The sequence below is a fragment of the Pseudonaja textilis genome, chromosome 3 (assembly GCF_049901715.1).
Source record: "Pseudonaja textilis isolate UNSWEBS1 chromosome 3, rPseTex1.2, whole genome shotgun sequence".
NCBI classification, from domain to species: domain Eukaryota; kingdom Metazoa; phylum Chordata; class Lepidosauria; order Squamata; family Elapidae; genus Pseudonaja; species Pseudonaja textilis.
The window spans coordinates 47,837,497-48,084,311 of record NC_141992.1 but is presented as its reverse complement, the minus strand read 5'-3'; the positions used below and the strand labels follow the sequence as shown (position 1 = coordinate 48,084,311).

General features: G+C 38.1%; 7 protein-coding genes and 2 long non-coding RNA genes across 22 annotated transcripts; 5 read left to right on the top strand and 4 right to left on the bottom strand.

The window, feature by feature from the left end:
* The first annotated feature begins 3,626 nt into the window (after positions 1–3,626).
* On the top strand, positions 3,627–24,760 carry ZNF76 (zinc finger protein 76). 5 transcript variants are annotated; one of them, XM_026719979.2, is made up of 13 exons: positions 3,627–3,745; positions 5,624–5,716; positions 7,391–7,526; positions 8,425–8,505; positions 9,838–9,915; positions 10,927–11,126; positions 14,973–15,092; positions 16,305–16,380; positions 16,643–16,768; positions 17,942–18,121; positions 19,249–19,470; positions 19,635–19,765; positions 22,882–24,760. In XM_026719979.2, exons 3-13 carry the CDS (start codon positions 7,454–7,456, stop codon positions 22,984–22,986), a joined length of 1,392 nt encoding a protein of 463 aa, XP_026575764.1. In that variant the 5' UTR covers positions 3,627–3,745; positions 5,624–5,716; positions 7,391–7,453; the 3' UTR covers positions 22,987–24,760. The 5 variants fall into 5 exon arrangements, 4 of the variants coding, with proteins under 4 accessions (XP_026575764.1, XP_087785680.1, XP_087785679.1 ...); XR_015742826.1 differs by having other exon boundaries at positions 3,637–3,745; positions 19,635–19,872; XM_087929554.1 differs by having other exon boundaries at positions 3,637–3,745; positions 7,391–7,523.
* Positions 18,251–28,432, bottom strand: LOC148126102 (uncharacterized). The gene is made up of 3 exons (XR_015742827.1): positions 28,381–28,432; positions 22,568–22,622; positions 18,251–18,330 (listed from the first exon to the last, which is right to left on the bottom strand). It is a non-coding gene; the product is annotated as an uncharacterized LOC148126102 (long non-coding RNA).
* A 19-nt stretch (positions 28,433–28,451) lies between these two features.
* Positions 28,452–82,956, top strand: DEF6 (DEF6 guanine nucleotide exchange factor). The gene is made up of 11 exons (XM_026719965.2): positions 28,452–28,664; positions 48,953–49,093; positions 57,530–57,715; positions 64,393–64,620; positions 67,373–67,519; positions 73,080–73,188; positions 73,867–74,165; positions 76,160–76,326; positions 76,975–77,173; positions 81,724–81,814; positions 82,269–82,956. The coding sequence occupies exons 1-11, from the start codon at positions 28,569–28,571 to the stop codon at positions 82,493–82,495; spliced, it is 1,890 nt and encodes a 629-aa protein (XP_026575750.1). The 5' UTR covers positions 28,452–28,568; the 3' UTR covers positions 82,496–82,956.
* Positions 82,957–86,740: 3,784 nt separating this feature from the next.
* On the top strand, positions 86,741–130,922 carry PPARD (peroxisome proliferator activated receptor delta). Of its 10 annotated transcripts, XM_087929550.1 has the most exons (10): positions 86,782–86,901; positions 96,455–96,532; positions 101,150–101,203; positions 111,876–112,003; positions 115,004–115,243; positions 117,514–117,665; positions 120,233–120,371; positions 121,863–122,065; positions 122,883–123,333; positions 126,241–129,275. In XM_087929550.1, the coding sequence occupies exons 5-10, from the start codon at positions 115,108–115,110 to the stop codon at positions 126,486–126,488; spliced, it is 1,329 nt and encodes a 442-aa protein (XP_087785676.1). In that variant the 5' UTR covers positions 86,782–86,901; positions 96,455–96,532; positions 101,150–101,203; positions 111,876–112,003; positions 115,004–115,107; the 3' UTR covers positions 126,489–129,275. The 10 variants fall into 10 exon arrangements, with proteins under 10 accessions (XP_026575744.1, XP_026575743.1, XP_087785675.1 ...); XM_026719958.2 differs by lacking the exon at positions 101,150–101,203 and having other exon boundaries at positions 86,764–86,901; positions 126,241–130,922; XM_087929551.1 differs by lacking the exon at positions 111,876–112,003.
* Positions 122,570–136,685, bottom strand: LOC148126101 (uncharacterized). The gene is made up of 3 exons (XR_015742825.1): positions 136,667–136,685; positions 136,102–136,152; positions 122,570–122,588 (listed from the first exon to the last, which is right to left on the bottom strand). It is a non-coding gene; the product is annotated as an uncharacterized LOC148126101 (long non-coding RNA).
* Positions 136,686–136,836: 151 nt separating this feature from the next.
* On the top strand, positions 136,837–150,942 carry LOC113449037 (uncharacterized). Its single transcript, XM_026719968.2, has 8 exons — positions 136,837–137,003; positions 141,636–141,755; positions 143,894–144,207; positions 144,923–145,026; positions 146,638–146,843; positions 148,376–148,486; positions 149,399–149,543; positions 149,999–150,942. Exons 1-8 carry the CDS (start codon positions 136,927–136,929, stop codon positions 150,152–150,154), a joined length of 1,233 nt encoding a protein of 410 aa, XP_026575753.2. The 5' UTR covers positions 136,837–136,926; the 3' UTR covers positions 150,155–150,942.
* Positions 150,943–153,324: 2,382 nt separating this feature from the next.
* On the top strand, positions 153,325–169,052 carry FANCE (FA complementation group E). Its single transcript, XM_026719967.2, has 11 exons — positions 153,325–153,397; positions 155,808–156,041; positions 157,041–157,707; positions 158,108–158,152; positions 158,239–158,298; positions 158,490–158,633; positions 162,602–162,725; positions 164,348–164,423; positions 166,236–166,302; positions 166,919–167,044; positions 167,399–169,052. Exons 2-11 carry the CDS (start codon positions 155,818–155,820, stop codon positions 167,501–167,503), a joined length of 1,638 nt encoding a protein of 545 aa, XP_026575752.1. The 5' UTR covers positions 153,325–153,397; positions 155,808–155,817; the 3' UTR covers positions 167,504–169,052.
* A 3,905-nt stretch (positions 169,053–172,957) lies between these two features.
* On the bottom strand, positions 172,958–177,362 carry LOC113449052 (uncharacterized). The gene is made up of 6 exons (XM_087930363.1): positions 177,317–177,362; positions 175,673–176,050; positions 174,375–174,779; positions 174,032–174,080; positions 173,511–173,614; positions 172,958–172,965 (listed from the first exon to the last, which is right to left on the bottom strand). Exons 1-6 carry the CDS (start codon positions 177,357–177,359, stop codon positions 172,958–172,960), a joined length of 987 nt encoding a protein of 328 aa, XP_087786489.1. The 5' UTR covers positions 177,360–177,362.
* Positions 177,363–184,905: 7,543 nt separating this feature from the next.
* LOC113449050 (triggering receptor expressed on myeloid cells 2-like) lies at positions 184,906–190,746 on the bottom strand. The gene is made up of 5 exons (XM_026719992.2): positions 190,602–190,746; positions 189,638–189,979; positions 188,844–188,898; positions 186,463–186,629; positions 184,906–185,750 (listed from the first exon to the last, which is right to left on the bottom strand). Exons 1-5 carry the CDS (start codon positions 190,642–190,644, stop codon positions 185,659–185,661), a joined length of 699 nt encoding a protein of 232 aa, XP_026575777.1. The 5' UTR covers positions 190,645–190,746; the 3' UTR covers positions 184,906–185,658.
* Positions 190,747–246,815: the final 56,069 nt, after the last annotated feature.

Sequence of the window (246,815 nt, the reverse complement as noted above, 5' to 3'; positions counted from 1 at the left end):
ATAAAACAACATAACTCCTTTAATACAAAAGCAATTAAAATTGTATAAAAATAGTACAAATGGAAAACATACCAATAGTATGAATGAAAACAATTATCTGTCTTTTCCTGTACCAGGGTTGGGAATCATTTTTAGATGTTTCTAAGCTGCAACTCCCAAAGTTATTCACTGTTTATAAAGACTGGAGGTAGTACGAATCACAGATGTTCAGCAGTGTTTTCCAGAAAGAGAAATTTGGTTTGTTTTCAGGTCTTACTGTATCCCTCGGTACAGTAGTAGCTCATAGGGACTTTACAAAACCATTTGAAGAGAGAGGTCTGGTAGAAGGGTTGTTGGCCTGCACTGCATATTCAGGAGTCTATGACAATTTACCATGGCCAACTCACTGCAGGACAACTCACCATGGCCAACTCGTCACAGGACAAGAGTTACATCAATATCAAAGAAATAGTGGAATACAATAATTAAGGAAGGATGCAAAAAGGAGGGACAGAATAAAATATGAATGACAAAACTTTAAATCTTTTTTTTATTTTGAATAATTAAATTGAAGTGTTAAATTGTCCCATGGTGAGTTGTCCCACAGTGAGTTAGCCATGGCAAGTTATCCTGCAGCAAAGTGGCTATGGTGAGTTGGCCACGATAAGTTTGCCATGGCGAGTTGACCATGGTGAGTTGAATGTGGCTGCAGCAAGTAGGCTGTGGCAAGTTGCTCTATTCCATATAGGAAGGACTCTTCAAGATGTGGTGCTGAGCCTTCAAGAGGATTGGGATACTTTAAGCAACAGTCAGATATTTTATCTGGCAGCTCTCATTTTGCATAGTTCTGGCAAATTATTTCTGTATGAAAAGCTGAATACACTCTTTAGACAAATATGTGATGGTTAGCATTTAGAACTACTTTTACTTTTAAATATGATGTATATGGTTTTAAATGGATACTTCACTTCTCCCTGCTAAAGTATTCGGAGAATCAACAAAATTAGGCATACCTTGTCAAAATTAATATCACCTTGGAGAAAAAAAAAGATGCACACCTTTCTTTTGACCCTTTTCTACAAAAATGAATGTAGGCAAACATGCTGAGTAACACCGAGAACATATTTCCTCCAGCATTCTTTTTCATAATGATCAAGCAGAAAGCTTTAGGAAACTAATAAGTAGGATTGAAAGGCAATAATCTTATTTCCCAGCAACTATAATTCAGAAGCATATTAATTCTAGAAGTTGGATGTAATTATAATGACTTGGGATTATTTGATAATACTTTTAATAATATTGTTGATAATATTTGATACTTTTATTTTACAATAGCATTCTGTCATTTTCCAATAACTGTAAATCAGAAGTCCATTATTTCTAGAGGATGGATATAACCATCATGATTTAGGACTATTCGACCATGCTTTTGTCCATTAATCTGAAGTCTTACACGCTTGTTAAAATTATATTTATTTGGCCATCCCTTCAAATTCTATATCCACTCTTTACTATATACAGTAGAATCATTGAGAGAAATTCTGGATCTTTTGCAATTTCTAATCTTGGCTATCATTCTTTGATTCTTTTCACTGCTACAGTACAAAAGTTGAACAATTTTTAAAAACCGAAGGATCAGTTAGTTGCAAAATCTTTTTGGCTTAAATAAATGCTTGGGGACCTTATTGCTATGGTAGTATATTACTATACTTACCCCTTAGTCAAAAATGTTTCAGTTTGCTTGTCTGGCATACCAAATTGCTAAAATGTGCAGACTATTAGAACCATGGGGCAAGAGGACCTGCTCGTACTTACATACTAAGAAATAAAGTTCATGTAAAATGAATTTTGTTTGATTTCTGAAATCTTCGCTTTAGGATATGGTTTGGAAATTGGAAATTTCTTCCTATATTGTTATTTTTCACATATTTGTGATAACTGATTAGGGTTGCTTCTAATTAAAATGGCATTAGTGTTTCACATTTCTTTCTCCTGGGGTTACTATTGATTAAAAAAATCTGGACAATCACTAGATAATTACTGTATAGTACAGAAAAATAATCTCTACTGACCTTATTTGCCTAGTTTTTTGCTGCCAAGTTTTGGTTGACACCTAGTTGCAGTAACAAGTTGGCAGAAGCAGGGGGTTGAAACGTAAGGAATTTAATAAGCTGACAACCTCTTAACAAGTTTTGCATTAAGTCACAATAAATGTCTTAAAGAGTTGATAAAAGATATAGCTTTGATGTTGCCACCTCCACTAAGCACACGATTTAAAAACATAAAATACCATATTTCATTTGAAGCACTTACATTTAATAAAGACAAATAATACAGCAGGATGCAAATTGAAGCTTGTTTCTATGTGAGGGCGCTGATGGTACAGCTTACCCTCCTTTCTCCAAATAGTCAAATCTCTATCACAACATTCCTCCTTCTAGAATCAAGTTTTTAAGTTTTTCATTGATACTACCGCAACATGCTTACATAAAGGATGGAATTTCAATAGGACCCAGCAGATGGCAGCATGTAACTATTCTAGGGAGATGGGCGGTTCAAAAAATGTGAAAAATAAATACGGTAATATTTGAATGACGTTCAGAGTTCGAAGTTCAGAACTGGAGGTGAAACTAGAATCCCCAAAACTGGAGCTTCTTGGAAAACCACTTCCGTATGTTGCAAAGAAAAGTGCACAGCCCATGCAGCCCATGTCAGTAAATCAGGAGTTAAGGCTCGACTCGAAGACTTCATTAGTATTGTTAACGGGCATGTATTTCAACGCAGTCGCTGGCAAGGAGAAAATACCTTTTAACCTCGTCCAAAGCTTTTATAGCCAATTAGACTGGTTTTGAATGAAAGCTATTTTTGTTCCGTTGGAAAAGTATGGCTCAATTTCGAACCGTGCGTAAGGGAATAGATTGCCACGTCTCTCAAGCTTTCTATTTTTCCACTACGGTTGTAACACCACTCATCTCAACGCTAAAGTGTTTGAAACTCGGCAATTAGCAAGCCAATTTAACAAATTAGCAGGCAGAACTTTTATATTGATAAGGAAGGAAGCCCGATCCGGAATCCTCTCCCTGTCTGCGAGGTGAGCTCCTGCATTGCTTTCCACCCGAGAACACGGATGGTTTACGCATTCGAGTCCCTGGCAGGAATTAAAACTAATGAGACAAAGTTATCCGTTTTTGCTACAATACTCAGGGGGAAAAAAAACACCCCACCAACAAATCAACGGTTAAAAAATTGGCAATACGGTAAATCTGTGTTTAAACGGATTAAAGGAAAAGCGGCCAAGAAAATCATGCAGTTTACGAAGTTTAGCATTATAATCTGGATGCGGAAATCCAGAAGTGAAAGCCGGACTTGGTCTGACTTGTATTTGGTTGGGAGGCGGGTTAGACTCGCAGGGGTCTCCAATCTTGGCAACTTTAAGACTTGTGGACTTCAACTCCCAGAATTCTGGGAATTGAACTCCACAAATCTTAAAAGTTGTCAGGGTTGGAGACCCCCGGGTTAGAGTGCAAACGAAAGGGCAAGACGCTTCGCCGCGGCTTCTGCGCATGACGGGAAATGCAGCAGCTTGCCAAGAACAGCGGGCTCCGCTTTCCTTTTCCGGAAACTTTCCGAAACCCCGGAACCTGGATAGAAGACAACGAACAGTCGACGAAGGCGGCCTTTAGAAGGTGGCATACAGGCTGCGGGGCCAGAAGATGTAGCGAGGCCCGGTGCATGGCGGTCAGGCGGCGGACTCGGCCCTCCACAGGTCGGTGCCGATAGGGAGGCGGGGATGAGGAAAGATGCGCAGCCCGAGTTCTTGGGGAGGGGTAGCGGCGGTGGATTTCTTTCCCCCTTCTCCTCCGCCGACACTTTTTTTGAATTTGTTCTTCTTTTTGCATGTTGGAAGAGAAAGAGGAGAGATCCTCCAAGCCTCCTCTTTAAGGAGCGGGTGTTTTGCGCTGCGCGACCTTTCACTTTGCGATCCTTCCTTGGTTGTTTCCCCCCGCCCCCTTGCGTTTCAAAGCCCTGCCGAGTCCGGCTTCCAGAGCTTGTAATCGGCCTGCACAAACCAGAGTGGACTTGTCTTGAGTGGGAGGGGAAGGGAGCTGCATCTGTTGTGATTTTGCCTGCGGGAATGGTGTCGGGGGCTGCCAAGGGTTGCCAGTTTTTGTCTGGTCGGTCAGTGCCGCCTTAGCCCATCACCTCAAGCAGAAATGCAGTGGCGCCAGCAGAGGAAAGCTTTTGGTAGAAACGGTCTGATAGCAACACTTAAAGAATGCACCTTATATGTTTCTCGGCTCAAATACTAAATCTGGGTTCGCAGAACATGCAAGACAAAATACGGCTGACTTGTTCATTGTGTGAACAAGCTGTTGGTGGCAGTAGTGTGGTTTCCAACTTAATTTGTGAATCCAATCAACCATGGTTAAGGAATGCATGACTTAGTTTCAGGGCTTCCCAAATATTTTTCCTTCCTTACCCAAAATCACTTATCAGAAAGCCAATGTCAGTAAAATAAGTTCCTGTTGTGATTGGGTAGTGACACACAAACTCATTGACCAAAGAAAAACCACTTTTACTCAATTTTGGATAATTTACACTGATTTGGGAAGCATTGGTTTAAGTTGTGTGTACACATCACCAAACTCCTCAACCTTGGTTCAGGTTCTCATGGCTACTTTTGATAACATACTTCAAGCTATTCTACCGTATTAGCCACAGGATGGTGTGTTCCAAATTCCTGCTAATTATTCAGAAATTTCCTTTACATAAATAGTTCTCTCCAGATCCATCTGGTTCCATTTTTTTTCTCTTACAGGGCTTACTTTAAAAATGAAAATTTAGATTATTTCTAATACATGCTTTTGATTTTTATTGTATTTTTAAATTAGAAAATAAAAGATGAAACAATGTATTTTAAAAGGTTTAGTTATTCAAACAGAACATGAGAAAAAAGATTTGATTCCTACATTTGAGAACTCACTTTTGTATGTAAAAACGAGAAGGATGGCACTTCAGTGATAGATCATATACTTTGAGAGCAGAATTCCTGCCAACTTTGGATAAAACATAGGCAATAGTGAGCTAGATGATTATTGGACAAAATGTAACATATTTGCTAAAATTACAATGTTATTCTTCTTTTTTTCCCCAAGAAAACCTGCTTTCCACAATGCTAGGAAAATTGCGGAATATGAAAGCTCAACATATAATGCAGGTTTCTTCTAAAAATGGCACCGTTTATATGCTTTGGTTTGCCAATCTATTACTTGAAGCTAAGTGCTTCAAATAATTCGTTCAAAGATATTTGAATCCCCAGACTTCTTACAGAATATCAGTTACCCTTCATTTCAGTCGTAATAGAATTCATCTATGAGCTTATTCTTCTGTGTAAGTCCAGAGTTTTAGTTCTCTAATTTTATGAAATGTTTGGCATATTTACCCCAATAACTCTTCATCAGTTGATAGAATTAGGGACTGACAACACTAATTGTTCTTCTTTTACTTGCGCAGTACCTCTTCTTATATGTTTATTATTTCATTGCTGTGCTCATTAAATTATTCTTCCTCTGTGCAGTGCTGTGTAATTGTTTAAATTTAACTGTTGCATGAAGAAGATTCATTTTTTGCACCTCCATTTCAGTTGACAGAGTTGGAAAAAACCTTGCTGAAAACCTGGGCAGCTATCACCTCACAGGGTGCTTGTTGTGGAGAAAATAAGAGGAAGTAGTATTAGGTATGTTCATCATCTTGAGTTATTAATAAAGTAATAAAGATGAGATAAGAATCTGATAAATATAATCAGAAGTTAAAACCCGAAAAGTTGGGCCCAAATTTTCTGATTCTAAAACTTTCTATCTCTACCTCATCCCATTATTTTACAAAAAAAGGTTCAGTTGTATGTTTGAAGAAGATAATACCATGCCATTTCTATTTGGGAATCCTGGGACTGGCAATAATTCTCTATCATTTTTATAAATATTTATTCCCGCCATTGTGTTATTAAATGTAATGAAAGGCAGTCACAAACCTTATTTTGAAACTATAAGGGAAAAAAATCTGTTTACATCACTGGAATAGGTTGTGAAGAGGGGTGCTTGAAGAACTTGATATGTTTACTTTGGAGAAAACAAGACTAAATGGAAATAAATATGAAAGTACTTTCCATATTCCTGGAGTAATATCATGTGCAAAAAAAGTGTTGCTATCTCAGAAAACAAAGTAAAAGTATTAAGTAACAGGTGGATTCCCAGTGTAGTTTGCCAGTAGAACCAACTATCAATGGAAATTGTAAAATCTTTGCTGGATGTGTTTAATAGAGGCCAGATAGCCATTACCTAAGGATTTTTCAGTTTAGGTTGTTGGCCTAATTGTCTTTTTACAATTTTACCTTTCTATGCCAAAGACATTTTCTATAAAAATTATTCAGACCCTGAATTTTTGTCTCTGCAGGTTTAAAAAGAAGTACATGTAGTCCTTGACTTACAACAGTTCATTTAGTGACTGTTCAAAGTTACAACGGCACTGGTTACAGCATAACCATGGTCACATGATCAAAATTCAGATGCTTGGCAGGTTGTTCATATTAATGATAGTTGCAGTGTGCCAGGGTCATGTGAGCACCTTTTGTGTCCTGACAAAATCAATGGGGAAACCAGATTCACTTAACAACCATGTTACTAATTTAATAAATGCAATAATTCACTTAACAACTGTGGCAAGAAAAGTCATTAAATTCATATAAAAATAAAATTATAAAAGTCATATAACTCACCAAATATTTCAGTTAGCAACATATACAGTATTTTGCATTCAATTGTCATAACTTGAAGACTATCCGTAAAGCATAGGCTTAGGACAAGCTATCTTTATGCTTGGGTTGCTTAATATTCATCTTGGTGATCTGTGAAAGTTCTTTACTTGTTATAAAGCATGAAATCCCTGATTGGCCATCTAAGGTAAGGTATCTTTACTTTTCTCATCTTGATTTTGTTCAAATATCATGGTTGTATCTCAGGGGAATCTGCCTAACAGAAAGGATTTTTGTTCCAGTTATGTATACATTTATTTTAATTTACTTTTTAAATCCCTTCTTACCACTAAAAGTTATATACATTATATACAGTACTTATTATTCTAGTAAGAATAGCTCTGTGCAATAAAAGAAGACTCATTTCTCCAGTCTCTTAATGTTGGCTGCCAGTACTTCTGAGGAATACAACAGTGGGCTAAAAGACAACAAGTTTTTGTTTGTTTGTTGTTGCATAGCCAAGGTGCATTGCTATTTCCATTTGGCTGGTCTTGTTAATCCTTTCTAATGACTTTTGCCCAAGTTTATATTTATGCTTAACAGTCAATGGGAACAAGACATGTGCACACAAATATGGATATCTTTTCATTTTTATTATAGCTGTGTCAGTGGGAACTACTTTCAGTGTTGAATACATGACTAAGGAGCTGCAACCAGAACAAAATGGAGGGCTTGAGTCTACAGGCGATGACCCTTTCTGATGGGACAACAGCCTATGTTCAGCACGATGCAGGTGGTGAGTCAGTTGAAGGCTGTGGCAGCTGTGGTCAGCCACTGGGAGACAGCAGAAACCCTAGGATCAAAGCATTACACACAAGGGAGAATGAAAGGCAATGTAACATGGATAAACATTTCATTAAATATATGTGCTTTGTGTGTATTAAATTTTAATAGTACATGTAGTCCTCCACCTTCAAACTTAATGGAGCCTGCCTATTATAGTCCTAAGTAGTGAGGGCCATTAAGCGAGACAGTCTCTTTTAACCTCCACTTCTCCTCTCCCTGATGCACTAGCCAAATAAGCACACAGGTCATTAAGTGAAGCACAGGGTGCCCCAAGACTGGGGGGAGGCCTAACACATTCCCAGGAGTACCAGGCCAAGGCCTCTCTCACCTCATGTGTCCCAGTTCCTCTCAGTAGGATTCCCCACAGCCCTTGGGTCTGCTTCCTCTCCCTGGGTCCCTGCAGGGCTTGGGCTCTTTCCCCATCCCCTAATAAATAAGAAATTTCCTAACATGCTTTTCAATCTACCAAGGAAAAAATTAATTTCATTCCTGTGTTTAAACTGTTATGAGTTGTAATAACTGATTGCAAATGTATCTGTCACAAGAGTACATTTTTCTATATTTTAACTGGTATTAGGGTCTTCTATGCCTACTTCCTTATATGGAAAATATATTTATTGATAAAGATAAATGCAGAAAACAAGAATTTACTAATGCTGCCTCTGAATTTAGTATCATGGATCCCATATGTAAAGTTGATAATATGTTTCAGAAGAAATAATTCTAACATGTAGCATATAAGATTCCAGTTCATGTTCCTTAATGGCAATGTTTTAATGGCTATGTAGCTAAAAATTTTAATCTTGCTTCCTAGAAAATTGACAACTGTTTCAAAATTCTTATTTCAGAAGAGAAATTAGTTGATGGACAAATGATTGAACTTGAAGATGGATCCACAGCTTTTTTCCAACAAGTAACTCTGCAGAAAGGTGAAGTAAAATTGCGGATCTTGTGGTACCTTTAAAGCAATATGAGGAACTTGTGGCCTTCCTAAAGTTGTTATTCTAGGATTGCTGGAAATTGTAATTCAGCATCCTCAGGAGTTCCATAGCACCTTTTTAAACGCTAGCAGAACCAATACCGGAAGTTTTCAAAATGATCAAATTTGAGGAAGTTTGGAAATTAAGATGTGCAGCACCTCTAGAATACAGCACAGTAAAAGTAGCGTAATTGCTTAACTACTACCACCACCATCAGTATCGGAATTCCGTACAGGTGGTTTTGTCACACTGATTTATTGTATTAGAAGATCTTATGTTATCTTTTTAGAAGTTGGTATTTAAATAAAATAAAAGCTAGCAGGCTACAAGGAAAACACCAGTGTTTATTTCTAAGAAATAAACGTTAATATTAAAGGCATTCTTAGGAGATGGAAGTGGTGAATTTGTACAATTGTGTATGCATATGCTTAGAAAAAAAGACAATGATGAGCAAACACATGGGGAGTAACTTAGGGACCTCATAGGAATGCTGGTGAGGAGGTTCATCAGTTTATGTTTTAGCTGGCTAACCATACTCTCTATGGCAACCATTTGATGAAAATACTATTAGTTTCAAAATTCTAGATCAGTCTCCTAGCTAAAGTAGCAGGAGATACCAGTTATGCTATTTGCATATCTACCTACCTACCTACCTATCTTTCATGTTTCTATACTGTTCATCTCCCTCAAGGAGGGGCTCTGGGAGGTGTATCTTCACATATGTATCTTCAAATAGGCATCTAATGCTGTAGAGGTATACAGGTAATCTTCAGTTAATGATTGAAATTGGGGATTGTAACTTTCAACAGTCGCTGAATGAGTGGTTGTTAAATAAGAAATACTTATATGGTGTAGGCATTAAAAAGTAATGCGCTTGTAATTGCCAGGGTGTGGATCTAGTATAAAAATCACCTGGAAAAGTGGCTTTTGATTACAAACTGAAATATTTTTTGAATGCCCTCTATGCACTAAAAAGAACAAACAATGCCTTGCAATTGCTGGTGCTTTTGTTTCTACATCTAAACAAATTTAGAGTCAGAGAAAGAGAAGAATGATTTTTACTTAATTCATTTAATTCAGAGTTAGATTGACTGTAACTATGTTGCACTTCTGCATTCATATTATTATTAAAATATATTTTTAATATATCTGGGGCTGAATTGACTAAGAGGCTATTCTTCAAAACAAAAGAAGTGAACAGTGATGGGGATTCTTATTCTTGTTAAGTTTTGCTTGTGGTTTGAGATCACGTGTGTGTCTATATTCTGATTCATTCCATAGAATCTATCACATTTGAAGATGGTCAGCCTGTTACACTGGAAGACGGCACCATGGCTTTTATACATCACACTCCCAAAGGTAGCTCTCACTCTAGTTTTCAATAAATTATCCATAAAAAGCCTCTAAGCCACAGGTGTCAAACTTGCCACGTTACATTGCCATCACATGATGTTTCACAACATTTTCCCCATTCGCAGAGCTAGGGTGGGTGTCGCCTGTGTGTGATGCATCTGGCCCGTGAGCTGCCAGTTTGATACTCCTACTCAAAGCAGGTGGATTAAAGGTGTTATTGTCTGTGGCTTTTTCTAAAAAAAAAAAAAAAAGCACATTCCTGGATAAAACATTTATTTGCGTTGGTTACTTTTACTCTAGATTAGGGATCTAGAGTACCCAAACCCAATCGCATCGCGGGCTGTATCGTGATATATTGGGATATTTTTTTGCCTTTGTGGATCCTGGGTGGGCGTGGCCTATGCGGGCCATATCCGGCCCATAGGTCACGAGTTTGATAGGCTTGTTCTAGATTTTTTAGGTAGCCTACATTGGTAGTAAGATGTCTTATCTTGTATTGCACTCCCTTCTTCTCAGAATTTTTTTCTTCATCAATGAAAAACCACATTTTAGTGGGTAAGATATAAGTAAACCATGATTTGAATTAACCAGGAAATTCAGAGATGGAAAGGAGCAGGCATGGCCTCTTTATTTGTTTCTGATCTGTGGTTTGGAAGATTGGGAATTTGGCTGTGTCATTTTTTCTAATCCATTCTTTACAGCCATAAATGATAAACTACTTATCTATTGAAAATAAACTGATACTATTTTTCAGGTGCTTCTCAATCAATTAATGAACGGATAGAATAGTTCCAGATAGTCTGCTCCATAAAAGCAACATGATCTTTCAATTCTATCCATTTTTGATTGTGAATTGCAAGATCTTTTGATATGTAACATTTGAGTTCTAAAGTATAGTTGGATTTTACTATTGATGGCCTTAACCCTTAGAGTTTTATTAGCTGTAACTGATCAAGGGACAAATGCGTAGTGATTACAGCTGACACGTGGTACTACAGTGTTTGTGGTCCACTTCAGAGGGTTTTGACCCCAACACCTTGGAGGCCATCCAGCTGGAAGATGGATCCACAGCTTTCATACACCGTCCTGTTCCCACGACAATGGATGGCACCATCCTGGCAGTGCAAGCAGATGTGGGGCTGGAGGAATTGGCAGAGAAGAAAGATGACCCTTTTGATTTAGACACCGATACCACTCTGAAGGATTACACCAGCAAGGTGAGAATATTCTGCTTTTCTATGAAGATTCTAAAACATAACATGATTCAGAGAATTGCATTTTTTAGGTGTATGGTCTACAAAAAAACCTGTTGAGCTCTGCATGTGAGCTGTAAGGATAAACCCTGCCATCTTAAGTCAGGACTTCAATAGCTAATTAGAACAATATGTATTTGTACTGAAGAGAACTTTGTGCATGTATCTGTATATATTGACTGCTTTGCTGACTTGTACAATTGGATGCTCAAGTGCCAGTTCAGCACCTATGATATCATAGGTGCCATTTGGATGGGAAAGACTTATCTCATCTGCTACTGCTATGAATTCAATGTTTTGTTGTGAAATCAGAAAGAGATATGCAAAAACTTTAAATATGAAATGAAATGGCACAGGTACAATAGCCTAGTGAAGACATGTAATAAACAAAGAAACTACTTGGATATTTTGTAAATATCAATACATCACACTTTTTTTTTCTTTTAATCATTCAGATTACATAAATATAAGGGATTGTGCTTGAAACAACTATGTATTAGAGCTGTGAGAGACAGTATATTGTTTACATTGTTTTATATTTTAGTTTGGTTTTGAATATGGTTATTCATCTTCAGTCTTCAAACTTTACAGTAGAGTGAAAACATATAATTCTCCTTCTCTTTTTTCAAATATTTTTTTTTTTTAATTTGCTTTATTCTGGTATTTGAGACAACAATTCAGAAAGCTGCCTTCTTATATCTGGGAAGCAGCTGAACTCTAATATTAGATACAATTAAATGAAATACCTGTTGGCATTGTTTTAGAGTACTGGACAGCTTATTTATTGTCCATATTGACTTGCAATTCAATGGATATTATTTATCTTTCCAAAGCATACTGTCAGTGTGTAGCTGCACACAGGTCTTGGCACTTGGCATTTGATTTTTTTTCTCAACCAGAGGCTATCCTTCAATCTTTTAGGTCCATTTAGGAGACTGCCTAGAGAGTACTCCCATAATTAGAGGAAAAATGAGGATTTATTTAAAAAACTTTTAACTCAACATTACTGAATATATCTAAGTTAGTTCCTCTCCCCCAAACTTTACATTTGTAAGTGGCATCATTTATAACCAGATTGCCTATTATTATTTTGCTTTTATGCTTTTTAAAATTATCTTTAATTTTTCTATTCACTGTTTTTAAGTAATGTTGAATTTATTGTGATGATTTCATTTAATTTTTCATATCTCCTTTTGAAATACTGGATTTATGTGAGAGACAAATGGAATAAAAGTCTAATAAAATTGAAGGAAATCTTTCTGAAAATGGAAATCCATTTACTTCCTGATGTTGGAACATGTTGAAAGCAATAACAGCTTAGTATTATGACATATGGTTTGCCTGTTAACATTGCAAAATATGTAGTGTATAATATTGTTTTCCAGGGTTTTCCAGCCTGACCAACTTCTAGTTGTATGGAATTCAATTCCAGCGTTGCTTAGCCAGAACAGCTTTTCTTGAAAATTCACCAAGTTGAAGCCTCCCAATATGGAAACTCCCCAGGATACATGGTTATAGAATGCAAGATGATTGTGTCCTATAGATCAGGGGTCTCCAACCTTGGCAACTTTAAGCCTGGAGGACTTCAACTCCCAGAATTCTGGGAGTTGAAGTCCTCCAGGCTTAAAGTTGCCAAGGTTGGAGACCCCTGCTGTAGATGGTAGAAATTGTTGTGTCACTGATTTTAGATAGGTGAGTTATTACTGATGTGGGTTGGGAACTAAGCCCAAGGACTCCATAAGACGGCCTAATAAATTGATGAGACCGGCAAATTACCAGACACAGACTTTGCAGCAGGCAGTTTAATTTTTTAATCATTGTGTGACATTTTCAGGCTCTCTGGCTCAAATTCAGCTCCCTAACTCCCTAACATGCCTAGATAAGAACCATTATCATATACAGGTAGTCCTCAACTTAGAACAGTCCGTTTAATGAGCGTTCAAAGTTACAGAGCGCTGAAAAATGTGACTTATGACCTTTTTTCACAGTTATGATCTTTGTGGCATCGCCATGATCAGGTGATCAAAACTCAGATGCTTGGCAACTGGTTGCTTGACAATTGCTGTGTCCTAAGTTCATGTGATCACCGTTTTCGACCTGACAAGCAAATGAGGAAGCCAGATTCACTTAACAACCAGGTTACCAACTTATCAAACGCAGTGATTCACTTAACAATTGTGGAAAGAAAGGTCGTAAATTGAGGCAAAACTCACAACAAATATCTCATTTAACGACAAAAATTTTGGGTTCAGTTGTGATTGTAAGTCAAGGACTACCTGTGCACGACATACACTTTATTTATACATGTTATCCCTTTATTTAAACCTACACTTTTTTTTAAGCTACACTTGCCTGCATTCTATTTATTCAATTTCTTTAGCCACCGAACTCAAACAAATAACTCTTTACTAACTCCATTCCAGAAGATCAGAAAACAACCTTCATTCAAAACTGCTATCTCCTTCTCCCTTTTCTTACTTTTACAGAAATGTGACAGAACTCTTTTTCTTCTTTTTGCGTTCATGAATTTATGCTCTATACCATTTGCTCCTCTGGTGTTTTAAGTTATGGTTTTTCATCTGCTCTGGCCATCACCAGATTGGCTCATAGATATTGATTAGGAATTTACAGTTATTCAGATCTAAAGCATTAAATGTATTTTGGACAGAACATGGGCATGTTAGCTATACCATTAATGTCTCCTTAGAAAAGGGTCTTATGGCAGTCATAAAGTCCCTCACACATTTGAGTTAAAGAGCCGTAGTATCTCAACACAACCTGCTTAATGTCAGCTTCTTAACAATAACTACTCATATCATCATGGCTTTGACAGGCAGTCATTTCGCAATATTTTTAGCAAAATAGAGGAGAAGTGCATTAGCTTACTGACCTTGGTCATACCATGCCCATGCCACATGCAATTTCCTGCCAGTGGAAAGAGTATTTCCATTTTTAGTATCTTTATGCAGTGTGCCAGCAATACAAAGCTCAATTTGATCAAAAGCATTTTCATTCTATATTATATATTTTGTTCCATATAATTCACCCTTACTACTCTATTCAGAATGGCAAACACAACACAATCTATTGTGTTTGAAAAAAAATCACATGATAAATAATCAAGACTGAGTTGAAGAACATCCCAACCTGTATATCTTATCCTTCAGAAAATGTATGACTCATCAAAAGTCAGACAGTGAACAACATTTGGGTCAGCCTTATGCATCATCCACAACATATTTCTTTTATCTTAATTTTGATTATCAGCCTGATTAGAAAATTGTGTACAGTACACCAGTTACCTGATTGTTGAGCAAGAATTCTAGGAACTATATTCCCCAAAGACCCAAAGAGTATTAATGAATATTGTGCACAACAATATTATAATGGATATTATTGAATATTATACGTAAAATGCATTAATATTAAACTATAAGTGCAGTTTACTTTAAGGAAATCTACAAAATTACTCACTTTGACTTGACATGATGTGCAGACCAAGTCCTACAGCTTGTACAACAAACTATAGTTTAAAATCTTGGTTTACAGTTATGTGTGAATGTAGCTTCCCACTTATAAAACAGCATATAGAAAGACCTACCTTAAGGCAACAATGGAAGATAACTTTGTATACTTCAATAACTTTGTATATATTCGCATAAGAATAAAAAATAAGTATGAAATTCATTTACTGAAAACTTTTCTTCTTGCCTTTCTACAAAAATGGTTTAACATAAAATTTTAAAATCCAGGCTTACCTAGACACTGCAGGCATCATTCAGGTTTTGATTTTTTTCTTTTCTTTCCTAGGAAGACTTCCAGAAAGAAGAAATGCAGAGCACTGGAAATGGACCAAGAACTCCTGATAAAGCTTATTGTTGTAGATACAGTGGGTGTAGCCGCCTCTTTACCACATCCCACCATTTGAAGGTAATCGCACTTTGCTTCCCCACAATTCACCCTAAATACATTATGGCACTACGAGAGAAACTTATCTAATGAACGTCATCACCAGTGGGACACGTAAGCCTACACTTTTATCTGATAATGTTGAGGGGAGAGACAGGAAACAAGTGGTTGAAGAAGCTATAATCTTTTGTTGAAGGCTTGCTCTTAGTTTTCTTAGTAGAATACATTTGATATAAAGCATTAGTAGGATTACAAGTTATTCTTCCACTTTCTACATTAGTTTTACTTGAAAATACTTAGTCTTTCACTGTATTTATTGAATTTACTTTATAAAATTCAAGGTAGTGTACTTAATGCCCTCTCCTATTTTTTTCACAATAACCTTGTGAGACGGGTTGGGCTGAGAAAGAATGACTGGCCAAAGTCACCTAGCCAGCTTCAATATCAAAAGGAGGACTAAAACTCATGGTTTCCTAGTTCCTATCGAGCACCATAACCACCTCATCAGATGGTCTCAAACTGGTTTTATGTACTTCAATATTTGTAATTTTAAAAATAAATGTAAACCTCACTATTTGAGCTCTCTTCTTGCTTTATAATATCTAGTTGAACAGAACCATTTTCAGAAGATCATACAATATTTAAAGCCATTAATGTAGTAGTTAAGCCATTAGGTCAGAAACCAGAATAGGTCTAGTCCCACCTTAGATATAAAGCCAACTGGGTGACCTGAGCCAGTCACTTTCTCCCAGCCCTGGGAAGGAGGCAAAGGCAAAGGTTTCTGAAAAACCTTGCCAAGAAAACTGCAGGGATTTCAGTCAGAGATGATTGAAAGGAAGAAAAAAAATACAATTTATATTATGTCCAAATGGCTCTTTGTCTTTTGAAATAGTTACATTTTATGTAATACTGTATTCTACTCTCAGTTCACACTGACTGAAATATAAATTAGCAGGCAGGGTTGAATGTAATGAATTGGTTTAGCAAATTCAGCGGATATTAAAATACACATATCTTATGTATTTGTTTATAGCATGGACTCCTTTAATTTCCATCCATGTTGAAACTTTAAAAGTAAAAAAATTCATTGCAAGAAAAACAAAAAAAGTCAAACACCATAACAGAATAGAACTGAAGAACTACTTCTGATAGCACTGCAAGGCAAAATAAGAGTGCCAGCCTCTTCTGTTCTCATTGGCCTAAGACTAGGCTTTTTCCTTTATTTTGCTGAAGGTTCATGAACGTGTCCATACTGGCGATCGCCCATACCAGTGTGATTTTGCAAGCTGTGGGAAAACTTTTGCTACAGGTAAGGTATTTGCTGTGAAGCCTTTAGAAAAGCAACATTGAAATTGTGTTGCTCTGATGGAATTACTCATGACTGAGAATGAAGATGTACTTTAGAAATCCACAGACCGTTGAGTTATAAATAATGATGGAAAAAAGTATAAATTCAGGCTAAAGCTCTGGCCCTGATTATCTTCAGAGCTACATAGTTACAGTTTTTTATGTTGCTATGCTTTGTGCAATGCTTTGTGATTGTGCTTAGAATACAGGTTTTACCCTGACAGGATATAGTCTAAAGAGCCATATGAGAACCCACACTGGTGAGAAGCCATACAAGTGCCAAGAAGATTTATGCACCAAAGCCTTCAAGACTTCTGGAGATCTCCAGAAACATATTCGAACACATACTGGTATGTCCTGTGGGGGATTATTGTTTTAATTTAGGGATCCCAGAATCTGAAGTTTTGAAAGAACATAAGAAATGAGGCTATAGAAAAATGTGCAAATAAAGTAGCTGTATTATTACTGATTATGTCATTTACTTTAATTCTTTAAATCTTACATTTTTTTCAAAGCATATACTTAGAATGTTCCCTGCCCTCTTGCATCTCAGATGATTCTCAGATTTAAAGTAAATGTGAGGGGGGGGGGGAAACATCAAATGCTTAAAAGAACTTAGGACAAGGCAGCTAGATAGATAGCAGTAGCATTGGGGCTTGTCTTTAGTAAGTAATTGAAGAGGGAGGATATGGGGGCTAATCTTCCCACCAGTCTGCTTTGGCTGTAGGCTGTGCACCCATGTTCTACATCCATCCATCCATTCATTTTCTACAGTTTCTATGCAGTTTCACTTCCAGAAATTCTGAATGGGTGTGGCTGATCCCAAACAAGGTGGCACTGAGAGTAGAGAATATAAAAACATCTGTGTGATCATGTCAGCAGTTTCTAAATATGGCCCCACTAATCACAGTCAGTGTGTAAAATAAGACACCAATGGGCAAATGTTCTTCAACCTTACTTTCGGTCTTGGTGGTTAGAGTAAATATAATGAAATCAAAGATAATTACCGAACAAAAAGGTATTCATACCACTTATAGTTAACCCTCAACTTATAACCATTATAACCATTAATTTATCAACCAAAGTTACAGAGGCACCGAAAAAGATAATGTATGACCAGTCTTTACACATATAATTGTCATTGCATCCCTGCAGTCACTTGATCAAAATTTGGTTGCTTGGCAACCTGCATGCATTTACGATGGTTTGCAGCATGCTGGGTGATGTGGTCGCCATTTGTGAGGGTCACCTTACTCAGCCATTTTTTACCTCAGCTGGATTCTGGCAAGGAAAGTCATTGGAGGAAGCTGGATTCACTTAACAGCCATGGCAAAAAAGGTCCATAAAATTAAATGTGACTCACTTAAAAAGTACCTTGTTTAGGAACAGAAATTCAGGTCCAAATTGTGGTTTTAAGCCAAGGACTAGCTGTAGTATGATATGCTTGAAAGAGGAAATGAAGTAATCTTTTCATGGCTTTTAGTGATTAACTAAGGATTCTTCTATCTGGTCTCCCCATCAAGGTGAGCGGCCCTTCCGGTGCCCCTTTGAAGGCTGTGGCCGCTCTTTCACCACCTCTAACATACGCAAGGTCCATATACGAACACACACAGGAGAGCGACCCTATATGTGCTCAGAGCCCAACTGTGGGAGGGGTTTCACTAGTGCCACCAACTACAAAAATCACATGAGAATCCATACAGGTAAACTTTAAACTGTCTTGATTTTTGTCTACTTGTGGGTTGTTTTTTTTGGCTGGTTATGCTTTTGAATTGTGTTACATATTGTTTTCTTTGTCATATTGTGAGCCAGTCAAAGTTATTTGTAGTTGGGTCCGGCCAGCCAACATAAATCGCTCCAAAGACACATTGATGGATTCAGCACATAAAGAACAAAGCTGATCTTGTTCATCCTGTGAGATGACCAGAAAAAACAATAGATTGTTAAGTTAATATGGTACAGCAAGTGGAGATGGATCTGACTCTTTTTTTTTTTTGACTGCTTAAAGTAACTATAACTACAATATGTTGAAGTTCACAGGGTGAAACACTGGAAATCCAAACTTTCTCTCCTAAAGTGCTGCTGGCCCTGATTCTTGCTTTGAAATAACAACTTGATAATTTCTACTGCCAGTACCTTTCTTATTGAACACCTTACTGTAACCTTAGTGTGCAAGACAAGGCTCTTTCACTTTTCTATAGATTAAAAAGTCAAAATGTAAAAGCTTAAATAATGTCAACAGTGCAGTAAGAAGATCACAAGGAAATTCAAAGGAGAAAGATCCTGAACAGAGCCTGAAGCAACAATAAAGGCTGAAAGCAAACCCCCAATTCTATACTTACTGTATACAAAGATAAAGAAAACAAGTCTTAGCCCAGCACTGAAAAGTTAAGTCTAAAGTTAACTTAAATTCCTAATTATCTTAGCAGTATTCCTGAAGCAAAGGTCCTCTGCTTTCCCTCCCAGGAGTTCTCCAGCTTTTTGGTGATTTCAAATATTTGTCTGAGGCTGTAAGGAATTATTACTAGTCCCATCCTTTTCCCACTGACTTCTTCTTTTGTTCCTTAAAAGGCAAAATGTTTTCTAAATCTAGCCGGAAAAGGGGTTAGAATACTCTGACTTGTATGTGCCAAACAGCCATCTCTTATATAGTTTGGATAATAAATCTGCAGTCTGGCATGTAGATTACATTCACAATAATCCTGCATGTTTACTTGGAAAGGAATCCCATTTTATTAAACTGGTATTATTCTAGCAATAGCTTCAACCTATAGGCTCTGAGTCTGTGAATAAAAATTTGATTTCTCTGTGAATCCTAATTCTGTTCCAGGGGAGAAGCCATATGCATGCATGGTACCAGGCTGTGGAAAATGCTTCACAGAATATTCTAGTCTCTACAAACACCATGTAGTTCACACACATTGCAAACCATACACTTGCAACACCTGTGGCAAAACCTATCGGCAAACTTCTACTTTGGCAATGCATAAACGTACTGTGCACGGGGAGTTGGATGACAGTGAGCAAGCTCTCTATGAACATCAGATGGAAGGTGAGTAAATAGACAAGGTAGCCTTGCAATTCTTGTCATTCTCCAGTTTGCTGGCATACAGCTTTATTTTCACTTTGTGTTCAATTGTATCTGCCTACAAAGCCATTTGAATGTTCTCTCTTAGTTGGATTCTTCCACCAATTCTTCTTTCTTTGTTCTCTCAGATACCATAGTGAATAACAGCAGGCCTCCACTGAAACGTCAATGTATTGTTTCTATGAAGATGAAAGATGAAGTGCAGGAAGATTCCATGTCATCGGCAGCAGCTCTGGTTTCTGAGGATGGTGTAGAGCAAGTATGAAAGACAACGGGAGGAGATATTCTTGGGCTAGCGGTATCCAAGGCAGATCAGTGGAAACAATTGCAATAGAGGATTATTCTTCCGGAATTTTCCAATTCTAAGTATTTCACCACCTTTTCTGCTTATAACTCGCACATAACTTTTTCATAATCTTAGCTTTAGTAGCAGGCATGTTAAGGATTTTGTGGCATCTTAAAGGAAAAACTGAGATGAAACAATTGGATTGCAGTTTTTAGATTGCAGGATTAGAGGCTTGTTAAAACATTTTGTCTTACCATGAACTAAAGCTATATTCTGGTACAAATACTATGGCTGTGGTTATCACTGTTGGAACTGGGATACATCTTATATCTTGAAAATACGTTGCTTGGATATAGTATAGAAAGAAATCTTTTAAATATAGCTGCTATACCTGTGTGATGTTTTTCAGGTCAGAATAGTAACAGAATAGTATCTCAAGATTCATTCAAAGCCTGTCTATGATTAGCCCTTAGTGCTAGCAACAACTAATGGTACTCATGTGGCTGTTCAGGTAGACACATACTATTTGGAGTTCCTATCTCAATCATGGACAGTATAAAAAAACCTAAATGTAAAATCCTTAAGCAATATAACCATAAAATGGTTAACAACTATAACTTTTAATAATGTGTTGAGAATAATATAATACCTTCATAATTAAGTCACAAATTGGCTTAATGTTAGCTGCCATCTAAAATATGGGTATATCATGATTCCCCTAAATTTTCTATTAGGTAACAGCATTTTTACATTTCCAGGCTCAATTAAGTTCATAAGTCGAGGAATAACTGCATATTAATTTGATATTGCTTTTAATATGAGGCTGAACAAGTCCTGACTTAATTTAAAAACATCTCAGCAGGAGGAGACATTCCATCAATTGTATCTCTTTAGTATTTCAAGGATAAAATCTTTGTGCAAGAGGTTCCTCTCAGATCTTTTCAACACATGTAAAGATTAAATGTTTAATTTGGCTTGATAAAAGCAAACTGATTGTTCATTTAACTTAATCTATTTGAATAGAAAGGTATAATTATAATTAATTATTTGATCATTAGTACAACGATTTTGCTTCGGCTGCAAAATATTCCTGCGCAGAAATATTCTGTTATCCTCGCTTGGTGACAAGTGAATCCACTTAATAACCCTTTGAAACAAACAGTATAGCGACAGATCTAGGTGGCAGATTTTTGGAGCTAGCAACATACTCCAAAAGCTGTTAAAACTATTGCTTGAGAGTTCAAATATTTACAGATATTAGTTACAGTTCTAAGAACATAATATTTAAGCCACAATATTATTGCAAATGAGGCTTTAGTTTTTAAAGAGGCATTATCTGATTTCAAACAGGACTGCAGTATTAGGAAGACAGCTTGGGATATTTAGAGGAGGTCTCAGGACTTGCATCTGTAAATGGGTTAGATTGCTGACATTTACCTGAATTCAGATTTTTAGTGGGACATGAGCCAGTGGTGCAATGCATCTGCTGAAAACATAAATGGCATTTTTGGGATGGATTATCAGGAACACAGATTTCAAATCCTAAAAAAGTATTATATCCCTCTGCTCTGCATTTGGAATTATGCATCTAGTTCTTGGCACAAGACATTGACCCACTGGTTTAAGTTCAGAGTAGGACTACAAGATAACAAGGGAATTGGAATCCAAGTTCAGTGATGATAGTTTAAGGAATTGAGAATCTTTAACATGCAGAAGTCAAGACTTATGGGACAAGTTGATAGCAGTCTTCAGATATGTATACTTTGGCTTAGGAGGGCAGAACAACAAACAATAGATTAAAGCTTCAGAGAAGTAGATTCAGGTTAATATTATGAAGAATTATGAAGATAAGACAATAAACCAGTGGAGTAAATGCTAAGGGCATAAAGTTGGACTATAAGACCACGGGTCCCTTCAAAATCAGGATCCTATAAAATCTCCATATAGTAAAGTTCACTGGATTGGATTTACCAATGTTCTAAACATGCTTACCAACTGGTAAATGATGATTTGCATATAGGCATGCAAAATATTATTAAAACTGAATGATACATCTCTATATTATGTTCCCTTTTATAGTATTTTCCCACTCTGCACTTTTTATATTTCCACATAATTCAGTATGTTCTTTTCTTTGCTTCCTCCTTGCCTTACTTCTACTTCTGCATATAAGTGTTCCAATAATAACCACTAATAAACAGCAGCTCTTAAACAATTTATGTAAAGCAAAGCCAGTAACTGTTAACTTGGCACTCAGTGTTTTTGCTTTAAAATAAATTTAGCACATTTGGTTCTTTTTTTTTGTCATATTCCTTTTTATCAAAACCAAGTTGCTTCCACATCCCTACTTGAACTTAAAGCTAATTCACACACAGACTAACACTAGGACAGGGTAGAAGCCTACAGCTAAATTTATCTTTTTGAAGAAAATGCCAGCTCATTTGGAAAAGGCAAATGATTCTTATTGCATTGCAGGACTGATGAAAAAAGGAGTCATTCACCACTTGCATCCTTCCTTTAAGATAGTTATTCTTTTAAAATAAAATAAATTGTAGCTACTATATTAGGCATTGTTATGTGAAGGGGTTATTTGCTTCTGGTGTGTTTTGCCTCTTACCTTATGTATTATTTAAATTCTTTGAGCAGATATACTTTACAAGAACCCATTTGAGCAACACTTTGAATGGTCTCATGCATTTATCTCTTCAACATATACAATTTTATGAAATAGAATATATTTGAATATATAGATCTGAAAGTCATTTTTTGCCTCACCTGTTCATCATCTGATCTCCTCAACCAAGCAACTCCCAGATGCAGTTTTTGACTACTAAAAAGTGCAAAAAGATTGTTGAAAGCATTATTGGCCCATATTTCATACTTTTCTGAGAGTAGTACAAAAGATTTGTACAGATTACTTTGTAAATTGCAAGAGTTTTCAAAGCAAAAGTTACGGAATCAAATATTAGAAATCATTTTTCTTCCTTGACTCATTCCTGCTTGTATCCTCCTTCTTTATCACTCCTCCAACTGCAGGTTCAAACCAATTTGAATGTTTGAAAATCATGTATTACCATTTTCTTTTCTAGTTGGAAATGCAACAGAGCCTGGAAAATACAATCAACATGACAACTACCGAAGTTCACCAAGAAGGTGAAACTCTAAAAACAGCTACATTGAAAAATGGATGTTGAGGCTTTATTTTGAACACTTGACAGGAGTGAAGAGCTATGTAGAAACAAGTCATTGGACAGAACAGATTCTACAAGGGCCCGAAGCTCAGGAGTCAGATGACTGGGAACTAAATGCCCATTGGAGAGAAGTTTAAGAATTGTTCACTGCTAGTCAGTAGATATTGATAACTGATAAGAACAGATGATGAAGTAACATTTTTGCTTGACATTTTTTAAACAAATGGACCTGTAATAAGCTTCAAGAAATCAACTCATCTGAGATAGGATTTGTCTTATCATTTGGAACTTTTTCATTTCTGGTACATATTAATGGAATGACCACTTCTGGATTAGAAAACATTTAAAGTTGGACTTTTATTGGATTTCAGCAACAACTTTTATCATTTCAGAATTTGATAGCTTATGTGTTTAGTGTTGAATGTCCAGAAAAGGAACACAGCTACTCCATATCCTAGAGCAGTGTTTCTCAACTCAGCAAGTTTAAGATGGGTGGACCTCAGCTTTCAAAATTCTAGGAGTTGCAGTCTACACATCTTAAAGTTGCCAAGGTTGAGAAACACTGTCCTAGAGAAGTAGTAATATGAAAGTAAGGAAGTGTCCTCTAGATAGGATTATAAGTGGAAGTTCTAAGGTGTATAGCAATGGGAACAAGCAATAGCATTATGGAAGCTTTCCTCCTCCCCGCTCCCAAATATACCAGAGATACCTCTAAATCTTAGCAAGAGTCTAAATAGACAGGTAAAAATCTGTACTGAACTTAGGGGGTATATTAAATTGGTTCTGGGTAATGTTTTATTTTCTTTCACTCTGAAGAGCTAATAGAAGATTTGGATATGTATTTAATAAAAAGTTGAAATTGTTTTTCTATTTTCAATACCGGTAACAGCTTTAGCTTTACCATTCTGTTCCTCTTTTAGTCCTATATATTTAGTTCATTTGGAAAATTAAGTATATATTCTCCTTTTCCCCAGGGATTCTAACAAGATCAGGAGGGTATTTTAAACTTGTTCCTACCACTAGTAATTAATATTAAAAAAACATGTTTTGTTGCTAATTAATAGCCATGAAGCAGTAATTTTTTTAAATCAAAAATTGTAGTACTGGTAGAGAAAAGAGACTTTTCAGTATACATCCAATCCTAATGAAAATGGTCATTTCCCAATGGTAATAAGTGTTGTTTGATTGTCTATAAAAGTAGTGAGGTTTTGTGGGCCACACAGAATCAGACTACAGATTGCCCACATGTCCCAGACAGGATATGGTATTTTACCATCAAAATGCATGTTATATAATCGGAAAGAATAAAACAGTTGTATTTGGTAAGCTTGCAGGACACAGAAGATTGTTTTAAAAGCTGCTACATTTGCAACTGATGATTTTTTTGTATTACTGTCTGCTGTAACTCATGAAATAATATTGTATTGCTATGTATATGGACAATATCTCCAGTTGTTTGGTTACACGCTTTGACATGTACAATGCTATTTGCTTTTTGGTAGGACCTCATCTACTTTAGGCTTGTATCCTTGGAAATATTCCATTATACAATTGTGAAACTTTACTCAGCCATTGACCGTTTATTTTGTGTTTGTACTTGATCCCAGCACTTAATTCCAAAACAATAATGTTACAATATGTGATTAAACTGCAACACTGAAATAGAAATTGGCTTAAGAAAAGTGAGTGTTCCTCTTTGTGCTCTGATTCTGACAAATCAGAATTCTTAATCCCTTTGAGAATGAGGTCAAAGAATAAAGAGAATTGATGAAGCTACTGCCAAATCTCAAATCTTACTTTTCTCCTTTTCATTCTTTATCTTGGGTAGTAGTCATAACTATCTTCACAATTTTTGAAGAAGAAAAAAATGTAGGTCCAAAATGCTAACATTTTTCATTGTCTCCTGTACTTCTCACAATACCTTTCTTCTTTCCCTTTAAAGGAAAAGTGGAATAGGCACTGTTGCTAGGATTTTTAACACCAATTCGATTTTTAGGAATTCCCAGATAACCATCCTACAATACAGCCAGTAAATTTGGAAACTGGCCCTTGGCTACTGTAGGGTTAAGAATGGGGACCTTTCCTAGGTGAAATGATACAAAGCAACCAGTGAGTCAGGGACAAATTTGCCAGCAACAGGCAGTTGATAAGTGCTCAGCAGCAGACAAATTAGTTGGGTTTTTTTTTCTAATGTGAAAATACTGTATAAAGATGATCTTTCTATATTTAATTGAGCAGTATACCTGTTAAAAACAAAGGCATGGAACTAATTAAAATGGTTAGAATATTCAGTTGTGGATTATTTGGTAGATGAAAACCTTGTAGGCAAAATAATATGGTGGCATCAAGTAATTTTTTTAATCTCAAAAATTCACTTTTATTTCTAGACCTGAAAATGAAAAGGTACTTGCAGGCTAAACTAGTAGTTAATTCTAGAAGAGTCTTAAAATTTCAATAGCTTTCTTTGAGATTAAAGGCACAGAAAATGTTGCAGTCATATTCAAAGCTAAGCCATAGCCTAAATCCACTGAATTCTTCGGGTTGCTTTGCTCTGTCCATCTCTGCCTAGGGTCGGGGCTTTGTGACTGCACCTTAAATAATAGTTTGCTGAAGTCCAATACAATGGTATTTCCTAAGCATGGATCGAAATGGGATATAAAGTTTTAACTGGAATGAAATTTCTACATAGCATTTAGAATTGCAAATCAAATTGGAATTTTTGAAAGGTATATAATTTAGTTCATGTCTGATTTTTTTTAAATGAAAAAAAATTATACAGCCTGGACAGAAAAGCTGTATTTTATCCAACATGGTATCTATGCAGAGTACAGTGCTAATCTCTGAATAGAAATATGAAGAAATTCAATGGAGGTTACTCATATTTCCAAAAGTCCTGGATCACACTATACCTTGAGTTGAATTTTTAAGAAAAGAGAATTTACCCCATTCATTTGAAATCAATGATTTCATATATTTACAAATTCTGATGTGATTAGAACAGATTGGACTTATTTTTTCTTACTATTCTGATTGTATTATGATTAAAATATTCATGTTATTTTCTTCTATAATAACACTATTAAGTATGAAAATATTATTACAAGCATAAGTGATAGATGTATTAAAACATGATTTAAGGAAAAATAGGCCATTGCTAATAAACATTCAGAAAATACTTGTAATTTTAGAAAAATAGACTTACCTTAATAATGTAATTGAGACATTATCTCAATTACACCTCAATCTCAGCCTGACAAATCATGTTTTACTGCAGTTACTGATTCAAATAAAAACATATTGTAAATATATGGGGGAACCCCTTTAAAAGAATTTGTAAACTCTACTATTTAAATAGTTGAGCATACTAAGAATGTATGTGTTCAACAGGGTTTACTCCCAATGATTAAGCAGGGTCTATGACAATTCACCACGGCCAACTCATCATGGTTAACACCATTGTCAACTTGCCATAATCAACTTGCTGCAGGACAACTCGCTGCGGGGGACAAGAGTTACACTAATATAAATGATGGAATAGAATCATTAAAGAAAGGATGCAAAAGGAGAGACAGAATGAAATGTGAATGACAAAAATTAAAATATTTTTATTTATTTTAAATAATTAAATAGAATGGTATAACCCATCAGTATAACCCTTGTCCCACAGCAAATTGTCCTGCAGTGAGTTGGCCATGGTGAGTTGGCTGTGACAAGTTGCCCCATTCCCAATTAAGTATGTAATGCAAAGTTTTATATTACAGCCCAAGGCCAATAAGCCTCCTTTTAGAGTAATCATACAAGTAGTCCTCAACTTATGACCACAACTGAACCCAAATTTTCTGTTGCTAAGCAAGTTAGATAAGTGAATTTTGCCCCCATTTTAAGACCTTTTTTGCCAGAGTTAAGCCAATCACTGCAGTTGTTAGTAACATAGTTGTTAAGTGAATCTGCCTACTCCATTTAACTTTGCTTGTCAGAAGATCACAAAAGGTGGCCACGTGACCCTGGGACACTGCAGCTATCGTAAATATATCTCAGTCGCCAAATGTCTGGATTTTGATCACATAACCATGGAGGTGCTGCAATGTTGTAAGTGTGAAAAATGGTCATAAATCACTTTTTTCCTTGCTGTTGTAACTTTGTAAGGGTCATTGAAATGGTTGTAAGTCAAGAACTACCTGTGAGCTGGTACCATAAACAGCATCTTAGTGTGATCTTGATACTTGTAGCAAACAAGATTAAAATATTGTTTTTAAATTGCATTTTCATTGCCTACATAGTTTTGCCTACATGCATTTTTCACAGAAAGACAACTGCAATCTACTGCTAAACTTCAAATGTAAGACAACTGAATAACAGGAAAGAGATTTCTCCCCAAAGTTATGACTATAGCTACTAATGTAATACTTCATTTCTATCTTCAAAAATTTATTTCTGTCCTTTTCTATCCTCCTTCCTGCTGTTGCTCAAAGACTGACCCTCTGTAGAGCTGGCTTAGTCCACCTAGGCTGTCCCCCCCATCCCTCCCCAACTATTTCCTCTACAGTGGTGGTTGTTACCATCCCTCGTCCCATTTTCAGTATCTTTTTGGGACTGCCTGTTTCTCAGTTTTACTTGGATGTTGCTGTTTTGGTTTTATAAGCAATAGTAGGCAAAAGATTTCTTCAGATGCACGTTCCGTTAAACTCTGCCCAATTTTAGTTCCAAGCTTAGATTAATTCAACAAATATTGTGGTGGTGCAGTGGTTAGAATGCAGTACTGCAAGCTACTTCTGCTGATTGTCAGCTGACAGCAGTTCGATTCTGACCGGCTCAAGGTTGACTCAACTTTCCATCCTTCTGAGGTCTGTAAAATGAGCACCCAGATTGTTGGGGGCAATATACTGACTCTAAACAACTTATGGCTGTAAAGCATTGTGAAGCAGTATATAAGTCTAAGTGCTATTGCTATATTAAAATTAGTGAGTTTAAATCTAAAGTAAGCACTCACACAACCAGGACAGGAGGGATGCTAGAATCTTGCTCACATTGGATACTTCCTTGGGGTTTAACAAGCTGAGAAGGGGCTTTTTTTTTCTTCCTCTTTGTATTTCTTACCTCTCCAGATGACTCAGATTTCGAATAACTTTGTTGTCACTTTAAATGTACACTAATCAGCATACATTAAAATGAAATTTCATTGCATATACAGCTCTCAAAGAGTCCCCGCCTCCAATATATAATACATAAACATGACAGCACACACACAAAATTATGCATATACTCACATACCCACATATGACACAGAGAAACCATACAGTCTAGTTCTAATGTATCCATGTATATGGCGACAAAAACGAATCTTGCGTGTTTACCGGACGGATGGCATAGGATGACCGAAAAACAAGCCAAACGTACTGGGGAGAAGGAGGCCAGGGAGGCGGCTTGAACGACCAGGTGGAGGCGCTACAGCTCCAGAGCTCGCCCCGTCGGCTGCCGCGAACAGTTTGAGCGCCTCGCCAGGAGTTTCGCGACCGCTGGAGGGAGGTTCCTCTCCGCTCAACGAGCAGAGTCTGTGCCTGGTGGTGTCCTGCCCTGGAGGCATCATGGAGCTGCGGACTGAGCTTTTAAAATCGATCTGGTACGCCTTCACGGCTTTAGACGCCGAGAAAAGCGGCAAAGTCTCCAAATCTCAGCTGAAAGTGAGTAAAAGGACCAAAAAAAAAAAAAAAAAGTCAGCAAATCCGAAAGAGCCTCTGAGGCGCGGGCGGGAAGGGCGTTGAGTCCTGCCTGCCAAGGCGAGGAAGGCGGCGTGCTTGGCAAGAAGAACTCGCGGCCAGCTTTGCTTCTGCTAGCTTTGCTCTGGGGCGCGCATTTTGTGGATTTGGAAGCTACCTGAGGACAAAATCAGGTTTATAAAGAAACAAAAAACTCTTCAGGAATAAAAAGGGGGGAAGTTAAATTTATTTATTCGGCTTTCGTGAAAACACCGTGGAATCCAGTCGTTGTTTAAAGATCCCTTGTTTTTCTTTTCAGTCGGGGCGAGAGATGACAGTTGAAGGAATTAGGTATTATCTTCCATCCTGTGTGGCGTCCTTTACTCCCCTAAAGCCTCGGCGAGGTGTATTGTGTGCGTGTGTGTGTGGGGGTGGAATCTGGGTGTAAAGCACAAAGGTTGTTATGGTTCTATGGAAACTGGCTTTGATCAATCCAAGAAGTTCCTATGCACAGCAACCGCTCTGCAAACATTGCTCGTTCTTTCTTTCTTTGACAGAAGTATTCGTATTTGTTTCTTTCTCCCGCGGTGAGCGCGAAAATCTTTCATGGAAATAACAACAGTCTATTTTATTTATTAGAGGGTGGGTGGGTGAAAAAGAACCTTTTCTTCCCGCATTATAACTTTTCAATAGTAGCAAAAGTGATGCTTCCATGTACAATTTGGGGGGGGTAAAAGTCTTGTCAGGTGTGGGAGAAGATGAGATGTAAATACATGCAAGAAAAAATAGGGCAAATAGAGCTCTAGTTTGATGCAAATGGGGTAACACCTTGTGAAATCGGCGCTAAGGAGATGCATCTAAAAATGATATAAAGTGGCTGTCTTTCCTTATTATTCTCTTACATAATGCAGCAGCTGAACCAATGGAAAATTGTTTGGTCATTCTGGACCATTTTCCACAGTGCCCAAAGAATGCAAGCAGTGTGCAGCTGCCCCAGTGTTTAACACTCCAGAGAACTCCCACACTGCTGATCTTTGGAGTTACAAAGCGTTCTTGCAAGATTTTACACCCAAGGGACATGACATGTCAAATGTGCTTTTTCAGATGCAAAATGCTGTTTTAAAATGTCTACAGAAATTTAATCTTGCATTGGTGTTTGAGACTGGGTTGTGCTTCTCTCCAAAGATTTTGGTTGCATCTTTCTCTAGTTAGATTTGACTAGGATTGTCAGAATGTGGCACTTGGGCAGATCCGAGAGCAGAATTTTGAATGTGTTTTTGAGGGCCGTCTTCATTTTGTGTTTATTAGTCTTGCAGAGTTAAAGCAAGGCATGAAAGGGTGAAGCTTTAAAACCACCAATTCTGAGCCATGGTTCCCATTACATCATTGTTACTTCATGGAATAGTGCTGACAGGAATGATTTTCTATGCTTATGTTAGCAAGCTAGCAATATCCACTCAATAATCTGAATGCTTTAAAGTAGGTATAACCATTTCTCAGATGTTGTAGTTGGAAGACTTACTTGATATTTTTGAGTGTGAAGTACAAACTCACTACATTATGTGATCTGATTTATTTTAGATTACAGTTGTCTTTCTTACATTGTGGATCTCCTAGTAGTATGTGTTCCCAAATTATCTGTCCTCCATTTACTGAGGCCTAAATCATCGGTTGAAATAGTGACCTGTGTCTGGTGCCTTCAGAAACATGGCTTGAACATTCATTGTGATTATTCTATATAAAATGTAATAACATCGCCAGAATTATTAACAAGAGATCAAACAATCTTTATTTTATTTCAGGAAGTGTGTGCAATATATAGACCTATTTAAATATTTATAATAGTCAATGAGTTGAGCAGAAATATTTTTAATCTACTGCTTTTATTCACTATTGAAAATATCTTTTTTAAAAATATTGTTTCATAGAATTAGAAACTAGGAGACTGTGTGTTCTAGAGCTGCCTCAGGATGACTTTGGGCTGTCACTTACTCTCTCAGCTTACAATGTCAGGCTTAGGCAACAAGCTGTTTGGTCCAAATTCCAAATCCTTCACTTGTAGTAAAATGCTAGGAATAAAAAATAGGTTAAATCTGAAATCCAAGTTTTAATTAACTTTTTCAGGTGATTATCTGTAGGAAGCATGCATTTCAGTATAGAGCTCTTTAGGCAAGTTGCAATTAATATCTTAACAGTCCTCAATGCTTCTCTTTTTCTTTTTCAAATCAAAAAAATATAAACAGATGCTGAGTTCTATCATCAAATAATATTTCTTTAAAAAACAAGAAATCGCGGTGTGCAATACATGTTACATATTTTATTTATTTATTTGGTTTGTCAATTGCAAGATAATAGGTATAAGTAAAAGCATAGTTATGAATACATGGATACATATAAGAAAAATAAAAAAATAAAAGAAACAATAGGACAGGAACGGTAGGCACGTTGGTGTGCTTATGCACACCCCCTACAGACCTCTTAGGAAAGGGGTGAGGTCAATAGCAGACAGTCTAAGGTTAAAGTTTTTGGGGTTTGGGGAAGAAACCACAGAGTCAGGTAGAGTATTCCAGACATTGACCACTCTGTTGCTGAAGTCGTATTTCCTGCAACCAAGTTTGGTGCGATTAAGCTTGAGTTTGTATCTATTGTTTGCTTTTGTATTGTTATGCTTTGAAGCTGAAGTATTCATTGACAGGTAGGACATTGCAATGTATGATTTTATATACTATACTTAGATTGGACCGAAGGCGGTGTGGTTCTAGGTTTTCTAGGTCTAGAATTTCAAGTCTGGTGGCATAAGGTATTCTGCAACGAGTAGGAGTGGAGAACTCTTCTTGTGAAACTCTTCTGGACTTTCTCAACTGGGTTAATATCAGATACGTAATGTGGGTTCCAGACTGATGAGCTGTATTTGAGTATTGGTCTAGCAAATGTTTTGTATGCTCTAGTTAGTAGTGTAATATTACCAGAGAAAAGTCTACGTAAGATTAGGTTAACAACTCTTAACGCTTTTTGGCTATGTAGTTACAGTGGGCTCTAGCACTTAGATCATTAGAGATGAGTATTCCAAGATCCTTGACAGAGTTTGGATCATCAACACAGTCTTGACTATTCAGCCTGTATTTTATTTTCTGATTTTTTTTGCCAATATGTAAGACAGAGCATTTATTTGTTGAGATTTGAAGTTGCCATTTGTTTGACCATTCTGATACATAGTCGAGGTCTTTTTGAAGGGTAGCAGTATTGTCTGTGGTGTTGAATAGCTTTACATCATCAGCGAAGAGAATGCAGTTGCTCTTGATATGATCACAGAGGTCATTTATGTAGAGTATGAAGAGAGTTGGTCCTAGAACACTGCCCTGGGGGACACCATTGTTGACAGGTACAGAATTTGATAGGATGCTCCCAATTTTGACCATTTGTTGTCTGTTTGACAGGAATCTTACGGCATCTTTCTGTTTTTTGTTTATATGCTTTTACTGTTTTTGTGAGGCCTGTACAGCAATTCAGAAGGTGTTAAAATTCATTATAAATAAGGCTATCAGTGGCTACTAGCCACGATGTGTGCCCTCCCTGAATTCGGGGAGAGTTTACTTTTGAACACCAGCTGTTGAGGAACACAAATGGAGGTGGTGATACACCCGTGTTTTATTGCTAAATAAAAAAATAATCTTAGCTGCATGAGATTACATATCTAGGCTCTTTGTGGTTTGTTCCTTCTCAACATTGAAAAAACTGTCATGAGTGTTTCAGAGATGCTTCCTGTGGAGACACACATAATGTTTTCAATGTCATCAGTAAAATGTTTCTTTTTGTTTTAGTTATAGAGGGCTCTTGATTTTCTAGTAGTCAGTGCTTGCTTTTAGGTATGCATATGTGCAGAAGTTCGTGTTTAGAAGCCCATCTCCGTACACTGTTGATGAGTTTGGAGAACCAGGGATGAAAATGATCAAGGAGTAAATATGGAGTTTGTGATAGTCCTAATGGAATCACTCCTGTCCCATCTCTGACTGCTCTTTTGCAACATTGAAAAAAATGGTTTGTATTTTTTCAGCATTCTTTTAATAATTAGAAATTGAGATACTACTCCACAGGTGGGCATACCACAGACTTATATATAATATTGCCAGGTTTCTTTTTTATTTCTTTCCTCAAAAAACTGAAAAGGGGATTTTTGCTAGTAGGAGGAGGTAGCATATTGGACTAAGTAGCAGCAATCAATTTCATCAGGTTGTCTGTTGATAAATTATATTTTGTGACTGATCATGTCCACTGTAACAATCTTATTGTGAACTGGGAACTGTCTATTTGACAGCTGTTTTTTGAGAGCATCCAGATATACTGTCAGTTTCAAATGTGTCCTCTGTCCTCAGAAATTTATCTGTTTGTGGTACAGTAAATATGAAATTAATTATATATTCTGCCAATGTGTCATCTGCTTGCACTGACCCATATTTTTTAAAGTAACTGTCTTCCCAGATTTTCGGAGATTTTTTGCTATTTCTGTAACCATCCAGAATTATTACCTGTTCCCACAATTTATATAACTTGACAACATTATCTCCTGATTTGTTAGCACCTCTGCCATGAAAATAATGTCAGATATTTGCCCAGTCAGGATGGAAGAATGAGAGCTTTTCTTTGTGTGGAATTAGTGAATGTGGCTTGAAGCATTTTCATGCAGACTCCAACTCAACATGCATTAATTTTTCAGACGTTAGACTTGTACCGCTCCTACACTGCATATTTCCAAAACCCTATTCTTTGTAAAAGTTTGGCCAAGAGATTAAAAGCTTTTAAGGCTGAAATTATAGGAAAATATTTAACATAAAAAGTACAACTGCATTCACAGCTATAATTTTCAATTGAAAGATGGGGTTTGTAAGTGCAGAAAGATTTTGTTGGCGGTATGTTTTGCATGTTGCAACAAGATAGGACTTATTTGATCTGTTCTTTCTCTCTTTTCTAAATCATTTTACAGTCTGTATATTTGAAGTTTCTGATTTAATCTATTAGTGCCAGGTAAAATATTTTACCTTATAGCAAAGTTATGATGGGAAAATTAAATATGGCTCTAAATTAATTCATGCCCTTTTCACATGCTTTAATTGGCTGAATTAGAGTTAACACCTAATCTAAAAATATAATTCATTGTGTCTGCTATAATTATGTTAATTTAAAAAAAAAGAATTTGAGGAGAATATAGCACCCAGTTTGCATGAAATGATAACTCAGCTCTTTCAAATTGTAGCTTAATTTGAATGAGAAAGTCAGTTGATACATGTTGCCTAATTGCTCCCACTTGCAGCTAGGCCCAGCTAAGTAAAACAGACATCCATCTACCTTGGCTTTAGATTTTCACATGCTGGGAAAATAATGCACTCCCATTGAGAACTCTTGCTTGGATTCTCCAATTTTAATGAACAGAAGCATGCTTTCTTCACTGATTTATATGCCCAAGAAGAAGTGATGTCCTTTCTTCGCTATCTCAGAGCAGAAGAATAAATGCTCTTTTTACCTGTTGTTTTAATAAGGATGTACAAGAATTAAGTGCCCTGCTTGATTCAAATGATTATTAAACAAAACATTCCTGCTATTAATAGAAAGTTAACTTCTTTATTTATTATTTCAGAATAATAATTATTGTATTACTTAATCATATTCTGAGCACAAAGAATATTAGAATTGAGTAGTCTAAGAGCTTCAGCCATTTATTTTGTGACCCTTCAAAGTTACAACAGCAGTGAAAAAAGTGACTTATGACGTGTTTTCACAGTTACAACCTTTGCATCATCCCCATGGTCATGTGATCAAAATTCAGGTCCTTGGTAACTGGTTCATACTTACGACTATTGTAGTGTCCCGGGGTCATATGATCACCGTTTGCGACCTTCTGACAAGCAAAGTCAATGGGGAAGCCAGTTTCATTTACCAACTGTGTTACTAACTTATTAACTGCAGTGATTCACTTAACAACTGTGGCAAGAAATGTCGTCAACTGTGGCAAGAAATGTCGTGAAAAGGGACAAATCTCACTTAACAAATTCTCACTTAACAATATAAATTTTGGGCTCAATTGTGGCCATAAGTCAAGGACTACTATATTTGTAAAGTGTGGGGACTACAGTAATATTTCCATATTTCATAATAAAGCACTACCATAAAGCACTGAAAATGCACTCCAATTCTGTCAGTCTTACAAGGTGGATCTGATAGGAAACGCAACTCAAAGAGATGATTCTACGTTATTATAAGCTTACATTAAGAGAAACCTCTGAAACGGAAAGTATTTCTCTCCCCCACCCCCAGAAAGGCTCTCTTCTGGGCCTCTTATCCCACCCCCCATTACTGTTGTAGGCTGCCTGATCGCATCTCTGTCCTGTCTGTCAAGGTTATTTTTCCATGCCATTCCATATTCTCACTTAAAAAAAAAAATCATGGGTGAATCTGTTTCTCATTGCTTGGACTATTACTGAAGTGTGTTGCAAGAATAAACAGTCCTGAAGGATAAAATACAAGAGGAGACCTATATACGTCACCCTGAACATAATGGAGGAACTGTGGGACAAAAATAATTTGCATACATACATACAAACATGTTGGTCTTTCTGAGGCATGGCCAAATAGCACAGATCCACATGTATGTATATGATTATAATTGATTAAGATTATAATTTCAAGACTGTGCAGAAGATAGAAATCTTATTTTTGCTGAAGGTAGAAATCTGTTAAGCTGATATAAGTCTACAAATTAAAAATCAAGGTGCTTGATATTTTTAAACTTGTGTTATTAACTCCACACTTTAAATGTTGGCTTGACTCAATCAGTCAATACAGCTTCTGAGCAGAAGTTGAAGCAAAGGGTTGGTGATAGCAAAAGCAAATCTGCTTTTCCTAAACATTTCAGCTTTACTCTTTAATCTCAGCCTATGCTTTCACTCTTGATCATATCTTTTGTGTTCTTCACTCCCCCTGCCCTCCAGTTTTGAGCAATAACCAATCACAAAGTAGGGAGGACAATACGAAGATAGAAGCAGCATTGTTCTGGATGAGCCATCCTTTGAGAATCTCATTAACAGTATTCTTTATTAGGAAAATGTCCACAGATGTTAGCTTGGCTCAGTAGCTGATCATTGTTTGTGACTGCCACTGCTTGTAGCTCCCCCTCTTCACCCCAAATATTTTTTGCATCACTGAGAATTTAGAAGATAAGATGGTTTTTCAAAGAGTCCTGAATCTGGCGCATTGCCTACTGCATGGTTTAGCATTCAGGAAGAGCTACTCATAATTCTCCAGATTATACTTCATTACATGCTGAGCTTCTCTCAACCTCAGGAGATTTCTGCAGTTTTGCAGAGAACGTGGGGGAAGGTTTGTGTGGTCTGAAAATGGCCTCCTAGAACAAAGGCTCACGGAGGTTTGAACTGTCAAGTTTACCAGCAGATTTTAGTATCCAGATCAGAAGCAGCTTTATCTTCCTGTTTAATTTTATGTGGGAACAGATGGGAGACTGCAAGAGAAAAGTGTAATTCTAAAAGCCTGATCTGTCTTCATTCTAACACCACCTATGTATAAGTAGTCCTTTAAAAGAAAAGAGATCTACCCCACCCCCCTACCCCCGCAAAAATGTAATACCTGCAAGTTCAGCTGTGGCTGAATATTGAAAGTGCTCTTCTGGCATACAAATTGGTGGTATTATATTATTCGTTTATTTAAAATAACAATAGCAAATGACTGAAAAGGGTTTAATTTGTGGAGCTGGTAGTGATTGTACACTGGAATATAAATGTGCTGACCTACTTTTCATTGCAAACATAGCCCCAAAATATGAACATGAAACATTTCTACATTCTACAGGTACTCCATATTTTTTATGATTGTTAAGTCACTGATCATTATTAAGCAAATCACATAGCTGTAAATTCAAATCCAGATTATCTAATTTGCATTTTTGCTGAAAATGGCAAAACACAATCATATGTCCATGGGATGCAGCAGTCAGTCATAAATATGAACTGGCTGCCAAGTGCCTGAAATGCAATCATGTGATCACAGAAATGGCATGGCTGTCATAATTTCGAGGATGGATTATAAGTAACTTTTTTTTACTTCATAAACAACCAGGCGTAAATCACTACCTATACTAATGTGTAATAGGTACTCTACTGCAGATCCTGAAGTATAAGATAGACTACTGGTAGTTCTAGATTCCCCATGGAATGGAGATAAAATTTGATGGCTTAGAAAATATATTTCAAGTGTATAATTAATTAATTTTATTTATTATACCTCTTAAGAATGTGCTAGGGAAATCTCCCATTAGGCAGGTAATTGTCAGCTTCTGCTGAGATCCTATTTATCTAGTCCATAGTTGTTTACTTCTCAGTCTTTAGGGAGCTATCTGTAGTCCATGAAGGAACTACAAGTCTGTAGTTGTCTGTCAATTTTATTTATTTATTTAAATGACCATGATCTCTGAAAACTTTCATGATTTAGCCTTCTTTACTTTCAAGATTTCAAGCAGGACTAAAATCCTGTGAGACTTGGTGATCATGCCAAATTCCAGCCATTTAAATTTTTTTTATATTATTATATGTGGTATTGGGGTTTCATGAATGCCACCTGGGGCAATTATACATCTCATGAGTAAATACGTATCTCATGGAATATGTACCTGTGACATCAATACAGGTTAATGTAATAGCATTCCAAAACTTTTGATGATGACATAGTTGGTGGTTTGCAAAAAGAAAAAACGGGGAAACGTCTGATTTATTTGGAGTGGAAGTGGCTCTTCAGGTTCTCATGTAAAAGTCTTCCCTGTTCCCTGGTACTAACTGTTCCCATTGAATGGATATGCTATGGCATGAATTCTGCATGTGGTTGTCCCTCAACAATTATTCTGCTTTCAAGCATATTTATACCCTAATCCTCCTTCAAGGAGTTCTTTGTTCTGCATGCGGTATGATCCTATTTTTCCTTACACCAACCACATGAGTTAAAATTCTTCTCATAATTTCCTTCTTTTCAACTTTGTGGTAAATCTATAATGCTGGTTATTGTTGATTCTGTTTCACAGATATAGAACTCTGTTTGGGAAAGGATAGATGGCTAAAGTGTACAATGTCCCTGTGACAGTTTGTGATGTCCTTATTACAGTGTGGATTCTTCATTTCCCTACTTAAAATCCAAACAGAGGTGTCCTAGAGGCAGAGAGTCAAAAAAGTCAAAATGGGGACCATGACCAAGTGATTGAAGCCGAACCCCTTTTTTTTTATGCCCATTGAACATGCAACACACCTAAAATGTCAGGATCTTGGTTGCACCCTTGCAGAAATGGCCTTGACTATTTTTACTCCTGTGAACAATTCTAAATCCAGCACTTTGAAATCCTTATCAAAGTGGCACTGAAACTTTTGCAAAGGGACAATAATAACAGTTTACATGGACTAAATCTATTGAAGATTTCTAAAGAGTGTCTTTTATCCTTACAATAAAGTGGTACTTCTTCCCTTTGACTTACAGAACGTTGGAATCCTACCCTTTGTTCTTCAAAAAAACCAGCAACTTGTCACAATTTAGCATTTGAGGCAAACTTCTGGGTTGAAGCCAGAAGGATCATTCCAGATTTAGCAATGTCTCAAAGCACCCCGGTCATTGGGAAGAAAAGTTATTGGCATTCTCCTCTTGCATTAAATATTCCGCCTCAATTCATGCTGGCGCCAGTTTTAGAGCCTGGTTCTGTGCCACGCAAAAGCCAAATATAATTCTTCATTCATCCTAGAGAACAAGTCCAGTATGCTAAAGATCAGGAAAGTGGCCAGAATGCTTATCTACCACCTGTCTGAAGCAATAGAGTTAGATTCTTCTACCCTTCCCTTAGCACAATAAAATATGTGGAGGGATTTTCTCTGAGATTCAGAATTAACATTTTAAACACTCTTTATTCACAATGGACATTGGATATAAATCAGGGTTGATGATGATCCTATCTATTCAATCATGTCCAATCTCAGCAATTCTATAAATCATCTCTTTCTACATTTTCCAATCATGTATGGCTTCTTTCAATTTAATTTAATGCTCTGCCTTGTATCTAGTCACCATGGGGTTTTTTTTGTGGCCTTGTTTTCTTTTATCGTTGATCATTCCAAACATAATTGCCTTTCCAGTGATTTCCTAACATGTAAGTAAAGTGGAATGTTGTGATTTTTGCCCTCCAGCAATATGTCTGGTTTTAAATTCATTCTAGAACAGGTAATCCTTTCACCTGTGACTTCTCTTTCATCTTTCACCTATGTCCAAATCTGAATTATCCCCTTCCCTCTTCTTTTGTTATTGATTTGAGAAAAAGAAATTGTGCAGTGAAAGCCGCACCAGCTCTATCCCAGATGCCTGTAGACTAATTCCACAATCTGTATTTCAAAATTTCACACAATGCTAAAGGATGCCTGTAAAAGTTTTGATTGATATTTGTTTAATATAGTTTTGCCTGATTTGGGAATTTGAAAAAATAGAATTTCTGGTTGCTTGGAGTTTTTGTTAAGTGTCTGTGAGTAGATCCTTTCTGTAAAGCAACACAGAATTAATAAGAGACTTGTCTGCTTTTCTCTGCTTTTTTCTTTCAACTATATTTGCTCAAACTATTATTAATGACTAATCCCAGGGTCAGGCACAAGGAACCAGAACAACTCCATGAATAGCCAAACAGTTTCTTTATTGTTGAGCTCCTATTTTACAAGAATCTTGCTGGACTAACTACATTTCCTTGGGAGTCAGTAGATTAAAAACTTCAGTGATTTGATCTTTGTATTTCCTTCAACAGAGTGACTCCATGTTGGAACACCTTTTTACTTCCTCCTCTCCTTTTTGCACCAGAGCTAATGAATATGTATTTTGTACCTGAGTGTACCTGGTCATCCAAGGCAACCCCAGAAAGAGTATATTATAATATTTATTATTTATTTATTTATTTGATTTGTCAATCACTTAGAAGATAATAGGTACAAGTATAAACATGAGCAGGAATACAGGAAATAGGTACGAATAAATGGGGACAATAGGACAGGGACGGTAGGCACGATTGTGCACTTATGCACGCCCCTTACAGATCTCTTAGGAATTGGGTGAGGTCAGTAGTGGATACTTTAAGGTTAAAGGAGTGGGGTTAGAGGATGTAACAACAGAGTCAGGTAATGCATTCCAGGCATTGACCACTTTGTTGCTGAAGTCATACTTTCTGCAATCAAGTTTGGAGTGGTTAACATTGAGTTTGTATCTGTTGTGTGCTCTTGTATTGTTGCGGTTGAAATTGAAATAGTCATTGACTGGTAGGACATTGTAGCAAATAATTTTGTGTACTACGCTTAAGTCCAACCATAGGCGGTGTAATTCAAGGTTGTCCAAGCCCAAAATTTCAAACCTAGTGATATAGGGTATTCTGTTGCGAGCAGAGGAGTGTAGTATTCTTCTCGTGAAATATTTCTGGACTTGCTCAATTGTATTAATGTCTGATATACTGTGCGGATTCCAGACAGATGAGCTGTATTTGAGTATTGGTCTAGCAAAGGTTTTGTATGGCCTAGTTAGCAATTCTATATTTTGGGAGGAAAAACTTTGTAAGATTAGATTTACAACTCTTAATGCCTTTTTGGCAATGCTGTTACAGTCTAATCATTCTAATATAATACAGTCTAATCGTGTAGTGACGAGGGCAAAATAATTGGTGTAGGAACCTACTTCTTTGAGTAGAGCTGCAGAAGTAGAAGTTGAAACTGGGCAAAGGACATTCAGGCCATGACTTTCACCTGCCCATCAGAATCTTAGATCTGTTCCCTCAGCGATGGTGCTTCTGCTCTGAAAGACAACACTGAAACTGACAAAGAACAACAATGAACAAACAAGCAACTCCTTTTGCATCAGCATTACAAGTAGTTCTTGACTGGAGGCCACAAATCAGGATTGGAATTTCTGATGTAAATCAATGTGGTCATTAGTCAAGTTTGACCTGTTTTCATGACAATTTTACAGTGATCAGTAAGTGAATCATATAGTCGTTAATCAAATCCAGCTTCCCCAATGGGTGGGGGGCTTTTTTGATAGAAAGTGGCAAAAAAAAAAAGGTCACAAATCATGTTGTGACTGGCAAGATGCTGTAAACAGTTGTAAATGTGAGTTGGTTGCTAAGCATCCAGACTATGATCTGTGACCCTGAGGGTGGTACAAATGTCATAAGTGTGAGTACAGGTTGTACATCACTTTTTCTGAGGCTGTCATAACCAACATTTAATGAACAGTTGTAAATCAAGGACTACCTCTAAATTAGCAAAGGCCTCAAGCTTTAAGCGTGCTTGTTGCCCGCCCTGGGATGAACATTTCTGTACTGAATTTAGCCACAATCTGTAGAAGACATGAAACACGATGGGATTGTATACCACTGAGCTGAGTCTACCTGAGTCTACCTGCTCTGTGAAGAAGCCCTAGCAAACTAGTGAAAACATTGAAGCCATGTGTTTTTTGAAAAACCAGACACATCAGTAGAAAAAAAAAAGAGAGAAAGAGAAATGAATATTTGAAAGTAACTAATTATTAAGCAGGTCATAATTAACAAGTTTCCTGCCCAGGAAGCACTGGGAGTAGCACAGCTGCAATTATGAATTAAAGCAAAGAACACTCTTCATTACAGTCCTTCTAGTGATTTCATATCTATTTATTTATTTATCAAATTTAGGTAGCCGCTGATGTCGGCTGTTTCAAAAAGAGGAGGTGTTGTTACAGTTCAGGTTACAAAACCCTGTCTGGGAGTGGGAATTAAAACAGTTGTTTAGCAAGAAGCTCAGTTCAGTTTTGTAATCAGCCCATATTTGCTGATACATGTTTTAGCCAAGTAGGTTTGGATATTCACTGAATATTGATTTGCCTTGAACAGAATTATAAACAAGTAAAGGAGGGGCATGCAATGGAAAGGAATGCATTGGTAGACGTAGAACCAAAACAATCCAAATTTTAAAAAAATGTTCTATTGTCTTGCTTGGGGCTTAGAGAGCACCATATAGCAATTGGGGCTGGTTTGCTCCCCGAAGGCCCTCCCCTGCCTTTTAATTAACTTTGAGTGTCTTTGCCTCTTTTTAAATGTTATATATTCAGTTTTTATGTTTTTATGTTTTATTTGTACCCTGGTCAGACTCCCTCTGACAGAGAGATAGGTGGTTTCTAAATTTGATAAGCAAATAAACAATAAATAAATACACCTTGCTGGGTCTCCTTGCTCATATAGTATAGTATAAAATCTTAACAAAATAAATGAAAACAACTGATATTCAAAAGCATAATGCAAAGGCAATGTTGCTAAAGACCATTTTGATAAATATGCATCTATTGTGATCTGTATGGAACATTCTCAAGGTTATTCTAAATCTCTGCTCTAACTTAATATTTAAGAAAATCAATCCCTAGTTTGTTTTTTTAAAATTAAACAGAGTGAAAAATGTAAATGGATACAATCTGACTTGTAATTATTGCTTGTTATTTTAGCACTATATTTTATTCGACTATTGCTTGTTATTTTAGCACTATATTTTATTCGACATGTTCTCAATTTAGGTTCTACTGGAAATGAATGAATGAATGAATGAATTTTAGCAATAAGTGGTATGCTGCTCTGGTCCTCTTGCCTTAAATGTCTGGAAAAAGTTCCTCAGTTTAATCATGAATCTCAATGAGTAAAAGAGGATGATTGCACAGAAAGTCCCAAGATAGTATCTGGGCCCCCAACGTGATTATATATTCTTCCATTGATCTTAACATTGGCCCAGCCTGATTTCTATGTCTCTCTGTCTCTCTCTTTTTCTCTCTTTGTCTCTTCTCTGCCTCTGTGTGTCTTTCTCTGTCTCTATCTCTCTGTCTCTGTCTCTCTCTTTCTCTCCCCCCCTCCCCCTACACAATAGGAAGCTGATATGCAGCAGAGCATAGTGCCAGCATCCAACATTACCTTTCCCCCAAGAACTCCTTTTGGTCCCAAAGTGTCCCCTAAGTTTATTCAGAAAATAAGAACAACAGGTGGCCGTAGCCCAGTGCTTTATTTAGAAGTATGCTTACTAATTCAGAAAGCAAAACAAAACAAATCAAACAAGATAGTGTGGAGCATCCCATGAAATGAGGTGGTGATAGATAGGATGATATGTAATATTTTGACCGTCCGTTTATAACTGATCATGTCTCCTCTGGGAGTCATTTTCCCATGTAATCCATTTTGCAAAAGCACATTGTTTCAACATTTCAGCTATGCCCATTGGCTCAAAATAGGTTGGGGAAATTGTAAGGTTATACAGATTTTAAAACAATAGTTTGGATGTTTCATCTGCCTTCGGGATGTTACCATCTCTCAAGGGCAGTTTGGCCATAAAAGTGGAATGTAGGGTCATTGTAAGATTGCAGGACCTTGGATAGCTCCATGCAGACAATTTTGTTCAATAAAAATTGGAATGCAGTTTGGCCTTTTATCCATCTTTGGCTACACAGGCTATCGCATCCTTCATGAAAAATGGAGAGCTTTTAATGAGACAGTTCCCTGACCCAGAACCTACCATGTCACTGCTTTTCAGTTAATTCCCAGACTGACTTTCCCTGTGATTTTTTTTAAGGTAATCTGACTCATGGGATGCTATATTAGGGATTTCTGGATGCAGAGCCTTCCTGACAGATAGACTTCAGCTCAAAATTGTTGAAAGATTCTTTATCTGGATGTAGCACCTCTGTAGCTATTTTGTCACTAAAGATTATAATGTCGTGAAGCATCATCTGCCTGATGTTTGTTGTTATGCCAGTGTGGCAGTATTGACTGGAAAAACATCCTGCAATAATTTTTTAGCAGCCCTTTTCTCTCTTTCTTGGAGTCTTTGTTGCTGATCAAAGTTGGTGGGGTCATGACAAACTGCATGAAAGTTAAAGTCCTTTGCACATTCATGCCAAATGCTAGGTCTCTCCATCTAGGGTGTAAAGGCCTCAAGAACTTCTCCTTTAAAGTCGTATCATTCCTCATTGCTTTAAGGTTTAGGGAAATTTCCTATGTCTTTGCTCTTTCCCACCTTCTTGAATAGGAAGGGCAAGTGAAGAGAAGCACCGATTTTGTGGAGCCATCACTTCAAGCATTTGCCTGAAAATTGTTGAAAGATTCATAGTGGAACAGTGGGCAGCCCCTAAATCCTACTTCCTCCAGTTGTCATCTGATTCAAAGGATAGCTGTACTCACTTGAACATGAATAAAGCTCTGTATGTAATTCAGGATCCTGCTTTATGATCGCAAATCATTGCAGAGATGTGCTTACATGTCAACAAACACAATTACAATTCCTCAGCTGGATGATCTCTCAGCTGGATGTATAGTATTTAGCTTTTGCTTGAGTGCTGCCCATTCCTGGAAACTCTAGGTGGAAAAATACTATAGAAAGCCCCCAATACATAAAGATTTAAAAACAAACAAATACAAACACCATGAATGTAGAAGCCTAACCTTCTCCTGTGCAAGGCATGGACCAGTCAGACAGAGTCAGGCGCTGAGTATGTAACTCTGTGTTATACCCATTTTCAAATCTTTGCCTCTTCAGATCAACTTTGGAAGTGCATTTTGCTCCTTTGGATAATTTCTTGAATGCAACTAAGGCATATAGTGTAGTTAAATGGATTGCATACACAGAAAAATGTGGTGGGTCGCTCTGCCTGTTAAATAATTTTCTTGATCCTTTGCAGATGAGGCTCACAGTTTCAGTTGTTTTGCACCTCCTTCACATGTTCCCTCGATGTTGCTTTCATCTCCAAGAAAAAAACTTTGCACTTCTCTCACTTGGCTGCTGTCTTACATAGCACATAATGTAAGTGCATATAAATACTTCTAGCATCAAATAGCTGAGTCATGAAATCCTGGCAAGACTGATTGTGAGGTGAAAGTCCTCCTGGCTCTGGGGAGCTTCCATTTTTAACTCTGTAGAAAGTGCACTTCCCCACTACATTGGTACACAGTTTGGGGGTTCTTTTAGACTCTTGTCTTTTGTCACAAGCAGATAGGAATTGTAGCTGATGTGTTTGTGTTTTGCACGGGTTCATCTTCTGCACCCTCCCTAGACTGGTAGGTCCTGCTTATGATGACTTCTTAATTAATAGCTTCTTGTTTGGATTACTGTAGCTTGCTCTCCATGGGGCTGCCCTTGAAAGAGAATTTGGGAGCTGCAGCTGGTCTAGAATGCTGTGGCATAGGCATTTTTGGCATTTCTCATCATGCCCATATACTGTATTGGCTCCATGAACTAGATTGGTTCCCATTAGGCTTTTGGATACAGTTCAAGCTGTGTCATCTATAAAGCCTTAGGTCAGGGTGTCCAACCTTGGCAACTTTAAGACTTGTGGACTTCAACTCCCAGAATTCCTCAGCCAGCTTTGCTGGCTGAGGAATTCTGGGAGTTGAAGTCCACAAGTCTTAAAGTTGCCAAGGTTGGACACCCCTGCCTTAGGTGGCATGGGATGAAGGCTAATTACATGACCGTCTTTCTCCCATTGTTTCTGCTCACCCCACTAAATCTAGTAGAGAGGCCCTGCTCCAAGTACCATCTATCAAATGGTGCCATATTGTTGGACTCTGGAGTCATGTCTTGGCAGTGGCAGCCTTATGGAACAGCATCTCATTTGTATCTTCCCATCCTTGTTAGGTCTTTGCAAGGTTTCCCCAGGAATTTGAGTCTTGTGATAGAAGAGTAGAAGTCTGCTGTTGATCAACTTGTTTACCATTGTGATGGAGTTATTGCTTGTTTTTGAATGTTAAGGATTATATGTTGTTAGGTTTTGCTGTTTTATAATCCTTATAAGCCACCCAGATCCTTTGAGTGCAATAGGGACCTATATACATTATAAAAAAACAAACAAACCACAATTAATATTAACATTTATTGTTCATACTTTTAAAAGAAACTAGATTGGTAAATATCATGGCCTTGTCTCCTTCCAGGCTGCTATGGAAAAAATAATAATTTTGTGGCATCATAACCTCTTTTGACAACACTGGCATATCCAGTATATAAAATATTTGATCTAATATGTGTTATTAAATAAGCCTTGCGCACAAAAGCTTATTATTCTTCAATGTGCCAAGACTCCCTTATGTTAATGTTTTAAGAAATATTTTATTGAAACTATCAGCAGTATTCTTTTGTAATAGAGGCCATAAAAGTTATTTAAATAAATTAATCATAAAGAAAATATTCATCCAACAGCTATAAAAATAGACCAGCTTTATAAACCATAAGGCAATAAACAGACTTAAAATAAAAGTGGAACTGGTTTGGTGGAACAAAGAAAAATTGTGAAAATTCAGCTAGTGCTAATATTTTGAAAAGAACATTACTATTCACTGCTTTATATCTAGAGCAAATTAAGTTTGTTGATGGTTAAATGAGTGTTTGTATTAATAAAAATTACCAATATAAAGTCAGATGGAAGTTAGATACGAAATACTTTAGGTTTTACTCCTTTATTTAAAATTTGGTCAGTCCAAGTTTTAAACACAGATTTAAATGTATAACTGACTCACAATTCCAACAATGTCTATGGAGATTCTCAGTCATCCAGGCCATGGTTGCTACTTGGAGAATCTGTAAGTAGCCACATGTGCTATCATAACATTTTTGTGAATAGATGATGCTCTAATGGCATCCTTTTTGGAAAAGTGTGCAGAACATGTTTTGTACCTTAAATGTGTTTCTGGCCCAAAAAATGTTGACTTGCCTGATACAGATTGAAGTCTAATCATTTTTTATATGCATTCTCTGGTTTAACCAGTATGGCTTAAACATCCTTTTAAATCTATTTCCCATAATGTCCAGGAGTTCTCCCAAAGCCAAAGAATTATCAGAAATGTGTTTTGGGAATTTTTGCAGAGTTTTCCGCATCAAGTAGCTTGAAGGAGAACAATTAAAATGTGTACTGGCAAGGTGAAGAAAGCCTGAAAAGTTGGGGTAGATTTTTGACAATTGTGACAAGAACAACATAACTAGCTTGACTGATCACTTTAAGTCAGGGATGTCAAACTCCTGGCCTGTGGGCCAGATGCATCAAGTGCTGGTTACGCCCACACCCAGTTTAGCGAAGGTAAAAAATGTCCTAATATGTCATGTGACGCCACCGTGACAACATGAGTTTGACACCCCTGCTCTAGGTCAAAGTCTGTATAAAAGTGACAATATCACATGGCCTTACTTGAGTCCAGTTACCTGAATTGTTTTCAGCTCTTGTTATCTAAAGATTAAGATAAGATGCTTGCAGCACAATCCTACATATGATTACTCAGGACTAAGTACCACTGTGTCAGGAAAATGTACCTAAAATTGTAGTTTTTGAGATGTAAATATTTATTTGATCTTATTTTAACTAATAAAATCTTACTATATAAATCTTTTTCTTCGCTGAGAAGATTCTTTTCTTTAATCCAAAATTTAATTGACCTATTTCAGGCATCAAATGTAACTGCATTCTGTTAGAGGTGGGTGAATGGATATAATGGCTGCAGTTTTGTGAGATTTTGATTATTGTAGTTTGTGTTCAGTCTTTCACAAGAACACCAGAGCCATATAGAATTGCCTCAGATCTTACAAAGCTTCAGTCTCACCTGAAATCCTGTATGTTTTTGTGCAAGATTTAGCCATTTCAGATATTTTTTTAAATCTTATTTTATTAGGGTTTCTGTAAAATGGTTTTTATATTTGTCCATTTCCTGGTAAAATGTTTTCAGGCCCCATTTTGGCAAGCCTTTTGAATAAACAAGTCCCTTACATGCCTTTGGTGCAAAACACAAATACTTTCTTTGATAAATTAACATAAAAGTAGGCCCTGCAAATCCCAAATGAACTCCCAAATGAACTTCCAAATGAACCTCTATAACGTGTGTTCATCCATGTGAACTATTCTTTTGTTTGGTTGCTGAGAAACCACCTGATTTCCCACCAGCTCCCAATCATATATTAAGAGTGGTTGAATTTTGGAGTAGGGCTGCTATCACAGAGAATACCCAACGTCAACACTTCTGCCTGAGAGATCTTTAAGTCTGTTAGATTGGAAACACTTTCTTGGGGAATTAGTCCAACTGAACTCTATTAATTTCTGAGTGTGTATGTAGAAGATTTCACTGTGAGCATGTTCTGTTGTAAATCAAAACGTAAGTCAAAGTATTCTTGATAGAGGAAATATTAATGAAATAATATTTACTGGGTGGGAAATTGTAGAAGTTGTACTCCACTTTGGGAGAGTTTCTATTGCATCTTTATATTAAATGAATAATTAAATGAATTCACGGATTATATTGTTTTGTGAAACAATATAATCCATAAATCCATTTAATTATTTAATTAATACAGTAAAAGTGTTCCTTTTACTTCTCAGGGCTGTAAATAGTAAATAGTCAATTGAATAAAGGTACAGTAGTACGGCTTGCTTACTTTAAGCACAGAAGTGGGTTGGGACCTTATAAACTCTGACTTGTGCATTTTGAATTATAAATGCAAACTATTGCTTTGTATATATCAGTAGAGAATTTTGCAGAAGGAAAGTTCCAATTGATTAATCCTGGCTAAGCTTGACCTTGACACATTCCTTCTTCTGCCAAAATAAAATGGAAAACTATCAGAACCAAGATGCTCTTCACTGTTTTCTTCATCCTTCCTCTCACACCATCTTCAGCTGGTGTTTTGATCACCTCATGGTTCATTGTGTTTTATGAGCAGAGCCAGGAGTGTCTTCACACAGATGTTATAGAATGTCTTCTGTATGTAAGGATACAAACCCATTTTAGTTGAAGGAAGGAAGTGGTTAAACATTGTATACATTATTTTACATTCAAGGCTGTATATTCTGTTGTTGTAAGATGTTAGTTAATGTTCTGAAAGGTTCCCAAAATCTTGAATACTTTATCTTTGGTCAGATTTTGAAATAAACAAATCATTAAAACAATTTTGAAGGGAGAAAGGACAGCAATAATTTGTTATCTAATCTGCCCTTTCCCTAGTTAATAATATTGTGGAGTGGACATATTTGCAGATATGCTAATTGTTCATATGTCTGTTCAGAAATAGGGGCAATTATAATTTCAGTAAGGAGGTGAGAATGACAGCCACTAAGTCCATCCTGTTTGGTATATGAAGGAGGCAATAATGTAAAGAATAAACAAGCAAGCATGGTATCCCATATTGTATCTAATTCATTACTGAATGCTTGTTGTTCCCTTATTATCCCAGGTGCTTTCTCACAACCTCTACACTGTGCTTTGTATTCCCCATGATCCTGTAGCTTTGGAGGAGCATTTCAAAGATGATGATGATGGCCCAGTATCAAGTCAGGGATATATGCCATATCTCAACAAGTATATCTTGGACAAGGTAAGCCTTTTTCTCTTTCACTCATTTTAATAGCCTAAAGTTCAGTCTCTCTGATACTTCGATACAACTCTAATAAGCTGATAGTTCCAGTTTTTGCTGGGAGGTTAATGTCTTTTAACCAGTTGGTTCTTTGTTTTTACAATTACTTTGCACATACAAGAGAGAAAATCATCTCTGTTCCTTAAAAAGAGATGTCTTCAAGATGTCTCCTCCCAAGGGGTAGCATGGCAACATGTTTAGGTGGCTTATCTAGAAGAAAAATGTTATTAATTGAATGTGTTCTTGTCTTATGTCAAGACAGATTGTTATTCTATATCACAGGAATTTTGCTGGGATCCACAATGAATTAGCACATTGTTGGAAAGCCCTCTATTCAGAAATGTGCTAAAAACAGTGCAGCACAGGTGTGAAACATGACCTATAGTAGTATGCCAAATCTTGGTGTGCTCACAATGTGTTGATATACGAAATATAATGGCTTAAAGTTATGCTTACTGGGAATTATGGTGAATGTAATATAATATATTTGAGTGCAAGCAATTGGAGAAAATTGTGTTACAGAATTAACAGAGAAAACTGGAAAATTCTGGGTACAATTTCCTTAAGAATTAGTAAGTTGTCTTTATAATGTATTAATGTATTTATAATTTATAATTTATTAATGTATTTATAATGTATTAAGTTCCTGAAACTTCTAAAAATTGATCTGGAATGACTTTAACCACAGTTCCATGACATGATAGTGGACTTGAAGCTGTTCAGACTTGCATGTATACATGTTTCATATAGCCTTGCTTTCTTAACAGCAGAAAAACAGTCAGAATTATAATTGCAAATCTTTATGATACCACTTTTTTAAAAGTCAGAAAAATCCCATGATTATCAAATCCTTACCTTTTGATAATGACAGCCATGCTAACTGCATGCCACACATCATTACAGCAGTTTTTGCAGAATTCCACGTATTCTGTTATGGTCTAAAGTTCAAAGTTATTAATAGTATGAAACTCAGTAAAATCAGTTTGGCTAGTCTATAAGGAGGTTGGCAATAGAATGTTTCCAATATTTCTTGCTCCATCCCCAGAACTCTTTATACATTTTTTTAAAAAAAGAAGGATCAGTTTTTTGACTTTTAAAGTAAGGAAGGCAGAAAAGAAACATTTCAATGGACAAACAGGGAGGAGGAAGAGGAGGAATAAAGCCTGCATGGTGCATAGGGAGGAGGATAGAGAGAAACTGGGGATTTGCTGCATTGTTGTAGGGAGGCTTTATCTTCTTCAGCCAAAGATCTAAAGTAGTGATCTATACAGCTCTCACTTTGATAATGTTTTGACATATTTGAAAACTTGATTTTTTTTGCTCCTAGACCTGGGCGTGGGGTATCTGTTGGTGCTTCTCTGAGCTTGGTTATTTCTGCAGATGTTTCATTACCCAAACTAGATAACATCATCAACACCAAGAAACCTTCCACCCTGAGCGACAAATATTCTCCTTTATCCATACATTGTGTTAAACTGTTGTTTGCTTAGTAATGGTTTATTACATAAGCTACAGTTGTATAATTGTTAATCCCTCTGCATCTGAAAATTAGCTAAGCCCCACAGTAAAACCCACCTGTCCCTTTTTTGCAAAGAAAAGACCAGGGGATAGCTGACTCCAGGGGTGGGATGTAGCAGTTCGCCCCGATTCTATAGAACCTGTGGCTGCGAAGAGCAGCTGACACCGAACCGGTTCAGTGTTTGGCCTACCCGCCTGCCTGGGTTCTAGGCTGTCCTTTATTCCTTGCTTTTCCCTCCTTAGCTGCTTTGCATGGCACAGCTGAGGTTGAAAAAGCAAGAAACAACGAGGATTTTCAAATGCTTTGCACCCGAGCGCAGCGCTTGTCAGCTGTCCAGGCAGCACAGCTGATGATTTCTTGCAAATGCTGCACACACAATTGTCCCCAGCTTGGAGAACTGGCAAATTGCTCCACTGGCTGGCTCCGCCCCTCCCCGCCCACTCACCCTGGCATGTGAGCCATCCAACTTGCCTGGTTTGCCTCCCCACCCCCCCACCATCAGCTGTTCTGCTCTGCCAGGAGATTTAGATTAGCTAGAAAGCAGGAAATCCTTGGATTTCTTGCTTTCTACTAATCTAAAAGCAGAGATAAACCTTTCTTAGGACTGAAACTTTTCAGTGCAGACTCAGGTAGCCTATTGCAGGTAGATAGATCTCTAAATTACTCTGTGATTCTGTGAGCAACTCAGTCTGCCTGCTTGCTTTGCCTGCTTTGGGGTAAAAGTTGCTCTTTTTTAATAAAAAAAAATCAATATTTACGTACATGGTGTGTTGTGAGATAATTTTGTGAGTTTGCTTGCTAGCATATTTTATAAGTTTGCTTGCAAGCACATTTTATGTGACAGACTCAGATAGTTGATTGCAGATAGATAGATCTCTAAGTGAATCTGTGATTCTGTGAGCAACTCAATCTGCCTGCCTGTTTTGCCTGCTTTGGGGTAAAATTTGCTCTTTTACATAAATATTTATAATATTTACATACAAGCCATGCCCACCCAGTCACATGCCCACCAAGTCACACCCACAAATTAGGCCACACCCACAGAACAGGTTGTTAAGAAATTTGAATCCCACCCTTGACTAACTTCCTATATCGGGGTCTCCAAACTTGGCCACTTTAAGACTTGTGGACTTCAACTCCCAGAATTCCTCACCCAGCTATGCTGGCTGAGGAATTCTGAGAATTGAAGATACAAGTCTTAAAGTGGCCAAGTTTGGAGACTATATTACTTGCATTTGCTTTATTGACCACATCATCTCTGAAAATTTATCTTTGAGAAAGAGAATGATTCTCAGCAGAAAAAGTGATTGTCCAATCCATGACCGCTTGCATTAAAGGAATTCAGCCTGCTTCTCTTTAGTGGCATTCTGATGTTATAGTTTGAAGCCCCTTTCTTTGGGAGCAAGATCTGTGGAACTCTCTTCTCCATAAGCATTTTTAAAATGACCCTGTTACTGTTTTTAGAAAGTTACCAAGGAAGGCATGATTTGACCAAAAAAGGGCAGTAAATCAAAAGTCGTAAAGTCATTACATGTTCCCTACTTTCTTCTATTGTTTATAATATGGGTTATGCTATGAGATCTGGATGACCAGAATTCATTTGTCTTAAATTAGGATTGTGGCATTATAATCTTTTCTTAACTTTGTCTTCAGTCAGCAGGGGAGAAAACCCTTTTACATAACTGCTGAAGTGTGAAACAGTCAAGGAAATGCATAAGAATTTAAAATAAATTATTTTGGAACTAGCCTACTTATTGATTAACCTAGAACTAACCTACCGTATTTATACTCAGCACTACTGAGGAAGAGATATTGTTTTAAGTTGAGAACAAAGGAAACTTCTTTTTGGAAATCTGCTTCTGCTATAGTATAAAAGTTTAGAAATATACAGTATCTAGAACAGGGGTGTAAAACTCAATTTCATTGAGAGCCGCATCAGAGTTGTGTTTGACCTCAGAGGGCCAGGGGTGGGTGTGGCCCAGGTGGGCGTGGCCATGGTGGGCATGGCCATGGTGGACATGTGACACAGACTCAAAATGTATTTTTCCCCTTCTTTCTTTGCACAGTTCTTTATTATAACCATTTTCCTATCTCTTCTACCAGATATTACTGGCAAACATTTATTACTTATTCTTCATACTGCATACTTTTTATTTCTAAATTTATATCCTATTATTTAACAGTAAACTGCTTTTCCAGACGCAGAAAAGCTATTTAAACTATTGTATTTTTATTATTCAACTAATAATAAAAATACAATATCATAAATAACATGATAATACAAGATCTAACAGCAGAGGTAAATTTCCAGGATAGCATTTCTGGCTGTCAGTTATAAATTTTTGGTTATAGATTAAATGGACCTACAGTATTTAAAATCTTTCATTTAACTGTAGTATTAACATAGGATATTGTTTGTTTTTTATCCAGATCAGGCACTTACTTGAGGCCATATACCGTATATACTCAAGTATAAGTCGACCCGAATATAAGCCGAGGCACCTAATTTTGCCTCAAAAAACTGGGAAAACTTCTTGACTCGAGTATAAGCCGAGTTTTTCAGCACATTTTTTGTGCTGAAAAAAAACCCCTTGGCTTATACTCAAGTGAGATTCCCTCTGAAAAAAAAAACTGGTGTGGAGCTCCGGATCTGGGCAGCCGCTTCCCTGCTTCCGTGTTTCCTTTGCAACTTGTAAGCATGGGGGTAATCGGAAGCAGAAAAGTTCTTGCATGAGGATATATTGTTTTTTCTTTATTTAACTGTTTTTAGGGGGGGGGAAGACCCACCGTCATGTGAGAATGCTCAGACACGAAATCTATCCGCCTGAAAATAAGTGTGTGTGTGTGTGTGTGGGGATTTTAACAGAGGGAAGACATAGGGAGAAGGCAAAAGCGACGGAAGATCCTTCAGGGGAAACTGAGGGAGAGACTCACCCTTGGTCCAGATGAGCCCCCTTCCCCACCCCTAAGGAAGCAGAGGCAGCCAGCAAGGGCAGGCAAGCCCTGCTTCGCGGACTCCATCTGTCCTCGCTCCCCCCCACCCACCCAAAGCCACGAAGTCCCCCAATCGCGCAGCCCAGAATCGCCCTCCCCTCAGGGGGCAGCAACGACGCCCGGTGTTTTCTGAAACAAGAAGCTCCGCCGTGCAATGAAAGCGCCCTGGCTCTAGGCTCAGAAAACAATGCGAGCTGAGGTGGCTTCGTTTCCTCAGCCCTAGCTGCTTTCAGTCCGCTCGGGAGGAGGAGGGGGAGGAGGAGGTGGTGGCAGCGTTGTTTCAGGAAGCTTCTTGTTTCAGGAAACACCGGGCGTCGTTGCTGCCCCTTGAGGGGAGGGCGATTCTGGGCTGCGCAATTGGGGGACTTCGTGGCTTTGGGTGGGTGGGTGGGAGCGAGGACGGACGGAGTCCGCGAAGTGGGGCTTGCCTGCCCTTGCTGGCTGCCTCTGCTTCCTTGGGGGTGGGGAAGGGGGCTCATCTGGACCAAGGGTGAGTCTCCCCCTCAGTTTCTCCTGAAGGATCTTCCGTCGCTTTTGCCTTCTCCCTATGTCTTCCCTCTGTTAAAATCCCCCTCCACACACACACACTTATTTTCAGCCGGATAGATTTCGTGTCTGAGCATTCTCACATGATGGTGGGACTTCCCCGCCCCCTAAAAACAGTTAAATAAAGAAAAAACAATACATCCTCATGCAAGAACTTTTCTGCTTCCGATTACCCCCATGCTTACAAGTTGCAAAGGAAACACGGAAGCAGGAAGCGGCTGCCCGGCCCGAGCTCCACACCATTTTTTTTTCAGAGGGAATCTGACTCGAGTATAAGCCGAGGGGGTTTTTTTCAGCACAAAAAATGTGCTGAAAAACTCGGCTTATACTCGAGTATATATGGTAATTGTAATCCAGTCCAATCCAGTCCTCCTGCAGCACTCTGCTGGCCAAAAGTGGGCCTTGCAGAGGCCCTATGCAGCTTCCGCATGGCCCGTTTTCAGCCTCCCTAGCCTCCAGAAGCATTCTGCCACCCAAAAATGGGCTGTGTGGAGCCTCTGCAGGGCCCGTCTTTGCCAGCAGAGGCATCACAGGCTGGTCCTTTGATATTTCCAGGCCAGCTCCACGGGCCAGATTTAAGCACCAAGTGGGCCAGATCTTGCCCACAAGCCTTTGACATCCCTGCTGTATACAATCTAGCTTGAGTTTGACACCCTTGCTGTATATAGGATATAGCTTCTGAGCAGGGGTGGGATTCAAAAATTTTAACAATCGGTTCTGTGGGCGTGGCTTAGGTGGTGGGCATGGCTTAGGTGGTCATGATATTGGCTGGATGTGGCCAACTCAATATCACTCTCATTGAATAAAGTACCAGCAAAGGAGGAAAAAAAAACCTCCAGAGAAGTTCCAGAGACAAGAAGTCTAGCCTGCCAAGAATGTAATAAGAGTTAATGGAGAGGCAGTTTCTGTAAGCAACACCAGAATGTTTCCTTCCTGCCTTACTTACAGGATTAGGCCAGTAATTTCTTCTAACAACCGGTTCTCCAAACTGCTTATAATGTTAACAACCGGTTCTAGCGAATAGGTGCGAACCTGTAGAATCCCACCCCTGCTTCTGAGCAATTAAAAAGTGTAAGAAAAACCTCCCCCATGCTGCTATTCACCTAAACAGACATAAAAGAATGCAATCTTCCTTCCCCATTACTCTCAATCCTTTGCAAGCACAGAGGGCCTTCCCTGGGGAAAAAAGAGAGCCAGGAGCCTGCTTCTTCCCTCCTATGGAAGCACACTGAAGTGCCTCCACTTTTGTTACAGTTCCCATATAACATTGAACTGCTTCCCTAGAAAGAAGGAGAACTTGTGGGTCCCACTCTATCATTCTGGAGATTGCTCCATCAGTGGGGGAGGAGCAAGAGTTAGAAAACATCAAGAGTTAAGAGCTTCTCCAGGAAGAAATGTTAACTATATTAAGTCTAAAAAACACAGGGTGAAGAGAGGTTATGTTACAGAAAAGGTATCAAGAAGAAACTCAGAATTAAGATTACAACAGGTATAAGAGGGATCTGTGCTGTTATCTTGACAGAAAGGACCAGCTGATCAGTGCAGCTTTAATGCAGTTGCAGTAAAAATGCTTATTTAGTGGTGCCATGTCTGTTAACTGAATAGTTTTTTTGCCTTTAATAAAATGGTAGTCAATTGTATTAATTGTAATAATAGTAGTTAATTGATGACAAGAAGATATCAAGGATATGGCAGATGCTGAGCAAGGGGAAAATGTGTACAGGTAGTCCTTGAATTACAACCAACAAATTGAGCCCAAAATTTCATTTGCTAAGTGAGATGTTTCCTAAGTGAGTTTTGCCCCATTTTACAACCCTTCTTGCCAGAGTTGTTAAGTGAATCACTGCAGTTATTGTTAGTCACATGATTCACATGCTAAGTGCATCTGGTTTCCCCATCTGACTTTTGCTTGTCAGAAGATCGCAAAAGTGGTCCCATGACCCAGGCACAATGCAACCATCGTAAATATGAGTCAGTTGCCAGTCACCTGAATTTTTCTCACATGACTATGGAGATGCTGCACTGATCATAAGTGATCATAGGCAGGGGTGGGATTCAATTTTTTTAACAGCCAGTTCTGTGGGCGTGGCTTAATTGGTGGGCATGACTTGGTGGTCATGTGACTGGGTGGATTGGTGGTCATGTTATTGGCTGGGTGTGGCCAACTCACTATCACTCACATCGAGGCACCATCTCCTCCCCTGGCCTCTCATGACTGTGGGGATGCTACAACAGTTGTAAGTGTGAAAAACGGTCATAAGTCACTTTTTTCAGTGCCATTGTAACTTTGAATGGTCACTCCACACAAGCAAAGTACCAGCAAAGGAGGGGGAAAAAAAACCTCCAGAGAAGTTCCAGAGACAGGAAGTCTAGTCCTGCCAAGAATGTAATAAGAGTTAATGGAGAGGCAGTTTCTGTAAGCAACACCAGAATGTTTCCTTCCTGCCTTCCTTACAGGATTAGGCCAGTAATTTCTTCTAACAACCGATTCTCCAAACTGCTTAGAAGGTTAACAACCGGTTCTAGCAAATAGGTGCAAACTGGTAGAATCCCATCCCTGATCATAGGTCACTTTTTCCGGTGCTGTTGTAACTTTGAACAGTCACTAAATGAACTATTGTAAGTCAAAGACTACCTCTATGGGTGAGGCTTAGAAATCCTAAGTACATCATGTAAAGTAGGTAAAAAACTGGCGTAAAGCATAAATACATAGAGCAGTCCCAAGAATGAAAAAAAAGCAAACAAATTCTAATCTCAGTGAAAGAGCCAGTCAATGATTGTATACTGCTTTACTTGAAAGCAAGTATTTTTGCATAGAGGAAATGAACAAAGCACACAGAGCAGAAAGCTGGTATAGCATTGTGGTAAAGAGATTAAATTGTGCATCAAGAAGGCTCAAGTCTGCATCTTATCTCTAGCAAGCAACCATCAGCTATAATATAGTCACCTCCCCCACCTCCATGACATGACAAATAATATACACCGATGGCAAAAAAGAGAATACAGCATTAATTCATGTCCTTATTTATTTATTTGCCAAAGTTAGGTACTACCCATCTCACTGTCAGAGAGTAAATATTACTATATTTATTATTCATAAGTCAGCCTTCATGCCTTTGGAGGAGAGCCAATGGAAGAGATGTTTATTTCTGGCTTTGGAAGTTGTATTAAGGAATTGGCACCCATTTGACAAGCAGATGTGGCTGATTTTGCTGCCAAATTTTGGTAACAATTAGGGGCTTGGAACTATCTGTGAGCTGTGGGTTTCTCACCCCATTTGGGAAAATGAGTGATGATTATTTGTCTCTCAATAAAAATGAATAACTTTCCTTTTGCAGGTAGCAGAAGGAGCTTTTGTCAAGGAGAGGTTTGATGAACTTTGTTGGACATTGACAGCAAAGAAGAATTATAATCCAGATAGGAATGGGAACAGTGTTGTATCCCATGGAGATGCTTTCAAACTATGGTGCCTCTTTAACTTCCTCTCTGAAGACAAATATCCTCTTGTTATGGTCCCAGATGAGGTATGATTCCAGTGAAGTGGTTTTTTTAAAAAAATACAAAATTGTTCTTGCTTTAGTTATGTTATTCTGGGGTGATTGTTTGAAACTCAGTGCTGCAGCATGGTAAGTATCTGCAGATAACTTGCCTAGATATTTATATATAGATTTGCAGATCTTTAATATGCAATAGCTTGTGATCTGATAAATTACTTTAATTTGCAATTTTTTGCTTCCGAATGATCATTCTTTTGAAAAAGCCGTCCTTAAACTTAAATCTTAAACTTAACAAAAATAATTTTGTTATGGTCTCCCTCTGAAGGCTTTGCCCTTACTTTTGTCTCATGCTGGTCCATATTTTTAATTCGTTCTTTTATAAATTTTCAAAGATATCACTGAACACTTGGATGCAGCTTGGAATACAGATGGATAAGTTAGTGTATTTCCAATAACTGTAGTTTTTTTTGGCAAGTCTATTATATTGCATTTTAAGAATAAGTTATACCTTGTAAGAAAAAAGAACCGATAGAAATCATTATTTAAAGATATATATTTAAATTCACTTTCTCTGTATCAATGGGTACGTGAGTAGAGAATATACAAATATCCTAACTATCAAACAAACTACTCAAGTGGAAGAATAATTGCCAGGAAGTGTGTAGTTTGAGGCTTATATTAATGTTAGTCATGCCTACAGATATCCTCTGCAACACCACGAGGGTATATTGGGGACAGAGATGGAAAATCACCTAGTACGCACAATGACAGGATGTGGGATGTGTTTTGAATCCTTTTCTTTTATGCACAGAATCACTGCTATATGGTTGCAGCAGCCATTCTAGGTTCACTGATGTGTCTATTTGAAAAGAAAGTATTATTGCATGTTTTCCTTTTTTCTCCTGGAGATTGAAGCAGAGTATATATATATATATGATCAAATGAAAGATTACCTGCAGTTACCGTATAAGATAGGTTTGCCTCAGAGAAAGAAATTGGTTCAAAATCATCTAGTTTCTTCTCTGGCTAAATAGCAGCCTGACTTTGGGACTTCCCAGCTCCTGTTCAACCTCTTAACCACCATGCTAATTTGATTCTGTAATCAATTAATGACTCTCTATAATTAACTCTTTAAAATGGTTAATTGTAGTCAAGAAATGCTGTTCAGTGAAGTAGAACTACTGATAATATTACGAACTCTAAATTCCACAGTACTTGCTGATAAGAGGAAAGTTTAATTTTAATCTAATATATAACACCTCATTTCTGTGAGCCTGAAATCTAGCTGTAGACTAGCCAGAAATGAACATTATCATCTTCCTGGCTCTTGTACTTTCCCTCATATTGTCTAACATCTGTAGGTGGATGCAGTCAACTTGCTTTTCCTTCACGCTTTGCTCTGTTCTATATTGCCTCATCCTATTCCCCCCCCAAACCATTCTTCACAGAAAAAAGCATTGCATGAATATGAAGTCAGCAGCTAAGCTTCCTGTTTCAACCAAAGTATTTCCTGTTTCTTTAAATTATAAAAAAAAAACTGTCTTCGTAAACTACAGTTGTTTGGAGTCGAGTTTCAGTTAATATTTTGTTGTGGAGAGGGAAGTCAACATCTTGGAACAGTACTTTTGTTGATGTTGCAGTTCTGAGCCCAAAGAAATTAAATGCTCTTTCCTTCCCATTCTGGGATCTACTGAGTTGTGGTAGGCTTTCAAACTTGTGCTAGATCAGGGATGTCAAAGTCGTGGTGTCATGTTATCATCACGTGAGGTATCGCAACTTTCCCCCTTTGCTAAATCGGGGGTGGGCATGGCCAGCACATGATGCATCTGGCCATGGACAGCGAGTTTGACACCCCTGTGCTAGATGGCTGAGTCCCGTGAGATGCATAGGGGATCCAGTCCTGCGGTATTGAAAGATGCACCAGGATAGTGAAGAAGTTATTTGAATCTTCCCACAATATGGCTTCAGCATAGTATTGCTGAAAAACAATGCTATCTCAGGGCAAGCTTAGGTGATATGATGGGAGAATATAAACAACAACTTCCTGTAGGCAATAGTAGCCAGCCAGACCTTCAATATCATTAAAAATATGTGTGTGAGTCCTTTCATTCATTCAGAATAGAACTGGAAGGGACCTTGGAGGTCTTCTAGTCCAACCTCCTGCTCAAGCAAGAGACCCTATAACATTTCAGACATGTGGTTGCCCAGTCTCTTCTTAAATACCTCCAGTGATGAAGCCCCCAAAACTTCTGAAGGCAAGCTGTTCCACTGGTTAATTGTTTTCTTAATTCCAGGTTGCTTCTTTCCTTGATTAGTTTCCATCCATTGTTTCTTGTCCTGTGCTCAGGTGCTTTGGAAAATAAGTTGACGCCCTCCTCTTTGTGGCAGCCCCTCAAATACTGGAATGTTGCTATCATGTCCCCCCAGTCCTTTTCTTAGACTGGCCATGCCCAGTTCCTGCAACCGTTCTTCAAATGTTTTAGTCTCCAGGCCTTTAATCATCTTAGTTTCTCTTCTCTGCACTTTTTCCAAAGTTTCAACATCTTTTTTTGTAATGTGGTGACCAAAACTAGATGTAGTATTCCAGATGTAGTCTTACTAAGGTTTTATAAAGTAGTACTAATACTTCACGTGATTTTATTCTATGCTTTGTTTATACAGCCAAGGGTTGTATTAGCTTTTTTGGTTGCTGCTGTACACTGCTGGCTTATATTTAAGTGATCATCCACTAGGACTCCAAGTTTCCTCTCACAGTTACTATTTTTGAGCCAGGTTTTGCCTGATTTTTACTTGTACCTTTGGTTTTTCCTGCCTAAATGTAAAACCTTGCTTTTCTCCACATTAAATTTCATATTGTTGAATAGCCCCATTGTCAGACAGTTACAAATCCATCTGGTGGTGATGCTGTCTACCCCACATTTTTCTAGCTTATGAAGAAGTAGGTTGTGGTCTACTTTGTTGAATGCCTTGCTGAAATCTAAACATACTATGCCTAGAGCATTTCACCGGTTGACTAATTTATGTACTTTATCAAAGAATGAAATAAGATTAGTTTGGCATGATCTGTAAAATAAATAAGAAAACTAGAAGTCAGCAAACCCATGCTGGCTTCTAGTTTTCTTATTTATTTTAATTTTTATTTCTAGCCTGTGTTTTACAGTTACGTTTTTGGTAGGTTGAGTTATAGTTTCTTTTTGTGAGGACTGATGCAAAGAATGAGTTTACTGCCTGTTACTTTCTTGCCATCTTCTCTCTTTAGTGAACTGACTGTGTCCATGACTTTTTTTCTTATTATTTATATGTTGAAAGAAACTTAAAATAAACTTTGACTTTTGTTGCAAGTCTTTGTGCAATCTGAGCCTTTGCTTTTCTGACTTCATCTTTGCAGATTCAGGCAATTTGCTGATATTTTGTCTTAGTTATGTGTCCCTTAGTTATATTGTCCTTTTTGTCTTCCAGTTTACTAGAGAGCTCTTTGTGCAACCATGCGGTTTCTTCTTGGATTCTAAAAACCGAACAGGATAAGCCCTGTTGGGTTGTTAGAATTTGCTTAACCATTTGATTTGCTAACCAAAGTCTGTTTGTCAGAATGGTTTGATGATGACATGTAATGGAGACTTTTTGAGATTTTAACTGCGTATGACTATTTGAAATAAATAATGAAATATAACCCCTGATAAATTTAGATGAGCTAATTAAACCAGCTTAGTTGATGTAGGACAGATTTTCATATTATGTGATGGTTTAGCAGTTTTCCAAGGAGAAGTAGGCTGTGTACTCAAACACGTCAGATATGTTAGTGCTCACTATGTCAGACATATAATTACAATTGCTTGCATTATCAAGTGTACAGTTACCAGAATTGTGGGGAAGGTATGTTGAAAGTTTTAACTAGACTAAGGGCCCAGATGAAATGAAAATATTGAAACTTTTACCGTATAATTTTGGATTAATTATAAACAGCTTCCTGTGGGGTATAGATCCTGTTTTGGTTTGTTCAAGATACAACGTGATTTCAAAAACTGGTACATGTGGGGACTAAGGATTTTAGACTGAGGAAAGATATACAGACCTGAAAGACGGTTATGACAATAAAAAACGTAAGCAGAATTTTGAAGCATGGAATCAGAAAATATCAATAATGTCAGTATGTCTGTTTTTATGGCTAGACTATGTCCTATATCTTTTTATTATTTTTTACTTTCTTTTTTCCTTACACTTTTTGCCCCTCTCTATTTTCAATTTCTATTTTCTGATCTACAAAAAGGTGTGGAGCAACTAGCTTAGCACGTCAAGATTAGAAAGTCTTTCGTTAAGAGTAGAGAAAAAGAAAGAAACTGCCAGTTCAGTTGTGGGTACACAGTTCAGAAAGTACAGTGACATATTTAGAGGTCTATCACAATGGTATAAACAGCCTGGAAAGCAAACATTATGAAGAATAGTTAAAGGAACTAGGAATAAGTAACCTACAAAAAGAAAAACTAGAACTATAGAATTCTTCAAATATCTTAAATATTATTTCACAAAAGAAGAAATGGATTTATATTCCGTTGCCTTGAGTTTGGGTCCAGAACCAGTGCTTACATTTATAAGTTGTAAGACACTGGACCTTCCTGATTGTATGAATTGCTAGCCAGTAGAACAGACTGCCTCATGAAGTGGTAAGTTGTGCTTTACTAGAGATCTTTAGACCCAGCCTGGTCATCTGTCAAATATACTGTGATGGATGCTGCACTGAGCAAAGGGTCTCTATGGTTTCTTTCAGTGCTGTGATTCACTTTTTATACTGTATCTAGGGGTGTCAAACTGGCAGTCCGCGGCCCCGATGCTTCAGGTGCAGGCCATGGCTACCCCAGCTCCGCGAAGGGAAAAATGTCACAATACATCACGTGATGGCAATGTGGGCGAGTTCGACACCCGTGCTGTATACATTTGGGAAATGGTTCTATCAATGTTTATCAGCATCAACAACTTTAAGATATGTAGATTCAATTCTTCAACCAGCATGCTAGTTACGAAATTCTGCAAGTTGAAGTCCACACAACTTAAAGTTGTTGAGATTGACAATACTGATCTACTGGATAAGGCAAGAAGTTAAAGCCCAAGTAGTACTATTTGGAAAGGGAGCAAATTGTAAAAAATGTACTGTAGCTCTATGGTGTCTTTGTATGCTGTTTATGGAATCATTCTCCCAATCATAGACTGGCCTGGAATTGAAGCCCAGGCAAAAGTAAAGGGAGCTTTGTGCAATCTGTGTAGTCTGCTGTTGTAGGTTGCACCTGCCACTTCAAAGAAGGAAAAGAGAAATAATCACATGACTTCCTTAGTGCTTGAGACTCTGAGGCCACAAGAGCAGGATTTGGATTTTTCTAGCTTTTTAGCTATTAGCACTGGCTTCCAGTGTGCATGTGACATTTCTAAGTGAGTGGGTAGGATTAATACCAGGTGGCAAAAAAGCCTGAACTTTAAGGCACTTCCAGATACCACCCTTTCCCTTTCCCATTCCATGCAGACTATTCTAAAGTTGACCAAGATTATCAGTGCTCTCACTTCAGCAACCAAAATATGTCATTCAGTCTGTGCCTTCTCCAAGATATGTGCTCTAAAATAGTTGGAGCAACAACATCTACTTTAGATTGGTAGCTTCCCCACCTCACCCACATATTTCTACATATTTCTGTGTATTTTTTTTGTCCATTTCCCCAAAATCAAATCAAACTTGAGCAGTTGCAGTATAAATGCTTGTGTTGGGTTGTGTGTGTGTGGGGAGGGGCGGACAAGGGGAGATACCAAACACACACAATTCACAGTTGCTAAGAGTGGGGTTTGTAAAACTTCAAGCCACCTTCCCCTTCAATAACAAGTTCACTAGAGATTGGAAATAGAGTATAAAAACACAGCTAACTGAGTAACAAACAACCAAAAGCTCTTGCAAACTTCATTTTTCCAAATGGAAAGATGACAACAGACAGCTGCAGAAATGTTTGAAAAGTGAGCATTGCAAATTTAATGTGTTTTAAAAGGCTTTGCTATGGTTGCAAACAAGATGGCTAATCCTATGGTCTCTCAGCGTTCAAATCCACCGAAGGCTGCTGTCCTGCAGTGTGCTTACAAGGAGCAACTATCCAGAACACATGTGGGTAATCCCCTTACTTCCTACCATCTCCTTACCTGGGGAAGTTCTGAAGAACTGGTCAACTCAACTCTTTCGTCTTTGCTTCGCAGAGCCATCTTCAGTTCACCATGACACCAAAACACAACTGCAGAACTATTTGAGAGCATTTAAAATGCCCAAAGTTTGAATAATAGTGTACAAAAAACTGGTGCTTCTTAAACGTGAATTATACAAAAGCATCATGTGTACACATTATTTGTATGTTATGTAGTTATCATGATAGTTCCTTCAAAACATGCATCATGATATGCTCACTCATTTGGGTTCTGCACCCAGTATTCTAGAAAAAATTTTTTTTATGAATTGGGAACAGCCACTGAAAAGACTAGATTTTTTCCCCCATTCAAATGATTGCTTATTTATGAGATATTTAGCATTTGATCTCTGAATCCATGGATAAAAACATAGACATGCACTTCGACATGTCAGTTGAGAAAGAGAAAGTTTACATGAATGTAAAAGGACTATATTGTTCCAGAGGTGGGAAGTTTGGCTGTTGTTTTACCCTGATGTCATTCATTTTTTTCAGGTGGAATACCTCTTGAAGAAGATATGTACAGCTATGAGTATTGAGCTTAATAGTGGGGAATTAGATGACTATTTTTCCCAAGAGACCCAGCAACAGAATGGTTTGATAGTTTGGCAATTTCTTGATTTGGTAAACTCTGGCCGATTACTGCGTGGAATTGAGCGTGAGGCCATTAGCATGGCCATTGAAGAGGTTTACCAGGAGATCATTGGGGATGTGCTCAAACAGGTAAAGAATTATCTCTTAATTAGAAGAACTGAAAAACGGCTTTAATAAGTAGATAAAAAATGAACTATGGCACTACCAACTTAAGGTTAAGGCTATTGAAGGTACTGAATCAATGATAACTACTTTATTTCACGTATTACTGTTTCCCTAAAAATAAGACCTAACCAGAAAATAAGCCATAGCATGATTTTTCAGGATGCTTATAATATAATCCTTACCCTGCAAAATAAGCCCCAGCTAAGATCAGCAGCCCTGGGGGATGGGATGGGCATGGCCAGAACAGGAGAGGTGAGCGCGTGAGGGCCAATGGTGTCCAACAGCAGCTACAGTCTGCTGGCCCATTGGCCGGTGTACTCTGGGGCTGCATAGCCCATGTAACATAGATGAGTCCAAGCACTGTGATTGCTGAGCCAAGCAGAAGGCGGAAGCAGAGGTGCAGGGGAAGTCCCGGCTGCCTCTTGGGGTAGAGGCTCCCCACCCTCCCCATTTTCTGGGGCCATTGCTGGAGGATAAGGTTGGACGGTGAGTGCAGGGGCCATGGCATGGCATCATCCCTGCCCCACCACCTGCCTCACTTCACCTTGTGGCAGCGGCACCAGCAGCAGGGGAAGGCCAGAAGTGCTGTGCGGCCGCCTGTCCCATTGCAGCTTCGACAAGCAAAGACAGATGGTGGGATGGAGTGGGTGGGCAGCTACAAGGCACGTCCATCAGGCCATATTGCATGCCTTCCCCCACGCCTCTGCCTCTGTCTGCTTCTTGGAGGGCCAGCCTGGCAGTCTCAGTGCTCAGACTCATCTGCGCTATGCAGGGTGCATAGCCACAGAGTGCGTCAGCCAAGGGGTTGGAGGGCTGTGGCTGCTGCCGGACTCTGTTGGCCCCTGTGCGCTCACCACCTCTTGTGCGCACACCAGGAGTGAGGCGCCTGGCCGGGCTGGGTTGGGGCTGGATCCAATCCCTTGCCATCACCCTGACACCTTGTTTTTCCCAAAATAAGCCCTAATGTGTGTTTTGGAGGACTCCCCTCAAATAACACCATGTCTTATTTTCAGGAAACACAGTATGAAATTAAAATCTCATACACCAAGCTATCATATATCAATGTGATTCTGTTAATTCTGGCTGGAATTATGAAAAATTATGCTTTGGTGGTACTCTTTTCTCTTGAGGAAAACCCTTACTATTTTGTTTTCCAACATTAGTGGGCATTCTGGTTATCTTTTGAATAACTATCAAGTGGATTAATTGGATGAAAAATATTATCTAATTTATGACAGTAATGAGAGAAGATAAATATTGGCAAGTACAGGTAGTCCTGGATTTACCACAATTTGTTTAATGACTTTTTGAAGTTACAACAGCAATGAAAAAAGTGATTTATGACCATTTCTCACATTTACAATGTTGCAATAACCCCATGGCCACGTGATCAAAATTCAGACATTTGGCAACTGGCATTTATTTATGATAGCTGCAGTGTTCCAGGGTCATGTGATCATCTTTTGTGACCTTTTGACAAGCAAAGTCGATGAGGAATCCAGATTCACTTAACTGTGTAACTTAACATCTGCAGTGATTCACTTAACAAATGTGGGAAGAAAAGTCCTAAAATGGGGACAAAACTCACTTTACAAAGGTTTCCCTTAGCAACAGAAATTTTGGGCTCGATTGTGGTCCTGCGTTGAGGATTACCTGTAAAAGAAAAGTGAAACAGCTAGTTGGTTAGAGACCAGTGAATCTGCTTTGATTATGTCCAGCTTCTTACATTCCGTCAGCAGAAAAAAACCACAAGGAAGAGAAGGCTGGAGCCGATGATGAGCTGGCTTGCCAGAGAGCACCTCACTCTCCCTTTGTGACTGTTATTGCACCGGAAAGCACTCTGATTGTTCAATTAGCCATACACACTTCCCCCATTGTGCCAGTAGTTAAATAGCATGATGCACCACCCTTATCTGTTCCTGTTTGGCTCACATTCAGGAAATAAAGTTTGTTCACAGCTTTGGATTTTTTCCTGCAACTATTTTCAAAAAGGCTTATCTGGTGTGTGTAACTGAATCCTAAGAACATCCCCAATCTTGAAACGAAAGGGTGTGGATTTTGAGTTTTGATTTGAGGATCTTATTTGGGGGGTGATTAAGGTAATCAATCCTCCACCTTGCCACCAGCATCTCTGCACAAAGAGGAAGGAAAGCGAGTCAGCGTTCATGATAGCCACAAATCATATGAGCAGGAGCAAACCAGGCTGGAGGAGAATCAGTATATGGCACATACAGAGGCAATTAAGACTGTAGCATAAAATCCCATGCAAGGTGTTGATATTTTATTTTTCCCCACTTTCATTTATTACTTCAGAAATACAAAAAGGTATTGTCTAGGTGGTTTGCTATTCTATTCCAGCATAAAGTATGCTGAAATATCTTAAGCAGTTAAATAGGTTGTTCTTACATATACAAAAAAATATAGTGGTGGAACAGACTAAACCAATTTGGGCTACAAATAGTGGACCTCTCTTCTGAACAACCCTCTATGTAAAACTCAGAACTTAAGAAGCCTTGCATTGACATGTGATGCACATAGTTGCTTGATAATGTGTTAAATTGCATAGTTCACAGCCAGCCCACACTGTGGATGTGCCCTGAATGTGATTTGGCCTCTTTTGGTGACATAATTTTTTGTTAAGTGGTCTTTTGTAAAGAGCTTTCGTATAAATCTTTCATTATAGTATGCCTGCTTTTCCTTTTCGTTCCCACTATAGGGCTATCTGTGGAAGAAAGGCCACTTAAGAAGGAACTGGTATGAGCGATGGTTTACACTGAAGCCGAGTGACCTCTCATATTATGTGAGTGAAGAACGTAAAGAAAAGAAAGGGAGCATTGGTTTGGACAGAAATTCATGTGTGGAGGTAATTAGACATTTTTATTACAAAAGAGCATGTTGGCCTTTTATACTTGTAATGGTCACAAGTATAGAACGTTGTTTTATTAAGAGAGTAGTAATGTATGTTAGGCTCATGCCAATAAATAATTGGTTGCTGAGGAGTAGCGCTTTCTCTTCCAACTTTGAGGCAGGTTTGAATGTGACGCTCTCCAGGTATTTTCAGATCTTGAAAACAATATAATATGTAAAAGCCAAAATGTACATTTCCATTAGTTCTACATTTCTAACAAGTGCAGGATGTATATATTCAAGAGTTAAAAGAAAAAAGAAAACATTTTGTTCCCTAAACAGCACAAACTTTCTCCCCGCAACAGCTTTCTTCCACTTTACTCTAAACAGCAATTGCTTTTACTGAAAGGAAAAATAAGCAGTGATTCCCTTTTCCTATCAGCAGAGGTATCAGTAACGACTGAAGCCCCAAATCTCATGCAGTTTGTTGTTATTTTTTCTCTTCACTTTGGTTTAGCTCTTCAAAACTTTTTAAGGTGATCTAGATTATAAATTACATCAACATTTACAGAGTATGTAAATGTATACCAGTTGGCCATGCAATGCCTCAGCCGTTAAGATGCTGGATTTGTCAGCTAGATAGCCAATAGTCCAGGTTTGAGACTGGAGTGTTGCATGATGAGGTAAAGTCCCATCCTCATCCTAGCTCCTGCTAACCTAGCAGTTCAAAAGCATGCAAATGCAAGTATATAAATAGGTACCCACTTAGGTGGGAAGGTAGCACTCAGTGATGTCATGCTGACCACATGACCATGGAAATGTCTTCGGGTAGCACTCGCTTAACAGCCCATGAATGGAAATGAGCACCACTTCCTATAATAGGCAACAACTAATGGAGTAGAATCCACAGAGACTCCTACCAGTTGAAAAAGAATTGTGTATTATCATCCACTGCAAATATTGATTCAGCCTCTCATCAACTTGTCCCTCCATTGGCAAAAAAAGCAGCAGAAAAGAGGCAGTTTGCTTGTTTTCTCCAAAGAAAGGATAGAAAATCAATGTGTTTTTTGTACCGAAGATGAACCTAATAAGAAACATGGGCAGAGATGCAACAGAACTGGAATAATATGAATAAATCCAGTAAATCCTACTGCAATGGTCCAGGACCCAGAAGAGAGACAAGCCATCATAGCCTACTTGATCCACAATGAACATGGAAATTTCACACAGATCATTTTTATTCTTTCATTCCACAGACCATACTGCAACAATTTTAGCTAGGATATAGACAGAAAAACAACTACTAAAGTTCCTGGCTTACTAACACAAAGACGCCTCCAATAAATAAGGCAAAAGGAGGCAAGGACCAAAGAGAATAATCTTCAAATTAATTCCACTATCTCACTGGAGGAAAAGTGACTGCAGAAACTTAATACAGCTGGAGTGGGAAGTGTGCTCTAGTGCAGGGTTCTCCAACCTTGGCAACTTTACAACTTGTGGACTTCAACTCCCAGCATGCACTGGCTGAGGAATTCTGGGAGTTGAAGTCCACAAGTCGTAAAGTTGCCAAGATTGGAGAGCCCTGCTCTAGTTCACAAAACTAAGAGGCAGATTTCTGACAATCCCTATCGCCTAAAGTAAAGAGAAGTAGTACAAGGTGACATATACAACTGCCAAGGTAGACCAGACTAAGGAACCAAGTTATGAATGCTAATGCTACTTTTATTATAAGGTAGTTATAATGAGAACCAGTTGGGTCTTGTGGTTAAGGCATTGAGCTAGAAGCCAGGACACTGAGAGTTCTAGTCCCATTTTAGGCATAAAAGCAGCTTGGCCAATCACTCTCTCGCTAGGTTGTGGAGAAAACAAGAGAAGTATTGTTCACTGATTTGAGTCATTTATAAAAACAATAGGTAGGAAATAAATATATAAAGCAAATAAAAAGATCACAGAATTTTGCAAGTCGAAATGTGCCTCCCCTCTCCCTTCCTCAGGAGACTTTCTCAAATTACATTTCTTCTTCAGACTCTCATTTCTTTTATCTGACTGTTATCTTGGTAGCTGCTCTTCTTTCTCTTCAGGGTTATTCCTTCAGCCCATTACAATTATGGAACACAGAATTTATTTCTGTGGAGGCACCTTGACTGGAAGGAATATTAATATTCCTAGTGATCCTTACATATCCAAAATAGTGAACAAGCTGAAGATACTCTAGGGATAGATAATTCTAATCAAACAAATCAAACATGCACTAAAATAATTGCCTTTTAAAATTCTGTCTATAAAAACATTTATTTACAAATTTCTTAAATCTAGAATCAAGTAGAATTCCCAAGGAGATACATTTTATATTCTGGAAACTCAAATACCATTTAAATGGGGATTAACATTTCTGAACAGTTGACAAATATTAATAATTATACAGTCCATATAGTGCTCAGATAATAATTGACAATATATTTCTGATTGTTTTGAGCTTCTATCTTGTATCACTGGACAGTGTATAAATTATGAGATCAATCTTATCGTTAGCATGGTCACCAGCCTAGTTATTGCATTTTATACCATTTACAACTATAAGAAATAACTAAAATATGAAAACATGCTTCCCTAGAAATTGTTGCATATGGGAAGAAAAATATATATTTTATTTAAAAAATAAAGGAAAGGAGCACTTTAAAAATGCACAGTTCTATTCAAAGATGGCAGAAATATCCCAAGACAGTTTCAAAAGGTAACTACAAATTATAAGAAGCTTGTAATACAATTTGTAGATTGGAGTTCAGGTCATTAGACTGAGTAACAGGTGTCATTATCAGTTTATCAGTCTTGAGGTACCACAAAGATTGTTTTGCTGTAACTGTCAGCCTCATCAGGTAGACCAGACCAGGAAATGACTCCACATGAAGTCTAAAACTACTTTTATTGAATTAGTTATAATAAACGAATTATGGAAGTCTGATTGTGTTGCACTTTCTCTCCCTTCATATATTCACATAAATTAGAGATGCTTCTCTTTGAGTGACTTCTAAATGTTCTATCTTTGCTCTTGTTAAAAAAATGTTTCACTTCCTATTTCCTAGGTAACAGTTCTTGAACATTTTTGCCTAGGTCACCTTCTTTACTGTAATAAACCAATTTAGCTATCCCCTTCCAAATGCAATTTGCATTTCTGCATAACTCTAGTTCAGAAGAAAGTATTTGCTTATCAGCTTATTAGAAGCCCAGACCAGCACAATACCACTGAGAAAGAAAAACAAGAAATCCAAGAAGAAACCACTCTGGCAAATTGAAAGAAAAAAAAAGGCCAAGTACAAAAAATGGAAAGAAGGACATACAGAATAAGGCAGAATATCAGCAGATAGCCAGAATCTGCAAAGACAAAGTTAGGCTAGCAAAGGCTCAGAATGAACAAAGATTTGCAACAAAAGTCAAAGATAATAAAAAAATTTCTTCCAACATATAAATAACAAGAAAAAAAATCAAGGAAACAGTTGGTCCAGTAAAGAGAGAAGATGGCAAGGAAGTAACAGGCAACAGAGAGAAAGCAGAACTGCTTAACTCATTCTTTGCATCCATCTTCACGCAAAAAGAAACCATAACTCAACCCACCAAAAACATAACTGTAAAAGACAGAGCAGAAATAAAAGTTAAAATAAGCAAAAAAATAGTAAGAGAACACCTGTCTGATCTTGATGAAAGCAATTCACCGGGGCCCAGAGTTTTAAGGGAGCTGGCAGAGGTAATCTCAGAACCACTGCACCGTATCTTTCAAAAATCCTGGAACACCGGGGAAGTACCAGAGGAATGGAAAAGAGCTGATGTGGTTCCCATCTTCAAAAAAGGAAAAAAAAAAACAGACCCAGGAAACTATAGACCAATCAGCCTAACATCAATACCCGGGAAGATACTGGAAAAGATAATTAAAAAATAGATCTGCCAACATCTAGAAACAAGTAAAGTAATAATTAGCAGTCAGCACGGCTTTGTTAAAAACAGATCATGCCAAACCAATCTTATTTCATTCTTCAGTGACTAAATTAGTAGGCAGCAAATTTAGATATCAGCAAAGCATTTGATAAAGTAGACCACAACCTACGTCTTAGTAAGCTAGAAAAAGTGGAATAGATAGCACCACCACTAGATGGATTTGCAACTGGCTGGCAAACCATACTCAACGAGTAGTCCTTAATGGGTCTAAGTCTACATGGAGGAAAGTAAGCCGTGGGGTGCCACAAGATTCCGTCTTAGGCCCAGTACTCTTCAATATCTTCATTAATGACTTAGATGAGGGAATAGAAGGGGAATTTACCAAATTTGCAGATGATACTAAGCTGGCAGGAATAGCTAACACCCAAGAAGATAGGCTCAAGATCCAGATGGATCTTGACAGACTAGAACACAGGGCCGTATCTGACAAAATGAAATTCAATGTAGAGAAAAGTAAAGTCCTACACTTAGGCAAGAAAAACCAAAAGTACACATATAGACTGGGTGAAATCAGGCTCAATAGCAGTAACTGTGAGAGGGATTTTGGAGTCTTAGTGGACAACCAGCTAAATATGAGCCAGCAGTGTGCAGCAGCTGCCAAAAAAGCTAATGCAATCCTAAGTTGCATTAACAGAGGGATACAATCAAGATCAAGGGAGGTACTAATACCACTCTATAAAGCCTTAGTAAGACCACACCTAGAGTAATGCATCCAGTTTTGTTCACCACATTATAAAAAAGATGTTGAGACTCTAGAAAAAGTACAGAGAAGAGCAACCAGGATGATTAGGGGACTGGAGGCTAAAACATACAACGAACGGTTGCAGGAACTGGGCTTGGCTAGTCTAGTAAAGAGAAGGACCAGAGGAGACATGATAGCGGTCTTCCAATATTTGAGGGGCTGCCACAGGGAGGAAGGAGTCAAGCTATTTTCTAAAGCACCTGTAGGCCAGACAAGGAATAATGGATGGAAACTGAACAAGGAGAGATTTAACCTGGAAACAAGGAGAAACTTTCTGACAGTGAGAACAATCAACCGATGGAACAGCTTGCCCTCGGAAGTTGTGGGAGCGCCATCAGTTGAGACTTTCAAGAAGAGATTGGACTGCCATTTGTCAGAAATGGTGTAGGGTCTCCCGCTTGGGCGGGGGGTTGGACTAGATGATCTACAAGGTCCCTTCCAACTCTGATTATCTGTTAAATCTGTATTATTGGGCAAATTTTCCATTAGAAAAAAAAGAGGATTCAAAGAGGAATTTAAATTGAGAAACATCATTTTGTAAGGTTTTCCCAGTTATTCTACTCCTGTGATAAATAAGAGTATCACTTCAGTCATTAGGAGATTAATATGGTGATGTCACTTTGCTTAAAGTTGTCCCAATGAGTTAAAAATGCTATTTGTGTGGCCTTTCTGCAAAATCATAATAGGAATCTGGTTGTTCTTAACTTGGGAGATGTCATAGGAAAAGGGGCCATCTTCAACAGGTTGGAACCAACAGATTTTGTGCTTATTAATAATGAAGTTTCCCCTGTTGCACTTGAGATTATACCTAAGTTTTAAATTTCTCTTCTTTCCTGATTCAAAGATTTTGCCTGATAAAGATGGGAAACGTTGCATGTTCTGTGTGAAAACATCTTCACGGACCTATGAAATGAGTGCCTCAGATACCAAGCAAAGACAAGAGTGGATATTGGGTGAGTATTCTCATGGTGCTTTGCATTGCTGCATCCTTGTTCTCCCTTGAGATGATCTGAGATGAAAAAGTTGAACTGCTTAATAGCAAGTCTGTCATTTTTTAGGCAGACTTTTTTATGGACTGACCATCTTCTTGTAGAGCATGACTGAACTTAATCAGATTGCTAGCATTTTTACCAAAGGTTAAAAAGCATCTGTGCTTTAGATTTAGTGTCAGTGTTGGAACTAGTTTTGGATTTGAACACAGGTTCTTTTAACAATGTTATTTTGGATATCTTTATAGAGATCCTTGTGGAGACCCCAAATTAAACAAGTATGAAATAGCATTTTTGCCTCAATTTGAAGTAAAGTTTCCTTGGGAAGACTGTTCCATAGTAGAATTGTGAAATCATTAAAAAAAATTACAGTGATTCTATTAAAAACAGTTACGACAATAAAAATTAATGCAAACTAAAAGAAAAGAAATGTTTCCCAAACTACACTGAGTTGTGTAAACTTGTCTATTCGCAGTTGCCACTTTTGCAGCTCTGGAATCTGTTTTGGCAAATTGCAGCATATTGATTTAAAACTTGTGATTGACTGATTTTTATATCCTGAGAGAAAAGGTGTTCCTTGAGGTCTGTGACTTAGAGAGAAAAAAGTTGGAGCCCTGCCTGATGCTTCTGTTCCCTTGGCAGCCATCCAGATGGCAATCCGTCTCCAAGCAGAAGGTAAGAAATCTCTGCACAAGGACTTAAAGCAGAAGAGGAGGGAGCAGAGGGAGCAGCGAGAACGAAAGAAAGCGGCCAAGGAAGAGGAAATGCAACGCCTGAAGCAGCTTCAGGAAGAAAAGGAACGCAAGCTGCAGGAACTGGAGCTCCTCAAAGAGGCTCAGAAGCAAGCAGAACTTTTACTCCAGGAAGAAGAGCAACGGCGCCAGCAGCAACATGAGGAGATGCATAAGATGTTGGAAATTCAGCTTCAGGAAGCAGAACAGGTGTGCACACTCAAAGCAGACCCTGGGAGATCCATAGCCTGTTAAAGATATTATATCAATCAGTGAAGAAGAAATGATTAGAATCTTATGCCATTTTGAATGGCTTGCTCAGTTCCACAGCTTCTTCTCATGTAAAACATGTTCTTGGGGACATTTAGGATAAACTTTCTGGTTGAGTTAGAATCCTTTTATTTGAAATGCAAACAGTAATGGAAGTTTGCCTTACTTAACTAAAGTTGAACATTATAATTTAATTGCCTAATAGTTGTAAATATGGCTTTCTTATGATACTTCTAAATAGCTAAGGGCAGATACATTTCTTATGTAGGCCTAAGGAATCAGACTAAATATTTACGGTTTATTACAGTACAGGTTGTAACATGCTTCTTAATAACACAGTGAACTGGTAAACTGCTTGCCTTCATGCATAGGTTCACCATAAATACGGACCTGCCATGAGTTTTCTACTTCCTGTTGTCTGTGGCAAACTCTTTACATTTTTAATGCAGACAAAGCTCTAAAAGGAATTGCAGTGCATCTGGTAGTACTCTGACTCTGTATGAAATGAACAGAAGCAGAAAAAAATGTTAAATTTCTACTGTAGAACATTCTGAACAATCATGTCATCCAATTTAGGATAATAGTGACCTCTGTCTGCCAAAAAGGGTAATGCAAAAGTCTTAAATGCCAGCATAACCTAGTGGTCTAAATGTAGGACTAAGAAGTCACTTGCTCTCATTCAACCTACCACGTAGGACTGCTGGATTGGGAAACAAGAAATGGAGGAAATAATGCAATATAAACTCTGTTGATCTTCTTGAGGGGAGGTGTGCTATAAATCTAACAATTAATTAAGGTTCTTTGATCTAGGATTGAGTGATTTACCTTTAGATAAAGCTGTATTGTTTGCACAAACCTCAATGAATAAGAGCATCCTCCATCAGCTTTGACTGGTCTTACTATTGCAGATTCTCTTGGGCAAAGATAACTCTGCCACAAGAAGTCCAAATTCAGTTACTGCAAAGTGCAATGTATAGATTTGCGTTCTGGCTTCAAAGAGGCTGCACCTATAACAGAATTCTGTGACTATGTAGTTACTCAGTGGAATCTCTTACTGGGCACTAAAAACTGAAGACTGTTCGCTAGTAGCTGATTTGCTGCCCAGTCATTTTAAAGGATGTATTACTGTTTGTTAGGCCTAAACAGATCATGAAAATATTATATTAATGAATCCTCAATTGCCATGTAGGTTTCTTAGGCCTTTTCACTATAAGAACAAACCCTCTTAATTGTTCACCTGAATGCAAATATTGAACCAGTTGTCAAGTGTACGTATGTGGCCATTCTCTTATACAATAAACTTCCAGTAAAGCTTAGGCTGGGCCCCATTGTGGAGTGTTTGCACTCAGCTTTAGAAACCTACTTACTAACCTAAGCATTCTTATGATCTCCGTTGCTGTTTTTAATGGTTCATTTGAATACTTTTACTGATTTCTATGACTTGCTAGTCTTAGAACTATTATAAAACAATTCCTGCAGAAGATGTAATTACATAATCATAAAGAGTCAACATGGACTGGATAGCACAGAATTCTTTTTAAAAAAAATCAAAATAGTTTATAAGCCGTAATAACATTTGAATAGGTTTTGCCCCACACAATATATTTGGAGCCATGACCTGTTTATTATTATGTTTATACAAGTCATTAGTGACTTATATCTGCCTTCTTATATCAGCTATGGTGGACTCATTATCTCCACCCACTGTTTTACTGTAGTAACCTAAAATGTGGCAGGTTAATTGGGTGAGTGTGGGCTATATATGGAAAATAATAAAATTGTTGGTGTCCAGATAAAACAAGAGACTTTATCAGTTACCAACTTCACCAGCTATTAGTGCTGTTAGCCAGGATACATCCTGGCTGCTTTTAGCCCCGTGCTGTTAGCCAGGATACATCCTGGCTGCTCACTGCCTTTACTTTACCCACCTGCAGGCTCGGGCTTCCATGCAAGCAGAAATGGTTCTGAAGGAGGCAGAGGCAGAACGTCAGTGCAAGCGCATCGCAGAACTGGAAGACATGCAGCAACGACTCCAAGATGCCCTGCAGCAGGAGATTAAAGCTCGTCAAGACGAAGAGGGTCTGAGATATGAACAGGCCAGGTAGCATTTGCTGAATTGGGTTAATAAGAAAAGCGAATTAGAAAAGACAAATGATTTTGGTGGCATATTTATATATTGAATCTATTTTTATGACAGTCCTACTTTGAAATATTTCAAATGCAGTATATAATTATGTGCCTAATTAAAGTAAAGGAAAACAATTGAATTATTAGCAAATGAAATTATAGTAAATAAAAACATTAGGTGTAAAAGATATGTAACAAAAACATAAGAAGAGAGTAAGCTACTTTTCACAGGAAAAGCCTGAATGAAAAGATGGGTCTTCAAGAGTGATAAAACATGAGGATCTCCCAAATGCCAGGATGTAAACATGGGTACCACTACAGAGAAGCTGGTCATTTGAAATAAATAACAGGATAGAAATAGTGCAAGATGATAGAGAGAAAGACAAGAAGCAGCAGATGTGAATTCCTTAAAAAGAAAATTCCCAACAAATTCCTTCTCCCTCCCTTTAAGATACTATAAGTGACCGTTCCCAGAGAGGAGGCAATCTGTTCCTTTTGCAGAGCAGAATTAATTTCCTTCATGATGTTATGGGTTACTTATGAATCATGGGACTAACCCAAACTTTAGACACTAAATCACTCCCAGAATGAGAGTGAATTAAATCCTGTATAATTTTGTTAGATTGCTGGCAGAGGAGGAGGAAAAACTGAAGCAGTTGATGAAATTGAAGGAAGAACAAGAAGAATATATTATCAAGGCCCAACATGAAAAACTGGCTCTCAAGCAAGAGATGGAAAGCAAGAGCAAGTTTCTAGAAGAAACTAAGCTGCAGTTGGAAGAAGTCAGATTTAACAGAGAGAGGATGGACCAAGATGTTATGGTAAGCACTGGAACTGTGCCTGTTTCTTCCTCTTTTGAAGAGTTTTTTTTTTTTTAATATCAAGGGTTTTTATACCCTATTTCATCGCCTGTGGCAGGAATTCCTGACCTTTTTGACAGGAGGAACCAGTTTCATAGAAGGGGCAGGGGGAAGAGTACACAATTGAGATCCTGTGCAGGCAGTTTTGCTTGCCCGTAGCTCATCTCCAGATGTGTGGCCTGGTTCCTAACAGTACACAGACAGGTACCAGTCTATGGTCCTGGGTTGGGGCCACCTGCTTATGAAAAATGTTATTCCCAGAGGTGAGGCAGGCAAGCCTCCACTCTTCCAGAAGAGTGTTAAGATCTAGCTTTGCCAATAAGCTTGAAGGTCTAAAAATATGATGCAGCCTTGGGGATGGTTGGTGGCCTGAGGACATACCCATTCCCTTGTTAACCTTTTGAATTCTGTACTTTGAATTTTATCTTTACTTGGAAGTTTTAACTCCTTTGTGTTTTTATTCATATATTTATGTGATTTTATTACACGTTGTGAGACACCCAGAGTCATTTAGGTGAGATGGGACATGTAGAAATTAAATACATACATACATACATGCATGCATGCATACATACGGTACATACAGGCAGACCTTCCACATAATTCTGTATTGCTGTAGCTAACATTTTCATTTTAAACACTTCGCTCAATATTGAAAAAAAAAATGAGGTTACTAATATCAAAATATTCTTATATTTTACACTTTTAAAGTGTAAATCTGAGTGTTCTTACAAGTGCTGTTCCTGATATTATGGTATTAAAAGGACCAAAAGGCCTACTTAAAGAAAGATTACTTCCTCTTCTATATAAATACATTTTTATTTCTTTAATATTTAAATATTTTATTTTAAAAAATATTATTATTATAAACTTTTATTCATTAAACATGAAAGTCAACTGAACATTTAAAAATGTATCACAAGCATCATTGACTGGCTTTGATGATTGATACAGGTTGCTGCCAGCATCCTAGGTATCAACCAAGTATCTTCTTAAAATATATGTTGTTCCTAGTAGTTCAGTCTTTTGTGATGATGATGATAATGATGATCATGATAATGATGATCATGATAATGCATTCATTTACTGTCAATTAATTTATGCAATTTAAGCTAAAGAGTCTCCAAGCAGAGAACAAATACGCTATAGAAATGATGATCTTAGACACGTAACCTTCACTATAATTGAATGTTCAGATAGGAGTTTCAAAACCAAACTTTGTCAAAATAGTTGTCACATTGATTCAGTTTGTTAGTCAGATCCAAGTTGATACATATATTGAAAAATCTGAGAATTAAATAGTATTGTAGGGGTTTGAATTGATTCAGTAAGTTTGATATGATTCGTTGAATTGATTTAATGAAACTATTAGAATGTTTACAAATCTACTAAATGCTGCTATTTCTCCTTTGTGGTGGAGATAGCATCCAGGATTGGGTAGTCAGTTGCAGCTAGCTGATTGGACTGAGTCTGTCAGATCTGTGAGGACACTCCCGTTACCAACGGTCCCCAGACTCAGTCAAGCAGCTAGGACAATGTGTTTCAATTCAATACAAGTGGCGTAGTTGGCCAGCCATACTTGGTGGAATTAATTACTTCCTTAGTACTTTCAAGTTCCAAGTACTATTATTATAGATATTTTTATTTGTTTGCTTAATTAAATACTTTCAAGTACAGGTTTTTGGGGAGGGGCAGGGGAGAAACTGAGAAGTCAAAAACAAACGTTCCAGAAAAAATTGCAGTCAAACTGCCTCCTATTATGGCAAGAAAAATGCATGGATGTGTTCATGTAAGTCATCAGGAGTTAAGCTAATTGAGGGTGATTTTACTTTAATCTCACTGTGAGTTGACAACGTTATGCCACTAGATGGCATGCGCTAACCTGTTATTCTGTTTTTAAAAACTAAAAATGATAATATGCCAAGATCTCAGGAAATCAGAAATCTCCAAAAAAACCATCCTCTTATACAGATTTGGCCAATTCTTTAAAATTGAAAATAATTATTTAAAAGTCATTTTTTAATTATTATTAGTTAAGTTTTTATTGGTTTTTAAAAACAAACATAAACAAACAAAACATAAAAACATCAAGCCATCTTCGATATGTATATAAAAGTCATTTTAATTATGTTTGTAATATAGGGCTTACAGTGCATGAAACTAGATAACTGTGCCCACCACTTGAAAAAATTGCATTAGTCCACTCAAGAATAGTTTGAGATTTCTTTGCATTTTCAATAACATCTGCTGTATAGAATTAAAGAACTGTAGCTAAGCAAACTTATAGATAAATGTGGCTGCAAATTGAGATAGGAGATCAGGTTTTTCCTAAGGATGCTCCAAAATGGGTAAACTGATCTAGTGTCAGCCCTTCGAGACCCAGATCAGGAAACACACTCCACATGATCAGAACTCTACTTTATTGAAACAGGTTATTGCAAAAGAATTTTGCAAGTCTGTTGTATTTCTGCATTCTTCCCTCTTCAATGAATCAGGGAGGAATCTTTGGAGTCTCTTCTTAATACTATCAGCTTTCCCAGAACTTAAAGAATGCTTCCATCCTGTTTATGTACATAATGATTTCTGATTAGTTGCTTCAAGGCTGTTTCCTTGGCTATCTACAGCTAGTTACTTATATAATCTGATCTCATCTAGTTGATTTATTCACTGTGTGTATGCGGGGAAACTCATCAGAACTCAATACGACCTTACTTTTAATTTCCCTGGTTTTGATTTTTGTTACACTTTGAGGGGCTGGTGATCAGCTTTAACTTTTCAGTTTCAAAATTGCTTGTTCTAAATAGAATTTGCTTGCCCAAATTATGTCTTACAGAGTAGTGTTTCTCAGTCGTGGCAGCTTGAAAATGTATGGACTACAACTGTCAGAATTTCTCAGCCAGTATATTAGCTGGGGAATTCTGGAAGCTGAAATCCACACAGCTTCAAGTTGCCCAGGTTGACAAACATTGATGTAGACTGGGTGCTTGATGAGAATCTCATTCCTCATGATGTTTGACCAAAGTGGACAAAGGAGACCTTTCTCTGCAGATACTTCTAACCTGTGGAATGTCTGCCATTAGAAGCTTAAGAAACAACATTCAAAAAGCTTAAAAAGTACAATTTTAAAAAATGAATTTGGCAACTGAAGCAAGAATGGGTAGAGGTACCTGAGTTTGGGATGAATCCTGTTCAATGTTAAAGACATAATGAGTTTATAATACTCTAACTGTTGATTGGGTATGCTATTTTTAATATATTGATCAAGTTAATCTGTTGTTTACTGTATTGTTACCTATGGCATATTGTTTGTAAGCCCTTTCAGAGACTGGTGATTCAGGAGACATCAAACTTTTTGCAGTAAGTAAACAGACCTTGGCTCCAACGGGCTGCCCTGCCCTTTCCCTAATCTTCCCAACACTCTACTTTTTTTATTTCTTCTTAGCAACCAGTGTCCTTGGATTTTTCCCACTCTCCCCATCCCTCTTAAATGCTTCTCCCAAAGTATGCATGTTTCAGAGTTGTGCCTGGATTAAATGTGTCTAGTCATGGACTATTCAAAACTAGCTGTTCTCTGCAATGGATCGTTCTGTACATAACTACTTAAATATTTTTGTAAAGAAAATATTTCAAAGGTTAAAAAAATGCAAGAAAGAAATAGAGCTGTTTAAAGAAGTTGCCATGACCACTTCCCTCAGGACAATTCTTCTCCTGTGCCTTAATGGGGCATTTTCTATCTATAAATTCTCTGCTCTTTCTCTGTTTCCCTTCTTAATAGATATTCCATATTTTAAAAAAGCTAGAGAATAGTAAAATAACATAAGAGATTACAATTAACTGATAAGTATTTTCCCCCTGTGAAATTCTTTAACACAATTATTTATAAAACCTTGTCTGAAAAGAACCTGATAATTGTAGCCCAGAGTTTGTGATGATCTTTCAAAGAGACAGCCTTTTTTGATTTAATGCTGGCACTTATAACACTGTTGCCTCAAGAAATTCCTACCATTTCAATTGTTTCAGTCCTTTTCCTGTTAGCCAGAAGTGATTACAGAAAGTGCTCTTAATTAACTAATCTTCATGTAACATTCTAAGTCATTTGCATTTTCAGTAGAAGAGGATATATATAGTTCAGGGTTGTACTGTGGAATCCTTGGTGCTCTTGTTTATTTGCAGACATTTCATTACCCAACTAGGTAACATCATCAGTGTGAATGAGTGTGGGCTTCACTCTGTGTGAATGTGTATACATACATATATGCACATATACATGCACATGCAGAGCGAGAGAGAGTATAGTTTTCTTCTTAGTAAGTTCCTTGATAAGGGTATTGTTTTCTGCTTAATTGTATTTTTGTTGCTCAATATAATATCAACCTTTTTTTCAGTTGGTATGACGACTGCATTCAGTTGATTCACCATTTATAATTTCACTAAGTGTTGATTACCTAGAAATTACACAAATGTTAAATAGAGATAGCACCCAAATCTTTTTTTCCCCTCTTCCATTGCAGATAGCCCAGCAGAAGCTCCAGCAAGCCAGCACCAATGTAAAGCACTGGAATATTCAGATGAACCGACTGATGCACCCCATTGCTCCGGGAGGTATGACTGCAGAAGTATTCAGCTATGAAGCAAATTATGCAACTGTAGCCAGATGCCTTGTTTCAGGCTTGCAAGTTAAGCACACACAAATTTATAATTATCTGGCTGCCAAGGAATAATCTTGTGCTTTTTGAATAGACATTGTGTTTGTGTTTGATCTTCTTCCAGAATTTATGACCACAATTGTTTTAAAGATTATTTGTTCTCTTCTACAAGAGAACAGATATCCAGGTTGAAGTTCAGCAATCTGGAATATTCCATTTGTTTGTATGTGCTTTGCTGTTATTCCCTACCATTGCTAAGTTCTGCTTCAAGAGAGGCAGCTTATAATTTCTTAAACGCATGCATTCTGTATACTTGTGGTAACAGAGATGGGCATATGCCTAGTAATTTGTCCCTTAACTTCTTAAAATGAAAAAAAAATTGCCATGTGCTTTTCTTTTCCGGTTTATAGAAAAGCGTACCATGACAAGTGGAGGATTCCCTGGCTTTAATCCTGCAATGCTATCCAAAAGAGAGTCATCTGTCAAATTGAAGCAAAATATGGAAAAAAAGAAATCTGATCTTGAGAAGAATGAAAGCAAAGAAAACATAAACGGAGAGACAGAGAAGCAGATGCCAATGCCAGAAAAAGATGATTCTGGCTCGGAAACCCCTTGTTTAGCTTCAGAAGAAAAATAAGCCCAATAGATTTCAATTAAATTGAAATCTAGGGACCAAAAAATGTGTCATGACAGCTTAATGATTATTATAGTTTATAAATAGTGAACATATGTAAAGATTGTACAGGGAAGAATTGTGATGATCTCTGCAGTTAAGCCACAGAGTATCCTGGCAGTTCAATTTGTGTGCTAGAGTTAACCCTGAAGGGGCTACACATACACATATAAATATTGCTTCCTGATTGAAATTTTAGAAGTATGATTTAAATATGGGATTATGGTTTCCCCAAAACATGATTTATTTGGTTTTAGCAGATGAAGAAGAGTTCTGGTAATGTGGTATCTTACTATGGTATTAAAAGTGCTAACAGTTGGTGGTCACAGTAACCACTACTGTAATGTGCCAAGAATTTTGTCATTCTCTCTAAAAAAAATAATTGTAAAATATATTGTCTGAACAATTGAAATGTGTTATAAAAATTGAGTCTTTTATTTTTTGGCAGTGTCATTAGTTAACTCTTTGTGTCATTCCACTAACCTTATATTAGTAAGTTGAAAGGAAATAACCAGAGTCTATGTAATTTTTTAAAATGTTATGTTCCTAATATTAATGAGAGAAATCAGCATTTAATAGAAAAGGTTACAAAGATAGAAATTTCATTACGCTGCTGATGTATTGCACTATATGATACAAACTTTTTAGCTGAACGTTTCAGTTAAAGTTCCAAATTAAAATATCCTAACAAATGACTATCCAGCCTGGAGAGGAGAGGCCACTGTTTTCCTTAATAAGTGGCTCTACCTTGTTTAAGTTTCCATAGCTAATATTGAAAAAAATGAATCTTTAAAAGTCAGCTAAGAATTATTTTGACAGGCAATGCAAGGCAGGTCTTATTATATGAAGGGCTGAAAACTTTGCTATTATGTGTAAAGATAAAATTATAATCCCTGACATGTTTTTCTAAAATTTCAGATCCTTCATATTTAACTAAATCACAACAATTTGGAAAGTAAAATGCAAAATAAACACAAACTTATTCCATTGTTATATGGTGGAGAAAGATTCAGAGCGTATCTTTAAAAAACTCACTGTTGCTTATAGCATAGCAAGGTATCCTTTATAATTGTCCTTATTATTGCTCTTATCCTCCTTATTGTTCTTACTAAGCAAGATTTTGAAGCATGATGAAAATATTATAAAATGTTTCGAATCAGGACAAATACTATCTGTATCCTATGAGTAATAATGATGATATACATCTATCAACTCTAAAAAACAATTTCCAATTCCTGCAGAAGTAATTCTACTGTGAAATTGTCACAATAGGTGGCAGTAGCTAGCTGGTTTTGGTTGATTTTACAAAGGCAAGAGATTCAGATCTGATTAGGATTTTGATAGATCATCAAGAAATTCTAGAATTGTAAATGAGACTGAGCAATTGAAAAAAAAACCCTCCCATATAAGAAGAAAATGAAGGGGAAGTACTGTACCTCATAAATGTAGGCGTAGTATCTACAACAGGTGAGATGGTAAATACTTTCTAAACTGTACAAAGGTAATTGAATACTTTTCAATTACCTCCCTACCATTTTTAGGGAGAAAATCTTTCACGTGGTAAATTATAGGAAGGATGATTTCTGATCTTATGTTCACCTGAGCATATTAACTTTGTAAGTGCAAGGACTGCCTGGCACTTTAGCTTTGCATAAAATAGAGTGATAAATGAGTCTGTTCATTACAGGTAATTGTGATGATGATGATGGCTGCTAGTATATCACAGAACAGGGAGTCAGATTTTACAGCATTGTAGGTTTCTCTTTTTGTGTTTGTCCCTCTCAAATAATTCAAAATGTAGAATGTTTGCTGTTTAGTCTTTCCTGCTTGATTTTCTTTTCTTTATAACATCTCCATGTTACAAATAAGTGGAGAATGATAGAAGCCTGTCCTCTTTCCTATACCATCTTTCAACTTGCGAGGTTCTGATCTTGCTTTGGTGCCTGAAATTTGGTTTGTCTATTAGCCTCTCAGTGGCTAGGCTAAAATGTTATTGGCTAATTCATGCTTAATGTGTTGTGTGAATCCAGAGAATAGTTACCTAAACAGTTGGGTTAATTCAGTAAATCATGTTTTAGTAAAGTGTATTGCGTGAATGTAGCTTTGTGTTATCCAAAATTTCAATAGGTAAATTAAGTCAGAAGTGATGGAGAAAAATTATTGGAATAGAAGTCTAGAGATTACCATATCAAATTCTATAAACCAGGAATGGTTAACTTTTTGATGAGGCAAAATGTGTTTTGGGGGAACAAGGACTGTAGTGTGCAGAACAGTGAAGTACAACAATGGGAGAGATACAAAGTGGGAGACAGTGCTTTATTTGACAGGATTTTTCTTCAGTTTGGGAAGGTGAGTATTTAGAGAGTTTATCTTTAATATGTAATCTACTTCAGGAGTTAGAAAACAATAAGTTTTATATATGTTTTATATTTAAAAACAGGAAATTGTGTAATGTTTATTATTTTCTGAATAATTTTGGTTTAGGCATGTAGCAACTACTATATCATGCTGTAAAGGAGTCTGGGGTCCACAAAAGAGTTTGAAGTGATGTGTTGTCACATTATTAAAAGCCACTCATGTCTGCTATGGTCAATATAATCTGGGTAGTAGCAATGTACCTCCCACACCTATGCAGTATTTTCTTTCAAATCCCAGTTTGTGGTTGGCTACTGTATTTATTAATGTTGCATCCTTGCATTTTACGGTAGTATAGTTTTCAAAGTGGCCAGTAAGTTGATTAAAACAACACACAACAAAGAGCAAAATATTTCCATAAAGTAAATTAAACTTCAGCTCATTTAGAAATTTTTCTGCCTGTAGCCAGAAAAGGAAAGAAAAAAAAAACCCCTGAGAACAAGGTGAATTAAAAAAAAACACTAAAGCTCCATAAATAATCATTCTCACTAGCTACTGCTACTTCAGAAGGTCAGCAGATGGGTGTGTGAAGAATATGATGACAAGTTGATCAACTTGTGAAGGCTAATTACAGGATTTTAGTTGCTTAAATATCTGGTTAAATTGGTTTAAGTCATTTTATTTCCAAGGTCTTTAAAGGGATAATTCAGAATTTATTTTCTATTTGACTGGGCAGAATATGAGAGACATAAGACATAAACTGGTTTTGTAGTAGCACATAATTGCTGATCCTATTTCACATAATTGAAGTACAGTAGAACTGCATCCCAAGGAAGTTTTTTTTTAATTAAAGCCAAATGACTAATGACTCTTCCCATCCAGGACTGTCAACTGTTGTCAACCACTACCCGTTACCAAGCTACATTCTGGAGTCTAGAATAATTTAAGAACATCCAGACCTTTTATTAAGGTGGCTGACCTTGGGCCAATCTTTCTCTCTCTCCCTCTCCCTCCCTCCCTCTCTCCCAAAAAGGAGACAACTCACTTCTGAAAATCTTGTCACGCAAACTGCAAGGACTTGCAGTTAATGCATGGGAACTGTCAAGTAAAACATCTACAGAGGACCAAGCTGGTGGAAGCTAAACTAAACAAAAATAATAATGGTTTCAAAATAACTAAAAACACATTCACACTGCACAAGGGAAAAAATTGAGAACAGTTGAAAATGTCACTTGAACAAACTGCTATTAGTTTGTCTCTTAAATCTAAAAAAGGGGTGGGTGGGTGTTTTTTTCTCTCTCGGAAATTCTACGTTTGGCTTTATCTCCCCAAATTCCTGCTGACGGGAGTTGTAGACAAACTATAGCTAGGGAACTCTAGTTTCGGGATGCTCCTTATAAATTACCGCAATAAAAATGAAAACACGAGTTTGAAAAATTAGCCTCTGTCTGTGCCCGGTGAATAGCTGCAGGTCTCGAAATGCCGACTTAAGTTCCTTTTTGGACTACTTTTAAAAGAATTGGCTCGTTGGGTACAGCCTGCTTGATTCGTCAGCGACCATTGCGCGGAACCGGTTATGCTTCAGGGAAGAGCCGAGCGTCTCTTAACACGGGTTGAGCAATCTCTCCGCCCTCAGGCAGTCCTACGACACGCACGCACAGGCTCAAGACCGCGGCTCTGCGGGGAAAGGAGAACCCCACCAGTCCCAGAGGAACACCAGCCCGGGGGGGGGGGGCGGCAGAGCCCGACTCGATTTCGAGAAACAAGCCTTCCTCGCAGGGGGCGGGAACAGGCTTGGGCTGTCGTCGTGGCGATATGCTAATACCGCCCTCGGCTCGCTAGGCGAGCCAATGGGACTCAAGTGCGCGGGTAGCGTCAGGCTCAGCCTGCGTGACGTTGGGAGGAGGGAGTCGCTGCTGCTGTTGTGGGCCCCGCGGGACGGAGGAGGGCGTGAATGGCAAAAAAAGTTCTGCGGAGCGTGTGACCCGGGAGCGTGGGCGCCTCTCCGCAGGCAGGTGAGGTGCGGTTATACTCGGGCAAACTCGGCGTGAAGAGAGCCGCAAACAAGGCGGCGCGCTCGTCCCCCCGATTCGGCGTGGTGGGCGGCCGAGGTATCTCAAGAGCGGCGTTTGAGGGCGCTTAGAAGGCCCCAGAACCTCGTTCAAGACTGTGGGCGCCGGCCGCGTCCGGCCGCTGTTGAGCCGAACGGTCTCAGGTTTCGGTCCGGTGACTTGGCTTCGCGTCCGCGATGTGGCCTCGGCTCCCCTCGCTCCACCTTGAGAGGTAGCTGGCCTGATGCTCGCTGGCCGGTGAAACCGGGTACATGAGCGGCCGCAGCCTCCAGCCGCCCGTCCTCTGGCTTAGGATCCGGGACGAGCGCTGAAGGCAGAGCCTCTTTCTGCTTCTCAGAGCGGCGTGGTAAATAGAAGAGCCGGCAAGGATGCCCACTGAGGGTTTGGGCCGGAGAAGACAGGCGGTCCTTTTTTGAGGGGGGCGGGAGAGAAATAAACTTTCCTTTGCCTTGCTGACTTTCGACGCCTCTTGGCTTGGTGGTAAAGCGGGCGGGACTCGGGCCTGCAATGTCGCCTAAAAAGAGCACCGGGTGACCGACTCAGCCGGGCTGCCCTTTCAGAGGGTTCTGCCATCTAGGCATGGCAGGAATAAGGGCGGGAGTGTGAGCAGCCACCTGAGTCCTCCAGGTTCTCTGCATGCTCCCTCAGGGGAAGACAAGAACCAGGTATTTCGCTGCCTCAGGTAGAAAGGTAGATGGTCCGCAAGGTCAGGCAGTTATATTCAGGCATTGGAGGCAGAAAGAGCCACAGATATCTTCTCCCCTATTGACAATACAAAGCGCAGCGCTCATAATAAATAACACGCTGGTGTCTTTTCAAAGCAGCCATAATTGTCTTTCTGAGGCAGCTGATGATCCTCAGCCCTCCCTACAGAGATTCCCAGAGAAGAGGACAAGCAAGCAGAAATAAGCATCACTCTTCTCCAGCCTTGCTGAGCTCAGTCTTTCCCCATTATGTTGTTCAGAGCAAACCTGCCAGTATGGTTTCATACTTTAGTGAGATCAAATGTTCAGTTTAAAAAATGGATGCTTCAACCTTCATGTGTATATAATCATTACTAAAGTGATAGAATTGGTTTTTTAAAAAAGGTAAAATACATCAAATTAGAATAAACACACAGATGGTAGCTATAAACCCAAACCACAGTAGATTTCACAGTATGAAAATACAATTGTAGCTAACTGAAATGTTTTATTTTGTTTTAAGTCTGATACAGTCTTTTTTTTGTTTAATGCCATATATATCAATGATGCTAACAGAATTGAACTTTGAAAGAACTTTGTTATTTCTTCTCTTTCCCCATGTTTGAAGACAAGTGCACATTTATTAAAATCTAATAAATACTGTGCATCTCTGATTGTTCATACTAGTTTTAAGGAATTATTTTTTATTTATTGACAATATATTTTAAACCAATAATATTGTGCTTTGTAGTTCTTAAGTTGAGAATTATGATAAAGTTATCTCAATGAAATTTTTTATTTCATTGCATATACAATTATAAAAAAACGATTAGGCTTGTTAATAGCCGTTTTGTGAAGTTCTTTGGTTGTGCAAGTAGATCACTTGGTCATGCCTTGACATCAGGTATATCTAAATGTTGATGAACTTTTAGGATTGTATGAATTATCTGATTATGAATGGTGGTAATCAGTAAATCAGCTCTAGTGATAGACATGAAATGTATGTATGTGTATGTATGTGTGTGTGTGTGTGTGTGTGTATGTATGTATGTATACATATACATATATATACCCTGTTTCTCCAACAATATGGCCTCCCCCAATAGGAAGTCCCAGCATGTTTTATAGGCATGAAATGAAATTAAGCCCCTCCCCCCAAATTAAGGCCTATATTAAAACATGCGAAATGGGGGGAATGGTGGGGGGGCTTGTTGTTAGGAAGTACTTTTGTTGCACACCCGGATATGGTGCTGCCTGCGTTGACCCTGATACGAAGTACCCCACCAACGCCGAAGTCAACATCCAAGCCATTGCCGCCTGCCCGCCCGAAGATGCAAGGGGGGGGAATTAAGTCACCCCTCCAAAAAAAGACAGCCTAGCCATTTTGGGGGGGCTCAAAAAAAAAAAAAAGACCCGGCCTTATTATATGAGAAACACGGTATATATACCTACACACACACACACATATATATACATACATACATATACACACACACACACATACATACACAGAGAGGGGGGGAGGGAGGGAAAGTCCCAATAAATAGAGCAGGCTAACTTCTGTGAAGATAGGCACATAAAGCCATTATCTCAGTCATGTTTCCAGATGCACTGCTGTTGTATAGCATTGCAATAGTGACTTATGGTATGAAGTAATTGAACGTTATAATAATAATTTCAATTATTTCAAATAGTTTCCTTTGAATAAAAAATTTACCCATAGAAACGATATATATGGCTGGGGATGGAAACACAGAGATTCGAAATATGGTTCCTGGTTTACTGAAACTTTAAATCTTAATATTTACATCAGGACATCTGGAGGGCATTACATTGAAGAAAACTGGTACTGGAGCAAAATTTGCACAGGAAGGAGTATGTTAAGCAAACATTTAGCTAGACATTGTAGTATTTCCTATTTATTTTTCTTGGTTTAAGGAAATATTTTGTTCCTTTGCATTCTAGTAAGGAAAAGAGAGATAACAAAAAGTCAAGTGCCAATCTAAAAACTAAAGGAGTTCTAATAGTCAGTGGGGGGCATGGTCTTAGTAGGCATCTAGACTCAAAACTTGAGTCTAGTTGAGCTGGTTAGTATGTGGATGAAAGATTACCAAGGAATATCAGGGCTGTAAACCAGATTGGGAAAAAACTAGCAAAATGAAAGAAAGAGGGAAGGGTTCTATTTTCTTTCCCAGGAATAGTTGAAAAGGATAATTTCAGGAACTCTCCTCTAATTAAAAACCCTGTGCTTAATTTTGTTTATGTATCCAGGTAATGACCAACAGGAATAAACATACGGTAGGTTTGCAAAGATAAATGTCTCATCTTATGCATGATAACATGCAAAGAAAGGAGGGGATTAGTGTGAAATTGAGATTCCTATTTAAAATGTAGTTAATCTTAAATGCAGGAGATACTGATATAAAAATATAGATAGGTTTTGAGTAAGATTGGAAATATTTGTCCTATCAATTGCCCAAAATAAAATGTTCTAATAATACAGGTAAAACTTGTTTTTCATGGTTTCCAAGGCTAAAATTTAACCCACATCAGTCTAGTAAATAACTAGTATCTGAAAATAAAGATTTTTTCCTCGCTTGCATTTTGTCAGCATCTTAAGAATTTGTAGGTTACATAGTTCAAATGGAAGCAGTTGCACAATAAAGAGGTTTATGCAGTTATAGAATGTGGGTAGCAACCATGCAAGCTCATTGGATGACTCTGGGTCAGTACTTCTGTTTCAGCCCAATGTACCTCACAAAACCATTGTTGTAGAATAAAATAGGTCTTATACTGCACTTTTATGTAAGTGCATATAAAATTCTTTAAAAAGTAAATATAGTAAATATAATAAATATAAGTAAAGTAAATATAATATAATATAAATCCCCCAAAACATCAAAACATAAATTTAAAATATTTTTCTCTACATATATGTGCATTGTGTTTCATCTCTTTGCAGTTACAACCTCCAAATATTAAAGTTATCCATCTCTGCTTTAATAAATGGTTGACAAAATTTAATCAAGAATGTTAGGTATCACTGAAGTACTCCCAATAATGTCTCCAGAGTTTGTCATCAGGGAGGTTTTACTTTCCTTTGAAAGAACTCTATAGATCTCAAGCTTTAAGAGACTAGAACAAATGTTGATGAAGAATTTTTTTGCCCCAATTTGTTTCTGGTTACATTTGAAAAAGCTACAATAATTTGATTTGAAAAACTATATAACTTGGGGATAGAATAGCTTAAGAGATATTGGATACTTTTGTTTCTTTATCTATTTAGCATATGGAAACATACAATATTAAACAGTATTACTATACAATATTAAAGATAGTTTTGTTTTATATCACTGTTTGTGAACAAAAGTTGTTTTCCTCCAGGCGAAGGAGGAATGACAATCTGGGTCCTTCAGGAGCACAGGTTCTCGATAAACTTGGACAAATGCCATCTAGTCCCAATGACTTGTCTCTTACATTTGGGGGCGATTATAGACTCTCTATCTGGTCAGGTCTTCCTCTCCCAGGATCTCCAGGACAGCATCAAGGCCGTCACAGTTCTGATTCTGTCCTCCAGCGGGGCCCCTCTTGCCTTGCTGCCTCAGCTCCTGGGCAAAATGATCTCCTGTATCAGCATTGTGCCCTGGGCTTGGTTCCACACCTGGGCTCTGCAGTGGTTCCTGCTCCCCTATTAGAGGGCGGGCAGGGGCAACTCAGCGTCAAGGGTTCAGGTGTTCCAGGGAGTACTTTGATTGTTCCGTTGGTGGCAGTCCCGGGCTATCAGCCAGGGTTGTTTCTATAGCCACAAAGTTTGACCTTAACAGACAGTCTTTAGCCAGTCTTTTCAGCTGGGGGGGCGCATCTTGGCCCCCAGGTAACCCAGTGGCAGTGGTCACAAGAGGAGCTAAGCCACAATATAAACTGGCTTGAACTCAGGGCGGCCCGCTTGGCACTCAGGAGTTTCCAGCAGGAGGTTTTGGAGCGGCATGTCCTTCTCACAGACAATGTGGCCACCAAAGCCCACATAAATCATCAGGGGGGGCACTCGCTCCAGGACTCTAATGCAGGTAGTGACCCAATTGTGACTTTTGGCAGAGAGACATCTTTCATCTATAAGGGCAGAGCACATATCGGGGTCTTGAATGTGCAGGCAGACTGGTTGAGCAGGGCCACAGTTGACCAGTCAGAGTGGTGCCTGCATCCCAGTTTGTTCTGGGAGATTTTGGAGCGGTTTGGCCGTCCGATTCTGGACCTCTCCAGTGAATTTTCAACTCCCAAGATTTTTTGTGAGGTTTCCAGCACCAGGGGCGAAAAGGGTCAGTGCTCTATGCTGTCAGTGACTCCAGGACCTATTGTATGCCTCCCCCCCTTCCCCTGATCCCAGGGACAATCAGGAAGGTGCTGTCAGAGAGGGCATTGCTGTTAGCCCCATACTGGCCCAGGAGGCCGTGGTTCATCGATCTGGTTGGCCTGTCAATCTCCAGGCCTTGGAGGATTCCCCTGGACAGTCTTCCTCAGTGAGGGTCCCAACAACCATCCAGAGCCAGAGTGGCTCCAGTTGACCGTCTGGCACTTGACCGGGGCTCTTGAGACAGGAAAAGTTCTCCAAGAAGGTCATCTAGATGATCCAGGTGGCCAGGCGGCCTTCCATGACTAGAATTTATGATGCTACATGGAAGATTTTCTGCGGTTGGTGTTCGAGCTGCCACTTTGATCCCACCTTAGTGTCACTGGTAGACGTTTTGGAATTTCTGCAAGACAGTTTGGACAAGGGCTGTCCCCTAATAACTTACAATGATAGGTGGCTGCCTTGGCCTTGATTTCGTTTGAGGACTCAAACACTCGTGCCTAGCACCCCAGGGTGAGAGCCTTTCTTAGGGGAGCCACGAACTTGTAGCCATTGGTGGTTCACACGTATCCCACCTGGGACCTGCCAAAGGTTTTGCAGGCTCTGACTTCTGCACTGTTTGACCCCTGTGTGAGGCCAGCCTACACTTACTCACATGCAAGGTGGCATTCCTGGTGGCCATTACATCAGCCATATGTATATCAGAGTTGGCGGCTTTATCAGTTAGAAAGGACCTCTGTGTTTTTCATGAGGACAGAGTAGTTCTGTGGTTGGACCCTATCTTTCTGTCCCTATTCCATCATTCACAGGAGTTGATTTTGTGTGATTTCTGTCCAGGGCCTAACCGTGCTCTGGAAAAGAAATGGCACACCTTGGATGTTAGGAGGGCGCTCTGCATTTACATCAAGCGAACTTCTTCAGGAAGACCGAATCCCTGTTCATCTCCTTTCAGCCGTCGACTTTGGGCCGCAGGGTGACACCTTCTACTATGGGTCATTGGCTCAGGGCTTCTATTGCAAAGGCCTATGAGCTGCAGTTCTTCCCAGTGCCCAGGAAGATCACCGCTCACTCTACTAGAAGCATGGCAACTACTGCAGCTTGGGCAACGCAGGCCTTTGTTCAGACATTTGTTGAGCTGCAGTGTGGTCATCAGCGACACCATTCATCTGATGCTACTGGATTGACTCGCCTCAGCAGAGGTGACCTTTGGCAGGCAAATGTAGAGGCGGGGACTTCAGACCAGACCAATTCCTGCCGGTAGGACAGCCAGCAGCTAGCTTTGGTATGTCCTAACCTGGATTCTCCCGTCGACGGACATGCGTCTTCTTGGGGAGTCAACGGGAAAATCCAATTCCACCCTGAAGTCTGTCTGGTCAGTCAGAAGAAGGACTGCCATTCAGAGGAAGATGGACAGCAGAATTCACTTTGCCTTTGTTTCGAACTGGGGGCTGTTACCAGGGAGGTGTGTCCTCAGAATTCCACAGTCTGTAGAGCAATGAGGCTAGAGACTACCCAACCTGGATTCTCCCGTTGACTCCCCAAGAAGAGGTTGATTTTACCTGATAACAGTCCCATTCATGTTGGAGGCAGCATTTGGGTGCTTCTGGGTTAAAAGGACTAGCTGCTGACATCATCATTGCCTGGGAGATGCTCGTGAGAGTCCTTTCACATCCCTGTCAGGTAGCTGGAGTGAATGAAGGGAACCCACTCTGCCACACTGCAGCACTTGGGGCTCAAATGTGGGCTTGCTAATCTCTAACCAGCATCCTAAGCACATCAGCAACCTTGTTTCTTAAACCAGCACATGAAATACAGAAACATGTTGGAAATCAAATACAGCTGATATAATATAATGTTGGCATGATGTAACCACTACGCTCTCAGCAATATACAAACAACATATTCTCCACCAGCTAAAACTTCAAACCATTTTCTAGAATAATTTCAAATATATTGCATCATTATAATAATCCATTTCAATTCAATTCAATTCAATGCATAGATAGCTAGAATAAAAACTTCCTTTGGATAGGATTACAACTGGTATACTAGTCTAAATTAATAAGCAGTATTGCTAGCTGATACCTAAACTTCCCATTAAATCAGAATCCAGGACAACTGCCGAGCTGCATATTTGGTCCTTCGGAAACTCTTAAGATTAGTTGTGAGTCTTCATATATAATATCTAATTTCTTTATTCAGAGTACTTCAGTTTTGTGTAATAAAATTTGAATAATTCATTCTTCCTTCTCCTTTTAAAAATTACTATTGGGCTATAGGTATTATTTACAGTACAGCTGGAAAAGAATGTTTTCCAATTAGTGCTTAATTTAGAAATTATATGTCTGATTGTGGAACAATTTTTATTTTATTTCATTGTTGTCAGCCACTCAGTCGTGTCCAATCCTCAGTCACTCTATGAATTTGCACTCTCCATGCCTCTATGTCCCATACTGCCTCCTTCAGATCTGCCATGGTCATCCCAATGTCACCCTTGTGTACAGCTAGTGGGTACTAGGGTGACACCTTCTCCTTTTTCTGCTGATCACTCCCAGCATGATTGACTTTTAGAATGACCAAAATAAGACAGCCTCTATTTGGTGATCTTGGCTTCAAGTAATATTTTTGGGAGGGTCGACCTAGGACTTCTTTGTTATTTTGCAGCCCATGGAAGATGTGTAATAGTCGCCTCCAGCACCACAGTTCAAACACACCCATTCTTCTCCTATCTGCTTTTTTCAAGAGTTCAAGTTTCACAGCCATAAGTAGCAATTGGAAAAATTGTTGCGTTAACTGATCTGCGTTTTATTGTGAGACCGATGTCTTTACTTTGCCAGATGTTATTCATACCGAACATTGGAGTCACCATTTTGATCAATTTTAGAGCCCAAGAAGATGAATTCCTCTTAGTGTTTCTCATTGTCAATCTACATTCTGGCCTGTGTGTTCTCTAGCATTGTCATTATCTTTGTTTTCTTGATGTTAACATGCAGTCTCATATTTGACTCTCAGGATTGGCCTCCTTGCTTTCCAGGAGCAATGTTGTACCATCTGCATATCGGAGGTTGTTCATATGCATATCACCAATTTTAACTTCAATGGTAATTCCTCCAAACGTGCATTTCTCATAACCTTATCAGTCATGTTGAATAGTATACATTTTATAGTATATATTTTATTTAATTCTTATTTATTAGTTTTTTATTCTACCCTTCCTTAAGGAGCTCAGGGCACTGTACAAAGCAATTCCTCCTTCCTTCTGTGACTGAAGGTGGACTAGAACCTGTTTCTCCCCATTGTCAGTCCAGCACTGTGCTCACTGCATTATATTGCCCTTGAATTTTTGTAATCTTAATGTAGTTGTGCTTTTAATTAAATTTTAAATTACTATTTTCATTTTGTATTTTTGTTAGAAAAATTGACATTTTTTTCTAAGTAGGTAAAAGAAAAATGTAAAATAAATGTGTACATATCTGTTGTTTTTGCCTATTGAGAATATACTTCATTGCAGAATTCTAGTGAGTGAGACAACATTTCTTTAAACACAAAAAAGATGGTTCAGCAAAATTGGTGTTAGGTATGAAAGATGTATTGAATGCTATCATATTTAATTTTACATCATTAACAGTAAAGCTTAATTAAACCTTAATATTTATTTTTTTTAGTGTAGTAAGAAAATAGATTTTTAAAATTTAGTTTCCTCTCTCTCTCAGGGTTGAACATATAAATCTAGGCACTGCTGTAACTTTTGTATAACATAGATACAGAAATTGCCAAAATGCTTCTTGTACATGTTAAGGACTTGTTTGGTGCCTTTTATGAATTATTCTGCCTAAAACTAAGTATTTTAATAGCTGGATTTTAATACATAGATTGGAATTGTAATTTCATGAATAAATGTAATATGAACAGGATTGATGACTGAAAGGGTAAGAAATCCTCATATGGTCTTAGTTTTAGATTTAGAACATAATAGTTTTTACTCATTTAGTCAAAACTAGAGATGTAATTAATATAGTGTTAATACTTTTCTGGATTTGCTGCAACATTTGTGGCATCTTAAAAATTGGCATAAGGTCTGGCTGATTATATTTTATTCATCAAATTAAACTGATACACAAGATTCTTTTTAACGTTGTTTCAGCTAAGAATCTGTGTCCTGTATGGAAAACCTTAAGAGGGGTTCCAGCACTTAGGATTCATAAAGCATCTCATCATTCTTGTCCCACAATAAATAGGCCATTATGCAGCATGAATATGATTGCATTTGCTACAGTGGAATATGCTGCAATGCTATATAATAATAAAAATTCTTACCCTACAAATATATACTAGGAAGTAAGTCTTACTGAATACAGTCACATTCATGTCCTAATAAGTATATATAAGATTCAACAGTAAACCTGTTCTACTTTTCCTGATTATTGTAATGAATAGAGTGGAAATGTATTTTGCTCTTTTGCAGCTTCCCTCTACTGTACTTGGAAGGTTCCTTATGCTGATATGGTAACTTCAGAGTGGCAGTCATCACAAGTGAATAAAGGTAATAATCCCTTATTAAAGAATATAATTTACAGTTTTTACATTTCAGTTTTGAGTTTATGTGTATTTGCATATTGCAGATTAGATAGTTATTTTGAGTAGTCAAAACAATACATGCAGAGATTCACCTTGTAAGAAGCCTGAGATATTAGCGCTGGTTATATATGTAAAGTTTAATTGTGAAATACATTCATGGGTCAGTGGATGCATATTATTCTTTTATATTATTCTTTTCAATCTCGAAGCGGAGTATGAGTTTAACTCTGAATTTTAACTAGTATGCTAAAATCACTACTCACTTTTGATGCTTCATCTCTATTGCATGTATCTTATTTCTATAGGACCATGTTTAAAAATAAGAATAATTAAAGAGTCGGATGAGGTTTATTAAGGGTCAAGAGCTTGAAACTGGAAGTATTTTGTAGAAGACTAAATTAGGCTATGAAATTATTTCAGACTATAATTTTATAAATATTGTGCAGTAAATACTATACTGCAAGAAAACATTAACATTTCAAGGATTGTTATAGATTCTTCTTGAAACTTAAGTGTCTGATACACAAAATCTGCACCATTGGGTTGGCTGAAGTTATAATTTCTAAACAGAAAAATGAAAATGTATACTTTCTTGCCTTTATGAAATGAATTACAGTGGAACTTCGGGTCGCGAATGCTTCTGACCACGACCAAATCTGGTGACAACCAAAAATTTCAGAAAATCTTTGCATCTGGTCGCAAATACATCTTCAGGTGGTGACCAAACACAGCTGTGGCAATTTCCCCTCCCAAGCCATTTTTTTTTGTCCGCGCATACGCAGTCAGTCTTGTTTCTGGTCACAACCAAATCAGGTTGTGATGAAAGTCCTGGAACAGATTACTGTCGTGACCAGAGGTTCCACTGTGTGGTATACAATTTCATTCCTGTTGTGCATTTTTTTTTAAAAAAAGAACAGCATAGAATGTTGTAATGTTTTACTATATTGTTAGGTGGATCTGGGTAAAAGAAGCAGGTACAGTGTCCCCTAGAATTTTGTGCAGTCTTATCTTAGTTTTGTTGGTCTTATATGTTTTCTAGCCTACTGAGAGCATTAAGTCCTGGTCAATATAATTCTGTGGCATATGAAGCATTGTTAGCTTGAAGCAGTGTATGCAAAAATAAATAGGTATCCCACTTAGTGTGGATTTTGCTGAAGAGCTACATGACAGCTTCTTGACACAGATTCAGTTATACCAGTGGTGGTTAACCTTTTTGGGCTCCCGTGCCAAAAATTGCTCTCGCATGCCAACACCCAGAAGACAATGTGCGCGGTGTCCCCTATGCCCCCTGCACATGTGCCGTGACCCTCCTATGCGTTGAATGTCTCTGCACATGCACATGTGACCCCCCCATGCACTGTGCATCTCTGCATGCATACACGATCCCCCGTGTGCCATGTGCCTCTGCACATGCATGCGCAATCCCCTGCACACCCCTGCACATGCATGCAAAATCCCCTGCATGCCTCTGCACATGCGTGCATGTCTCCTGTGCACCACTTGCCCCCTGCGCATGCGTACCAGATACCCGACAATCAGCTGGTGGGCAGGCGGCACACGCACATGCGCAGTGGGACTCTTCTGGACAACCTCTCGTGTGCCAGCAGAAGTGGCTCTATGTGCCACTTCTGGCACCCGTGCCATAGGTTTACCATCACATCTTTTTGTTATAATTTGAATGACTACGTTTATATAAGAAATTTCTTTGAAGCTAGAATTTTAAAAAGCAGATTATCTGGGCATCTATTTTATTTGTTCTATTTACTAGTTATAAGGGAAATACAATTTTTGCAACTAAATTACTATCACTTAATTGGAAATATAAGTGGATTTGGCTGTGTATTTGAATAGGAGATTACATTAATATATTACTTTTGTTTGTATTGGATCAAATAATCTTCCTACAATATGTTTTCATGCATGCGTTCTGAATAATTACATATAAGAAAGTTCAATAATTGTATTGTGGGATTTGAGAGACTGCTAAAATCTCCTGTCTCCCTGCATATAGAAACTGTTACTTTTTAAAAAAATAACAAATTATATGAAATCAGCCTCTGAAGTTTTAGAATTAAAATATGCTATTTATAGAGCTAGAATGTGTTAAAATTAATATAATTGTCTGATTGTACAATTAATAATTGTAGTGTTTTAAAGGATTGAGTCCATTAGGCTTTTATTTTTATCTTTGTAGAAAAGTACATCAGTCTTCTCTATGTATTAACCAGAAGAAATCTAACACTGTAGTAGTGTCCTAGTCCTATTAATACTTTGGAAATTAAGCATTTAAATTTCTATAATACTTTTTTGGTAACTTATATTTAAGCGCTTGATAATGTTTTGCTTCTAAAATAATTTTCTGGCATTCTATTAATGTCAATGTAATATTAGCAGTAGTGACATATAATATGGTAAGAAACATGAAAGATGATGCAAGGAATGTTGTTCCTCTTATAGACTTCAGATTTATGGAATACCGAAAACTAATATAACACTTTAAACTCTGCAAGAACATTTTTCCTACTGTGTAAAGGCAAAACATGCTTGAACAACTTGAAATTACATCTACAATTTACCCATATCTATTTTTCTAAGCTACTTGAGTATAGTCATTGGCTAAATAAATTTATAAAATAATGTATTTATCATATCTAACAACGATTTTGTGAATGGCCACTATCAGGATAGAAGTTAACATTGTCTTTTCGATGTTTTATTTTACTATTAATTTCACTTTGGTTCTGCCCATAAAAAATAGAAAAAAAATTGGATGTGTATTTAAACTCCTATATTGAGGTAATGTACCATACATCTATAACATATTCCCCAAACATATATTGAAATCAGTATGTTGGTTTTAAGACTACAACATTCTTTTTTTTTCTTCTGAAACAACAGATTAAGTAATTTTTCTAGAAATTGTATCCAGAACTCTTTTTTAAAGGAGGATCTGTATATTTATGTAAGATCTGTGAAGAAGGATCTGTATTTATGTAGGATCTGTATATGCTGATAGCAAAATTTTTCACAGTTTAAGAAATGGGACACTTCTTCCCAACCGTTTTAATGTCGGTTGTTATATTCAAAAGATGAACACATCACTCAGTTTTTTGTTTGCTAACCTAATTCTAACCCTGATTTTTACTTTTATCTCTGAAATATTTTTTAAACTCTTAATAAAAAAATCTGCATGCTTTTTTTCTTGTAAGAAAAGTTCTCAGTCATAGGCTGATAGAGCTGGAAAGCATCATTAGACATTGAAACCAACCCTCTGTTCAGTGCAGGAATCCAAATCAAAGCAGTTGTGACAGATGGCTGTGTACCCTTTGTTTGAATGCATCCAATGATGAGAAACCCACTTCCTCTCTGCTCATTTGGTGCCTCTATCAAACAGCTCTTACTTAAAAGGCATTTTTTTCTTTAATAGTTAACAAGAATATACTATCCTGTAATATAAAATTATTATCCTGGATCCTAAGCAACAAATCTTGCTCTTCTTCTGGGTGAGATCTTTTCTTAAAGATAGTTTTCAAATTCAGTTTTCTCTTTTTCCCCATGATACATATATTAGTCATTATGATCCTACATTTTTTTTCTTTGAAACTATGTATTCCATGAAAGTCTGCACATTGCATCGAGGAGCAGTTGCAAAATATTACCAAAACATCCAATATATTGATTTGCATTTTGGACAGAATAAAAATATTATAAATGCTATGCTTTATTCACTCTTACAATGATACACCAGTATAACTATACATAGTAATCTGCAACTTTAATTACAGTTTTATATTTAGCATACAACCATCATTTTGTTTGTACTTACTGAAATACCAATTTCAGTAAATACTAAGTCCTTTGTACTGGCAAGGGAATATACTGGGATAAATGAGTAAGCAATGTTCATTTTAATTTTCAGACAGACAAACAATACTACATCTCTATAGAAACATTGACTTGCAATCTATTTTAGTTGGTTGAAAAATAGAATAAAATATTAATTTAGTAAACAAATCTATTTAACATTTTATATAAACAATCCTATAGCAGTGGACTAATGCACACATCTTTTGGTGACCGTTTCTCCCTTATCATGCAATTTGGACATTGTTTTCCAATTCAATACTATTAAATGCTTTGTGTGTGTGTGTGTGTGTGTGTGTGTGAGAGAGAGAGAGAGAGAGAGAACGGATAGGTCTAAATGAAGGCAAACTCGTTCAAGTTATGCTTCTGGTAATTTCACGGACATAGAATTCTCAAGCAATCCTTTATCCAAATATTAACTAGGACTTTGTGGTGCTTAGCTTCTGAAATCACTTCAGGTTGGTATATGCTACTATCTGCAACTTGCATATATTTTAAACTATGTCTGGGAAAAGACCTGTCACACACACTATTTGTAGTTTTCCTTTGAGACATTTAATGATGAATATTGAAGAAAGCAGGATGGATGGGTTTGTGTTTTTTTTTATAAATAAGTAATGTGATAGATTAAAAATGTCTTTATTTAAATTCATAGTATATTTATGTGTCACTAGATACTTGTATTTGACAAATTTAGATCTTATCTTTCTTTCAAAAGGTCAAGGCAAGATGCATTTCAGTCCCTCTTCCAGTTGTCCTTAAACAAAAAAAGGTAGGTTGAGCTAAGAGATAGTGACAAGCTAAAAATCATATAATAAATTAAACTTAAACCTGGGTCTTCCCAATCTAAGTTCAGTGCCCTTTGTACACTTTATTCTTTCTCTCACGGAACTCTAAGAATAATTTTTCTTGGTTGCAGTAAATTGTTCACACATTTATTCACTCATCTTTGCTTTATACACTGAAAATGTTTTCATTGTGGGATAAGATGGTGCTGATATGGTTGGTGAAGGAGGTAAGAAATAATTGATTTGATAATTCAGTAATTCTTAATAATTTGTAGAAGGGCAAGAAGCTTGATAAAGATTTACTGGTGGAAGAGATATGCTTTTAAAAAAGAAGATGGAGCAAAACAGGAATAGCTACTACAATAGTGTAAGGCAGACTGAGATACAGATTGTTAGATTACCATAATATAGGTATGGAGAAAACTGTACTGGTTTAGAGTTAGATTGCTGCCTCTCAATTCAAATACCATTAGTGTTAGCATAACAGGCCTCTGTGACTTTATACTGCATATGTATACTAATAATATCATGGATATCTAATTGGTAGAACTGCGGGAAGTATGTTTCAGTTCTTAGGCTATCTATACAATCTCAGGCCAGATTTTGGGGGACAAGCAAGAAAAATTGTATTAGTCTGTCAGGTCTTTTATTTCCTGAACCATGATGGCCTTTTTCTAATCCTTCCAAACTAACCTTGTATCATTAAAAAAAATCCTGGAAAATTGATAAGACTCTTTCTGAGTGATCATCAAGCTCAAGGTTGACTCAGCCTTCCATCCTTCCGAGGTGGGTAAAATGAGGACCCAGATTGTTGGGGGCAATATGCTGACTGTAAATTGCTTAGAGAGGGCTGTAAAGCACTGTAAAGCGGTATATAAGTCTAAATGCTATTGCCATTGCTATCTGTTTCAGCTGGTAGTAGGATCTGGCTGGCTGTGGGCTCATTTCTACAATTTCCTTATCCTGGTTTGGAGATGGTACACTTATTGGTTGTTCAGGACCTTTCCTCACAGTTGAGGAAATTGCATCTTATTGCCAGCTTTCTTCTGTGGTAGGCTAAAGCCAAATCAAGAAGATAATGTTTTCCACTAAAAAAACAGTAAAACATTGTATGTCACATAGAGAAAACCTCACAAATATCAACAATCTCCTTTTCTACGCATTCTCATTCCACATTTTCCATTGTGGGTGTCCACAATGTCATCTCATTGCCAGAAGAAACCTGGCAATGGGATGGAGATTCAGCTATGAAGAATGTATACTACTCATATGCCTTCCAAATCCCTTTGGTGCTCTGCTTTCACTCAGAAGCTGGCCCCAGGTTGGTTCTGGCCTTTCTTACTAGTGGGAAGATAGAGAATACATACAAGTGAAATTAATGACAAAAACAGCAGTGGCAGCACTTTGGCTTTGGGGCAGACAGGGAGAAGGGTGGATAACAACTACTTTGGTGAACGGAAATTGCAGTAGCATGGCATGGCATGAGATCATAGTGCCCACTCTTTTACAGTAGCATTGGATTGGATCAGGTCTCATGCTTTTCTTGGAAGGCATCAGGTGCTGCAATGAATGGTATAGTATGGTACTAAGTGCTAGCTGCAGCAAGGAAAAAGGATGCTATCATTTTAGGAACAGGTAGTTTTGGAAGCAAGATTTCCCACTCCCAGTGGACTCCATTCTACATCCTGAAGATGTAGAGATAAGAAAACAAAGCTCAAGATTGGTTCTTTGTGCTGGGAACAAGCAGTATACAACATCATATCTTGCTGCAAACACTATTTCTCCCTAGTCCAGATGAACCCATTGCCAAATAAGAAATGTGCTTTTGTCTATGCAGGGAGCAGTTTTATTAGCTTTGCTTCAGAATTGTGGCAACAGTATCAATGTTGGGGCAAAGATATGGGAAGTGATACACAGTATTTTTTGTCTCAGAAATAGGAGGAAAGCAAATCCATAAGGATGTGTGTATAAATATCTTATCTGGTCTTGGAAGCTAAAGAAGGTCAAGGTTGTGGTTAGAACATGGGTGGGAGAATGAAGCAACTCGGAAGAAAACAATAGAAAATCACTTGTATATTGTTAGATGTATGTGGCCATCTGAAATAATATTTTATTAACCTACATGATAACTTTTTGAGATGGTAAAAGTCTTGCATATTTGGTTCTATAAGAAGAAAATGTAGATTGAGAGCACGTTAGTTAATTTGCACAACACTTTGTAAGACATATCACTCATATGTCTGGTGACTTAAGTGTTGTTCATATTTAATAGATGTCATGTTGGCCTCTGATTGTCCAATTATAATAGATATTTTTGAGGAGTGTAGTCTGAATAAGGTCTTAACAAGTGCAGTTAGATGGGCTGCTTCTCCTTAAGGCAGATAGAATTTTTTAAAAATGCAGCTATTCCTTGAGTTACCAGAATTTCTGTCACTAAATGATGCAGTTGTAAAGAAGAAATCAATACTGTGGCTTAAAAGCAGCAGGAGCACCTAAAGTATTTTCTCAAGTACTGCACATCCAGGCAACAGGGACTTTGGAGATTCTTTTTGTGTTTTTCTCTCTCAGATGCTTTCGAAGATGTTGTCTTTGCTGCTGTGCCTGTGGAATGGATGGATGCTTGTTTCTGCTACCCAGAATGCGTCTACCATCCCTGTGAAACTATGGGCTTGTTTTCCAAAAGGAGAAGCATCTGAAATAAAGTTGATATGCCGCATGCATGGATTATATGCCAACAGTTCCAATCCTGGAGTGTTCCAGAGCTTGTACATATTCCATGCTGCTTCAGATTCAGTCAGCTGCCATTGGAGAGATTTGGCTAATTGTACTGTCAAGGCCAGTGGAGAAATTGGACATTTTTGTTATGACATGCAAAGGGACAGTTCAACTTTTCATATTCCTGTTTCATGCCGACCTTTGCCAACACATTTGGATTCTCACAGTACTGGAAAAAGCATAACCCAGGACAATTCATGTGACATTGCCCTAATTTCTGCTGCTTTATGGAAATTTGGTGCACCATTGCACCTGAGAACTGTTATTGGATCCCAACATGATAAATTTCTTAAAAATCATTTGCAGCTATCCTTAATTTCACCTTCAGGGAAGAAAACCACCCAAATGATTGTTAATTGGGAATCACATGACTGGGAAGTAAAGGGGCAAGACTTAATTAGACAAGGACCCCCAGATTGGATAGTTCCAATTAAAGGAACACATTGTGATCAAAGAGCATCCTCTGTTCAGTTTAAATTCTATGGTCATATTTCCATAACAGAAAATAATGGTGAACAAGGGTTGTATCAGCTAGAACTAGGCTTTCAAAACAAAACGGTTCTTCAATTTAACCCACTGATCACAAACCTTCTTTCACTGCGCCATATGAGAAATCCAGTTATTGGATCTCATGTGTTAAAATTAGATCAGCCTGAGCAAATTGTCAGGAGCCCACAGACCTCTCTGAAGGAGGTACAGATTCATTTTGAAGGTTTGAATGTATCACAGAAAGTGCCCCAGTGCTCTCCCTTTCTTGATATTAGCCACAGAGGTTGGGTGGAATGGGTTAAAATGTGGGAAGGAGTACACCATGGAGAAAGAATAAAAAGGGAATTGTTAAATTGGCTGGGTCCCCTGGGGGCAGGAGTTTCTTTTATAGATGCAGCCAACATAGAAGTATTAGCTAATAAACTTTCATATTCCACAAAGCAAATAGGAAAACTTACTGCCCCATTGACCAAATCTTTCTCACAACTCACAAAACAACCACAAGCTATCAGTAAAGTGCTTCCAATCTGGGAAACAATTTTAGAAAACGATAACATACTGATAGTCTCTGGGATTCAGTCTCTCCAAAATAATGTTTCATTGGCTTTAGCATGTGAACAAGCCCAGGTAATCACCCAAAATGTGATCATGGATATGATTCGAGAAGCTAAGGCAGGAAAAATTCCCATGGAGGTAAGCAATTTAATTCGACCAGAACTCACACCTGGTGAAATTGCCTTAGAAGCTTGGTGGAGACTGCTAAATGCATCTTACGACTCTACTCAGAACATTCTGCGGTTATTCTTAATAACTGTGGAGACCACTCAGATTATTCCTATCTATCCAATAGTGCCCCTGGGATTCCAGATTGACAGAGACTTGGTCATGTATTCCAGAGACTCTAATAAATGGGCACACTTGAGTGATGGTGAGTGGCAAAGTGTTAATGTGCAGGGCTGTGTTAAAAAAGAGAATTTAGGCTTTGTATGTGATGATAACAGCTTAGAAGAGCACCATGAATGCTTTTCTCCTCAGCTTATAAATAACTCTCATTGTTCTTTTGATGTAGTCCAAGAAGAAATGTCTACTGTTGTATATACTGGCAAGGGCTGTATTTGTGTTAGAACTCCATGTGAATTTATAATAATTAATAGTGTCATCATCCAACCTATGCTTCCCTATATCAATCGTTGCTTTTGCAATATTAGCGTGATTGTAGGATGTGATTTCCAGTTTCGTGTACCTGTTTGGACAGTGCAACATATGAAAGCGTATCCCTCTTTATATAAAGAGATATTTCCTATTTCACTTGGCCTTGGCCTTTCTACTCTTAAAAATCTGCTTTCTCACCCCTCTCTCAAGCAAGAATTACTGAAACTCAAAGATATGGGTGAAAATGCTGCTCTTGAGATTCACCACAACAATCAGGAAATTGCCCAGATTGTAGCAAAGGTTATATCAGCTGGAGACCATGCCTGGTGGGAGGTTCTCCTGGGATGGTCACCAAGTTCAAATGGAGTACTAAATATTGCTCTACACCCTATTGTGATGATTTTAATCTTTCAAGTAGCACTAGTGATTTGCTTATTGGCATTGGTCGGGTGGATGAAATGGCAAGCAAGTCGATTATATTATCTACAGAAGCAGATAGTTTCCACCAAAACAAGATGTGATGGAAATATGCGCTCATCCACCTGCCATGAAAAGGGAGACACTACTGTGTCATGTCCTTTTGAAAGCCATACTTAAGTTCTTAATTTTAGTTTCTTACTTACTAAATGTTCAATAGTCTCCCACTTACAAAAAATATTTGTTTGCAAGGGTTGTGTGCTAGCTTTTTGTTGTTGTTATTAAGGAAAAGTTAATGTCTTAGTGTCCGAATCTCTTGGGTGCACAAAACCCAAAATTCCTTCTATCTCAATACAGTCAGGATTGCTATTTACAGCTTTATAATTGATAACATCGTACATATTTTGGTCATTGTATTATTGGTAAATACACCAATTCAATATTTAGTACTCTTCTTTTCTGGAAATAACTTGGGCATTTCCACTTTTCTATTTCTCATGGAAAACCTTGATATCCTTCTTGGTAGAGAGATGGTTCTGCTACTTGAAAGCACCAAAACCCAGTACTCCATTTCTTTCTATTTCAGATGGTATTTTAACACAGTCTGAAAAAAATCGACTTAATCCTACCAAAACCTTCTTTTGTATATGTTTATTCTCAATGACAGCTTTTAGCTCACTGAACTCATTGCACTCATTCTCTTTTAATATCTTTCTTACTTCAGAGATATTTTGGTTGTGATTTTATCTATTATTGCTTTTAATAAAAGCGTTGTTTTGTTCTGATGTCTCCTTTGTTTTAATTCATGAGAATGTGAGGATATCCTATTGAATACTCACAAGTTATCAATATCTAGACACTGATGATTAAAATTGATCAGCACTTTGCTCTTTCTGATTCACAGTAAGAAAGGTAATTAACTCAGCTTTCTTAGAGGTTCACAAATATGATAAGCATGTTTAAGGGAAATCTCTGCAATTGTTAGTTGCTTTATGCTCACATAATGATGATCGGCTGACTTGGGCAATTATTTGGTTGATTTTCTAACTCCTCATTTTTTGATGCTATGATGAAGTTTGGTTGTAGATATTTTTAAAAAAATAAATGCATTCAAATGTGGTCCTTTTAAAATATTAGATATCTGAGAAACAACTTGAAAAACAGGTTTATGTATTTTGGATCAAAATAAAAACACTCTGGATATGTATCTATATCTGTGATGGAGTGGCTAGTGAAAATACAACTACAGTTTTCAGATAATAATGACAAAATTATATTCATGCACTAAATATCTCTTTAATATCTAACATCATAAGAGTATGTCTGATTTACTTTGGCCATGTCATGCATGCAAATTTATTGAAGAAGGCAATGATGCTAGAGGAATGGTTTGTGGAACAAAAAGGAGAAGCAAAGAACATTGTGGCTTGATAATATCAAATCTGATACAAAGTTGAACATGCAACAATTGAAAGAAGCTGTGCTTGATAGAGTAGAATGGAGAACACTTGCCTATAAAGTTACCAAAAGTCAGATATCATTAAATTAAATGGTTAAAACAAGAATACTTATCTCACTGTTGAAGCAGTAATCTAGTGATTGTCTGGATGCCTCTTGTCATATTAGTTTTATAATTTAAATCCAGGTTGTATCATTAAATGCAGAAGTCCTAAAAAAGCAATAGTGACCAATTTTCTCTTTAAGAAAAAAAATCATGTTCAGATAAATAGGTTCTGTATTATCTTTCTTGGTTACACATATTTGCTAGGAGTAATTTATCCAGTAATTAATTATTCATCAAGGTCTTTAATTCTTTCACATAGTGCAGAATTACATGTGATAAAGAAGCTTTGTTCTTAGAATATAAGTTGCAATTCCATAACAGTGGCCAGTGTGTTGTGAATGTAATTGGTGCCATTTATCAATAACATGCTTCTGCCATTAAGATATTGTTTTGTGATCTGATGACCTTGGGAAGTTTTGCAGGGTTCTGCCTATCTCTAGCAATAATAATTGTTCATAGCAGCATTTCCTGTTTTGCAAGTCTGTTCTGCCAGTATATGGGTTGTCTGCCAGTTAGATACAGTCTGCCATTGGATATGATCTAGGGGAGCACTAAGACCATTGTGGCAACTGCTATCATTTATAAATTGGAAAATAGTATACTTTGTTGTTTTTCCTTTTAGAAATTCAAGTATACAAATCAGAAACCTTTTTTAAAAATGAGTTCTGGGAATAAGTTGCTGATTGATGCTTATGTAAACACAGTAGGTACAATGTACTACTTTTATTTCCACTGGTGTGAATAAAAATAGGAATACATGTTCTAGAATTGTGCTTGTTCTCTGGAGGTTTAGAAACCTGACCTGGGTCACTACATATGAGGATTTCCCCCTAGTTTGAAAGCAGCTTCAGATCCCAGTGATCTTATAACTCTGATATTGTTAAAGGCAAAGCCTATTTATTTCTGGTTCAGAGACAACATAAAAAACTACACTAAAATAAATTAAAATTTGTCACTATTTTGACTACTTTATACATGCTTTATAAATTAATATCCTATTCTGAAGATCTTTGAAATATGAACATCTTCATCACTCTATCTCCTAAATTCGAAACAATAATTACTCCGTTTTTCTTCAACTACATGTTCTATAGCAGGGGTGTCAAGCTCAAGGCCCGCGGACTGGATCCAGCCCGTGAGGTGCTTTGGCTCATGGGGCTGGCTTGGAAATAGCATAGGATCAGCCCGCAATGCCTCTGGCAGCCAAAATGGAGCACAGGGGGCCCACATGAGTGCCCTCTGCACCCTGTTTTTGGCCTGGATGGCCTCCAGCAGTACTCTGCCGGTCAAAATATGATGTGGAGGGCCTCACGCAGCCCCCCAGCCCCTCATTTTGGCCGGCTGCAGGAGGCATCCATCCGGTTTCCCTGCCTCCTTCCTAGCTAGCTCATGGAGAACTACAGTGCAGACCCAGCCCTCAAAGAAATCCACTTTGACACACCCCTGTTCTATAGAGCTTTAGTTGAACTTACAAGGAAGTTAAGAATTTTGTAGATGGATTGCAGCCCCACAGACTCCATTCTGGATTGCAGATTGTGTTCTTGTCAAGTTCTCATTTCACTTTTTCAAGTCTGTTGTATGCTCAGGAGGTACAAGGATCTGCAAAGAATTTACAATGAATCAATCCTGGCTGCATTTTCTTATTCCTGCCATTGCAGCAATACTATTGGAGCTGCTGCAAAATAGTTGATATCTGCATTTTTGTTTCCCAATTCATAGTAACATTTTCACAGAAATAGAAGGATTAATGCTTTTGTAGCTGGGTAGGTTCCCTTGTATCCAGATTTTTTCCCCATGGTAAAAGGGGGGCCAGGCAAATGCATGTCATGTGTATTAAAACGTATATGTGGGATAGAATTTCTCATTCATTTTTAATGTATGTGGTGAGGATGAAGAGTTCTGTTACTTCAGAAACTGTATAGCTTAGAAGCAGGGCATTGACTGAATTCTTCTCCCCCCACCCCACAGAGTGTGTCTCTATGTATGTATTTGTGGTTGTGTGGTTGTGTGTGTGTGTTTTCCCCCTCTCACTCTCTGAATTCTTAAGTCACTGAGAAACAGCACTAATCAGTTGATGATTTAATGTTTAAATACTTCATATTTCAACGTTTATTTCAAATTACTTTTGAGGGGTTAGGGAGCAAAAACAAGTTTGACGTACTGTATGGAGGTTCTACTTATCAGGCTTTCATTCAGATTTGTCTAGATTTGTTTTTACGTCTTTTGTAACTGAATTAAGGCAACCTGAATGTACATCAAGTCACAAATAAAAATTTTGGGAATAATAAATCATATGGTAATATAGTAGCTTAGCTGTTGAACTGTGAGGCAGTATATGTTTTACATCCAACCTAATATGAAATGCAGGAAATCCTTTATTTTATCTTCTGTAACTTTTCATCTACAAGTAGGGATTTTTTGTTTTTGAAGACAGCATAATTGCTAAGTTGCAGGTTAAATAAATGCATTCATTTTTTAAACTCAACACATTGCACATGCTCATCACATGCACATGTCCTCTTAGAAATATTGATAAAGGTTATTAGAAGGAGCGGAAAGCCATAAGACTTGTTCTTCACACATACATGCATACACACTCATGCTGTCTCTGTTTTCTTCTTTATTAAATAATCAAGGATTTTCAGCTGGATTATTTAAGGGAAGGAAAGCCTAAATTGCCTCCCATTAATCTAAAGAGGGTTGCTGGGAGGAAGGAGAAAGCCTCCTAACAACTTGGCATACCAATTGCTGATTTTTTTCCTGCAGCATAGAAATCATGAAGTTGGCCTATTGTATAGAACTATAAGGAAATTCTACATAGTATACAGGCAGTCCTCGACTTAACAACAGTTCGTTTAGTGACAGTTCAAAATTACAAGAGCACTGAAAACAGTGTCAGATTTCCTATTCGTGTTTTTCTTTCTGAGTTGCTTGTGCAAGATCAAAATTTAGCATTGTTGGTAACTTACTCTTGAATTCACTAGTTCACTGCAGTTAGTTTTCTGAATCTTGGTGTTCACATTATTCCTTATATCATTTGTATGCTTTAGTGCCATAATAATTTTTAGCCATAATTGTAGAAATCCACTGCAGTTGGACTACGTGTTCTGCAGGACTTTAATAGGCTATAGTTACTATAAATGCTGATATAAAGATGATAGGAAGAACTACTAGTCAGTTGAAGAACAGCAATAGCCAGTGTCATAATGATGTCTGATTCTATAGAACAGAGATCATATAGTCCTCCTGATGATGCTGAATTCCAGCTCTTGTTCTCTGTGGTGAATTCAAATTATTCAATAATGTTATACTGTTTTTTTTTTTGTTAAAGCAAAAAATGCAAAATACCTTCCCCATTGACAAGAGCTTATTAAACAAAGTTTGGCATTTATTGTACATACTTCGATTTTTTTTTCAACGTCTGAAAATCTTGCCAAGAAAATTATAGGGACTAGTCCAGGAAGTTACTAGAAGTCAAAGGCACAAAAACAAACAAATCCTATTCCAATTATTTTTGTGATGTGTTCACTGTTGCTTCATCTGTTTGTTTTAGTTATTAAAGAAAATACATTATGCACTATAGGTAGGCCAGCTGCATATGTACTGTTAGAAGCCAAGAAATTATTAAAAATTCAGCACTTTAGCATTTAGTAGGGTATTCAGAAGTTGCTTATCTGGCTGGTACAGCTGTTGGAGGTAGACCAAACATGTGGCAATCATTTAGGATAAGAACACCTGCAGTTTATTTTTTGCTATTGTCACATGCAATAACCATCTGGTTTAATAAGTGTTCCTTTCTGCTTTAGATTTTATATTTGTCAGAAACATTTAATGGGGGAGAGGTGGGAAACTAAAGATGGAGATAGCTGAAAGGGAACATTTTCAGCTTTATTGCTCTTAAATTACATCTTGTTCGCTAGTTGTAATGTTGCTGCTATAGATAAAATGTCCAAAAGCTTGAATGAATCTCCCTAGAGCATTTTAACTGTTGTTATCCCAGTATTGTTAACTGACAGTAGCAAAAACCTTTTCTAGCTTCCTGACCTTTTAAAGTCATTTTTTAAAAATTCATGTTGTAAACTACCAAAATGCCTTACAGCACAATGTTCATTTGTGTCTGCTTTATTCTCTGCTTCAGTTGCTTTTTTAATTACTTAAAATTGTTAACAGCTGCTTTCTTATATGTTGAGTTAGCTAGGTGTCTGGTCTTGCATTTATCTGAAATAGATAAAGCTTTTAAATGAGTGTTAATTTCACAGGAACAAACCCCTCTGCCATCTTGGGAAGTGAGAAGTGTTACCCACATTCATGACTATGGAATTCTGTGTTCCTTTGTGACAATAGCTATATGGGTGCTGTATCCTGTTCCAAAACATCCTGATTAGAGGTAATTCTTTTAGAAAAATGTGAAATAGATATTGTTGATGTGGCCTGATAATTTCAGTAGAGACCTGTCTTCAATTTGAACATGAGTTTGAAATCTTTTATAATTTTATTTTTACAATGTATCACATTTTTGGTATTGTGTCAAACATAGAGCTGCATCTGTATTTTTGACCATGAGATGCAATATCCAATTCAGTCGCTTGTATGTAGACTTTTAGCCACTCTGATAGAACAAAATGTTGCCCAGAGTATGCCATTACAGAGAGAGTCTATGCTTCATACCCTTCATAATTATAACATGTATCCTTATGGTGATTTTATCATGGTTTTACCGTAATATTTTATCTTGTATATTGTATTGCCCACATATTGTATATACACATATATACATATACATATGTGCACGCGTGCACACACACACATTGATGCTTTGTTAAAACTTATATTTGTATTTCTATGCAGGTGTTTTATTAGTATTGTGTATCAGTGATTGCATAACCTTGGTAGGTGCCATTCGCTAATTAAAAAATACATGTAGCATTATGCTGAGTGGAGGAATACATTTTCCAAGTTTAATGTGGCCCTGTTGAGCTGAATTAAAGTGCCTTTAAAAAGCTGTGGTAGTGCAATGGTTAGAATGCAGTACTGCAGGCTACTTCTGCTGCCTTCCAACTGTCTGCAATGTGACAATTCGAATCTCACCAGGCTCAAGGTTGACTGAGTCTTCCATCCTTCTGAGGTAAAATGAAGACCCAGATAGTTTGGGGCAATATGCTGACTTTGTAAACCCCTTAGAGAAGGCTATAAAACATTGTGAAGTGGTATATGTCTAAATGCTATTGCTATAACATAGTCCTATAGTAGTACTAATATCTTGTTTCTTAGTAACCAGTTGTCATTTGGAGACTTGTGATGTTTTGTACAGTTACGATGAGTATTCTGAAGAAGTTGATTAGTTTGTTTTACAAATTTTGTTAGAACGGCAGAAGGATTGGTTGTGTACTACTAGAATAACTTGCAGATAGCAACCTTTAATTTTACTTTCTGTTTGCTCAAAGGAATAGATTATCATTATAGAAACATTTTAAGGAATATCTTAGAATCATATTAAGCTGGGAACATATAGTATGTAAATTCTTTCTGAAATATAAGCTTTATTGTATTGATCGAATTTAAAAATGAAAATAGTCTAATAGGAGATTGAGTAGTTGGTATTTTAATATGTATTTTTCTCAGTCCACCTTAATATGCATCAAATACTCATCCTTTTTTAATAAAGCAATTGTTTCTACATCATGATGAATGGTTTCTATTTTATATGTGATATTTCCTGCAGTGCAAGTGTGAGAGGTGAAGCCAAAAATAACAGTGTATGTGAATAGAGCCTTGGTATCCATTATGAGACATCAAAGAAGGCTCTGAATTTTTCTCTTTTTCCATAAAAAAAGAAAATTAAAATAATTGTCTGAGCCAAAGATTACAACAGTACTATTTTTGATCTCTAAAATAGATAATTTATAAATCTGCAGTAAGAAGAATAGTAAACTTATATCAGTTGTTCAGATAAACTATATATACATATCATTTGAAAAGACAAAAGATTCATATATAAATATATTGAATTAGATTCTTTAAAAGTCTTCTGTAAGGTCCCAGACTTATTTAAACAGAGGGATTGTTTATTACACAGTGCTAAACTAAGATTTGTATTAAAGTATTTTTTTTTAAAAAAATCAGATATAGTTTATATTTCTTCTGCTAGAATCGGAGGAAATTGATAGAATACAAGAATAAAAAAAAATCAGAGGAAAAAAGAGGAAATTAAAAAAAAAACTGAAGAAGTAAACAACACACAAAAAAAGCAAGGTTATAGCCAATAAGTAAGATAAATAACACCAGGCAAACATGAGAAAACAATAATAAAAAAACTACAAGTGTGACTTCAAGATTTTTCTCCCTTTGCTTTGCATCTTTCGGCTGTCATAAGTAACGGGGGAGAGGGGGGATATGGTTATGGGAAGTGAGCTGGAGGTGTTACAAAACAGAACTGTATAAGCTGGCGGTGGGGTGTAGATTCTTGCTTAGGCTTTTATCCTATGCTATGCGCAGCTGCAACTCTTTATCAAAATATGTCAAGGTCAACGGACAGAGGCCTCATCACCACCTGGAGATGCCCACATGATGATATACACAACTTTTAATTGGATGAGCCAATTGAACTATTGGGAGTGGGAACATTGCCATTACTTTGTATATGTGATTTACGCACCCATTTTCTCAGATTCAGAATTCTTTTGTTGCTACCACTTGATTTCCAGTAAAAGATACCTTTTCTCTGATTAATGGAGTCTAGGTATTTCTTTCTTGGATTTTGAATGGAGCACCAGCTGACAAAGGAGGAAAACAATATTTCTACCAACACTGGAAAGGCAAACTTACTATACATAAACAGGGAGCAAACACCATACTCATTTTCACTAATGATGTTATCTAGTTGGGTAATTAAACTTCTGCAAGCAAACAGCCAAGCTCATAGAGCACCAAGAACTCCACAATAGCAAGAATCTGTAATTCTTGTGGTTGGAAATAGTAGTGTTTTAGCAATTAGAATATTTAGAGCCAAATGTGTAATTATCTCTTTTATATATTGTTTGTAGTCTGTTTTCAAGGAGATCTACTCACATGTGCTCCCTACATGTGCTAGAAAGTTTAGATTATGGCAGGTGCTAGCCTCCCACTCTCTGAAGACTTATTTTCTATTTAGGGGACATGTTTTTGTGAATGAGTAGTGTCACCCAGACAGAGTTTAAAAGTATTTTCCATAGCTTTCTGTTTTTCTTTTTCAGGATCAAATCATCACGGTCCACAGGCCTTTCTCTTCATTGTATTTGAAATAATAAGACAATTTGCATTGAGGATAGATATTTTTTCACATACAAATAGCACCATTATTTTTAAACTTCTAATGCCCTTCAGTGTGTTTTTCTTCTTTTTCATGAAGGGTAGCCGGAACAGCCTGATAGGGGCCCATTTCCAGAGAGACGTGGATGATGCCAGAACTATGACAGGGGCTGCAGTCTTGGCATTGAAGGGAGGTGATCAGTTATGGAACAGTCAAAGGAGGAAGTACCTGAAGTCAGGGAAGAAGAGGAGGAAAAGGAAGAGACAGTGATGGCAGTAAGTGGAACCTCAGAGCCAAATGAAGGTCTTGGTAATTCGGCACCATCTGCCAAGTGTACAGGTAAGTTGGAAAAAGGTATTAATGCCTTAGAGACACTTAAAGGAGCAATGGACAAGTGTTGAATACTTTTTTTCCAGTAATTTGTTCTCAGTGGGATGACATTTTCCTCACTATTATAACAAATTTATTACAGGCTTTATTAATTCACAGTTCTCAAATATATTAAGAAACTTTCCTTTATTTTTGTTTTGCATACTTAGTGTGCTTTGGGTCCCTTAGATTTAGGAACCTGGAAGCATGCTTTCTCTTTAGCAGCACCTGCCCTCTGGAATGAGGTTGCCCCTGAGATCTGGATGCTCCCCACCCTGCTGATATTCAGAAAGGCCTTGTAGATCTGGCTCTTTGCTCAGGCCCTTTGTGAGGGAGAATTAGGACGTTCATCCTTGTCTGATCTGTTATTATTGCAAATGCTAAGGGTGCTACTCTGAGAACTGAAAATATAAATAATCTGCAAGTTTTAGTAATAAAAATCATGAAAGATAGTGAAAAAAGCAGGGCTACAAATATAAAGATTAAAATAATGACTATAGGTACCACAACCAGCCTTAGAACTGACAATGAATTTATTGAAGTGATAAATTGCTTCTTTTTTTTAGGATCGACTATCAATAGTAAAAGGACCATCAATAAAGAAATATATATCATAGTCTAGCATTTTTTAGAGTAGTAATGAAGGCCTCAGAAAAGACTTGGTATGCTGATATGTGTGTATAACTAGAAAGGTCAGAATTATGAAGGTGATGATATTCTCCTTCACACTCTATGGAAGAAAAAGTTGGACTTTAAAGAAGCAGGATAGAAGAGCATATTGATGCTTTTGAAATTAGTTATTGGAGAATAGCATGGATAGCCAAGAAAGCAAAGAAATAAATACCATGGATATTGAAGAAAATATACCCTAATTTTCTCTTGCAACACTGATTGAAATTCCTGCAGTTTGATTATAACACACAAGCCATCTTAAAAGATAGATAGACAGACAGACAGACAGAATCTACTAAGTAAATCAGTAGAGAGTGGCAGTATACAGATACTATTGTCTTTTACCTTTTATAGTTGAAAAGCAATTGCTTTTACCCAGTTGAAAGAATATTGGATGAAGTTCATATTATAAAATCATTTGCTTGTACAAAAATTTTTTATTGTTATGCTACATTGCGCATTAGGGTCAAAATGTACATAACAGCAAGCTTTCAACAAAAGTTGAATATAATGTGATAGAGTAAATATGATTCTGAAAAAAACATTTTAGGCTAATGTCCACAAAGCTTTGTTGCAAACCCATGTTCAAAATTGCTGGATATAAAGATGGAGATTTGTCCCTGTAAGATAGTTGCTTCCAGATTTTGCATCACAGTATTTGCCATATAGTACCAATAGTCTTCAACTTACAACCACAATTGAGCTTGGAAGTTTGGTTGTAAGTTGAGTCATCATAGACATGAACATGATTGTTAAGCAAATAACATGGTCATACGTCTAAATACAGCTTATCCGATGGGGCAGTTCTTGCCGGAAAACAGCAAATATGATCTTGTAACTCTGGGAAAAAGCAGTGGGATTGACATGTGACCTCTTGCCAGCTTCCCATTGATTTTGCTTGTGGAAAGCTGGTAGGGAAGGTTTCAAATGTTGATTAAATGATTGCAGGACTCTGCAACCTTTATAAATGTGAGCCAGGTCCTAAGTATCACAATCATGGGACCATGGGGATGTAATGGTTGCAACTTTGAGGACTGGTCATAACTCCCCTTGTTCAGCACTATCGTAAGTTTGAATGATCAGTAAATGAATGAACCAGGGGTGGGATACGACAGGGTTAACTACCAGTTCAGGATTTACGAGCTTCCCTGCACACTGGGAGCCGTGCACCTGTAAATCGTCATCAGCACGCTGTGTGCAGAGAAGCAGCCTTTGAAACAGCCCTCTTTTCCTGATTTTTTAACTGCAGCTGTGCCTCGTTCGGCAGCTGAAGTTGAAAAATCAGGAAATAAAGATCAGGTAAGAGCCCAGGTGGGCAAAAACATCAGCAGACATAGAACTGGTTCTATGTCTGCTGCTCTTCAGAGCTACCGGTTCTACAGAGGTGGATAGAACCGGTAGAAACCCACCCCTGGAATGAACATAATCAAGACTACTTATACTTTCTCCGATTTGGTAATTACAAATGCAAGGTAAATAAGCAAAGCAAAAAGGCCAAAGATTTGTACCAGATGGTTCTTTACTGCAAAATTACAATGTAATACCTTCTCCATTCTGTTTCCTGATAGATATTTCCCAGAGTTCTTCTCCTTCTCTGTTGGACCAACTCCAGATGGGCTGTGATGAGGCAAATTCAGGAAGTCTAAATGTGGAATGCAGAGTTTGTGGTGACAAGGCATCAGGGTTTCATTATGGGGTACATGCATGTGAAGGCTGTAAGGTAAGGACAACACAAAGATTAGATATAACCTTATGAGAGGTAGACTGTGGGTTCCTTAGTGTTCCCTAAGCTTGGAGGTTTTCTTGCAAATGTTTCATTACCAAACTAGACAACATCAGTGCTAAAAGGGAGTGAGGTTTGCTCTTATTTTTATATACTAGTGGCTTACCCTGCCAGTGTTGGTGGGAGTGTAGTGGCTCTTTGATTAAGCTGTTGTTTACTGTTAGTGTGTTTGTGTTTGTAGTTCCTTGATTGGGATATTGTTGGTTTAGTGTTAATCTTGGTGTTAATCTCTGCTCATATGGGTGTTTTGGGCTTTTTGATTGTCTCTTTTGAGTGGTATATAGATATCGTTTAACTCTATGTGCCTGTTGAGTACCAGGCCTCCAGGAATTCTGTGGCATTTTTGGACATTTTTGACCTAGGATTGCTCACAAATTTCCAGTTGAAACTATGGTTTACTCTGTCCATGTGTTGTGAAATAAAGGTGTTTTCATCATGTCTTCTGTCTACTAGTTGGTGTTCACAGATGTGTTTTGCCAATCTTCTACCTGTTTGTCCTACATAGTGGTTGTTACAGTTCTTACACTGTAGGTTGTAGATGACTCCTGTTTTTTCTCCTGGGTGTACTGGATCTTTTGATTTACTTAGGATGTTTTGGAGGGCTTTAGTTGGTTTGTGTACTACAGTGATGCCATGTGGTGATAATAGTCTTTGGGTGGTTTCTGACAGATTTTTGATGTACGGCAGTGCCATGCTTTATGCTTTTTATAGCTTGTGTTGGTTGAGCTATGGTGTGTTGAATGATTTGGCACTTTTTGATAAAGCTACATGGATATCCATTTTGTTGGAAGACATTGTATGGTTTCCTTTTTCCAATGTTCAAGGTTGCTGCAGTGTGTTTGTGCTCGTCTAAATAGACATGCTTCTCTTGTGGGAGATTGACTAGTTTATTTTGTTAGTGGAACACCTGGGTTGTGTGGGCAGTTCTTTAATAAATTTGTGTTTATAATTTACCATCACTGCCTCTGCTGTTAAGGATATCTAGGAAAGGGAGTGTGTTGTTTTTTTCTTGTGAATTTTATTCCTTTGAAGATGTTGTTGATAGTTTTGTGTGTTTTTTCTAGTTGGTTCTTTGTTGTTATTAGCATGATACTAGCTAATTTGGTAATGACACATCTGTAAGAAAACAATCAAAATAAGACCAAGCAGGCCACAGTTTAACTCTGAGCAACAAATACTCTCTAGAGAAGGAAAGATGGAACTAGAAACTCAAGAAGTCTCCTTTTTGTTGCTTTTCTTATTTTTCATTGAATCTCTTCTCTCAGAATGTAGAGATCTCTTTTAGAAATTAGACCTGGATATATGTGATAACTGAAGCAAGACCCTTATATGTATAGAGATGGAAAGACTCACAGATTCTCACAATGGAAGAATGGGTGGTAAAGTTAATGGAAAAGCTGAGATTAAAGAAAAGATTTTGTCTAGCTTTGTTTCTACGTGGAAACCACTTTTGGACTTTTTCTTAGAAACTAAAAGAAATGCTATGCTGATTTTGAGTATAGAAATATAATATGGAATTTTAGACCAAACAGTTAATGTATTTTATATTTGTAAATGAATCAAAGAAAGTTGGAAATTACTTTTCTGTTTCTTTTCTTTTCTCCTTATTCCTTTGCACCTTCTTCCTCCATATTTGTTTTTCCTTCTTAATTTCTTTTTTTCTAGTTTTTATTTAAATTATTTAGTAGATTTATATGGTTGCCCACTCTTCTAACAAAAGAGCAGCTTACAAACAATAAAAACCCAATATAAAAACAATAACCTTCCACCCTCCCCCAGCAACAATAAGGAATGAAACGAACTGCTTGATGAGTTCCAACCCACTTTAGGCTCCCCAGGCTTGTTGGCTGAACCAGATCTTCAGGCCTTGTGAAAGAGTGTCAAAGTGGGGACCAGTTTAATCTCTCCAGGGATGATGTTCCAAAGGGAGGGAGCTACCATGGAGAAGGCATCCCGACAGATGTAACTCCTTGGGAGACAGGACCCATAACGTTCCCTGCCTCCCCCTCTAGTGGGTTGGGTAGATGTAACTGGGAAAAAAACAGAGTCCTTCAGATAAACTGGTCCTAAGCCATGAAGGGCTTTAAAGTTGATATCAGCAGCTTGAATTGCACCTGGAAGCAAATCTGCAGCCAATGCAACTCCCTTATCTGAAGTAATACCAAAAAAGATGAGATAACAAGGATGTTGAGAAGTTGGGATTTGTTGATTACAGTAAAGTCCATCTGGTGGTCACTTGTGAAACTGCATGCCTTTGTTTTATATATTAAAATAAACATATTTATTTAAGGCAGGCTTTGCCCGCTGCCCCCATCATTATTTTCTGCACGCATAGTTTCATTTTAGAAGGTTTTTTGTAATATGTTTAAGGCATGTATTTATTGCTGAAAATATTGTTCTAAGATCTAAGGTAATAGGAAACCTGGCACTTCTGAAAGGGCTATTAATATCAGAACGAAAAAATCTTGTTTGTGTCCAACATCTGTCTTACCACTTACCAACAGGGATTCTTTCGTCGAACGATCCGCATGAAGCTAGAGTATGAAAAATGTGAGCGGAACTGTAAAATTCAGAAAAAGAACCGAAACAAGTGCCAGTACTGCCGCTTTCAGAAATGCCTTTCACTAGGCATGTCACACAATGGTGAGATCTCCCTCTTCTTGCTCTGGGTAGGGTTGAAGCATAGAGTTATAGTGAGATCAGTGGAATTATACATTTACTATAAAATTTAATAAGGAGTAGAAATTTTAGGAATGCCTCACTGGATAGATATATTTAAAGCATGGTTACCTTACAAATTATTTTAAAATACTTAAAAAAAATCACAGTAGCTAATAAATCAATATGAAATAAAACGAGCGCTAAAAGCTCAAATAAGATTTGAGCATAAAATAAAAATATGGCCCATGCATCCCAAAATAGTAGTCCCCAAAGGACAAAAGTCTATTTTCATTTCTAGAACAAAAACGGTTTCCCTATGAAATCTATATACAATTATTCTAAATAATTTAATTGCATGTCTTTGTTTCTTTTCTTAAAGCATTTTGAGAGAGTTTGGTGTGTTTCTGTATGTTGATGCCTATATTACATAAAGAAAAAAGACTAAATAAAAAAAAAATCCTAGGATATTTATATGAAGGTGCACAGTGATTTTAATGCAGGTTTGTTGCAACTAAGCAAAATTTGTATAGTCAGTGTCCAATTGGACAACTGTATGAGAATTCAGCAAATGCTGGCCCTCATTCAAGGTTAGATGGCACTGCAGTAAAAGCTCTGCTTTTGACTATGAAACGGTTAACATCGTACAATAATTTACATTATGTCCAAACTGTTGATATTGAACTGAAGACACATGAACTAACATTTGATCTCCTGATCCCGACTGGTATACGGCTGAAAGAATGATTGCATTTGCTTTAGAGCAGTAGGTAGTAATTTTCCTCCCAGGTTTGCCTGTGTGTAGCAATATGTTTGTACTGCTGTGCCATAAATTTGAAAATGCCTACTAACTCAGCCTTTCAGTCAGCACAAAAGCACCCATCCAGAAGAATGGAAAGTTTCTTTCCACCAAAAAGACATGCCTTTACTTGCCTGGAGAAGCCTGCTGACATAGGATATGCTACCTTGCACTCCTCATCAGCATTGTACTTGGGGAGGTAATTATCATTAACTGTGTCACCCTGCATGTGTTTACTTTTTTTGTAGAATGCCCTTAGAAAGGTATTGCTATATTTTTGGATTAAAATGAATTCATTTAAAATGAAGCTTTGTCTGGGAGCAGCAGGTGTGGGCATAGTAACTTGAACAGTAGATTAGAACCAGATGACCCCCATTCAAATCCCACTCAACCCATAATGTTCATTTATGACCTTGAGCTAAAGTCTGTCTCTCAGTCTAACATACTTCTCACAGCTGTTAGGGTGATAAATGAGGAACATTGTATATATTTTCCCTGGACTCTTTGAAGAAAAGATGGAATATAAACTGATATATTTATATTTGGCTTTTTCTATAATGTTATGTTACAAACAAAAAGCAGTTTTAAAAGACATGATGGCATGTTAATAAAAATAACTATTCTTAACCTTTTTAGCTCAAGGCTTTTAAGCCCCCTGCTTTGTTTTGTTTCTTTAGCCATTCGTTTTGGCCGCATGCCAGAAGCTGAAAAAAGGAAGTTAGTGGCAGGACTGACAGCTACTGAAATCAGCTGCCAGAACCAGCAGGTGGCTGATCTGAAAGTCTTTTCCAAGCACATCTACAATGCCTACCTGAAAAATTTCAACATGACCAAAAAGAAAGCACGAGGCATCTTAACTGGAAAAGCCAGTAGCACTCCTGTGAGTACCTCAATTCCAGAGGTTTACGTAGTGTATTAAACCAAGAAAGACATTCTTCTCAAAACAAATTAGTATATACCCATATTTTTTTTAAAAAATGCTATATTTTTAAACTGTGAGTAGTATTTAAAAGATTTACGTGAGATTGGCATGCTATATTTATAGATAGCAGTAATTAAATGAATTGCCAGCAACTTACATTCCAGTAAAAGATATATATTAAAACTGCAATTAAAACTTTTATCAATAGAAATCACCACAAATATTTGATAGAACTTAATAGAAGTCATATTTAGGTTTCAAAAGCTCCACAAAGAAACTTCACAGTTCTGTGAAAAATCCAAGATACATACTAATCAGACCTCTCATGAAAGGCTTTCCCACAGAGCAGAGCATCCCATGAAAACACTTCTGGGGCCCCACTCTTCTTACCTTCTGCCTATGGGAAATCCTAAGTATTCCCACCTGAGATGACTCCACAGGGTAGACTGATTCTACATGAAGAAGACAGTCTTCAAGTTACCTGAAAGTCAGATTTTTTTGAGCTTTAATAAAGACATAAATTGAATTTTAGTGTTATTATTTTTATATAATTCCATATAATAAAAAATAATGATGCCTTTCAACCTGGTTTGACTTATCTACATTTACCCGAAGAATCTGGTTCTCAGTTTGTACATTGTATTCTGTTTTGTAGAACAAAAAGGGAGGCTTTAAATGATCAGTAGTGTAAATAATAAGCATTGTCACACTGCCTTTGTGGCTACTGGTAGGTTTCTCAATACCAAATCCTAACTTTATATGTTGTTCTTCATAGCCTTTTGTGATTCATGACATGGATACCCTGTGGCAAGCTGAAAAGGGTCTGGTGTGGAAACAACTGATAAATGGGATGCCACCATACAAGGAGATTGGAGTTCATGTTTTTTACCGCTGCCAGTGTACATCAGTCGAGACCGTGCGGGAACTCACTGTATTTGCCAAGAGCATTCCTAGCTTCATCAGCCTTTATCTTAATGATCAAGTAACTCTCTTGAAATATGGGGTACACGAGGCCATCTTTGCTATGCTTGCCTCCATCATGAACAAGGATGGACTTCTGGTGGCCAATGGCAATGCTTTTGTGACACGCGAATTCTTGCGCAGCTTGCGCAAGCCCTTCAGCGAAATCATGGAGCCCAAATTTGAATTTGCTGTGAAGTTCAATGCCCTGGAGTTAGATGATAGTGACTTGTCTCTGTTTGTAGCTGCCATCATCTTGTGTGGAGGTGAGAGATTAGAAAAACATTGAGCAAGGGGGAAAGGTAATTCATTTTTAGCAAGAGATCACATTCAGAGCATTTGATAAATCATTCTCTGTCAGTTTATGTCACAATAATGGGTAGCAGTTTCACAGTGTATAATTTTAATTATGTCAGAAATCTATTAGATACCATTCAAAACTTTCCTGCTATTAATATGGTAATAAAATGAGAGTAATATGTGTGGATATAAAATCAATTTAATATTACTGATATTAAATTTAACAGTATGATAGGATGAGTAAAAATATTATCAAACAATTTTATTCAATACTAATCAAAATTGTATTACAGTCACAGACCAGCATATATTTACTACTAAATTTATTTGGCAGATCCTGCGTTTCCTCCAAAAATTCAAAACATCATATATAACATTTTCTCCTCAAGTTTTTCCATACAATAACATCCTAGCAAGATGGCCAAAATACCCAACTGAATTTTCATTACTAAGGGTAAACCTAGGTCTTCTCACTTCTAAAATGTACTGCTATGTGTATTGCTACTGATGTGAAATTAATATAGTGTAGTCCAATCATTTAATTATTGTACATTTTGGCTGTCATTCTATTGCAGAATCTTAATTGTGCTATAACCAGACTGTAATAACTGAACTAAGAATCCTTAACCTTTTATCTCACTATTTTCTGAATAATATGAGGAAAAACCCCATAATTTCACTATGTATAATGAATTGGTATAATTTGGAAATTTCTGTTAATTATAAGAATGATTATGGCATTTTATCCAATGCCTAAGTAATGTCCAATTTTGTATGTTATTCCAAATTTAGTCTCTAATCACATATAATTCTTGGACTTACTTGGAATTGGTTAAATTTAATGTTAATACTATGGAAAAGTGAATTAAAAATAAAAGTTTTAAGAAGAAAGTGATACAGAGCATCACCTAAGGTTTAAAAATTTCCTTCTTGTGTGCTTCTATGGAAAACTACTGGTTGTAACAAGATCCCCGGAAGCTTCAAAAGGAGACTCTTGATAAGGACTATAATAGAAAAACTTGACTTTTAACAAAATAAAGAATAAGACAAAAGAAATGGAAGTAATAAGCAAAGAATTTAAGTCGGAGCTTCAAAATGTGAGAGAGATGCTTAAAGAAAGAATGAGATTGGTGGAGTTAATGCTGAGTAAAAGTAATGGCATTGCAATGGAAGAACAAAGGGAGAAAAATAACAGTTTTGATGAGCACGAAGAACAAGGATCACTGTCAAAGGATATAAAAGGATGTAAAACAGACATCAACATTATAGACAATAAATAAAAGATACAAGACCCTCAAGACTAAGAAGAAGGGAATATATAAGAAGAAACTCCAAAAAAGAGAACTGAAAAGGGGGGGAGGAGAAACATGGCTGATAGGCAGCGGGAAATAAAAATAAAACTAGAAGGAAAAAAGAAGAAAGACTGCGGAAACTTAGAAAAGGGAAACCTAGCCAAAATTATGAGATTCAGAGATAAAGATTAGGGATTGTATAAGGGGGATACCACATGGGAATGTATATTGGCATTTAGTTTTAATATTTGTTGGAAATTATTTTAGGATTATATAATTATATATATATAACTGTATATAAAGTGTGCTGTTATGAACCCCAACATTGGAGGATTAAAACGGGAATGGAAATGTATTAAAATATATAGATAAATTTTGGATAAGTGGGAAGGAAGAAAAATATGATTATGATTAATGATTATAAGAAAAGTAAAGATGAAATGAGTTATATTAAGAAGCTATTTTAGCAATTTCAGGTAGGATATTTTAATATATGTTTTAAAATATACAGTTGATTATTTAATATTAATATGTTTAAAGTTGGGGAATGAATTATTAAATCAGATAGATTGAGGGGATATACCATTTAGATCCTAAATATATTGGTTTTTATTTTTACCCTTTTTAGATTGTTTATAATATAATTGGCTTAGGGAAAATTAAGGATAATGATGATGAGTAATGTTAAATAAAATAGGTGGTAAGCTGAAAATGGAAATAATAGGGGATAAAGAACTGGGAATTTATATTTGGATGACATATTGATATTGAATTAATGGATTAAAATATGAAATTTATTTAAAGATGAGTGGAATGAATAATGATATGTGATGATATAAGATTGGTAGAAATGAAAGTATGATTATGTACAAGTGTTATAATCTGGAATCACGTTGCTCACGTAAAGAGATGTGTAAAAATTAAAAAATTAAAAACTTTTTGGAAAAAAAATAGAATGAGTATAGCTATAACGGTAGAGGAAAATTATCTTTTAGAGGGAGAAAACTATTCCCATCATCTTCAATCAGCTAAGGTATCATATTGCTTATCTTTAAAGGAAATGATAGCTTTTAGATGCTCGTTTATAGAAAAAGAAAATGAATTTTACTGTAGGGAACTTGTTTGTAATAGTGATAACATAGTTTTTTTTAAAAAAAAAACCTTTCATAAAAGAAGTCTAAGATGATTTTTTAAAAATTCTAAATATTTATTCCTCCATGAAAAAATAATGGATGGAGTACACAGAGTCATACTTTTGTGTTTTGTTATTTTGCTTGAAATTGATTTTGTTCTTAAATATTGATGGTTTTCCCCAATTTCTCTGCCATCTTTTATATTCAACATCATTATGATTTTGTCCCTGAGGCTGTAGATATGCTGTAGATAAGTCTAGGAGAGGATGTTTAATATCAGTTAATGTTCCTCTATGAAAGAAACTCCCTGAGCATGATATTGTGGAACAAGATAGTCTGACATTTATTTCTTATATATTCCTGAGGAAAAAAATATAAAAATATTGAGAAAAATAAGTCACAAAGTCAAATGTTTTATAAATAACTCGCTGTGTTTCTTTTCTTGTAGACCGCCCTGGCCTAATGAATGTTAAACAAGTAGAGGCGATACAGGACAATATTCTCCAAGCTCTTGAGTTCCATCTACAAGCTAATCACCCAGACATTCAATACCTCTTTCCTAAGTTGCTGCAAAAAATGGCTGACTTGAGACAGTTAGTGACTGAGCATGCACAATTGGTGCAGAAGATCAAAAAGACTGAGACAGAGACTTCTCTGCACCCTCTCTTACAGGAAATCTACAAGGACATGTACTGAGGAGCTTTTATTTATCAGATAGGTGAAAGCCATGGAATCCAGCAAATGCTTGTATATTAGCAAAGAAATCCCTGCGTCTTCCATTTCTTTACTAGAATTACTTTTACTAGATGATTGATCTATGCTGCATATGGTGGCTTATAGTAGAAAATTGGAAATTTACCACTGGGTATAGACCAGAGGGCTTCCATTAACATACACTAAATGAAACTAACATACACTAAATGAAACTTGTTGCTACAGTTCAACTCTTAGCATTATTCCAGAGCTGCTATGGTATTTATATACACTCTGTACTTGAATTGTTATATTAGATAACATGAATTGTGCCCAATTCAGGCAAGCAGTACCTTCAATTGGCAGGTACAGAAATAGCACTTCATCACAATCCTGTTACATGTTATTTTTATATTTCAAAAATTTTGGCTGGCCCTAAGTATAAATTATGGGATATTACAAGGAAATTATGTGAATATATAAATTTCCCAAAGAAATAGTGTTGCCTGAAGAGTACGAACACTCCTTTTAGAAATTCTTTTATTGGAAAGGCCTTTAGTTTTCAACCTCAGTGCACAAAAATAGATAATGTGTTCTGGCTGAAAGGGTTGTCTTCCACATGGGTTTTTACATGCCTCTGCTTATTCTATACTGCAGATTGTTGAAGCTCTTCATGAATTAGTTCAAGGCTCTTCAACCTTGGCAAGTTTAAGACATGGACTTCAACTCCCAGAATTCCTGAGCTAACATGATTGGAGGAGGAATTCTGGGAGTTGAAGTCCACAAGTCTTAAAGCTGTCAAGTTTGAAGACCCCTGATTTACTATAATGCTTGCTTATTTACATAGAAAAGTGGGCTTTCCTCTCTCTCTCTGTTCAGGTACTCACCTGAGAAAAAAAGAATCATTCTGATCACTTGAGTACTTCACTTTTGGGGAGGGGAGAATACAGTGTAAGAAAGATTTTAAAAGGCAGCAGTCAGATTCTTGTGAAATCGGGGTGATTTATGGATGGTAAATAGTGAATAGTATTTTATTTTTTGATCTGTGGTGCAACCTCTTATCATGTCCTTTCCAAGGGGAGGATTCTTACTAATTGCACTTGTGTCTTTCCCACAAGCACAAACACATTATACCCTTTCATAATCAGTAATTAGGAATACAGGTAGTCCTTGATTTACAACCACAATTGGGACCAGGGTTTCTATTACTAAGCGAGGCAGTTGTTCAGTGAGTTGTGCCTGATTTTACAACTTTTTGCCACAATTAAGTCAGTCATTACAGTCAATAAGTGAATCAGGCAGTCATTAAGTGAATCTGGCTTCCCTCATTGAGTTTCCTTGTTGGAAGCTGGCTGGGAAGGTTGTAAATGGCTGTCACATGACCCTGGAACAATGCCACTGTTGTAAATGCATGCCAGTTGCCAAGCCCCTAGATTTTAATCATGTGAACATGAGGATGCTGTAACCGTCATAACTGCAAGGCCTGGTCATAAGTTATTTCTTCAGTGCTATTGTAAATTCAAACACTCACTGAAGGAATGGTTGTACGTCAAGGACAACTTAATTGTGTTATGGTAAGTATTCTGTGTTCAGAAAACATTTAACAATTATTTCTCAATGGGTCTTATAAAAGATTCACGACAATTTAATATTTCTCAAGCATTTGAATTGGGTTACAATACAATTTTGGCTCCTTTTTCTTTCATGATTGTTCCTGCTTTATTCCATAGGTGTGCCAGATAACTCTTGCTAATATAATTCATCAGCATATTTCTTCTTTACTATAGAAGATTCTTTGGGTGTGAGGATTTTATTGTCACATTGATGTGCCAGTGATATGGAATCATTATGCCTACACCAAGTAATGTGAATTTTGTTGGATTTCTTTCTTTGGTAACTTCCAATGTGTCCTGACTGAGTGCAGAATAGATCAACATGTTGGTTAAATGTGGCATTAAGAGCACTGTCATGTAATTGTGGTAATGTTTTTCTTGCTACATTGTTAAATGGATTCTTAACTTTCAGAGAAGAAAAACTATTATAAAAACAACCATGAATACCAAAAATAGTATATATACACACGTACAGTATACAGCACAGAATTTTAGATGATGCAAAAATTGCTTAAATTGGCTGGTTGTCCTGACATTTTAGCTCAAATCATGTAGATTTTCTGCTTGTTCTGCATAATACTTTAGATTTTCATTTCTGGATTTGGATATAGAAATTTACAAAGAACTTTCAGTCTTAATTCATGATACTAATAAGTAACAATATTTTCAAACTAACTTTTTTTAAAAGTGCCACCATTCTTTGGGGGAAGGGGCAAATGAAGCAGTGTTTAGCAAGAGCTTTACATGGAGGAAGCTTCCAAACAGGGGCGTCAAACTCATGGCATCACATTGTTGTCACGTGATGTATCACAACTTTTTCCCCCTTCACTTAACCGGGGGTGGGCGTAGCCAGTGTGTGACACATCCAGCCCTTGGGCTGCGAGTTTGACACTTGAGTTAAAAAGAGCCATGAGACAAGTGATAAACCTATGCCACTGCCTTGGTGCCACTGCCAGCTTCTGTTTAAAGGTAGGACTTGGAAAGAGAGACATCTGATATCCTGGAGTACTACTGATAATCACTGTATACAGTACTGAGATAGGCAACTGTCTGTTTTGCCTCATTAGTTTGATTATTTAGCTATCCTAGCCAATTAATATTCCATTATGACTCATAATATATCGTTTGGTCGATCCAGAGGTTGGGTATCTTTTTTATTTTAATAAACAAATGCTTTTTTTTAAAAAAAAGATCTTGAAACAAATACCCTGTTTCTCCAACAATACAGCCTCCCCCAATAGGAAGTCTCAACATGTTTTATAGGCATGAAATGAAATTATACCCCTCCCCCCAAATTAAGGCCTATATTAAAACATGCAAAATGGGGGGGAATGGTGGGGGGGGCTTGCTGTTAGGAAGTACTTTTGTTGCACACCAGGATATGGTGCTGCCTGTGTTGACCCCAATACGAAGTGCCCCACCAATGCCGAGGTCAACATCCAAGCCATCGCCGCCCGCCCGAAGATGCAAGGTGGGGGGTGAATTAAGTCACCCCCAGAAAGATGGCCTAGCCATTTTTTCGGGACTCAAAAAAAAATAAGACCCAGCCTTATATGAGGAACACGGTAATTAAATGGAAATTTGAATTGGACAACCGTGTTGCTTAAATTTTATTATAATCTAGATCAGGGGTGTCAAACATATCAGGACTTTTTTCCCCTTTGCGAAACCGGGTGTGGGTGTGGCCAGCCCGTGATGCATCCTGCCTGCGGGCTGTGAGTTTGACAGCCCTGATCTATGTAATTTACTACCAACTTTTTAACAAAAATCAGAATGTATTTTGCAAGCTGTGGAATACTCTTGCAGCCAAAGCACATTTTTGAATAATAGACTTATGTTTAACAACTTGCCTCATAGATGCATCTAGTTAAGATTTCTGATTAGATTGATGAAGTTAGTGAAAAATGGATCAATAATTTTCTCTATTTTATGTCTGGTTGCAGAAAGTATTTTCCTTGCTAGAAATACATTTTTAAAAATATTGATCCTTTCTTTGCCAGCCACCCTAAAAATCCAGACAACTAGACCTGTAGGAGACAGGTAAAATATCTTTTGCTGGTGGTAATGCTTTAAAATATTTAAAGGACCGTGTACACATCTGTGCAGAAATAAATTATTTGTAGATTGTTTTGCAGCCATAATATTCCTCAGTTACCTTTTTTGCTTCAAATATTTTTTCCTTGTGTTCCAATTTCAGACTGCCCAATACTATAGTGCTGTTTTTCTATAGTTGAACCCATAATAAAGAATCCTTTGTGATTTTCATGCATAGGATAGTTCCATTAATCAATTTGACATGATATCTACCATGTATTAGTAGCCAGAATGTTGTTTTCCTTACTAACTTAAAGAGAAGCAAGGTCACTTCTTCCAACTTAGCACAGATGTACAGCATTTGCTTTTGTTGTATTTCTATTTCCAGAATGAAATAAGTGGGAAGTTCTACCTCTATCTTGCAGGAGTGATATGAAATGTGTTTTATTGGGAGAATTCATGTTTTAGGAGCCACAGGTGGGCAAATCACTAAAAGAATGGCTTGTAATTTTTATATTTCAGCATCTGCCTTAGGCCTTCATTTTAGCCACTCTTACTGAAGGTCTCTTTTCCTTGCATCTTACTGTTCTTCAGGAGATGCAGGACAAATATTTGCAGCACTAGAAGAGTGTACCTTTTTTTTTTTTTTTTGCGGAGAAGTATGATGGCAGAACAATGTAGCAATCCTCAAACTGAAATGTATATTTTTGCTAGAAGTTCAAATTTCAGATGTTTTAAAACAAATAGGGACTGACAATATAAACAATAGAAATAAATATTTAAGAAACAATTACAATGTAGCTTTTCTTTTATCTACTTCTAACTTTAGCTTCCCTGAGGACATAGATTAATTTTTCTATTACAAATTTCACTGAAACGCTGAACAGTATCTCTCAGTCACAATGTATTATGCAATTTTGAGTAATGGTAATTTTTAAAATCTTTTTAGGACAAAATACATTTCTGGTCATTGGGTTCTTCATTTGTTTTATGCTGAATGTGAATCTTTAAAAAAATACTGTATTTAAACTGAAATAGAAGCATACTGAAACAGAAAAGCAAATTTAAGATACACTTTTGGAAGTACAAATATAAAAATTATTAATTTAGTCTCTAGCATTAATTTGGACTTTCAGGTATCTTTGCTTCCCTATATGCAAATATCATGAAATGCCATTAGTTTCAGAATCTTGTGTTTATACACATAGATCAATTTGTATGTATAAAGCAGCCTTCAGTAACCCACAAGAGACTGTCAGCGTGACATGCTGTTAATCCAAACCACAACATTTAATTACTTTGTGTGGACTTTGTTCAGTTCAGTACACATGGTCTTAGGCTGAACTAACTACAATTTGAGCTCAGACTTAAGAGCTGATAGGTAGGATGCTAACAAAAAATTCCAAAAAAGTACTTGTACAAATGATATTTCATTGAGCAAAGTAGGTTATACTTCTGAGAAAAGATACGTGGGATTTCAGTGCATGATTCTACATAGTTATGCAGGTTATTTCATTTTTTTTAAATTATAATTTTATTTGTGAAACAAAAGAAAAGACATTTAAAAACAGTGAAAAACTATTTTCAAAGTCTTTCAACATGACATAACCTGGTGCAGGTTATTTCATGTTGAAAGACTTTGAGAATAGTGCTTCATACATATAAAATACTTCAGTTTTCATTTTAATAAGACTAGCTTGGCAGCGGATCTTTATCTAACTGGATAAATGGGGCCTTAACAGGAACTCTTCAATCCCTTCTAGCTTAAGCAGTTGTTCATGATTGCTTTATGAAATCCATTGCTTCGGATACATGAAAATGATTGTTACATAAGTTAAATTAACTTCTAAGAAATGTCCAGGACTCCTGTGTTAGTGTTTAACAATGCTCCTTTTTAAATTTTGAACTCAAACTTACAGTGCTTGTAGCTGTTTCACATAATACCAAAAAGCATACATAACATAGCTACTGTATCTTCCCACATTGCATAATCTGATATTGAAATATACAGTGATCTATTAGTATGTACCATATTCATTGGAAATATGCATTGGCTCTATGGGAGCTGTTTCTCAAAAAAAAAAAAAATTAAGGAAGCATGAGGGGACAAAAATAAATAATGGAGAAAGGTAATATTTTAGCTTATTGGTGAGTAAGGAAAGATGTCCCTGCAGATTTTACTCCGCTAGTCATTGCCAACTATATGGGGCGGTGTTCATCTCCATTTCAAGGCCATGCTGTCCAAAGACATTTCTACGGTCATATGGGCAGCATGATGTCATGGAACACTTTCCTTCCCACCAAAACAATACTTACTTATCTACTTGCATTTGCATGCTTTCAAACTGGGCAGGAGCTAGGCAAAGACAGGCACTCACACCTGTCACATGATGCTGTCAGGTCTTGAACCCCGGCTGTTGGCTTCACAACCAGAAAGCCTAGCGTCTCAACTGCTGAGCCATTGTGCTGCCTTTTTGGTGAGTAGAGTAACCCATACCCAGTTAAAATAGACCTTTATGCATAGAACCCAAGTGCATGCTGATTTAATAGGGAATATAATTAATATATTAAGAAATACATTAATAAGAAACTTACTTTCCCACATTCCCATTCTCATCTCATAATGAATTATTCAAAATAGTGCCTATAAAGTCTTTGAAAAGTAATGGTAGCAAGAGAAAGAAATGATAGGACCAAATGTTTCCATGTGTATCAACCTATTGCTATGAATACATTTCATTATTTTTCAGTAGGCCGAGGAAGAATGAATAGTATGTGTAGTCTGCTTCTTTTTGCACAGTCTAAGGAATAAGCTGACTGGTTTTCAGTGGAATAGCTCAATCTGATGAACAACTTTTGCATTCTTCTATTGGTTGGTAACAGAAAGAACTGACTGGTTGATGCTATTTCTTGTTTTCATCAAGAGTTGTCAGAAGTGAAGGACCGTATGACTAATTTGCAAATGCTTTGAAGTAATTTGGGAATGGAAACAGTACCATGTAGAGATGTCCTAATTGTCCAGGATGTGTTCTCTTAAAGATTATTCTGAACAACTGAAGATATAAATAGTAATTACAGACATGAATAAACACTACTGACTAGCTGCTAAACATGGCATTTCTATAAGTTCCTATCTAGACAGTGTTCTTGTATTTTTAAAGATCCTGAAACTGGAAGCATTTCATAGATTTTCTTCAGCAACTTTAACAACGGTTGAATAAGATCAGTATTATTCCTGTAGCAGGTAGAAGTTGGAAGAATGTACTTAGTGACACGTTAGATTTGAACCTGAAAATATCTTATGAACTAAGTCACATTCTCCCAGTTATGTATGCATACGTCTATACCCCAAAATTAACATGCTTACCTTCCAGACGTGCTTGTAGCATTTTGAGTACAAAAACGTGCCTTAAGAATGCTAAGTCTTGTGATATGCAAGTTTTGAACTGGAAGTTTCTAATTCATCTTAGCTTTATCATGTGTGCTGATAAATTCACACCACGAATATAACTACAGCTGAGGTCTCACATGTTTTGAATCCTAGCAATTTGACTATGTTAAATATATGATTGCTTTGCTTTCTCCTGCCATATTTTAGCAGTCTAACATCCTAAGTTTATTTGTTTCTGTCAAGAGAGCATTGAATCCACGTAATGTTTGATTATTTATAAATGTGCAACAAATGCATCCTAAAACAGCACCATTGCAGGATATACTACAGGGAATGATCTAATCTAGTTTCAAGTATTCATTCAAACTGCCTCTCTCAAAAACATATACTTTTTACCAATCAAATCAGAGAAAACCAGAGAAACTATTCTATTTATGCCAATCAAGATAACTGGAAACATTGACAGATTTAGAAACATTGAAATACAAAATGCTGTTACTGCAGAACTACATAAATAGGAATAAAATAAAAAGTCAATCTTATTTGGAATCAACTTAAAAGACATGAAAAATGCGTTCAACCTTTCACGACCCAGCTGCTTGTAAGAGGGTCTGTGAGGATCATCTTTTATTTCAAAAGACTCAGCAATTATGCTAGCTTCTAGAGATGGATTGAAATGATGTCAGAAAAATAGTATTTCTATCCACATTGGAATTTGGGTAGAATCTTTAAGTAGTTTGTGGTTCATTTAGAAGCTTTGCAAAGGGCTTCTAGTGTCTTCAAAAAGTAATTTTAAAACAAAAGCTACCATTCAGAGAGAGAGACAGAGAGAGACTGTGAATAAATTGTTTAAGATCCTTAAACAGACAAGGTCTTTATGTTGCATTCATCCTATAGAAATCTACTGGAAGTACAAACTAGATTATTTTATTTTGGTAATCTTGTGTTTCAACGTTTTGTTCTTTGTTTTCCTCTTTCCCATCCCCACCCCAGGAAATGATGGCAGTGTTGCATTATATCTCTTGACTAGAGCTAAGAGTCATTACCTAAAAGCTCTTGTATATTTTTAATAAAACAAAAGAGATATTCTGGAACATTTTAATGACTCATTTATTCCACCCTTAACCTTATGTTCATTCATATTCAATTTTATTATCAACTGTGACCATTGTGAGTCAACATTAAAGATCATAATTTGTATTTTCCCACAAGATGCATTTCAGTTGCGAAAATACAAGTTTCATGGTTGATTAAAAGAGGTATATTAAGGTTTATCCCATAATTATTTTTGAGTATCAAATGAAACATTTCAGACACTGAATACTTATTTTATATTCAGTACTATTCTTAAATATTTAAAACAATATACTGGGTTTTCTTGGTTCATTTATCTTCCTTTGCTAAGCTTCCTGCTTTGCCAACAACCTTCATAGACTTGCTCAGCCCTATTTTCCTTTCCGCTAACCTCATGTTTTCAAAATGTACGATTAGCTATATTTTCTTGGTGGTAGATTTAATCTATCACAATAATAGGTAATAGGTACAAAGATTAAAGAGGCTTTTTCATTGTCTCCCTCTAATCGATATATGCCAGCAATGCCCCTCTATATTTTATGTAGAATGGTGCAAACCTTGCGCAAAAGATTAACACAAATTTGCCATCAGGCCTCAGAACAAAGAAAGTAATATAGCATTTATACCTCCCTTAAAGTAACCATTTTGGGAGCAAATGAAGCTTTAATACTATCATTGAATGGGAGGTTGCCATCAAAATGTTGCATCAACTTCAGTATCAAGCTTGTGACTTCTAATACAATTAGGAAAGATGCTACCAAAACCTTAATGGGTTTTTGCCACCATAAAGTAATACAACTGTCCTACAGTGTGTGTTATTATCACCATACCTCGTTCATTCATTTCAAATGCCTGCCCACCTCAAATTCATGATTCTGGGCAACTAATACTGTTTAAAATATTTAAAAACAAAACTATAACATATATAGCAGCTCAGAAAAACCAACATAGCCCCGATAGGGACTTAGGCACACATCTGGGGGATTGAAGACAAAAACCAGATTTTCAAGGCCTTAAAAAAAATCAACAGGATTGTGGTAAGTCTGATCTCCAGAGGGCAGATGATACAATCAAAAAGCCTCTTCTAGGATTCTGCCACGACACACCCTGACCGACAAGATCTGGGGCAAGCCTGACCTGTTGGATCTAACATAGCAGGTAGATACTGTACAATCATAAGCAGATGGTCCCACAAATAACTTAATCATGTAGAGCAGAGGTCTCCAAACTTGGCAACTAAGACTTGCGGACTTCAACTCCCAGAATTCAGCAGGTTGTGACCTCAGCCAGATAGCTGGCTGAGGAATTCTGAGAGTTGGAAGTCCGCAAGTCTTAAAAGTTGCCAAGTTTGGGGGCCCCTGATGTAGGGCTTTAAAGGCAATAATTGCACCTTGATTGAATTTGGAAGCATACTGGTGAACCAATGCAGTTCATGAAATCTATGCTAAAAATTGTGTGTGTTGAATTCAAATTTATAGGACTAATATGAGTAATGAACACCTACATAATGTACTGGGATTACGAAGAAGATGCTCCAAAGTTTTTGAAGTGATGGCTAACTGCAAAATATTTGGCAGATTCAACTTTTAGAGGTTCACACTTGTATTTTGCTTCCATTCTCTGCCATCTCACTGATGAGACGGGTTAAGCAGCTTAATCACTAATTCTTTCGAAAACGACTATGCCTTGATTGTCTATAAGAGATTGTCTTATCTGTATTGTGCTACTTCCTCTCGCTGATCCCTGCTGTAATCCTGGTTATACTGTACCAGTATTGCCTTAAAAGTAGCTATTTTTGAAAGAAATCTATTACTACTGTATTTTATTTTGCCTAATCTGTACATAAAATTGTAACACAATATTTTTGCTTGAAAACAAACCTATTTGCGACCTATTTTATTGTAATTTGGATTTTGCTTGGTAAAAGCCGACTAAAGCTAGCTAACTACTCCTCTACTAAACTTCATGTCAGTAAATAGGACTTGAGAACAACAGAAGTTCAGGATGGACGAACCCCACTCGTAAACACAATCACCATATGCCTCCTATGCAGAACACGCCTGGAGTACCTGCTGAACGATTTATCTTGCCTATCTCTTGCTCGCTGAGATGCCGCGAAAGTAACCTTTTCAAAAAAAGAGACGAGCCATTCCATTCGACCGTTTTTTTAAAAAAAGCGGGGTGTGTCCATCCTCCCTTCTCCAATGGGCTCTTCTTGCTAAACCCCTCCTCTGTCATAAAGTGCCTCTGGGAAGGGGGAAAGGCCAAGTAGGCTTGGGACTTTCTCTGTCTCTGTCTCTGTCTCTGTGTGTGTGTGGCTGGAAACGCGATGGAGTCTTGGCGGGCTGTAGGAGGAGGCGCTCGCCAAGCCAGCAAGAGGCTTGGATCCAGTAGAATCCCATGCAGGTAAGGCGTTTTGGGAGAGCGATCTTGAGCGCAGTCTTTTCTTCTCGACTAGATCGCCTGCAAAGCGTGTGTGTCTGTCTCGTGCAATACGCGTTCTAGCAAAGTAGCGCTTTGTACTTTTCTAATTGCTGTAGTCCGGCTTAGTGAGCAGCCTTTGCGGACGCTAGAGAGATTGAGGCTTAGGCGCTATTAAGTAACTGGCTGGAGTGTACCCAAAATGACTCCGCAACACTCTTGCTGTATTGTATCGGGCCCGGCAGCTGAGCAATTCCTCCGCGGCTGTACGCAAACTTTCTTGCTTTTGTTTCTGCTTGCATCATTTCCCGCCGAGCGTCGCGCCCCGGGTGGTGTGCGCGCGCAGCCTGCAGTTCGAAACGGGTTGCTTCTACGGCCTCCCGAGTCCGCTTGCAGAGGCGGCGTGAGAAAGTCTTGCTCCTTTTTACGATCTCTGACAAGAAATTTTCAAGGGCACGGCCTTATTTTTTAAAAACAAGGTTAAGGGATACGCCTTTTGATTCTAGGAAGCATCCACACACGAAAATGAAGGGCCTCTTCCTGTATTTCTTATACTTGAAATCGAAAGCCACACTTGGGTTTAACTAAAGTTAGGCGGGAATCGTCCATTTTATTGGGTGCATATGTTGGTGGCTGCTGCGTTAGTAACTTGTTAGTGATAGTGGCTTTCATAGTCTTGAGAGTTTGAAAAATTCCAATTAGGTGTGCTAGTACTTAATCACCCTACCCCCCACGGAACAGCAGGAACAAAGAGTTGGAATTGCACTTAACTGCCAAACAACGCCCACTGCTCCTCCTTACATTACCCCGGATCAACATTCCTACCAATTGGTAAATTTAGTTTCTAGAGTTCTTAAAATTGGAAAGTACGTGGCTCTTTGCTAAGATTATGAACATTCTTGCAAAACCACCATTACCTTAAGTGCTGATTTCAGTTAAAGCCACCTATCTTCAATATATATTAGCATTAACTACAAACAAAAAAGTGTCTTGTCTACTGAATAACTTTCCCCAACGTGGACTTCCTTTAAATTAGCTGAACTTCAGCTCTCATAATTCTTAGCCTAGAGGAAGTGGGGGGGGCACTATTCATGTCAGGCATTGTTAATAACACAATTGGTTAATTTACAAATGTAAGGCCTGCAAAATGTTGGTATCGTTGTGTAAAGTTCACTGTGCCCATCATAGTTGTGTAATGAGCATTATCATGGTGCTTTTGATAACTCTGTAAATATGATCTTGTCTCCCTTTAAAAAAAAAAATTCTTGCTATCTCATGGTCTTTCATTGCTTCTCCCCCCACACACAATTTTTCCCCCCTATGACAATAAGCAACCAAGTTTGGGAAAGCCTTTTCAGCCTTACAACAGATCAAGTGGGAACAGTTTCCCAATGTGGTTTTGTTAACTTCTTTATGTTGGAAGAAATATCCTGGATTCAGTTCCAAGTGGGGAAAAAGACACTGGATTCATGGAAGTTGCTTGGAAAGAAGGCTTAATGGTGGACAAGATCACATGCCATGGAGCTCTTGGGTGAAAAGGGAAGAGATGCTGAGAGTGCCTGTGTTTTATGCCTTCTGTTGGGATTTGAATTTGAGCTTGTATTCTGATTGGTTGTCAGACTTCCATGGGGCCATGCAGGGACAACTCTGTAAGCTGTCCTGATTCCCAGGCTTGGTTGAGCCTTGCTGGATTATGATGTAATTAAAAGGGCTTTGGGATTCCTATTATGGGTCTGCCTGAAGGAGGTAGATCTTTCTTATGTTAAAATAGACTGGCTCAGGCCTTAATGGCCCATTAACCATTAAGTGGGGCTGAGTTTTTGCCTCTCTGAGTTTCTACTTCTCTTTTAGGGGGAATATTCTGCCCGTTTTCCTAGGAGAGGGGTGGGTTTTAACTTCCAACAATTAGAACACAGAAAATAGATGAGAGTAGTTAAGATGGTTGTGTACTATATTAAAAAGCAAGTCCTGCAAGCCATGCTTGTTGAGGCCCCTTTCCCAAATCTGTACCTTGAACCCAAATAACTGTCCATTATTCAGTCAATAAAAAGGCATGGAAAAAGATTTGTAAACAATTTTGAGTGCTATATAAACAAACGTGGAATACAAATTTAATAGCTAGTGTTCAACAAAAGCAATTAGGAAGACTTGTCTACAAAAATACACATTTCAGAGATAACCAAATGACTGCTGGAGTGAGAATTTGTAATTAAGTTATATATTTGCTTAACTGCATGGCCACCACCTCTAGATTAAAACAATACTGACAATGGGATTAAGGCCCAAAACTCTACAGATGGAGGTTTCTGCTTCCTAGACCTCTCCTGTAGTCACCTACTTTTGCATTCCTTTTCCTCACTCAGATAATGACAAGAAATGGTACATTTTCTTCCTATCTTTGTTCCTCTACCATAATGTCAGCGTTTGGAATTATAGATATGGAAGAAATCTGAATTCTGTCATTTGGTTTATGTGCAGGAACCAAAAACATCTGTAGCAAATTTATTGCCCACACTTTGAAGAAATGCCAGCCAGGTGAATGCCACATCTTATTGTAGACAACTTTACCATGGAACTGTTCCTTTCCTTAGGAAGTTTTTCAAAGCATTCTGTCAGCCCCACCAGATAAACTACAGAAAACACAACCATATGAGCTAATAATTCACTGTAAAGCTAAACTGACAGAACCTTGCAATTCTGAAAGTATAAATCTCCCACCATTTTTAGTCTGATTTAGACAGATATTTGCTAGATTCTTTTTCTGACTGATAAGCAGCTGTGGGCATTTCCCCCCTTTTTATTGTTTCCTCAGCAGTATGTCTTCCCCTTTCCCTTCAAGGTCATTCCACATAGCAGCAGATGTTCAAACAATCTATCTTCCTGTAATTTAATACCTTTCAGATGACAAAATAATTAGGGGTTTTGTTGTGTGTGACACCCTTTAGGTACTTAAAATGTGTGTTGCTCTTTATAGCGAAGCTTCTGGATTGGAAATCAGAAAACCCATCAAATGCATTCAAACATATTGTAGGAAGTTACACCCCTCTCCTAGAAAAATGAAATATCCTAGGAAATATTAAAAAGGCAGAATATTTCCCCTAAAAAGAAAAGTAGAAACTCAGAGGCAGAAACTCAGCCCCCCACCTTTGCTAATGGATCATTACTCTGGCCTGGGCCAGTCTATTTTACATAACAAAGATCTACTCCAGGTAGAGCTATAATAGGAATTGCCCAAAGCCCTTTCATTACATCATCATCCAGCAAGGCTCAACCAAGCTTGGGACTCAGGACAGCCCACAGAGTTGCCCCTGCATGGCCCTATGGGAGTCTGACAACCAATCAGAATACAAGTTCAAATTCAAGTGCGGGTATAAACAGAGGGTATAAAACCCAGGCACTCTCAGCATATCAGCCCTTCTTTTTCTTCACCCAAGCATGTGATCGTCCTTTTCACTTTGGAGCTCCAAGCCATGTGGTCCTGTCAACCATTAAACCATCTTTCCAAACAGCCTCCATGTTTCCAGTGTCTTTTTCCCACTTGGATCTGAACCCAGAAGGATATTTCTTTCAACAATTTATACATAATTAATAAAAACTTAGATTATGCAGTTGGCACTTTTGTTATAAGGCCAAATACTTGTTGGAACATTATTGCTTTAGCCTGCCATTTCCTTATTTGTGATAAGCTTTTAGTTTACTTAACAGATGAGTATTAAAATATATATATATTTGGTGCAGTGATTTTGGTTCCAACCAGCAAATCCATATTTGTTAAAATATTACCCCTTTCATCGCAGATACTAATTTTCTTTCAACACACTCGTAAAAATTAGAGGGAGCTGCTTTGCTGTGATTGTCAAGTCTGTTAAATAAAAATAGAGCAATATCCTTTGAATGTTTTTCATCTCGGCAGTCAAAAGATGGGATCAGGTCTTCCTGCAAAAGTTTGATGTTGCCGGTTTTCTTGGAACATGAGCTTAAAAATGTCATTTTCCCATATCCTTTTTAAAATTCCAAGTTAACATTAACATTGAAAGATGCTTCATAGGCCTATATTTGGGTTAATGAAATCTGGTTTAATTAGGAATTTTATTTATCAGAGAATATTCTCCATGTATTGTTGATCGCTTCATTTTTTTTCTGTTTTCATTTTATAAAATTATTAGAGATGGTGTTTGTGGTAAGAATTACGGATAACCCAAAATGGAATAAAGGGTTTCTCTCCTCCCTCTGCTTTTCCTAGACTTCTAGTTAATGGAAAGTAGAGGGGAAACAAGATTAAAGTGTGGTCTGCAGCAAATTGGAATTTTTTTGCCTTTCTTCTCTACTTCTTACTGAATAGACCATATGTGAAAGCTGCACATTCATGCCTGATTTAGATAAAATGTGACTGGATAGCTATCAGACGTGTGGTTTCAATGGGTAACAATAGGATAAGGATAATTATCCATATTGATATTATTAAACACCACACGTGTGTAAAATAGAAAAAAGGACAAATGCATGTAAATTTAATACTGGTTGTAATATTTTTACTAAGATATAGTAATCCTGATGGTCCTCTTAAGAATAGAATTCTGATTCCTACTTCACATTTTCATATTATTCTGATTCTAGAAACTTCGCCCGTGGAGCATGTAGGTGGGGTCAGAACTGCCGATTTTCCCATGATAGGAAATATACCCAGATCTGCAGGTATTTCCAGAATGGATTCTGTGCTAATGGAGACTGTTGCAGGTAAATATTCTTAAAAATATATAATTCCTATGTGTCTCATATCAACTAAAGGAGTATTAGTGCTGTAGAGGATGAAAAAAATTGTTTTAAACTTAGAACAAACCACCAGGTTCTGGAAATTATGCCAAATCCTCCTGGGTCAGTCCTAGTTCATCAGGATTGAAATCTGATTCCTTTGGTTTTCCTTGTTTTGATCAAAACAAAACACAGGGAGAACATGTAGAGCAAGGCTGATATACGTTACCAGTTTTCTCTTTTCCTCATAGCTCCCTGCATTCATATCTTTAGCTTTCCACCACCAATCTTCACAGTATCTTCCCTCCCCTCAGCTACAGGTATAGTACTACAGGTACTATATCTTTCCATCCCTTGCCTTTTTTCCTTGTATTTCTTCTGCATCTTTCATTTATGTTTCAGAACAATTTCTCAATTTCTGGCAACAAGAAAACTCAAAAAGGCTTGGCCTGTGTTCCACATCAGCCACAAACTTCTAGAATAGACTTCTAACACCTGGTGCCTTCTAGATGCTTAGATTACTGCTCCCACCTGACAGTGAACCATTCTATAGAAATATCCCCCAATTTAGTCCTCAGTAAATCTCCATGTGTGTCAATACAAGATTTGTAAAGCATTAGTACAATTTGCTTAATGCCTTACACATCTTGAAGCATGAAGGACAGAAGAAATAGTAAGTGTCCATGAAGATGTTGGAAATGTATCCAGTATCTTTAGATCTATGATGCAAGTTCTGATGTACCATCTGTCTTTTGGTTTTGCTTTTAGTGAAGTATTTAAGTTTAGGTTAACTTTCCAGGATTTTACCATGTTACTGGCTTAAATTTTTCTCCGTTGGCTAATGCTTAACATACTGAGCAATTTTAGAAAATTTGAAGGTGGGGATGGAGTAGAAGAAGGTTTCATATTACTCCAGATTGCAGGTAGTGGGTTAAGATTATAATGACTTGAAAGCCAAAATAGTAACTTCAGACTTTCCCACTTAGTCAACATATTATGGGTTAGCAATCAGATTTTGTTCTGACTACTTGTAATTGGAGTTGCATGGCCTGATTCACATATTATGCTAAGTCTTGGTTTATTGAGCAAACTTAGAATGACCTAGTTTGCAGATACTACTAAGCCATAAGCCATGGCCGGGTGACACATCTTGGTAAGCACAAATTATACCCAGCTTATTTTAAAGTATGAATGTGGCTTTTGTCCTTTTTCAAAATGCATGTTAAAGATATATGCTAACGTATTAAAATGAAATGGTACTCAGAATTCCTATTCTGATTTACCTTGTGAATTAGGCAAACAAACAGTCTCTTTAAAGGGTATTGTAGTTTTACACATAGGATTAGCATATCATTTATCCCTTGTGCTGAATATTTTGATTTCCAGAGGGCACAGGGTTAGATCCCAATTGTCCAATCCGTGCATGGAAACAGTATAAATTCACAGAAGGCACGAGGATCCAATAGGGGTAAAAAAAGAAAAGAGTAGACAAGTTTCTTCCACTTCTGTCATCTTTCTTGTTGCTTTAGCTTTCCTAGTACTCTGAGCAACTTTGAGAAAGCACTGAAGCTGTTTGGGAAAGGGGCAATAGGAAGGCATGTTTTCTGACCCATTTTCTAGCAGGAATATTTCTAAGTACCATTTGGCAATCATTTTGCAGAACTATAATAGTTCCTGTCTGGTTGGTTATGAAAATGCATTTTCAGTTCCCTGAGAGTATGACAGTTTGGAAACTATTTAGCATATGATGATGGCATGGCAGAGGAGAAATAAACATACACAATTCACATGATTATATACATAATATATATGGGGCATGGCAGTGTGTGTGTGTGTGTGTGCCTGTGTGTATAATATGGGGCATGGCAATGGCCTCATAACTGGATGTCCAATTCAGCTGTTCAGGTAATTGCCTCTTGTACCACTTTGTGCAGATCTTCTAGGGAACCAGAGAATGCACATCATGGGCAATCTTGCACAATATGGTTAATAGACTGTGTATCAGCATCATAATTGCAGCAAGGAGAATTTGGAAACTATAGTGCAAGGAGAGATATGTTCGATACACTCTTAGTGAAATACTACTATCATTCCACCTCACTTGCTATTTGATATTTCATTAGCTACCAGCATATCTCAGAAGCCCCAGCCTTCAGCAGGTGTGGTACAGAGTCTGCTTACCATGGACTGGAAGGAACTGGATTGTCAGGAAACCACCGAGGGTCAGAGCCAGCCATCTTGCCAGAGGCTTCAGTCAGGAGCCGGAGATCTGAGCCTGAGCCAGCAGTCTTGGGCACGGGGCAGCTGCAAAGAAACTTTGAAACCATGAGCATGTCGTTTGAAGAGGAAGATGAAGACAAGGAAAAAGCCCTTATCCCTAAGCGTCCACCAAATTGGGCTCTCAGCAAAGAATTTGTCCCTAGGGAGACCAATGCAGGTAGGCTTCTAGCAGAACTAATATAGTTGTGTGTGTTATATATTTCATTGAAGTGTTCACCAAACACATTGAATTCCAATATGAATTTGCAGCTTAGCATGTATAGTAGCATAGTACTCCAGAGATGTTGCTTATCTTGGGCTCATCATTTCAGGTTTCCTTGTGATTCTCTGCATTTTGCAGCTCTTTATTTCATTGCTAATATATACTTTTCTCTGGCCAAGTATGTTCTCAAATATCATCGTCTCTAGCTTGGAGATTCCATTGTTTATGTTCCATTTGAGTCATGAAAGCACTTCACAGCCATCTTTTCTTTGAAGATCTTCAAATAAAACCAAAGTTATATGGAAACTACTTTTCTAAGTCTCTTGTGTTGCAAGAGTCCATTTAAGTGACCACATAATTGGGTAACTTTAACAAAAACTTAATATGCATATCTTGTTTAAGTGAAAAGCTCTATATTTTGCATTAAAATAAAAGAGGAAGAGGCCAAGATCCACTATAAACCACCCACCTGTATGGCCATTTAGTCTTTCCACCATCAACATTGTGCAAAAAAGTTCTGTTGCTCTTCTTTCTGGTTTATCCTTCCTGCTTCTGCTTGAAGTTGGTGAGACTTCTGGGGATGTGATTTTTATGGTTTAGACTCATATTATTACATAGAATGAGTTAATGGGAATAAATTTTCCTAACTCGCTATATTCCTTCTGCTTAGTTTCTAGCTCCCAGGAACTGAAAATTGGTGCCACATCCCTGAAGTCAGAAAGTGAATCTGCCAAGGAGATTGCTTCTGCTTCTCTCCCCTCAGAAGAGTCAAAGGTAGGTGGGAGAGCCGAAGATGAGAGAGAATAGATACTATCATCTAAAAGTTTTCTTTGAGTATCCTAGGACAACAATTTCATTATATATCAGTTGCACATGGAACATGTAGACTATTATATTGGGGGGACTAAATGAAGAACTATTGCTCCCATGTATTGAGATCTTAAAGCATACTTCTTTGACAATTCATTCTAGAAAATTCATTCATTCATTCTGCACTCTGTTGATGGGAATAATGTCTTTAGAAATCACTGGACATGGCTGATGGTTGGAATTACTAGCAGTTGTAGAGTAACATCTGCAGGAACCAGTCTTGCTTTAACACATCCTGTACCTCTCCTTCTGTCTGTATTTGCCTAAAAACAGGTTTTACAGGCTATGAATAAGTTGCATTAGGCACTCTTAAGAAGGGAGAAAAATGGAATGGGTGAGGAATAGATCAAAGTGAGGGAAAAAGAAAGAAAGAGTGATGAAATAGGAAGTAGGCGAACAAAAAATTCCTGAGAGGCAAACGATGGTGATATAAAGGAAAACAATGCAGTACAAAATATTTTGGTTTTGATTTTTTAAAAACTATTCCACATTTCTTTGTGTTAAAGTACATTTATTAAAACAAAGTCTAATTATTGTGGACTTCCCTACCCTTTTGGTTGGAATTTATGAAAATTGCAACAATACAATGAGGGGCAACAGTTTGCAGAAATAAATTGAAGACTATTGTTTTCTTGACGTTGCTACTAGATATCTGGCCATTTAAATATTAACATCTATATAAACTTTGCCTAATCTTGTCCCAAAGGTGTTTTTTCAAGAGGCAACTGGAGTTTCTGGTTTTTCTTTGAAGACGTTCTACTTCTCATCCAAAAAGCTGCTTCAGCTCTGACTGGATGGTGGGGAATGAACTGTGTAGTAGATTGGAGATGATGATGATGTTGTATCCATCACCCTGCGTTGAGAGAGGGCTGTTCAATTTTGACATAGATGGCCTCAACAGAGGGGGAGGGATACAACATCTTATCTCCAGTCTGCCTACCATACAGTCCTTTCAACAGTTCCAAGAAGGCTCCACATTCATTTGGAATACTCAGGTGGCCCTGACGATACAGATAGACCTCCAGGTGGCCTCAACACTCTAAAAGTATGCAAATGACCAGCTGTCTGCAAGGAGTATAATTCCCTACTAGTCAGAGCTGAAGAAGCTTCTTGGATGAGAAGTGAAATGTCTTCAAAGAAAAACCAGAAAGTCTAGTTGCCTCTTGAAAAAGTAACTATGGGACAGCTATGACCTAGATGACTGAGAATCTCCAGGCACTCTGCCTAATCTGTTTGAAATAGCAGGCTTTCTTTCAGTGGGCCAGGAAGAACTATCAGTTAAGACAAAGATGGGTATGACTGCATGAGTTTTGCCCCAATCATTCTCCTACGATTCAATTTTCCTTTTATCTAAAGCTCCAATATCTAAGGCTCCAATAAATAGATTATATAGAAAAAATGTTCTAAATTGGAACTTGTGAAAAAACAATACAAAAAAAAGGATCGATAGAGTGGACAGCCAAGATCTTTTTTGTCTTATTTTGTTCTTAAATGTCCTGATGATCTTTTTTTTAGGCAGCTGGTAGTTCAGAAGCAGCAAGAGAAGCTGCAGTGGAACAGAGCAAAGATGTGGTATGTGGTATCTGCATGGACAAAATCTCTCAGAAAATCTTACCCGAGGAACGTCTGTTTGGCATTCTTCCCAACTGTACCCATGCTTATTGTGTGGGCTGCATCCGGAAGTGGCGGAAAAGCCGAGACTTTCACAGTACAGTGATAAAGTAAGCTTTGCATAGTAATTTCAGGTCTTACATAAATGTAATTTATATGCAGGTTAATATCTATTCTTTTGCCTGGCCAGTATTGTGTACCATCTAAACTTGCATTTTCATTGCCTATCATGCTTAGATGACAAGCTTTTTTTAATCACCATATGGTGCATTTCTTTTTCCTACTGCACTGAATGACTTGAAGGAAAGGAGGGATGCACAGGAATTTTGAAGTGCCATCACCCTGTACGCTGGCAAAATAAAACCACAAGAGTCCAGAAACAAGCACTAAAAAGAGAAGTAGAAGCTTCGCTCTGCCATGCTTTTCTTAAGTTTTATGATGGAGTATCCCATATTCAGGAAGAAGAGCAAGCTCTCCATAAGAATGATGATGTTAGATGTAGACCTTATAATGCCCATGATATGCATTTTCATGTCGGAAGGAAGGAATGGGGGGAAAGTCACTCTGTTGAGGAAAACAATGGGGGCATGCAGCACCCTGCCTGGATGATTTCAGTTTCATTGAGGGCCTTATGGCCAGAGAGGCATAATACAAATAACTGCTCTGGGTCATTTAAAAATACGTATAATGTTGGTTCCACAAATTATATTTTGAGTGCATGTAAATGTATAACATGCCAGAAAGACTGAAATCTAATGGCATGACAAATCATCAAACATGAGGACAATATCTAAAAATAATTCATTGTACCCTCAACAGCAAATGCTCCTTAGGGCAAATCCTACAGAACTGTCTTTGCCCCATCACATTAGCCCATCCCACCCAGTCAGATAGGGAAGGTATGTTGTGGATCCTGTCAATTAAAGAATTCAAAGTGGCAGGACCTGGGAAGAGAATCTTCTTTGCAATTTCTCCTGCCTTTTTAAACACTTTTCCAACCAACCCAGGGGTGAAACCAGTCCCACTCTAGACAATATCTTAAAAGACCTGGCTCTGTCATCTTGCTTGGGGCTCACAGAGGAGCATGCAGCTGTTGGGCTGGTTAGTCCCCTGAAAGCCTCCCACTGCTAAATTTTAATGTAAATCTTAACTACCATTGCCTCTTATTTTAAATATTTGTATTCAGTCTGTATGTTTTTAACATTTTGTTGCCCAGAATCTCCCTTGTGAGGGAGTTGGACTTTTCCTAAGTATTATTATTTTTCATATTTCTGAACCGCCCATCTCAAAGATGGGCAGTGTACAATAAAACATTAAACTATAAAACAGCATATATAAAAGTTCAGGACATGACCGTGATTAACCACTATTAAAATTAGATAAATGACAAAGGAAGGTCTACCAGGTTCATGGATATGTGTTCCTCTGGGCTCCTCATGAGGCTGCATGGCCATGTTTTAACTCCCAGAATAAATAAATAAATTTGCTGCTGCTTCATTGTTAATGATAATGCAAATTGAATTTCTGGAGACACCTGATCTTGTTTAAATCTCCAAGGTTTTTAACTTTTAACACCTAAGGTTGGGTTACATTGACAGATGAGTTGTCTACTGCATTTTTTATCATTGTATTCCACTTACAGAGGTTGCCCAGAGTGTAGAGTCACGTCAACTTACTTTATTCCCAATAAATACTGGGTTTCCGATACAGAAGAGAAGGAAAAACTGATTGAGAAGTTCAAGGCACGGACTAGGTAAGTAGCTATCTCTCTGATAAGTCCCAGGAAGAAAACAATGGCTAAATGCTTCCAAAAATGCTTATAAGTTGCAGATACTTGACAGTGTATTTTCTAGGAATCAGGTCTGGCTCAAAGGGGGAAAAAACAAACAACTTTTCTTACATAAGAATGATTTACTGTATATAAAACCCAGGACAACATTCAGCTTAAACTCTGTGATTCGGTTGTTAAGTTGCTAGAATTGTAAAGACCCAGATTCATACTCAGCTCTGGAATCTTGTTAGATAACTTTGAGTCAATCACTATCATTTAAGTCCCCCTCCCCCACAGGATTGGTATTTGTATAGAATTGTGGGAGGAAGTGCTATGGAGAGAATCCTAAGCTTCTGAAGGAGAAGCAAGACATGTATAGTTGTGTCATGCCTGCATTTTCAGTGCAGGTAATCCTTGACTTACAACCACAATTGAACCCAGAATTTATGTTGCTAAGTGAGAAATTTAAGTGAGCTTTGCCTTATTTTACAACTTTTTTGCCACGTTTATTAAGCGAATCACTGCAGTTGCTAAATTAGTAACATGGTTGTTAAGTGAATATGGCTTCCCCATCAGTCGCTAAACAAATTGTTGTAAGTCGAGGACTTCCTGTATTCCCAGCTATCACATATATGTAGGCTATATAGCTTGAGGGAAGTCCAATTACAAACTTAATTCAATTCCTGACCTCTTTGGCTTTTGATCTCCTGTTTTAATAATTGGGAAGAAATTGTTGATAGGATTGTTTTGTAATTAAGAACGTAACCGGGTGGTTTAACTGATAATGAGAGTTGCCGTATATTGTTTTTGCACCTTGTCTACAAATAAAAAAAACATTAATGGAGGGAGATACCTGCTGCTATTATTCTAATAATTACATTGTTTCTCTTTTAGCAAAATACGATGCAAATTCTTTGTCCGAAGCAATGGTCACTGTCCCTTTAAATCAGAATGCATCTACCTGCATGAACTTCCTGGTGGCCAGCTTCCTGCTGCAAGGCTGCGACAGAGGCCTAACCGGCGGAATCGGTCACCCTTTGTAAGTGAAAGTTACTTTCATATGGTTGAGATAAAAGTGAAACATTTCAGCTATTTGCTGAGCAACAATATACCTATTTTGGAGCTGATTCCAGGCAGTTCTGCTACACAGCCTAGCTCAGTGTAGTACTCTCATAATTCTCATTCCAGGCTGGAAATTCTGGAAATTTCAAATTTCAAAGACATCAAGTTGGACAAGGATACATCATGGAAATACATTATTTTGAGTTCCATAATGTTGCATTGACTCTTGGGCCAATCTTTGTTACTCCACATAATACGTTTTGTTTTCCAAAAAGTTGCAGATGAAGTTGGTGCTACTCATCATTGCCTTAATTTGTCTTTTAAAACTCTGCCAGTATTTTCAGTCCTAAACTACTTTATTGCAAACTAGTGGAGTGTTTTTGTGTCAGCGTGTTATTTATTTATTTTTCTGTCATGTCTTCTGTATCACAGGTCTACAATCCATCTCCATCTGAGAGCTCTGAAGAGGATGATGACGATGTGGATGTGTGCCTTATTCAGTGGGCCCTTACCTTTGCACTGTTGCACAAAGATACAAACTATGACTTTTCAGACTTTCTCTGGGATTCAAGTGATTCTTCTGATTAGATGATGATGTCCTCTTCGGAGGCCATGTGTGATTGGCTCCAGGAGCAGTGTTGATGAATTGTAAAGTAGTGCCTTGGAGGATGGGTGCGGGATGAAAGATGTCTGTATTAGTATAATAAGCTTAATGGCTTTTAGCTTTCTGTCGGATGTATTACAATATTTTGACTGGAACCTATAAGCTGGTAGAACACAATGCAAGGATTCATTCTATATCGGAAAAGGCCTAATCCACCTGGCAAGATATTGCTATCACTACTGTCAGCACATGATGTTCATGTCACCAATTGCACTGCTGTTGCCCTAACCTATCCTTGCCTTAATTTTTGCATTTTCTGCTTTCCCTCCCATCATTCTGGCTGATCACATATTGGATTTCCCAATGTGTCATATATTCAAACCTTACAAGTGTCTTATGGAAGGATGCTGGGATCTTCTGATTTTGCATGTATTCTGAAGAAGTCATATGATCACCTGTGGTCATGCTGCTGCTTATTTGTTTCCTCAGGAAAACTGGTTTGCTGAGCAATGCTATTTACAGTAGGCAGTATCTGCAACTCACTATTGTATAGCAGTGCTGCTGGATGTCTATACAGTAGGCCTAATTTTGCGGGGGGGAGGGCATGGGAGGAAGAATAAATCTTGAAATTTTAGTATTGGTGCAGTGATCAATTAATAGTGGAGGCTTATAATTGTAGCTTAAACCCTTATAAAAGGGATTAGTAAGCCCTACGTATTTTTTAATTCCAGAAATATCTGTAGATCATGAAATAAAAAGATAAACATGCAAACATTATTTGTTCTAGTGATTTTTTAATATCACATCTAGTGTAGTCTACATCAAACACCTGTTTTCAAGAAATACAAAACTTTCTGTCTTTTAATGCCTCCTCCCCCTTTTGCTGTCTTATCTTTTTTTTCTTTTAATACTGAAGTATTCTTTGTTGAAGTGATGACAAAAAGTAACATTTCATAGTTCTGAAGAGCGCTGAAAATGATTTGGAGGAAATGTACCACTCTTCATTAAAGTAGTTTGATTTTTGGTCTGGCTTCCATCAGAACATGAAAGTAGTAGTTGCTTTAAGGAGATGATTTATTAAAGATAAGTCACTTAAAGCAACAGCAGCAGTTTTTTCAATTTTGTAATGTAAAGCAGAAAGATTCATGTGCTTGCTCTAGGTCTGAAACAGTTCTTCCAAATCATTTTTGAAGGAAAGAAAGGTAGCACAATTGGAGATGCATGCAAAAAAAAAAGTTGAGTATAAAGATGCATTATTCAAGTAATATTCCTGAAGGTTTCTGATTAAGGAGAATTCTTACAAGCTATATAGAAAAATGTTCACTAATGAAATACTATAACTCATCTTTCCGCTTAGACTTTTGGGCAGTTTCAAAGAACATTCTGTAATTTAATTTCTTAAATTGGGTTTTAATTTCTTCCACTTGATATAAATAGATAGTGCTTTACATTATCTTTCCTTGGACCAATACAATATGGCTTTATATTCTTCTAAAATGGAATTTCCAGTCCTCATTCTAGGTTTTCAGTATCTACAATTTCCAGTAGTGTTTAAATTTACTCATTACTGGCCTCTAGTACTTGATAGATTCCCATTAAATGATGTTTTTAAATAGAAGTTTTCAAATGTGGCAGTTTTAAGATGTGTCGTGCTCCCAGAGTTTGCTAGTCAGATCTGCACATATTGAAGTTGCCATGTTTGAAAAATGCTTTTATAAGAACAAATTTGGGGGGATTGTTGGGTGTGTGTAACTGCTTGTCCATGATTGGTTTTCCACTTGAATATAAAGAATTTTATGCCACATTATTTTGAAGATTTCTGTTTTAAAAGTTCCTTCTCAATGTTCAAAAGTACCCTTTATTTACTCCAAAGCAGTGTTTCTCATCCTAGTATGGACTTCAACTCCCAGAATTCCCTGTCCAGGAATTCCTTTTTAAAAATCTGGTTTCCTGATTTTCAATGATTTTCTCTTAAGGAACACTTAAATGGGACCTGGAAGTCGCTTGTTCTTAAAGCAGAGATTGTGAATCATGGCCACTTGGCTGGCTCAAGGAATTCTGGGAGTTGGAAGTCCACAAGAGGTTAAAAGAGCCTCAGTTACCCACCCGTCCTAAAGGAAGACATCCACTTCAGAGCTTAGTTTCATGCCGAAGGTTGGTGCATCTCTGCCTCTTAGGAGACTTCTCAGATGCTTATTAATGAAGAAGCCCGGATGTCCTTCTTAGTCTATGGCCATGCCACACTTCTAAATGTAAAACTTCCCAGGTAATACTCAAATATGAGTTGCAAAAAGTAAGAGCGACTGCTTTTGTATTTATCGCTGAAAGTCAATTTCTGTCACTGAATGATATCAACAACTTTTCACTTCCATGTTGAGCAAAACTGGTTGGATTCGGAACATCTAGGGCAGTGGTTCCCAACCTTTTTTTTGCCCTGCACCCCTAAAGAAATTTCACTCGAACCTCGCACCCTCTGAAATAAATAATAAATAAAAATGCCAACATATAGCCAATATCCTATTATTTGCCTGGACTTTTCTCGCACCCCCTGGAATATCGTCTCACACCCTCGGGGTGTGAGCACCCCAGATTGGGAACCCCTGATCTAGGGCTAAAAGCAATAGCATCATGGAACCCCTTAAACGTATAGCCTAATGCAACTCAGCATATTAATATATAGCTTATTAGCATATAAGCATAGGCTATAACAGAGGTCTCCAAACTTGGCAAATTTTAGACTTGTGGGCTTCAACTCAGCTGGGGAATTCTGCGACTTGAAGTCCACAAGTTTGAAAGTTGCCAAGTTTGGAGACCTCTGAGCTATACAGTATAATTTTGGCAAATTATAAAAACTACACGCCTACATTACGTACCTTCAGAACAGTTCCCTTCCTCACGATTGATCTGGTGCGTACGCTAGGGGAAACAGATTCACTCTTCATAAAAAATGAAATAAACTACGTTAACGAGATATAATTCAATGGAAGGAAGCGTTCCTTTCTGCAACGGTAATACGCTTTTATTTGGTTTTCTCTTCGAGAAGCAAGAAACGTGGGTCTCTGAAGTCTCTGTTTGGGCGGGGAGCGGTGTACTCTACACTTTTTTATATCTCTGCGGACCTCGCTGCCCCGCTTCCCACCAATCACATTGGAGAGTCTCCCTTGCGGAACTGGAGCGCGGGAAGGAAGAAGAGCAGGACTAAAGAGGCTTGCGGGGCTGGGAGAAAGGTAACGGTGATGGCGGAGGGGAGAGAGATGGGTCGCCCAATAGACGCTGCTGCTGCTAATTATAGATCGTCGCACAGTCGGCCAGATGTTTAGGCTGCATTTGGCATTTTTATTCACTTATTGCAGAGGTCTCCAAACTTGGCAACTTTCAGACTTGAGGACTTCAACTCCCAGAATTCTCCAGCCAGCATAGCTTCCCAGCATAGGTTGCCGGAGAATTCTGGGAGTTGAAGTCCACAAGTCTGAAAGTTGCCAAGTTTGGAGACCTCTGGCCTGTTGAGTCCTTCCCAAGGACCTAGGTGAGGCAGATGTTTAAACAATGCTAAGGGTATCAATGCAATATGTAAGGTGCAATTGATTGATGGTGATTTTGACAATGACAATAGTGTTTAAGCAGATGTTTTGGGATTACTCTCAAAGCACCTATCACTACTGATACACTATTTTTGCTTTCTTTTGGTCATAGTTGTTCTACTTGTATTTGCAGGTCTTTGCATTTTTCTCCAGGTCTTTCTCTTTTGCTGTCTCCAGGCACTGCCAAGGCCACTATCTAGGCTTTTTTTTTTTTTTGCCTTTCTTATCAACAGTTGTTGTGTTTGGGATGTTACTGGTGGTTCTTTCTGTTCATTATTATGATGATGATTCTGAATTTGACATTTTTATCCACCAATGTAGCCCTTCCCAAGGATCTGGGATAAACTGACATTGTTGTTTGATGGTGTTAAAGGTATCATTGCAAGATGTAAGCTGTTCCAAACAAAGCTGCCTTTTGCAATTGAGTCATAATGATTTTACCATGATGATATTTTGGGATTGCATCCAAGCTGCCTATTACTATTGAATACTACTGTTGCTTTCTTTTGCCACAGTCGTTCTATTTCTACTTGCAGGACTTTGTATTTTGTTATCTTCTCCAATTCTTGGTCGTCTATTCTGCCTCCAGGTACTGCCATGTCCGCTGTCCAGACTTTTTTTTTGTCTTTCTTGTCAACACTTGTTAAGTCTGGGTGTTCTGTGGCAGGTGCCTGTCTGTTTGAATTCTAAAGTCCCAGAGCACTTTAGCTTCTTCATTTGTCATGCGGTGTTTGTAGTCAGTCTGTGCAATCTTCTTGCATTAGCTAACCAGGTGATTCACTGTTTCTTCAGCTTCTTTGCAGAGGCGGCACTTGCTATCTGTTGTTGTCTTCTCAATTCTGGTTTTGTAAGCATTTGTTCTTAAGGCTTATTATCATTATTGCTGGCAGAGGAATTCTGGTAGTGAAAGTCCCACATCTTAAAATGGCTAAGGTTGAGGAACTCTGGTATAAACTGTTCTGGTACATTTGAGGTAAACACATTACTTATTTTTCTAGCTTATTTCATGCCGATCATGTCAAAATTGGAATGGCTTATGGACCTCAGAACAGTAATAAAACTGAAAGGCAAATGCAAATGACTAACATAAAAAATAACATCAATAGAATAATCCCATTCAGAAAAGACTAAGGCAATTTCCAGAGGTCTGTTGAAACAGCCTGGTCTTTATGGCTTTATAAAAGATAAGCAGAGTCGAGGCCAGTCTGGTATGGGACTATTGCTCCAGAGAATTGAGAATGGCTAAGAATGTCCAGCCCTGGTTTTGTTGCTGATGATGTTCTGTTCTGTAAGGGTTGGCATCAGAGGGAGACTTCTCTTCCAGATTCCATAATATGGGCAGAAAAACAGATAAAAGGTATCCTGCAGATGTAATATTTGGGGCAGAATTAACATGCTTCATATGAGTGTAGTTCCCTGGATACTTTATATCTTGCATGGAATTCCTATATTCATATTTAGAAAATATTTCTGTAAAACTTACTACATTGTTTCCTACATATTGGGTTGTAAAGATATCTTTGAAAGTGCAATTGTTAACAATGGTGATTTTGGTTTTCCAAACATTGAATTGTACCATTATGCATTTGACCAATACTAAATTCAAGGGATCTTAGTGCAAATTCGTCTATCTGGGCCCATGTGGAATATTCACATGTAACCCTGTTTTGGTTCAAAACATGAGAAATATACTGTATCTCATGTTATTATGGTATCAGTTTGAAAACTGGATACCAGGTAGTCCTCGACTTAACAATAGTTCATTTAGTGATCATTTGAAGTTACAACAGCACTGACAAAAATGACATGATTTTTTTTCACACTTATGACTTGTTGTAGCATCCCCATGGTCACATGATCAAAATTCAGATGCTTGGCAACCAACTCATATTTACCATATTTATGAACCAGTCATGTTTGGGACCTTCTGACAAGCAGAATTCAATGGGGAAGTCAAATACATTTACCAACTGTTTAACAACTGCAATGATTGTATTTTTATAATTATATATACATATACTATGTGTGTGTATGTGTGTATGAATTTGATCAACAGGTCTATCAACATGGCTAGCCCTATGGCTTCTTTGCTTCAGAGATTTGATAATTCTTCTCGACTTCTTATCTGCACACTGATGTCTGGACAACGGGGGGCCATGGCCGCCTTTCGAACTCTTCAACGGTCACTCTCTGTGGAAAAAGGAAGACAACATTTCAATTGGCAGATCTTCACTGAGAAACTGTGCTCTCAAGAACCAGTGCTTGAAGAGCCGAACAAGACTCTTACCATGTGAGTTAGGTTTATTTCCCATTAGAAAGGTTAGATAAGGGGCCTATTTAGGGATTCTGAAATGTAATTTTCCCCTCGAGAACTAATGAAGATGAAGATTGATATGGTAATTCTATACCCCTTCCCTTTCTTCCTCCCTTTCTAAAGAAAAGTTCTTTTATAATGTGGAATACTAGAAAAATCAGGATCCCACATTACACATCCTAGATACATTTCAGTTTCGGATCTGTGCTATGTCAAAATCACATGTGGGCTTGATATGTAAGATTCTCAGTTCTTTATGCTTCTGTAAGACATTTAACTAGTCAACAATAATGAACTTGTGGCACTTCAAATACTGTTGAATTATAATTTCCAGCAGCCCCAGACAATATAGCCAGTGATGAAGGATGTAGTTTAATAGCAAGAGAAGGTCTGAAACGCAGTAGTTCCCCAACCTCCAGTCCATGGACCGGCACCGGTCCACAGCATGCCAGAAACTGGGCCACACAAACAGGTGAAGCCCAATCCATGGGATAAGTATGTTAATGCAGAACCTCTTTGATTCCTTTTTCTAACTGAGTAAATGTTATTCCATGTTTGCTTGGTGATAAAAAAGGTGAACCTTAATATTTTATGACCTGCAATTTTTGCATTCCTAGATTCAGAGAGAATTGCATTATAGTTGGTGTGCTGGTTAAATCTTGGGTTGGAATCTGGTACATCTTCCCTCCCTCTTGAAACTTATTACGCATCTTACTAGCTCAGTCATAATCTGTGATCGTCAATTTGCACCTCACAGGATAGTTGTTATAAGAATGAAATGACAGGATACCTTACTTTGCATTGCCTTGAGCTTTAAAGCAAATAAGGGCTTTTGGGGTAATAATAAAATAAAAATATTACCTGTGGTGTGCTGAACAGCAAATTGCACTATCTGTATTCCATAATGAACATTTTAGTCTTATAATAATTGAAGAAATGCATTTTTGCTTTCTATCTTCTATATAATTATTTCAGGAAACCAATATTGATGCTGCTTCCAGTGTTGTGCCAAAGAAATCTCTTTTCCTTGTTGCTTATCGTACAATCTACAGTGCCAAAGGACTGCCTCAGCTGTCTGCTCCAGGCCTCTAGAAAAGATCCCAATCCAGATTTATGGGTACAGAGATTAAGGGATTTACTACAAGCAGGGATGGAAGAGAGGAGCTTTTTGACCCCTGTCTTGCTATCCAGCACATGCCAACAGCAACTGAAGCATTTATGCCAGAAGATTATGACCCATACTAGCAGCAATGCTAATTTAGAAAGAAAATTAAACTGGTTGGTTAAACTGGAAAATCCTTGCTTGGTGTCAGCTGGTAACACTTTTCAGTCTGGGTCTCAGATTAGGAAAAAAAGAAAAGCATCTGAAGAATCTCTGAGTCTTGAAGAGGAGAATCGGAGGAAGAGGTCCCAACTGGAAATTAATTTGGAAACAGAAGTTTCTCAACCACAGCCTGAACTGCAGGATGTTGGAACAGAAAGCACTAAGAATGAACTCGCACTGGACACTTTTGGAAAGGAAGCTATTCACTGCCTAAGCAGCGTCAGTCAGTTTTCTTTCAAAGAAGATGAAGTAGAAAAGAGAATTGTTGGCCAGAGTTCCAAGCATGACACTGCAACAGAGGTTCCTGGTCATATGAAAGTATGTAAACTCTTCTAAATTCTTAGGCTCTTTTGCTTTGTTGATGATTTAAGAGTACAAACATATTTCCAGTGAGGCTTTACATCCATCTTTTCTCTCAATGGCAACTAGAACAAGCCATATGTTTGTCAGGAAGTGATAGGAGGCAAAATAACCCTTTTGTTTTAGTTTATGAAAATAGACAGCAAGATTGACACATTTTTATGCAGATGAACAGTTTGAACCAGGAGTTTCTGTCTCTTTTTCAACTGCTGCTTCTTATTCTCAAACTCCAGCAGAATATATTAAATCAACATTATTTTTAAAACTTTTAAATTTGCATTAATAAATCGCTTAAGATAGCACACTCTGAAGCTTTAACCTGGTATCAAGAGTGATTCATTTTTCTTCTGTATTTTAGAACCATGTATCAAAACTTAAAGAATTGCTAGAGATGCAGTTTGATGTAAGTATTTTTTTACTGAATTTGCTATTGGGACAGATGGTCTGTATTCTTTGCAATCTCTGTAGGTTTTTTTTTTTAAATTTCAGTGTTCCAATGGAACTGCCCCTCCTGAGCTACAGATTCTAAATGAATGTACTCCAGATCAGGTTAGTAGAGTGAAAAATTATACTTTATTTGAAGATTCATAAATGGGCCTTTACATAAGAGCATTTGTTCAGACTACAGGTCTTTACTGAAACTAAATAACTAATCTTGAATCCTGTTTGTATCTGATCCAAATACAAGTGATATTGTGGCAATGGATTATTTGGACAATACTGTGTCTCCTTTCCTTTAGCTAGAAGATTTATGTTCACTGCTCAAACTCTCAGAATGCCCAGAGACTGAGCTTCTGCAGTTCTGCTGCTGGATAGTAGCACTTTCACCTGAACTTGGCTACAAGAAGGCAGCAATACTTGCTGAAAAACTTTTCTTACCTCGGGTATGTATTGAGAATCTGAAACAGGTAAAGAAGAAAAGCCTTTGGTTAAAACATCAGTCATTTATGAATGTTAGGTTCATCTCTGGCATTTTCATGGAAAAATATCCCAAACTCCTATACTGAGAAAGCTTTAAGAATTCCTTGAATGCTCATTATTTTGACTTTCTGCATAAACAGTGATTATATATTTTATGTTATTTTTCATATATTTAGATCTCATCCTAAATCAGGGGTCTTCAAACTTGACAGCTTTAAGACTTGTGGACTTCAACACTCAGAATTCCTCTTCCAGTCATGTTAGCTCAGGAATTCTGGGAGTTGAAGCCCACAAGTCTTAAACTTGCCAAGTTTGAAGACCCTTGTCCTAAATCATACTGATAAAACTTATTTGAAAAAGTCTGAATAAAAGCCAAAATAGACATTACATGGGATAAGTAATAGTGTTCCCATTGATACCGTGTTTCTCACAAAATAAGGCCGGACCTTATTTTTTTTTGACCCCCGAAAAAATGGCTAGGCCGTCTTTTCGGGGGTGACTTAATTCCACCCCCCTTGCATCCTTGGGTGGGCGGCAATGGCTTGGATGTTGACCTTGGCGTTGGTGGTGCACTTTGTATCGGGAGACCTTCCGCCACTGTTGCTTTCCCTTCTCCCTGTGCTGCCGCAGTGTTTAGAGCAATGCCGTGGTGTTTGGCGCAGCCACACGTGGCCAGCCAGGGCTCCTCCCTGCAACCGGAGCCCGGCAGAGACACTTGGCTTCAGGCACTCCTGTCATCACCTTCCCTTCGTCTTCGAAGGCAAAGCCAATTCTTTTAAAAACGACGCTCTACTACTGGTACGACAAAGCCTCCCCTGCCCAAGAGGTCAGCCCAACCCCACGTGGGGAGGCAAATCTCCCAGGGCCGCAGCGTAGGATCGGCCCAGCCTGGGAGAAGCACCCAGCCACCATCCCTGCCTGACGCCGGGCAGAGTGCGAAGAACTTTGCTTGGGGCGCCCAGCGCAGCTGACAGGTGGGCCCTCCTGCCTGGCGACAGAGCTCTCGCCAAGGCAGCGAGTGCCTCCCCACCGGGCCCTCTTCTCATCCCGCTAGGGCCACGCCAGAGCCGTGTGAACTGGGTAGAGCTGGGAAAGTGAGCCGTGGGTGCGCACCTGCCTGCCAAGCGAAAGAGCTGGGCCGCCCCGAGCTTGGCTTCCTTCCCAAGTACCTCCAGCCCGAACCCGAAGGGGCCACCGGGAGTGGCTGCCTGAGGCAGTGATAGCGCCTACCCATCTGTGGACAGGGAGACAAGGTGACGGCCTGCGCCACGTCCTCCGAGCTGAGCCCTGCCAAGTGAGCACCTCTGCCCGATGCCCGTGCCACTGCAGCATTTGGAGCTGCTGGCGCATTTGGAGATGTGTGGAGACAGAGAGGGTCTGGGCGAGGGGTGGAAAGGACAGGCGGCTTCGGGCTCTCTCTGCTGTTCCTACTGTCCAGGGAAGCAGCGCTGCTGTCGCCTCGCCTTCCTGTCCGCAGATGGGTGGGCACTATCACTGCCTTGGGCAGCCTCTCCTGGTGGCCCCTTTGGGTTCGGGCTGGAGGGACTTGGGAAGGAAGCCAAGCTCGGGGCGGCCCGGCTCTTTCACTTGGTAGGCAGGTGCGCACCCGTGGCTTGCTTTCCCAGCTCTGCCCAGCCCGCACAGATCTGGCGCGGCCCTGGCAGGATGAGCGGAGGGCCCGGTGGGGAGGCGCTCGCTGCCTTGGCGAGAGCTCCACCGCCGGGCAGGAGGGCCCTCAGCTGCGCTGGGTGTGCCAGGCGATGCTCTTCGCGCTCTGCCCGGCACCAGGCAGGGATGGCAGCTGAGCGCTTCTCCCAGGGTGGGCCGATCCTGTGCTGCGGCCCCGGGAGATTTGTTTCCCCATGTGGGGTTGAGCTGCCCTCTCAGGCAAGGGAGGCTTTGTCGTACCGATTAGTAGGACGTCATTTTTAAAAGAATTGGCTTTGTCTTCAAAGGCGAAGGCAAGGCAGCGACAGGAGCACCTGAAGCCGAGTGTCTCCGCTGGGCTCCGGTTGCAGGGAGGAGCCCTGGCTGGCCACGCATGGCTGTGCCAAATGCCAGCAGCACGGGGAGAAGGGAAAGCAACGGTGGCGGAAGGTCTCCTGATACGAAGTGCCCCACCAACACCGAAGTCAACGCAGGCAGAACCATATCCGGGTATGCAACAAAAGTACTTCCTAACGGCAAGGTCCCCCCCACCATTCCCCCGCACATTTCTCATGTTTAATATAGGCCTTAATTTGGGGGGAGGGGCTTAATTTGATTTTATGCCTATAAAACATGCTGGGACTTCCTATTGGGGGAGACTGTATTGTTGGAGAAACACGGTAGTTATCAGGCAAGTATTATGTCCATCTGCTGATAATGTCTAGCCTAGTAATACAGCCTTTAGAAATCATCTTATTATATACTACTTATTATAAGTATGTATTGCATATTTATTTAAATTGTAAATATTCTTCGTTTTGGAGGCATTAATACATCCTTGGATAGATTAATAAGTAGGAAATGGAAAAAAGAGAGATAGAGATCAGGTAAAGAATGCTGGAACATGCTAAGAATTTAGACCAAAGTACAGAACTTGTGGAAATCAATTGGGATAAGGAAAAGTCAGGAAAAAGCGAAACAAAATGAGGACAATTTGTCTGGTAGATGAAGATATTCTCCCTGTATGTTGCCATAGAGTGCTTCCCCCCTCCCCACTCTGCATATTATATGTTGGAGGACTATTGCTTAATATGTAAATATTTATTTAATTTATATTGCCTTCTATTCGCCCATGGCAACTCGAGGAGGCTTACACAATGTCAAACCATATTTAAAATAAAAAACAAAAAAATAAAAAAAAAATAAAAACTAACAAAAAGAATCAAATAAATTAGTAAATTACAATAGAACAAAATTTAGGAAAAACAAAACAAATTAAAAAATCAAAAAAATCAAAAACCAACTCCCACTCCACTCCCTGACGACAGCAAATCACACTAGCCACCTGATGGGCTCCATTCCTCTCTGGGTTCCCCAGGCCTGCTGGCAAAACCAGGTCTTCAGTGCCTTTTGGGAGACTATTAGTGAGGTGGCCATTCTTATCTCTGGGAGAATGGTGTTCCAGAGAGACGGAGCCACCACGGAGAAGGCCTTTCTTCTGGGTCCCCACCAGGTGTATCTCCCTCAGGGGTGGGACCCGCAACATCCCCTGCCTCCTCGCTCTAATGGATCGGGTGGATGTGACTGGCAAGAGATGTTTCCGTAGATAACCCAGCCCCAAGCCATGAAGGGCTTTAAATGCTTTAAATCTACAACTTTTCCAGTTTGTCCACAAGTGATAAACACTAAACTATAATTTGAAATATATATATATATATACATAAATTAATTAGCGTTATATATTTACAAGTTGCCTCCTTTGTCCTGAAAAGCAACAATCTTATGACATCTACGTGTATGGCAAAATTTATGTGCATGCCAATATCCCCTTCTCATTTTCCCACTTCAGGGGAATGCCTTTTTAGGGATTACTTCTAGTGAGGTCATTCACATATTGACTTCCACCCTCAAGCAAAACAATCTGTAGAGGGTTTTTTTCTTCCTTTCAGCATTTCTAATTTTTTGGTTGATACTTTGTGCTAAGGCATGGTTTATGAATAAGCCATTGTGGCTTAGTTAGCATAATCATAATCATATAGCACTAAACCACAAACAAAGTAAGTCGGGGGTCTCCAACCCTGGCAACTTTAAGACTTGTGGATTTCAACTCCCAGAATTCTGGGAGTTGAAGTCCACAAGTCTTAAAATTGCCAAGGTTGGAGACTGCTGAAATAGGTGGATTCATCAACATTAATTAAATAGTAGCTTAGGGCAGTGTGTTAACCTAGCCAATGTTTATTATCCAGGCAGTATTTATTTTGTCTCTGTCTTCTTGATCTTGTAGGTTCTTTCACTGACTGAGACACCATCCTGGCCTTTCACAACTGCCCTGATGATGTTCTGCTCGAAATATCCTCGCCCAATCTGTTGCACTTTAATTTCTTCTATTGTGCAAGTTCCAGGGCAAGGTGAATGTATAACTCTTCTTTCAATAAGATCATCTCATTTTTTTTCTGAGACTTTAATTTATTGTGAGAAGTGAAATGTCTTTTCCAATAATAAACTCAGTGCTTGCGTGCTGAAAGACTGGAATCGAAATAAAGTTTCACTTTGATGAGTTTTGCAATATTCAGAAATATAAAATGTGAGATTATAAAGAGGGGGATACTGGCCCAGTGAGGATGGATCTTGGCCTCCTATACTGCACGGGGTGTAAGCCAGGGGTGTCCAGTGTTGGCAACTTTAAGACTTGTGGACTTCAACTTCCAGAGTTCCCCAGCCAGCCTGGCTGGCTAGATTAATCTGGGATTTGAAGGCCAGAAGTCTTAAGGTTGCCAACATGGGACACTCCTGGTGTAAGCTGTTAAAAAATGGAAAGCAAATATGTAATAAGCAGGGAAATGGAAATGTCTTTCTTAAGACTATCTAAATTGAAATTTTCCTGAAGGACTTCGAGGCTGCCAGAAAGTCCATGTGAGATACATTTCTGGTAGGATATTTTTAGAATCTGTAATCTGATTTTACGCTTTTGCTACAACGTGTGTAGGAAAGAGAAAACAAATGGCAACAATAGAAATGGCTACTATAGAAACTTCAAAAGAAAGCCAATAGGATGAATAGAAACAAAGGTAAATTCATAATGAGCAAAATTGTGTGAAAAATTTAAAAAAAAAATCAAGAGTGCAAACTTCAAAACAGAAATGATGAAAGACAAGTAAATAAAATGGGCTAATTAACAAATGAAATTATTACAAAGCAATTTAAATATTTTAGGCTCTAACTATTCCTATTTTTACCTCTAGTTCCGAAGCTTGTACCTTTCTCAAAACAAAACTATTATTGAATTCTTCACCTGCAGTTCTTATTGTGTCTTTTCCAAGGACTAGGTTTTCTCACCGATAATACCCTAGCAGCAAAAACAAATTCTATTTATTTACACAGAACTTATCATTTTGTCTTCTGTTGTGGCTTCCCCATTGTGACTCCTTGATTATGTACTTTAATGAAGGGACTTTTCAAGCACAAATCGACCAGCTGGGATAGAGATACACTACAATATTTTTTGAATAAATTAAATCTTTTTTAAAAAATCACTTGTCCATAAGTTTCACTTCAATCAATTTTTAGTCTTGGAAAATTTTGCAATTTTTTAAAGCACTGGGCAAATTAAAATGGCAAAATATTTACTGTGCTGTACTCCCTTTCATATCTTTTATAATACCTTTAGGCAATTTCCAAATGAGATATTTATATCATCTTGTAAAGTCATCCATCCATTATTGTGCCATACAAGGATTTTGTTACATCAATAATAGCTGGATTACTAATTGGCAAATGCCAATGGCAACTTGCCTGACCTTGGAAACTAAGTGTGATTGATCGTGGCTAGAACATAAATGGGAAATCAACTGGGAATTTTGGGGTTAGAGGTAAATTTGGAAAGTTGAAATAAATCCCAGATGGATGCAGTAGGAAACCATTTCCTGAATGTTGGTCTTTAAGTATCAAGCTTGACTCCAAGGGCCTCTTTGCATTTTTGTGATTCTTGAATGATATAAAGTAGATTTCTGAAATCTTGGTTTTTTTGCAGGCCTTGAACAATTGAGATTGGTATGCAAGCTAATTGAGGAGTGTTTGGAACCAGAATGTATGAGGCTGGTATTCAGGTAAGTGGAAACACAAATGTAGTACAGATAGTCCTCGGCTTATGACTACAATTAGGACTAGAATTGCAGCTGTGACAGACCTGATTTTATGAAAACTTTTATGGCAATCATTAAGTAAATCATGCAACTGTTGTCTGAATCACTCAGTGGTAATTATGAACCCATTATCCTGAATGTCCAGGTTTTGCCAGAAACCAGCAAAAATGATGTAAGTTATGGTCATGTGGCTGTGGAGTGATGCAGCCAGTCGAAAATGTCAGCCAGTTGCCAACATGTTTACAATGGTCGGAAGTGCTTTACAGACTGTAAAGCATCTGCTCTGAGGCTGTCATAACTCCGAATGTTCATTAAATGACCGGTCGTAAGTTGAGGACTACCTGCATTGAGACTGTAATCAAAGACACTCTGACTATTGTCTGATGTGCCGGAATATTCAGTTGCTACTATCTGACATATGCAATTGCATTGAAAAAATAGTTAGGTTTTTTATATGAATACAAATTGCAGACATATCTGTAAACCATCCTCATTCTTCTCAACCTCTTGTCAGTTTTCAGTACCATTGACCATGCTCTCCAGGAGTTGGCAATTGGAAACACAGTTTAGTGCTGGTTCTCCTCCTTCCTCAGAGGCTAGTCCCAATTAGTGTTGATAAGGAATGAGATGTCCAGCCTGCAGCATCCTTGGTGATCTCACTCATTTTAGTATCTACATCAAGGGTGTCCAAACTTGGCAACTTGGCAACTTCAAGACTTGTGGACTTCAACTCCCAGAATTCTGGGAGTTGAAGTCCACAAGTCTTCAAGTTGCCACCCCTGATCTACATGAAACTGGGTGAGATCATCCTTCCCCATGGAACGAGATAACATCTCTTGGGGGAACTAAATTATGCTGTGGATGTTCTTTCCTGATGCCTAGAGGCTATAGGGGTCTGGATTGGGGAACAACAGGCCAGGGATGGGATTCAACCGGTGTTGCTACCGGTTTGGTACTTATGTTTTGAGTGTGCTTGCGTGCTTAGTGCGCCAGATGCGTGTGTAAGCTGTGCCTCCTGGACAGCTGATAAGCGCTGCGCACGGGTGAGCAGTGTTTGAAAAAAGCCTTTTTCAGCCTCAGCTGTGCCACACAAAGCAGCTGAGGTTGAAAAAGCAGGAAATAAAGGTCAGGTAAGAGCCCAGGTGGGCGGGTGGGCCAAACAGCAGCAGACACAGACCCGGTTCTGTGTCTGCTGCTCTTCAGAGCTATTGGTTCTACAGAGCTGGGCAGAACTGGTAGCATCCCACCCCTGCAACAGGCTTCCATTAAACCCTGATAAGACACAGTGGTTGTGTGGAGGAGCTTCTCTGTGTCTGAATATGGAATTGGTATGTAATCTGGGGCTCCTCCTGGACAAACTTGCTCCATGGCAGTTGTGCTAGGAGGGCCTTTGTTCAACTTTGTGTTATGTGCCCCCTTCCTGTGCAAATATCCCACGGATGAAACTTCCCTTTTGTAGTTAAAGAAAAAATTGTATTTTGAATTGTTTTAAAAAATTTTAATAATATAATTCTAGTGCATCTTCTGTAGCCAGTTTCATATGTGAACTTGAATCGGTGTGGGTTAAATTTGATTATTCCAGCTTAGTTTCCTGATTTGTGTAAATAGAGGAGCACCTGCATAATGCTGAAGGGTATTATACCATCTTCTACCAATCTAGCTAATATGGGTAAGAACCATTTTAAATAATTAACATAGTCATAAATCTTGGTGACTGGCAGAACATCCATCTTTAATTATGTCTTTCATTGTTTTGGTTCTCCCATCTCTTTGCAGTCATATTATAAAAGTGCCATGGACAGAAGACCTTCTCACAGTTGTGCATTCTTTGCTAGAAAGACAGGTGATTGTGTGCATTTCAATCTTCTTAAATTTAAGTAATTGAATAAACTGTATCCATGGAGTAGCTAAAGATTAGATCTCTCAAATCTAGTATGCTGCAGTTCTCTAACAAATTTCAAATACAACAAGTCCAATATGTAAATATATACAGTAATGCAAAGCAGTCACTTGATAGTGAGATGGGTAGCATATAGAATTTAATAATAGCATTTAGGCTTATATACCATCCTGTAGCACTCTATAGCACTCTCTGGACAATTTACAGTGTAGAAGCATTATTTGGATATTGCCCTGAACAATCTGGGTCCTCATTTTACTGACCTTGGAAGGATGGAAGTCTGAGTCATCCTTGAGCCCCATCAGGATCAAACCTCAGGCTGTGGCAGAGTTTGCCTGCAATATTGCACTTTACTGCAGGACCAGGGGTCTTATAAAAATTTAATTAATAAATAAACCAAGGTCTGGGTTAGTTTAGCATCCTTGGGTCAAACATGTAGTGGCCTGGTTGAGAATTCAGCCATATACATTGGTCTGATATTCTCCAAGCAACTGGATCTTTCTTTAGGGTACATAATACTTGTTTTTACCCCTCAATTTCTATCATCTTCTCTTTTTAGGTAGAATTGTCTAGTGAGCTCTTCAATGCATTGGTCCTTAATCTTTGTCAGATGGCTCAAACGTTTGAAAGTTCGGTACATTATGCAAAGCTGATCCTGGCTCTGTTGACCAAATATCAAAATGATGTGAGTAATTACCCCAAAACATGGATCACCCCAACTGTTGCATAATTGGTGTAACGAATCTCTTTTAGTAACTTCTATATAAGCATATAGAGTAGTACACTTGTTTCATTTACTATTTAACGTATAGTTTTGATCTCTCTTGAAAAAAGAGGCCCTAGTTATCCACAGTAGTGTAGAATTGCAATTCCTCTTGGAATGTGATTTTTTTTAACAGACAAGGGTCTACTCCTGGCTACTCCTACTGTTCAGGAACTGGATTGCAGGAAAATGGCAGAGTTAATCTCAACAAAGATAACGAAGGATTTATAATCGACACTATTATGAATTAGCTTGTATTTTGTGTCCCCCTTCTAGATCACATTGGGTCACCAGCACCATTTATCATGTGCCCTGGACCTTAACAAAACCATCTTAAAGAAATCTCTTCAGGCTGCGTTAAAGAGAGTGACTTCCAGGTGAAAAATGTAAGGAGGCTTTCTTACTCCTGCAATGGCTCTGGAATCAAATATGCCTTCGGACTCTGGGACACCTCTGCTTATTCTTTTTATCAATTTGCTCAATGCAACTCATACTTGTTAAGTTAAAATTTAAATATGTTCAAAATAGGTTATGGATTGGTATGAGTTACCTTGAGGTATGTAGCCTATACATTTTATAAATACATAAATAAAATTTCATATGCACATTTTTTTCATTTTTAAATGAAACCAATTAGAACATATAGGCAGTGAAAACCTCAGGTTGTCATTCCATTGCTGTGGCTAGTGATCTGTGTGCCTCATGGGCGACTCTAAGGAAACACCTTGATTTTCCTCCAGGAGAAACCAATAATGTTGAAAGAGTAAGAAAGGCCTAGATATCATCTGGGGCATAAAAGGGAAAGCTAAGGAACACAAGAGTTTCAAACTGTCTGCAACTGAGACAATGGTGCTGATTGAGTTGTTAGAATCAGTCCTCAAGAGTTTTGGGTGTTGTGGCATTCCTCTAGGGCAGGAGAGCCAAACTCAAGGCCCGCGGTCTGGATCCTGCCTATGGAGTGCTTAGATCTGGTCTGCAGGGCTGCTCTGGAAACAGCTAAGGACCGGCCCGTGGTGCCTCTGCCAGCAAAAATGGGGCTCAGGAGGGCTGCAGTTACAGGAGGCTGTCGCAACTGAAAATAGAGCTCAGGAGCTTGTTTTCGCTGGAAGAGTGCTCAGACCACCACGGGCACCCCAACAGGAGTGTTGTTGAGCTGGTCATGCCTAGCCCAGTCCCCCGAGGTAAAACACAGCCCTGACGTGGCTCTCAATGAAATCGAGTTTGACACCCCTGCTCTAGTGTCACGATCTGGGTGTTTGGTGTCTGGCTCACAATTGCAGTGAGCCGTGGTCATGTGATTTCCGGCATTCTGTGCGTGCTTCCAAGAAGCCCACAAAGTCAATAGGGAATTCAGCAGTAAGTCAAAGGTTGCTTGTGCTCCTGCTACTTTTTTGCCTGCCCATGCTCTGTTGTGCTGCCTACATCTTCTATCTATGACCTGTAGGGTCTATGATAATCCCTAGCAGTAACCACTACCTCCTGTACTTTTTAGAGCCTTCCTGTAGTGGTTGTGCCCATTTGCCCATGCTCTGTCGTGCCTGTGTATGGCAGCACCTACGCACCTGCTTGCCCAGAATAGCATCAGTCTGTGGCACCCGACCATGGTATCCATAGCTGCTTGCCTGGCATAAAGGATAAAGAGCCTTCCCTTTCTCTGCCAGCTGCCTTATCCCTGCATCCTTTTTCCAATAGTTTTTGCATACCTAAATACAGTTCTGGCATCAGAATTCAGCTGATGAGACTAGTACATAAATAAAAAAGGTTTTCACTTCTTACTTCTATATCTCATTTGATCCCTCCTATTTGGCTCTAGCTCACATTCTATCTCAATAGATGCTGTAATTAAAGGGACACCATTTCAGAAAAAAATAACTTTTCTTGAAACATATACAAGTTTAATTATGCAGTAAAGTGTTACACATAAAATAGCCCATATCCCTTCCCAAGCATAAATTTTGCTCATACAAGGAAGAACACTTGCATAAACATGAATAATTTTAACATCAATTTAAATATATATTGTGTGTTAACATTTACATTTATGAATATATTAAAGCATCCATAGAATGGATGAAATTTGAAGCTTTTTAAAAAAACGACCAAAAGAACCCTGGTCTATGTGATTTATTCACAATGTATCTGTATGCACTCTACTTCATTCCAGATGTCTAGTTTTGTTTGTCTGGTTTGTCTCTTTTGATTTCTATACTATTTTAAGGTGTAAGCTAGTTTTTGTCTCTCTTACCTCAAAATAGTGACAAAACAAACCATTAATTCTGTTCAATAGTATAGGCAGAAAGAAAAGTCTCATATGAAGTATTGGGACTTGGTTGTCCCTATCTAAGTGGTTGCAAGATTGTGTATCTTCACAGAGCAGCAAACTGGTGCAGATATTTCAGATAATGGAACTACAGGGCTTAAAATATCAGCTCTTAAAGGCATAAATTAGTCCAACACTGAGAAATTGAAGAAGTATCCTAGGAGAGATCATAATTCTAAAATCAATGAAATTCTCACCATTGGAATCCAGGTGTGCAGAGTGAGAACTAACAAAGTTTATTTTATTTTTGGGCCCCCCAAAAGTGAAATGTGATTAAAAGATGCTTGCATATTCCACAGAACCTGAAGAAGAAAGTCCACCAATTGACTCAGGGGAATGTTTTGTTGACATTTGATCTTAATGGAAATGTTCTGTTGACATCTGTGCTTATTCTGGGCAGCTTCGGTGTGGAATACATCGTGTTCATTCCTTCGTGCAAATTTTGGGCAGTGTTGCTTTCATGAACCTGAACAGTCACAAGAAAAGAAAAACACCCTTTTAAAAAATCTTTTAACTGACCACATTTCATTTTAAATACCGTACAAGAAAATATGTGTATGCGTAAATATGTGTATTTATGTTATGGGCTAGTAATTTAATGTGTGCATATGTTCTGATGTAGCCAAACTAACATGTTTTTTAAAATAAGTTTTACTTGAAGTGCTGTCAAGTCCTGAGTCTTGCTTGGCCATAACAGAAATCAAAGTGAGAGCAACTTTTTGCCTTCCTCTTCCCGTTATTCTATAAAATTACATTCCTTCATTAAGAATAAGAGCAATCAAAGGCAAGTATATGTATCCCAGGATAATGTTGCAGGATCTAATCTGGGTAGATCACTGGGACCAGAGGTTTAGTATTCTGAGCTTTCGAACTCATGCTGGAGCCCATCTTAAGGGAACTTCTCTCTAGCAGAATGAGCTGTTCTGTATGTGGTGTTTATAGTGCCAGTTGTATGTGGTTTTAAGATATTGATTGGATGTGTTGATGGCTGACTTTTAAGTTGTTGGCTGTCTTTTGCTTGAGCTGGCCAGCCCTCACCTTCTAAGTATTTGATAGGCTGGTGGTAAAACAGCATTCTTGTTGACTCACGAGGGGCCTGTTTCCCAGGCTTCGATTCATATCCCTGGCTGTTTTCGTGCCTGTTCCTCCAACAACCCTAGTAGCTGAAAAACTGTTGCAACTTTTGCAGCTACTAAGATTGTTGGAGGAGCAGGCACAAAAATAGCCAGGGGAGTCCGGCATCATTTTTTCTGTTCTAAACTTATTCGGTATGCTGCTATAAATTTAAGTAAACAAAACACAATGATGCTACTTTCATTTCTCTCTGTGAAAATAGGTTGAGTGAGAATGTGTATGTTATTAAGGAACTCACAGAAAAGATAATTTACCAGCATTCCAACAGCAGTGATTAACTATATTTCCTATAGTCTACATTAAATGCTGAGTAATGAGACCTAGGATTGCATGATACTACTTTTCAGTAATTTTGAGGACAACAGTTAGTAAAGTTTAGAATCTAGTTTGAAGATTAATTCTACATGGACATAATTAATGAATTTGTTTTTTTTTTGAAAGAATTATTACTCTAATCCAAGCCCATGCCCCAGAATCTTTGCACAATCATTTACAAATATATGAGTTGAGTAGGATGATAGCAAAGAAAATAATTGTAAAAACTGCAGTACTTGAATAATGAATTTTCTGCAAGGAAGAAACTGTTCACGATCAAAAAAATTTCCCCACTTGTTGAAGTGGGTATCTTACCTGTAAGTTTATTATTCTACAGTTTGGGTTATCATCAAAAATCTGGTCATCTGCCACTATTGAGAAGAGAGGGTCATTTTAGTATATACTGTAAGTATTCCTGCCTTTGGGCCAATTTACATGCTAACATTTTAGCTGAGCTTCTAAACACCATGTGTACAACTAAAATTAAAATGGAAAACATATTCTATGGAAACATCTCTCAGATATCCATGATGATATGTAATTCCTGACTGAATACACATTAATTAGCATACTTGGCCTGCTTGTGTTTACAGTTTGATGAAGGTGACACTCAAATGTTTGATTCAAACTTGCATATCATCTTTTTTCTGTGCTGTGGACTTCAAGTTTGAAAGTCATCTCGGGTACTGTGAGGAATATAAAACGAAATGCTAACCTCCTGACCTTAATGCTTGCAATAAATTGATATTCAGTATTAATAGAGATGTTAATAGACCATATTTTATGTTTTGCGGGATAATTGAAAATTTGCATCCACTTCTGCAACAAGTCATACTGATGGAGATGGTGTCATATGTTTTACATCCGTTGAATTTCTGGATGCATATCCACATCCGGTCTATACGTGAAGATCCTGATCTAGGAAGAAAATCAGCCTATGAAAGAAGTATGGGGGTTCTCCCTATATCTTTGTTTATAATATATTCTATATTATTGTTGCATGCTGCAGAAAATGGATTAAAGACGGGCATTATTAACTGAAAAAAAATGATTCGCAGATACACTGCTAAGTGTAGGATATGTGAAAACGTTAATGAAGAGGGACCAAAGGAAGACATGTTTTCTCTTTTTCCATTAGAGGTATGAAACTTGAAGCCTCTTTTAGGTGTTGCCGAACTACAATACCCAGCAGATCAATTTCTAGCCTAGTCAATGGTGTGGGCTGTGGATGTTTTAGTTCAGCAACATATGGAAGAGGCTACAGTACGGACATATATGCATCCGGCCCAAACTGAAAAGCTATTATACTTTTTCTGCACTCCGTCTCACCCAAAGCCAGGAAGCATCCAGCACAAAAGAAACATCCTATGGCAAGATCCAAATCCTTTCCACGTTTTCCTTGTTCATATTTGAATTAAGTGAATCCAAAACAGTGTAAAAGAACATGGCTTTAGGCATTCTCTTCTCCCCTTTTTATGTTGTGAGAGATATTCTCTGTATATACCCTGCAGGTCATAGGCTACAAACTCTCTGTAGTTTTCTCTTTTACTAATAGTGTATAAAACAATTAATGTCTACTGATGCTAATGTATTGATGGATACAGCTAGTCCTCAACTTACAACAGTTCGTTTAGTGATTGTTCAAAGTTACAACGGCACTGAAAATGATTTATGACCATTTTTCACACTTACAACCACTGCAGCATCCCCATGAAATTCAGATGCTTGGCAACAGATTCATATATATGATGATTGCAATATCCTGGGGTCATGTGATCAGCTTTTGCAACCTTCTGACAAGCAAAGTGAATGGGCACTTAAGCCCAATTAACTTTACAACTATGTTACTAACACATGCAGTGATTCATTTAACAACTCTGGCAAGAAAGGTCATAAAATGGGGCAAAACTCACTTAACAAATGTTTATTTAGTAACATAAATTTGGGGCCCATTTGTAGTCGTAACTTGAAGACTAACCCTTGGTACTTACCTAGAAAAAGTTACCTATTGCATTTGACTATTTTGCAAGGATTTTTTTTACCTAAAGTATATGTTATATTAGAAACTAGCATACTGTAATACAAAGAAAAAAAATACCAGACTCTAGTGTTGCCTTTATTTTCAAAATAGTCTGGGATTTATTTATGTAAAAGTCTTCCAGAAGATCTATTTTTCCATGTCTATAAAATAGAATAATTGTGATTGATAGTTCAGCAGGATATACAGAGATTATGCCAAGGGAAAAAAGGCCTTGATTTCTACCCACCTCTTAGTCAATCTACATTGCATGCTTAATTCTCTTTAATAGATGGAGTAATGTAGAAATCAATTGATACACAAAAGCAGCTCTTGGATAGAAGCCCCAGTTCTTGCTATTTCAACCTCACAAAGGCTTTTTCTCTAATCACAATACAGTTTAAAGTGTAAAATGAATATGAAATCTCAAAGCCTGTCCAGATAATTTCATCTTGGAATGCAGTTCTCATACTTTCTTAATATCATATGCTATATTTGCATATGCATAAGCTACATTCATATTCATTAGTATTCTAATGATATGGTATAAAACATGCATGAAAATCTGAGCTGTAGGAAGACAAAAGAAGTGCTAAACATACCTCTCCTCTTTCTCTTGGTGAGCACCATGACAACTAATGTGGAGGCAGACAAAATTGTTATACCAACAGCAATGAAAACCAGAACCCAGACAACTTGGTTAACTCTGCAATAATCACAGTTGCATTAATTAAAACAAGTTAATATTGAATTTGGCAGATTACCTTTGTATGTGAAGCACAAAGTTATATTTTACATGGGTTTCAGAGGAAAACAGAAAAATGAAAACAGTTTGAACTTGGTAGCATACTACCGGAGTGAAAGAAAAAGATCTCCTACAGACAACCATGCTAAATACTCTACTGTGAACTAGAACACTTCCGAGCTATAAAAAAATAGGTCTGGGAATGCTCAAAAATATAATAATCTGTTCATGGAAGAGGCAAAATCTACAACTGTTATCTTTGCTTTGATAATTGGTTGAAACTAAATGCAGTGTCTCAAAGTGAATAAGTAAATAGATCCCACAGCATGCACCAACTCTTGATTAATCTTTTCAAACTGCAATTTAAATGGTTGATACCTTTGTTCATCTTCACTGGATGCAGCCCCGATATCTTCCTTTTGCTGATCTGAAAATAAAATCATAACAAAAAAAGGAAACTGAAGTATTGACAGTGTCATTGCTGCTCTTCATAGATGAATTTTAGGTTTTCTTTTTTTAAAAAAAAAATTACACCGCAGAACATCTATTTCTTTTTCTTAAACTCCTCCTTTTTTGCCCAGCAAGATCTAAATATGAGCACAAACAGTTGTAGACTAAAGTAGACAATGTGCAAGTTGTTGTATCTTAAGCTCAGAAGCTTTCTGGTATGTGAAGGCACTGCCCCTCCCCACCCCAGTCCCCATTATCTGTTAGCGCTCACCTTTTTGAACAATCACCCTAATGTTTCTTAAAGGGATTATATTGGGGCCATCAAGAACCCCAAACCAATATATCCCTGTATCTTCTGATTGGAGAGCTGACATGAAGACATAAATACATCCGTCTCCCAAATCATTTACAATGACACGTTGATCTGGTTGTGTAGTGAGACCTTTCCACCTTGATCCGGAGAAGCTTGTGAGCTTTTCAAGACTGCATTCTTCTGGCAGTTCCTCTTTGCACCAAACTCTCTCTGCTTGCGCATGTTGCAGGGAACAAAAAGCCTTGACACTGAGAGATTCTCCTTGTATCTTGATCACCGCTTGCATCGTCATTCCTGATGTGGTGGAAGTAAATGGCATCCTCATTGTTGGAGGTGGGGCAGTTTTATTAGGCAAGAAATGAACTAGGAAAAGAGCAGTTTGAAAAAAAAGGGTAAGTTTGGTCTTTCAAATATAGCAGTCTTATGCCTTACTTGTTACAGCAATAAGTATGGAAAGCATTCAACACAGTAAGGAGAATGAAGCGTCTGAATAATTAAAAGAAATCGTGACTTTTGTGAGTTCGCATGGCCCTTTAGGAATTGTCTCTACATGTATGTGCAGGTATAGTTGTTTTGGAGATTACTTAGGATTTTCCATTCAATAGCATCTCATTAATAGATCTTAGCTGGCTCAGCGGAAGTCATTCAGGGACTTCACGGAAAAAAAACAACCAACCCCAGTATATACTATGAAAAAGGGCATTTGCCTAGGTTTGACAACGGGGCATTGAAGTAGCAAAAATAGGTCAAAATGACCCTGCAGTAAATTATGTCCCCCTTTTAAATGTGTACTGCCCACATGGCACAGGTATAACAAGGATAGGGCTGCAAAGGTACAGTTTTTATCCAATCTGTTTTCCCTTAGAGATGCACCTGTTCAGAATATTAAACTGATGATGAAAATGATATGGGATAATACAGGTTATGTTTGGGTATTGTAACAAAAAATGGCATTCTGACAAAAATCGAGAATAGGATACAACAACACAGCTGCCACAACACATGTTCCTTCTGGAGCAAACTCATAGTCTTCCTGAACTATGGATATATTTTAAAATACGCCTGTTTACCTGAGGCTCAAGGTGAACCAAGGTATGTATCAAATATAAGATTGTCCATCACAAATCCCCATACATACGGCTTCTTAGTCTCTGCCAACCAGAGAAAATATGGTACCAGCATCAATGTCACATTCTGAAAGTCCTTTTATCTGAGAAATAGTTACCCTCCCTTCCCCCTTGTCCATCAATGCTCACCGTGTTCAACATAATGAACTACCACTTTGATTGAGTTTATGGAAACCATCTTCATACCGCTTAGAATTCCAAACCAATATCTCCCTGAATCTTCAATTTGCAGATTCTTCATGATTAAAGAAATGCAACCATTCATTACACCTTCAAGCTTGATCTTTTGTTTTGCTTTAGAAGTCATATATTGCCATCTTAATTCATTTTGTTGTTTTTCTTTGCACCAAACGGGCTGTCCTTGCAAATATTGATAGGCACAGAAAGCTTTTATTCTGAGGGAGGTTCCTTGAGTTAGTACCACCTCTTTTGGGCTCTTTCCTGTGTTTTGCAAACTTGCAGTAGAAGGACTTGGGAATAAGTAAGATGGACAGGATGCAAAAAGACCTGGAACAAAAGCAGTATTGATCAAATTGACAGATCAAATACAACTCAAGCCTTGGCAATACAAGTTCTCCATAGGAGGCACAAAAGTTTCCTAGCTTCAACAGGATTGAATGAATGTATATTTGGAATTATCTGGGACAGCCCAGCCACTCACAGAAAGATGCCCTAAAGGAGGAAGAATATACATCCAATCTACATCTCTTTTGTATATGCTTTGCAGGGGATGGAACTTACCTGTCACTGTTTTTGAGATGGCCTGAAACCTTTTGGTATATGTGAGTTCAGCTCAATTGTGGTGTTAAAGTAAGCAATGGAATGTCAGATTGCTGAACCCCAAAAGGTTTTTCTCAAAAGACCATCTCAAAAAGCCTTGACAAACACGATGTGTTTTTAACGCATTACAAACCTTAATTCAGAATCTATTTGTAACCTACTGTACATGTACTCCAAACCAGTCTGTCTTTCCCTCCCTCCCTGAATTTCATCCCAATTTAAATCCCACATCAGTGTAGTCATTAAACTTTATGTATCTGTTGAACGGTGGCCCTTTAATAAAATGTGACAGTTTGGAAAGATCTACCAGATTGATCCTGATTTCTGACTACTGCCTAGTCATTGCTGGCTATCTATTAATAGAATTCTCCTCTAATGTCTTTTTTGACAAAAAAATGCCTATCTTTTTTCTTAAAAAGGTATTTGTTGATAGCACTAAATTTTTTACCGGGCCTGAAAGTACATCTGGCTAAACAGATTTTGATCTCTTAGAAAGGGTCACATCCCTTTTGTGACCACAAGATCCCTGCAATTGATGGGGCTAAAAAATGACCCCACTTTGTATTTTTGACTGAGTTAAAAGGAGAAGTGGATATCTTAAGCCTCTCTCTATAGATGCTAAAAGTACCAATCTCATCACTTAAAACTTCTGAAGTCACTTCCCCAAATTATTCCTGGCTCTTCACATGCATGGATTCAGGAGTAGCCTCTAAAGCCCAAAGAAGTTGCTCTCCTATCTTATTATCTTGGTATAAATCCCTAATCTTATTAGTGAAGTGTAAGAACAAAATCCATACATCACACATGTATTAAGTATGAATGAAGCCTGAGTAGGAATGTGTAGAATTGGGTATTTTCCCATTCTTAATGGAAAAAAATAGGAAGAAAACATAACATTCATTTGCAACTATTCTTAGAAAATGGATAAGCGGAGCCTCACAATATCATCAAACTTCTATATCGACCAAGAAAAGATAGTATTCAGTATCATACCTAGGAGCATCAACAGAAGTTGCAGGCCTGGGAAACCTTCCATCTTGTAACTGAATAGAGCAGAGAAGGCTGTGGGTAAATATGCCCTTGCAGGAAGGAAATAAATTCCCTTCATCATTGTCACTGTTGGTCTGGAGCTGTGTGAAAATGCTTTACAATGCCAATAATTGTAAATTGTCTGACGTGGATACATCTTAACATGTGTGCATACAGATTCACATATGTGTGATTCTTGAATAGTGGAGTAGTGGTGGAAATGTTCATCACTTTGAGATACTTTTTAAACAAACAAATCTGTATGAAAATAATAGTGACTGCCTCTGAGTAACTCCATTCATTCATTCATTCATTCATTCATTCATTCATTCATTCATCCATTCATTCTATGTGACTACCCATCTCATATATGACTCTGAGCTGCTAAAAGAATAAAAACATCATAAAAATATAAATAGCAAACAGAAGATGAAACCAACCAGCATGGTTGACAAGCTTAGTTACACAACCTGGACCCCAAGCTTGGCAACAAACCCAAGTTTTCAAAGCCTCACAGAAAGTCAGTAAGATTGGGGCAAGTCTAAACTGGTGAAATTATGTTCCAGAGGGCAGATGCCACAACAGAAAAAAACGCTCCTCAATAACCTGCCAGGTGCACTTCCCAGTAGATAGGACCTGGGGCGTGCTTCCCCCCCCACCCCAATGAATCTTACAGGATAGGTAATACAACTGGGGACAGATGGTGGTTCTGCAAGGAACTCAGCCCCATCTCAGGTTGGTGGCTATGTTCCAGGAAATATTAAAGTTAGGGTTTGTTTTTATATTTAATTAAATATCACGGTAATATAATTTGTAAAGGTGTTTTAAACAATTTCCTGGCTCTTTTATATTCAAAAGTACAGTTTGGTAACCAGTTTCAGATATCTATGAGTGTGCATCCAGAGGCTTCGGAGGCTACTGAATGCTCTTCTGAGACTTCCAATTCTACATCTTTACATTAGAGAAAGATGCTTTTGCTATTTGCCTCTTTAGGCATTAGATTCATGAGGTAAGTTGTCTTATTAGTCATTCCATGTTGCCCATAATCGCACACTCAAAAATATTACAGGAAGGGAGGTGTAAAGGTTTGTGATGTGTGGGTGTGTGAGTTTTTGTAGGATTTGGTATTTTTTATCACTTCACTAATTTATGAAGTTAGCTTATAAAAAACATGTACTTATTACTGATATCCAAAAGTTTATGTGAAAGTCAGTGGATGTACATGAACATATATGATGGAGGTGAGATGACGTTAGACAGGCAATAAAATTACATTTATGGTTAATATAAGACGAGATCTGAATTCAGCCCTAGCATTCGTAACAGCTTGTAACACACATCATCCAGAGGGTTTTTCCTTCTGTTATTTTGCTGTATGGGGAGAAAAAGGGCTCGGCACTCGATTCTTACCTTATCAGAGGAAATTAAGTTTGTTTTGTTCCTGTGCTGCCAATGAATAAACTAAGCAAAATGATACTTCAGGCAAGCAGGGGAAATATAAACCACAACCAAGAGAAGAAAGGGGGTTGTCCTATTTTTATAGCAAGACTATTGTGCAACTAGGAAACAGGCCTTGGACACTGGAAATGAGATTTGACTTCCATGTGCTCAGGCAGAAGTTTCAGTTAATTATATCTCCCTCACCCCACCCTGCAGCAATTTCTCAGCAGCCAGTTCAGTAGAAGGGGTTCATGCCACACAGTCACAAAAACGTTTCCTAACTACCAGGGACATTTTGTTCTAGGTAGAGTGATTGATCCCTGACAAATCACCACCCAGAATTGGCATTGGAGGACTTGTTATTAAAGGCATGGACTGATGAGTCTTCTACATAGATCACCCTTCACAGGTTTTCCTGGCAGAGCCATTGCTGGCTGCTGATTATTGGGGATCAGCATGATGGAAGTTGCCGTCCAATAAGTTAGCTTTGGGGTGTAAACTTTCAAAGATAACAGTGAATGTCACCCACATTTTCCTAGGAATACACCCCACTGACTGAACATAATAGCACCTACTTTTGAATAAGAATTAGGACTGCAAGGTAAATGTGGATGAAGATAGTGTCAGAGGAATGATTTGGGGTTCCAACTTGAATTGGGATTGCACAAGAATAAATAAAAATGAAGCCCAGATAGCTGTGGGGAAAGAAGAAATATTTATTTCTAAAAGCAAACTGTTTGCTTTTAGGGGTAGCTGCAGAGAATGGGATACAGTAGCAGACGTTTATAGGAGGGACTTGTCCAGGGTGAGGAAATGTGCTGATTCTAGAGTCATACTTGATGTGTGTGTGTGTGTGTGTGTGTGTGTGCGTGCGTGTGTGTTTATGTATTCTCGTGAGCATGCTGTAAGACTTAATTTAATCAACTCTATTGTGTTTGCAGACCTTATCCTTTGATATGTACAGGTGAAACTCGAAAAATTAGAATATCATGCAAAAGTTCATTTATTTCAGTAACGCAACTTAAAAGGCGAAACTAATATATGAGATAGACTCATTACATGCAAAGCAAAATAGTTCAAGCCATGATTTGTCATAATTGAGATGATTATGGCTTACAGCTCATGAAAACCCCAAATCCACTTTTGCACGATATTCTAATTTTTTGAGTTTCACCTGTAGATTAGGTCTGGGTAACTTATTTGGAAGTTTGAGGAAGTTTGAGTAAAGGACTTTCCCCTGTTTGCTTTTTTTACTTGATTAATTTAGTTTCAGCTTGACTGTCAGTTAACTAGTGGAGACACTGATTCTCAGACCATTGTGGATTCTGTTAAGGTTTTAAGGGAAAATGGAAACAGGATAAATAATAAAATATATTAGGATATAAAACTTCTCACAAGAGCTAATACAGGAAGCTGAATCATCTTTCAAACTACAGTTACTGAGATTTGAGATGCATAATCTTTTAGTGAAATCTCAGAATTTCTGCTTTACCCTAGAACTGGTTGGAATAAAAGAAAGGGGTTCTATTCTTCCTTTGTGGACCTGCTGTCCAGTTGAGTGCCTTGTTTTCAAATCAAGAAAGGAAGGAAGGAAGGAAGGAAGGAAGGAAGGAAGGAAGGAAGGAAGGAAGGAGACAACATGAGCAAGAAGGGGAACTCAGACTGCCTATTCTGTCCTTTTAAACTGCAAGCATCCTGACACAAGGCATGAATTAAAAGCATCTGGATGAGATAAATGAGATAAGATGGTGAGATATAGATATTTTCTAATGGTTCCCTGGTGCTCTTTTCTAGGACTATCACCTCTATTTGTGGTAAAATTCCTAAGGTTTTAATAGCTCCAATTATAGGAGCTAATAATTAAAGGTGTGCGAGTAATTTATTAGGAAGAGAAAGACAATTCAATGCACAAGACAAGGTTTATCCTTATGTCTTGCTAACTGTAGCAAGATTCCCTGCCAAACAACTTCAAAGATAATGTCTATATATTATTGCCTTTGTCTCATCCACAATCCATTGTAGAAGCTGTTTCAATTTTACAACAACAAAAATTTACAAAAATTTACAATAATTTCCCCCTTCCTCCAGCACAAGTCTTGCCATAAAGCCTATGATATTTCATTGATAAAATGGTGATGACTGATAATATGGTGAAGAAGGACATTTTGGCCTTTTCAGACTGTTGAAGATACTTCTGTTGCTGCACATTTTCTACCATGTCATTTTAACTTAGACTCTAAGGAGACAGCTGGATTTCTGACTTCTGCTAAGTGGCTGCTTGCATAATGCCTGACTGGTTTGGAAAGCACTGATGGGCTCTCTATATAGTTCCCTGCTTTCTTTTAAAGGGCACTTTTAAAAAATCTGTGTTTTTCAAATCTGTGTTTAAAAATCAGGTGGTGCTCCCTAAAGTGAATGCAAATCCAAGCAAGGGAGCCTGATTTTATCTTCTCTGTGTTTGTTCCTATCACAAATGAACACATTATAGAATCACTGCTGCTTCTGCTGAGAAAAATCAGCTTTACTTTATTCTGTTTTATTACTGGGAGATGGTGTAGGAAGTTAGCACCCACCCCTCTCCTAGAAAAATGAAATATCCTGGGAAATACTAAAAAGGTAGAATATTTCCACTAAAAAAAGTAGAAACTCAAGAGCAGAAACTCACCTCAGAAGCAGAAACTCACCCCCACCTTTGTTAATGGGTGGGCCATTAAGGCCTGGACCAGAGTAGTTTACATAATAAAGATCTTCAGGTAAAACTATAGCAATTGCTCAGAAGCTCTTTAAGGGCTTCATCATCCAGCAGGCTCAACCAAACCTGGAACTCAGGACATCCTACAGAGTTGCCCCTGCATGGCCTCATGGGAGTCTGACAACCAATCAGAATACAAACTCCAATTCAAATCCCAACAAAGGTTATAAAACTCACCCCTTCTTGACCTTCTCACCTTGAAGCATGTGATCATCTTTTCTTTTTCACTTTGGAGCTCCAAGCCATGCGGTCCTGATGTCCACCATTAAACCATCTTTCCAAATAGCCTTCATGTTTCCAGTGTCTTTTTCCCCACTTGGAACTGAACCCAGAAGGATATTTCTTCTAACAGTGGGAAGGAAGGAAGAAGTGCCATTTTGCTTACTTCTATGCTCCTGCCTACTTCATAGGCTCATTGGCTGCTTACTGCCTGTACTACCATTACTCCAAGCAATTTATGATTTGGGATATTTGTGTGAGATTGTGAAGAGACTGAGAATATACTGGAAGAGGTAACAGACATAAACAGTCAAGAAATGGCAAGCAGGTTCGTTGGCAGCTTAACTTAAAATGCTAAGTCAGGCCAGGTGACAAGAAACTTGGGAAGAAGCGTTTCAAATCAGAGATTCCCCCTTAATGAATTTCCTATAAATGAAGGTTGGAAATTCCTCTTTCAGTTTCCAAGATTCCATATTTACCACAAGAATAGCATGGAGGATACCTTACTAAAGGCTGCAAGGTGTCCAGAGCAGGGGTGGGATTCTACCGGTTCTGTCTGGCTCTACAGAACTGGTAACTCTGAAGAGCAGCAGACACAGAACTGGTTCTGTGTCTGTTGCTGTTTTGGCCCACCCACCTGCCCAGGCTCTTACCTGTCCTTTATTTCCTACTTTTTCAACTGCAGCTGTTTTGCGCGGCACAGCTGCATTTGAAAAAGCAGGAAAAAGGGCTTTTCCAACCGCTGTGCAACCGCATGCAGCGCTGCTCAGCTGTCCGGGATGCAACGCACAGCTCAGCAGGTCGTAAATTGCACTCGCACGATTCGCGCATGCCTGCGCAATGCACAGCAACAGGACTGGTAGTTATACCGGTTGGATCCCATCCCTGGTCTGGAGGGGGTACTCCCTCAAAAAAATCAAGATGGTAGATCCAATAGGCAGACTAACTTTGATCTCATTGTCATGCTGCCATCTTGATTCTCTCCCCCCAAACTCTGCAAGGACTCCTGAAAATGCATAGTAGATGGGCAATACCTTCCCACTTTAGCCTGCGTCCACTCACCTTGTGTTCAGCCTGTTAACCAAGCTGCTTTTTTGGACAGAAATGGAGCTGCATTCAGAAATAGCCTGAAAAAGCCCAAATGCAAAGAACATATTCATGCTGGCAATCTTTTTCTTGGATACCTTGAAAGGAGGCTAAGCACACCCCATTCCAGGCCCCTTCTATTCTCATCTAATCCTATTATCACACTACCAGGTTAACGTTAACAATTGGTTGCCCCCTTCCCCCCAGCAAAATATGATCAGCAGGGAGAGAAATGAATCTTTTCTTTACCAGCCTCCCTACTGAGGCTGCTTAGATCTTGGACAGCGGAGCAGCACAAGACAACACATACTTTTCTTCTGACTCAAGCATTATAGAAAGAATGTATATTAACATGGCCACGAGGAGCAACTCATAATATATGTCTGAATAGTTGCAAAAATATTTAGAATATTTCTGCAAAATAATAGAAAGGCTTTAATGTTAAAATGGCAGACCAGACTTTTAAACCAGGAAATTGTAGAGCTTGCCTTCTCAGTTCACATGTTAGCCTCAGTTCAAATATGTGGTCTATTTGATTATTTTGTTGAATCCAACTATTGTAATTTACAACCATGTCTTAATATGTAAACCTAGTTTCAAAATAAACATTGTCTGCATTACAACTTGAGAACACAAAGCCCCTGCGATGCCACAGTCTGTAAACTTCCTCTGGAAGGACTATGATCACAAAAGGAGTTCTATAACAAGGATGGAATAATATCACAGTGTCAAATTTGCAATCGGCTGAAGAATTTTTTCTACATTTAAACAATCATCTCTGCAGAAGATCCCTTAGACATTTTTTATTGATTATGTACCATGAAGTAATGCTTTATTCCTAGCAACCACATAAATAGTTCTTCTCTATGACTGTCTCTCTTTAACCTGATCTTTCAGGTCTTCCAATGATGTACCCATCACCACTGTTACCGAATCCATCCACCTTCCTGCCGGGCTTCTTCTTCTTCTTCTTCTTCTTCTTCTTCTTCTTCTTCTTCTTCTTCTTCTTCTTCTTCTTCTTCTTCTTCTTCTTCTTCTTCTTCTTCTTCTTCTTCTTCTTCTTCTTCTTCTTCTTCTTCTTCTTCTTCTTCTTCTTCTTCTTCTTCTTCTTTCTTCTTCTTCTTCTTCTTCTTCTTCTTCTTCTTCTTCTTCTTCTTCTTCTTCTTCTTCTTCTTCTTCTTTCTTCTTCTTCTTCTCTTCCTCCTCCTCCTCCCTCTCCCTCTCCCTCTCCCTTTTCTTCTTCTTCCTCTTCTTCTTCCTCTTCCTCCCCTTCCCCTCCCCCCCTCCTCCTACCTTTCCTAGCATTAGAGTCTTCTCCAGAAAGGTGGGTCTTTCCAGAATGTCCCATTAGACATCTGCTTATATTACTTCATATATTTAATCTTCCATTTGAATGTCTCCATTCAAGGTTAGTTCACTTAAAGTTATACTAAATAATTGCATAGTATCAGGTGTGTGATTAATTGCATTGCCTATGAGTGATGAATAATTTTTTAAATATTTTCTTTTTATCTTTTAATTTTTTTGTAAAATATAAAAATAATTAGACATTTCCCTCATATTGATGCTACCAAAATTTGCAGTCTGTGTTCTGAACAGAGCCACAGGAGGTGTGCTGGGGTGTAAGATTACTGTATCTCAAAGCAAAGATCAAGGGACAGGGACTCACATGCACATTTCTTTTGAAAGAAGCATTTTCTGATATCCACATCTTTGTGCCTCCCTGTAACATTATAGGGGTAGGCAATGGACATCTATGTCAACAAAATGATCCTCCTCCAATTCATTCTCCCTCTCCTTCTCCCCCCCTTCCCCCCCTCTCACACACACACATATGTTGGGGAACATTTTTTTTAAATAGAAAAGTAGTGCTTATTTTGATTATTTGGCCAAACAATGACTTTTTGTTACTGAAGCAAACTGAAGTTTCTAACCCTGTTAGAAACATGGTCTTAATTTAATTATTACTTATATTTTTATGAATTATAGGCTTCTTCTGTGTTGGAGACAATTTGGTCTATATACTCAGAGAAGAATGATTCAGAGATCAGAATGGAAATTCCATTTTTTTATTCTTTTGTGCTGAGTGATATGTACATTTTGCTGCAACCCCTTATTTTTTTTTATGACATCCTCTGTTATGATAATAAGAGTGGAAAGAAGGAGAAAAGCTACATTTATTCTTACATGTGCAGTTTGCTCACCAAGATATGATGCAATTAATAGTATTAACAGTATTACTGCATTCATTTCAGATTCTCAATGCCTTGTTGGCCAAATTTGGCTGTGCAAGGGGAACTCCAAGCACCTGATCTAGACTCTTTGGACTTTTTCACACCTCATCTTCGGACTTTACCCATGGATACTGATCAATGGATTCTTATTTGTTCTTCTCCTGTCGAATTCACTCATGTGGGTTCTTTCCTGTTATGTTGGAAACAGGAACAGGCAGAAGCAGAATAAAATGAAATGAGGTAGAGAGACACATAAAGCCAATGGCCATAGCTGTTATAGGAGTTATTCTTTTTTTTAAACAGCAAAAATATGTTAGTATACTGACACTGTTTTTAAAACAATAGTTTTCATTTTTAACACTGAGATTTAGAAAAAAAGACTGAAAAAAGAAATTGCAATCTATTGTAAAAATTCAGAATCCAAAAGCAACACCGGCCAATGAGTCATTGGAAAAACTTGTGAGCTGCAGTTGTTTGCGTGATTTCAAAGTCCTGACTCATTGCTTCAGTGTCTGCATTAAAAATGGCACGGAGGGTTTGTCTAGAATAGCAAGAGCATCTGAAACAGTAAGTTCTCAGGATCTATTCGGTTCTTCTTCCTTCTGGTAATAATTAAAATGACAATAGGAGCCAGCAAGTTCTCTGTTTCTGAGAACTTGTGAGGTACCTAGGAGAAAAAGAAGATTTGAGTTGGACCTGGCATAGAAACATAAAGTGAAGTGCTCACTCAAGGAGGCACAGTACAAGCAGTCATTTGCAAAGCAATGCATAACTGTGAGATCTTTTATGCTTTCCAGGGCGATCATTTTTCCAGAGTAACTGAAAATGGACTCTAGAATTCTGGGATGTTACTGGAGTTGTGAAAAGTGCTCAATTCTACAGGACCCCTGGTAGCTCTTCTTGGCAGTGGAACTCAGGAAGCTTTTGTTTTGCAAGTGTCAACATGCCTATTTCAGCTCTTTCTGTCTCATAATTTTCAGCCTTTCATACAAAATGAATATATTGCGATGTGGGAGCATATACAGTTTTCTGCACTCTTTTAACTTTTCTACATAAGGTATCTTGAAGAACAAACCTCTCTGCTATAGCCAGCTTTCAGTTTCTTGTATTCAGAATACTATTTCACATTGCGTGGACGTAGGTAATAGAACTCATACCACAAGATGGCTTTAATGGCAATTAGACAAATTTAGCGGACGATAACTGACGGTGACTGATGGGTGCCATGCATTACCTAGATCAGAGCTAGGTAACAGTAAGAGAATGATATTGGTTTCCTGTATTGTCTGTGGGATTTTTAAAAGACTCTGGTTGGCTATTAGATGAGATAAGGTTTGGTTTAATCTTATATGACTCTTTTTATATCCTTATGCCATCACCTGTGATGACTGGGAGGTGAAAATGCAGGTTTTCTCCTCTGCTCTCATTTCCAGTAGTTCTCTTCTTGTTTCTGGCAATAATTAGGATAATGATAGCAACCAGTAGTTTGAAACCGAGAAAGCCAGCCACCAGGAAGGTGAGATTGACTCCAGCATTTGAAGAAAAGCTTTGAAAAAACACAAATACAATATATCTGAATTAGATAACGTAGAATGAAAATGTTTATTTAAAAAGGGGACTTTGGGTATTGTTTGGCGAAGACTAAAGCTCAGTCACAGAGCACTTGCTTTCCAAGAAGAAATCCTAGGTTCAATTTCTAAATTATCCGGATTAAAACTTAGAAATGGAAGTTGCAGTGAATCCTTGCTGTTCAAAAAAGACAACCAGCATCAGATGTTACTGAACTCAGAACATTTTTCACTACCTTTAAGCAGTGCTTTCTAGGAAAACTGATAGTAGAGATTATTGGTGTGAAGTGAGTGGACTATGTGGGCTTCTTACTTTGCATTCCCAACTGGTTTTTGTCACCTTTGCCATCTTCACCCTTTGATTTGTCTATATTGCATCTTTTTCTTGTTTTTAACATTTTTATTTATAATTGCCCAGAGTATTTTGAAATTGGGCTGTATATATATATATATATATTGAAAATATTAATGTGAATAATAGTTCACCAACGTTTTCTTCTCTTTCTCTGGAATTTCTGGTTCCACATTAATTGGACACACAGAAAGTGTCAATATAGGTTGGGATGTGAATTTGCAGGAGAGCCTGATTTTCAGTTTAGCCATTATACCCCCATACAGAAAGATATCTCCACAAATCTAAATTGTGCAGTATAATGTTTGTCCCATTTGACCAAACAGTTTTGGTTTAGTTATGAAACTCACTGATTTTTCAAACCCACTACCAGGTTGAATGGGGATTGCTGCTCTATCAAGGGGGAAATCACTTATGAATTCCCTCAACGATAACTTCTCATTCTCTGCAGGGTGTCTATGGGCTGCTGGGGTGTCAAAAAGGTGAAGAGGGCAGCTGTGACCGTACTATTGAAGCCTCCTCTCTTATTGCATGTAAAAACAGGATAACTCTCTGATTATATAGTCTGAACTGCTACCTTACCTTTTTGGATCCTTCTGCAGATTTTCCTATCCTGTCCTATTTATTTTAGAATATGCATGCAGTTAATGCTAAGAATACTCAAAGTTAGAGAATGTGCTTTGGAGATATGAATGTCTATATTTATTTTACATTTGTCTTCAATCTGGCTGGGGAATTCTGGGAGTTGAAGTCCATACATCTTAAAATTGCCAAGGTTGAGAAAAACTGGTTTAGAGCAATGAGGCGCTTTCTTTTTCCTTGATGTGTACCAAAATCGACCCCAATTTTTCTTAGTTTAATGTTATTTCTGGCTGAAATTTTAAAAAATGTCAGTAGACCAGAAAGTTATAATTGGGCTTCCCCCAGTCAAATATGGTCTCACAGAGGGTAAAAAAGGGGGGCGGCAGCCTCTGTGCAATCTGTGCTATGCTTTGGGGGTGATTTGTATGCACAATTTAAATAAAAAGGGGCTTTGGTCATGGCTCTTACTTAACATTTCTTATTTTCTTTCTTGTTGAAAGTCTGGTTGTCAACCCTGATCATGGCTGAGGCCATCTTGGAGGCTTCAGGGTAGCCACACAACCCTGGGGGGAAATAGTTAGATGGGGTTTTGTAGCCAAAACAGTAAAGCTTTCCTGTGGGAACCAAGGGCATTCTCACAGGTGACTGGCCAGAGGAGAGTGAAGTAACCAAGCAACCAGCCAGCTCCTGGATTGGACAGCATGACCAGTGACTGGGAGGGGGGAAACTTTTACTTTTAATTAGGTGAACGCTGTGGGAACTTTTAGAGTTGGCTTTCACCAGTTGTGCCAATATGATATACCCAATAAAACTGTTCTTTGAGGAATTTGCCTGCCTTGGAGTTATAATTTCTATGGGTGCATTACTTGGAACACTGACACTTGTGATGATTTCCAACAATGTGGAGCAGTGGGGGCAAAAAACCCCAAAGTGCCCCATGCCGCATATATACCACAATATTTTTAAAGCTCTTTCTTCCAGATAGGGCTTCACAGTAGGGACCAATTCCCACTGGGGAAAAAATAGCTTAAAAAAAAAACCCTGAAGCGAAAGGCACCATCCAGTGTCTGTTTCAAAACCTACAACAAAGCAAGAGCCTCACTTTCTGTGTCACTCCGATCCACTGTAATGCAAATCAGACCACTGTGAAATTCTTTCTGATATTTAATTAAATCCCTCCTTTCACTAATCCAAGCCTATTAATGTTGAATTGCACACTCTGCTGCAGAATGAATAAAAAAAGTACATATAGTCTTACCCAGAGATGCTGTGAAGGATTCTGGGTGTCTCTTGTACATTAGAATTCTCTATATCTGGTGGCAAAAATGGCAATAGTACATAATTAAGTCAATAAGAATAAATATAATAAACATACCATTGAGCAAGATTAATTATTATAAATAGTGGATTCAATTCAGTTCAACTGAAAGCGAAGAGGTGCTGAAGAAGAAATTCCCCAGGCCTCCCATCTTCGGAACTGGACATCCCCTTGGCCTCTACTTCTCCATCCTGAAATGTACATAAAGATTCCCAAACTCCCACTCCTTTCTTCTCTTTGCAGCTTACCAGACATTCTAGCTTTTTCTTTCTCTTTTCATTCCTCTCTTTGCATAACACAGGGGTGGGGAACTATGGCCCTTTTATGACTTGTGGACTTCAATTCCCAGAATTCTTGAGCCAAACATGCTGGCTCAGGAATTCTGGGAGTTGAAGTCCAAAAGTCACAAACGGCCTATAGGTGCTTTTTCAAGAGGCAACTGGATTTTCTGGTTTTTCTTTGAAGATGTTTAGCTTCTCACCCAAGAAGCTTCTTCAGATCTTGGCTGACAAGCAAAACATCTTCAAAGAAAAACCAAAAAGCCCAGTAGCCTCTTGTAAAAGCACCTTTGGGACAACCATGACCTGGATGTCTGAGAATCTCCATACACATAAAGTGGCCATAGTTTTCACCTCTGGCGCAACAGGTTAAAGCTTCATTGAAATCAGGGTTTGTAACCACAAATCCAATTATTTTGAAGATGACACAGAACAGGTTTAGGACTAAAGACTTACTTGTCAGAACATTCACCTTGACCTTCTGCAGGGTCTTCACAGTCCCCAAGAAATTTGTCATACACTGATACCAACCAGCATCCTGTTTCTGGAGTGGGTTGATGGTTACCATGAGCACCCCTTCCTGGATATTGTCAGCAATGGCAGTGGTGCCATTTCTTCGCTTGAGGAAGGGCAGCCAAAAACGTCGGGCACTGACAACATGCTGGCATGTTGCCTCACTTATGTGCTTACACCAACTTTTCTCTCTCCATTGGTTTTTCTGAGGACTATAGGAGCAATTGATGGAAATGGGTCCTCCTTCAACACCGGAAACCTCTGTAATTATCTCAGCTGTAGACACTTGTTGAAAAGAAAGAAAAATCTTCTATTTTTGCACAGAGGGGCAATTAGCCTGCAAGGCTTGAATTGCATTATTCACAGTCTCGTATAGATCCATACATCTAGAATAGTAATGTGTTCTAGTTCCCTCCATCAACAATTACTATACTAAAATTCTTTCTGATCTCCCTTTTACTAGTCCCCCCCCGCTTTCCTCTCCTTTTGAATATTCTTTTTTCTCCCAATAATATTCTAAGCATCCAACCAAGTCATCTGTGGTCCATGAAATCTGATGGCAAAATAAATTTTCATTTTAATATTAATATGTAGAAAAAAAGGCATTGAAAGTGATTCTTTTTATTCTGCCCTAACATGATTCACATCTTAATCGTTTTTCCATAGCTTTATCACTTATATTTGAAATTATAAAAAAAATTAAGTCTGTCCAGCTGGAGGGACATGTTAATCACTTAGCAGAATTCTTACTGAGTTGAGATACATCATAATTAAAAAAAAAACCTGTTTAAAAAATGTCATGAGCAGAAAGCCCTTCCAGTTCCTACTGGACTCTTTCATACAATCCATTGAACAATAACGTATAGCCAATTAATTATATCACCAATACAGAAAGGCAATTTCCTACCTGACAAGTAGACCAGGAAGATGAGATACAAAAGCTTTTTCATGTTTCTGTGGGAAATCAAGAGGTGCTAATTAAAACAGAAAAGAGAGACTTGTAACCAGACAAATACTTTGCTTTACTAGAGACAAGGGTTGAAGAAGAGGAACTTAAGTTGCTCCCTGTTGTAGATTAAGCAATGCCCAACCCAAAAAAAGTCTGGCATTTGCTAAAAATGTGAACATCAGCAGTGATGAGGGACTGCTATATCAGGGAAAGAAATCATGATGATCATCAAGGGTGTCTTCAGTGTTGACAGTCAACTACAAATCATTCACACTCAAATTTGGAGTCTCCCTGATGAATTGGTAATTTCTAATGATACAGCTTGCCACTAGGAATATTAACAGGCAGTCAAATGTGGCACAAACATACACTGGAATCCAGAGATTTAGAACACAATCTTATATTTGAAAAATAATTTTTGTAATATCAGGCCACTAAGACGTCTCCAGTGTCTTGCTGGCTACTGGCTGGCACTGTCTATATTAAGCCAAAAGAGATATTTGCACTTCTTTGTCTTTTTTTTTCTTAAAAACAAAAAATAAAAAATTCCTATTATGTGCAATGAGTGAGAACTCCTTCAGGGGAACTCTGGAATTGGTTTAACTACATTTTGGATGTAGGATCAAGTGAAGAGCTGGAAGTATTGAGGAACACAAAGATCCCCGGTGCTTACTCAGTTTGGACCTAATGCCAGCCCTGGATATAATGTTAGCAATTATATGTATTATGCTGAGTTCTCATGTTAAACCAGCATTTTGTACACTTTGATTAGAAATAAGCAGAATTAAAAGAGATCACTCATCTTACATAACAGCTTACTAAGCAAAGGTACTCAACTAAACTCACTGTCAGGACTTCGGTTCTGACTTGGTCAAGGCTGACTTAACCTTCCAACCTTCTGAGGTCAATAAAATAAGGACCCATATTGTTGGTTGCAATATGCTGACTCTGTAAACAGCTTAGAGAAGACTGTAAAGTACTATGAAGTGGTATATAAGTATGATTGGTATTTGTTTACATAGTTTCAAATTAGTGATCCTGTAGTACAGACTATAAAATCTAGTGGTATTGTAAGGCTACCACTGTTGCAACCAAAATCTTAAAAAATAATTCAATCTGCATACTTATAGATACTTTCTACAGGAATGAACATTGTTCTTTTTATACTGCATTTTCTTCTGACCTTATGCTTGTAATTCCTCCTCAATATGTGTATGTAAATGTCAGCTAGGGATGGACCGTCACTCCTCTGATGAAATGGACATCTGTTTACAAAACTTACGCTATAAGTTTATGCCACAGACTACACTACAACTACTATTTTGGAAATCAGTAAACTAAATAGATACTTGAGTGCCTTTTAAAATTTTGCTATGGTGGTTAAGCTTGGAAATTGGCTTATTGAGTCCAATTATTTCAGAACTTTGACAGAGCTCCAAATTCAGGCTAGATTAATTTCATCACTTGGCTTCTTTAGGGCACAACAAATCATATTGTGGAAAATATCTCAAATCATTCATCATACCTGCGACCTTAACAGTCACTTCCTATGTATATTTTGGTCTGTTTCCTTGGTCTTGGTTCCTCTTCTTTTACTCTCAGATCTGTACCTTCTGTTTGCATATTTAATAGCTCCTCCTGTCTGCTTCCAGTTGCAAGTTATTTTTATTCCTGTTACTCCTTACATTTTTTTCTTGTTTTCCACTTGCCATATCTAATAGTTTGGGGTATGTTGCAGGAGAAAGCCCTATATTTGCTAGTTCTTCAAAGAAATAAACTGAGAACATGCTTTATTATGGAAAATTATTCTGTACAACTTCCAATTAAAGATTTAAAAAAAAGCAAAAGAGAACCAGGCCTGAAAGCTTGCATGCAAATTCACAAGCACAGAGTCTAGGGCACAATCTTCCTGATACCCTGTGATGGCTGTATTTCAGTTTGAACTACAAGGATATTTTCTATTTCTGTATAAATTAACATGTTACAATAGTATAAAAGCCTATATTTTATGTTGTCCTCTTTTTTATTACCTGTTTTCTCTTGGGGAGGATAATGCTTATATGATTATCACTAACAGTGTCCATAGTCCGGGATTTAGGGCATCAATATCAGAGGAACCATTAAGATCCCCATAGTATATTGTATATACCAGGGGTCTCCAACCTGCAATCTTTTACTCTGTGAGAGGAGAGGATTTCCTTTTATAACTTCTGACTATAAAGAGTCTTCCCATCCTGCCTCTTTATGTCCTTTTTAAAGATATTCAGTGATCACAAGCTTTTATCTTTTTACCTCAGAGAAACATGGAAGTTGATTATCATGTAAATTGTTCTCACTGCTTTCCCTTATTTTCTCTCTTTCAGTTTTGCAATATTATTTTAGGACTCTGGTCCTCAGCATGTCTTCAGTGAATAAACTGCCCCATAAATGAAAAGTTGCCTTTGATTTGCATGTATTGAGTTCCAGCTAGAAAAGTTTATTTCTGACCTGTTAATTGGATATCCCCTCAGGTGGCATGGCTGGGAAAAGTGATTTTTCCCTATTCCTTTTCATCCTTGCAGATAGATAGATAGATAGATAGATAGATAGATAGATAGATAGATAGATAGATAGATATAGATAGATAGATAGATAGAGATAGATAGAGATAGATAGATAGATAGATAGATAGATAGATAGATAGATAGATAGATAGATGATAGATAGATAGAATTCTTTATTGGCCAAGTGTGATTGGACACACAAGGAATTTGCCTTGGTGCAAATACTTTCAGTATACATAAAAGAAAAGATACATTCGTCAAGAATCATCAGGTACAACACTTAATGATAGTCATAGGGTACAATAAGCAATCAAATCATACTAGGAAACAGTCCATATAAACTGCAAGGATACAAATGACAAAGTTACAGTCACAGTCACAATTGGGAGGTGATGGGTGATAAAGAATTGCAGCCTCCAGCATCACCTTCCAGGATGTTCTAGAGTATTCCCCAACCCTGCTTTGTAATTTGCTGAGGACAAAGAAGCAGCTTGAAAACTGGACATTCCTTCTACCCTAAGAGGGAACTTGGTGTCAGGGTTGGTTTGCATAATTCTGGATCCAGCCCTTTTTCCTATTTGGGTAATTTCCTATATCTCTTTCCAGACAATTTATATCAATATAGCTGTCTTCTTTTTCATTACACCAGCACTGTGAGATGATTGGGGAAAAGAATCGCTCCAAGAGAGCAATCAAACCAACCAGAGGGGCACCAAATATTGAACTGAAATTTAAGCAGCTCAGAAATATAAGGCAGCCTCATTAATCAGAGCAGAAAAATAGTTTTCACAAAATTAAGACTAACAATTGAATGAAGAATACTGTGTTGTGTTTTATATGTATGTATGTATGTATGTATGTATGTATGTATGTATGCATTCAGCTTTGTTCGGGTATTTTCCCACGTCATTGTAGTTGTGCTTTTAAAGTCGTAGCAACGTTTCGGCAGAATCTCATCTGCCAACATCAGGCTTCTGTATACTGTTCATCTGTGAGGGATGGTACAACTTTAAAAGCACAACTATAATGACATGGGAAAATACCCGAACAAAGCTGAATGCCATACATGTAAGTACCTGAAAACTTAAGAATATATATATATATATATATATATATATATATATATATATATATATATATATATATATATATATATATGTGGATCTTGTTGTTGGTTTTCCGCGTAAGATTCGAAGTATCTAGGCACGTTTCGATGAAGTCTCATTCATCATCTTCAGGCTTCTGTCTCCGGCTCTGTGCTTTTCAGAGTAATGTGAGATTGCAGCTGCTTCCTCCTTTTAACTGCCAGTGGGGTGGGACTTGATTGGGTGGGGGCTTGGCTGTGTTCTGATTGGGTGGGGTGTGTTCTCATTGGTAGGGGTTTGGTTGTGTTCTGATTGGTTGGGGGTTAGCATTGGTTGGAGCGTGTTCTGTTCAGGTGGGGCTTGGCTCCAATCAGAACACACCACCAATGAGAACACCCCCAATCAGAAACAAAGCCCCAATCAAGTCCCACCACTGGCAGTGGAGGCTGCATCTCATATGAAGCGAGCGGAGACGAAGCGATGAGACTATCAACGTGCTAGATCTTTGGAGAAACGACAACAAATCCACATAATCGAACTAGAAAACAAATATATATATATATATATATATATACATACATACATACATACATACATACTTGTTTTCTGAGGTTCCGGGTATTTGTATGTGGATCTTTGGTTGTTGGTTTTCTCCGCGTAAGATCGTATCTTGGCAACGTTTCGATGAAGTCTCATTCATCATCTTCAGGCTTCTGTCTTGGCTCTGTGCTTCTCAGAGTGATGTGAGATTGCAGCTGCTTCTTCCTTTTAACTGCTAGTGGGGGTGGGACTTGATTGGGTGGGGGCTTCGCTGCGTTCTGATTGGGTGGGGGGTGTTCTCATTGGTAGGGGGTTTGGCCGTGTTCTAATTGGCTGGAGGCGTGTTCTGTTCAGGTGGGGGCTTGGTTGTGCTCAGGTTAGTCTTGGTTGCTGGGGGATTTGAGTTGGTGAGCTGTGATCTTGCTGTTTGGCTTCGAGTTCGTGGTCATGCTGCATCTTCATAGTGGGTGTCGGTTTGCTTCATGTATGGCTCGGAGGGGTTTGAAGTGGGTAGTGATGCAGCTGCAGTGCGGCTTCTGGTCCATGGTCGTGTCTCATCTTCTGAGTGGGTGTGAGTCTGTTTTCTACATGGAAGTGTGGTGGTGGCATCTTGTGTGGCTCTCATGGGTGTGGGTCTGGTGTCATTCTTCATGTTGGGTACTCGTCTGTTCATGAGGGCGGGTTTCCAAATGGCTGGAAGGCAGGAGGTGTCATCTCGTTTATTCATGCTGTGTGCGTTTTTCTATCTCTATGGCTTCTCTGATTATTCTGCTGTTGAAGTGTTCGGTTTTGGCGATAGTTCTGGTATTTTTAAAGTCAATCTCATGTCCTGTGGCTTTGAGGTGTTGGACCAGGGAAGAAGACCCAGCACAGATCAATTCCCTAGCCGAGACACTCATCTCCAGAACAAAATGCTTAGCCGATGAACAACACCAAAAAACCGAACTACACACTCTCACCAACATACTAACAGCCAATGGATTCCAAAGAAAGAAGATTACCCACCTAATCCAAAAAGAAACCCCAACCAAAATCTAAGACAGAGAACAAGAAAACGGCAAAGCCCTCCTCCCATATATAAAAGGCACTACAGAGAAAATCAGCAAGATCTTCCAAAAACACAACATTAAAACAGCATTCTGCACAAACAGAAAAATATCCACCATCCTAAGAAACCCCAAAGACAAAATCGAATTAGAAAATGAAGGAGTATACGAAATCCCCTGCACTGCCTGCCCCACCACATACATTGGACAAACTAACAGAAGAATAAGTGCACGCATTGAAGAACATAAGAACTCAATCAAAAAAGAAGAAACGACCTCTTCCCTGGTCCAACACCTCAAAGCCACAGGACATGAGATTGACTTTAAAAATACCAGAACTATCGCCAAAACTGAACACTTCAACAGCAGAATAATCAGAGAAGCCATAGAGATAGAAAAACACCCACACAGCATGAATAAACGAGATGACACCTCCCGCCTTCCAGCCATTTGGAAACCCGCCCTCATGAACAGACAAGTACCCAACATGAAGAATGACACCAGACCCACACCCATGAGAGCCACACAAGATGCCACCACCACACTTCCATGTAGAAAACAGACTCACACCCACTCAGAAGATGAGACACGACCATGGACCAGAAGCCACACTGCAGCTGCATCACTACCCACTTCAAACCCCTCCGAGCCATACATGAAGCAAACCGACACCCACTATGAAGATGCAGCACGACCACGAACTCGAAGCCAAACAGCAAGATCACAGCTCACCCACTCAAATCCCCCAGCAACCAAGACTAACCTGAGCACAACCAAGCCCCCACCTGAACAGAACACGCCTCCAGCCAATCAGAACACGGCCAACCCCCAACCAATCAGAACACAGCCAAACCCCTACCAATGAGAACACACCCCCACCCAATCAGAACACAGCCAAGCCCCCACCCAATCAAGTCACACCCCACTAGCAGTTAAAAGGAAGAAGCAGCTGCAATCTCACATCACTCTGAGAAGCACAGAGCCGAAGACAGAAGCCTGAAGATGATGAATGAGACTTCATCGAAACGTTGCCTAGATACTTCGAATCTTACGCGGGAGAAAACCCGAACAACCAAAGATCCACATACATATATTCATATATACATATACACATATACATATACATACACACACACACACACACACACACACACACACACACACATACATACATACATACATACATACATACATACATACATACAAATACATACTTAAGTTTTCGCAGGTACTTACATGTATGGTATTCAGCTGTAGCAACATTTCGGCAGGATCTCATCTGCCATCATCAGGCTTCTGTATTGTGTCCGTACCATATCCTGAGTCACAGACGGACACAATACAGAAGCCTGATGATGGCAGATGAGATTCTGCCAAAACGTTGCTACAACTTTAAAAGCACAACTACAATGACATGGGAAAATACCCGAACAAAGCTGAATACCATATATATATATTCTTAATAATATAATATAATATAATAATATAAGTAATATAATAATATAATATACTTACTTTATTTTTATAATTATTTTACTTTTATAATAATATAAGTAATGATATATATATATATATCATTACTGACAATCAGTGTTAAAAGAAGTAAATTTGGAGGTTTGAGATTAGTTTTAAAATGTCTCATCAAGTTAAGGTGAAGTCTTACTGACTATTTATTATTATGGTTCATTGCACAGTCAGCCAGATGTTTAGACTGGATTTGTCATTTTTATCTACCTATTAAGTCCTTCCCAAGGACCTGGGATAGACAGACATTGTTATTTGATGGTGTTAAAGGTATCATTGTAGGATATAAGCTGTTCCAAATAAAGCTACCTTTTGCAACTGACTGATGGTGAATTTGTTAACCCCGATGGTGTTCAAGTGATGCTCCAGATGTTTTGGGATTGCACTCAGAGCACCTATTATTATTAATATTATTGCTTTCTTTTGTCATAGTTATTCTACTTCTATGTGCAGATCTTTGTATTTTGTGATTTTCTCCAGTTTTTCTCCTTCATTCTGCTGTCCCCGGGAACTGCAACGTCTATTATTCAGTCTTTTTAGCCTTTCTTATTAACAATTGTTAAGTCTGGGGTGTTATATGGCAGGTCTGGTGCTTTGTTTGAATTCCAAAGTCCCAGAGCACTTTAGCTGTTTTATTTTCTATTACTTTGTCTCTATCATGGCCCCACCAGTTCTTCAGATTTATAAATTCATCATTATTGCTACTTTTTCATCCCATTGTTTGTAGTCAGTCTGAGGCAGAGTTCTTTCTCTGCAGAGAAGCTACAGAAATAATGGAATACTAAGTTAGGTACTGCAAGATGATTGCACAAACAATGCCATGAAAAGGTAGCAACAATGGTGCATTGGAAAATTTGCAAGAAATACCATTTGCCTGAAAACAATAACGGCTGGGATGTTATCATTATCATTATTATCATTGTTATTGTTATTATTTACTTATACTATTTATATAGCTCCCCATTTCACAAAAAAGTGGTGCACAATAAAAACAATTGCAAAATCAAAATATTAAAAACAATATTAAAACAATTACAAATAACAAGACAGTAGAGAAAAACTGATGTTAAAATGATGCAGCCATTTTATTAGATCATCATTTCCTTGAGATCCCCCAAGCCTGCTGACACAGCCATGTTTTGAGGAACTTTCAGAACGTTTGGTTTTCTATTTGAAAATTGGTGGCTGAGAAGACTTCTCCCACAATATGCTTTTTGGAGGCTTCCTTTGTGACTTTTGGAGGGGATAGGATCAGAGGTGGTATTCATCAGGTTCTGACCAGTTCTGGAAAAACGGTAGCGGAAATTTTGAGTAGTTTGGAGAACCTGAAAATACCACAGAGGTGGTGACTGGAGATTTTACAGTATCCTTTTACAGTATCCTTCCCCTGCCATGCCCACCAAGCCACGCCCACAGAACCGGTAGTAAAAAAAAATTGAATCCCACCATTGGATAGGATCATTGTGTGCCTCCAGGAGCTGCATTGTTCTCTAGAAGTATTACAATTCATTTGCTAAGAGCATCTTTGAAGTTTTGCAACATTTTCCTTCCATCTTTCTGTTTGACTAGGGCCAGGAGGAAAGTACTTCCAGATATAAGATTTTTTAGTGTCCTCTTCTTTTTCTGTTTTGACAAACAAGGTAATGGTCAGCAATTACTCCTCCATAGGTTAATCTTCACTGCCCATTTACACTTATTTTAAAAAGTTGCACAGCCATGCAGTTGCATATGTATTCATTAGATACATTTGAAGGAACATGAAACACTATCTTCCATTTGAAGCAAACAAACAAACACTGGTTATAAATGAGCAAAGGAAAAGTAAGCAGATTTCTCCTTTTACTGCAGCACTACATTTGTGGCTTATAGAATGTGTTTCCATGATTCGGAAATGATAAGTCATATTTTACTTTCCAAACACTGCTTGATTTACCTGAAATTATAATGACTGTGGGGGTGTTTTGTGTTCTTGGTGGAGAAGAGAGGGGTGGTAGCATAGGATTGTCTTATAAATGTAGTAGACATTGGCATTGTATTGATTAATATGTGACCACGGAGCAATAATCAAGGGTTTAAATATTGCCAGTATAACAGTGGTGTTTATTTAATTTACCTTTGAAAATTAAAAAGGCAGGAATAACAGACTTTGCAAAGCTTATAACTGTCAGATGAAAAAGTAGGAAGAGTTTGCACAGTCAATTTAAGAACAGAGTCACAGACTCTAGAGGGCAGACAAAGATTGGAAATCAGTAACAGCACCAAGGATGAAGTTAAAGTTGCAAATGATGGCAGGTAATATGAAGAAAGTCAGAAGAAGAACTTGTTGTTTTAAAGCAAGTTCCTTTATGTCCAATAGCAATATTTATTTAGTACCATCAGTTAGATTAAAAAGGTAAATTTTGAGAACTGTACTCTGCAGTTGAGAGGTTTGAAAGCGATGGAGTTGTATTAACTGTGAAGGGCCTACAATGCCACCAATAATCACTGGATGGCAGTAGGTGACCATAGTATTAGCAAGTTGTATTACTAAAACTGAAAACTAAAAAAAAATTGCATGTCTTATTACTTGGCTTCCACTCACCCCATATTCCATCCTCTTGACTCGTAGTTGTGTGATTGAATGGATTTTGAACACAGATAGTTTTACAGTGCTTCTCTGGCTTGCACTTCAGGATAAAAACAGCTGTATAAGAAAGTACTGATACGTTAACACAGAAATTTTCCAAATAAGAGGCATGAAGGAAGAATATTCTTTAGCTGCATAACTAAAGGAACAAACTGAAACATGTTTAATTAAGCTACACAAGGATAGTGTGGGCAACTGACAGAGCTTGTGTAATTTCCATGGCTTATCAAAATTAACATTAATTGTAAGGAGGGGAAGTGCTAAATAAAATTTCCTGGAAGCTTAATAGGGCATTCAACCTAATTGGGTGGGTGACAGGAAGTGTTCCAGGTTCAGTGGGAAATTCCTCATTTGTGCATGGAAGTTGCACTTTAGGTAGTCTGGCTTGAAAGAAATCCCCTCTGGATTTCTATAGGAAAGGATTTGCAAGCTCTGCTAAAACAGGCTCTGCTTTTCTCCAGTAAAGCTCTATGTAAAATTCCTCATTTATTTCCGAAAGATACTTTGAAAGAAGAAAGTGCTCATCTGAAATTTGCTTAGAAAAAGGGCTACTTGATTTTACTCTATTCTTCTATTTATATGGCCACTCAATTCAAAACAACCTTGGGCAGCATACCACATACTTAAAATAAAAAAAAAAACGTCAGACCTCAGAAACAAACAACTGGAAACTGGGGACCATCATTCAATCCAGAAAACATCTCTTAAAAACAGAGTCAGACTCAACAGCTAGGCTCAATGCCTATGGGAAAAGCCAGAAGTTCAGTGGTTTTGAAAAGGCCAATCAGTCTGAATCCAACAAGTCAGTCCTCCTGGTTGAATAGGCAGGTATGGTATATCAGTTCTGCCTGGGGAAATTGTCCTTTTCAGAACTAAAAATGGAAGGTCCTTGGTACCAGAAGTCCCTAGAACCCCCGGCCTTGGTGCAGTGGTTAAGGTATCACCTGCCATTTTGACATTATGGGCCCTCCTGTACAGGACGATCAAAGCTTTTGACTTGGAATAGGGTCAGCTCCTTTGCACCTGACACCATGCTCAGGAATTTGGTCTTGGACGAAGCTCTTAAAAAGGAAGTCCTCAGAAGTTCTTAAATAGAAGCCTTTTTGAAAATTCCATCCTAGCTTGGTCAGAACTGAAGGTGGGACTGAGATGACTGTGACCATTTTTAAAATTCAGATCAAGTACCTTGAAGTTGTCCTTGTGGGTCCTTCTTTGTCCAGATAGGAAAAGCACAAATGTTGAACATACAGCTACATCAAGAGGATCAAGGGATTTTGGTGGGAAATTGGTAGCCATCCTGACTTGGTTCATGCATTATACCTAATCCTAATAAATATGTTTGTGTGTGCGTTAGCCTAGCAGAGGGTGGGATGGAGAGTTTCTAAGCCATGTTTCTTCCTCAGGCTGGCTTCACACATCGCCATGAACTAAGTTATCTTTTTATAGAAAAACTCTCATTCAATATGACGAAAGAAGTTGTTTGTGTTTTAAAAGAGGGTGGTGGGGGGAGATGAAATGCCACAGTGTAAAGTGTGATTATTCTTGGTCTTACTGAGTTATAAAGCTGGCCAAAAATATCTTTATCTTTCACAGTATATTCCTCCCTCCAGCAGGGCGGTAACATCAGAAAATTTCCCTGCACCCTCTGGATTATTTTTGTTGGGAAAGGGGGCTGAAGAAAATATCAGAACCAAGTGTGGCCCTTTCTACCCTCTCCAACAGTGAAAGTCACCACCATGAGAAATTCAAAATATCTGAGTCCCCTGTGAAGAAGGCAGAAAAACAGAAGCCCCTTTCACAAGGGAATAAAACTTTTTTGGAAGAACTGCAAGACGGCCGAAGGAAAAGGTTGAGGGGGCCTGTTGGGTAGTGGGGGTGTGTGGAGCAAGTGGATGCTTCCAGATGGCCATGAATCAATGACGAAATCATTGAGCAAGGATCCTTCAGGATGGAGGGGTTACAAGAATTGGGGGTGGGGGTGGGGTGGTAGATAGAAAATGCGGCATCCCAGGCCAAGCGAACAGTGGAGTTCTGGGTACACCGGGAAGTGTCAGCCTGCAGAGATATGAGCACAGTGGGCCTGGCTGTATTGCAAAGCCAGAGAGGCCCCACAGCAGCCGGCAGCAGCTTAGTAAGAGGCCTGGTGTTTGGTCTGTTCCACATCAATGGGGCGTCCAGCTGTGGCTGAGGATGAAAGAGAAAGAGAGGATTAAAGGCTCCCGGGGCCGTTTCTAACCCGCCTAAGACTTACTGACGGGGCAGTGTGTAGCTTCAAGAAGCCTTCTTCATATGGAAAATATTAGGAAGCAAGCGAGAAAGAGTTTCTATCCAAACAGGGGAGATATTTGCTCCGAAGAGCCCTAGAAATATCAGTTGGATCCAAATCAAAAAGGCATATGCCTGACACCAATTCCCATTGCAGCCCAAGAGAAGGATTACATATTCAGTGAATTTATGTTCACATTTATTAGGGAGAAAAGGTGGATTTGCAGCCTGAGGCTTAAATCAGCATTTCCTTCAGAATGATCTGCCGCGTGAATATAATAACATCAAGATTGAATCAAAATTCATTATTTGTTTTTCAGGATTCTAGCCCACATGAACAACATCACCCGTGTCATGGAAATCCCTCGAGAGACATCCAAAGTCATCTTTTATGTCTTCTGTGGAAAAGATCTGCGTCTCAATGATTTCTCCGTGCCTTGTTTCCAAAGATGCATGCCGGGATCACAGCCTTTGAAATGTCACGGGAATCGCATGATTTGTGTGAAAATATGACCAGGAAACTTGATGTGGAGGTAGAGGGGAGCAGAAAGACAAAAAGCCTGTCTGATAATGAATGGCAGAGAAGGAATATACAGAGGCAGGATGAGCGGGTGGGTGGGAAGCGAATATAAATAGGGAACCAGGGAAAGGATCCGGGAAGGAGGAAAAGAGAGGCTGGGAGGCAGGGAGGCTGGGGTAGCAAGGGAAGAGCTGCCTGCTTCCCAGTTGTGTTATTAAGGAGGTCACTGGGTGAGAGGGCCAGGCCTGCAGGAATTGAGGCCCATGCTGCTGCAGGATGTTTGTTATTGGCAACAAATTGCTAACAGAAGTGAGAATCATTGTGCTCCGGGGAAGGGAGGAGGAGGCTGACTCTTGCAAGGCGGGTTTGAAGGGCACAGAGCAGGTTTTCCCCCTCCCGCTTAGGAGCCAGCATGCAGCCCATAGGTTAAAGTTGAGAATAAATAATCTACAAAGCTAGACTTTCCTATCTCCTGTTTTGGCTGCAGCAATCTGACTCCTGTCTCTTTCCCGCCTCTCTCCTCCTTCTCCCTGTTCCCTGTCCCTTCTCCCTCTTCTCTCTCCCTCTCCCTCCTTCCTTCTCTTCCCCGTTCCCTCTCCCTCTCCAGAAGTTGTGGATGTCCCAGCACTTGAGGTTTTAAAGAAAAGATTAAACAGCCATTTGTCTGAAATGATGTATGGTTTCCGCCCTGAGGGAGTTGGACTAGAAGACCTCCAAGGCCCCTTCCAACTCTGTTATTCCCTTTCCCCTTCCCCCATCCCCTCACCACTCATTTCCCCCAGACGCTCTTTTACTTTTTCCTCTCCCGTTTATTTCGCTCTTCTTCATTTTATTTTGCCATCATAGCATTCATTCCGTTTTACAAAAAAATGCTTCCCTTTCCCAAATATCCGGCTCTTAGCCTATCCACAAATAGAGTGGGTGAATTTTCTCACATCCACATTTATGAACTGATACAGAAATCTTCACATATTTGTTGCCTGATCCTGCAATTGTGATCTCCCTGGCTGTCCCTACAAAATAAGCCAAAACAATCAAAACACACTGGAGCCCCAAGGTTCCAGATCTTTGTACCATAGCATTTGGCTCCTGGAAGGTACATCAGGACAGGGGTCTCCAACCTTGGCAACTTTAAGCCTGGAAGACTTCAACTCCCAGAATTCTGGGAGTTGAAGTCTTCCAGGCTTAAAGTTGCCAAGGTTGGAAACCCCTGCATCAGGAGATTTATTAGCACACCTATTCTATTTGACCCACTACATAGCAGCATCTAAGTATCCTTGGCTGATCAAACAAACAAGAAATTCATACCTAGTTAGTGCTTGGAAGAAAGACGGCCAAAATATTCCATTCGTGGTTGTCAATTAAACTTGAAAATTTAATAAACATCCCTGAAAGCTATGACAAATTGCTGTACCTTTACTTTTAGATCCGGCTTGTGGATAAAAGAAAAAAAAAATAAACATTCCAACAAATATATGAAAGCAGTCTGAAATAGTGTCTGCTTTGGGAGATTTTAAGTAAAGTCAAGAATAACTAAAGCACAACATTTTATGATAGTAAGAATACAGGCATTTTAACTGTGATACAATATTAGTTGCCAATGAACCAGGGATTGAACTTTAATTTAGCAATCCCTCCATTAGATCAGACCTTGCTGGGTGACAATAGCTATTCTGGTTTCTGGATCTCAGTATTCCAACTGGGAGAAAAATACTGCTTGGAATTATTACAAAGTTTGCTGAGATAATATGCAATCTTAGAGAAGTTTATTCAGGAATAAATCCCACGGATTTTAGTGTGACAACCCCAAACGTCTATGTACTTCTGGATAGACATGTAACTTCTAATGTGCATAGGGCTGCAGCTCAAGATCACTAAAAATTAAGTATTTAGTGAGATAAGTAAATTCACCTGCATACTGATATAAGAACAAGCAATACAATTGGAAGAGGATTTATTGGGGTGCATGTGATTCATGAAAGGAATAGTCTCACAAGGATTTATCTTTTCCCCTAATTTTATATACAGTCCTTTAAGAGTAAAATCATGAAGCAGACTAAATGTCATAGGTGGGATTCAATTTTTTTTATTTAAAAAAAACAAATTTTATTAATTTTACAATTAAAAAACAACAACACATCTACAACATATATACAGAGAAAAAGAAGAAAGAGAAAAGAAAAAAAGAACAAGGCCTTAACAAAGACCCGAAATGAAAAAAGAGATAGAAATGCAGAAACAGAGAAGAAGACATGGAAAAGGGGGGAGTAAAGAAGGATAATCATTTAAAATGTAACAATATCTTTTTGGACGGGATTCAATTTTTTTTACTACCAGTTCTGTGGGCGTGGCTTGGTGGGCATGGCAGGGAAGGATACTGTAAAATCTCTAGTCAGAGGTGGTATTTGCCGGTTCTCTGAACTATTCAAAATTTCCGCTACTGGTTCTCCAGAACTGGTCAGAACCTGCTGAATACCACCTCTGGGTACAGCAGGGAAGCGCTGAAGTTCTCTTCAGTTAACCCGTGGAACTCCTTGCCATCCCTTGTTAAGAAAGTTCTTACCAAAAGATTACACTTCCCAATACCCTTCTTACATTAAGTCCGCTGTTGCACTACAGAGGTTCAGGGTGCTCTTTCATCATCTACCTCTTCTGAGGGTTTCTTAAACAATGTTTTGCCCCTGTCCCAGAGATAGCTGTATAGACATCTCTTTGTGTGCCGCTGCCCCCCGCACCTTGGAAATCTGTCTCTCTTCTAATCTACTCCCTGGGCAGCCCATGTGGATGAAGGTCTGCTGAGCTGCTGTCTGAGTTGCTTAGTTAAGAACAATAAACAAATGCCTAAATGGCAGATTATTCTTTTAAACCTGACTTCTGCTGCCTGCAAACAGTCCTGAAGCGCCCACCTCCTGTCCCGCTGCAGCCCCTGGCTTCATGCCTCACTTGAAATCTGATCTCCTTTCCTTTGGAACAGCCAAGTTGCTTGGCCTCTGCGTGCACTTTAGCCCCTGACCCTGTCTAGGCCCTCCTGTCCTTTTTCTGACACATACCAGGGCAAATATCCACCCAAATGCACTTACTACTTGCACATTCTCCTGTAAACTTGCTTAGTCACATTATATTCACCCACACTTAGCGGAGTTTGGATTTTGCTTCTTGGACATGAATCCCTAAGGAAGGCAACACTGTTCCCCCACCCGCCCTTCTGCCTCCATCACAGACATGCCATTCGGATGCAGATTGATTGGTTAGGAAGATGCAAATGTGCTTCTTCATGTGTATCTCTGTTCTGTCTGTGCCTTATTTATTTATTTGGAGGGTTTTTAATCCTGCCTTGAAGACCGTAGTTTTTGTCCAAATGACTAAGGTCTATTAAAAAAAAAGAGAGAAAAGAGTCCGTAAAACTTGGACGAGGCAGGAGCCCAGTTCTTTCATGCCAGAAGGATGCTATAAAGAATAAGCCTGACATTTACTCTACTTGAAGCCAGGTTGATCTCTTGCTGAAATTGGGGGCTCCTGATCTTTTGGCCAAAGAGTGAGTTGACAGTGTGCTCAACACTTGGCAGGATATGTTTGTTTTTCAGGGCGGACGCAACTATTAGCTTCTGGTCAGCAGAAGGAACAAAATGATCTCCTCTTTGTTTTCATGTTCCTCCGAGGAGGAAGGAGGGCCCTGCTTCTCAGTGTTCTTTGGTTCCTGGCTGATAGATGAGGCAGGAATATGCTTCCCTTCAGCACTCTTGTGACATACATCAAACTTCTGAATGCCCTGCTAATTATCACATCCAGATTCCATTTGCACTATTTTTTTTAGTCATCCAGTAGCAGCCGTTGATAAGAGTGAGACCCAGGAAGAGCTTCAGTGAGCATAGTGCAACATTGTCCCTTGGTAAATAGGAAACTGGAATAATCTTTCCCAGGTGTTTGTCTGGCTCTTGTATTCTGATATCCCACAGGCCATAAAGAACCGAAACATAAAATAATGAGCCAGGTGGTATATGATGTTATGCATATAGGCATCATGTCTACACTTGGCCAGTAATTCCGTGTGTTGAAAAGGATGGTCAGGTGTGGTACACATGTGGCCATTGCAATCTTTTTAATCTCCAAGGGCAAACACCAAATGGAACAGGATGGGTTCCTTTTGGGACCAGAATAAGAGAGAAAAACTCTTACCCAGAAAATCTGATTTCTTCCACTAATCAGTGAAAATCCTATTCATGTTTTCATTCATATTTTTAGCCTTTGTGATATTATGGCAGAAGACTGGTGCTTGAAAATGGCTGGAAGTAGCCAGCGATACAGTTTGTCTCAAATTTGAAATTATTCATTGATTTTCAAGATGGATCCTAACATTTCTATCATACGCTGATTTCATTATCTTCGAAGACAATTGTGTGCTTCACAGCTGACTTTTGGATGCGCTTAGGAATCTTTTCACTAGGTCTTTTTAAAGATATAAATGCAGAGAATGGTTGGGTAGTAAAACAAAAGGTCCACTCAGTCTTTCTCCTTCACTTCTGCAGTAACCCAGATAGTTTTGATTCTTAGAGCGATTCCAGTAAAAAACACTTTCTATAAATTGGGGTTAAAATGCTGTCCATCAATCCTTGATCCAGCAGGAAACTGTACTTGCATAACATTTGCTGTCCCCACTGCTGATGACTATCCTGGTATGCTGGCACTGCTTTTATTTATACTTCATATACGTTAAGGAGAGTGACTGATGGATTACCCAACTTTCTTCTCTTCACTTTCACCAGTGTCTCCTACTGGTGGAAAAGGACTCTCTAATCACCTGTTTTTACTTGGTAACATATCCTACATGAGACATGGCACTTGAGACTTTCTCTGTCTCCGACTAAAAACAGCATTAATTGAAGTGCAGCAAAGAAGGCGATAGCATCACATCACACACCTTCTTTTACTACATGCTCAGAAAGGTATAGAAAGGGAAATCACACATTTGTTGCTCCATGTACTCAAGCAACTGAATCGCTTAAGTGCCTAAAGACATAGGAAAGAACATGAGAAACTGCCTCTATTAAAGTGCTTTGATTCTACTTCCAGTGGGATTGGGGAGGGGGCGGAGAGACTAGAAGTCATCTTCCATTTCAACACTCTCATGAATTTCAGTTTTGTTCTACGGAAAGTTTCAGAAATGTTCTAAGAAAAAAAATCTGAATAATGTCCAATAAACAGCAATAACTTCAGCAGCAGATGGTAGAGTTCTCTGGAATTATGCACATTTGATCTTTAAAAAAATATTGCTAGCCATGCTGGTGGACAACCCTGGGAATTAAATGTCTATGGAGATTCTCAGTCATCCACTTTTGTCCCAAAAGTGCTTTTTCAAGAGGCAACTGGACTTTCTGGTTTTTCTTCAAAGACATTTTGCTTCTCATCCAAGAAGCTTCTCCAGCTCCTTGCATTCTTCACCATCCAGTCAAAGCTGAAGGAGCTTCCTGGATAAAAAGCTAAACATCTTCAAAGAAAAACCAGAATGTTCAGCTACCCCTGGGGATTAACTTTTAGAATATGGAGTGCCCCAGGTCTGGTCTGTGTATTAACACAGGAGTTGGCCATACTTATCTCTTGAGTGGATGCTTCCTCAAAATGCTCAGGACCATGACACACAGAAAGGTGGATGGTAGGGATTGATATCAAAGATTCACATCTGCATGTGGCTATGAGCCTTCCAGATATGTGGTCCTCCATATCATAACAAGAGAGGCTGTTTGTTGAACCCTCCACTGCCCTTCTCCTTGCTGTTCTTCCCTGCCTGTTGTTGGGCACAATCCAATTCTGCAGCAGGAGTTGGGGAAGAGAGTGGATTAAAGGATTGACAGAGGAATGTCAGTGATTCAGCATCTCACTGTTTGGCAAGACAGACTTTGGGGGAAGCCATAACATCATGCTTAAGAATCAGCATCCTACTGAGCAGAGACGAGGGCAGATTTTACAACTGGTTGCACGAAGCCCAGACCAATCTAATTTCGTGCATCATTATCAACACATTTTGTAAAGTACTGCATAAAGGTTTCTTAAAGTTTCCCTGCAGATCTGTGCCGAAGGATCAGAGAAGCAACTTTTGCATCAAACACGCCACAAAAGTAATGCCCTAGTGTAAGTCATATGTTGCATAGGTGCACGGCAGCGTAGAAAAAGACGAGGACATGGATTTAAATTAATGAAGGTGCCGAATTTTAAGGGGAAAAAAAACGCAGCATCAGTTGTGAACTTCTATGTTGAAATACAACCGAAACTAGCGTTTACTCGTCGAGGGGAAAGCATGCAAGTCAGTTCATTCGGCACTTAACAGACGTTGTGTTTTCACATGGCGTGGTTATGGTTTTTTGCATCCTGATTCACACCCGCCATAAAATGGGGCTGACTGGATAAATTGCCCCAGTACCCAAAAGGTGTATGATGAGCTGGCCAGAACGATCCGAATTGCCGCTGTGCGTGCCCTGAAGTGACAGAGAAAAATCAAACCAGGCTGTTGTAAGTTTTGCTCCTGCCAGCCGTTTTAGCAGAGCCACCTTATTGCAAGGTGGAAGGAGAAAAGCTTGTGTCAGCTGGGGGGCGGGGGGGGGGGGAGAAAGAAGCCCAACTACTCCTTAGGAACGCCCTGCCTGATTATTCCAGTCTTTATTTTGTGTTTCCCGGGATTTTCTATTATTCCCTCCCCTCCCCACTCAATATCCCGGCGCAAAACTATCCAAGGAGTCCCCTAAATCAAACTGAAACCAAATCAGATCGTTCTCGTCCCAGTCCCTACTTAGATGTAGTGAAAACTCCCCCCCCCCCCAAATCCCGAAGGGGCGGTTGCCAGAGAGGACTTTCCCAGGCGGATCCCAGCGATCGGGACGCAGACAATAGCTGTGGGGCTTCCGCAGTTTGGAGCGCTTGGATTCCCACCGGTCCGCTTTTCGCGCCCGCGTTTCTCTCTCCTCGTCCTTTCGGGCTAGTGCTCTGCATTGTCCTTCGCTGGCTCTTCGGATCGCCCCCCCTCTCCCCCCCGGCCAGGGTTTATTTGTCTTCTTTCGCAGAAAGAAGGGAAGGAAAGAGAAACGAGGAGGAAAGGGTATTTTGGAAAAGGGCCCCACCTCGCTTTAGCAGATGGCTCCCGCTTCCCCTTTTTGCCATTTGCAATGTTTTCCACAAAACAAGGCACAGATCCACAGGGATCATTTGTGTAGGGAGATCTGAGAATATTAGAGGGGAGGGTGGGGGAGAGGAGAGAGAGAGAGAGAGAGAGAGAGGAGAAAAACCATTTGGGAAGGATCCCACCTGCCGGAGCTGGCAGCTGACAAGGGCTCTGGCTTCCCTGGCTTCCCGCTCCTTCGGTCCGCTCTTGCGCTCGCCGTTTGGCGGGAGCCTTCCCTGTCCTCCCTTTATTGCACATTTTGACCAGGAAAACGTTATCCCCATGTCTTTAAACGTCTTCCTTTTTTTCACGGAAAAGTTCCCCTCACTATTTAGAAAAGCGGAATTAATGCGATTCTACCGTTGTTTCTTTGTACTTTATTTTTAGGGGAGAAATTGTACATGGGCGATCCTTAATTCTAAACCCGTTTTTTTCCCTCTCTCTCTCTCTCCATCTCTTTAATTGTTTTAAAATGCTTCCGCGGGAGGGAAAGAAATTGTCCTACTTCTTTGGCACATCTTTAACCTTTCCAGTATCTCCTAAAAAAATAAAAAATATATATTATTCATTTTTAAACAGGGAGGTTTTGACAGGTCAGTTTCAAGCCCTCCAATCCTCCCCCCCAATCATCTTCTTATGCGGTATTGGAATAAGACAATTTTGCCGCTTGGATTTTTTTGACAGTTAAATTGCAATGTAGGCAGAGAACGGAATAGGGATCCTGTCTCTTTAACTCCGTAACTAGACAAAGACTTTTTCCCCTTTGAGAGCTGAGCCCGGGATCAGAACTGTCAGATGATCTTCCAGCACTTGGGAGAGTTTGCAGAGTCATAATTATATCTTTTAACCTGTCTTGCTCTTTGCAAAAGAAAGGTCCTATTATATTGAAATGAGATTATTAGCCATCAAATACTTTCTTTCTTGGGATTCTTCCCTATTTTAAAAAAAATTCAAATACCTTAACTACTTTGCAATTGAATTTTTATAAGATTTACTTTATACTAAATAAATGTTCTATTGTGGTTATTTAAAAATGTTTTAAATGGGTATTTTCAATATGCAAAAAAAACAGAAAAAAAACTGGGATGCTTGAAATGCTATCCATATAATTAAAGAAAAGGTAAGTTTTCAGAGCACTTGCTGTTACCCCTCCTCTTTTCTTGCAATAAAACCATGGCAAAATGTTTTGCTTCCTGGGATCTTCTAAAAATCTGCTTTGCCATATGGTGTTCATCTTCTCTCCTCCTTTTTTGTTTTAGTTTCAGCCAAAATACAACATTATTAAAAGAAAACTAAATTAACTTAGGTGTTAGGGAAAAAGGAAAATACACAACATTAAAATAAATACCAATTACAAATTTAAATGTGTGTTTTGTGAAGATGGCACACGGAAGACATCATACACAAAGAAATACATATAGCAGTACTAATAATATTCATATTATTGAAAATAATGACTTAGGCCAATGGATATGGGACTAGAATCTTGAATATAGTTTATCCTGATCATGAACGGTTTTGCTGCTTTGATGAACATTTTGTCTATAGTCCCTGTTGTTTTAAGCACTGGGCCTCCTTAAGAAGAAACCTAAACCGTCTTATAGATGTCCAACTGAATCCAGTTGACCCTGTTGTTAAAAAGCACAGTGTGGCCTGGTTTGGTGAAGGAGGGGAAGATTCCCAACTGTATAAGAATAAATAGTCAGTTTTCATTACATTGCGGCTAAATCATATCCCTGCCACGTCTCTGTAACATCTATTCTAGAGCCCGGAGGGTCTATGTGCTTTGTTATCTAGAGGATATGATGAAGTATATATAGCACCCATGTCCTTTACCCTCTATTTCCCTTCCCACAGACTCATAAACATGCATGTTGCTACTGACACTCTACCAGTCATACCCAACATCTCATGATCTCCACTGTATGTCAGAATTCAGAGCAGCAGCAGATCCAGAGAGCTGAGAAGGGAGCAATTTGCTGATCTATATTCTGGCAGAAGTTGCATGACTGAAAGATTGGTTAGCAGATGTTTTTAATTATTAGCTGCTCTGATGGAAATCCTTTCAAGCTTGAACAGAGGGTTATAAGTAGGTATGCAAAGAAGGAATTATTCTAGATTTAGTCTGAGGATCATAGACATAAAATCTTGCTTAAAGTCAATTAAAATGATTTCATCTTTTCGTCTTCAGCTCAGAGACAGGGCTTGGATTGAAGGGGCCCAGTGCAAAGTACACGGCTGGGTAAAAAAACTTCAGGGTGCTCCAATCTCAAAACCCACCGACTTGTCCCTCCCTTCTGGTACTTTTTCTGCACTTACCAGGCAGTATCACTGACACTTCTGTTCTGTCTCTTTCAATAGCTTTCAAGAAAGTTTGGTTAGAGGGAAAATGACCAGTCATCCCTAACATCTTCATTTTGTCACGTGGCCACTGTAGGAAAAGAGCAAGGGGTCGAAGATGAGCAGAAATCTTTTGGCTTTTTTTTTAAAAAACCCACCATATCCACGTTGCTTAACTTGAGGGTGCTTTGGGCTAAAGGGCCTTGGTCTCATGCTTGTCAATCAAACTCAAACTCAATCTCATTATTGTTTTAACTGGTGGATTAGATTTTACGCTGATTTCGAACGGCCCCTATAAACATTTTCATTACCTATGTTTGTTTAGATTATATTTAAGGGAAAGGAAAAGAAATGGGATGAGGAGAGAAACTGAGAGTAACCAGATGGAAAAGAGGGCATTCTTTATTTTCTATAGTTAGAAAAGTTGCATATGCAATTTTTGCTTCCTTATCTGAGCAATCAAATCAGCTTTGCTATGCAGCTATTAACATTCAGAAGAACCTCCTCTTTGCATTAGGTTACTCTGATAAAAATGGTTCCCATGTTACAGGTTAGAGTTGAAGTTAGATCCAGACATCTTAAGGTTGCCTTATGAAGTGGGATCTCCTAAAAATCTGCTTTGCCATATGGTGTTCATCTTCCCTCCCTCCCTTCCCACTAAGTGTTCCTTTCTTCCTTCTTTTTTCACATGACATAGTTGATTATCTGAATGAAACAATTTTCTGGTTTTATAAGTTGAACCTTTTAAATATTTATTCAAAAGGGCATCCAAAAAACAAAGCTTGAATCATATTTCACCAGTGAAAAAGGCCAAATAGTCAGCACTCTTCATCATGCCCTTTCTTAGGTCCAAAGTACCTCTAGTTACATAGTGTTTATCTGGTGAAAATTTGTATATCTGCTCCAAGTTTCATAAATATGGATCTTTAGCAGGTTCAAATATAGGCTCTGTATGTCTTTATGTTCATTATTTCTCATGTTCCATTGAAATCCTCCATGCATTTTTAAGGAATGATGAATGGAAATTATTTAATTTGCTATTAAACCTTTTGTAGGAGTTGTATCTATGAAATGTATTTCATACATTTCATACAGTATTTGCCTTCCATTCTATATCGACATGAAGCTGCAGAATTTTGATTTTTATCAATGAAATGCCTGAGGTGTTAAATAAAATGTAAAATAAGCTTGACTCTTTATTGTCTTAGAAGAATTCTGTTTTCATAATTGTTCTGATATGAATGTCTGGGAAACATTTGTATAATTAAGTCTGTGAACTAATATTTTGGCCATGTAACTGAGGTTCAGACCACAGCTACTTTGATTATACTGCAATCACTAGTCCAAAAACCAGCATTGATGCATGTGTGCATAATTTTGTAGTTGAAATGAATAAGGATGTACAAATAGGGTGTATATATTAATATACATGACATCATAAGTTGAGATATCGTGATTTCCCTTTAAACATATCCATGTTTAATTGTACCATAATTTAGGTAGTCTTTGTGTAATATAGATATAATCCACTCCTTTCCAGCACCATTGACACACATTTGGCACTTGCAAGAATCTTCACAAAATGGATTATGAAAGGTTTTTGCTGAAATAAGTTCTGAAATTTGACCCATTCCTGGGGTGCCTTGGTAGTTGAGAACAAGAGGAGGAATATACATATTTTCTCCATGTTTTCTCTTCTTAGCACATAACCTCATGATACTAATTAGTAGCAGTTATCAAAACACAACCCTATGATTTTTTTAGATTTTTAAAGATAATGAACTATAATGTACATCAGGCAGAGAATCTGGGGGAGATTCAGATCTTTTCTTATACAATTAGCATTTGGCATTTTATACAATCTGTAGGACAGGAACCCCGCCCCCCCCCCAGCACCCACTTGGCTACCTGACCTATCTAATTTTAATACCAGTATTTATTTTAGATTACAATATTTGAATTAAAAATAAATGAATTGAAAGCTGTTGTCTTACTTCAAAACAAAGTACCAGCCTTCACAATCATATTTATTTGCAGGAATGTCTCTGATGCCCAGATAGATCATGTAGGCATTCTCAGTGGGTGGTCTTGTGCTTTGTTGAGGAGTTAACTTACCTTCCCAGAAGAAGATAAAAAATTGCTGCTGGAGTAGCAAACATTCACCAGAGCCATGGTGGTGCAGAGGTTAAAATACAGTACTGCAGGCTACTTCTGCTGCCTGCTGGCTGCCTGCAATTTGGCAGCTTGAATTTCACCGAGCTCAAGTTGACTCAGTCTTCCAAGGTCAGTAAAATGAGGACCCAGATTGTTGGGGGCAATATGCTGACACTTAGAGAGGGCTGTAAAGCACTGTGAAGCGGTGTATAAGTCTAAATGCTACTGCTTTTGCTATTCCAGGGAGACAGTAACAAAGAAGAACCTTAATATTTTGCCTTTTGATTACTGGTTTCTGACAGATCATGTCCACAGTGGTAGCCATCTTGTGAGAGCAACTGTGACATGTTCTAAACAGTTCAATCAGCTCACATAGGTGGCATACTTTTATTGCAGGACTTATTTGCCCCAGCTAAACCCACATTTGTTCTGATACCTGTCCAATCTCTTCAGGACTTTGTGAGAAATGAAAATGATGCTGCCAATTCACCCAGCTGATAACAGCCTTGGAACCTATCACCCTCAGGACCTGGTTAACTAGTGGCGCCCATAGTAAGTTTTTTCCTCCATCTACCATATATCTATATATTGTCTTATTTCAAAGAGAGAGAGAGAGAGCGAGACAGAGAGACAGAGACAGAGACAGAGAGAGAGACAGAGAGAGAGAGACAGAGAGACAGAGAGACAGAGATGGTATATTTTTTTCTTATGGATAGAGCAGCAGCTAAAAGAAGTGCAGTTGAATGGGGAAATTATGAGAGAAGAAAGGACTAAAGAGACATGCTGCTTATTTTAAAAAATTATCATCAAAGAAAAAAAGTGTAATATAAATTTGTAGAATATATATCTATTATACAAGGATGACTGGAAAGATGGATTCTGTATTTTAGACAGGTGATTTTCAGGTTCATAGAAGGTCCATTTGAGGTCTTCAGATTTGAAAAAAAAATGCAACAAAATTAAAAGATTGTCTAAACCGTTTCTCTTGAAAAATCAGTGTAACAGGTATGGTGGTGCTCTTTATTTTTAGCAGTGGAATAGGAATAGTTCTGTTAAGAAGTAGCATCTTAATCCTTCCTTGACCTAAAATCTAAATCTTCCTCCTATCCCCTTTTTATTTCCCAGGTTTGACTTATATTGTTCATTTTCATTTCCTGCTTTAATAACTTTTTCATAGTAATGGTATTTTAGTTAAGTGAACTCTAATTATTCCTCATGTACACCAATATTATTGCAATGATAATTTGGACCTGAATCTTGTATTTCTAGTTTTATTATTTTGTCTGCTTCAAAGGCAGGGCTTTTATCAAATTATTGCCCTATGTCAGTCATAGACTTTCATATCATCTTTGGTTAAAAAAAAAATCAAAATGGCATCAAATGCGTTAGGAAAGCTACACCACCCATCAATTTGTCCCATGATGCACAGAGAAAAGAGATGGGGTCAACCATGGAGTCACTGTTACCATCTTGCCTCCCCCCCCCCATATTAGTTCTATTCTACTTCATTCATTTTCCTAGCACTTCTATAGTTTCCTTTCCCATGTAGCACCCATTCAGCAGAAGGCTAAACACTAGAACAATGTTCTTTGATAGATAACATAGGGAACCATTTGTCACCATCCCTATTATTAGCAGTCCACTAAAATATAGTGGCACCATCGAGACAGGCCTCTGGAGCAAAATTTCAGAACCCAATGCAGATTTGGGGGGGGGGGATTGCCAAACATGGTGAGTTATCCTCCCAGAAAAGCACGTTAGAAAGCTAGTGAAATGAATTATTTCCATTTCTATTACAACCAATGCTCCTCCCCATTTCTCAGTACTATTATTAAATCTGGAGTCTAAAATTACCTAACTGCAGCATTCGTGCCAGGATTTGTTCTCACTTTTTCTGGAATGAGTCTGAATTACTCGAATACAAAGCAAGATTTGATCCATAAGAGTCAAATCTTGTGATTTATTGACACATTTGGAGCACTGAGTGTTAGCTATCCAAGTGATTCCACTTCATTTCAGTTTAGGCAATTTTACTTCTATTCCAGCCTCACCGTGAAATTTCAATTCTGCACAGTAAACTCCACTTCTATTTATGTATAATGAATACTGCTGAACAACTGCCAGAGTTGGCTATATTCCAGACATGGGTGAAATGATTCAGTACATGATTTGAAAAGTCCTTACCTTACATGGCTCATGGAAGTGTAACTAAGCTACTTGATGTAATTACTATTTTGCCTGAGCAAAGTTTTGTAAAGATGAAGTGAAATTTTGCAGAAAACCAAGCTGAGAGAGTTGAGGTATGATTTAAAACATTTTTCTATCTCTCTCTTTTTTTTTACGTTTATCTGAGAGACATCCTTATTTTTTACTGACAAATTTTTAACAGTATTAATAACTGATTTACTATTTGCTCCCTGGCCTTCCAACTTCAAAATTGATAATATTGAAAATCAAAATAGAATATGTTTTTAAGGAATTTCTTTTCCGAACTAAGGAATTGAGGCTCTTATGGATAACAGATCAAACCTGATTTCATTCCGGTTATGATCCTGAAAGTAATTAGTAGTCTTTCTTGCCAATTTCTGAATCAGCCACTATATCTATGTCTTTAACACTAGCATGATCTGCAGACATCAATAAGTGAATGTTTATTTTTATGCTGCAAACTTTTTTAGCTCCCAATCTCTGCCTATTAAAACTTGTTCTTAAGGCAGTTGGTTGCTTTTCTGGGGAAAAAGGGATCAGTTGCTAGACCTAGAAATGTGGTCTGTTTTTGTTAAAAAAAAATCTTTGGTCTGTGTCAGTTGTAATTGTGACCCAGGATGGTTTTCAGTAAATTAATAATCAATTTTGACTTTCTTTTGGATGGTTACTCATCTGATGACAGTTAGGAGATGCATTGATGCTGACAGCTTACTTGGTTACTCTGGCAGCAGCATGGAGCTGAGGGACACCTGCAGCTATTCCTTGAAGTCAGAGACATTTGCAGGTGTTTACACCTTCTATTGAAGAAAGGAAAGAGAGAGGCTGTGTGTGCCGAGGAAACAATCTCTCCATGATTAAAAGGAGCAAACTTAGTTTTGACAGATTCCAGCTATAACCTTGGATGGCTGTAGCCAACTTGAATCAGATCCTTTGAATATTAAACATGAAAATTTTTACTTCAGCTCTAACTTTCACATTGCGCATAGCTTGACATTTGAATACAAAGATGGGAGAAACTCGGAATCTTTCTGCTCTGGCTAAAAACAATGTCTGGACCCTACCTATTTTGAGTGTATGTTTTCGTACCCCTAGCCAGAGCTGCGTTCCTACTCTGTGCTAAAGTAGCTGACTTTAGGAATCCATTTTGGAGGCACATCTGGCTGAGAACTGAGTTTCAGGCATTCTCCTGATTGATTTTACAGTCTGGTCACTCTTTCTGTCTTAAAATTAAATTCTTACATCTAAGATTTTTTAAACTTGGTGAAAATACAGCCAAAAAAGAGAAACTAATGTCATTACAACCAACAGGAAAGACAAGAATGAAAAACTCCAGAAGGAAAGTTGGTCATGACCACTGTTCTTCAAAGTGAAACCGTAGTTCAAACTTTTGTAATGACAGATTTTTATTCTTTTTAGGATCCAATTAGGCTTATCTTTTAATACACTTATCCTGTACCTTCCCAAATGCTCACTCTTTCTCTCTCCCTCAACCCTCGCCTTTATTTCTTGCAATAGCAGATGGGATGTTTCCTGTGGAATAAATGTTTGGAATGTGCCTGTGTTGTTTACAATATTGGCTGACAGTGAAAGGCGAGTGTGGCCAGCCTCAGCAGCAGCAGCACCTGATACTGAAGATGAAAATGTTTTCCATCACCTCACATGGGCCAAGCACAGACAGCACAACAGTGAGGTCAGGCATGAGGGATAAGTAGCAAAGTCTGCCTTGAGCCAGCTTGGAAAAAGGCACAGTAACAATGGGAGAAAAAAAAAAGCAAATAACATTTTTGTTTCATTTTCTCCAGGAACTTGTTATTGTAGCAGAAATTGGAAAACAATGACGACATTCACAGCATTAACAGAAAGCAAAGTGTAGAGCTCTTCAGTTTTCAAGTTGGAGGCGGGTCTCTCTTGGAATATAACAGGGAGGGCGAAAAGGATCTTTCTGGCCTTCCTTGTCTGAAGTGGTCATCTGTGGAAACTCGGTTTATATGGGGATTTGTGTGTTGTTACTCCACAGAAGAGCAGTTTAGCATGCACAAAACCCTTACAAGGTTGATGTTGTTACAATAATGCATATTTTAAAGGAGAAAATATTTACCCTCATTAGAAATATTTAAAATTATTTCCGGTTCCAATATTAAATAAGGTAGTTTTTATAGTTTTTATTTCTTTTCCTTTTTGTAAGATCCTATTTAAGCATTTTAGTTGAGGAATAATAATATTGGAAAAATAGAGTATTATGAGATAAATTCTACCTCAGAGGACTTGATATCACTACATCTCGCAAATTCATCATTATTTATGTTTTATAACAAGAGTTAGTTCAAACATATATGTTCAGGATTGTAATATTTTCTGAAACAACAGTGACAAAACAGTTGGCATAACATGCACATTTATGTACAATATAGGGATCATCAAAACCTCCTCTTGTATCCCAGACACTAAGGTATCCTTTGTACATAACTTAAGCATTAAGTATATTCTCAATTCCTGCTTGTATGGAGGATTTAGAATATTACATACATATGTCCTATATACCTACCTACCTACATACATACATATATAATACTTGCATGGCATTCAGACTAATTCCAGATGCAAAAATATCCAGGGATATGTGGAAGCCCCACTACTATGTACTGAAGATATGGGTAAGATTTGGGGGCATATAGAATGGATTGTTTAAGCTCTGCTCATGTGATTGTTCATTACCTGAGCTATTTCCAATATGTATATGTATATACGGTAGATGCACAAAAGGGGGAAGAACCGGGCACTCTGATTCTATAACCTACACTGGTTATTTGGAATGCTTGCCCTCAGAACCATTTGCAGTTGCAAGATTAAGCTCTTACATTGAACACCATGAATTCTGTTAGGTTTGGAAATGACTAAACTCTGGTTAAAACAGGGCCTGCCTAGACTTTCTATGTAAACATAAACATAACATGTAAAAAATTGAACTATTAGAATGTCTAATAAAATGTCACTGGAAATCGTTGCTTTTAATGAAAAATTTGTTACAGTGATTTCCAGTAACATTTTTTTTTACTAAAATTTTTAATATTGATGCTCTATACTCTGGCTCATCAAGCAATACATACAAAAGATGAACAATCTTGCATTTATCTACTGAGTCTGATACTTTGCTTCTTATTACTTCTGGGCCAAGTAAGATTTTTTAAACTTGGTGAAAATACAGCCCAAAAAGAGACACTAATGTCATTACAACCAACAGGAAAGATGAGAATGAAAAAGTCAGTTTCTGTTAAGATTTTGCTCAAGATAAATAAAAATGGCAGACCTATATGGCTCCACCTGTTGGTTAAGCATATCATGTTTTATTCCGGTCAGTATGATAAGTTAGTAAAATGAGATTCTTAATGACTTCAGGGTGTTTAAATTAAAATCATATTATGGACATTATTATATCCATATTGTTATTACTACATCCATATTGTTATGGACAAAGGGACAGAGCCTCCTGAATCATTTTACAAGTCTGGTATAAAATCAGGACTCTTGGTAGAGCAAGCACAGAAATTGTGTATTAATTGGAGGTTGAATAGCCAGCTTTCTGCCACAAGACCAGTTGCTGTGGATGGTGGATGTGGCAATGGCAATGGGTTACCATTGGCAATGGGTAGAGCTGGTATTCCATTGTCTAGCTTTTTGATTGGCAGACTAACAGGAGTGTGATTAGGATAGGAAGGAGTGGGCATTGGGAGAATTATCTAAATCACGCTTTAGTTAGTTTTTCAAATCATTGATTGATGGAGTAGTAGAAGCACATTGTACTGAGGAAGGCAACTGGATGAATAAATGATAGGGGAAGAGATTCTTGGAAGTCATGGATTCTACATTAACATTCTCCAAAGGTTCCCTACAGTCAATGGATTTCCCATATGCCATGTGCTATATAACAGCATGTTAGCATTGTGTGTGTAAGTGTGCACGAGAGAGAGAAAAAAATGCCTTTACTCTGCTTTTTATAACAACTATTCTAAAAACTTCCACAAGATTTTAATAAATAGTTGGGGTTTTAATTGCAATTTCCTTATTTATTCAAGCTATATGCTGAACATACATTGAAGGAGGCTAGACTGGAAGAGGATGAGCAGAACTGAAGGAAGACACATCAATGTAGGCAGTCCTTATTTAGCAATCATAATTGGGCCCTGCAACTCTTGAAGTTCAGCAGACCTTTTATCTTTCCAAAAAGCACTTAAACCGGGCTTTCCCCTCAAAGTGGCGATAGCATGAGATTGATGAGATGAACTAGTTATGGCTTCATGTGAAAATTTACCCCTGGAACTTGGCTGTGTTTAGTTTTGGTTTGGTTTTAAAACTTGTAATTTTAATATTGTACATAGATGTCATTTCATCTTTTGGTTGTGACACAGCCGTCCAGAGTTTGGTGCAAGATGGGCAGCTATATCTATGTTTTGAATGTTGTTAAGCAAAGCAAATGCTAAGTAAAACTGTGATTGTGCTAATGATTTTACTTCAGCTTTCCTTTGCTTTACAGACTTGTGAAGGTCATAAATGCGAGGATTGGTTGTCAAGTTACTTTTTCATCACATTGTAACTGCTATACTATTCTTATATCTGCAAATGCAAGTGACCTGCAAGCTCTAGTCATGAAAGTCATGAAGCACAATGGAAAATCGAATTAAGATTAAATATAAAGAACACTAAACTAATGACAATAGTTACAGCAACCAACTGTAGAATTAACAATAAAGACACTGAAGTGGTGATAGTTTCTACCTCTAAAGTTTGACCATCAGCAGTAAAAATTGATTCACTAATCAATAAATAATCTGCATATCAGGCTTGGTAAGGCAGCAGTGAAGTCCCTGAAAAGGATATTCAGATGTTTTGAGATGTCCACAGCTGCAAAGTTCCATCAGAACTTTGATGAAAATGGTTTTACCTGCAATGCCTGTAGAAGCAAAAAGTTTGGCTTTGAGGAAGCAGGGTATAATCATTACTGTTAATGAAGACTCATGAGAATACAATAGATACAAGAAAAAACAAACAATAATAGAACAAATCAATTGAGAGTACTATTCTCTTTTGAGCACATTAGCTCTCTTGAAAAATCTGTAATGCTGGGAAAGGTAGAAGAAAAGAGAGAAAGAGGGTGATCAGATGGAATCCTAAATCAGTTACAATGGTGATGAGTGTGCTATTGGAAGATCTGAAGAGCCCGATTAGGGACAGATCATCCTGGAGAATCTATGTGGTCAGTGTTGACTTGATGGCATGTAATCAATAATAGCAATAGCTTAGACTTATATACTGCTTTACACTTTACATCCCTCTCTAAACGGTTTATGGAATCAGCCTTTGCCCCTAACAGTTTGGGTCCTCATTTGACCCACCTCGGAAGGCTGGAAGGCTGAGTCAATCTTGAGCCTGGTGAGATTTGAACTGCCAAATTGCAGTTATTTTTATCTATCTATCTATCTATCTATCTATCTATCTATCTATCTATCTATCTATCTATTTATTTATTTGATTTGTCAATCGCTTACAAGGTAATAAATATAAGTATAAAGAATACAGGAAATAGGTACGAATAAATGGGGACAATAGGACAGGAACGGTAGGCACGATGGTGCACTTATGCACGTTCCCCCCCTTTTTTTGCAAGCCGTGAGGTGCGCCTGCTTTTATTTTATTTATTTATTTATTTGATTTGTCGATCGCTTACAAAGTAATAGATATAAGTTAGCAGTCAGTCAGCAGAAGTAGCCTGCAGTACTGCCACAGTGCCACAATGGCTCATAATCAATTATTGCAGTTGGCAATAATACTGCATAAACAATTTTGAAGATTTTGAATAGGGACAAGCCTGTGTAATTTCATTTAAAAGCAGGTGGTGGAGAAGAAACACATACTCATCTGAATATGGCTTATAACTTGACTCTAGAGAGAAATTTCTATGGAGTCAGACAGTTGGCCATTACTTTAATGATTCCTAAAATGCAACATGTAAATATATTTTGGATAAAGGCATGCAATCTTTCTCTCTTTTCTTAAAAAAATGTTTGTCTTTTCAGCTCCTGAAAAGGCTGACATTGGTTAGGGTTGGGAAGGAAATATGTCATTTAATTATAAACAAACAAATGCCAAATGAATTAACGTGTTATACTGCCGGTTATTATAGGCTGCACACCCAGCATATTTCCTGCCTTTTTGTTGGGAAGGCCTTTGGGCAAACATCAAAATGAGTTAAAAGGTGGAGTTTAATTCCAAAATTGCACAGAGCTTTTTCTTTCAGATGTCAAGCAAATGCCAGAGAAATGGGCAATGTCGGAAAAACAGAAAGCAGAGAATCCAACAAACCTAAGTAGTCTAATTGCTCTATTAAAAAACAAAATAAAACCTCTTGTCATTGTAAAATCTTGTGCTTTTACTGAGTTAAAGCAGCCTTTGTCCAACTGGTGCCTTCCAGCTCTATTGGACAGCTCAAATCATTTCAGCCAATTGGGAATGATGGGAGTTGGAAACATTACTTTTTCAGCAAATATTCTGGCTGGGAATTATGGAAGGGAGCTTCTGTCAGACATATTGATCCCAAATGACATGGAGGGGACTGACATCAAATATAGTCCTTCTCAGCTAACTTGTTGGCTGGATATTTATAAGCATTGTGATCCGTCACTTCTGGAAGATGCCACATTGGTGAAAGCTATCTTAATAGCTTATTCTTTCTTCTGGATAGAAGAGCAATACAGGTAGTCCTCAACTTACAACAGTTCATTTAGTGACCATTCAAAGTTACAACAGCACTGAAAAAAGTGACTTATGACCATGTTTCACACTTATGATTTTTGTAGCATGTGATCAAAATTCAATTGTTTGGTAACTGGTTCATATTAATGACCATTGCTGTGTCCCAAAGTCATGTGATCCCCTTTTGTGACCTTCTGACAAGCAAAATCAATGGGGAAACCAGATTCACTTAACAACCATGTTACTAGCTTAACATCTGCAGTGGTTCACTTAACTGTGGCAAGGAAGATCGTAAAATGGGGCAAAATTCACTTAACAAATGTCTTACTTAACAGCAGAAATGTTGGGCTCAATTGTAGTCATAAGTCAAGGACTATCTGTACAGATTTAGGTCAACCAACCTTTCTTTTAAAATATCTTTCTACTATAATATTTTAACAGCATTCCTGTTTGTATAGACTTTCATTACTTTTTAAAAATCTGTCTCAACATTTCTGCCATTCTGTTTCACTTAAGAGCTACAAGTTCTGCTATTAAGAGGAAGGAAAAGAATTCTGTTCTGTTTCTGTATACCAGGTAAATTTTAGTGATTTTTCCTGTAAGCTAAAAGTCCCCAAACACTGTCCCTTGATGATTTAATTATTATAGCTTTCTTGCATATCCCATGGCATTAATAATTGTAATTTCCATTTGAAAACCTATCTGAGGAAAAAAAGGAGCAAACTTACACTGTGTTTTTTTAAAAAAAAATAAACAAACTAAAATGCTAATAATTGTGTGAGAAAATTGCAATTCTTAATAATATTACTATATTATTAAAGTAAATCAGACACTCTGACTTTTAAATCACTTCATTTTATTAAAAAAGGAAGTAATTTTCATCAACGTATCTACTTTGACTCTTAAAATATTTGTAGGCTGTGATTTTTCCATGTCAGATATGAAAGGTACATGTCTGGCCATGACATGAGCTTGCATATGTAAATGATTCTTGTGTGGGAAATTAAATCTGGCAATGTCATGTCTTGGCTGGGGTGGTGCGAAGACTGTGTAAAAAAGCTACGATGAAGATATTTTTCTTTAGATGTAGGCAAGGAAAGATGTGTGTGTGTGTGTGTGTGTATGCGCATGCTTTCATTTTTGCGGTGGTCTTGGAAGGTGCTGCTGGCAAATATAATTCTGTATCAACTTTTCTTTTTAGCTTTCTGAAAGAATGAAAATCTGGAGAGATGGTGCTGAAGTAGCAGCCAAAGGCTGTAAAATCTGAGGTCAAAATGCAAAGGAAAAAGTGACAAGGGAAAAGTGAGGTCTACTCCATCTTGCAGGGACTGTTCTGGAATGTGTTTGCTTGCCAGGATATGCAATGCTGAAGAGTGCGTCTTAGCAGCAGTGTTGAGTTAGTAATATGAACCCTATACAAATACCTGCAGGGCAGACAGGTCCATTTCAGGCTGTGTTTATTTAATAAAGAGCCAGTGAAGTAACTGCAATTTCATTGTCAATTTACTAATGCGTTACAGTTATGTTTCTTAACCTCATTGTTTGGGCTCAGAAGCCAGTGATACCCAGCCAGTTGCCCCCTTCACCCTCCTCCTCGGAGTGTAAAACACATTTTATTATGACTAGAGAGCCTTTTGTTTATTAAAAGCTGGAATTAAAGACCCTCACCAACTTTCCTCTCTGCACATAGCCAGTTAGGCAATTGATTGGTTTATTAACCTATGCAAAACCTCTTGCTTCCATTTTTTATGTGTGTGTGTGTGTGCATGTACACATACATATGTAGGTATATGTATACATGTGTGTATGTGTGTTTATAAACACATGCAAAAAAGACACATTTATACACACACATCCATGGTACATTCACTGAACAACCTCCCTGTCTTCATCACAGATTCACATTTCAAAATTTAATCTGAGGAGAATGGAAATGAAATTAAAAAAAAAAACCTAGGATCAGAGAATGACTATATTGATGTTTGAAGAAGTTAGTTACATCTTTTGAAGAAAAATCTAGGCAATTGAAACAGTATTCAGAAACTGCAGCTCATTCATCGGTTTTACATACAATTTTGCACATAGCTATCTTTCTTTATATCTTGTAGCATTTGTATATCATAATGTCAGCAAACCCTACACACTCCCAGCAAAAACACAATATAGAATAGCTTCAGACAGCAGATAAAAGAAAGGGCTACAGCTAGATACTAGGGATGCCACTGGCATTTGTCAATCATAGTGAAGCATGTGGATGAGGGCATTCTGTCTGTTCAGAAGGCATTCTGTCTCTATAATCCCCTGCCCTTTTAAATATTTTAATTTCTTCTATGAAAGTTGTTTATCATTGCTTCCAATTGATGGAATACATTAACTACTTTTTATATGTGTTCCTCTGGCAGGAAAACTATTGCAAAAACCTGGTATCTTAATTGTCTTCTACATAGATGGAGAGAGAAGCTCCAAGATTCAGTAACATGAATTCTTAACTTTTCAGAAGCAGATTTAATATATATTTATTGTTTTTATTGCTTTAAAATGTTTTTATTGTCTTAATTGTAATATACATTTTGAATTTTAAGCTGCCCAGTCATTGACTGAGATGGAAAGCTATCGAAATTGAATGAATGAATGAACAAATAAATATATACTAAAAATAATCTGATTTAAGAGGCGAGGAAGAAAGATATATTTATATTTTTCAAAGTTTTGTATAGGAATCCTTGGACCATATTAAAGTTTGTCAATATTCCATGAATATAAATTAGGCTTCTTCCTGCTATTGATAGAAGCAATGCTAATTTTGCCTGCTAAAACTGGAATGAAAAGTTTATGTACTCTTCAATTTGAGTAGATTTGAAATACTTTATGCAATACTTTTTAAATACTTTAAAAAGAACCCTGGTTTTAAGTTCTTGCAGAACAGTACATAGAAGCTCAACCTGACTAACAAAATATTTTCTCCATTTCACTTCCTATTAGTTCTTTCGCGGAATTCATAAAATTAAATTTTCAATATTCATCCCTAATTGTGACATTTTGTTTCACATCACTTCCACATCCACATTTCATTATCTGAATACAATCTGTGTACAAAACCTTACAATACAATTTTGCTTTAGGAAATACTGATTAACAGGAGCTAATACAAAGATGAAATGATGAATAAGGAGGAATGAATAGATAATACTATTTGATATGCATGCCTATTAAGAAATACTGAATTTAGTAAGGCTACTCAAAAGTGAGAAGGGAAAAAACGGCCAACAGAGTCAGACAAATTTATGAGGATGGGAAAAACTCCATTTTTTGAACAATTATTTCATTTCATTAAGAGAGGCAAAGAAAACAAAGGGAATAAGGTTGGTGTTTGGAACAATGGTGTTTTTCTTCCCATCAGAAAAAGCAGGGAAAAGCAAAGATAATTATGGTTTTGCAGTTCTTGTGACATTTGTATTGTCAAGCTGATTTTTTAGGCTCACTGATAAAACTAAGCCCTCCACAAAACAAGAGATTCCTCCTGCAGAGAAGTAGGATCAACAGCTTCACATGTTTAGCATTTTGGACTGAAAAAATGAAGAAAACTATATTTCAAGTTTGAAACTTTTTTTTAAATCAATCCCATTGAAAATGTTATTTATGTATTCTATTAGTTCTTCGTAGAGGAACATTCCTTAAATAAGCATTGTTACACTTTTTTTCAAATGTGTATTTGTATTTCTTGAAGTGCTAATTCAGTTTTCTAGAAGACTGTTGGTAAATTGTTGATCTGTATGGGTGAATATTGTTACGATGTTTGAAAGACAACCAACCATATGATGCTATCTTTTTGCTGATATTCATTTGGCTTTCTCCTTTTATTTAGGAATAGCATGGCTGGAAGCTGTTGCTGAATTGATTTTTGTTAGACAATGCAATCTTCATGTCACAAATTTCAGTGACACTCCAAGGTAAAGTTGTACGATAGGGAGGTACAACTTTTTTTTACAAGATGAAGTCCTACTTGGCCAGAAAAGTGTAAGGGAGGTTATTGTAAAGCAATGGGAAGAGCCAAGGCAAAAATCTAAATCTGATTTCATTTCATTTAGAATTAAATTAAATACAATTAATATGACTCTTATCTAGTCATGGAATTATTTTCTCTATCAATCAGATTAAATTTTCCACACCTGTCAGATTAAAAAATGCATGGTTTGGCAAGTCTTTGGGATACATACTGAAGAAGATCTATTTTTGTTCTAGAGCCTCATCCTATGGCCCTTTGAGGTAAAGGATTACCATATGGCAGGGGTGTCAAACTGGATTTCTTCGAGGGCTGGATCAGCATTGTAGTTCTCCTCTGGGGGCTGGGGGCAAGGGTGGGAGATGGCAGGGGACGGGGGGGCAGCAGGACAGAGCTTCCTACAGTACCCTGCTGGCCAAAAGAGAGTGCAGGGGGTCCACACGTGCCCCCTGCGCTTTGTTTTCACCCTCCATGGCCTCCTGCAGCACTCTGCTGGCCATTTTGGCCCATTTTCCGGGCTGTTTTGGGACTGTTTTTCGCCCATTTTCAGCTCATTTTCTGGCCTATTTCTGGCCCATTTCTGGCCTGTTTTGGCCCGTGTTTGACCTGTTTTCAGCCTGTTTTTGGCCCATTCTTCAGCCCTTTTGGGGTCATTTTTCAGCCTGTTTTGGGCGCAGAGTGCTGCAAGAGGCATGGAAGGTGAAAACAAGGCATGCCCCCCTCCACCTCATACAGCTCATTTTAGCCGCCAGGGGCCCTCAGGCCAATTCATTTTCAGGCTGGCCTCTTGGGCCGGATTTAAGCACCCTGTGGGCTGAATCTGGCCTGCAAGCCTTGAATTTGAACCCCCCCGCCATATGGGATTAATTATGGTAGATAGAGAAGGGCAGATGACATCAGATTCTGATTTGTTTTTTGATTTGTATTTGTTCAAAATAATATGGAGGGATTTTTTGAGGTCACTCTTACACACTGTAGATTTAGCCATACAGGTCTTCATTTTTTTTCCTCTCCAACATGTTTGCATGTAAACTTGCTGGGTCTGAAGTAGTAATCTTTTATGCATGGAAGTAGTAACCTTTTATGCACTGTTTTACTAACATATCTCTCCCCTGTGGGAATGCACAGAAGACAGTACTTAGTACAAACAGTTGTCATCCCTTTTCTTACTCTGTTCTTTCATTAACCCACATTCTCTTCCATGAAAAGGTATAACTTGTGTTTAGTAACAGAATAATGCTGCGGCAAAGGTGGCATGAAAATACTTTATGGGATGTCTGGAGAGCTGAGGATTGATGCAGTTTAACTCACCCAAAGATGGATAAGAACTAGACTCCTTCAATAAGACAGTGATGGTTTTCTCTCTGCGGAGCTATCTAAAGGAAGCCAACCTGGTTGTGTGAGTCAGGTTTGTCCTCCAATTACAAAGGAAATTCCAATAATCTCCTTCTAAATGAGGACTAATTGTGAGTGTAAAAGCCTGTTGGCATCTTGTTAACAATTCTTTGGACCTTTTGGTCACTTGAAGAAAGATTAGTAGCTGGATATCTTTTTAGAATAGGAATATAAATGTCCATTGTTACTAAGACCATGTATGTTCATAATACTCAGCTTAAATAAGGGGGAAAATGCAGCAGTAATACTGGTGGCAAGGGGATATTTAATATTGAATTTGCTCTTTTCCCCCCAAACGTGGAAACTTTTAGATACAATCCTGGCTCTGTGTTTAAGTCATTAAAACATCTTTAAACATTTTCTGGTTTTAGTTTTCTTAGCAGCAGTCCTTTTCCTGTAACGTATTTTATTTTTCTTTTAAGTCTGTGATTTTTTTTATAAAGTTCTTTGCATTTCCAAGTTGTTATTTTTTTTTAAAGTGGAGGGAAGTAATAGGGTGGGGAAAGTGAGAGAACAGGGCCCTTTTTGTGTTTTATTTCTAATCCACAGGAATCCATTTTAGCCTTTTATGGCTGCTGCACTTGCTGAGAGGAATTACATCCTCCGTATGTTATCTGTAACATCGCAAGCCGTGGTTTCGTACCTGGGCTCAGAAACACACCAGTGCTTCTGAAAGGATTTTGTTTGGGAAAGGGGTGGGTGGTTAGTGTGAAGAAATCCAGGCAGTGGCAGAAGAAGAAAAACACATAAGGAAAAGTAAGGTAAAGAAAAGGTAAAGAAAGCATGGTGTATTTTGGAGAAGCTCAAGTGTGCAAAGTTCATTGCCCAGACAGACTGATCTTCAAATGAACCAGAGAAAGAATTACAAATATCTTTGATTCTAGCAGTGTAGTACACACTTACAATGGAAATTGATATATATATATATATATATATATATATATATTTGTCAGTTGCTTACAAGATAATAGGTATAAGAATATACATAGTTATGAATACATGGATACATATAAGAAAAATAAAAAAAATAAAAGAAACAATAGGACAGGAACGGTAGGCACGTTGGTACGCTTATGCACGCCTCCTACAGACCTCTTAGGAAAGGGGTGAGGTCAATAGTAGACAGTCTAAGGTTAAAGTTTTTGGGGTTTGGGGAAGAAACCACAGAGTCAGGTAGAGTATTCCAGACATTGACCACTCTGTTGCTGAAGTCGTATTTCCTACAATCAAGTTTGGTGCGATTAACCTTGCATTTGTATCTATTGTTTGCTCTTGTATTGTTATGGTTGAAGCTGAAGTATTCATTGACAGGTAAGTCATTGCAATGTATGATTTTATATACTATACTTAAATCGGACCGAAGACGGCATAGTTCTAGGTTTTCTAGATCTAGAATTTCAAGTCTGGTGGCATAAGGTATTCTGCAACAAGTAGAGGAGTGGAGAACTCTTCTTGTGAAATATTTCAGGACTTTCTCAACTGGGTTAATATCAGATACGTAATGTGGGTTCCAGACTGATGAGTTGTATTCGAGTATTGCTCAAGCAAATGTTTTGTATGGTCTAGTTATTACTGTAGAGGAAAAGTAAGATTAGGTTAACAACTCTTAACGCCTTTTTGGCTATATAGTTACAATGGGCTTTAACACTTAGGTCATTAGAGATGAGTACTCCAAGATCCTTGACAGAGTTTGGATCATCAACAAGGTCTTGACTATTCAGCCTGTATTTTATTTTCTGATTTTTTTTGCCAATATATAGGACAGAGCATTTATTTGTTGAGATTTGAAGTTGCCATTTGTTTGACCATTCTGATACATAGTCAAGGTCTTTTTGAAGGGTAGCAGTATTATCTGTGGTGTTGAATAGCTTTACATCATCAGCAAAGAGAATGCAGTTGCTCTTGATATGATCACAGAGGTCATTTATGTAGAGTATGAAAAGAGTTGGTCCTAGAACACTGCCTTGGGGGACACCACTGTTGACAGGTACAGAATTTGATAGGATGCTCCCAATTTTGACCATTTGTTATCTGTTTGACAGAAATGCTTCTATCCAGTTATGCAGGTGTCCAGAGATACTGTAAGATTTTAGTTTTAGTAGTTTGTCGTGTACCACTGAATCAAAGGCTTTACAGAAGTCTATGTAGATTGCGTCTATTGCTTTGCCCTGATTGAGTTGTGTTGTTCATATGTTTTTGCAGTGTAAGAGTTGCAGATTACATGATAGTTTTTTCCTGAAACCAAATAGTTTATTAGAGAGTAGGTTGTTTGTCTCTAAGTGGAGGATGATGCATTGGTTAATAATTGATTCCATGACTTTACAGGTGACGCAGCATAAAGAGATTGGTCTGTAATTTTGAACTAGGCTGGGGTCTCCCTTGTTGAAGATGGGGATGACCGTGGCTTGTGACCATAGTTTTGGCAAGGAGCTGGTCCTGAAAGATTTTTCAAAGATTATGCTTAGAGGTTCGGCTATGGCAGTGGATAGCTTTTTTAAGAAGTAGGCACATATTCCGTCTGGTCCAATAGATAGAGATGGTTTTAGATTGCATAGTACTTTTTCAACATTGTCTTCTATAAAATCAATATGTATTAGATCATTGTAGTTGTCTGTGGTTCGACTAGGAAATACTGGGCATGATCCATTTGTGTAAAGTAAAATAAGATTGCTGTATTCTGAATCTTCGCTTTGAACTGCATTTTGGGGCATTTTATTTCTGCACCAGTGAAGCTTCAGTTACAGAAAGGATGATCAGATAGTACTTATTTCAGCAAGCAAGGCATCATATCTAAAGTATCACAGCCTGATTAGATGTGAGCACATATTCCTTCCCTAAAATATAGGTGTTGCTAGTTTTAGGTAAAATAATTTAGTCTTTGCTTTTGGATGTTATTAATCAGTCAACGGCTAGATCTTGGACTTTAGATTTTGGCAGGATAAGCTTCATTACTCTTTACAATATTGTAAATAAAAGCAGATTGTCACTGCTTGGGAAATTTGTTTGCCATCATGTTTGGATTGATGAAAGGTGATACTTTGGGAGACAGCACTAATTTTGATTTCTGTGAAACATTTATACTTTGCATTAACACAAATATTGATCTTTTAAGGCAGATTATAATAAAACTGTCTGTTCAAATAAAAGCATCTCTAAATAAAGTCATTTATGAGGTAAAATGTTGCACCAATCAACAACTAACAGTTTCTTTTAAATGGAAAATTGTGGAGAGGAGATTGAAATATATATACTTCAGCATCCTTTACATTTTCAACCTCTCTGTGTTCATCTGAATGTACACAAAATTTGACAACGCAGGTCATTAACAGATGAATGATTTGTGAAAGCCCTAGCTGGCATCATATATTTTTAATTTAGTTTGCATTTGTGAATTGAGATAAGTGTGTGTGGTTGTTGTTAATCAACCAAGATTATGCATTTAAGATGGGGATATATTTTCTCTACGTTAAGAAAATAAATTCAGAACTTAAAAATGATGACTTTAAAGATTTAGAATATTTTTTTAAAAATTGCAAGTTTTCAGTATTCTTGCATAAGAGCTTGCCTGATTGCTGAAATCTATAAAATTTCAGCTTATTTTTGATTTTCATAAAATTGACCACAGCAATGCTATGTCATTGAACAAAATTCCTAGTCTCATGGAGATTATTTCTATTTAGGAATAGCAATGGCACTTAGACTTATGTACCATGCCACAATGTTTTACAGCCCTCTCTGAGTGGTTTATAGAGTCAGCATATTGCCCACAACAATCTCAGCTAGCTCAGTCTGTCACATAAAAGTTGCTCGCAAGCAAACTCACAAAATTAACTCACAACACACCATGTATGTAAATATTTATATAAATATTGAATTTTTTATAAAAAAAAAACTTTTTATAAAAAAAGAGCAAATCTTACCCAAAATCAGGCAAAGCAGCAGGCAGATTGAGTTGCTCACAGAATCATTCAGTGATCTATCTATCTGCCATCATCTACCTGAGTCTGTCACATAAAATTTGCTTGGCGTGAGTCTGCACTGAATAATAGAACCTTCAGTCCTAAGGGAGGTTGGCTGTGCTTAAAAGCAGAGCCAAAGATCTAAAGACTAGCTAGAAAGCAAGAAATCCAACCATTTCCTGCTTCCTAGCTAATCTAGTAAAATGAGGACCCAGATTGTTGGGGGCAATATGCTGACTCTGTAAACTGCTTAGAGAGGGCTGTAAAGCACTGTGAGGTGGTATATAAGTCTAAGTGCTATTGCTATCACAGATATACCCCATGAAAGTAGATAAAACACGACAGTTCCAGAATCACACATGTAATATACCAATTGTTGATAAGTAGATGTTTTGAGTGGCAATAATTCAGCGGGAAGAGATCTGAATATGAGTGCGCACATTCTTGCTATATCTTATATGTCATATTTTCTATTTATAAGCACAGTCTAAGATATTTTGCTGTTGTGGAAGAGAAGTTATTTTGGCATCTAAAGCTGAGTATTTTATAAGTTCTTCTCTGTAAAAATATAACAGACAGGATCAAGTGGGACTTAAGCTAGTCACCTATGCTTAGAGTAGATCTACTGTAATCAAGAGTTTATTCAAAAATGATTACATCTGGTTCCAATCAAGTAGTATAAGATCTGTTCTTTGAAAGTAAGGTGGGTAAGAATCCAACAAAGAAACAATAAATAGGTGAACAATTTATTGCATTTTCATTATACCAAAAATACATGGCTGTCTCTGTATTTTTAAACAAGTGATATAATGTTTTCCTGCATTCTGTATTTTCTTTCTTCAATCTTATTTAAAGTACACAACTACACATTGTCATGGTCTGTTTATAAGATTTTATATGGGCTGGTGGCCAATTGAATTTTGGGGAAAAATGTGAGGAATGCTTTCACAAAAGGTTTCTAAAGTCAGTAAACTGAAAATAAGCTGGGCAGGTGATTATATTCCTGAGAAAGTAATTAGATATAATTTGCATTTCCTAAAAGAAGGAAACAATCAGACCTTGTAAATTCTTGTAGATATAGAGGTTGGTATGTTGCAGCATTCTTTTTAAAAAAATTTTTTAATAACATATTTAAAAAAACAAACAAAAAGAAACCAAGGTCCTGAACAAGCATCAAGGCCATTGATGCTCAGAGGCACCAGCTGGCTTTCCTGACATGTGCTATGGCTATGTTTTGCAAGATATTTAACTAGGTCAGGGAAAAGCTAACATTTGCATAGCATACAATACTTGACTAAAGGTTTTGTTTTGTCCTGGATAGGAATGTACATTTCCCCAAATCAGTTAATTAAGAAACCATGTTAAGGATTCTGAATGGAGTGGACGAAATCATTATATATTAGTCTGTATAACTAGCATGCCATGTAGCTAACTTTTGGAAGCATATTTTAAATGTGAAACCGCACATTGATGTAAAACACATCTGCATATGTTATGTATTGCAAGAATTGGCCCCACTCTTTAATTTTTTGTTCCTTTCTGATTACACCCTGTTTTCTCAGAACCCAACTGGAATCTTGCCTCCACAGCCACTCTGTGTCTCTTATTCAAGTGATGATGGAAGCAGGAGAGAAAGCACATTGGACAGACATTCCCTACTAAAGCCTTTGTTTGAAGGCCTGCTAATAAATCAGCTGGGATGCAAGCAGACCTACCACACCCTCTTTGCATAGTGTAAATTCTGGCTGGGTTTCTGCCTCCTGTCATCTTTCGCTGGTGTCAGGTTACTCTCTCCCTCTCTGTGAGTGAAGAAACCCACCTGTGACTGAGGGGCCTGTTTTGGATTCCTGGGAAACTTTAACCTCTATTAATACCTCTAAATTATTTGTTCATATGGTAAAGCACTTATGTAAACTGATCCTTCGTGCCCTACCCCCCTCCCTACTGCTCAGAGAGGTAAAGCCCTTGTACAGATGGCTCTACCTGCTCTCAACTCCTCCAAATTCTTCAGTACTGTTCTGCTGTTGTTGTTTTGTTTTGAGCAAAACCAGAAGTCTCTGTGACCAGAGGGAATAAAGCAGAACACTAATACATTTTCTAAGGGCCAAAAATTGCTTATCTTCAGATTCCCCAAATTACCTGGACAGTTATTAATGTCGACTAGTGAACCCAGTTTCTCCCATTAATTCCTGCCTTTAGAGTAGAGTTTATATCTTTATATCTTTTTAAACAAGCCAACTAATTACATACAATTCAACCTCAGCACTTATAGTACCTTTACCAGGAACTGAGACAAAATGGGCCATTGATGATATGGCAAAAATCTGTTCTGAATTATAGCTGAAAAAAGTAGGGGCTTAGTTTGCCCTGCAGCTTCCCCCAGATCTTTTTTAAGTTGCTCTTCTTTGAGGAACCTGAAGAAAATGATGTAGCTAACAGGTCAGCCTCTCTCCCAACGATTCCATGTGTCTCCTGCTGAACCCAGACCAGTTCTTTGTAAAGAATATAATATTTTTTAAAAAGAGAGGCATTTTCATTTGCTACAGTAAACTCTAGCATTCTTCCCTGTTACTAAAGAATAGAAAATATTTCACCACTTATTCAGAATGATGATTACTAATCAGTCGAACAAACAGAGTGCCCATGCCATCTTTGCCTCTCAAGGTGACCCATAGATAAAATAATCAAACATTTCAAATCAACCACTAAATGTTAAAACCAAATAGCTGCTCAAACAATTTAAATTAGCTCCATAGAAACCATAAACAGAAAAAAAGACATTACATTTTAATTCATTATCATTTCAATAAAAAGTGAACTGAAATTAAGTGCTCTTTAAAACTTATTTAAAAAGCAGGCTGGGTGAGAATGAGCAACGAATTCTATAAATTCTTGAAAGACTTGAAATAGTGCAGAGAGGAACTGAGATTAGCAATTATAGGAAAAATCCTCAACCTCACATTCATTGCACATTTTCAGAAGTTGAATGCTTAATGTTTATTGTTCCATATTAGTATTCTTGGAATACCCTCACCTGATTGGTCCAAACAGACTACTCTGTGATTGGTGGAAAGAACAGCAGTGATTGGCTCGTAATGAATCAACCGCGATTGGCCGCACCGATCGCGGGAGATTCAAAGAGCCGTGATTGGTTGCGAGCCGCTGGCAATCCCTATATGAAGGGCTGCCGCGGCTCGCAGGTCCAGCACAGATCTATATACCAAATAAAGAGCCGAACAGTCACCCTGGTTTTGAGTCTCTTTTCCCGTGATCGAACATTTATTGTGGCGGAGGGCAGGAGGGGGGGGAAAGAGAGAGACTTCTCTGGGAAGACCTATCACATTTTCCATCCACTCCATTGTGGTTCTGACTTACAATTTTGCAAGATGAGAATCCAACATATCTATGTACTAAATCCTGGATAAGGCAATTCATAGAGAGGCAAAGGAGCGGCTGTGTGTGTGTAATACAAATTATATGTGGTATCATTATACTGATGATATAAGTTATAATTTCATGTAACAGTACATGTAACTTCAATGTGGCTTCCACCATTAAGGTCTTGGATAGGCAGGACAAGATTCATTTTTAAATCTGAATTGGAAAGGGGCAGAACCCACTAAATACCTGGTATCATAGTGACAAAGTAGTTAGAATGTGGTATTGCAGGCTAATTCTACCGATTGCCAATAGTTTGATTCACACTGGCTCAAGGTTGACTCAGCCTTCCATCCTTCTGAGGTTGATAAAATTGTTGGGGGCATTATGCTAATAGTGTAAACCACTATGAAGCAGTATGTAAGTCTAAGTGCTGTTGCTATCTATATTAATGCTAAAGAAGTTATCTGGGAGATGGTGAATACAAGTATATTTCTGTAAATATTAAGAAAGCCAGTGTTCTTACAATTTTATGTTGCTAGAAAAAAACCTAGATATACCTCTTCTTAAAAGAAACATCGGAATTTGTAAATACACTAAGGTACAAGATGCATCATGAGGTATAAGGAATTGTGGCCTCTAATGCAAATTTACTATATATAAATCAGGTTGTGAAGAATGCTTGAGTCTCCTAAATAGCTTCTATTGCCCCCACCTTTTCTCTAGCTGTCTTGAACCTCCCAATCAAGGGCTGCCTGGGAGCAATTTGGTGTTTGAAATTGTTGCCACACGAACAGCTGAAGGCTGGCAGGGTCACCTGCCCCTGGTGTCACACTCTGTCATTTTATATTAAGATATGCAAAGGCGACATGGCTGCGAACTTTTGCTTTGCTGCTGTGGCAATGGCCATCTCCTCGACTTTAATGAGAGGAAGGCATAATTGGAGTCAACTGCTTGATTATGATAATTGCTACTGTCTGGGGAAGACACATTCAAAGCCTTAGCTTGATCAATAGTGCATATTTAGGGTGACTGCTATCTGTGCACAAGCAGATGGGTCTGGAGGGAAGTGGCACTCCCTGGCCCCATATTGGCCTTTGACCTTAGACTGACCACTTGTTCGCTGCAGAATTTCAGTGGGCTGGGAAAGAGGTCAATAGGTTTGTGGTTGTTCCCTGGTGTTCTTGGTGATTTGTCCTGAAGGATTTATCCCCTTAGAGGGAAAGGGTCTTAGAATTTATCCCTTTGCTACAAGCACAGAGCAAGATGTCATATATTTCCCTTTGGAAACCAACTTTTTCATTGTATTTTTTAGTAAAGCACTGACAAGACTTGGTGGGAAAAATATCTTCCCTTTTATGAGTCCAGCTGGGTGACGAGCTTCTGGGTAATATCAAGACAGAAGAAATAGAGGGTTGAAGTCCAAACATTGTCAATGATCTTCAGGATTTCTTTGTGCTGTGCATTTAGTCTCTCTTGACTATAACCACTTTTGAAATCAGAGACAACATTGACTTGAAGACCAAAAAAGGAAAAAAGGTCAAATTAAAGATCAAATTAAAGATGAGATTATTGTGATGGGTTATATTGTACTAAGGTCTCCTTTCAAAGATTTCCTACAAACAATCTGATCCACTAAATTTACAGAACACCTCTTGCAAATTTTCAAACATCTTCAGTGATTGTGAGATCTGAGCACTTTGGAGACTCTTCACTATTTGGGTCCTGCAAGCTTCAAGTCTAGCTTTTCTTGTATTTACCTGTCCTGTGCTTTGATTTTCATGATGCTTCTTGGGGTGCTGCTGCTGCTGCCATTCCTTTTTAGTTGGCAACCTGGAAACAGCCTTTTCATGTACAGAACACTTGCTGGGTACCCAATTAAAAAGACCATGTAGATGCTCCCCCTCTTCTCTTTAATAAAAGGAGTGACGAAACATAAAGTTACAAGTAAAAGATGATATTGTCAGCCTCCCCCCCCACCCCCCCAATAAAATGTATGTGAATGAAGACTGGGTGATTGTACTAAGGTGGATATACCTTGTCTTTTCAACACCAAGATATTTGCTCAGGTTTTTTTTCCTTGCTGAAATTGCTTATTGTTCCACTGCATTTAGATTTTCAGCATTTAATAAATTTTTGTGGACTTCTAAAATTTACTGAGTCCTTTTGTGATTTTTATGTTTATACATCATAAATCTTTCTGTAAATAAATTAGTAACATGCCCTTCTGAAAGATCATATCAATTTATCTTATCAGAAGACATTTCCCCCAAATGTTTTGTTGCAGCATAGAAGACGATTGCACCTGTTTCTAGATGGGCCAGGTTATTTTGGGAAAATGGTGTGAAGCAGCATGTTATCCATTCATTTCAAACATCTTTGTTTTGATTATAAATCCTTGCAAATTGGGTTTAAAACGCTTTTAAAAATGTATGCTTAGATTCCCTTGGGATGTTGTCACATGATAAGTGTTGTCTAATAAGAACATTTTAAATGAATGGAGTAACAAGAGCTGCAGTAGCACAGAGGTTAGAATGCAGTATTGGAGGCTAACTCACCGCTCACTCCAGGAGTCTGATTCTGAGCAGCTCAAAGTCAACTCAGCCATCTATCCTTCCAAGGTGGGTAAAATGAGGTTACAGATTGTTGGGGGCAAGAGGCTGACTCTATAAACTGCTTAGAGAGGGCTGTAAAGCACTATGAAGTGGTATATAGGTCTAAGTGCTATCACTTAGTCTTTATGGTAAATTATTTCCAGGAGGATGGTAGATTTTGGAATTTATATTCATAAATGGTTCCAATCCTAGGACATAAAGAAAATTATACATTGCATGCTAATATTTATAATGATAGAGGGATATTGCATTTGTGAATGCAACTTTGTAAAAAGTACATTTTAAATAAAAGACAGAATAAGGCGATCAGTTTAATGCTTTTCTTGTTAATATCCGTTTTCCTCTTCTTTCTTCAGGAAGTCTGCCTCAAGCACCTTGTTGATTAGGGGAAATTTGACTCTTTGGACCATGGGCACATGTGGAATTTGAGTAATGTTAAAAATATTTTTATCAAATGTTTACCTTATAATAGAAAGCAGTGTACTCCTGCCTTCTACCAATAGAATAGAACAGAACAGAATACCTTTATTGTCATTGCATTCCACAAATACAATGAAATTTGAAAGCTACTCCAGCACACCACCATCTTGGCTACTACAGTGCATCTTGGGTCTACTTGGGACAACTTGCCATGACCAAATTGCCATAGCCAACTTACCACGACTAACTCAGAACAGCCAACTTGACATGGCCAACTTGCTGTAGGACAACTCATTACAGACAAGAGTTACACTAATATCAAAGAAATGGTGGAATAGAATAATTAGAGAAAGGATGCAAAAGGAGGGACAGAATAAAATGTGAATGACAAAAATTGAAATTTTTAAAATTTATTTTAAATAATTAAATAGAATTGTCCCATTGTCCCACAGCAAGTTGTCGTGCAGCAAGTTGACCATGGTGAGTTGGCTCCAGTAAGTTGGCTATGGAAAGTTGTCCCATTCCCATGCATCCTATATGTCATCACAAAAGTATCCAGAAGTTGTGCATTGTACAACAAATAGTGTCTAAATTACTAACTGGTGCAAAAGGATATTGTGATGTTGTTATACTGAAAGAAAATTTGATTGCTTATTTAAAGTTTTGCTATTGATTTTTAAAGCCTGATATGGCTTTTCCCTTGCTATCTATTGGATTATCTCTCATATACGGTAATTAATCTGTCCAGCTGTTAAGATCTGCAGGTGGAACTCAGGAAAATATTCCCTGGTAATATTGCTGCATTCTTCCCAGGATATGAAATATACTTCATTTGGAGTTCCATTAGGCCCCCATTCTCTTGGTGTCAGTTCCATCAGGTTTTTAATTGTTAAATAATTTTAGCATCCATTGTAATCTTAGTCTCTCTCCCCCACCCCATTTCTCTCTCTGTGTGTACAGTTTTTAAATTTTATTAGGCACCTTGACTACTTGCCAGAGCAGAACAAGTATTCTGCTAGGTATATATCAAATAACTAAATGGGTTTTCTAAGAATGCCTTTGGGATCTATGTGATACTCAGATACCATTTTGGAAATATGGGTTATCTTAAGGCTAGGCATTTGCTCTGCGGCAAACTGCTGCTTTCCAATTATTTAATTAGAAGACTCTGACAAAATAGCATTAGATAGGTCAGGGAGTTTGGAGGGCACCAAGGAACATGCTGTCAGGCCCATTATCAGGCCTGAGTACTAAATTGAAGAAACAGACTATAGAAATATACATGCAAGCCAACTAACAGCTTGACCTGTATTGGAAAACGGTATTCCATTAATAGGGGCTTTTATTTTGTTAAACCTATATAGGATAATACTATTAAAAGGCAGCATCAATTAGCAAACAAAATCAATGCCTTCCCCCCACAAATCTTTCAAAGAAGAAAACAAAAATATGTCTTCTTTTTATCTTCCACTTCAACAACCCCCCTTGTATGTTAGCCTTAGCCAGGATGTGTTCCACTTGCAATTTTCCTAGCCATGGACTTTTGGCCTTAGCAGCAGAAAGAGTTGCAACTGCTATCTTCTCTGCTCACTAATGGATAATACAGTGACAGTGCTTATATCTGATATTGGCCCAAAGGGCTGTAAGTCAGCTTGTCCAGCCCCTGGAACAACTTTGGAAACCAAAGGATATATCTTTCTTTTGTCTCTTGGTGCTTAAATTTGTCAAAGGCATGTGAGAATACACAGCCATCTTAGAAAGCAACTGAGTCCAGTGGGAGCTGATTCATTAGGCAAGAGGGGAATTGCCCCATCAAATATAATCTGCCCAGATAATCTTTCCTGACTTGCCTCTTATTTATAATTAATCTATGTCAAGGTATTAGCTGTCCAATCTCTCATTTGTATTTGCTATACAAATGTATAACATTTGTAGCATTCAGGAAAGACTCAAAAAGGATATGGAAGCAGCAGCAATTATTTTCATGCTGTTCCCATTATAGTTCATAAGAGAGTTTAAGATCTTCTGCTGTAGTTGAGAACTTGCTTTCTCTGTTGCCAACAATGAAATTATTGTTCACTGCTGGCTCATGTTTACACATAGGCTGTAGTAATCTGGTCTCAATTCTCTTTTTGTGAAATGAGGAGAACTCTTTCCTTCACTTCAGTTAGTGAAATGTCTTGGGCCTACTTTAAACATATCTTAACCATCTCTTAATCTTAACATGTCTTTGTGGCAACAGTGGTACTCTGTTGCTGAAAGTTTTCTACGCAAATACTAACCAGGTCTATGACAGCAAATGATAGCAAAAGGTCAGAAAAGTAGGGGAGAATACATCCTCTCATTTTTTTGAATATTGTAGAACTTGTGTGATTGAGTGAAGTAAGGCCTAAAGTGGGAGTGAAACTCATATTGACACTATAAAAAATTTTAAAATAATGCTGAGGTCTTCCTGCACAGAATTGTATGAGATTTGAACAAAAAAACCTTACAGGGTCATTGAAGAGAAACAAAGAGAAATATGGATGGCCAACCAGGGAAAACTGGTGGTACTAGCTTAAGGATAAAATTTTCACCATATTTTGATGGCTTTTGGTCCCATCATCCTCAAAATCTTCTAACTAGCTTCCCTATACTCAGTATACAGACTAAGTATTCTTTTCAGATGCCTATGGAATGGTGGCTCTCCTTTACAATTCCAACATTTAAGAATAGTTACAAAATCAATCTATTCAATTTTGGGCCTTTTGTGTATTATCCATCACTAAATGCCAATAATTTACTGTATATAGGAAATTTGCTGATTGGAAATTCAAGAAAAGTTTCTAGCTGAGAAAGAAGGTGCCTTTAGGTCTGAATGGTAAACCTTCAACTAATGTATAGTTCTGCATCATCTAGCGGGGAATATTCTAGCTATCCATACATTGTTCTTTCTTACTTCTTTATAAGTTTGAAGCTGGCTTTTGATTCAGTATTTAGAAAAAGACTATGTGGGGATATAGACAATTACAACTATACTTTGGCATTCATTTTCACTTATTGAGATATTAAATAAAAGCAACCATATCCAGGTTAGACGGGTTATCTTTAGAAGTGTTTTTGCTTCTATTCCCATGTCAAAAAGATTAAATAAGAGTACATAATTGCTTCCTTTCTTTTTATTTTTTTTAAATTTCAACTAGATTATTAATGTTTTATCTTTAGCTGAGTTTCATTATTATTTTTTCTCCTTTGTACTGACCATGTAGTCATTCAATCCATTGCATAACTCAACTTTCAGATGACCTGCCAAGACCTAGTATCATTTGCTAGTACAGTGTTGCCAGAGCTAATCTGAAGAAAGGTATTCAGAAGGCCAAGACTGATTATAAGAGGAAGATTGAGGATAATTTTTATAGCAATAACATGAGGCAGGTATGATGAGGGATTCAACAAATTACAAACCATCAACCAACCAATGTCATCCCTGCTGAGGGGGATGCTTCATTGGCAGAGGAACTGAATCATTTCTTTGCTCGCTTTGAAAGTGGAGTCATCAGAGACAGATAAAATACAACCACCAGCCAATTGTAGCCCCCACCTCATCATAGAAGAACAGGAGGTGAGGAGCATTCTGAGGGCTGTAGACTCTAGAAAGGCTGCCAGTACTGACGGTATCTCTGGCTGAGTGCTTAAAGACTGTGCTGATCAGTTGGCTGGAGTCTTTACCAGGATCTTCGATCAGTCTTTATTCCAGTCCACTATTCCATCTTGTTTGAAGGTTTCCACCATTGTTCCACTGCCAAAGAAGTTCCCTATCAATAACCTCAACAATTACAGACCAGTGGCACTCACTCCTATCATCATGAAGTGCTTTGAGAAATTGGTTTGCTGGCACATCATTTCTGGTCTTCCACATACATTTGATAAACACCAGTTTGCATACAGAAAAAATAGATCTACAGAGGATGCTATAGCCATCACTCTTCACACTGCTCTGACTTATCTAGAACAGCAGGGGGGCTATGTGAGGATGTTTTTTGTGGATTTTAGTTCTGCATTTAACACTATTCTTCTGCATAGACTAGTGTCTAAACTTCTGGACCTTGAACTTTCTAATTCAATCTGGATGATGGATTTCCTGTCTGGCCACTCACAGAGGGTCAGATTAGGTAATCATACTTCTTCAGCCCTTATTCTTAACACTGGTACACCACAGGGTTGCGTGTTGAGTCCCCTCTATACTCTTTATGTGCATGACTGCATTCCAACTCATACTAGCAATACTATTGCTAAATTTGCAGATGATACAACAGTGGTGGGACTTATCTCTGGGGGGGGATGAGTCTGCCTACTGAGATGAGGTGGACTGGTTGCTTTTGTGGTGTGGAGACAATAACTTGGTCCTCCACACCAATAAGACCAAGGAGCTTATAGTAGATTATAGAAGGAACAGATCAGACATCCAGCCCTTGCTTATCAATGGAGACCGAGTGGAACAAGTGGCCAGTTTTAAGTTTCTGGGTGTTACCCTAAAAAAGGATCTGACCTGGGGTGCTCACATTGTAGCACTGGTCAGAAGGGCCCAGCAGAGATTATACTACCTGAGACTCCCTAGAAAACAACAACTGGATGAAAAACTGCTGGTGACCGTCTACCACTGCATCATAGAGAGCATTTTAACATACTGCACCTCTGTATGGTTTGCCAATTGCACAGTGGCAGATAGGAAAGCACTCCAGAGGGTTAATGCCATTGCCCAGAAGATCATTGGTTTCCCTCTCCCCTCTTTGGAAGAGCTTTATAGCTCCCGCTGCCTTAAGAAAGTTCAAAACATTCTCAAAGATCCATCTCATCCTGGACGCCCTTTTTTTGAACTATTACCATCTGGCAGATGGTACAGAATAATAAAAACAAGGACAAAAAGGCTGAAAAACAGCTTCTATCCCAGGGCAGTAGCTCTTTTGAATTCTGTTGTGCAGTGTTGGTGTGATGTTCGTGTTTGTGTGGGGGGTTTCCGGTTCAATGTGTGGAGAGTGAAGGATGTGTGTTTGTATTTATTTTCATGGTCATGGTCATGATGTACACTGAAGATGGTGTTTGATTTCATTGTACAAGGTGCAATGACAATAAACTAAACTAAACTAAAGTAAACACACACAAGAAATAGCCCTCCAAGGGCTTCCAGTGTCATAATTTGATTTTTTTTAGTCATAATAGTATCAACTATGGTTTAGCCACAATTAATCAGAACTAAGGTGCTGATTCTTCTGCTTTATGAAGCCAGCTCCGAATCTAAGACAAGAAAGCACTGGAAGCAATATAATCTTAGTTCTTATGCTATACGCTGTGTGTTCCTCAGTGTCATGCCCCTGGTGGAGACTGACTCTGAAGGAGAGGAGGAACAGCCAACAGGGAGTCACACGGAGGTTGTGGAGGAGGCTGGGGAGGGGCAGAGGCCAGCTGAGCAGTCAGAGGAGGACCCCTATCCATCCTAGGGCACACAGGGAGGAGAGGATAAGGGAGAGACTTGGTCTACTTGGGAGGAGAGGGCCTTGATCCTTTTCATGGGCAGCAGGTATGAGAACTGCATAAGAATTTGGACCTGTGTTCTGGCAAACGCTGGAGACAAAGCGTGTTTTATTTTGGTTTGAGGTTATCCTGGTTGGTGTCCTTCCAACAGACTGTGCCTTGTTATCTCCTTGAATTTGGTAAATACTTCTCCTGTTCCATTGTGGAAATTTCATCATTTTAGTTTGTTTGGTTTTTATTTTCACCTCTACCTGCTCATTAAATTCGGACTGTATTGCTTTCTTTTGAAGACTATTTTTGAGTATGTTTTATCTCCAACTGAAAATTATTGAACAGTGGGGCCAAGTTGGAGGCATTAAAGGACGTCTATCTACGTTTTGGATTTTGTTATGATTGTGTTACACTATGGGTCATCACATTCAGTGTGCACTTTTAATGCTCTACTTCAATTGGAACTAGATTTGGTCTCCACAGGGCTTATATGAGATCCTGCTGATTAAAATGTTGGCTAAAATTGGCCCCTTTAGATGATTCTTTAGCCCAGATAATACTTTTCTTTCCAAAGTTTATTTCCTTTTGAAAGAAAAGCATAGGTTGGACTTGAATTATTTTGGCCCTTTGTCTCATTTGTTAATAAAATCAAGACCCATGAGGGCTTTCCTATAGGCCATAAAAGTGAATTCTGGATCTGGACCTGCAGAGATAGGAGCAAAACCCCTAATTGTCTCAGTAGTGGCCTCTGTGGCAGAACTTTTCTCTTTCCCTAATTATTTTCATATCTAATTTGCCCACAGCCCCACACAGAAGAGGATTTTCATTATCCAGACTCAACATGTCGCCATGGTCTTAATAATGCACTGCCATTAGACTTGACTCTGAACAGATGGGATGATGAAGACAGTTTTGCATGTACTTCTTCACTGTCCTTTTTATCAACCATGGCACACTGAATTATTTATGTTCCTATTAACCTCTCACTTGGGCTGGGCTGGTGAGGAGAACACTCTATTTTGTTATCAGTCAAGTCTATAGAAACACCCATAAAGGGTCACCACATTTTTTTTCTTTGACAATTGCTGTGAGAAGATTCTGGATTCAACATTGGAAATGACTCTGATTTTTATTTTTGCCCTCACGGATTCTAATTCTATTAACTTATCATGCACAATTCTTGTTTTTGTTAGACAGTTTTTTGATAAGTTTGATGACTTCACCATTCTTGTTGCAGGGCCTACCCTCTGTTGCACCATCTCCCCAGAATTTCATACTGCTGATGGTGTTTAAAAATTGTTGAAAAATTGGCTTTGCTCTCAGCTCTGGGGGTAGGGTAGCTGTTGAGCTCTTGTTGGTTTGTCCTTGACAGTGTTTTTCAAAGTGTTTTGTATCGTCCTTCTGGGTGTTTGAGAATTTTCATGATTTTCGTGTGTTCTTATTTTTTAACTTATCATATAAACCACTTACAGTCAACAAACAAACAAACTTTAACTGAAAAAACATATTTGCTCAAACTAGCTTTTCTCCTTTATGTTGTTATTCCAAATTCATGGATAATATGGAAGGGATATTGGTTCAGAAAGCAAATATTAGGAGCCATATTATTCATGGATAATATGGAAGGGATATTGGTTCAGAAAGGAAATATTAGGAGCCATGGTAGCACAATGAGTTGAATGCAGTATTGCAAGCTAACTCTGCCCACAATCAGGAGTTTGATTCTTACTGGCTCATGGTTCACTCAGCCTTCCATCCTTCTGAGGTTGGTAAAATGAGGCCCAGATTGTTGGGGACAATAGGCTGACAGAGGATTCTGTAAAGCAGAGGTCCCCAACCTTTGCAGCTTGGTGGCCCAGCTGCAGGGGAGAGGGGAACTGGGCTGCATGAGCAGTAGGCAAATGTGCACATGCAGCTCAACTCACACAGATGGTGGGCCAACGCACATTCAGACAATTATTATAGCATATCATCCAATAATAAGATTACTTGCTAATTTGACTGTTTATTTACTGAGCCTGTTTCCTGATATACTTCACTTAGTCATTGGGCAGAGAAAGTACTGGTAAGTATGTCATGTAAGGTCCAAAACAGAACTGATTGACCCAACCAATTAGTACTGAAGGAATCTTTCTAGGGCCAAACTAATTTT

Coding starts and splice junctions, on each gene's coding strand:
- ZNF76 (XM_026719979.2), top strand. CDS start 7,454: ATGGAGGGCTTGAGTCTACAGGCGATGACCCTTTCTGATGGGACAACA. Junction 7,527..8,424: donor TGTTCAGCACGATGCAGGTG/GTGAGTCAGTTG, acceptor TTCTTATTTCAG/AAGAGAAATTAGTTGATGGA. Junction 8,506..9,837: donor ACAAGTAACTCTGCAGAAAG/GTGAAGTAAAAT, acceptor TTCATTCCATAG/AATCTATCACATTTGAAGAT.
- DEF6 (XM_026719965.2), top strand. CDS start 28,569: ATGGAGCTGCGGACTGAGCTTTTAAAATCGATCTGGTACGCCTTCACG. Junction 28,665..48,952: donor TCTCCAAATCTCAGCTGAAA/GTGAGTAAAAGG, acceptor TTATTATCCCAG/GTGCTTTCTCACAACCTCTA. Junction 76,327..76,974: donor CTGAGATATGAACAGGCCAG/GTAGCATTTGCT, acceptor TAATTTTGTTAG/ATTGCTGGCAGAGGAGGAGG.
- PPARD (XM_087929549.1), top strand. CDS start 103,788: ATGCTTTCGAAGATGTTGTCTTTGCTGCTGTGCCTGTGGAATGGATGG.
- LOC113449037 (XM_026719968.2), top strand. CDS start 136,927: ATGGAGTCTTGGCGGGCTGTAGGAGGAGGCGCTCGCCAAGCCAGCAAG. Junction 137,004..141,635: donor TCCAGTAGAATCCCATGCAG/GTAAGGCGTTTT, acceptor TTCTGATTCTAG/AAACTTCGCCCGTGGAGCAT. Junction 148,487..149,398: donor AAGTTCAAGGCACGGACTAG/GTAAGTAGCTAT, acceptor TTTCTCTTTTAG/CAAAATACGATGCAAATTCT.
- FANCE (XM_026719967.2), top strand. CDS start 155,818: ATGGCTAGCCCTATGGCTTCTTTGCTTCAGAGATTTGATAATTCTTCT. Junction 162,726..164,347: donor TGTGCAAGTTCCAGGGCAAG/GTGAATGTATAA, acceptor GTTTTTTTGCAG/GCCTTGAACAATTGAGATTG. Junction 167,045..167,398: donor TGACCAAATATCAAAATGAT/GTGAGTAATTAC, acceptor TCCCCCTTCTAG/ATCACATTGGGTCACCAGCA.
- LOC113449052 (XM_087930363.1), bottom strand. CDS start 177,359: ATGGAAGGTTTCCCAGGCCTGCAACTTCTGTTGATGCTCCTAG. Junction 176,051..177,316: donor ACTTCTGTTGATGCTCCTAG/GTATGATACTGA, acceptor CTTTTGTTCCAG/GTCTTTTTGCATCCTGTCCA. Junction 173,615..174,031: donor TCCAGTGAAGATGAACAAAG/GTATCAACCATT, acceptor TGATTATTGCAG/AGTTAACCAAGTTGTCTGGG.
- LOC113449050 (XM_026719992.2), bottom strand. CDS start 190,644: ATGAAAAAGCTTTTGTATCTCATCTTCCTGGTCTACTTGTCAG. Junction 186,630..188,843: donor ATCCTTCACAGCATCTCTGG/GTAAGACTATAT, acceptor GTTTTTTCAAAG/CTTTTCTTCAAATGCTGGAG. Junction 185,751..186,462: donor TCACCTCCCAGTCATCACAG/GTGATGGCATAA, acceptor TTTTTCTCCTAG/GTACCTCACAAGTTCTCAGA.